Here is a 250,031-nt window from a genome sequence, read left to right as displayed (position 1 = left end):
GGGCAATCAAATTATCAATATAGATCAATCCCCCCATGCAATGCTCTGGGGCTACCAGATAGCTGAAAGTGCCACCTTCTTACCAGATTTCAATGCTTTCCAAAAGCAAGAGATCAAAAGCACTGAGACACATAAATGAGGTCACTCCAGAGCCCACTGCCACTTTCTAGCCTCGTCTGATCAATCCACAAGAATACCCAACTTTCCTCAGGGATAGTGGGCAGAGAACAACAAAAAAAACATACAGTAGGGGTGGCACAGTGGTGTAGTGGTTAAAACTCGCTGGTTCGAATCCCAACCACAACACTACCTGCCTGGAGTTTGCATGTTCTCCCTGTGCCTGTGTGGGTTTCCTCCGGGTACTCCGGTTTCCTCCCACACTCCAAAAACATGCAGGTAGGTTAATTGGCTTCTGTCCAAAAATTGGCCCCTAGTATATGAATGGGGACCTTGGATTGTGGGCTTCTTAAGGGTAGGGACCGATGTGAGTGTGCAATGTACAGGGAGAGGGACAATTGTAGTCACTCACTCAGGTTGAACTGGATGGACTGGTGTCTTTATTCAGCCTTACGAACTATGAAACTAAGTAGTATTGCTAAAACTCCCAGATTATCACGTCTTACCTGAAGAAGTCTCATAGTATACAAAATGCATTAGTTGGGGCTAGCGGCCTGTGACATCACACCTGCAGTGGTAGATCTCCAAGGTGTTATATACTTTGTGTACCCTGTGATGCTTGTGATTATATTTTATATATAATAAATTGGGAGTTTTATCAATAATACTCTATGGTTTCCTATTGTTCTCTTCCTACTATCTGTGGAAAAAGGTAGGTATCCTTGTAAAATGTGGATTGACTGGATGAATGAATGACTTGTATAGCACTACCAATACAAACTGAATCACCTCAGGGCACTTTTTCTTGCCACCGGTGTCCATTTGCAGCTATTTATGCAGTCCTATAACCTGTAGAGTCCCAACACACTTACAACATTGACATACACATGTTATGGCCAATTTCTTTGGACAGGGTCTAATTAAGCTACCTGCATGTCTTTGGAGTGTGGGAGGAAACCAGAGTACCCGGAGGACACCCACACAGGCACAGGGAAGAACATGCAAACTCCAGGCAGGTAGTGTCATGGTCAGGATTTGAACCAGCAACCCTATTGCTGCTAGGTGAGAGTGCTAACCACTACACCACTGTGCTGCCCTGAGACTGGAAAGTGGCAGTGGACTCTGGAGTGATCTTATTTGTGTGTCTAAGCGCTTTTGATCTCTTGCTTTTAGAGATCCTTGAAATATGGTAAGGAGGTGGCACATTCAGCTATTTGGCGGTGGTCCGGGAGCACTGCATGTGGTATTTATGCACATATATATATTATATACATGTATATTTAAAGTTGATTGCCCTTTGGGGTCCTAATCGGACACTGGGAGTAGACATTCTATATTTATTCTTTAATTCTTGAATTATTTTTAGCTATATTTTTAATTGTTATTGATGTTGTTTTTCATTTTCACATTGTTTTTATGAATTGCGTTGCTTTTTGTTGGGAGTCTGAGGTTTTCTGTCACAAATGGTAGCATCTGTATATGGCGCCAAATAATTATTTGCTTACATAGGGGGGTCTTCACACCTTTTATATAATAGTATTTGTATTTTCCTGTATCTGGAACATTGAGTGTGGCATTCCTCGATCGCACTGGTGCATAAAAGTATGGTGTTAAGCTATATATTTTTTTCTCGTATTTCTGTCTAATCCTAGATTGTAAGCTCTAACGAGCAGGGCCCTCTGATTCCCCCTGTCTTAGAATTGTATTGTATTGTAATGTCTACCCTAATGTTGTAAAGCGATGTGTAAACTGTCGGCGCTATATAAAACCTGTATTATAATAATTCACACAACTGAGCTGCATTAATGTTTCTATGCCACAGGAGGGCAGCATTGTACCACAGTGCAATCTTCCTCCGCCGGTTGTTTACGGAGTGCGTCTGCTATTAAATTGCTGTTCGGTAATGACGGCGTATTTTGCATATTTGATTTTTCGAGGTAAGCATAGCCGGAGGTGGCTGCTAGAAATGATGATTATTCATTACCTCAAGGAGCCTTTGCAACAGTCTGCAAAAGCTAAAGAGAGGTGTGCAGAATCTTGTGTCTTGGCATGTTTGTTTATGAAGGTTTTTAAGAAGTTTTGTAGATTCTTGTTACATTTTTATTCTAGACATGTTGTGTACTGTAATGAACAGGAACTCTGTGTACCCAAATAGTTGCAAAACTCCATTCTACCAATACAGGCAACGATCAGGGCCATCTTTAATATTGATTGGACCCTGGGCAAAACTTTTCTTGGGGACCCCCCCCCCCCCCCATGCACTTTGGCTCTCCACCTGCTCTGAGACATACAATAAATAGCAGCTAGATTCAAAATAAGTTTACTGAATCAGATCAGGCAGCTATTGCGATTGGTTGCCAGAGGTTACAGTGTATCATTACCGCTCACTGACTGGTTGCTAGAGGTTACAGCACACATTATGGCTCACTGATTAGTTGCTAAAGGTTACAGCACATGATTTCTGCTTGTTCATTGGTTGCTAGAGATTACTGTGCATATGACCTCAGGGGGGCATGATATACATATCAATGCCGCTGGCTGCCCCTATTTACATATGAATGCCGGTAATTTACATGTAAACAGTGTCTGCAGGTGAGTCATCTTTACACAACAATAAGGCAGAGCTGGGCAGCATTAGTAGCAGCACTTCACACTTAGATATCGGGACACTGCACAGGACTAAAACCTCAAGGGACGAGGGAATTTAAACCAGGATAGTTGGCAAGTTTGGGCCCCACAACAATGACAGGGCCCAGGGCAGCTGCCCCTTTTGCCCTGCCTTAAAAACGGCCCTGGCAACGATAGACATCGGACTAGCAGGTAAAGAGGTTGGACTGTATCTCTAGGTAAAAGCTTTTTTTTTCTCTTTGTGTTGGATATGCGATGGGGGAATTTCGACTAATTCGTTAATTAGGAAACACTTGAATTAACGAAAACCCGTTTAACAATTTTTTTTTAACATTTGTTGAATTCGAAAACCCAAAAAATAGAAAATCAGAAATAATTAACTATTAAATTATAGTTATTGGAAAACTTTATTATTATTAATTCGATCCATTCCATTTGTTTAGATGCGGCATTCGTTATCTCGGATAATTCATAACTTCGGATAAATTAATATTCGTTACGTTCACTAACAGCCCAATTTGAAAGGAAATTCCAATACCTATAATTTAATAGTTAGCTAATATTAGTTAGTTATTATTTAGAATTTACGAATTGCGATCATAATGAATGACCAGAAAAGTGAAAAAAAAAAGATGACTAAACTAATGAAACGAAACTGAACAAACTTTTCGGCAGTGCACATGTCTAGTGTACTCACTTTTGTTGCCAGCGGTTTAGACATTAAAGCGGGAGTCCGCCGTTTTTTGTTTTTTTTTTTAAAGCCAGCAGCTACAAATACTGCAGCTGCTGACTTTTAAAATAATGATACTTACCTGTCCAGCGCGCTCCGCGATGTCGTCACCCGAAGCCGATCTCTCGATCGTCTCTCGGGTCCTGCCGCCGCCATCTTGGGTATGGGAATCAGGAAGTGGAGCCTTTCGGCTTCATTTCCCGGTTCCCTACTGCGCATGCGCGAGTCGCGCTGCGCAATAAGGATGGTCCCCGCTGTCTCTGGGATCCGTGTGTTTCCCAGCAGGCAGCGGGGGACCTTCGGAAAGGGGCGTAGATTCTGCGGAAAGGGGCGTACCTTCTGCAGAATCTACGCCGGAAGTGGGTGCAGATACCTGTACTGTACAGGTACCTGCACCCCCTCCCCCCTGAAAGGTGCCAATTGTGGCGCCGGAGGGGGGGAGGGTTCCAATGAGCGGAAGGTCCACTTTAGGGTGGACCTTCGCTTTAATGGCTGTGTGTTGAGTTATTTTGAGGGGGCAGCAAATTTACACTGTTATACAAGCTGTACACTCACTACTTTACATTGTAGCCAAGTGTCATTTCTTCAGTGTTGTCTCATGAAAAGATATAATAAAATAGTTACAAAAATATGAGGGGTGTACTCACTTCTGTGAGGTACTGTAAGTGTCAGAAGTAGCTTGCACTGAGACAGCTCTTGTAGGGTCTCAGATAGTGTCCATTTCCCATCCTCACCAGTGTCCTGGACTGTGCGTTTAGAGATGAGTGCCCTCCGGTCTTCCTGAGATTGCACTGGGTAGCAATAGCTGTGCAGTGGTGCAGGGTAACCAGATGCCAAAGAGACTTGCCTCGTGGTCCCCAGCTTAGACCAGTGATTCTCAATCAGGGTTCCTCCAGAGGTTGTAGGGGTTCCTTCAGCACTGAGCAATTTCTGCCTCTCAGATAAGTTCCCACTGACACCATTGATCTTTTTAGCCATCTGTAAGGAGATAATTCTTCCCAATGACCACAAGTGTGAGGACCATTCTTCCCACTGACCATCACACTAATGTATCATGAGTTGTAGAGTTATAATTTTTAGCAGGGGGTTCCCAGAGACTGAAGAACTATTTCAAGGGTTCCTCAGTGTTGAAAAGGTTGAGAAAGACTGCCTAAGCCCTTGTACACACGGTCGAAAATTCCGACAACCAAATCCGTCGGATTTTGTCAGAAACTGTTGCACACACGGTCGGACAAAGTTGTCGGAAAATCCAACATGATGACGTTATTTTGTTACGACAGGACTACGTTCAGGCTAGTAGCCAATAGCTTTGGTGTAGGAATTTGATCTGAGCATGCGTGGCACTTTGTCTGATCGGAATTCTCTACACATGATCGGAGTATGTCCGATAGGAGCATTTTGTCGGAAAATTTTACCAACAAGTTGGAAAACTTGGTCCGTCAGGTACTCAGACGGAAACAGTCCGATGTAGACCACACACAGTCGGAATATCCGACAAAACGGTCCGATCGGACACATTCCGTGGGAATCTCCGACCGTGTGTACAAGGGCTTAGACTGTCCAATATTCATAGTTGCATAAGGAGAAGACTATCCTCTAAGTACTAACCGATTTGGAGAGTACCATGTCCCCCAACCATGTCCCGTTTTATCAGCAATAAACCACAAAAAGACAACCTCCATTTATTAGAGCTGGAGGGAATGGACTGTTGCTTGGTTGGCTGGTGTCCTCTGTACTATTTGGGGGGGAACCAGGTAAAGCCAGCGGCTCCTGCAGGGAACTACGCACCTCTGATGTTGGCTTGTCCTGAGCAAATGCGTAGTTAGTTGTGAAAGTCTTGTAACCTGTCTTTTACTGTTTCCCATGAGATCTGTCTTGCAACGTCTTCAGGTTTCCACCAGCATGAAGATCATCACCCAACACCTTTCACACATTTCCATCATTATTCAGTTAAAACGAGAGGGAGCAAAGTTAGGAAACCACCACAGCCCAGCAGATCCCTCCCATCACACTTCTGTATACTGGAAAATAAAATAACACATATTAGGATTTATAATCTCTCTCCCCCGGACTAGCTCTGACCTTTTATTCCTCACTCTCCAGTCCGTTCTGGTTAATGAGCGGTAATGCGCTCCTGACGTCAAATCTGCAACTGCTTGAGAGGCCTTAACCGTGCTGCAACACATTGCAAGTACTCCAATGGCTTTATAAATTGCTGCCCTTTCACAATGAACTTCTCCGGCATTCAGAGTTACCATAGAAATGATTTCAAGTGCCAAGATACGCATCAACTGCCGTTCAACACAATGAATTTTTCTCGAGATTAGGAGCTTGGTGTTCTCTCCAGAAAAAGAAGTCCTGTATGGTGGAAAAGTGACCGGCGCATAGATCACCACACATGGCATATAGTGTACTTACAATGGATGTTATTTTGGGGGTGGCACATAATGAATCGATGAATGACATGCAGTGTTGGTGTCTGCATTAGAGCTGCCACGACGCGTCGACGTAATCGACTACGTCGACTAAGAAAATACGTTGACGTGCGTGCAGGGCGTCAATGCGTCACAGTGGTGGCAGTGCTTAGTATCTACCGCTGCCCTCCGTGCCGCCGTCCCCCTCTCTTCTCCCCCTCAGTGCCGCCATCCCCCTCTCTTCCCCCCCTCCGTGCCGCCGTCCCTAGGGGTGCATCGGATCGTCACTGATCCGTGATCCGAGCGCACATGCTGCGATCCGCGGAGCGCCTTGCGGTCTCGGCCTTAGGAGAGGCCGCGGCTTCGGCCTAGCTCCGAAGCGGCGGCCATCTTGCTACACCCAGGTGTTTACAATGTGATCGCTCCGACGGAGCGATCACTTGTAAACAAACCGGCATCATGACATTATGCCAGTTTCTCTCTCCCCTCTCTGTACTGATCTGTGCAGTGGAGGGGAGAGGTCGGATGGAAGCAGCCATCCTTCCATACCCAGCCCGATACAATATTCTGCAATGCCAATACTCTGCCAGCCAATGCAATACTCTGCAATGCCAATACTCTGCCCATACAATACTCTCAAGGTTATCCAAAGGATTAATTAGCTAATCAAAAAAAACCCCACTAAATTCATTAAAAAATAAAAAAAATAATCGGATAGTTGTTGACTAATCGAAAAAATAATCGATAGATTAGTCGACAGACAAATTAATCGTTAGTTGCAGCTCTAGTCTGCATGAGGATGTGACCAGTTTAATGTATAAAATCTCATTGCCATATTTTGGTACTAAAAACCTTGTTTGTCCATCTACATGGGGGCAGCCATACTTTTTCATTATATATGCAGACTGTGTTTTCTGATACAACTTAGTAACTGTGGATAACAAGTACAGCACAGTCTATACAGTAGGCAGTTTACCCTATCAGTAATTGTTCTCCCAGAAGCTGTATTATGATTATTATTTTATATAGCGCCAACAGTTTGCCCAACGCTTTACATCATGAGGGCAGACAGTACACTTAGGCCGCGTACACACGGGCGGATTGTCTGTCCAACTTAGTCCGCTGAACCGTGTTTCAACGGACAATCCGCTCGTGTGTGGGCTTCAGCGGACTTTTTCAGCGGACAATCTGACGAACAAAGTCTTACGGAATTTCCGTAAGACAGTCCGTTCAAACTTGGTTTTGTCCGTCCAAACTTGGTTTCAGCGGACAGTCCGCTCGTGTGTAGGCAAGTTGGACGAACTAAGTATGGCGCATGCTCAGAAAGGATTTACACGGCCGAAGGTTGCATTGCAGTGTATAGGACGTCGTTTTTCTAGTCCCGTCGTACGTGCTGTACACGTCATCACGCACGCTTTCAGCGGACTGTCTGCTTATCGTGTGTGGTCAAGTCCGTTCATTCAAATTTTGAACGGACTGTCTGTCGGATTGTCTGCCGAACTTAGTTGGGCAGACAATCCGCCCGTGTGTACGCGGCCTCACATTACAAATCAATACAGGAGGGATCAGAGGGCCCTGCTCGTTAGAGCTTACAATCTAGAAGGGAGGGTCAAGTTGAAACAAAAGGTAATAACTGTGGGGGATGAGCTGATGGAGAAAATGAAAACACAGTTGTAAGGTGTGAGTAGGGTAGGCTTCTCTAAAGAGAAGGGTTTTCAGGGATCGTCTAAAAGCTAATAAAGTAGGAGATAAGTGGACAGGTTGGGGTAGGGCATTCCATAGGCTTGGAGAGCCTTTGGAAAAGTCCTGGAGGCGAGTATGGGAGGAGGTGACGAGAGAGCGAGAGAGCAGGAGGTCTTGAGAGGAACGAAGAGAACGAGTAGGTTGGTATTTAGAGACTAAGCTAGTGATGTAGCTGGGGGATAAATTGTGGATGGCTTTGTACGTAGCTGTTAGTATTTTGAATTTAATTCTTTGGCCGAGCGGAAGCCAGTGGAGGGATTGTACAGCAAGAATGTTGAATGACAGCCACTTACGGAAACACGTACTTACCGGAACAGGAAATATGATCAGGACAATATGTAAAACAGAAAGCTTGAGTAATATTGTACAAATAAAATTAAGAATTTCCAGGTGACCTGTAATTATATTAAAAAGCTTAACCACATGCTTCCTCAGCCTAACCTGACATTTCTCACATAAATGTAAATATCAGCTTTTTTTGATGGAAAATTGCTTAGAATCTCTAAACATTATATATTTTTTTTAAGCAGAGGCCCTAAAAAACTAAATGGTGGGTGTTGCAATTTTTTATGACATATATTTGCACACTGGTTTTTCAAACGCAATTTTTGGGGGAAAATACACATATAGATACCTAACATGTCTCACTTTAAAGTGGTTGTAAACCCTTACAAACCACTTTGACCTACAGGTAAGCCTAGATTAAGGCTTACCTGTAGGTCCAAGTAATATCTCCTAAACCTACACGGTTTAGGAGATGTTTACCCGAAGACAGCCACCGCTGTCTACGGTGCATGTGCCATAGACAGCGGCGCGCAGGCGCACTGGGCAGGCCGCAGATCGCGGCGATATGCGGCGAGTGGCGGCTCCCGTGCGCATCGCGGGAGTGACGTCATCGCGGCTCCGGCGAATCACAGCGCCGGAGCTACGAGACCCACCGAGAAGATGGATGCTCCGGACTACAGGGGACAGCGGTGACTTCGCTGGCTCCTGTGTCAGGTAAGTGACACAGGATGCATAGTAGTCCATTATACTTTAACTTTGCAGGGAATCAAAGAGGAAGTAAACCCATCAGGGTTTACTTCATGTTTAAAATGAGGTACGCTCATGGAATGGCGACAAATTATGGTACCTAAAAATCTCCCACTTCCACTGCATGTAAACGATCCAGTAACTATTTTGCCGATTTGGATCGCTTTTACTCATGACTGCTGCAGCCATGGCCCTGGTATAACTAATGCAACCCAAGGATATACAGGTACGTTAGTTTGAGGGAAGTGGATAAAATGTGTTTTTAGCCACTTCAAAGCCGGACACTTTTACCCCCTTCCTGCCCAGGCAAATTTTCAGCTTTCAGAGCTGTCACAATTTTAATGACAATTGCGCGGTCCTGCAACACTTCACTCGTATAACACTTTTTATCATTTTTTTCCACACAAATAGAGCTTTCTTTTGGTGGTATATAATCAATACTGGGTTTCTTGTTTTTTTTTTTTTTCTAAATAAACGAATAAAGGCCAAAAATGTTGGTCTGTTTTGGTTCCGTTATAAAAATTTTCAAATAAATAATCTTTCTTCATAAATTTAGGCCAAAATGCTAGATTTCTTTGGTGAAAATAATCCAAATCATTATTTTGTCTGTAGGAAAGTTTTCGAGTCCACAAACTATGGTGTAGATATCCGAAAATGTATCAATCCTGATATGCTGATCTCATTTCTTGAGGCCCAAAAATACCAGAACGGTACAAATATCCCCCCCAAATGACCTCTTTTTGGAAAGTAGACCGTCCAAAGTATTTAGTAAGAGGCATGACAAGTTTTTTGAAGTTGTCATTTTTTGTCACAATTTTTTTTAGAAAATAAAGATATTTTTTACACACTATGATTGCTTATAGCAGTAAATTTCACTGTTATAAGAAAGCATTTTTACGTATGAAATAGATTAATTCAGTGCATATTGTTGTGATTGGCCACAGCTAATCACAGGGTACAGATGGGCTGTGATTAGCCCATGTGATCACTGTGACCAATAACAGAGATCAACACAATGAATGACATTAATTGAACCTGTTCATTGTTTACAATTGTTATGTGATCTGCTATGATTGGTCACAGTGATCACATAGTTACATAGTTAGTAAGGTTGAATAAAGACACCAGTCCATCCAGATCAACCTGAGTGAGTGTCTACAATTGTCCCTATCCCTATACATCGCACACTCACATCAGTCCCTACCCTCAAGGAGCCCACAATCCAAGGTCCCCATTCATATACTAGGGCCAATTTTGGACAGAAGCCAATTAACCGACCTGCATGTCTTTGGATTGTGGGAAGAAACCAGAGTACCTGGAGGGAACCCACACAGGCACAGGGAGAACATGCAAACTCCAGGCAGGTAGTTTTGTGGTTGGGATTCGAACCAGTGACCCTTCTTACTACTAGGTGAGAGTGCTAACCACTACACTACACCACTGTGCCGCAGCAGGCTGGTACACTGATTTGGAGCCCTGTAGGTAAACCTACAACAGTAAAATCAGTCTGTGTATGCAGTAAAGCATGCTTGTTATACTTGCTGTGGAACCTAAGGGGTTAATTATAAGTATTGTGTAAAAAGGCTCTTTGATCCTGCCTCTTTCCACTGTCCCTAGTCCATCTCCTGATAGTACTGAGCCTTGGGGGCCCTCTGCAAATGCTCAGTTTGGTGTGTATTGCTAGAATTTTTTTTTTCACCAAAACGTCTTTCAAGACAACACCTGAGAGATCATGGCTCTGCCCACCAGACTAAAGCAAGCACCTCTTCCCCGAAACTTCAAAAGGAGGCTTCTCCTCCCCACCTGAACACCTAGTGGGGAGCCAGGATCTCTTAGGTGCTGTTCCCGAGAGACCAGGTTTCCTGCTTCCACCAAGTTTTTTTCTTATATTTGGAGAGCTTACCGATCCTCCTTGGTCCACCTGAGATGGCTGCTGAATTTGCATGTGATCAGCACAGGGCCAATCAGCACTGTCCAGAAAGAAAGTCAGGGGTCTTGAAGCCTCAAAGCACAATCAAAGGAGAATGAAAACTCCTACAAGCTTTAACCACTTTCAGCCCCCGGACCATTTTGCTGGCTTAAGACCAGACCACTTTTTTGCGATTCGGCACTGCGTCGCTTTAACTGACAATTGCGCAGTCGTGCGCCGTGGCTCCCAAACAAAATTGACGTCCTTTTTTTCCCACAAATAGAGCTTTCTTTTGGTGGTATTTGATCACCCCTGCATTTTTAATTTTTTGTGCTATAAACAAAAATAGAGCCACGCATAATTTTTTTACTTTTTGTTATAATAAATATCCCCCAAAAATATATAAAAAACATTTTTTTTCCCCTCAGTTTAGGCCGATACGTATTCTTCTACATATTTTTGGTAAAAAAAAATCGCAATAAGTGATTATTGATTGGTTTGCACAAAAGTTATAGCGTTTACAACATAGGGGATAGTTTTATGGCATTTTTATTAATATATATATAAAAAATTTTTTAACTAGTAATGGCGCCAATCAGCTATTTTTATTGTGACTGCGACATTATGGCGGACACATCGGACATTTTTGACACATTTTTGGGACCATTGTCATTTATACAGCAATCACTGCTATACAAATGCAGTGATTCCTGTGTAACTGACACTGGCAGTGAATAGGTTAACTCCTGCGGTTTTATTTTTTGCACTATAAACAAAAATAGAGCATTATTTTTTACTTTTTGTTATAATAAATATCCCCCAAAAATATATAAAAAAACATTTTTTTCCCTCAGTTTAGGCGAATACATATTCTTCTACATATTTTTGGTAAAAAAAAAATGCAATAAGCGATTATTGATTGGTTTTCACAAAAGTTATAGCGTTTACAAAATAGGGGATAGTTTTATGGCATTTTTATTAATCGTTTTTTTTTTTTTTTTTTTTTTTTTTTTTACTAGTAATGGCGGCAATCAGCTATTTTTATTGTGACTGCGACATTATGGCAGACACATCGGACATTTTTGACACATTTTTGGGACCATTGTCATTTATTCAGCAATCAGTGCTATACAAATGCAGTGATTCCTGTGTAAATGACACTGGCAGTGAAGGGGTTAAGTGTTCCTAGGGGCGTGTTACTAACTGTTGGGGGCTGGGCTTTGTTTTAGTGAACACTGATCTCTGCTCCAATCACATAGAGCAGAGGTCAGCGTCACTTGTTGCTAGGCAGAACGGGGAGATGCCGTTTACAACGGCATCTCCTCATTCAGCCGCCCCCGTGAGACAATTGCGGGTATGCCCGCGGCGATCGAGTACGCGGGACCCACGACCGGACTCACGGGGGTCCCGACCGGCACTCGCGATGGCAGGGCGGTATTTAAAACTGGACATACCTGTACGCCAATATGCCTGCCCGTGCCATTCTGCCGACGTACATCAGCGTTGGGAAGTGGTTAAACAGTGCTCGGCCCGGACACTGATAGAAGTCACAAGACTGTGCCCAATCAGAAGGCTTTGGGCGTGTCCTGGACCAAGCTATACTGTTTACTTGCAGTGGAGGTCTAGGACCAGGCTATGCTGTCTAGCTGGGCTGCCTGAATTACAAGACTAAACAAAATTGCTTACCTTTTGGCAGGTAAAAGTCACATTTACATGTTTGAACTGTGTATTTATCTGCCTGACTTGAGTTCAGCTGTAAAATGTAGAGTGAGCGATTAAGACAAAGTACTGGCGTCACATAAAAGCCTTTTATTTACATGTTAATAGTTTGTTGGATTCAGCAGTGACATTCAGCAGTCACAGGCTCTCCGGAGACATGTATGAGCCTGACAAAAATGATTAGTGGCAGCTCAGACCTTTTTACGCTCGGCCACAGCGCGTTCCCACTGTCAGTGCAGGATGGAAGCTGGTGAGATGCGAATCTGGAGCGTAAAAAAAAAAAGAAAGAAAAGCAAAGTCCTCTATTACCCTGCTATGAATATTTGGTGTTTGAGATCTTTTTCCAGAGCAGCGTTTTCAGGTTGTTGAGTATGAGTGAGTGGTGGACTTCCATCTGGCTGGCCAGGCCGCTGAGAGTCATACAAGTCCTCAGCTGCTTCTGCAGCTCCTCTTTCAAGTCTGACGGGGAGCCGTACAGCAGGTAGTCCTGCATCAGTTTGCAGGCTTTGGCCAGGTTCGGCTGGATGACGTCATTTTTACACTGCTTCATCAACTTGTCGCAGGCGGCGGTGCAGTCACTCCCGTATGTGCAGTCAGAGTTCTGTTCACAGTGCCGGCCTTTGAGGAAGCCTTTGATTGTCATCTCGGTGGCCACCTTGCGCAGGTCCACCACCTTGAAGTCATACTTATCGTTGTAGCCAATGTTTTTGAAGCTTGTTTCGCAGACGAAGAAGCTGCCGTAAGTCCCGTGAAAGATCTCCTCCACAAATTCCAGCATGCCAATGGCGATCTTGGCCCTCCTGGGCCAAGCGGGTGCAAACCACTGGTGGATCACGGTGTGGATGGGGGAGGGCAAGAGGGTCTGCAGGAAGGTGGGCATCTGAGTGCCATATAGGGAATCATGGGGGATCTTCTCAGTGATGTAGAGGTCTCCACAATACCCCAGCAGCTGTGACGTATGTTCTTTCTCGTGTAGCGATAACATGAGAAGGAACTCGTTTAGCTGCAGCAGCGCCCAGATTGATTTGGCTTCTGCCAGAGAAACTTTCCCGTCTCCATTGACGTCTGCCATGGCCAATATACGTCTGACCAAAACCATCAAGGATGTCTGATCTCCCAGCTTTGTCTGTATGAAGGATAAAAAGACAAAAGCAATACATTTATATGTTAGTATGTACTTATACTGAATAAAATATGCTTGCTGGTGCTACATATATATATATATATACACAAGGAAAATATAAAGTACCGTATTTGCCGGCGTATAAGGCGGCTGGGCATATAAGACGACCCCCTACTTTTCAATTTAAAAAGTTGGTTTTGTGCTGTACTCACTGTATAAGACGACCCCCTTGTGCGGGAATTCCGTATGTTCAGAAACGAAGTTGGCACCGGGTAACATGCTGTCTCACAGTATACATATAGTATACCGCCCTGAGCCAATCACGGCAAGCTATGCATTCTATTATTGCATACAAATGCCTGCTCGGATTGGCAGAGGCTGTTACATCATCAGCCCGCGCCTCTGACTCTCACAGCCAATCCGAGCAGGCTGCAGAGGTTGTTACTCCAATCCGAGCAGGCGCTGTATTCATTAATAGAATACATTGCTCGCCGGGATTGGCTCAGCGGTGTATATTGAATGTATACAGTATTACCACACACTCGGCGAGTATCCGGAGGGCTTAACATCCAGTGGACGGCTGGCATATGATAACCCCAGCTTTATATCCGGCATATAAGACGACCCCTGCTTTTTGCTCATTTTTTTTTACTGTAAAAGGTCGTCTTATACGCCGGCAAATACGGTATGTAAAGTTGTAGTTGTAAAGTATAAATAAAGGCAAAACTTTTTCTTTCGTTTTGGATAGAGTGGAGACGGATTAGAACACCTATTATGTTTTTAGTGCTGTCTTTGCCCCCCACTAAAGTGGTAGTAAACTTCGTTTTTTTTTTTAAAAAAATTCCTACAGGTAAGCTTAAAATAATGCCGCGTACACACGATCGGAATTCCGGCCAGAAAAAGACAGATGAGAGCTTTTCATCGGAAAAATGCGACCGTGTGTACGCTCCATCGGAATTTAGCTGTACGAATTTCCGCCAGCCAAAAATTGATAGCATGTTCTCAATTTTCCTCACGGAAAAACTTTCTATCGGTAATTCAGATCGTTTGTATGCAATTCCGACATGCCAAAAATCACGCATGCTCAGATTCAACTACGAGAAAGAAGCTATTGGCTACTGGCTATTGAACTTCCTTTTTCTAGTCCCGTCGTATGTGTTGTACGTCACCGCGGTATAAACGATCAGAATTTGATGTGACCGTGTGTAGGCAAGACAGCTTGAGCCGAATTCCGTCGGAATTCCATTGGGAAAACCATCAGAGCTTTTTCTGACGAGAATTCCGATCGTGTGTACACGGCATAAAGCTTACTTGTAGGTAAAATGAATAGCTCCTAAACATGCACCATTTAGGAGATATTCTAGCGAGCAGCAGCAGGTGACGTCACCGGCGCATGCACTCTGAAAGAACGCGCCGTCCCTTCAGAGCTGTGTGCAGCAGCTGAGACTCCCGCGCACATACACGGGAGTGATGTCATTGTGGCTCGGCCAGTCAGAACGTTGGACTCTGTGAACCCGGAAGGAAGACCAGGTGAAGATGGAAGCCTCTGCAGTGGTGAGTGCAGTCTTTCATAATGTGCTAGATCAGTGATTCTCAACCAGGGTTCCTCCAGAGGTTGTAGGGGTTCCTTCAGCATTGGGCAATTTCTGCCTCTCAGATAAGTTCCCACTGACACCATTGATATTTTTAGCTATCTGTAAGGAGGTAATTCTTCCCAATGACCACAAGTGTAAGGACCATTCTTCCCACTGACCATCACACTAATGTATCATGAGTTGTAGATTTTTAATTTTTTGCAGGGGGTTCCTCGAAACCGGAGAACTATTTCAAGGGTTCCTCTGTGTTGAAAAGGTTGAGAAAGGCTGTGCTAGTATGTGATGCATATTAGCACATTATGATATTGCCTTGCAGGGTGAAACTTTTTCTTTATATAATATATATACTGTATTTAGACTGAAAGTGAACGTAAAAGAAAAGCCCACATTTTGGGTTGTCCCCAGAAAAGCAATAAAAGGAAAAATCTTCCAATGGGGACACTAGTTCTGGTGGCACGGGTGCTCCCAAAGGGTTTCCATTATTTTGCAGGGATTTCCTCTCACTTCCTGTTGGGCATTTTGGGACAGGAAGTGAAAGTAAATCTCCCCAATGGGGCACAATTGGCAAAAAAATAAAGCAACAGTAGTTTTAACCCTTCCTCACTCTATTCAAAATGAACGAAAAAAAATAGTTTTTCCAGTGCCCATCAGAGCAGCCTTGCCAGTACATGGGGAGAAGAGAGCCGCCGGTTTACACAGAGTGGGGGATTTTCTGCTTAACTGGCACGGCCACAGTGTCACGCTGTGGCCGTGCCAGGTAAGCAGGAAATGCCCACTCTGTGTAAACCGGCGTCTCTCTTCTCCCCATGTACTGGCAAGGCTGCTCTGATGGGCACTGGAAAAACAAAAAAAATAGTCCCGCCTCCTGGACTGGCTCCTATAATGGACGTCACACGTCCCAACATTGGAGCAGTGTGACGTTCATCATAGGAGCTCTGAGATCTCCGCTCTGGTAAACTGGTGGCGCTCACCCCCCCCCCCCCCCACACCTTCCCTTCAGCGGCAGCCTGTGCACCCCCAGGATCGGCCCTTCCACAGGGCAGATGACCTGTCCCTCCATGTATAGCCCCGAGTTCCCGGCCAACCCCAGACCTTTGGAACTCTGGGCTAATAATTCTGAATTAACAATACGAAACCCGGAGCTTTTTGGGCGCCCACTACAGGCTAAGCCCCATTCAGCACCCTCTCCCGATGCCACGGAGTACCTATGGCCACCGGATTATAGGGGAGAAGAGGCTGCAAAGCCTGGAGGGAGCTTGTAGGAATGGAAGATCGGGTTAGTAACCTTGCTTTTTGTGGTCCCCTAGACCTAAATGATCATTTAACCCTTGCAATATAGGGGCAGCCCCACTGCAAGGAAGCTTCTTTTTTTTTTTTTCTTTCCCCACAATTCACTTTTAAGGTAGGTAGGGCTTCCTTGGGGACTAATCTAGCATTTATGTACAGGATTCCCTGCTCTTTATTATAATAAACTGAAGATGATAGCTAAGGTCCAGTGGGGAGAATGTCAGTAAGTATGACATCATCACTTAGAGCAGAGATTTGATTAGAAGCAAAATTTCACAATTCAGACATTGTGTGCGGATAGTAATGACAATGCACTGTGAAGGGCCACAACACCGCTCACTCTAAACATCTTCAGTTTAGCTTTGTGTATGAATAGGAAATAGGGTCAGAGACTGTTCACTTAACAAAATGAATGTAGGTGCATAAGGTGAGACTTAAATATCCAATCATGTATGAAGGAAGTTGCTAAAACAAGATTTATGCTAGCACATGATTGGTGGACTGAAGCGATCACAGCTTTCCCTCATTTACTACCGTCAGTAAACATTCACTTTTGAACAGCATCTACTTTTTAAATTAATCAGCTTAAAAGTGTGTCCCACTTTTTACAGGCAAATAAGAAAGTGGGGTTGTTTTACTGAAGGAACAGAGGCTGTTTATCCCATAATCTAAATGTAGACTTTGCATGAATGGTAGCGAATAAGAGGAGGCTGTGCTCACTTTCAGTAACCATTCATTTGTGAGGGTAATTAAAAATATATATATATTTGCTATCATATGATTGGAAATGCAAAATGAACACAGCTTTGCCCTATTCATTCATATTTATTTTCTAACGTAAACGTTCACTTTTCGTTGTTCCAACAATGCCAGTGTAAAGAGAATATTGATGTCGAAACAGCAGTTACCAAGATTAGCCACCAGGTGGCAATGTAGTACCTGCACTGTGCACATTGAAAATCCTTAAAGTGGAAGTAAACCCTCCTATTATGTTCACCCAAGGAAGCTGCCATCTTGGCCTCTGTTTAATCTTTAACTGCCATGATGCTGCCCATGTGATCCGTTATGACACCGGGGCCATTGGATGGTTTGACAGTTTGGTTGAGAGCACAACCAATGTGACAGTTGGCATTCCCGGCATGCCGGGAATTTAACTGTTTTTTGAAACTATTAAATCGATGGGTTTACTTCCACTTTAAAGTAGAAGTCCACCCTAACACTAAGGCTGGGTTCACACTATTGCGAATTGGATGCGGGTTTCTCGCATTCAATTCGCATGTCAGGAGATTGTAACCAGCTTTCTATGGAGCCGATTTACACATCTCCAGAGCGGCTCCGGTGCAAATTGCACAGAGGTCCTGTGCGTCTTCTGGTCCCTTTCAGGTCCGAATTCAGCCACAAATTCGGGCTGAAATCGGACCTGAAAGGGTGAATGGGGATGCACCGGACCCCTGCTGTGAGCCGCTCCGTGCTTAAGTGTGAACCCAGCCTAAAATTCCTGCATCTACAGAAATCCACGATCTAACACTAACCTATCTAGCCCTGTAAAGAAGAAATCAGTATACATACTTTTTTAAGCTGATCTGACCCGATCCCATGCTGAGATTTCAGCTGTGGCTTCGCTGTGGAGGCGGGTGCAGAAGAGGCAGCTGACAAAGGAAACCCCCATAGTAAGTCTATGGGTGAGGTCATTCCCTGTTCATTTAACAGCCGTTGTCGGCTGTGTCCTCTGCAAAGCTTCCACCGCTGGATACCGGATCAGATAGGTTTAAAAAAAGGTATGTATACTAGGGACGTGCAGTGAGGTCAATGACTGGTGAGGCACTGGCTAGTATCAGAGCCAGATACACACAGGTTACATACGCTACGAACTTTAGAGCGAGAGCAATAATTCTAGCACTAGACCTCCTCTGTAACTCTAAACATGTAACCTGTAAAACGTTTACAGGATTGCGATTTTTAAGTACAGAAGTTTGGCGTTATTCCACAAGTGTGCGCAATTTTAAAGCGTAACATGTTAGGTATCTATTTACTCGGCATAACATCTTTCACATTATACAAAAAAATGATGATTTTTATATGTAGGAGAGAAGTGTCAGAATTGGCCTGGGTGGCAAGGGGTTAATTACCATAAGTAAGTAATATAAAAAGAATTATTATATAGTTTTTAAGGTAATTTACTATATTTTCAAAAACTACTCAAGCAGGTGCCTTAACGGACAAATTACTGAAGTTTAAAGTTATAACTTCCAGCCAGTAATTTCACAGTAAATAGGTAAATAATACATCATTATGTTATAGCATATAAATATATGATTTAGCTTGATTAAAGCAGTACCTTTTCAACAGCAGCAGATTCTCATTCTCCCTCTTAACTGTGTGAGAAAAACATGGGATTGTGGGTAAATTGTATACCCATAAACCCACGTTTTTTCCTTCTAGTTAAGAGGGCTGGTCTGGAGGGGAGCATTTGTCTTAGATAAATGCCCCCTTCTATGACACTGCAGTGAGAGGCCTGCCTCCACTGCAGCAATTTTATTTTATTGGACAGCTTGGGCCAATGGTACTTTACCATTGGTCCAAGTCTCCAAGCTGTCCATTGAGCTCAGTGCCTCTGACAAGAAATGAGGAGAGGCACTGTGAGCTCATCCTCTCAGTCTGCTGCAAACATCATGTGTCAGCTTGTATTTAAACTGGCCGTCTGTATGTAGCTTCTGACAGGCTGTGCAAGGAGCCCCGTATCTCCGGAACCATAGATGATAGGAGCCCCAAATTGTGACCAGTGGTGGGGTTTGCCAACCGGCAACCCCAGGTTGCTGAGCTGCTATTTTTTATGTTCATTGCAGGTGAGGCTCTGCCTCCCCTGACTGCACGTCCCTGGTATACTGATGTCTTCTTTACAGGGCTAGATAGGTTAGTGTTAGATCATGGATGTCTGTAGGTGCAGGAATTTTAGTGTTAGGGTGGACAATTTTGAAGTTCCAATTATACTAGAATAAAGCTAAAGCTGACCATTGAAGCCGGTTCACCCATGTATGGTTGTTCTCATTCATGAGAAGTCGATGTGTCGGTTGACTTCTAATGAATCGGCTTGTTGGAAAATTTTGCTTCGATCAGAGCATACAGCCAATTGGCTGCAGTGCTGATTATTTTATTCAGACAGTGGAGGAGTTCCACTGTCAGAATGCAATCAAAAGGAGGTAAGTGTCAAGGAGCACCCAAAATGCAAGAGTTTAGAAATAAACCGCTTTAATAAGGGTACAGGGTGATAGAACAAAGCCAACACATTTTGGGGGACCAAGGACTCCCCCTTCTTCAGGGCTGTACAAAAAAGATAAAAACATATGTACCGTATTTATCGGCGTATAACACGCACCTTTTTCCCCTTAAAAGCAGGGGAAAATCGCAGGGGCGTGTTATACGCCGATTCCCCACAGTTCTGAGCCTCTGGGCGGGTTTCGGCCACCTTCGGCTCTTCTCGGTGGCTTTCGGCCACCTTTGGCTCTTCTCGGCGGGTTTCAGCCGTTCTCGGGAGCTTTCGGTCGCCTTCGGCTCTTCTCGGCGCCTTGCAGTCGCCTTCGCCCATTCTCGGCAGCTTAAAGCCTGCGAGAACGGCCAAAGGCAGCCAAAAAGCTGCCGAGAAGAGCCGAAGGCGGCATTTAAAAAAAAAAAAAGAGGCAAATAAAACTGACAAGGCTGCAATGGTGGACAAGGCTGCATGACAAGGCTGCAAATGACACTGACAAGGCTGCAATGGTGGATAAGGCTGCAATGGTGGACAAGGCTGCAATGGTGGACAAGGCTGCAATGGTGGACAAGGCTGCATGACAAGGCTGCAAATGACACTGACAAGGCTGCAATGGTGGATAAGGCTGCAATGGTGGACAAGGCTGCAATGGTGGACAAGGCTGCAATGGTGGACAAGGCTGCAATGGTGGACAAGGCTGCAGATGGACACTGATAAGGCTGCATTGATGGACATTTAAATGTAAGCTTTTTTTTCCTTAAACTTCCCTCCTAAACTTGGGGTGCGTGTTATACGCCGATAAATACGGTATGTGTACAATATATGATACATATAAAATAATAAAATGATTAAAATAACCATATAATCAATAACCATATATGTGGAGAGAATTGTAGACATAAAGGAAAAATGTCTCACAGTGGGGATTCTTGCAGCTTTTGCATATAATAAACCATGACTGAAAAAGATCTAAATTACTAAAAACCCTCAGATAAAAGCTTCTAAGAAGTACAATAAACATTATTGATCACTTACAGTATACTAATGCATCTATATTCTTTGAATAAACATTTCTGGCTGAATAAACATCTTATCCTGATAGTCTTAAAAAAGGGGGCGGGGCGGGGGGGGGGTATAATGGGGACAGCAAGAAAAAGTAGAATTGTTGTTTTGAACAGTGAAACTTGAGGTGCAAATCTCGTTTGAATTTAAATGTTATGCTTTTTCATAAGTTGCACTGTAAAAAAGGGAAAAAAGCCTTGAAAATTAAGATCAGAAATAAATAAAGAATCAGATTCTACTGCAGGGGAACATTGGTTTGCCGCGAGTGAATGGAAATACTGCAAACTGGGTTCTATCTGGGACCTGAACGTCTGTGAAGAGAAAGGCATAAGGGAAATATGGGTTAGGAACTGAGAGGGGAAATTGAAAGGGGGGGACATAAGGCGGCTCTGACAGTTTGTCCGTGAGAGGCAGGAGACAATGGATGGAGGAATGGGGGGGGGGGGGGAGGGGAGAGGGCGGCTTGTGTCCCGGCGGTTTGGAATGGGTTGCCACAGGAGCGGGGACATGTGGGCTTCTGTGGTGTCTAGCATTGTGACAGTGTGGGCCATGACAAGGGGTGGGCAGAAGGAGCGGCTGCCCCTGGTGCAATGGTTTATTGCAGGGGTAGGGGGCACCCTGACCCTAACCCTAAGGGAAAGGGGGGCGCAGTTTGGCATCTTTGCCCTGGGCACTGGATGACCTTGTCCCGGCACTGAGTGTATGGGTACTGGTCACAGGAGGAAAGAGCATGGTGGCTCCTCAGACAGTGGTGACAGCTTTCAGTGGAGGAGTATCTGGCAGTTGGAGTCTGCCGACAGTGTGCCAAGGGACCAAAGCTGGCGGGTAGGTGAATTGCGGACTGGGAGTGGGTTGCTGGCGCGGCTGGGGAGGAGAGAAATGAGCTGTGGGCTTGCAAAGGCAGGACGGGAAACAGGATGGCGATGTGGATGGGTGTCAGTGTGTTGGATTGGACTGTTAGAAGATGGGAGAGTGCTGATTAGTAACCATGAAGGTCTGACCATCAAGTGCGGCTCGAGAGGCAGTATTGAGGTAGGCAGGTTTGGCGCCTGAGTTTTTGAGTTTAGCAGGTGGGAGTGGCTAGAGATTGACAGATGTGTAGGCTGGCCGATGTATGCAGTAATGGAGGGGAAGGAGGATCCCTCATAAAACTGGGGGCCTGTCTGGGAGATAAATATGGATTTTGAAATCTTACTGAAATTATAGGTATAAATAAATATATAATAATGAGTGGTTAATGGAAAAATGTGAATGAACCACCGAATGAAAAAAAAATTATAAAATTAAATGAAATAAAAAAATTAAAATGTGAATATATAAAAAAAAAAAAAAAAAAATTAATAAGCTCTCAGAATAAAATGACACTCCATCTCGAGTGCGTGGATGAGGGAATCAATTCAAATCTGACCCCAAATGACACTTTTGGGGACCAGTGACATTATTACATTGATCAGTGCTATAAAAAAAAAATGCACTGATCAATGTAAAAATGGCACTGGCAGGGAAGGGGTTAAAGTGGTTGTAAACCCTTACAAACCACTTTGACCTACAGGTAAGCCTAGATTAAGGCTTACCTGTAGGTCCAAGAAATATCTCCTAAACCTACACGGTTTAGGAGAAATTTACAAAAAGACAGCCACCGCTGTCACAGCGATGGGCAGGCCGCAGATCGCAGCGATATGCCGCGAGTGTCGGCTCCCGCGCGCAGGAGTGACGTCATCACTGCTCCAGCGAATCACAGCGCCGGAGCAGCGAGACCCGGAAGTCACTCCGGGATCCATGGCAGCGGCAGACATGAAGTCGGAGGACCGCTTCGGGGGCTTCGTTTTGAGGTAAGTTATTCCTAGCTCATTATGCCTTTGCCTTGCAGGTTGCTTTTTTTTTTCCAGATGGGTTTACAACCACTTTAACACTAGGGAGCGATCAAGGGGTTACGTGTGTTCCCTAGGTGTGTTCAAACTGTAGGGGGGGGGGGGGGGTGGGCTTACTGGAACATGACCGAGATCACTGGGAACAGTAGATCCCCGTCATGTCATCTGGCAGAACGGGGAATCGCCTTGTTTACATAGGCAGTTCCCCGTTCTGCCTCTCCTCACCACGACCACTTTATCAGTCTGTACCAAAGGAGCTTACATCCTAATGCCCCCACTATAGTCATATACCATGACTATGGTTTTCTGCTGCCCCATAAAATGAGTTTAGATCATACTTACTTTTAAGAAGTTGAGCAACATCTCCTTGAACTCATCCATGGAGGTTCCTCTGGTGGGTTTATCAAACAGAACCAGCTCCCTGCGGGGAGATGCATCTGGATTACTCTCTGCTTTTAAATTTTCCTCGACTCCACACTTAATGATGACTTCACGATCCCTCCACAGCCCTCGGTAGACCTACAAGTAGACAGATTATATAGGATATCATGGTACATACAAATGTCCGATAACTATAAATCAAGACCATTCTATTTCCGCCCTAAACATTTGGTTATTGTGTTTAATTAAAGAAGAAGTAAACCCTGATGAGTGTTACTTCCTCTTTGATTCCCTGCAAAGGTAAAGCATAATGGACTATTATGCATCGCATCGCATAGAGCCCATTATGTGTCTCTTACCTGACACAGGAGCCAGCGATGTCACCGCTGTCCCCTGTAGTCCGGAGCCTCCATCTTCTTGGTGGGTCTCGCTGCTCTGCCGTTGTCATTCGATGGAGCCACGATGACGTCACTCCCGCGCATGCGCACGGGAGCCGCCACTCACGGCATATCGCCGTTGACAGCGGCGCCTGTGTTTTGGCAAATATCTCCTAAACCGTGTAGGTTTAGGAGATATTTCTTGGACCTACAGCTAAGCCTTAATCTAGACTTACCTGTAGGTCAAAGTGGTTTGTAAGGGTTTACAACCACTTTAAAGGATGAATGGAAGGTAAGCTGTCATTTTTTTAACTTCTAGTTTCTCAGGCTGTACTCTGTATTCCCAGGAGAATTTCCAGAAGGCCTGGCGAGACTGCGTTCTACATCCAGAATAATAGTTTACATTCTATGGTACGTTATAAATATGATTCAATATTTAAAAACATGATTTTCTTTATAAAATATTTACACACATTTGGAAACCAATAAAATAAATGTAACCCTCACCAAGAAATGACTAGACACTGCCTGTCCGTAAATCTCTTAATATAGCTGGGAGAGAACAATCAAGGAGATGCACTGATAAACCTTTCACAGCCAGGCAATATCTGCGAGCTTTCTAAAGTATACAGTGCCTTGAAAAAGTATTCACACCCCTTGAAATTTTGCACATTTTGTCATGTTACAACCAAAAACGTAAATGTATTTTATTGGGATTTTATGTGATAGACCAACACAAAGTGGCTCATAATTGTGAAGCGGAGAGGAAATGATAAATGGTTTTCACATTTTTTTTTTTACAAATAAATACGGTATGTGAAAAGTGTGGTGTGCATTTGTGTTCAGCCCCCCCCGGAGTCAATACTTTGAAGACCACCTTTCACTGCAATTACAGCTAGGGGTTCCTCCAGAGGTTGTAGGGGTTCCTTCAGCATTGTACAATTTCTGCCTCTCAGATAAGTTCCCACTGACACCATTGATCTTTTTAGCCATCTGTAAGGAGGTAATTCTTCCCAATGACCACAAGTGTAAGGACCATTCTTCCCACCGACCACAAGTGTAAGGACCATTCTTCCCACTGACCACAAGTGTGAGGACCATTCTTCCCACTGACCACAAGTGTAAGGACCATTCTTCCCACTGACAAGTGTAAGGACCATTCTTCCCACTGACCACAAGTGTGAGGACCATTCTTCCCACCGACCACAAGTGTAAGGACCATTCTTCCCAATGACCACAAGTGTAAGGACCATTCTTCCCACTGACAAGTGTAAGGACCATTCTTCCCACTGACCACAAGTGTGAGGACCATTTTTCCCACTGACCACAAGTGTAAGGACCATTCTTCCCACCGACCACAAGTGTAAGGACCATTCTTCCCACTGACAAGTGTAAGGACCATTCTTCCCACTGACCACAAGTGTGAGGACCATTCTTCCCACCGACCACAAGTGTAAGGACCATTCTTCCCAATGACCACAATTGTAAGGACCATTCTTCCCACTGACAAGTGTAAGGACCATTCTTCCCACTGACCACAAGTATGAGGACCATTCTTCCCACCGACCACAAGTGTAAGGAGCATTCTTCCCACCGACCACAAGTGTAAGGAGCATTCTTCCCACTGACAAGTGTAAGGACCATTCTTCCCACTGACCACAAGTGTAAGGACCATTCTTCCCACTGACCACAAGTGTGAGGACCATTCTTCCCACCGACCATCACACTAATGTATCATGAGTTGTAGATTTCTAATTTTTAGTAGGGGTTCCCCCGAGACCGGAGAACTATTTCAAGGGTTCCTCTGTGTTGAAAAGGTTGAGAAAGGCTGATCTAGAGAGTGAAATTTCGACAATTCTTATTTGCAAAATAGCTCAAGCTCTGTCAGATTGGATGGAGAGCGTCTGTGAACAGCAATTTTCAAGTCTTGGAGAAATAGGAAACAATACCACTCTATCTTAATAAACCCTAACGGCAGCAGCTCAATTATTTGAGATACACACAAAAAACATAACAAAATAAAGTCTTGCCACAGATTCTCAATTGGATTTAGGTCTGGACTTTGACTAAGCCGTTTTAACACATGAATATGCTTTGATCTGAACCATTCCATTGTAGCTCTGGATGTGTGTTTAGGGTCATGGTCCTGCTGGAAGGTGAACCTCCACCCCAGTCTCAAGTCCTTTGCAGATTCTAACAGGTTTTCTTCTAAGATTGCCCTGTATTTGGCTCCATCCATCTTCCCATCAACTCTGACCAGCCTCCATGTCCCTGCTGAAGAAAAGCATCCCCACAACCTAATACTGCCACCACTATGTTTCACGGTGGGGATGGTGTGTCCAGGGTGATGTGCAGTGTTCGTTTTCCGCTAACACAGTGTTTTGCTTTTAGGCCAAAATGGGTTGTACAGTACCTGGTGCGTTGGTGAGGAGGACAGGCACTGATGAAACACCAGCGTGTGGTCATCACACAGATCCTTGCAGGAGGAGCCGGAGATGATGCCTTTCTTGTACTGGTCACACTGCAGAGAGAGGAACACAAAGTCACACATCAGACAACGGGAAAACTGACTGCTTGGACAACCTCTACAGATCATAGCAAAAACCTCATAGTCATTGTTAGTTTAGACTTATTTCTCCCTTAAGTTGCTGAAAAACCAGCAGTGGCAAATATGTGGTTTTAGCAGTGATGTTTCCAATAGCCTAAGAATGCATCTGGTCACCACTCTGTGCTTGCATATCCCAGATAATAATTCATCAAGGCTGGATTCAGAATAGATTTGGTTACATTCTGGACCAGTGGTCTCCAAACTTTGGCTTGGGGGCCAGACGCGGCCTTTTGCTTGCTGTTATCTGGCCCTTGGGGCACAGTTTTTTTTTCACTGACACCAATGAAGGGCACAATTCCTCTCAATGACACCAAAAATGGGGCACAATTCCTACCAATGATATCAATGATGGGGCACAGTTCCTCCCAATGACACCAACAATGGGGCCCAATGACACCATTGATGGGGCACAATTTCTCCCAACGACACCAATGATGGGGCACTATTCCTCACAATGATACCAATGATTAAAGCGGGAGTCCGCCGGGACTCCGCGTTTTTTTTTTTTTTTTTTTTAAAGCCAGCAGCTACAAATACTGCAGCTGCTGACTTTTAAAATAGTGACACTTACCTGTCCAGCGCGCCCGCGATGTCGGCACCCGAAGCCGATCTCTAGATCGTCTGTCGGGTGCTGCCGCCCCCATCTTGGGTATGGGAATCTACGCCCCTTTCCGCAGAGAGCTATCCCGAAAGTGGGTGCAGAATACCTGTACTGTACAGGTATCTGCACCCCCCTCCCCCCTGAAAGGTGCCAATTGTGGCGCCGAGGGGGGGAGGGTTCCGATGAGCGGAGGTCCACTTTAGGGTGGACCTCCGCTTTAAGCACAATTTCTCCCAGTGATACCAATGGTGTGGGATTGGTTACTCTCACCGATGCTGGGACATTTTGTACTCCTAATGGCCACAGTCCAGCCCCCCCTAAAGGTTAATGGACAGTAAACTGGCCCTTTGTTTAAAAAGTTTGCAGACCCCTGGTTTGGAAAAACCAAATCATGCTGATAATCAAATCTGATCACATCAGTACACTCCAGAGTCCCAAATATAATAACTCCCATGTATATCATTATTATCAAAGCACTCACAGATGTAAGGCATTGAAAAATTGATTTGATTATTTCCACCAAGATCTCTTTTTCCTAATATATCTCTATAAAGGTATTTTTTTAATAAGTCCATAGACTGTTCAAATCCTATGGAATTAAAGGGCCAGTCCACTTAAAACTGATATTTTAATTATACAGTTTTCCTCATAAGTTTACATACCCTGCCAGAATTTATGATTTCTTGGCCATTTTTCAGAGAATATGAATGAGAACACAAAAACTTTTTTAACTCGTGGTTAGAATTTGGCTGGAGCCATTTATTATCAATCAACTGTGTTTACTCTTTTTAAATCATAATGGCAACAGACACTACCCAAATGACCCTGATCAAAAGTTTACATACCCCTGTTTTTAATACTGTTTTGCCGCCTTTAACATCAATGACAGCTTGAAGTCTTTTGTGGTATTTGTGGATGAGGCTCTTTATCTTCTCAGATGGTGAAGCTGCCCATTTCTCTTGGCACAAAGCCTCCAGTTTCTGTAAATTCTTGGGCTGTCTTGCATGAACGGCACGTTTGAGATCTCCCCAGAGCGGCACAATGATATTAAGGTCAGGAGACTGAGATGGCCACTCCAGAACCTTCAATTTATTCTGCTGTAGCCAATGACAGGTCGACTTCGCCTTGTGTTTTAGATCATTGTCATTTTGGAATGTCTAAGTACGTCCCACGCGTAGCTTCCTGGCTGATGCAAATGTTCTTCCAGTATTTTTTGATAACATACTGCATTCATCTTGCCATCAATTTTGACTGAATTTCCTGTGACTTTGTAGCTCACACATCCCCAAAACATCCACGTTCCATCATAGGTCTTGTTGACTCTCCAAATGTAGTGTTTATGGGTGTGGCCAAAATGCTCAATTTTGGTCTCATCACTCCTAATGACTTTGTGCCAGAAGGTTTGAGGCTTGTCTCTGTGCTGTTTGGCGTATTGTTAGCGGGATACTTTGTGGCATTTGCGTAGTAATGGCTTTCTTCCGGCAACTTGACCATGCAGCCCATCTTTCTTCAAGTGCCTCCTTATTGTGGATCTTGAAACAGCCACACCACATGTTTCAGAGAGACCTATATTTCACCTGAAGTTATTTGTGGGTTTTTCTTTACATCCTGAACAATTTTCCTGGCAGTTGTGCCTGAAATTTTATTTGGTCTACCTGACCGTGGTTTGGTTTCAATAGAACCCCTCATTTTCCACTTCTTGATTAAAGTTTGAACACTGCTGATTGGCATTCTCAATTCCTTTGATTACTTTTTGTATCCCTTTCCTGTTTTATACGGTTCAACTACCTTTTCCCACAGATCATTTGACAATTCTTTTGCTTTCCCCATGGCTCAGAATCCAGAAATGTCAGTGCAGCACTGGATGAAAGATGCAAGGGTCTGTCAGGAGTCCAGAAACACATTGGCCTTTTATACACACACATTAATTACAAGCAAACAGATCACAGGCGAGGATGGTTTTCACAGACGTTGGGCTGCAGGAGAACGATGGCCTGGAGAACTCTGTGTTATAATGTGTTCTTAAGTTCAGAGCTGATCACTAATTGCTTGTTGCTTCTAATGCAAGTAAGAGCGGGGAGATGGGCTGTCTAAGGAGGTCATTGTTATGATAATAGGACTAGCTCTACTGTGTTAGGGCCGGTTCACACTGCGGGCGATGCGAGGCGACACGACTCGCCTCGCCGCTATCTTACAAGTCGCCCCCGTTCTGTACAATGGAACCGTTCTGAGAGGAGCGACTCGAGTCGCTCCGACTCAGAAAAAAGGTTCCTGTACTACTTTCGGGCAACCTCGGGGCGACTTGCATTGACTTCTATACAGAAGTCATCTGCAAGTTGCCGCTGAGGTCGCGGCAGGTCGCGGCGAGGCAAGTCGGTGTCGCCTCGCATCGCCTGCAGTGTGAACCGGCCCTAAGTCAACTGTTGTCAGGGATAATGGGAGTAGCCCTTATCTCACGGTTTGCTGTATAAATTCAGTGGGTTTCTAAAAATAAAGCAGTTAATTTTCTGGTGTACTCCAAGACTGGTGTTGTCTGGTCCTTGGAGTTCCCATAGTCAGATCCATTGGTCTCGTGTTCCAGGACTTGGGAAGCAGCTTCTTGGTGGAAATACCCAACAGGGTGCCTGGAGTCCATCACAATGGTTACCTTTAATAGCCATTTAAACCCCTTTGTGTCAACTTGTGTGCATGTTATGAGGCCAAAATCACCGGGGTATATAAACTTTTGATCAGGGTCATTTGGGTAGTTTCTGTTGTGATTATGGTTTAAAAAGAGTAAACAGTTGATTGATAATAAATGGCTTCAATCAAACACTAACCATGAGTGAAAGAAAAGTTTTTGTGCTATCATTCATAGTCTCTGGAAAATGAAATCACAAATTCTGCCAGGGTGTGTAAACTTATGAGCACAATTACATAGTTAGTAAGGTTGAATAAAGACACCAGTCCATCCAGTTCAACCTGAGTGAGTGCCTACAATTGTCCCTATCCCTGTACATTGCACACTCACGTTGGTCCCTACCCTCAAGGAGCCCACAATCCAAGGTCCCTATTCATATACTAGGGTCAACTTTGGACAGAAGCCAATTAACCTACCTGCATGTCTTTGGAGTGTGGGAGGAAGCCGGAGTACCCGGAGGAAACCCACGCAGGCACAGGGAGAACATGCAAACTCCAGGCAGGTATGGTCATGGTTAGGAATTTGAACCAGCGACCCTACTTACTGCTAGGCAAGAGTGCTAACCACTACACCACTGTGCCGCCCATATGAGGATACTGGTGAACTAAGTCAGCCCCTGGATTCTTAAATGACTTGGATGCTCCAACAGCAAGATCTCCCTGCCAAGTTCCCAGACTCATATCCTAAAATATGAGTCTATTTGAATTGACCTGTGGATTTTGCCACAGGTCGGGATGCCGAAAGGCCAATTACCAGCCAATGTGTAGATGATAAAGGGGGCATATCCAGCTGATAGGAGTGAGAATACAACCACCTGTTTAAGGCTAATTTACATAGAAGATTTTATTATTACACCACTGAGCGATTTAACCTCTTGCTGGAGATGACCCCATCCGCGTCACCTTCAACCCAGGGTGCTGCAAATGAGGTGAACACCCACAAGCAGTTAAATCGTTCAGCGGTGTGGAATGAGGATGAATGAAAATGCATTTTTTCCGTCGTCTCCAAGCCCCTCTCTGTCCTCCCCCGCCTCTCTGCCAATTTCCCGCTGAAAGCTTCTAACAGACTCCAGTAAATAGATGAGTCCCAGCAGACGCCAGGTCAATACCGTGTTATCAGTCCGTCTTTACCAGTAACCTCCATCTGACAGGCAGAAAACTGCCTTAATTAAAACAGAGTGGCGGCCGACTCACAACAAGACAGAAGCCGCAGTCTTTTTTGTACGCAAGCTATACAAGGCACTCCCTTTTAATCGCACCGACACCTCAGGCCTGCCGAGAGGAGCTCCAAGTCACACCGGTCAGAGATAGGTAACTTTCAGAGCCAAAAGTTTAAGGCAAAGCCTTGCACTTGCTGCACCCCACCATCATTTCCATTCTAAGCCCTTGTACACACGGTCGGACATTCTGACAACCAAATCCGTTGGATTTTGTCCGACGGATTTTGTCCGAAACTGTTGCATACACACGGTCGGACAAGGTTGTCGGAAAATCCGATTGTACAGAACGTGATGACGTTATTTCGTTACGGCGGGACTACGTTCAGGCTAGTAGCCAATAGCTTTGGTCTAGGAATTTGATCTGAGCATGCGACTTTGTCCGTCGGAGTAGGCTACACATGATCGGAGTATGTCCGATCGGAGCATGTTGTCGGAAAATTTTATAGACAAGTTGGAAAACTTGGTCCGTCAGATATTCCGAAGGAAACAGTCCGATGGAGACCACACACAGTCGGATTATCCGACCAGGGCCATCTTTAATATTGATTGGACCCGGGGCAAAAAATTTCTTAGGGGCCCCCCTCCCCCCATGAAATTTCGCTCTCCACCTTCTTTGAGTCATACAATAAATAGCAGCTAGACTTAAAATCAGTTTACTGCATCAGATCAGGCAGCGATTGGGATTGGTTGCCAGAGGTTACAGCATATCATTACCGCTTGCTGACTGGTTGCTAGAGGTTACAGCACACATTAATGCTCACTGATTAGTTGCTAAAGGTTACAGCACGTGATTTGTTGATTGGTTGCTAGAATATACTCTACAGTAATACTGCTCACTGGTTGCTATAGGTTACAGCACATCGTCTCCTCTCTGCAGGGGGGCATGATATGCATATGAATGCCACCTTTATTTACATATCAATGCAGCCGGGCTCAGATATTTACATATGAATGTCACTGCTATTTACATACAAATGACGGTTATTTACATGTAAACACGGGGTCTGCAGGTGAGTCATCTTTACACAACCATAGGGCAGAGCAGGGCAGCATTAGTAGCAGCACTTCACACAGATATTGGGACACAGCACAGGACTAAAACTTCGAAAGACAAGGGAATTTAAACTGGAATGGTTGGCAAGTATAAGGCAGCTGCTTTGGGCCCCACAACAATGACAGGGCCCAGGGCAGCTGCCCCTTTTGCCCTGCCTTAAAGACGGCCCTGTATCCGACAATACGGTCCGATCGGACACATTCCGTCTGAATCTCCGCCCGTGTGTACAAGGGCTAAAAGTCTATGAATACTTCATGTGCAAAATCCAGGTCTTTATTAAAACACAAAAAAACTCAAAAGAAATATCACAAAAATCACAATTAAAACTATATATATATATTTTTTTGTGACTCCATTCTGGAAAACATACCAGAGCTGCATTAGCCATGTGACGGAGTGTAGCTGGAAACCACACACAAGCACATGGAGAATATGCTAATTCCATGCAGATTTAAACCAATGAGCCCATTGCTTCAAGGCAGGCATGCTAACCACTAAGCCGCCGTGCTGCCCAGCTCTAAAGCTGGGTACATACTATAACAAAATCGGGCAAACGATTGTCCAGTTTTCCTAGTTGTTTCAAAGCCAGTTGAAACTGCGGATGGTGCCGATTTTCTAAAAATTCTCGTATAACAAAAGGCTGTTTTTGTTGTTTGTTTCTGTTAATGCGCAGTCTTTCATATCGGATTTTTTTCATATGAAAGCAGTACACATTAATCGAAAATCATTAGTTCTCTTCACATAGGAGAAAAGTTTTGGAGCCTGCAAAGTCTGAATCGGACGTTGAAAGTTGTGTACACACTATACGAAAAACGAACAATCGTTCCTCATGGAATTTTTTATCCAATTTTCCTATAATGTGTACTCGGCTTATGTTTCTGGGAAATGAAAGGAAATATTTAGGAGGTGTATTTGGGACACAACAAATGCTTTGCATCAAAATGCTGGGAGTGAAATACAGATCAGAGCAATGGAAAGGCTTTTGGGAGGGAAACGGGACAATTATACCTACATATCTCTACATCAAGAAAGACAGCATGTGGAGGGATGGGGTGGGGTAAATAGATCCAGAAGATGGAGAATAGGGAGCTGTGGTATAAGCCGAGTAGAGATGAGCTCGATGTTCGACTCGAACAGCGAATATTATGGGGCAATCGTGGGAAATTTGAACGCCCCATAATGCACTTTGAGATCGCATGTTGATGGGGACAAGGGCCTCATCCCCACAACCCTTACCCGGTGATTGTGGGGGTCTGTGGGCAGGGGGGCTTATCGTAATCTGGATTGGGTATGGGGCACATTGTACCCCTACCCATTCACCAAAAAAAGTAAAAACGACAGGAGACAGTTTTTGACAATTCCTTTATTAAAAATAAAAAAAGTGTCCATCTTCAATCATGGTGCCCCGACCCGAAAAATAGAAAGGAAAAAAAAGCTCCACTTCGATGGAAGGTGTCCCGCTGACTGCTGTCTTTTCGCATTGACAGCTGTTATATTGGAAAGAACGTAGCCACCCGGTCACATAACAGAATGACCCCGCCCCTTCTAAATGATGTGACGTCAGAGGGGGTGGGGTCACCCATTTACGTCACCGGGTGGCCCCACCCTTGCCTATATAACAGCTGTCAAAGCTAAAAGAAAGCAGTTGGCGTGGAAGCCTCCCATGGAGGTAGAGTTTTTCCATTTTTTGGGGGGGGTTTTCGGGACCATCGTACGCAGTGATTGACGATGGATTTACATTGCGGGACATTTTTTAGTTTTTTAAATAAAGGAATGCCCTGGATGTGTTCAGGCGATTCCGGTGTATTTGGCAGTCAGGGCCTTTTCGGAGATCAGACTCACTGTTTGTAATCACGGACGGGTCAAAAAAGGGGCTGTCTGCTTCCTCTGTGACCTTTCTAGATGGCTCAGACAGACAATGACTCTGGTCTATTCTATCAGGGGTTGGGTTCCTCCTTTCCCTGTTGCGGCACATTCTGCTTGGCTGCTTACAGCTTCTTGGGCCTTCCATTATCAGGCGTCAGCTACGCTGGTTTGCAAGGCGGCCACTTGGTAATCGGTGTACACTTTCACAAAATTGTAGAATGCGGATGTGCTGGCATCTGAGGATGCATCTTTTGGCCGCAAGGTGGTACAGGCTGCTGTTTAGGGGGTCTATTCCCTCTTGAAGGGGTATTGTTCAGGTTGGCTCTTTTGTTAGCCTTGGGATTTTTAGTTGTCCCACACCTCTTGTTTGGCACTGCTTTGGCATGTCCCTCTTGTTCTGAATAATGGAGCGCTGTGTCTGTCAATAAACGGAAGAGAAAATGGGATTTTTGACTTACCATAAAATCCATTTGTCTGAGTTCATTGACAGATACAGCACTCACCCCTCTAAGGAGTTTTGATGCTTCTGACACTGCTAGTTACTAAACTGAAGGCCTATAGCAGAGATGGGGGTGTATATCACCTAGGACTGCCCATAGGCATAGCAGTCTTTTTTTCTTCCTAGTGTCCTACTCCTGTAGGGGGTGGTATAACCCTATGGTTCTGAATAATGGAGCGCTGAATGTCTGTCAATGAACTCAAAGAAATGGATTTTACGGTAAGTCAAAAATCCCATTTTTGTTTAGCATAAAAGTGATTGGCGTCCATTTTTCCACAATGTCCACCACCCACCATGCCTAGCAGCCTGCACCCTGAGGTGAAATGCCATCCTTCCCTGTCTCTGGGGGTTGCTATCACTCCTCTAGAGGTCAGGGGGGCGCTATGCTTTGCATTGCCAGAGGACATTTCTTTTGGCTACTTCACACCTCAAAAATGTCCTCCATATCTGTTTCGTATGGTTTTCTGCATGTACTTTTTTTATTTACGTGTTTTTGATGCGTTTCCTGGTGCACTCCAAGTGCTTTTTTCTTTTTTCCTGCTTTTTTTCTTTTCCCCTGCTTTTATTCACTGTAATGGGGTTTGATGCTTTTTACTGCTTTCCAGTCCAGTTCTGTGCAGGAAAAAAAGCAGCATGTTGTCCTTTTTTTCTGAAACTAAAAAGCAGTGGAACGTACTGTGCTGGTGTGAACTATGCCATTGGAATCCATATAACTTACTTTCCGCGCTTTTTTTGATGCAGAAAAAAAAAGCAATACACTGCATGTGGTGTGAGCTGCCCTAACTCTACCTAGCTCTCCTCTCCCAAAATACTCTGCACTGCTGGAGGACTCTGTCCGTCCTTTATGTAAAGCTGGCCGTACATGAATTGAAATTCAGTCAGTTCAGCAGGGACCGCCTGAATTTCCATCTATGTGTAGCCACTGTGATTGACCACCCTGTTGCTCAATCAGTGCAGCGGGCAATAAGCTGAGCGCTGATCTTTGTGTTCTGACAGCGGGGGGGAATGGCCCCACCTTTGGAATACAATAGCGCGGCAGTGAGGATTCTCTGTCAGGTCACCTTGAGGCCAGGTGACAGATGCACACCGTAGGGATCAGGAGTGCACCGCAAGGTTGTGGACCCTATGGCTGACTGCTGCGGACGGGGGTCAAGGTGATAGGAAGGCAGGGCCGCCAGAAAACCAAGATGGATCCCACCGGGGTTAGAGCGTAAGATTCCCTGTGGCGCGGAGTCTAAGAGCCAGCAGGTGTTCACCAGAGCCTCTAGCGGTGAGGATGTACTTGGCTGCAACTGGCTCCAGGTTGTGACCCCCAGGGTCCCCCAGCTCACACCCACAGTAGGCAACAGGAGGATAGGGATGGTGAGGGACAAAGCCAAGGTCGGGGCCACAAGCAGACAGGAATAGTCAGGGGCACGCCAAAAGGTCAGGATAACAGGCAAACAGGGATAGTCAAGGACACGCTAAAGTCGGTAACGGAACAACAGCAGAGCACACGGCAGGTAAAAGGAAGCTAACACACAAAGGTTGATTAGCAGGGTTGGCCTGCAGTGCACAGGTTAATATAGAGTTTTCTGATACGAGCTAGGTCGGAGTCATGCCAGAGGATGGATTACAAAAGCAGTCAGGTGAGGGTCGGCTGGTCTCTAGAGATGAACACATGGAAACAGGTAAGCAGACAAACTCTATTGCAAAACCATGACATTCTCCCATCCACCTTGAACGTGTGGATGGGGGAATCAGGTCAGTTTTTTTTATTCGACTTGCTGGTTGAATGAAAAAAGGGACCCATGTATGGCCAGATGTACTCTCCTCTCCTGAAGTACTCTGCACTGCTGGGGGACTCTGTGCTCCTTCCACTTTTATGCATGGCCGAGTCCCTTTTCTCTGCCTGGGGTGGCAGTAGGTATTGGTTTAGAATTGCATGGATGCCAGTGATGTGTACTGATTATGTTGCAGGATTTGGCTAGTTACACTAATGGAAAGGTTCCATTCTGGCTGGATTCTCATTTTCAGACCTGCACGCCGTTCTTCTACAAGGGTTTTCTTACCCTGACATGACCCTGACATGTTACCTGCAGGGTGGGAGCATTTGGGACAATGGACGCTTTGACTGTCGCTGGGAATTAGCACAGAGAATAGTCACCATACTTTGTTATGTTAATAGCGCTAGTTGGGGGTTTTCTGACCTTTTCACGCCAAATTTCAGACAATTCTGGCTTCAGACTGAGAACAAAAGCCACATTTTCTATAGAACAGACACTACGAGTGCAGAAACTCACATCACTGCAACCAACAATTAGGATAGAGACATCTATTGCTTCATGTGCAGTCCACCTACACCAGTATGTAAATTGTGAAATAGATCAAATGTTGCATACAAAATACAAAGGTCACTTTCCACATTTATGTTTCCAATTTAATACTAATTTGCACGTACCACTGAAATAATTATACAGCTCTGACTATGTCATGGCCCACAGCAGCTGCTTAGATCTCATGATAAGATCCACCCTACAGTCCCCTTGAATACAATCTCAGTTTAAGGTTTCCGCAGGCAGAACACCTTGCTGTAGATCTACCAATCATGTATAAAATATAAGACAAGATCCATGAAGTAATAATGATAAAGGATATAGAGATATATTTAGTATATTTCTTCTCCACTCTACATAGATCTCACGTAGCCACAGTAACGTGTAACAGGGATTAAATCATATCTTTAACCAGGGTGACAGCTTTTTTTTTTTTGAAGAGCCTGTGGCATGCAAAACACACCCAAAAACTTCCACCCGGTGCCAAAAAAAGTGCACACACATAAAGAGTGAACACAAAAACGTGCAAGGGGTGTACCACTGTCCTCCACGAAGAAGGACCTTACCCTGATCCCCCGGGGCGTTAGGCTCCAGACAGGGACTGAGGTACCGTACTAGGCCCATCTGGCCAAAACCAGACGACCACCTTTCTCTCGAAGGTCTGCCGAAACAGACCCACCAAAGTACTCGGTTGGGGCTCCCCCGAAGGGAGACCCCCTGAGAGAGGGGGCGAACCAAGCCAGAAGGCCTATGTTCACCCCCTCCCAAGACTTTCAGGGTTGGCCCGAGGACCGACACCCTACTCATCACACGTGACACACCAAACAAAAAAATACAAAGTGACAAACAAGAGATAAATACAAAGAAAGTGGGGAGAAGGAAGTGGGAGAGTGAGTGAAAGTGACCACTGTGAGATACAATGGCCGGCCCTCCGGCCAGGAATAAAAATTTCCCCTGGTCCTAGCCTAAAGGACAGGCCCATGAGGCAGGTGTGAAAAACATGTGTTGTGGTGAAGAGACCATGGTGCCATGATTTCTCACTGTGAGTGTAAGGCACCCCTGAACTGCCACTTCAGGGGCACATCACCACAGGCTTTTCAAAAGCATCCCTGACCCACAGCCCAGACCACAGCAGCCCCCACCCCAGGCAGAAAGGCATGGAGATCTGGGAGCTTAGTAAGAGCCCTTTGCCATCAGGCCTCACCCTTGCTTCCATCAATCCTACCTAATTACATTCGGGAAGTAATGGCCGTTCCCCCGGTGGGAGAAAGGGGAACCAGCGTTCCCTCCCGAAAAACTGACCAGAGCTAGAGCTGCCCCAATCCAGGCCAGAAGGCCAGGGTCCCGACCATTCAGCACCGACCAAAGGTTCTCCATCCCCATCAGAAGGCTTCCCTTTCGGATACGAACCGCTCCAGGTTACCTTCACGCCAGCAGGTTTTGCATAGCAACCGCCACCCCTGCGCCACCTCATTAAAGGGTATGCTCAACAAAAATGGACATTTCAGTTATAGGTGGAGTCTGGTGGGACTACTGCTGGCTTCTTATATTTCATGGAGGCTCCAGTGACTGGATCTTCCTGCCTTATTATTTGACTCTCCTTTTCACCTAGGAGATTTAGGTGTTCCTGTATACTTTTGAGTGTTTCAGCTCCTCCTGTTACACTCTTCATAATAGAAAAAACCAGCAGGGATGGTGAGAACTTCTCATAATGAGCACATCAGATGTACAGATCAAGAAGATAAGCACAGAGATATTATAGCCCCTGAACTCCCCAGCTTCTACCAAAAGCTAAAATATCAGTTTTGAATGGACTGATATATACACACACACACACACACATATATATATACACACACACCCACAGCATAAATTCTTAGAAAACATTGAATTTATGAAAATTTTAACAGTATATTTACTAAATAATTAAGAGTTAAAGGAAGTTACACATTCTCTGTAACCAGCTCGGGTTTGTCCTGAGGTATGGACCTTCAGTTACAGAGCAGGGTATCAATGGACTAGGAGTGCAGAGAAGTCCTACTTATGTGCTATTGAGAATCTGCAGAGGCAGGTGAGACTTGTAGTTTCTTCATTCACAGATCCCTTCGCCTGCACAACTGCCAGCTACACTGAATTCATGTCTGATAGGAACCAGCGGGGAGCAGTATGGACTAAATACTGTATGGGTAAAACATGAAACATGGTGAGAAATATGGATGCTTTTAACATACAACTATATGGCAGTCTAAACGAGTGCCCAACCCAGTGCACAATTTTTTTTTCTCTCTGTAGCTGAGCCGAGTAATCCTTAAAGCGGTTCTTCACCCTAAAGGGGAAGTTCCGCTAATCTGATCCCGCTCCCCCTCCGGTGCCACAATCGGCACCTTTCAGGGGGGGGGTGCTCCGGGCAGACCGCCGCAGACCCCCCCCGCCCCCCCGTTGTGTTCTGGGAAACACACAGTTCCCAGAGACACAGCGGGGGACCATAAGAGACGCGCAGCACGACTCGCGCATGCGCAGTAGGGAACCGGGCAGTGAAGCTGTAATGCTTCACTTCCCGATTCCCTGACAGAGGATGGCGGCGGGGGCAGCAGCGAGACGAGCGATCGCTCATCATCTGCCGCCGACATCGCTGGACCCTGGGATAGGTAAGCGTGATTTTATTAAAAGTCAGCAGCTGCAATATTAGTAGCTGCTGGCTTTTAATATTTTTTTTTTAGGTGCAGAACCACTTTAATTTATGTCTCACACGCTCCCCCTCCCAGGCACTGCAGCTCACAGTGGGAGGGTTTCAACAACAGAGGCAGGACTGTCCATCCAGAAAAAAGTGGGCACATTAGGTGTGGACAGTTGATGATCGACAATCTACAGGCTTGTGATTCAGCAGTGACAAAGCTGATAGCTATGCCTTCGGCAAACAAATTTTCTCTCCCACTGTAGTGGAAGCAGTCATATTCTACATGAGAGTGACAACTCTACTCTGAATGCAGCAGTGCAGCATTGTTGTCACCTCTTCACAGGACGCTGCATTAGGTAGACTTCTGAGGCAGCATCAACAGGTAGTTCTGGGACTTTGAAAGGGGACTAAAAGAAAACTGTGCAGATGCATTTACAATCAAGTTCTACAGCAGATATTTATTTTTAAAGGAAGGCCCTAGTTCTAATTTAATCCCCAACGTTATCCTGAAAACGAACTCCTAAGCCCTTGTACACACGGTCGGACATTCCGACAACAAAATCCATCGGATTTTGTCCGAAACTTGTGTTGCATACACACGGTCGGAAAAAAAAGTTGTTGGAAAATCCGATCATACGTAACCTGGTGACGTTATTTCGTTACGACGGACTACGTTCAGGCTAGTAGCCAATAGCTTTGGTCTAGGAATTTGATCTGAGCATGCGTGGCACTTTGTCCGATTGGAATTCTTTACACACAATCGGACAAAGTCCGATCGGATCAGCTCTAAATCTTTGTCCGTCGGATATTCCGACAGAAACAGTCCGATGGAGCCCACACACAGTCGGAGTATCTGACAACACGGTTCCGATTGGACATTTTCCGTCGGAATGTCCGACCGTGTGTACAAGGGCTAACACTTAACTCCCTAAAGCCTAAACTTAGTCCTGAACCCTAATCCCAATATGCTGGACTTTACCTGCACTGAAAGTAGCTGTGCCAAACCCACTTTACCAAGTGCCACTAATTCACCTAGATGCCTATGGGTATGGTCAGCCACCTTGTGGAGCTCTCTTAGAATCCTCCATTGGTTTCTCATATTTTGAAATGTATGTCTTCTAGAAGTTTAATGCAGCTCTGTTTTACAATTGTGCTGAAGACACACTTTGGTTTGTAATTCGGAACCCGATGAATATTAATGTGGGAGAATCCCTTGTGACTGCCCCACATATAAAGCCTACAGCCCTCGGAGACAAATTCTCCCGATAATGGTATGCAGATTGGTGCCGGCATTGCTTTGGACTCGTTAGCCGTTTTGAATTTGAGCTTTCTCGAGCAGAGGCTTGTCAGTTTGCCTGATGTGTGATACAATGCCAATGTACTAGAGAAACGACTACCCGCTGATAACAGGAGGGCGGGAGGGGGGGCTGGAATCAGGTACTGGATCAGAAACGACTCTGGAGGTGCCAGGCCATCTGGTCTTACTGGCTGCTTTACCAGATAACGAAACCTGACAGCTAAATAGTGAAGGCGGCTGAGAGCACATGGAAGCCATGTTATCATTTGTATAACAAAGCCACCTCTTTATTGATGTAATACACTGACATCCAAGAGAAGCATGTACATTTGTGCCTTGATCATTCACAGTGAAATAGCAAACTGCACTGCCAAGGGAAAATATAGATGTATGCAGACCATATGACTCCTATAGGGCCCAGATGCATAGTGGGGACCCAGAGTTGGGTGGCTACATAGTGTTTTGATGAAATTAAAATATATGTAGTTAGGGAACAGTTATTAGACTGCTATAAAAGTAATTACTATTTTCTATCGTTAACCCTACGGTCAAACCTATATGTTTTTTTAGTGCGCTTTGCAGTTTGTAGAAATGCACTACAGTCTAGTTACGTTGGTTTCCTATGATACATGTTCACATCTATTCATTTTGCAGCCAGTGCATTTTTGGAAGGGCGCAGGAAAGAAAGTTTTGTGTGTAATAGACTTCGAAGAAGTCGCAACAGAAATGCAAGTGTTGCATTTTTGATGCAATTTTTGATGCAGTTGCGTCCTTAACAACCGATGTGTCATCAGCTGTCAGTGGGGTTCCAACATACCCCGTACTTATGCACATGGGGGGGGGGGCAGGACCTGGGGTCTCCTTGTTTAAGGGGGCTTCCAAATTCCGATAAGTCCTCTGCCTGAAGACCCCCACAACCACCGCCCACGGTTATCGGAAAGAGGCCCTTGTGGACAAGGTGCTTTGGGATTTAGGGAGAAAAGCCCCCAGCCCACAAGCTCCCCCCACATGTGGAGGGCATACAGCCTGGTATGTTTTGGCGGGGGGGGGGGGGGGGTCGTTCGCACGTCCCCTCCCTTTCTTGTCCTGCTGGGTTGCATGCTTGGATAAGGGTTTGGTATGGATTTTGGGGAAGATCCATTTTTTTTCACTTTTTTTTTGCCGGCTTTACTTTTTTCCATTAAGCTGTCAGCGGAGAACCCCGCTGACAGCTGATGACTCATCAGTTGTTAAGGACACGGTGGCCGGATTCCCTGACAATCTAGTTTCCCTGCTGCACTTATTCATATCAGAATCAGTGTAACCAAACCTAGGTATACCTACTGGAATGTTTGTAGGGGGACACCAGATCTGTGAGAAAAAGCCCACACGGCTATGGGGAGCACATACAAGCTCCATAAATATACCACCCTTGGTGGATGTCAAAGCCACGGCCCCAGCAATGCAATGCCAGGCAGGAGTGCTGACCACCAAGCTGAAGTGCTGCCAGATCAAGTGGTTGTAATCACTTACAAGAATTCCAAATTTTCACAAGCTTTCACAAATTTTCACAAGCATTCTTGAGGCAGAGAACTGTTAGGCCGCGTACACACGCGGGGACTGTTCGCTCAACTTTGTCCGTCAAACAGTTTCAGCAAACAGTCCGCTCAAAATTAGCATGGACGGACTTGCCCACACACGACGAACGAACAGTTTGCTGAAACCGTGCGCGATGACGTGAACGGCACGTACGACGGGACGGAAAATACGACGTCCTATACATTGCATTACAACTTTCGGCGTGTAAATCCTTTCTGAGCATGCGCGGAACTTAGTTTGACGAACAAGCCTACACACGAGGGGACTGTTCGCTGAAACCAAGTTTCAGCGGACAGTTTTTCGGAATTTCCGAAAAACTTTGTTCAGCAGACTGTCCGCTGAAACTGTCCGCTGAAAGCCCACACACGGGCGGACTGTCCGCCGAAACACTGTTCAGCGGACAAAGTTGGGCGAACAGTCCCCGCGTGTGTACGCGGCCTCAGTGTCTGTTTTATTTTTTTGTTGTTTATTGAGAGCAACATAATTTTATAATCACAAAAAGACAACCCCTATTCACCCTTTGGAAAACCAAGGTGAATATGCAAACTCCATGTGGACAATGCTATGTAGACATTGTAAATAGATAAGATAATGATGATTATGGCATGAAATATAAGTAAACAGGTTCCCTTTTTTTTTTAAAGGGAAAAACAGGTTCTCTTTACCGACTTGAGCACTTATTGACTTGAGAGATGTGCTGACCCACTTTACAGTGGCTATTTGGCATACCTTCACTTTATAAACCTTCATCCTCACATATCTCTTGTTGCCGCTAACCTATTTCCACTGGCCGAGTCAGCATGTGGCATGCAGAATCTGAGAGATTTGCTCTGTATGTTGGAGAATGCCATTAAAGAGCTATTTTTGCAGATCATTCTTTTCCAGGATGTAAAGGAATTGATAAAAGACCCCTCTGTCAGCTCCAGAAACAGATCACTGGGCCCGGTGGTTATTTGCTACACTTTACCGCCCTGCAGTCACTTACAAATTCGTTCCCAGCGAGAGCTTTCAATGTTCTGCGGAAATATCAATGACACATGCCAGATGATGTCCTTGGGTTGAATTAAAGAGCCAGTCCACACAATACTGAGATTCCTGCTACAGGTGGACCCTGGTGGGGTTGATCGCCCCACCATTTTTCCTACCTTCCAACCACCTTGGGGTGTTCCAGCTCCTCCCCTGACATTCTTCATGGCAAAAATGAAAAGCCAGTAGGGATAGTGAGAACTTCTCATAATGGCCATACTAGGTGTGTAGGCCTGGCAAGTGTTCCAAAATCCCACCAATAGATAGGGAAAACTGTCAGGTGGTTTAACCCTTTCATGACTAAGGCTATTTTTGGCATTTGGTGTTTACAAGTTAAAATCCATATTTTTTGCTAGAAAATTACTTGGAACCCCCAAACATTATATATATATATATATATATATATATATATATATATATATATATATATATATATATATATATTTTTTTTTAGCAGAGACTCTAGAGAATAAAACGGCGATTGTTGCAATATTTTATGTCACACGGTATTTGCGCAACGGTGTTTTAAACGCAACTTTTTGGGAAAAGGGACACTTTCATAAATTTAAAAAAAACGAAACAGTAAAATTAGCCCAATTTTTTTGCATAATGTGAAAGATGATGTTACGCCGAGTAAATAGATACCAAACATGTCACACTTTATAATTGCACGCACTCGTGGAATGATGACAAACTATGGCACCTAAAAATCTCAATAGGCAACACCTTCAATTTTTTTTACGTTACCAGGTTAGAGTTATAGAGGAGGTCTAGTGCTAGAATTATTGCTCTCGCTCTGACAATCGCGGCGATACCTCACATGTGTGATTTGAACACCGTTTACATATGCGGGCGTGACTTCCGTATGCGTTTTCTTTGCTTCGCGAGCTCGCGGGGACGGCAGGCGCTTTAAAAAATTTTTTTTTTAAATTTATTTTAAAATTAAAAAAAAATTTTTTTTATCACTTTTATTGCTGTAACAAGGAATGTAAACATCCCTTGTGACAGTAATAGGTGGTGACAGGTACTCTTGATGGAGGGTCTTTTAGGGTCCCTCCTTTACACTTTTTCGGCGACTCTGAATACTGTATATTTTTTTAAATCCGCCGTCATTGGCAGCCGAGTAAACGGGAAGTGACGTCATGACGTCGCTTCCGTGTTTACTATTAGGAGACTGGAATGAAGCCGCTTACGGCTTCATTCCAGTCCCTGCCCAGCAGCCGGAGGCATCGGATTGTGCATCGGTGCTCCCGATTGAACGGAAGCACCGGTAAGAGTGGCGGGAGGCAGCAGCTTTTAGCCGCATCAGTTGTTATGGCTGGATAGCCGATCACCCACTGTGAAAAACAGTACCGGGATGATGCCTGCAGGTGCGGGCATCATCCCGGTATGACCCCCAGAACCGAGTACGCACATCTGCGTATGCTCGGCGGGAAGAGGTTAACTCTCCTCCATCCATTGAAATATCACGTTTGGAAGGAAGGATCTTTTAAACAAAAAACAATACCACAAACCTTTTTTAACAATTAAAAAAATTCGAAGAGATCCCTAATGCCGTATACACACGACCAGACTTTTCGACGGACTAGGTCCGACGGTCTTCACGATGGACTTTCAGGGGAGTTCCGACGGACTTTCACAATCACACCAAAGTCCGATGGATTCAAACGTGATGACGTACAACTGGACTAGAATTAGCCCCTGTACACACGGTCGGACATTCTGCCAACCAAATCCGTCGGATTTTGTCCATCGGATTTTGTCCGTCGGATCTTGTCCGAAACTGTTGCATACACACGGTCGGGACTAAGTTGTCCAAAAATCCAATCATTCAGAACGTGATGACGTAATTTCGTTACGATGGGACTACGTTCAGGCTAGTAGCCAATAGCTTTGATGTAGGAGTTTGATCTGAGCATGTGTGGCACTTTGTCCGATCAAAATTCTCTACACATGATCGGAGTATGTCCGATCGAACCAGTTGGTCGGAAAATATTTCCAACAAGTTGGAAAATTGGGTCAGACGGAATCAGTCCGATGGAGACCACACACAGTCGGATTATCCGACAACACGGTCTGATAGGACACATTCCGACGGATTCTCCGACCGTGTGTACAAGGGAAGTTCATAGCCAGTAGCCAATAGCTGCCCTAGCGTCGGTTTTCCTCCGTCGGACTAGCATACAGACAAACTGATTTTTCGACCGGACTCAAGTCTGTTGGAAACTATCCTTATTTCCAACTCAAATTCCACCTCCCCCTGGCTGATTGCGGAGCAGCCCATTCACTTGAATGGGTCGTGTTCAGAGGCAGTGCCACCTGCCAAATACAAAATGCTGTTTTATTGTTGTTGTTGCCATGAAGTATATCATGAAGGCTCTGGCATGTGTATATGCCCTTAATCACTCGGGAGAGGGGGGTGATAAATCTCTGGCTTAACCCACGATTTTACCTCCCTCTGTCTTTGTGGACAAGCCCCTATGCCGTGTACACACGACCGGTTTTCCTGTCGGAATAAACTGAAGGTTTTTCCGACGGAGTTCCACTGAAACGGTCTTGCCTACACAGGATCACACCAAAGTCCGATGGTCAAGAACGCGGTGACGTACAGCACGTACGACGGGACTAGAAAAAGGAAGTTCAATAGCCAGTAGCCAATAGCTGCTGTCTCGTACTTGCTTCAGAGCATGCGTAGTTTTTGGTCCGTCGGAACAGCATACAGACGAGCGGTTTTCCCGATAGGAATTGGTTCAGTCGGAAATATTTAAAACATGTTCTATTTCTAGGTCCGTCAGAATTTTCGAAAAAAAAGGCAGATGAGGCATACACATGATCGGGCTGTATGATGAAAAGATTCCGTCTGACTTTTTCTGTCGGACATTCCACTTGTGTGTATGCGGCATTAGAAAATCTGGAAAAAGATGCAAGGAACACACTGACTGCATCTTCACAGCCAATTAGAAGATGAGGATAATGGCAAACACAGGGCAGCCAGCTGCAGAACATGAATGCCAGGATGACAGTTCTAAATGTTTAGCAGGAAAACTATCCTAATGCCGCGTACACACGATTGGAATTCCGGCCAGAAAAAGACCGATGAGAGCTTTTCATCGGAAAATGCGACCGTGTGTACGCTCCATCGGAATTTAGCTGTCCGAATTTCCGCCAGCCAAAAATTGATAGCATGTTCTCAATTTTCCCGACGGAAAAACTTTCTATCCGTTATTCCAATCGTGTGTATCCAATTACGACACGCCAAAAATCACGCATGCTCAGATTCAACTACGAGACAGAAGCTATTGGCTACTGGCTATTGAACTTCCTTTTTCTAGTCCTGTCGTACATGTTGTACGTCATCGCGTTATAAACGATCGGAATTTGATGTGACCGTGTGGAGGCAAGACAGCTTGAGCCAAATTCCGTCGGAATTCCATCGGGAAAACCATCAGAGCTTTTTCCGACGAGAATTCCGATCGTGTGTACGCGGCATCAGAGTTGGGTTTCATGGCCGACTGCAGAATGAATTGAAAGAGTCTGCTGCGTTTACAAATGAAAACAGCCAAGCTCTTGAAAATCCTATAAAATGACCAAAGTTACATGTGCCGTGGGGGACAGGATCTTTGCAGGCAGATCAATGCTGAGGTCAAATTTCTCAAGTGACAATGAACCGTGGCTCAGCTGTAGACATAATACAAATATCTGCTGATCAAATGACAACACTGCAATCATGCCATTAAAATATCTGCCATTTAAAGGCGTCTGCCCACCCTTTTATCCCATGGTCAATAATCTGATCGTTAGGATTCTTCAGTAAGGTCTAATAGAAATCATAGCATGTATTGGTATTTTTTTCAATCGGGTCAATCAATTTTTCAAGATCAAATTAAAGAGAAAGCAATCAAATGCCGCGTACACACGATCGGAATTCCGGCCAGAAAAAGACAGATGAGAGCTTTTCATCGGAAAATGCGACTGTGTGTACGCTCCATCGGAATTTAGCTGTCCGAACAGCCAAAAATTGATAGCATGTTCTCAATTTTCCAGACGGAAAAACTTTCCATCGGTAATTCCGATCGTGTGTATGCAATTCCGACACGCCAAAAATCACGTATTCTCAGATTCAACTACGAGACGGAAGCTATTGGCTACTGGCTATTGAACTTCCCTTTTTCTAGTCACGTCGTACGTGTTGTACGTCACCGCGTTATAAACGATCGGAATTTGGTGTGACCGTGTGTAGGCAAGACAGCTTGAGCCGAATTCCGTCGGAATTCCGTCGGGAAAACCATCAGAGCTTCTTCCGACGAGAATTCCGATCGTGTGTACACGGCATAAGAGTCTGAAAAAACATTCAACCAGATTGGCTCCAGTGCAAATGATGTGCCCGACCACCATAAATCATGCAACGTTGTCCAAACGTGGTCAAGCATAATGTAAGCGCAGGCTGGTGTGTCACTTTCGCAGTCTCAATGTCCCCCTCAGGCGTCACAGCAAAGATTTGTGTCCTCCCAGGAAATAGACACATTCCTGGCTTTCTGTACATTCGTGGTTCAGTGACCTCGCTATATTTGTCCCCTGTAAAAGGCAATGAAACCTGAAACATTTAATTCAGTACTCGTTTCTTTGTACTTGACCTCGTCCACAGCAAACATCAGGAAAAATGATGGCTGCTTTTAGAAAAGGTCGAAAGTGATCGTTTTGCCTTTCTTCACAGGAAATATAGTTTCTGACCCTTTTGATTTTTTAGTGTGTCGCTCGGGGCCATTTCACCTCTCGTTTTCCACGTTTGGACAGAGATGGAAAGAACCCAATATATACTGAGGACAGATTGCAGCAATTCAAAAAAAGATTGTCCACACTTTTCCTTCTTCCAAACATTTTCCTGAGACTTTAGGACACCTGAAGCTGGTATAATCCATATATTTAATAGAAGAAAGCTGGCATCATCAATTTCCTGAAGCTGACAATTTTATTTCATCCACATTTTGATATAGGGAATATTTTTTGGTTTTGGATAGGGTGGGCGGGGGGTGCCTTGCCATCCAGGAGAACACAGAGATTATTGCTAGTAGCGATTGCCACTGGCAATGCTCACATTAAAAGACACCATACACACTATACAACTTTTGTTGTCAGATTTCCTTTAGATTTACCAAAACCATGTAGTGCAAGGGCCTACCTGATTGCATACAAATTGAAACTCTTATGCCGCATACACACAACCGGACTTTTCAACATCAAAGGTCCGACGGAACAATTCCGGCAGACCATTCGATCGTGTGTGGGCTGCAGCGGACTTTTGATTTGCAAAAATCCGACAGACTTTAGAAATGGAACATGTTTCAAATTTTTCCGCCGGACCCAGTTCCTACCGAGAAATCCGTTCGTGTGTATGTTAGTCCGATGGACAAAAACCGACGCGAGGGCAGCTATTGGCTACTGGCTATGAACTTCCTTATTCTAGTCCGGCCGTACGTCATCACGTTCGAATCCGTCGGACTTTGGTGTGATTGTGTGTGGCCAAGTCCGTTCATTCGGAAAGTCCGTCAGAACTGTGTCAGAACTCCGTGAGAACTCCGTGAGAACTCCGTCGAAAGTCTGTCGGACCTAGTCCCTCGAAAAGTCCGGTCGTGTGTACGCGGCATTAGCCCTTGTACACACGGTCGGACATTTCGACAACCAAATCCGTCGGATTTTGTCAGACGGATTTTGTCCGAAACTGTTGCATACACACGGTCGGACAAAGTTGTCGGAAAATCCGATCGTTCAGAACGTGATGACGTTATTTCGTTACGACGGGACTACGTTCAGGCTAGTAGCCAATAGCTTTGGTGTAGGAATTTGATCTGAGCATGCGTGGCACTTTGTCCGATCGGAATTCTCTACACATGATCGGAGTATGTCCGATCGGAGCATTTTGTCTGAAAATTTTACCAACAAGAAAACTTGGTCCGTCGGATGTTCCGACGGAAACAGTCCAATGGAGACCACACACAGTCGGAATATCCGACAAAACGTTCCGATCGGAAACATTCCGTCGGAATCTCCGACCGTGTGTACAAGGGCTTAAGGTTTGACCTCATATTATATGGTTTTGGTAAATGTGAAGGAAAAAAAGCTACAGAAAATTGTATAGTGTGTATCCAGCTTAAAAACCGATCGATGGATCAACTTGGGTACAGTAAGCCTGCGCCATACATGGCTCAAATCTCAGCCGGTACCTGCTGAACCAGCTGAGATTCAAACCATCTACGACCGGCTTAACTCTAAGGGCACTTTCACACTGAGCAGCCCTGGGCGTTGGCGGTAAAGCGCTGCTATCTTTAGCAGCGTTTTACCGTCGTTTTGGCGGCATGCAGCTTTTTTTTTTTTTTCGGTTCGGCGGAGCAAAAGAAGAAGCTGAATGGACTTTGTGGGACACTTTTATTTTTTAATAAGGGAAATGTCCCAAGCCATGTCTTGTGTTTTTTTTTTTTTTATATTTTAACACTTTTTTGTGAAATGGTAGGGGTACCCCATTACAATTTCACACGGGGGGAGGCCGGGATCTGGGGGCCCCCTTGTTAAAGGGGGCTTCCAGATTCAGATAAGCCCCCCCGCCCACAGACCCCCACAACCACCGAGCAAGGGTTGTGGGGATGAGGCCCTTGTCCCCATCAACATGGGGATAAGGTGCTTTGGGGGGGCCTCTACCCCAAGCACCCTCCCCATGTTGAGGGCATGTGGCCTGGTACGGTTCAGGAGGGGGGCCCCCTCTTTTCCTGCGGCCTGCCAGGTTGCGTGGTCGGATAAGGGCCCGGTATGGATTTTTGGGGGGACCCCACGCCACTTTTTTTTAAAAATGTTGGCGTGAGGTTCCCCTTAAAATCCATACCAGACCTGAAGGGTCTGGTATGGATTTTGAGGGGGACCCTCACGCCATTTAAAAAAATAAATAAATTGGCGCAGGGTTCCCCATAATATCCATACCAGACCTGAAGGGCCTGGTATGGAATTTGGGGGGGGCCCCACACATTTCTTTTTTTTTTTTTGGTTCGGGGTTCCCCTGTGGGGGAATCTCATGCAGTTGTTTTCAATGTCTTTTATGTGTATTGCCGGAAACCAACAGTTCATTATAGCTGTGAGTACTTTTAAATTACTTTTTTCCTTTAGAAAAGTCATTTTGTGCAGGGATTGTTGTAAACACGGGAAAAATGCGACACTTTACAGACTTACTATAGACACCCCCCAGGTACGAAATTAAAAGGAATATTTCACTTTTATGCCGCGTACACACGACTGGACTTTGAGGGACTAGGTCCGGCGGAGTTTCGGCGGAGTTCCGACTGACTTTCCGAATGAACGGACTTGGCCACACACAATCACACCAAAGTCCGACGGATTTGAATGTGATGACATACGACCGGACTAGAATAAGGAAGTTCATAGCCAGTAGCCAATAGCTGCCCTCGCGTCGGTTTTTGTCCGTCGGACTAGCATACACACGAACGGATTTCTCGGTCCGGCGGAGTTCCGGTGGAAAAATTTAAAACATGTTCTATTTCTAAAGTCTGCCGGATTTATGGCAAGCAAAGGTCTGATGGAGCCTACACATGATCGAATTGTCCGACGGACTCGCTCCGTCGGAACTTTGCTGTCAAAAAGTCTGGTCGTGTGTACGCGGAATTATTGTTTCACTTGAAACATTATTAAAATCACTGCTCCTGAAAAAACGGGCATTTATAAAAAAAATATTTTTTGCATTGATAAATGTCCCCTGGGGCAGGGCCCAGGCCCCCAAACACTTTTTATGACAATAACTTGCATATAAGCCTTTAAAATTAGCACTTTTGATTTCTCTCATAGACTTTTAAAGGGTGTTCCGCGGCTTTCGAATTTGCTGCAAACACCCCAAATTGTTCGCTATTCGGTGAACAGGAGTACACCCGATGTCGAACATGTGTGGGCACACGTTGTCACCTATGGCCACCAGGGATGCCATACCTGGTGTTCATCAGTGGTGGCCATCCCTGGTGGTCCTGGGTGGGCATCCGAGGGAGGGCTGCACTGATAAACAATCAGTGCAGACCCCCCTCTATAAGAGGAGCAGCCAATCGGCTCTCCTCTACTCACGTCTGTCAGACATGAGTGTAGGGTTGCCACCTGTCCAGGATTCACCCGGACAGTTCGGGTTTGGAATCATGTGTTCGGGTTTCAGACTGCCTGAAACCCGGACACATTATTTAAACTGGACTATGGCCTCCCAGCAGGGTTGCTGCATGCAGTTGTCTAAGCTGAGAGTGTCTGTTACACTCTTTAACACTGCCCAAAGACAACACTAACAATCCCCCCCAAACACACACACAAGAGAGGAAAGAGGGCGCGATCTGCACCTGGTGCTGAGCCCCAGAATAGGAAAGTAAGGCGGGCTGGAAATTTGAAGTCCAGCAGCCTCAGATACATCTGGATGAGAGATGGTGAGTGAGCTCACCATCCATCCCTGTCTGTGACTGAAGTCTCCCCCCTTCTCTCTCCTGCCTCTGAGTAAGTACACTAATGCCGCGTACACACGGTCAGAGAATACGTCGGAATGCGTCTTATCGGACCGTGTCGTCAGATAATCCGACTGTGTGTGGTCTGCATCGGACTGATTCAGTCGGAATATCCGTCGGACCCAATTTTCCAACATGTTGGAAATATTTCCCGACCAACTGGGCCGGTCGGACATACTCCGATCATGTGTAGAGAATTTTGATCGGACCAAGTGCCACGCAATGCTCAGATCAAATTCCTACATCAAAGCTATTGGCTACTAGCCTGAACGTAGTCCCATCGTAATGAAATTACGTTATCACGTTCTGAAAGATCGTATTTTTCGCCAACTTGGCCCGACCGTGTGTATGCAACAGTTTCGGACAAGATCCGACGGACAAAATCCGACTGGCAAAATCCGACGGATTCGGTTGCGGAAATCTCCGACCGTGTGTACGTGGGCTTAGACAAATCAGGGTTCTCAGAGCACCTTTTACATCAGATTTCCCCTTTACACCAGAGGCCACAGTGTTTCCCCTTTACATCAGAGTCTTCTCTGTACATCTCAGTTCTCAGGGTCCCCCCTTAAATCAGGGTTCCTAGAGCATCCCTTATGTTAGAGTTCTCCCTTACATCAAAGTCTGCAGAGTCCCCCTTTCAGTGAAAGGGAACTCTGCGAGTTCAGATGTAAAAGGGAACTCTGTGGACTCTGATGTAAAGGGGGACTCTTGTTCTTAACCACTTGAGATCCGCGCTATAGTCAATTGACGGCTACAGCGCGGATCTCCTTTTCCGGGACTACGTCTATTGACGTCGTCCCGTGTACGAGCGGCCTGCGCGCCCCCTGAGGGGCGCGCGCGGCGCGATCTGTGATCGGCGAGTCCATGAGACTCGCCTGATCACCGATCCGTGCAAGGGGTCGATCCCGACCCCTTATCACGTGATCAGCTGTCAGCCAATGACAGCTGATCATGTGATATAACGGAGCCGGTAATCGGCTATTATTCCTCCTCGCGCTGACAGCGCGAGGAGAAAAAAAAAAGCCGATCACCGGCGGCCGTGATCGGGACATCAGTCCCGATCACGGCCAGCCCTGCTAGCGACCACCTGCCCCCTGACAGTGCCCACCTGCCCCCTGCATTGCCCCACTTATTAAAAGTAAGTGCCCCCCGTCAGTGCCACCCAGCAGTGCCCATAGTGCCACCCAGCAGTGCCCACAGTGCCACCCAGCAGTGCCACCCACAGTGCCACCCAGCAGTGCCCACAATCTACCTCAAAGGTGCTGCACCCCAGTGCCACCCATCAGTGCCCAGCAGTGCCGCCCATCAGTGCCCAGCAGTGCCACCTATCAGAGCCACCTTTCAGTGCCACCTATCAGTGCCCATCAGTCCCATCTATCAGTGGTACCTATCAGTGCCCATCCGTGCCACCCATTCGTGCCACCCATCCGTGCCATCTTATCTGTGCCCATCTTTGCCCATCAGTGCCGCCTTATCTGTGCCCATCGGTGCCGCCTTATCTGTGCCTATTAGTGCCGCCTTAACTATGCCTATCAGTGCCCACCAGTGCAGCCTATCAGTGCCCACCAGTGCAGCCTATCAGTGCCCACCAATGCAGCCCATCAGTGCCCACCAGTGCAGCCTATCAGTGCCGCCTAATCAGTGCACTTCAATGAAGGAGAAAAATGACCCGTTTGCAAATTTTATAACAAACTATTAAAACATGATTTTTTTTTTTTTTTTGCATCTTTTTTTGTTTGTTTAGCAAAAAATAAAACTCCGAGCTGTAAATAAATACCACCAAAAGAAAGCTCTATTTGTGGGAAAAAAATGATAAAAATTTCATTTGGGTACAGTGTTGTATGCCCGCGCAATTGTCATTCAAAGTGCATCAGCGCTGAAAGCTGAAAATTGGTCTGGGACTGAGGGGGGTTTAAGTGCCCAGTAAGCAAGTGGTTAACTTCATTTGATTAGAAATTATATTTAATAGCAAAATATATATATATATATATATATAGTTTATACTATAAGAAAAGTTGCCGTGCGCTGCTAAAGTGTTTGGGTTTGAGTTGAAGAAAAGGTGGCAACCCTACATGAGTGAGGAAAAGCCGATAAACGTCTCTTCCTGTTTACATCGTGAACAGATTTGATTGGGCACAGCTGATCACGTCACAGAGGCTTGTTATCCTGACCTCGTCATATGACGTCCAGTCGGGATATCGCAACCACTTTGCCAACGTAATTTTGCTATATTGGGGGTGGCAAGTGGTTAATTGCAAAATTCTCACACTAGCTATGTATAATCTCTATTAAAGTTTCTAGCATTATCTTTGTCTGTCCATAAATAGGCAGTCATTCCCCCCGCCTATGTATTTTCACAAATCCAGCAGGGATGGCGGAAACCCCTCATAATGGCTACAGTGGATGTGCAAACCCAGAAACCCAGTGCAGAGATCACATCGATAGATAGATACCATCGATGAAACTGTCGAAGGGTTTAGCTTTCCTGCATCCACAAACACTAATGTAACAGGTTTGAGTGGAGCGACTCTTTAAGCTTCAATTCCAAATACCAGCGCATTTCGACTGCATTACGTTAATGTTATTCTTTTATCAGATATAAAAGAAAAAATTCCTCCAGTGTTTGACGCCTACTTTTTTTTCCAAGAGATTTTAATTGGTGGTTGCCACGGCAACCAGAACAATATTTATCCAACTTTACTTGAAGAGGGGTTAAAAAAAATCTTGAAGATGAAGGTGACATTGCTGCAATCCATTCCAGCATCTTTTGTTAAAATATAAAGAAAGCAACAGAGAATGGAGGGATTGTACAATGTACAGGAAAAACAAAAAATATTTTTCTTTACAGTGATGCAGAACTGTCCATACACCGGTAGATTTTTTTTCTTAGGTTCAGTCTGTGGGCTGAATGAAAAACATCCAGTAGATTCCTCCACACTATAAAACACAGATGGACAAATCTGCAGTGCCGGCTATTCTATTCTAAGAACTGGCGCTGGCGACTGCCAGAATACCAGAACAGTGTCCAGTGACCATCTCGCCTCGTGACTGCTTTCAGTAAGGCCGCGTACACACGGGCGGACTGTTCGCCCAACTTTGTCCGCTGAACAGTGTTTGGGCGGACAGTCCGCTCGTGTGTGGGCTTTCAGCGGACAGTTTCAGCGGACAGTTGGACGGACAAGGTTTTTCGGAATTTCCGAAAAACTGTCCGCTGAAACCTTGTTTGAGCGAACAGTCCGCTCGTGTGTGGGCTTGTTCGTCAAACAAAGTTGCGCGCATGCTCAGAAAGGATTTTCACGCCGAAAGCTATAATGCAGTGTATAGGACGTCGTATTTTTCGTCCCGTCGTACGTGCCGTTCACGTCATCGCGCACGGTTTCAGCAAACTGTTCGTCCGTCGTGTGTGGCCATGTCCGTCCATGCTAAGTTTGAGCGGACTGTTTGCCGAAACTGTTGGACGGACAAAGTTGGGCGAACAGTCCGCGCGTGTGTACGCGGCCTAAGTGATCGCACAAGGCATGATGCCGCGTACACACGATCGGAATTCCGGCCAGGAAAAGACCGATGAGAGCTTTTCATTGGAAAATGCGACCGTGTGTACGCTCCATCAGAATTTAGCTGTCCAAATTTCCGCCAGCTAAAAATTGATAGCATGTTCTCAATTTTCCCTATGAAAAAACTTTCTATCGGTAATTCCGGTCGTGTGTATGCAATTCCGACACGCCAAAAATCACGCAATGCTCAGATTCAACTACGAGACGGAAGCTATTGAACTTCCTTTTTCTAGTCATGTCGTACATGTTGTACGTCACCGCGTTATAAATGATCGGAATTTGATGTGACCGGGTGTAGGCAAGACAGCTTGAGCCGAATTCCGTCAGAGCCCTTTCCAACGAGAATTCCGATCGTGTATATGCGGCATTACAGCATCGGTCAAGCCGCATAAGGTCTCTAGTGCAGTGGGAGATAATGCAGAGCTATAGAACAACAAACAGCAGATGGAGAACAACTTGTTTTTTCTCTGATCATTTCAAAAATACTATCACTTTTCTGATTCATCGTCCTCCCCCGCCAGCACTTCAGCACTTCTATTGTACACGTACACATGTTTATGCTGTATTATTTCTACGCTCCCACAATAATAGTTCAATAAGCTTCTTCTGAACAGGAAACAAGTCGTTTCTTAACGCTGAGCAGTCAAGGACTGCAACTGCAAATAGGAAACTTTTTTTTTACAGCTTAAAGTGGTTCTAAAGGTGTTTTAGATTTATGCATTCTATGCATGAAGGTAAAAAAACTTTCTGTGTGCAGCAGCTGCCCCAATACTTACCTGAGCTCCATCTCAATCCAGCAATGTGCACGAGAGTCTCAGCTCTCTGAGGACTCTGCCTCCTCATTGACTGAGACTGTCAATCACAGCCAGTGAGCCAATGAGTAGAGAGGGGGCGGGGCCGAGCCACAGCTCTGTGTTTGAATGGATATGCAGAGCAGCGACTCAGGAGCGAGCCTGCTCGGGTGCCCCTAGAGCAAGCTGCTTACTCTGGGGGGCACTTGGCAGGAGGAAGGCGCTGGGAGGGCGCCGGCAGAGGACCTGAGAAGAGGAGGATTAGTGCTGCTGTTTGCAAAACCACAGAACAGAACAGGTAAGTATAACATATTTATTATATATTTGTTTTTAAAACCCTTCCTTTAATATTACTTTAAGCTGGCCATAGACGGTTCGAATTTCAATACTTCATATATTATAATGTATATATGTATGTATTATGACTTATTGGAGCTTGAGATAATAACAATATTAATAATTTTCAAATCCCAGCTCCATTGCTCTATTTCCCCAGTGTTAAGTAATTACCCCTTGAGAAGCGCCACATCCCACTACAATATTTTTCCATAGACACAGAGCATCTGTCCAGCATGCTTCTGTCACCAGCTAGAATTTGCAGCTAGAATGCATAATAGTTGCAGTTTGGCCTCCTGTGTTTTACTTCAGAAAGATGGCAGCGAGCCGCGAACCAGATGTCATGTAGCGGCGAACTGAAAGTGACAGCTGGAACGCGTTTCCAGACTGCACTTCTGGCCCTAGACGGTAGCATGCGCTCTAGCCCATCAGAGAGCACCATTTTGGACATCGGGGGTGGAGCTGAACCACGCCTCTGTGTCTAAATGGACACACGGAGCAGAGGTGCGGGTGCCCCCCTAGCAAGCTGCTTGCTGTGGTGGCACTTAGCAGGAGGGAGGGGCCAAGCGTGGCGGTGAGGGACCTGAGAAGAGGAGGATCTGAGCTGCTCTGTGCAAAACCCCTGCACAGGGCAGGTAAGTGTAACAGGTTTGTTATTTTTAAAGAGAAAAATTAAGACTTTAGTAGTATGTTGCTGACGCACTTTCTCGAGGTTTCATCCGCAAATCCTCGTCTCCTGCTGGTGCTGGTTTCTTTTATGTGAAAAAGAGGAGCGGTGAACTGAGACCTTGTATAGATTATAGGGGTCTCAATCATGTTACGATTAAGAATGCCTACCCAATTCCATTGCTTACAGAGTTATTTGACCTCCTCAGGGGAGCAACGGTTTTCACGAAGCTTGACTTGAGACAATCTCGTGCGCATTAAGGAGGGTGGCGAGTGGAAAAATGCATTTAATACCAGAACAGGCCATTATGAATACCTGGTAATGCCTTTTCGCCTTTGTAACGCCCTGGCAGTTTTCCAGGAATTTATTAACCACTTCAATACCGGGCACTTAAACACCTTCCTGCCCAGACCAATTTTGAGCTTTCAGCGCTGTCGCACTTTGAATGACAATTGTGCGGTCATGCTACACTGTACCCAAATGAAATTTTTATCATTTTTTTTTCCCACAAATAGAGCTTTCTTTTGGTGGTATTTGATCACCTCTGCGGTTTTTATTTTTTGTGCTACAAATAAAAAAATACCGAAAATTTTGAAAAAAAAAACGTTTTTGTTGTTTCAGTTTCAAAACTTTGTAAATAAGTATGTTTTCTCCTTCACTGATGGGGCTACACTGATGGGCACTGATAAGGCGGCACTGATGGGCACCAATGAAGTGGCACTGATGAGGTGGCATTGATGGACACTGATAGGCGGCACTGATAGGCGACACGGATGGGCAACACGGATGGACACTGATAGCTGGCACAAATTGGCACTGATAGCTGGCACGGATTGGCATGGATGGGCGGCAGAGATGGGCATGGATAGGCGGCACAGATGGGCATTGATAGGCGGCACAGATGGGCATTGATAGGCGGGGATAGGCGGCACAGGTGGGCACTGATAGGTGGCACAGGTGGGCACTCATAGGCGGCACAGGTGGGCACTCATTAGCAGCACAGGTGGGCACTCATTAGCAGCACAGGTGGGCACTCATAGGCGGCATTGGTGTTATACTGTACTAATGGATGCCAATCAGTGCCAAACAATAATGCATGCCAATCAGTGATGCCCATTGTGGGCACTGATTGGCATCCATTATGGGCACTGATTGGCATCCATTGTGCTGACTGGCATCCCTGGTGGTCTAGGGAGGATTACCTTTGCTGGGCATCCCTGGTGGTCTGGTGGCGTCCCTGGTGGTCCAGTGTGGGCATCCTCGGGGGGGCTGTGCTGATAATCTATCAGCACAGACCCCCCCCGTCAGAGGAGCAGCCGATCGGCTCTCCTCTACTCGCGTCTGACAGACGCGAGTGAGGAAAAGCCGATCACCGGCTCTTCCCATTTACACTGTGATCATCCGTGATTGGACACGGCTGATCACGTGGTAAAGAGTCTCCGTTGGAGACTCTTTACCGAGATCGTAGTTGCCGGGTGTCAGACTGACACCCCGCAACAATGATCGCCGCGATGCGCGCCCCCGGGGGCGCACAGCGGCTCATAATCCTGATCACGTCATATGACGTCCGGTCAGGATTATGAAACCACTTTGCCGCCGTCTATTTGTAATAGGGCGGGCGGCAAGTGGTTAACAATGTCCTCTGAGATTTGTTGCAGTTGTGTGTGGTGGTTTATCTCGATGATATCCTCATTTTTTCCAAGTCCCTGGAGAGCCACCACACAGAAGTCTGTCGTGTGCTTCAGAAACTAAGAGAGAACAATCTCTATTGTAAACTGGAGAAGTGCGAGTTCCATCGTGAACAGGTTACATTCCTGGGCTATGTCATTTCCACTGCTGGTTTTTCGATGGACCCAGAGAAACTTTCGGCAGTCCTACAGTGACCTCGATCCGTGGATTTATGTCCTCTGCAGAGTTTCCTGGGCTTTGCCAACTACTATCGGAAGTTTATTCGTAACTTCTCTGCCCCCATAGCAAGCTGCTTGCTGTGGTGGCACTTAGCAGAAGGGATGGGCCAAGCATGCCGGCGAGGGACCCGAGAAGAGGAGGATCTGAGCTGCTCTGTGCAAAACCCCTGCACAGGGCAGGTAAGTGTAACAGGTTTGCTATTTTTAAAGAGAAAAATTAAAACTTTAATATCACTTTAAAGATGAATTCTATTAAGCACTCTGTATGTTGTATCCAATTTTTTTGGGCTTCAATCAAATCATAGTTTGTGGGGGTCATTTCAGCAGGTTTTTGTTTTAAATTGGACCAGACGATTGGGCAGATAGAAGACATGTCTGCAGTGGGTTTGGGGTTTGATTTTTGGACCTCGGTTGCCCTAGCGGCTAAAAATGTAAAAGAGAACGGCTCCAGGATTTACCCAGAGTGCATCTGGAAGCCAAAGATCTCATTGTACTGTGGATTATGTGCGGCGCCAAATTTATGAAATTACATTTGTGTTGGGTTGTGCTCTGCCCCCAGTTTTGCCCTTTGTCGGTGGAGTTATCTCTAAACATTCACCTCCCTCCCTGGTGGCACAAGCTCTCGCCTTCCCCCTCGCCGCCAACTCTCCAGCGAACACTTTGGCTGATACTCAACCCATTCGAGCTAAAACAAATTAAACCACTTGTAGGAAGTGCTGCACTAATCAAGGTAAATCAAGCTTTGTGCTTATGCAATTACTTTCAGCACAGAAAGGAGGGATGAGGGTTCAGCCGCCCGAAGCAGCGCCTTAAAATGTGAAACCTCGTTGCCGTTTGGCATCTTTTGGAGTGCATTTGCTTAAACTCCCTGACTCAATGCAGTGTTTAGAAATTTCTTAATGTACACATAAACCCAGATCCGATTTAGTTTACTAAGCCCTTGTACACACGGTCGGAGAATCCGTCGGAATGTGTCCTATCGGACTGTGTCGTCGGATAATCCGACTGTGTGTGGTCTGCATCGGACTGATTCCGTCGGAATATCCGTCGGACCCAATTTTCCAACATGTTGGAAATATTTCCCGACCAACTGGGCCGGTCGGACATACTCCGATCATGTGTAGCGAATTTTGATCGGACCAAGTGCCACGCATGCTCAGATCAAATTCCTACATCAAAGCTATTGGCTACTAGCCTGAACGTAGTCCCATCGTAACGAAATTACGTCATCACGTTCTGAAAGATCGGATTTTTCGCCAACTTTGTCCGACCGTGTGTATGCAACAGTTTCGGACAAGATCCGACGGAGAAAATCCGACGGATTTGGTTGTCGAAATCTCCGACCGTGTGTACAGGGACTAAGGCCCTGTACATCATGATGATTGCCATGTTTTTGTTTTATAACAAGGATATGCAATTAGTGGACCTCCAGCTGTTGCAAAACTACAAGTCCCATCATGCCTCTGCCTCTGGGTGTCATGCTAGTGGCTGTCAGAGTTTTGCTATGCCTCATGGTAGTTGTAGTTCTGCAACAGCTGGAGGTCCGCTAATTGCATATCCCCGTTTTATAATATACTTGTTTTCACCTTTTTGTGTTTTTATCGCATCTCTGGATTGGCTTCCTGATGGTGACAACAGCAGACCGTGCCTGAATGTGTGTGTGTCAGCACAGCTACTTGTAGTCTTCATCAGGACACTGGTAACAGGATGACAACAAAGGAGCACCATTAGAAGACAGTTGTCAGCTTATAATAGGAAGTATTAATAAAACAATATACACCCGCACCTATATGATAAATGATAACAAGTGGTAATTAGTGAACTCCTAAATTATAAGTGCAAATGCTGTGACAAATCAGTGTTAAAGCGGGAGTAAACCCAGTTTCAAAAAACACTTACATTCCCGGCATGCCGGGAATGCTAACTTTCACATTGGTTGTGCTCTCAACCAAACTTTCAAACCATCCAATGGCTGGTTTCATAACTGATCACATGTGCAGCATTATGGCAGTTGAAGAATCATTAGAGGCCAAGATGGCAGCTTCCTTGACTGAAAATTATAGAAGGGTTTACTTCCACTTTAAAAAAATAAAACCAAAACCGGTATTAAAAGTTGTTTATTGCTTTTTTGGGAAAACTGAATGGAACTGTGGATTTCAGATCTGCGCCAAGCTGTATGTTATGTATCAATGCTGTTGAGTATCTTGCTTTAAGAAAGACAAAGTGAAAGAAAAATAAAACCAAACCAAATAAAACAGCGCTATATAGTGCTCCATATTCTCCCACATGCACGACAAAATTAAGACATCACACTCGTATGACGAAACGCGTTGGAATCCAACTTCCGGTTACGTCGCTTATGATTTTGTGGAACACACGCTGGATGGCCAGTGGTGTTTGCTGGTACTGTCTCATGAATACCTATACATTTATATACATTGTAAGTGTGATTTTCACTTCTTTGCGCCCTTAATAAAATGGTTCTTTACTATGAGAGGCTTCCCTTCTCCTTTTTCATGCTCCTTTTGCCAAAATACTGAGTGGTCCCTGGAGGATTACAGAGCTAAACAGAGGTCATCTACCTGATTGAGCACACAGTTCCTGCAAAAGTGACATTGGTTGTATTCCTGGAGGTGCGTAAAAATGCACTTTCTTGTGAAAACAAGGAGTCAAGATCCTGGTGGATCCTGAAACGGGGACTCTCACGTTTAAGTGTATATTTCCTCCATCCAAGACCTGTTAAAGGAGCTGGCTGATTACTTCCAGTGGTCCGCCACTTACACGGAAGTCTCTTTTATTACCAGGGACCCTTTTGTTTTTGTTTTTTGTATTTCTCCTCCGTTTTTCTTTTTTCTGGTGACATATGCTTTGTACCAACTCCACCCTCTGCTCCTGTTTTTGTTGTCATTGTCGGATGGATGTTATGTTCTAAAGTTTTAATAAATGATTTTTGAAACTTAAAAAAAAAAATAAAAAAAATAACAAGGAGTAAATTATTTTTGGTGAGTTTGGTGCTGAATTGGAGCAATTTTTCATATCAGTTTTTCACGTATTTGGGAGAATAAGGAACACTATACCTAATTTGGATGTTATATTTTGACTTTTATGGGCTTTTAACACTTCTCATTTGGAATGAGCGATGTTTTACTTGTTTTAGTTCTATAACAGCAAGTACCCGAAGAAAGACTTTAATGCTCAATTCACACCAGATGTGGTGGGACTACGCTGGGTGGTTTTCCCAGCGCAGTCCTACCGCATGACAAGGCAAAATGCCTTATCTCCCGTGCGCCTGATTTATACCACTGCATGGTGCACTGGAAAAGAATAGCGCATGCAGTAAAGCAATGTCTTTGGGACATTTCAATAAAGTTTGTAATAAAAAATAATGCGGTACAGAGCGATGATTTACGCCGGACTGCACATCAGCCGCTGCATTATAAAGCGCTGGCTGGTGTGAATGGACCCTTAACAGCTGATGATTGGCAAAAATCACACAACTGCTAGCTACTGCTCTCTGCACCCTCAATTCATCGATGGCACAGAGTATTTTAATTGCAACATTTATGGTTGGAAGGTAGGAGAGATGACCTGAGGCTAACAAAGCACAGCCAGGGACAGATCCAAGAATACAGAAAAGGCGAAAAACGCAATTTCTAATCATTGTCCTGTAATATCATTTAATGAGCAAAATAAAGTGTCAGGTGAAAAAGTCTAAACCTTTTCATCAGCATTGCCAGAACTTCCCTTTATATAGAAAGTTTTTTTTTTTTTTTTTTTTTTTTATAATTAGTGCTTTTTGTTCCTTATTATCTCTGAAATAATAGAGGAGGCAGAGAGTATGTGCTTTTGCATGCCACCTCTGTGAACACATCATAGATATCAGTGCAGAAAAAAAAGTAAGAAATGCAACCTCAGAGTGCATACAATGTAAATCCAGCCTTAAATCCTCACTTACCTCAGGGAATAATGGGTATTGGCCTAAATATTCCACCTTGTGACAGACTTCTCCACCCCATAAGCTTTGTAAAGGATACACGCTGACATTTATTGTACTAATATGCTGGCCATCGTTCTGTTTTGCAGTGATGGCTGGTGCTCAATTTTGTTGGGTGGAGGGGCAGCCCGCGACCTCCCCAGCCTAACCACCACACCCCAGTGCTCGCTTGCCGATTTCACCCACATCACTCGTCCATCCCCTGACCGATCATGCACTTACCCCGTCTAGATCGCGCCCCTCCGCGTCTCCTCCTGAGTCCCGGCGATCACTTCTCCTCCTGGCCAATCAGGACTCAGGACCCGCGGCCAATCGGGTCTTAGGACTCTCCCGGCAAATTGGGTCTCAGGACCTGCTTCCTGATTGGCCGGGAGGAGAAACAGGAAGACATTAACGAATATTATTTGCTAATATCACACAACTGGGTAGGCTCTGGGCGCAGTCCTAAGGAAAAAAAAAACAGTTGGAATCCATGCGCCCGCACCCTGCATGTAGATTAGAGGACGGACACATGGATTAGGGGGGTGGTCAGGGCTGTCTTTAAGGCAGGGCAAAAGGGGCAGCTGCCCTGGGCCCTGTCATTGTTGTGGGGCCCAAAGCAGCTGCCTCATACTTGCCAACTATCCCAGTTTACATTTCCTTGTCCCTTGAAGTTTTGGCCCTGTTGTTGTGTACAGATGACTCACCTACAGACCCTGTGTTTACATGTAAATAACCGGCATTCATATGTAATTAGAAGCAGCATTACTAAGCAAATAGCTGTGGCCATCTGCATTGATATGTAAATAAAGGTGGCATTCATATGTATATCATGCTTCCCTGCAGTGAGAAGATGATGTGCTGTAACCTCTACCAATCAGTGAGCAGTATTACTGTACAGTAATCTCTAGCAACTAATTAACAAGCAGAAATCATTTGCTGTAACCTCTAGCAACTAATCAGTTAGCCGTAATGTGTGCTGTAACTTCTAGCAACCAGTCAGTAAGCAGTAATGATATGCTGTAACCTCTGGCAACGAATCACAATTGCTGCCTGATCTGATACAGTAAACTGATTTTAAGTCCAGCTTCTATTTATTGTATGTCTCAGAGCAGGTGGAGGGTGAAATTGCATGGGAGGGGGCCCCCACATTTTTTTTTGCCCGGGGTCCAATCATTATTAAAGACGGCCCTGGGGGTGGTGCCCCTGCGCCCTGCTCAAGCAGCCACCACTGCTGCTTTGTGAAAATCACAAGGATCATTCCTAAATAGAGGCTTAATGACAGTCTGAGCACTTCAAAAACTGCTGATCTACTGGGATTTTCACGCACAACAATCTGTAAGGTGTACAGAGAATGGTCTGAAAAAATAGAAAATATCCAGTGAGCGGCAGTTGTGCAGAGGAAAACGCCATGTTGAGGTCAGAGGAGAATGGGCAAACTGGTTTGAGATGAAATGCAACAGTAATTCAAATAACCACTTGGTACAACCAGGGTATGCAGAATACCATCTCTGAATGCACAACACTTAGAATCTTGAAGCAGGTGGGCTACAGCAGCAGAAGACCACACCAGGCGCCACTCCTGTCAGCTAAGAATGGGAAAAACTGAGGCTACAATTCACACAGGTTCACCAAAATTAGATGATAGCAGATTGGAAAAACAATGCCTGGTCTGATGAGTCTTGATTTCAGCTGCGATATTCAGATGGTCGGGGTCAGAATTTGGTGTAAATAACATGAAAGCATGGATCCATCCTGTCTTGTATCAATGGTTCAGGCTGGTGGTGGTGGTGGTGGTGGTATAATGGTGTGGGGGGAATATCTTCTTGGCACACGTTGGACCCCTTAGTACCATAGTTTAACCCTTTCATGACTAAGCCTATTTTTGGCATTTGGTGTTTACAAGTTAAAATCCATATTTTTTGCTAGAAAAATTACTTGGAACCCCCAAACATTATATATATTTTTTTTTAGCAGAGACTCTTGAGAATAAAACGGCGATTGTTGCAATATTTTATGTCACACGGTATTTGCGCAGTGGTGTTTTAAACGCAACTTTTTTGGAAAAGGGACACTTTAATGAATTAAAAGAAAAACGAAACAGTAAAATTAGCCCAATTTTTTTGCATAATGTGAAAGATAATGTTACGCCGAGTAAATAGATACCAAACATGTCACACTTTATAATTGCATGCATTCGTGGATTGACGACAAAGTACGGTACCTAAAAATCTCAATAGGCGGCGCTTTCAATTTTTTTTACGGTTACCAGGTTAGCGTTACAGAGGAGGTCTAGTGCTAGAATTATTGCTCTCGCTCTGACGATCGCGGCGATAGCTCACATGTGTGATTTGAACACTGTTTACATATGCGGGCGCGACTTCCGTATGCGTTTTCTTTGCTTCGCGAACTCGCGGGGACGGTGGGCGCTTTAAAATTTTTTATTTTTTTTTGTATTTATTTTATTTATATTAAAATGACTAAATTGTTTTTTTTAAAATAAAAAATTGATCACTTTTATTGCTGTCACAAGGAATGTAAACATCCCTTGTGACAGTAATAGGTGGTGACAGGTACTCTTTATGGAGGGATGGGGGGGTCTAAAAGACCCCCCACCCCTCCTTTACACTTCAATGTATTCAGATCGGCGATTCTGAATACCGTCTATTTTTTTAAAACCGGCGCCATTGGCAGCCGAGTAAACGGGAAGTGACGTCATGACGTCGCTTCCGTGTTTTACGATTAGGATACTGGAACGAAGCCGATTACGGCTTCGTTCTAGTTCCTCCCAAGCAGCCGGAGGCGCCGGATCTTGAATCGGTGCTCCCGATCGAGCGGGAGCACTGGTAACAGCGGCGGGAGGCGGCGGGAGGGGGGGGGACGTCTCCTCCCGCTCCTCCGGCATAACAGCCGAGCGGCTTTTAGCCGCATCGGTTGTTATGGCTGGATAGCCAATCGCCCGCTGAAAAAAACGGTACCTGCAGGTGTGGGCATCATCCCGGTATACCCCCCGGAAGCCGAGTACGCAGATCTGCGTACGCTCAGTAGGAAGGGGTTAAATGCCACGGCCTACCCGAGTATTGTTGCTCACCATGTCCATCCCATTCTGACTACAATGCACCCATCTTCTGATGACTACTTCCAGCAGAATAATGCACCGTGTCACAGAGCTCAGATCATCTCACCACTGGTTTCTTGAACCTCATGACAATGAGGTGACTGTACACCAATGTCCTCCACAGTCACCAGATCTTATCCAATGGAGCACCTTTGGGATGTGTTGGAATGGGAGATTTGCATCATGAATGTGCAGCCAACAAATCTGCAGCAACTGAGTGATGCCATCATGTCAATATGGACCAAGGAATGAGGAATGTTTCCAACAGCTTGTTTAATCTATGCCGCAAAGAATGAAGGCAGTTCTGAAGGCCAAAGGAGGTCCATACCCGGTACTAGCAAGGTGTACCTAATAATATAGTGAGTATATAAAAATAGGATGAAAGGCGAATTCATTGTACTTTTTGACTTTAGCACAGTTGCAGTGTTTTCTGGACAGCATTTTCAAGCTGCTGACTGATTTCGCTTGTTGCCTGCTAATGCTCTTCAGCCTCTTCTCCCCCGCAGTGTCCGGCAGGGATGGCTGATAATAAACTCTCTGGCCTTGGAGTTGAGGGTCTTCATCTGCGTCCTCGAGCCTCCAGAATTGCTGTTTGATTAAAGAATTTCTCGTGGATGGAATTTTAATGCAGCTAGAGAACAAGGATGAGGCGTGCGTGGAATTCACGGCCTCTTTGTCTGCCCAAGTGAGCTTCACCCCGATTTTATACACCGCCAGACCCAGTGCCGCCTCTGTGAGCCACCCAACCGACGCCAACGCCGGTCTCATTATCACTGCAAAGTGACAGCTTAGACGACGGTGCTCAAAGTTTGGAAAAGTAATAATAATAATGATTCCCGGTATTAAGCTGGAGTGTTTGAAGTGTCAGAAATAGAATTTCACACACCGAAACTCTTAATCATGAGAGATAATATTTTTCCATCAGAGAAGCCGCCAAAATGAACTGACAAGACGGCAGCGTGCAAAACCAAATGAGTGCGGAAGAGACACCCGCATCATACCAGAGACACCCGCGCCATACCAGAGACACCCGCGCTATACCAGAGACACCCGCGCCATACCAGAGACGCCCGCGCCATACCAGAGACACCCGCATCATACCAAAGACACCCGCACCATACCAGAGACACCCGCATCATACCAAAGACACCCGCACCATACCAGGGACACCCGCGCCATACCAGAGACATCTGCACCATAACAGAGACATCTGCACCATAACAGAGACACCCGCACCATAACAGAGACACCCACGCCATACCAGAGACACCCGCACCATACTAGAGACACCCGCACTATACCAGAGACACCCGCACCATACTAGAGACACCCGCACTATACCAGAGACACCCGCGCCATAACAGAGACATCTGCACCATACCAGAGACACCCGCACCATACCAGAGACACCCGCACCATACCAGAGACACCCGCACCATACTAAAGACACCCGCACCATACCAGAGACACTCGCACCATACCAGAGACACCCGCACCATACCAGAGACACCCGCACCATACCAGAGACACCCGCACCATACCAGAGACACCCACAACATACCAGAGACACCCACAACATACCAGAGACACCCAGACCATACCAAAAACACCCACACCATGCTAGAGACACCCGTACCATATTAGAGACACCCGCAAATTACTAATCCTATGACCTGGCATGCGGTGTGAGTTAATCAATGCAGAGGTTGTAACTGCTGACCATCCTCGCAGTCGTTGATGTGGAAAAAATGACTTCACCATAAACACCCATTCTCTAAGCCGTTGGCATGAGAATAACAAGGTGACCCTGCCTGTACTATTGGTTAGAATAAAGCCATGCAAAGTGGTGGGCTCAGAATAGCGCAGCATTTCATCTTTTGACAGGTTTCCATCTCAGAGGGTCCCATTGTTCCAGGCAATTCTTACAGATTTGGTAACATGGAATCTGTTTATTCTGCGCTCTTCACAAGGCTTCAGGGGAAGGAGAGATGTATGGGGGACGTGGAGGAAGATACAGCACAGGCATTGTATGTGGGGGGGGGGGGGGGTAATGTGCAGGGCAGGGAAGGGGACATGGGGCAATGGAAAATTATCAGCCTGTACAGCCAAGATATGCCGTATTGGAAGCAGATGTAAAAGCAAATAATCTAATTTGGTGCGCTCACGTTGGACTGTTTGTGTTGTTTATTTCAGTTAATTCAGCACCGCCAGTTAAAGTGAATGTAAACCGGCCCATATACCCAGTGAAGTGACTGGCCTTGGGTGATAGATTAAAAACAAATCCTCCTATACAGGTTGTACCTGTTTATCTACCATCTTCTCTTTTCTACATCTGTTCAAAGTCCAGAATTTATACAGCGGTCAGAAAAAAGAGGGGGAGAGCTGAAATCACACTCTGTAGAGCTCAGTGAGGAGAGCTCTGACAGCTGATTGGAGGGAAGGGACACACCCCCCTTCACACACAGGAACAGAGCACAGGCTGTCAATCTGCTGGAGCTCCCTCCTCTGTCACCTTTTTTGTCTTGGTGTCAGGAAAACTTATCAGAAGTAGCTCATGCTGATAGCAGAAGAACTAGGCAGTAACTAGGCAGTAGACAGAACTGACACTTAGTGCTCTTAATTGAGACAAGTACACGCTATAGAAGGATATGCTTTGTCCATATTTCATGTCTGAGGTTTACAACCACTTTAAAGCGGGAGTCCGCCGGGAGTTCCGCCGTTTTTTTTTTTTTTTAAAAGCCAGCAGCTACAAATACAGCAGCTGCTGACTTTTAAAATAATGACACTTACCCGCCCAGCGCGCCCGCGATGTCGGCACCCGAAGCCGATCTCTCGATCGTCTTTCGAGTGCTGCCGCCGCCATCTTGGGTATGGGAATCAGGAAGTGGAGCCTTTCGGCTTCATTTCCCGGTTCCCTACTGCGCATGCGCGAGTCGTGCTGCGCAATAAGGGTGGTCCCCGCTGTCTCTGGGATCCGTGTGTTTCCCAGCAGGCAGCGGGGGACTTTCGGAAAGGGGCGTACCTTCTGCAGAATCTACGCCGGAAGTGGGTGCAGATACCTGTACTGTACAGGTATCTGCACCCCCCTCCCCCCTGAAAGGTGCCAATTGTGGCGCCGGAGGGGGGGAGGGTTCCAATGAGCGGAAGGTCCACTTTAGGGTGGAGCTCCGCTTTAAGGGACATTCCAGACAGCTGTATACAGTGAAATAACATATTTACAGTATAGACATTATTTCACTTGCCAATAGATGTGAAAGAATGTACATACTTCCCCTCCCTCCCCGAAATGTTATATAGTTACCTAGCATATGAAGAGTGACCACCTTATTCTGAGGCTCAATCTACCCAACTGCCTCATTGGCTTACAGTGTAAGCCCACCCACTGCAAGCCTGATCTCCACATCTAACTGGTATGCAGCATAAAGGCAGAATTCAGATTTTTACATTGCATTTAATGGCAGTCCCCGGGTTACAAACCAGATTTCTGTAGGTTTGTTCATAAGTTGAATTTGTATGTAAGTTGGAAGATGTATATTTTTAAGTGCAACTCCAGCCAAGTTTTTGGGGTAGAATAGGGAAGGGTGTACTAAAAAGTGATTTCATGGTGAAGCAATACGTTGGTGAACTAAAATGAGTTTATTTACATATTTTCCTGGAGCTCCTACTTAAAAGAAGTGGATAGTGTTTCTAGTAATAATTTCTTGAATTTTTTTGGATAGAACTAAAAATACATTAAGCCCCGGTTCACACTTATGCAATGCGGGATATGCAGCGAATCCTGTGCGTTTCCCGCACCGCATTGCAATCGAACGGCGTCCATGCGATCTCTTGAGGGTGTCAATGTTATCTTAACAACACCCTGAAGCAGATTGCAAAAGGAGTGCGTTTTCCAGAATCGCATCGCATGGGTGTGAAAACCCATGCGATGCGACTCTGGTGCAGGAAAAAAAAAAGGGCCCTGCACCATTTTGGTGCGGATGCGAAGCGATATCCGCCATGCAAGATGTATGGAGGATATCTAAAGGCCCATACACACGATCAGACTTTTTGACAACAAACATGCAAATTAGCTGTTTTGGAGCAACATCCGACCGCGTGCACGCTCCATCGGACAAACTTTTTTTGTTTTCATCAGACTTTTGTTGGCTGTGTGAACGGACAAACTTTCTGGCAACAAAAGTCCGATGGAGCAAAGTCTGATCGTGTGTACAGAAAACCATCGGACTTTTGTACAAAGTACAAACACGCATGCTCAGAACCAATGCAAAAGATCAGACAACAATACAGAAGTTGACCAAAGGTGGCGGTAAAGAGCAGAAAAACCCAGTGATTTGGTGAAAGTTGGCTGAAAAAGTCCTGCTGTGTGTATGCAATACAAGTTCTCAGCCAACGCCCTTTGTACAAAAATCCAAGGGAAAGTTTGTACAAAGTCCTATCGTGTGTATGAGGCTTAAAAGATGTATTGGGAAATCTAAAGGAGAATTATAGAAGAAAATGGTATAATGTATGGCCAGCCTAAAGCCTCATACACACGATCGGACTTTGTACAAACTTTCCCGTGGATTTTTGTACAAAGGGTGTCGGCCGAGAACTTGTATTGCAGGACTTTTTCAGCCAACTTTCACCAAATCACGTGGTTTTTCTGCTCTTTACCGCCACCTTTGGTCAACTTCTGTACTGCTGTCTGATCTTTTGCATTGGTTCTGAGCATGCGTGTTTGTACTTTGTATAAAAGTCCGATGGTTTTCTGTACACACGATCAGACTTTGCTCCATCTGACTTTTGTTGCCAGAAAGTTTGTCCGTTCGCACAGCCAACAAAAGTCAGATGAAAACCGAAAAAGTTTGTCCGATGGAGCATACACACGGTCGGATGTTGCTCCAAAACAGCTAATTTGCATGTTTGTTGTCAAAAAATCCGATCGTGTGTACAGCCTTTACAGTGATGTTCTGAAACCAAATGAACAACTTTCCCAAAACCTAACCTCCTAGTGCTACCATAAAAACTGTATGAAGGCCGGCACTCGATAAAGGATTTAGGCCTTGTTTATGCTAGCGCTGCTCTTGGAAGAGCGATCTGTATTCAGATTGCTCTTCAGAGAGCATTTCACATGTGGTTAGGAGGTGTTGTATGGCCTTCTTACTGTCAGTTCTAACCCTCTAAATGTGGGATTGCCAGATCCCAATCGTGTGCATTGCACACTGCGGTGGGGCATTTACAGCACAGCCCCATTCACCTGAAGCAGTGCCCGCCAAACACAACAGGGGATAAAACTCCTGCCACAGAGCATTTCATCACAGCAAGTTTACACCCCTGGCTGTTGCCTTTTCAGCTAAAGGGGCAGCGGTTATGGGGTAGTAAAAATGTGGCTCAACTGTTTTACACGTGTCAATGACTCCTTATTATTATAGAGGTGTGTAAAGCACATATTAGTGTTGGCTGTTTGCTGCAAACAGCTTTTAGAAAGAAATGTAGCCGTGTAGAAGTCTTACGACAATTTTATACATGACTGGAGTGGGCCCTAGGGCTCATTTACATCAGCGGAACTTTCTACAGCCCCTCTGAAAAGTGATCTGTGGTGGATCACTTTTTAGAGGGCAGTAGAGCTTGCAGCTTGAAGCCAGAGGTCTTAAACAGTCTTCCAGAATTACATGTCCTGCCTTCCCTTTTCACCACAGCTTGGCCACTGCGGAATCACAGAGGTACTTCAATAACCGGGTGCAGTTAGTGTCCGTACATTGTGTGATCCCGCAGCAACCAATCACAGCAATCTTTATTTTAAGCTTGTCATCTAAAGACGGCCTTGCAGAGCACTGCACCCTGTATTTACCTGCAGACTGTTCTCCAGAGGACAGCGGAACGCACACGCACGAGAGGACAGAACGCGCCGTTCAGCACATTCCTATATAGTCTGTTTCTATGGCGATTATTTACTGCACTTTCTGAAAGATGGAAACAAAAGGCTTCTTGTTTTTCTTCACGTTGTGAGACTTTCATAAAATGAGCACAAAGAGAATGAACCCCCGCCTTCCCGTAGTGAGCAGGAACCTTGCTGTGCGATCGCACATAACATACGAAGGAGTACCGCGTCTATAATGTACATAGTATGTGAAGGAGTACCGCGTCTATAATGTACATAGTATGTGAAGGAGTACCGTGTCTATAATGTACATAGTATGTGAAGGAGTACCGCGTCTATAATGTACATAGTATGTGAAGGAGTACCGTGTCTATAATGTACATAGTATGTGAAGGAGTACCGCGTCTATAATGTACATAGTATGTGAAGGAGTACCGCGTCTATAATGTACATAGTATGTGAAGGAGTACCGTGTCTATAATGTACATAGTATGTGAAGGAGTACCGTGTCTATAATGTACATAGTATGTGAAGGAGTACCGCGTCTATAATGTACATAGTATGTGAAGGAGTACCGCGTCTATAATGTACATAGTATGTGAAGGAGTACCGCGTCTATAATGTACATAGTATGTGAAGGGGTACCGCGTCTATAATGTACATAGTATGTGAAGGAGTACCGCGTCTATAATGTACATAGTATGTGAAGGAGTACCGCATCTATAATGTACATAGTATGTGAAGGGGTACCGCGTCTATAATGTACATAGTATGTGAAGGAGTACCGCGTCTATAATGTACATAGTATGTGAAGGAGTACCGCGTCTATAATGTACATAGTATGTGAAGGAGTACCGCGTCTATAATGTACATAGTATGTGAAGGAGTACCGCGTCTATAATGTACATAGTATGTGAAGGAGTACCGCATCTATAATGTACATAGTATGTGAAGGAGTACCACGTCTATAATGTACATAGTATGTGAAGGAGTACCGCGTCTATAATGTACATAGTATGTGAAGGAGTACCGCGTCTATAATGTACATAGTATGTGAAGGAGTACCGCGTCTATAATGTACATAGTATGTGAAGGAGTACCACGTCTATAATGTACATAGTATGTGAAGGAGTACTGCAGCTATAATGTACATAGTATGTGAAGGAGTACCGCATCTATAATGTACATAGTATGTGAAGGAGTACCGCGTCTATAATGTACATAGTATGTGAAGGAGTACCGCGTCTATAATGTACATAGTATGTGAAGGAGTACCACGTCTATAATGTACATAGTATGTGAAGGAGTACCACGTCTATAATGTACATAGTATGTGAAGGAGTACCGCATCTATAATGTACATAGTATGTGAAGGAGTACCGCGTCTATAATGTACATAGTATGTGAAGGAGTACCGCGTCTATAATGTACATAGTATGTGAAGGAGTACCGCGTCTATAATGTACATAGTATGTGAAGGAGTACCGCGTCTATAATGTACATAGTATGTGAAGGAGTACCGCATCTATAATGTACATAGTATGTGAAGGAGTACCGTGTCTATAATGTACATAGTATGTGAAGGAGTACCGCGTCTATAATGTACATAGTATGTGAAGGAGTACCACGTCTATAATGTACATAGTATGTGAAGGAGTACCACGTCTATAATGTACATAGTATGTGAAGGAGTACCGCATCTATAATGTACATAGTATGTGAAGGAGTACCGCGTCTATAATGTACATAGTATGTGAAGGGGTACCGCGTCTATAATGTACATAGTATGTGAAGGAGTACCGCGTCTATAATGTACATAGTATGTGAAGGAGTACCGCGTCTATAATGTACATAGTATGTGAAGGAGTACCGCGTCTATAATGTACATAGTATGTGAAGGAGTACCGCGTCTATAATGTACATAGTATGTGAAGGAGTACTGCATCTATAATGTACATAGTATGTGAAGGAGTACCGCGTCTATAATGTACATAGTATGTGAAGGGGTACCGCGTCTATAATGTACATAGTATGTGAAGGAGTACCGCGTCTATAATGTACATAGTATGTGAAGGAGTACTGCATCTATAATGTACATAGTATGTGAAGGAGTACCACGTCTATAATGTACATAGTATGTGAAGGAGTACCGCGTCTATAATGTACATAGTATGTGAAGGAGTACCGCGTCTATAATGTACATAGTATGTGAAGGAGTACCGCGTCTATAATGTACATAGTATGTGAAGGAGTACCGCGTCTATAATGTACATAGTATGTGAAGGAGTACCGCGTCTATAATGTACATAGTATGTGAAGGAGTACCGCGTCTATAATGTACATAGTATGTGAAGGAGTACCGCGTCTATAATGTACATAGTATGTGAAGGAGTATTGCATCTATAATGTACATAGTATGTGAAGGAGTACTGCATCTATAATGTACATAGTATGTGAAGGAGTACCGTGTCTATAATGTACATAGTATGTGAAGGAGTACTGCATCTATAATGTACATAGTATGTGAAGGGGTACCGCATCTATAATGTACATAGTATGTGAAGGAGTACCGTGTCTATAATGTACATAGTATGTGAAGGGGTACCGCATCTATAATGTACATAGTATGTGAAGGAGTACCGCGTCTATAATGTACATAGTATGTGAAGGAGTACCGCGTCTATAATGTACATAGTATGTGAAGGAGTACCGCGTCTATAATGTACATAGTATGTGAAGGAGTACCGCGTCTATAATGTACATAGTATGTGAAGGAGTACCGCATCTATAATGTACATAGTATGTGAAGGAGTACCACGTCTATAATGTACATAGTATGTGAAGGAGTACCGCGTCTATAATGTACATAGTATGTGAAGGAGTACCGCGTCTATAATGTACATAGTATGTGAAGGAGTACCGCGTCTATAATGTACATAGTATGTGAAGGAGTACCACGTCTATAATGTACATAGTATGTGAAGGAGTACCGCAGCTATAATGTACATAGTATGTGAAGGAGTACCGCATCTATAATGTACATAGTATGTGAAGGAGTACCGCGTCTATAATGTACATAGTATGTGAAGGAGTACCGCGTCTATAATGTACATAGTATGTGAAGGAGTACCACGTCTATAATGTACATAGTATGTGAAGGAGTACCACGTCTATAATGTACATAGTATGTGAAGGAGTACCGCATCTATAATGTACATAGTATGTGAAGGAGTACCGCGTCTATAATGTACATAGTATGTGAAGGAGTACCGCGTCTATAATGTACATAGTATGTGAAGGAGTACCGCGTCTATAATGTACATAGTATGTGAAGGAGTACCGCGTCTATAATGTACATAGTATGTGAAGGAGTACCGCGTCTATAATGTACATAGTATGTGAAGGAGTACCGCGTCTATAATGTACATAGTATGTGAAGGAGTACCGCGTCTATAATGTACATAGTATGTGAAGGAGTACCGCGTCTATAATGTACATAGTATGTGAAGGAGTACCGCGTCTATAATGTACATAGTATGTGAAGGAGTACTGCATCTATAATGTACATAGTATGTGAAGGAGTACCGCATCTATAATGTACATAGTATGTGAAGGAGTACCGCATCTATAATGTACATAGTATGTGAAGGAGTACCGTGTCTATAATGTACATAGTATGTGAAGAGGCTACATTTGATGAGCATAGAGGCTGCATATGGTGGGCACAGTGGCTGCATTTGCTGGGCACAGTTGGCTGCATATGACGGGCACAGTGGGCTGCATATGATGGGCACAGTGGGCTGCATATGATGGGCACAGTGGGCTGCATATGATGGACACAGTTGGCTGCATATGACGGGCACAGGTGGCTGCTTTTACTGGGCACAGTGGCTGCATATGATGGGCACAGTGGGCTGCATATGACGGGCACAGTGGGCTGCATATTATGGGCACAGTGGGCTGCGTATGATGGACACAGTTGGCTGCATATGACGGGCAAAGGTGGCTGATTTTGCTGCGCACAATGGGCTGCATATGATGGGCACAGTGGGCTGCATATGATGGGCACAGTGGGCTGCATATGATGGACACAGTTGGCTGCATATGACGGGCACAGGTGGCTGCTTTTGCTGGGCACAGTGGCTGCATGTGATGGGCACAGTGGGCTGCATATGACAGGCACAGTGGGCTGCATATGACGGGCACAGTTGGCTGCATATGACGGGCACAGTGGGCTGCATATGATGGGCACAGTGGGCTGCATATGATGGGCACAGTGGGCTGCATATGATGTTTTTGTTTCAGTATTTTTCAGTTTGCGACCCCCAAAAATTGGACTGACTGACCCTGGGGGGGGGGGGGGGGGGTGCTAGGACTTGTAGTTCTCTATCAGAAAACAGCATTGATTTTTAAAAGGATGATAGTCATACAACCGTCTGTACAATCTGGAAATATGCTGGGCAGAAATAGAAAACGCAACTTCTAAAAGAATCTTATGGGTTTTGAGCAAACTCTGCAATATAAATATACTGTGTATATACACAATTCATTTTATGAGAATAAATAAGAGGGACACCTTCGATTCACAGTGATGCGCTCATTTATTCTGTTTTATGTTCTTTCAGGAAATGTTATTTCAGGCCTGTATCACCACGCACGGCAATCAAAATTCAGATTTATGCACATGTATCTGGCAGTTAGAGACTGAAAAAAAGGTGTTCTTTCATTCTGTTTACCAACGGAATGGTTGTAGATTTTCTAGAATGATAATGTCTGGATGTCACAAGTCAGTCCTACATACAAACAGTGTTTAGAGTCCTCTGAGCATGCGGTCGGATGATAAATAGATCTTTGTGACGCGCTGTATGCGCTTTTCTTTCAGTGCTGTCACCTGACAGAACCACTTGAACATTTTCACCTTCAGTTTCTGAAGTTTTGACAGTTGGCGGATGACATTTAAGTTTCGCTGAGCACTGTGTGATCAATCATTGCTGAATATCTTCTCTGTCAATACACTACTCCTAAATGGCAAAGACAACGGAGCAGCCAGATCATCTAATGATCTTATTTGAATGAATACAGATGTCACTTGCAACAATTATCTGGGCGGCTGACAAATGCAGCGTAATAGAGGAGAGATATACCGTGAGAGCACAGCCAGCACTGGAAGAGCTTCAGTGAATTATATCAAATGCATTAAAGACCAAATTTAATGTACACTGCCTGCTGCAGTAGAATAGCTGATACAACAGAACTTTCTATGGGTATGATAGATAGATAGATAGATAGATAGATAGATAGATAGATAGATAGATAGATAGATAGATAGATAGATAGATAGATAGATAGATAGATAGATAGGTAGGATCAAAACTGCCATTCAGGTGTGCACGTGCTCACTGACACTTAGGGCTCAATCATTTAGACCAGGGGTCTCCAAACAGTGGCCCAGGGGCTGGATGTGGCTCTTTGCTTGCCTTTACTTTTTCTTGCCACTGATACGAGACAATATTCCTCCCACTGACACTAACAATGGGGCAATATTTTTCTCATTGACACCAACGATGGGGCACTATTCCTCAAACTGACACCAACAATGGGGCACTATTATTCCCACTGACCCCAACGATGGGGCACTATTATTCCCACTGATAATAACAATGGGGCACTAATAATCCCACTGACATCAGCAATGGGGCACTATTAATCGCACTGACACCAGCAATGGGGCACTATTAATCCCACTGACACCAGCAAGTCTGAGAAGAGATAAATTCCCCCTCTCTTTACAACTAGGTGCCAGCACAACTGAGCATGCCCAGACATGCAAACTGCTCTCATTGAAACTCCCATGCCTTTTTTACCAAGAGTTAAAGCGGTTCTTCACCCTAAAGGGGAAGTTCCGCTAATCTGATCCCTCCCCCCCTCCGGTGCCACAATCGGCACCTTTCAGGGGGGAGGGGGGTGCAGTTACCTGGATAATCCAGGTATCTGCACCCACTTCCGGGCAGACCGCCGCAGACCCCCGCAGACGCCCCCCCCCCCCCCCCCCCCGTTGTGTTCTGGGAAACACACAGTTCCCAGAGACACAGCGGGGGACCATAAGAGACGCGCAGCGCGACTCGCGTATGCGCAGTAGGGAACCGGGCAGTGAAGCTGTAATGCTTCACTTCCCGATTCCCTGACAGAGGATGGCGGCGGGGGCAGCAGCGAGATGAGCGGTCGCTCGTCATCTGCCGCCGACATCGCTGGACCCTGGGACAGGTAAGTGTGATTTTATTAAAAGTCAGCAGCTGCAATATTAGTAACTGCTGGCTTTTAATATTTTTTTTTTTTAGGTGCAGAACCGCTTTAAGGTCAATTCCAAAAGTGCTGGACTAAAAAACATTTTTAGAGTTATGTAGCCCAATGCAAGTTTCAGCCATTGATTATAATGGTACAATTGTAACTTCCCCAAATAAATACTTTTCATGTTGAAATTAAATGTATCTCAAAGAAATTGTCCTTGCAACAATGTTGCTTCTTCTTCATTTATTTTGTTTTTAAGAATGCTAGAATGTGGCTTGTTTTGATGTTTTTGGTAAAATATATTTTTCTCTGTCACTGTCATTTGTTGCTGTCTATCTCACAAAAATCTTTATCCAAACTCACACAGGTGTCTTTACAAATCAAAAACAACATTGCTGATGCTAATTTAAAATGAGTCACAATTTTGTGTTTTTTATTCTTTTCAAATGATCATAATTGGAGCCCAAAAAAACGTGATATGTGTACCAACTTCAGAACTCAAAATTTCATTCCCAAAAATCAGAGGGTAACATCACTAATCTACACTCACATACCAAGAACCACCAAATATCACAAAAAATCAAGAATAATTACTTAATAATGCCACCACTTATATGTCCAAAGAAATGCAGTATTTATGTGTAGGAGGGTTTCACATGTGGCAGCACAGTGGCTAACAGGTTAGCACTTCTGCCTAGCAGCACTTAGGTTCTGGATTTGAACCCCAAATATGCCACTTCATGTAGAGAATTCGTCTGTTCTCTCTATGTTGTTAAACATAGATCCTGACTCAGGTCCTTACATAAATTATATAAATGTAGGCTAAATATGGTATTTTATGTGTAGGAGGGTTCCACCATCATTGCAAATCATGTCATATGTTTTTCATGGGTAAGGACTATAATCAGCCTTAACATTTCCCCGTCAGAACTAATTGCAGCCTCTTACCACGCCAAAACCCACAAAATGACAGCTGTTTATCTCTCAGCATGCTGACAGTAATCGGCAATAACCAGCCTTCAAAACATATGGCATATGCCAGAAACAGGTTGCTCAATGGCTCTCTGGCCTTCCACAGTACATTTGTATTGATTAACTTCTTGCACCCCTGGGACTTAGGGCAGTTTGACACCACAGAGATGCAACTTACAGACATGTGGCAGCACAGCGGCTAACATGTTGGCACTTCTGCCTAGCAACACTGAGGTTCTTGGTTTGAATCCTAATCCCGCTACCTGGCTAGAGGTTTCTATGTTCTTCCTCTGTTGTGCTGTAAAGTTTTTTTTTCACCAGTGATGACATTTTTGATGGGTTTCACATAATGGAACTCCAAGAAATCACATTATAAATCAAGCAAGTGTGGGTTTGCACCAAATCTAGAACTGGGGTGTTTTGGCCCAGACATGGATGTATAAGTCTGGTGTGATCCTGCACACATATTTTAATGTTGTATGCTTATGATGAATGACAAATGCGCTTTGTCACAAATTTGTGTGAAGCCGCCCTCACAAAGTTGTAATTTCCTGTTTTGGACCCTCCACATGCCCAACAACATACAAGTTTGATTTGGAGATATTTGGGATCACTGATCATGGCCAGAGCCTTGGACATGTGTTATTTTGAGGTTTACCCTGCACAGATATCTATGCTGATGCAATTTTTCATTTGTAAAGAGTGTGTATCCCTAATGTTTAACTTTACGCATCAATAAAATCACTGCTCCTTTAAAAACTATTGTTTTTAAAAACTTTTTTCTGCATCGATACATGTCCCCCAGGGCAGTACCCAGGTCCCCATACACTTTTTATAACCAATAATTTGCTTACAAGCCTTCAATGAGGACTTTTGATTTTGCAGGTTCGAGCCCAATTGACATCAACAATTCCCGCATATGCCGATGTGACAGGCATGTTCTCCAGCATTAGCGCACTTTCCATTTGCATGTCCGCCCAGTTGAAGTCTTAATTTACTTTATTTATTTATTTCAGTTACTTATATAGCGCCATCAATTTACGCAGCGCTTTACATATACATTGTACATTCACATCAGTCCCTACCCTCAAGGAGCTTACAATCTAAGGTCCCTAACTCACATTCATACATACTAGGGACAATTTAGACAGGATCCAATTAACCTACCAGCATGTCTTTGGATTGTGGGAGGAGACCGGAGTACACGGAGGAAACCCACACAGGCACAGGGAGAACATGCAAACTCTAGGCAGGTAGTGTCGTGGTTGGGATTCGAACCAGCGACCCTTCTTACTGCTAGGTGAAAGTGCTACCCACTACACCACTGTGTCGCATTGGGTGCCATTACATGTAGAGCGCCCAGTACCTCCCGGAAATCTTAGTAAATCAACCCCTATGTCTGTGTTTGGGGCCACTCTCCGCCTTTTGAATTGGAACAAGAGGCTGCATCCTCATAGAAATGAATGGGCTGCTTGCACGCAGCACCGGGCAGCCCAAGCTGCATAAACACATGGCCCATTCACCGACTTCTAGTTCATGTGAATGTGGCCGTAGACAGCAATTTATTCCTTCCATTTTCGGTCCAAAGCTAAAAATAAAAATTCTGACTTTTTTTATACACTTTATCTAAGAAGACGGATATGAGTAAAATGGCGAAACAGGTGGAAAATTCAGTTTATTAGGTGGATTTACACATAAAGTGGAATTCGTTGCCTCCTTATTCCAGCAATAAATCCCTTGCCAGCCACTGTCATCTTCTCCCCAGCTACTTCTGGTTGTTGGGTTTTCGGCCTCTTTGCCGGTCACGGAGTGACATTATCCTGTGCATGCGCATGGTAGTCACAGCCGGAGTGTGCCGCAACTGCTTGTATGCAGCTCAGTGTGTAGTCAATAGAAGACTGCGAACAGGGCAGGTAAGTGTTACTGCAGAAGAGTAAAGAGCTGCCTGCTCGCAGGTTTTTATTGGTTCATTTTAGTTCCGCTTTAAAACTGTATGCCTGTATGTAGTTTTGACAAGGTGACAGCTTTGTGGTAAACCTACACTTTTGTTTCACATGCCAGTGGGTGCAACCATTTACAGGTTTTTGGCACCTGCAGTCTGATTGGCAGACCATGTTTAACCACTTGCTTACTGGGCACTTAAACCCCCCTCCTGCCCAGACCAATTTTCAGCTTTCAGCGCTGGTGCACTTTGAATGACAATTGCGCGGTCATACAACACTGTACCCAAATGAAATTTTTATCATTTTTTTCCCACAAATAGAGCTTTCTTTTGGTGGTATTTAATTACAGCTGGGAGTTTTATTTTTTGCTAAACAAATAAAAAAAGATGCAAAAAAAAAAAAAATCATGTTTAATAGTTTGTTATAAAATTTTGCAAACAGGTCATTTTTCTCCTTCATTGAAGTGCACTGATGAGGCGGCACTGATAGGCTGCACTGGTGGGCACTGATAGGCTGCACTGGTGGGCACTGATAGGCATAGTTAAGGTGGCACCAATAGGCACAGATAAGGTGGCACCGATAGGCACAGATAAGGTAGTACTGATGGGCACAGATAAGGCGGCACTGATGGGCACAGATAAGATGGCACGGATGGGTGGCACGGATGGGTGGCACGGATGGGTGGCACTAAGGGGCACTGATAGGTACCACTGATAGATGGGACTGATGGGCACTGATAGGTGGCACTGATAGGTGGCTCTGATAGGTGGCACTGCTGGGCACTGATGGGCGGCACTGATGGGCACTGGTAGATGAAACTGATGGGCACGAATATGTGGCACTGGGGTGCAGCACCGTTGAGGCAGATTGCGGGCACTGATGGGTGACACTGTGGGCACTGCTGGGTGGCACTGTGGGCACTGCTGGGTGGCACTATGGGCACTGCTGGGTAGCACTGACGGGGGGCACTTATTTATTGATGAGGGGGCAGGTGGGCACTGGCAGGGCTGGCCGTGATTGGGACTGATGTCCCGATCACGGCCGCCGGTGATCGGCTCTTTTTTTTTCTCCTCGCGCTGTCAGCACGAGGAGGAATAATAGCCGATTACCGGCTCCATTGTATCACATGATCAGCTGATCACGTGGTAAGGGGTCGGGATCGAACCCTTGCTCGGATCTGTGATCAGGTGAGTCTCATAGACTCGCCGATCACAGAGCGCGCGGCGCGCGCCCCTCAGGGGGCGCTCAGGCCGCTCGTGCACGGGACAACGTCAATAGACGTCGTCCCGGCAAAGGAGGTCCGCGCTGTAGCCGTCATTTGGCTATAGCGCAGATCTCAACTGGTTAAAAAACACTCGCAGAGACTTCTAGCTGCTGTGGACTCCGAGTGGAAGTCCCCCCCCCCCCCCACACACTTTTCCCGCAGCCTTTTGGGACACGTCACAAGATTCAGAAGGCTGCAGGACCATTCATAAAGCATAGCGTGGCTCGTGCATGCGCAGTGGGAAGCCAGTTGTGATTCTGCAAGGAGTAACAACTGGCTTCCCACACCAAACATGCTGGCTCTGGGGACCTGAAGAGCGGCGAAAAACCGGCCTGGGTGAGGAGGGCGCTCGTTTTTTGGACAGGTAAGTGTCCTTTTATTCAAAGTCAGCAGCTACGGTATTTGTAACGGCAGGCTTTGATTTTTTTCTCTTTCTAGGGTGAAGATCTTCTTTAAGTACTGGGAATTTGCAGTCAGCAGCCAAGGCGCATATAATGATGATGGCTATGAGAGGAAGGAAAGCAGTTTTTACAGAAGGATTGAGAGCAAATAGGCCCTGACCCGCCACTTGCCTGACCTTGTGACAGGCGTAATGAGACAGGGTCAGCTCCTCTCCAGGCACCTATAGCATAGGCCTCGGATGCTCGATGCAACCGTTTCCATGGAAACAGGAGTCTTGGAATGCTTGGAGCCGAACTCGTACAAAACCACCGTACTAGACAGGAGGAGGAGAGGGGGATATGGAGTTGTGGTATGAGGAGGATAAAAGAAATATTTTCTGAAGTCATTGCTTAGGGTAAAATTACCTTACACAATGCATGGTACAATGAGCACAAGAAGGAGATATTTAATAGAAGATGAGAGCACAATGTTGTCTTTTGTATTGGTCACAGGCTGGAGCCGGATGTTTTACTGAACTCCTTATTAGTGCGTGGGAATGTCAATGTGTGTCGATCAGGCAAACTGGTACAAAAATACAAATAAAGATTGTTGCGCTGACTCAAAAAAAAAAAAAATAAATAAACAAAATGGTAGCTCGCACTATATTGCAGGGAACAATATGCACAATATAGACAAAGAAAATGTGGCGCACAAAGCAAAAAAAAAAATTATATATATAAACACATTTAAAGTGGTGTTGCCACCAAAAAATAAAAAGTTGTTTAAAATTATTAAAAAAACGAAAAAAAAAACGAATTGGAAATTTTTTTTTACTCACCTCTAAATACCTGTTGCTAGGGGGTCCCTCGTAGTCTGGCTTCTTCATTGCCCGGGCTGGTGACATCACTTCCCCTCACGCCGCACAGTCACCTGGGACCTATCACATGTCCCAGGTGACTGTGTGCCGTATCACGGCGCCTTGCGTCGCTCGCGCATGCACAGTGGGTGCCCTGCTGTGAAGCCACAGCCGGGTGCCCGCAGTACGAATGATGGTGCAGCGGGCAACGAGGGGGGGGGGGGGTTCATTCCTCCGCATCGCTGGACCCTGGGACAGGTAAGTGTCCGATTATTAAAAGTCAGCAGCTGCAGTATTTTTTTTTTTTAGGTGGTACCCCACTTTAAAGTAACACATTCATGTGTAAAAGTCCAAAACAGGTACTGAAAGTTCAGTGAATCCACAACAGATCTCCCTCCACCTCATTCAGCAGAGATAAGGATAGTAGGGGGTCCCATCACCGTCACCCAACACAACAGACCCCTTACCATCAGTGCAACGATAATGCACAAATAGAAAAAACCACTCTGCTCCACAACTCCTCACAAGCAGTACGCTGGAACCAGAAATCTCTCCAATCATGAACAGATATTTCGATTCCCATGCAGTTTAGCAATCATGTGGATAGAGAAAAATAACAACGCTCATTGCGTTTCGTCACTCAAAGTGCATCATCAGGGGCCTGCCCCTGGTGATGCACTTTAACGCTGGGTTCACACTGCAGCGGTGACGAGAATCGGATGTGATTCGCACCGCACTGCAGTGCAAATCACATCCGATCTCTGTGTGATGCGAGTTCAGCCATACAGATAGTATGGCTGAATTCGCATCGCACCCGCCCCAAACTCGCACAGGACCCTTTTTTTGGTCCGCAGCAGAATCGGATCGCATGGGTGTTCACACCATGCGATCCGATTCCTGTCCGAGTTTGCAGATCGCACTGCGATATGCGAACTGATCTGGGGGTGTCATTAACGTTTCACTGACACTCCCAGCCGTTCGCATAGGGCAGTGTGAACTGGCCGCCGGGAGGCATGCGATGCGGGAACCCGCCGCGGATTCGCAGCGTTCCCACATCGCTGCAATGTGAACCCAGCCTGAGTGACGAAAAGTTGGGCAGAGCCTGGCTTAACGTGGGACCTGGACAGACTGCACTACAGCGACTATCACTGAAGCGCTGGACGCCTGAGTTGTTTGCCTGTTTTAATCAACTTAAAGTGGTTGTAAACCCTTACAAACCACTTTGACCTACAGGTAAGCCTAGATTAAGGATTACCTGTAGGTCCAAGAAATATCTCCTAAACCTATACGGTTTAGGAGATATTTGCCCAAAGACAGGCACTGCTGTCTACGGCGCATGCGCTGTAGACAGCGGCGTGTAGGCGCACTGAGCGCGGCATTTCCAACAACGGAGCTGCCGCGCGTGACGGCTCCCGTGCGCCTGCGCGGGAGTGACGTCATCGCGGGTCCGCCGAATGAAAGCGGCGGAGCTGCGAGACCCCACTGAAAAGATGGATGCGCCGGACTACAGGGGACAGCGGTGACATCGCTGGCTCCTGTGTCAGGTAAGTGACACATAATGGGCTACTATGCGATGCGATGCGGTGCATAGTAGTCCATTATGCTTTGCCTTTGCAGGGAATGAAAGAGGAAGTAAACTCATCAGGGTTTACTTCCTCTTTAAATGTGAGTGGAATTGTTTTTCCTTAATAAATTGGGCGTTTTTTCTTAAGATATTTGCGCAGTGAGCGTTGTTATTTTTCTCTATCCACGTGATTGCTGAACTGCATGGGAATCTAAATATCTGTTCATGATTGGAGAGATTTCTGGTTCCAGCGTACTGCTTGTGAGGAGTTGTGGAGCAGAGTGGTTTTTTCTATTTGTGCATTATCGTTGCACTGATGGTAAGGGGTCTGTTGTGTTGGGTGACGGTGATGGGACCCCCTACTATCCTTATCTCTGCTGAATGAGGTGGAGGGAGATCTGTTGTGGATTCACTGAACTTTCAGTACCTGTTTTGGACTTTTACACATGAATGTGTTACTTTAAATGTGTTTATATATCATTTTTTTTTTTGCTTTGTGCGCCGCATTTTCTTTGTTTAAGGGGGTTGTAAAGGTAAATGTTTTTTCACCTTAATGCATTCTATGCATTAAGGTGAAAAAACATCTGACAGTGCCTGCGCCCCCAGCCCCCCCCCCGTTTTACTTACCCCCACCCCTCGAAAATCCCGCGCTCGTCCCCCGACGTCCTTTCCACCATTCAGCCTAGCCGCTGATTGGCTGGAGTGGATGGATGGAAAGCAGCGCAGCCATTGGCTCGCGCTGCTGTCAATCACATCCACTGACGCGGAGCGCCGGGGGGCGGGCCGTGTGATACAGTGAGCGGCTATAGCCGCCGGCTGTATCACGGGAGCGTGCCCGCAGATGCTTCTCACCATGCGAAGGAGCTCGCATGAACGTGAGAAGCACCTGCGGGAGGAAGCAGAGACAGCCGCCGAGGGACCCCAGAAGAGCAGGTTCGGGGCCACTCTGTGCAAAACGAGCTTCACAGTGGAGGTAAGTATAACATGTTTGTTATTTAAAAAAAATCACTTTACAATCCCTTTAAACTGGTACAAAGCAAGCCAGGATATGATATTTAACTGGAACTCCAGTAAAAAAAGAGAGCCACACGTCCCAAATTAAGATCTAAGCCCTTGTACACACGGTCGGATATTCCGATGGACAATGTCCGAACTGACCGTGTTGTCGGATAATCCGACCGTGTGTGGGCTCCATCGGACTGTTTCTGTCAGAGTATCCGAGTGACCAAGTTTTCCAGCTGGGCTATAAAATTTTCCGACAACATGATCCGATGGGACTTTGTCCGATCGTGTGTAGAGAATTCCGATCGGACAAAGTGCCACGCATGCTCAGATCAAATTCCTAGACCAAAGCTATTGGCTACTAGCCTGAACGTAGTCCCGTCGTAACGAAATTACGTCATCACGTTCTGAACGATCGGATTTTCCGACAACTTTGTCCGACCGTGTGTATGCAACAGTTTCAGACAAAATCTGTCTGACAAAATCCAACGGATTTGGTTGTCAGAATGTCCGACCGTGTGTACAAGGGCTAACACAGTGGACAATGCAAAGAGTACCTGTGCAATCATGATGGATCTGAGTCTCAGGACCAATACTGATGTCCTTACTTATATGGGACAATCACCAGGAAGACGAATATTTGCCAATATCCAGCAGAAGCATCAGCGTTATTATCATTATTGAATATTATGTAACAGATCTTACACAGCCAAGACCGGGGAGAGTGAAATTCTAGTCTGATGGCTGCCCTATAATAATGAGCATATTCAATAAACTGATACAGGGAGCAAATTACCAAGTGCAAAGTGCAGTGACCCTTGCACACTAGTGAGAATTCATCCTATACTAGTCTGCTTTCAGTTAAGTGATTGGATTGCTAGAGGTCAATACAATTCACACCATTATTGAATAATGTTTTAAGAGGAGCATAAATGTTACAGCCTGTTTTTACAATCTCCTTTAAATCTGTCAACAGCGATGTGATGCAAAGGGGGATGTCTGATTGGATGGAAATGAAATTGATTGTGTAGGTAGCTCCGCATTTTAAAGTTTTGGCAAAATAAAGGGAGATTGTACAAACATCATGCAATCAGATTGTAAAGTATGGTGTGTAATTGGCAGAAACGTGACATACAAAACATAGCTGAACTAATGTCTATTAGAATGCAGCCTGCCAGTTTTGCAGAAACATGGTGGGAAAGCAGAAAATGTGGACTATACTGAATGTAGAAGACAAGCACACTTGACATGATTAAGATGAATGGCAGAGCTGAAGTTCACAGCGGTGAGCAGTCTCTGGATTTTAAAGATTGTCTGCCAATCAGTCTGTAGATGCCAAAAACCTGTAAACGGGTGTACACACTGACTTGTAGAACAAAAGAATAGGTCTACTATAAAGCTGTCACCCTCAGCAGCTTATACTCATCTGCCATCACTCTCCCACTGCTGCGTTCATGTCCGGAAAAGAAAACTAATGCCCAGTACTTGTGGGTATGGGGGGAAATGTGGGTATGCCCAGTATTTGTGGATATGTGGGTATGCCCGCTACTTGTGGGTATGGGGGGACATGTGGGTATGCCTGCTACTTGTGGGTATGGGGGGACATGTGGGTATGCCCAGTACTTGTGGGTATGGGGGGATATGTGGGTATGCCCAGTACTTGTGGGTATGGGGGGATATGTGGGTATGCCCAGTACTTGTGGGTATGGGGGGATATGTGGGTATGCCCAGTACTTGTGGGTATGGGGGGATATGTGGGTATGCCCAGTACTTGTGGGTATGGGGGGACATGTGGGTATGCCCAGTACTTGTGGGTATGGGGGGGGCATGTGGGTATGCCCAGTACTTGTGGGTATGGGGGGACACATGGGTATGCCCAGTACTTGTGGATATGGGGGGATATGTGGGTATGCCCAGTTCTTGTGGGTATGGGGGGACATGTGGGTATGCCCAGTACTTGTGGGTATGGAGGGACATGTGGGTATGCCCAGTATTTGTGGGTATGGAGGGACATGTGGGTATGCCCAGTATTTGTGGATATGTGGGTATGCCCGCTACTTGTGGGTATGGGGGGATATGTGGGTATGCCCAGTACTTGTGGGTATGGCGGGACATGTGGGTATGTCCAGTACTTGTGGGTATGGGGGGATATGTGGGTATGCCCAGTACTTGTGGGTATGGGGGGATATGTGGGTATGCCCAGTACTAGTGGGTATGGGGGGACATGTGGGTATGCCCAGTACTTGTGGGTATGGGGGGATATGTGGGTATGCCCAGTACTAGTGGGTATGGGGGGATATGTGGGTATGCCCAGTACTTGTGGGTATGGGGGGATATGTGGGTATGCCCAGTACTTGTGGGTATGGGGGGATATGTGGGTATGCCCAGTACTTGTGGGTATGGGGGGACATGTGGGTATGCCCAGTACTTGTGGGTATGGGGGGATATGTGGGTATGCCCAGTACTTGTGGGTATGGGGGGACATGTGGGTATGCCCAGTACTTGTGGATATGGGGGGGATATGTGGGTATGCCCAGTACTTGTGGGTATGGGGGGACATGTGGGTATGCCCAGTACTTGTGGGTATGGGGGGATATGTGGGTATGCCCAGTACTTGTGGGTATGGGGGGACATGTGGGTATGCCCAGTACTTGTGGATATGGGGGGGATATGTGGGTATGCCCAGTTCTTGTGGGTATGGGGGGACATGTGGGTATGCCCAGTACTTGTGGGTATGGAGGGACATGTGGGTATGCCCAGTACTTGTGGGTATGGGGGGACATGTGGGTATGCCCAGTACTTGTGGGTATGGGGGGACATGTGGGTATGCCCAGTACTTGTGGGTATGGGGGGACATGTGGGTATGCCCAGTACTTGTGGGTATGGGGGGATATGTGGGTATGCCCAGTACTTGTGGGTATGGGGGGACATGTGGGTATGCCCAGTACTTGTGGATATGGGGGGGATATGTGGGTATGCCCAGTTCTTGTGGGTATGGGGGGACATGTGTGTCACTCCTCTTCTGACTACACAATAGGTAATTGGTTGCTCAGGCTCACCCATCATCTTAGTCCTCCAGTCTCTGATCAGGATCACCTTGCAGGTAAACTGGCCATACACTGGAATGTTTGTATGAATATTCCCGTGAATACATTTGATCATGCCGACAGAGACTTAAGTATTGTTATTCAAAAGTAAGTCAATTTTGGAATGAATGGAATTTCCTAAATGAATACCACATACATTGTTAGAATTTTGTTTGTTCGAGGAAAGATTTCCATCCTGCCTCTCTGAATTTTCTCATCACTTAAGCTGGCCATACATGGGTCGAATTCCGAAAAAAAAAAATTCTTACAAAAATCATAACTAAGAATTTTCTTTAGAATTTCACACCTTTAGTGGGCTGCAGCAATGGGCAATTTTCGTGAGAACATCAAATTTGAGTGATAGGGCATGTTGAAAATGTTTGGAAAAGCAAACTAATTTCTAATCAATGATGGAAAAATTGTTTGAGAAATATAATCGAAAAAAAAGAAATGTGCATGAGCGGTTATCTGGAAAGAAAATAAGATTCCCGGCCACAAAAATTATTTTCTGGAGCAACATGACGTGAAATTGAAGGATTGGTTGGTTAAATCTTGAAATGAATGGTGGTACCATCAGATCACAAAATGCAAGAAATTTCTGATTTCCGAATTTGACTCATGTATGGCCGGATTTAGACTCCACTTGAAATATTGAGCGAGCATTCCAAAAAATTTAAATCTTTGAGCGAAATTCTACAGGTATATAGCCAGCTTTAGACTAGGTTTCTGCTCGTTGCTTCTGGAGGCAAATGGAGTACCAGGGAAGGGAAGGTGAGTAAAAGATGCTGTGAGGCCGACTTTCAAGTGACTATCTTGCTTTTCTCGGCATAGTGTATTCACATTCAGATTTTACTTTAGATAATATTAAATACCCCTGTCAGACATTTTTCAGTAATATTTTTTCTGTTTGTGACTAAAGTCGGCCATAAACGTTTTGAATCTCGGATGGTTTAGCAATGACCAGCTGAGATTCAAACCATATAATGGCAGGCTGCATGTAAGTACCGTAAGTATGTATCGATAGATCAGCTTGGGTACAACCAGCCTGTTGGATTTTACAGGAGGTTATTGCTAGGGGCTATTATAGCCACCAGCAATAATCACTGTATTCTCCCAACGGGGACGGCTGCCCCACCCCCCCCTCACCAGAAGACTACAATGCCTCCTTGGGGGGGAATTCCCCCATCAACACTGTGTTAATGGGAGAATCGTGCAATTTTCTTGCCTGTAACTCGTGGTCATTGTCAGGCTGTAAATGGAGGTTGCCTCATGCCTTAGATAAGAGTATATATATAAGAGTATATAAACCTAAACATTTTATATATTACAGCTTATTAGTCCTTAGATCAGTGGTTCTCAACTGGGGTTCCGCGGCAATCTGACTATCAGTTGCAGGCAGCTGACAGAAGGATCGCAGACACAGGCAGAGATAGGCAGGGAAGTGGCTGGCACCCTATTGTCTGTAGCGCGCTGTTCTCCCTCGGCCCCTCCTCCTTCTCCCCTCCTGTCCTTCCTGAGTGCTTGTAAGTGACATCATCGGGAGTGGACAGGATAGGAGGAGGGGCTGAGGGGGAACAGTGCGCCAATGGAGAAGAAAGCAACTACTGAAGTGTGCCCGCTGTGTCCTCCCACAATGTGCCCAAGAGTCTGTCCCCTACCCCATGTAATGTGCCATGTCCCTTGTCCCTTGTCCCATGTAATGTCCTGTCATGTGCTCTGCCCCATGTAATGTCCCCTGCCCCATGTAATGTCCCCTGTCCCATGTAATGTCCTGTCATGTGCTCTGTTCCATGTAATGTCCCCCGTCATGTGCCCTGTCCCATGTAATGTCCCCCGTCATGTGCCCTGTCCCATGTAATGTCCCCCTGTCCCATGTAATGTGCCCTGTTTTAACTCTCACCTGTCCTCAAAGTTTTAAAATCGACATACTGTTCACTGACAGCCCTGCCAATACATATTGCCACAGGCTGCCAATATATACTGCTTATTCACTCCCCTGCCACAACATACTGCTCTCTGCCCTGCCACTAAATACTGCTCACTGACCACCCTGCCACTAAATACTGCTCACTGACCACCCTGCCAATAAATACTGCTCACTGACCACCCTGCCACTAAATACTGACCACCCTGCCACTAAATACTGACCACCCTGCCACTAAATACTGCTCACTGATCACCCTGCCACTAAATACTGACCACCCTGCCACTAAATATTGCTCACTGACCACCCTGCCACTAATTACTGCTCACTGACCACCCTGCCACTATTTACTGCTCACTGATTGCGCTGTCACTACATACTGCTCACCGACTACCGCGACACTACATATTGCTCACTGACTACCGTGCCACTACATACTGCTCACTGACCGTCCTGCTACTTCATATTGCTCACTGATCGCCCTGCAGCTACATCCCACTGGCCACCCGCCATTACATACTGCTCACTGACTGGCCTCCTGCTACAAACCAGACAACCCACAGCTCTGCACTGCCATTTATTACTGCCCTATGCTGCATACTTTTTTTTGTTACTATTGTAACTACAGCTCTCTTATACTGTACATGCTTAATTAAAGAATGGCATTAGGTTAAGGCCGGACATACACGGTTATGAACCGGCTGAGATTCAAACCGTTAATAAGCAAGCTGAATGTGCCATGTTGATTGATCGATCAACTTGGGAACAACCACCCGCCGGATTCTCAGACGAATACTACTAGCGGCTGCTATAGCTACTAGCGATAATCACTGTCTTCTCACGCCGCCCCCCCCCCCCCACCCCCACCAACCTGCCAAGAGAAGACATTTGCTGATTTCCCTTTCGGCACTGTCTGTGTTGATGGGAAAATCATGCAAATTTCCATTTGCACTGTGTATGGCCAGCCTAAGGGTCCTTTCACACGGGGCGGATCAGTTCTGATCCGCCCCGTGGATGTCCGTTTGCTCAGCGGGGATCACTCCGCCGATCCCCGCTGAGCAGGGAGATGACAGGTCCGTCTCTGCACACTGCGCAGGGACGGACCTGTCACAGCGCCGCTCTCCCCTATGGGAGATCGGATGACGACGGACCGCAGTGCCCGTCGTCACCCGATCCGATCCGCAGACGGATGGAAAAATAGCTTTTTCCTCCGTTACACTTTTTCGGATCGGAGCGGGTCGGATGTCAGCGGACATGTCACCGCTGACATCCGACGCTCCATAGAGGTCTATGGAGCACCCGTTCAGGTCCGCCTGAAAAACTGACAGGCGGGCCTGAACGGGACGTCGGTGTGAAAGGGGCCTTAGGGTATACTTCTTGTAATACCCCACCCATTTTAAATGAATGCCCCACCCCTAAAAAAAGTACATTCTCTGACTACAATGGCTTGCTGGATGCACAGCGAAAAATGGTGAACTTGGACTCTTTTTTTTTTTTATGTTGGCAACTATAAATACAGTATATCAAATTTAAATTTTTTGGGTCTAGTACAGTTCAACGGCTGATAACTCTCCTCATTTCTAGTCTGCTTGAAAAGGGTAAAATTGTCAGTTACCAAAGCCTGTAGTTTTCTTTCATGTAACCCATGTTATAATATCTGTTGAGTTTTTATGTTATCATCGCTGACCTCAGGCAAGAGATAACAGCCCTTGTAAGGGCTTCACAGCCTGACATTTAGCCTGATACTTTAGCTTGGATATAGAATAATACAAGTAAATAATCAAAAATCAATTCCTGAAAGGCTGCACTATTCCGACAACTTGAAATGGAAGATTCCGATTGGTACAGATGCTCAACACGCAATATGGCAGCATCATGGTACATAAGATTCATTACTGCACTTGGGTGGCATCACGGGGTGGCAGAACCCCTGCGGAGTGGAGACACTGATTTTCCTCTCTACGAACAGACAGTCCACCTTCTCAGACTCGTTTTAGCCCTTGTAGACACGGTCGGACATTCCGACAACCAAATCCGTCGGATTTTGTCTGACGGATTTTGTCCGAAACTGTTGCATGCACACGGTCGGACAAAGTTGTCGGAAAATCCGATCGTTCAGAACGTGATGACGTTATTTCATTACGACGGGACTACGTTCAGGCTAGTAGCCAATAGCTTTGGTGTAGGAATTTGATCTGAGCATGCGTTGCACTTTGTCCGATCAGAATTCTCTACACATGATCGGACAAGGTCCGATCAGATCATGTTGTCGGAAAATTTTATAGCCAAGCTGGAAAACTTTGTCGGTCGGATATTCCGACGGAAACAGTCCGATGGAGCCCACACATGGTCAGATTATCCGACAACACGGTCCGATCGGACATTTTCCGTCGGAATGTCCGACCGTGTGTACAAGGGCTTACAGCTGCGACATTCTCTGTTATGTGCTTTTTCATACCTCTTTCAGCATATATTGTAAGAGAAAACACAGGTGGCCCTTCCCATCCTACTCTGATGAAGTGACACAAGATAAAGGGAAACTGCAGTCGGCAATGGCGCTGCCGCTACGCACAGGCAAGAAGTTAAAGAAGCTGCAAATTCATCCCCTTGCACGGCTCATTAAGCCCCAGAAAAGTCCATTCTCAGAGACTGGCCACATACGGATCCTATTATTCATCGTCCTGCAGCCAGGCAGAAGATGGATCATCTACTCGACCGGCACAGGGAACCCTCTGTGGTTTGAAAACCTGTTAAATAATTCTTTTGGAGGCCCCAGTTGTCGCTTATAATAAAGAAACTTGTGATCATTTAAAGCACAACTCTAGTATTCCCCCCTTCAGTCTTCTACCTCCAACCCCACAAAGCGCCCCCCCCCCCACATATTTTTATTTATTTTATTCAGTATAGTTACCTTTTACAGTTGCCTTATGGCCAGGGGCGGACTGACAACTCATGGGGCCCCCGGGCAATAGGAGATTATGGGGCCCCCAGGCAATCAGACATTATGGGGCCACATAGTAGAAACAAACACATACACACAGTATACAATCGCACAGTATACATAGACATGTTTCTATTGGCTGAGAAGGTACTGGAGAGGTGGGGAAGCTATAATCTCTGAATTTTTAGACCAAAAGGATGTCAGTAAGGGACATTTCAGAGACAGATGCAAAAAAAAACACAGATTTTTACATACTTTCCATGGTTTTACTGAGGCTGGCAACTTTGATGGGGCCCCCTAGTGGCACGGGGCCCTCGGGCAGTGCCTAAGTGGCCCAATGGTCAGTCCGCCCCTGCTTATGGCCAATCACACGACATGTACTGTATGTTGGAGGGAGGTCCCTCTCTGACTACACCAAGTGTGTTGGTGGGCTCTACTGTGCCTGGGCACGTGGGGTAACACTTGTGTGGAGCATGCTCATCAAAGCCCAGGACCAGGCGGAGACCGTGGTCATGTAAAGAATCTAACATTAAGGCAGTTCCCTGCGAGAGGAGCTTCACTATGTACAGCAATAAAGTGCAGAGTTCCTCTGAAAGGCAACTTATTCCATGTCACTACACACTGTAACTTGCATGTTGCATTAGGAGGGGCGCGCTGAACCAGTTTAGTGTACCTCTGTTACCTCACGCCTAGTAACAGAGTGGGGTTCTGCCAAGCACCCAGCGCAGACTTCATGCGTGCTCCCACTTAACTCTGTCCTTCCACGTGACCAGGCCAAGGATCTCCATAAGGGCCCTTTCACACTGGGGCGGTTTTTAGGCGCTACAGCTAAAAATAGCGCCTGAAAAAACCGGCCCCTTTCACTCCAGTGTGAAAGCCAGAGGGCTTCCACACTGGAGCGGTGTGCTAGCAGGAGGGTGAAAAAAGTCCTGCTAGCCGCATCTCTGGAGCGGTGAAAGGAGAGGTGTATTCACCGCTCCTAAACCGCTCCTACCCATTGAAATCAATGGGGCAGCGCGGCAATACCGCCGGCAAAGTGGCGCTTTGCAGGCGGTTTTAACCCTTTTTTGCCCGCTAGCGGGGGTTAAAACCACCCTGCTAGCGGCCGCAGACCGCCACTAAAACGACGGTAAAGCGCCGCTAAAAATAGCGGCGCTTTACCGCCGACGGCCGCACCGCCCCACTGTGAAAGGGGCCTAAAGCTAGTCTGCTCCCAGTTGCTATAGGAGATGATGGACTTCTGGGGAGGAAGCCAGAACATCGACTCCCTTCCTACTGGAGGACCGGACACCTTACCAGGTACCAGGCCTAATGACTGGTTGCTTGTAGCTTGTTCCTTCACTTGGTTATCCATACCAACTACTCCTCTTCCTTGTTGTGCCAAGTTAACCTTTTGTAGCAGCGTTACATCATACCCCATAGTGCAATTACAGACCCAGGTTCTTTGGAATACGCCAGAACCAACATGCGCCCCTTTGAATAAATTCAGACCAGGCTTAGAACAAGTAATGTAAGTTTTACTGTAGAAAAGCATCACGGTAATACAACATAAATAACGCCCTGTCCCTGAATCTAAGATAGCGTAGTGCTCAGGTATACCTCCATGGGGTGAGACTCCACATAGGCATTGTCCGTTACTTGGATGCCGTCCGTGACCCCCGGTAAGGTAACTGCGACACTCACAGGTGTCTTTTATCCACTCTCCGGGCACCAACCAACCCCTTTGCCGACTCTCTTGGTTTCAGCTGTCTTCATTATTTGTATAACAGATGGGCCCGCCAAAACCAAAAGCCTGGGAACTGAACCCAAACTGTTTGACCCCTTCCCCCACCTGAGCTGGCTGCTATACATATACACTTTAACCTGCCTACATGTAGGTTTTCCATCTATTCTTCTCCACTCTATTACAATCTCCTGTGAACCCTGGTGTCATGTCACCTTGAGGCGAGGTGACAGGTGCACACCGTAGGGATCAGGAGTGCACCGCAAGGTTGTGGACCCTACGGCTGACTGCTGCAGACGGGGGACAGATCCCACTGGGGCTAGAGCGTAAGATTCCCTGGGGCATGGAGTCTAAGAGCCAGCAGGTGTTCACCAGCGCCTCCAGTGGTGAGGATGGACTTGGCTGCAACTGGCTCCAGGTCGCGACCCCCAGGGTCCCCCAGCTCACACCCACAGTAGGCAACAGGAGGATAGGGATGGTGAGGGACAAAGCCAAGGTCGGGGCCACAAGCAGACAGGAATAGTCGGGTACACACCAAAAGGTCAGGATCACAGGCAAACAGGGATAGTCAAGACACGCCAAAGTCGGTAACGGAAAACAGAAGCAGAGCACACGGCAGGAAACAGGACACTAACACACAAAGGAATACACAATGGTTGATCAGCACTGATGGCCTGCAGTGCACAGGTTAATATAGGGCTCCCTGATAGGGCCTGGGGTGGAGCCATGCTTAGAGGAGAGGTTATAAAAACCACCAGGTGGAAGTGGCTGGCCTCTTAGTCTGAAGACATGAGGGGAGGTAAGCAAACACCGGAAGATCACTGCATAACCATGACACCTGGCCAGTGTAAGCCCTTGTACACACGGTCGGACATTCCGACAACAAAATCCGTTGGATTTTGTCTGACGGATTTTTTCCGAAACATACATACACACGGTTGCATACACACGGTCGGACAAAGTTGTCGGAAAATCCGATCGTACGTAACATGATGACGTTATTTAGGTATGACGGGACTACGTTCAGGCTAGTAGCCAATAGCTTTGGTCTAGGAATTTGATCTGAGCATGCGTGGCACTTTGTCCGATCTACAAACGATCGGACAAAGTCCGATCGGATCATGTTGTCGGAAAATTTTTATATCCAGCTCTCAAACTTTGTTTTGGTCGGATATTCTGACGGAAACAGTCCGATGGAGCCCACACACAGTCGGATTATCCAACAACACGGTCCAATTGGACATTTTCCATCGGAATGTCCGACCGTGTGTACAAGGGCTAAGAGCGAATTCCTCTGGGGGTGTGCCAATGCCAGCCTGGCCTCACAGGAAGTGGGTTCAATTATGGATCCCAACCCTAAAAAACACAGCAATGCTGGACAGTGAGTCTGCAGATGAGTATCGTAAACCAGAGCAAATTTTTATTTTTTTAGGCTAGGTTTATTTATTTACTTCAGTGCAGTCTGATCTGTGGGGTACAGCTTTCAATGTGACAGTTGATTCTGCACTGTGTATGGGGAGCGCCGACAGAAGCTCTGTGTCAAGGAATCTAGAAACAGTTTAGGAAAGAGTTTAAAATGTAACCATTCATCTACCCTAATTATTGAAGTGATATTAAAGGCTTTCTTTAAAAAAAAAACACACACACACATGTCATACTTACCTGCTCTGTGCAATGGCTTTGCACAGAGCAGTCGAAATCCTCCTCTTCTGGGGTCCCTCGCAGGCACTCCTAGCCTCTCCCTCTTGCCAAGTGCCCCCCAGAGTAAGCAGCTTGCAATGGGGGCACTCAAGCAGACTCGTTCCTGAGCCATGGCTCTGTGTGTCCATTCACACACAGAGCTGCGGTTTGACCCCCCCCCCCATCCCCATTATTTGGGTTGTGATCCTTTTATTGAGGACGATATGAATATCGTTTTGGAGACTCAGGAATTATAACCCATGCAGGGTGAGGGGTTCCAGTTAGAAAGGGGAAAAATAGTTTTTTCAGTGTCGCGCCGAAAGAAAAAAAGTGCAGATAATGGCTGCCGAAAATGGCAAAAAATTTTGGCGATTTTTTTTCTTGCTGATGGTGTGTTTTTCATAGGTCATGGGACCAAATAAAATGCATAAAAACACTGGTGCATTTTTGATGCGTTCTTACTGCGTTTTCAATGCATTTCAATGGGGAGGTGCGTTTTTGGTGCAGCTTGCTAAATGCAGCAAGCAGGCTTTTTAACACCGCTTCAAAAGTTGCCAATACTGGCTAACAAAAAATTCATATTCATTTAAATTCATGATATTAAATTGATTGTAAAGGTTCGTTTAAAAAAAAAAAATAACAAACATGTTATACATTAACGGTATACTTTATAAACAAGGGTTTTGCCCAGATCGGTCCCGATCCTCCTCTTTTGGGGTCCCCCAGGGTCGCTCCTGGCCCCTCTTCTTCATTGAGTGCCACCACAGAGAGCCGTATTCCATGGGGGCACCTGAGCGGGCACACTCCCCAGTCCTGCTTCTGTGTATATTGAGACAGACAGCAGGACTCGGCCCTAACCACCCCCCCCCCCCCCCGACTCCCGTGTAGAATGCATTTAGGTGAAAAACGTAGAGGCTTTACAACTACTGTAATTAAAAAGTCGAATATAACACACTTATTTTATAAAAATGCATATATATTTTAAAAACCTTTTTTAAAAACCTTTTTGGTCAAGTGCATCCTGAATTTTCAGTTTTGGCACCAAATTTTTTATTTTGGTGCACCACTAGTTTCTTTTACTATTTGTATGTAACCTTTTTTTTTTTTTTTTTTGTGGCAATTGTTGTTCCTTTTTTTAGTACAACATATAAAAAATACACACAATTAAAAAAAAAAAAGCCTCTCTTACGTTTATATTAGAAACATCATTTCAGAGACTTGGGGACCAGTTCAATTTCAGTTTTACATCTGCCTGTTTGTGGCCCCCCACCACACCATTCTGGTAGGCCTTATCTAATAACATTTTCACTAGAGCTGAAAATAGAGAAAATCTGGACGTTTACATAGTGCCACCGTAGAGTTTTGCACAGTACCTTAATCCAAACGTATCGGCCTCTGCCCAGAGGTGCTTACAATTTAATGACTCCGTCACAGTCATATACACACACACTCCGGGGCCAATTGTGTTTGGAAGTTGCACTGGAATGATATATAATACAAATGATGGATAAAATGTAACAGCTCCTGGATACATGGATTGTGTTGTTGTTCCTAAGTAAAGAAGTAGCTTCAAACATTGGAAGAGATTACCAAAGGGACAGGATGCTGTTTGGGAAAAAATATGAATTTTATAGCAAGCACATTTACTAGGAATGAAGTAACTTTCATGGTCCATTAACAGCTAGGTGGCTATGTCGCCTCTTAATGTGCATTGCTTTAAGGCAGCCCATTTATATGAATCGGCTGGCAATGCACCAAATTGGAATATAACTGGGCAAGCACCACTTTTTCCAACACAGTACACCCCCATGCATGTGTGTTGAGGATGATTAAAAATGTCTGGGATTGAAGTGGTTAAAATAAGTCAGCAAATGGCTGTTTAGTAAAAGTGATCCTGGCGGTTCTACAACCACCCGATTACTTTTAGTGTAGTGAGAACGGCTGTCTTTTGTCTCCATAGGGAAATGCAGTGCACTGCAGTACAATTTGTCATGTGAGTGAGGGACAGGGTGCCCTGAAAACTCAGAAGCTTTAGATGGACAGCATCAAACCTTAGCCCTTGTACACACGGTCGGACATTCCGACGGAAAATGTCTGATCGGACCATGTTGTCGCATAATCTGACCGTGTGTGGGCTACATCGGACTGTTTTCTGTCAGAATATCCGACCGATAAAGTTTTAGAGCCGGGCTATAAAACTTTCCGACAAAATGATCCGAACGGACTTTGTCCGATTGTGTGTAGAGAATTCTGATCGGACAAAGTGCCACGCATGCTCAGATCAAATTCTTAGACCAAAGCTATTGGCTACTAGCCTGAACGTAGTCCAGTCGTAACGAAATAACGTCATCACGTTACGTACGATCAGATTTTCCGAAAACTTTGTCCGACCGTGTGTATGCAACACAAGTTTCAGACAAAATCCGACGGAATGTCCGACCGTGTGTACAAGGGCTTACACCTACAAACCCAGGCCTTTCATATAGCAGTAGTCCCCCTCAGGCAGCAGGTTGGGAGTACTGGAAAGACAGCACACATCCTTCACAGGGCAATGTCTGGGAGGCAAGGGAGCTTCCTAGCAATTCCCCCAAGTATTTATATCCTCCCCTAGCATGCACCACCAGCCATAATGCTCTTAGCCTTTGTACACACGGGTCGGACATTCCGACAACCAAATCCCTCGGATTTTGTCCGACGGATTTTGTCCGAAACTGGTGTTGCATACACACGGTCGGACAAAGTTGTCAGAAAATCCGACCGTTCAGAATGTGATGACGTTATTTCGTTACAATGGGACTACGTTCAGGTTAGTAGCCAATAGCTTTGGTCTAGGAATTTGATCCGAGCATGCGTGGCACTTTGTCCAATCGAAATTCTCTACAAACGATCGGATCATGTTGTCGGAAAATTTTATAGCTCAGCTCTAAAACTTTGTCGGTCGGATATTCCGACGGAAACAGTCCGATGGAGACCACACACGGTCAGATTATCCGACAACGCGGTCCGATCGGACATTTTCCGTCCGAATGTCCGACCGTGTGTACAAGGGCTAATGCCACGTTCATACGACCGGACTTTCCGGCATACAGAATCAGAGTATATATAAAATAAGATGCAAAGTGGTTGGAGGGAAGCTTCAGAATGGCAAAGATGTTTTTATTACAAATTATGTGAGCAGACTGCAGTTCCTCTTTAACATCCAGCAGATGTAGATACACAGTGCCTCTAATTATGATGTCAGAATATGCAGGCCTCTCTCAGCATTCCCTACAAGCCTGCATGTGTCTCACAGATAAAGGCGTGTTGCATAATCTTGCATGCAATTAGCATTTTAATGAGTGTGGCTTCCATTTGCTGCAAGGCCCCCCCGTATCAGCCTTCACACCGCACTACTGAGCATCAAGCCCACGGCCGATCTGACAAGGGACCAAATTCCTGTGCTTCCTGCGATTCGCTAGCGGGCCCGGCTGGGTACATTTTTTGCGTGTGAAGCCGGCACATTATGTTAGCATCAAGTGAAGTTCTGCACTGGCTCGCCCGCTGTGCCACGTAGCATATGCTTTGATGGGTTTTGACTCATTCTGCATGCCAGGGGCAGAGAGAGGCGCATCTGACTGAAAGGGCCTAGACCTCTGTATTTTTGTCCTCGGGGGTTCTATGGAGATATGTGATCATTCCTGCCAAAAACATTACAATGGTCCTGCAAAGCGGAGAAATGGAACCACAATTCCCCATCTAACCCTATTTTATGAAAGTATCCTCCTACACCAGGGATATGCAATTAGCGGACCTCCAGCTGTTGCAGAACTACAAGTCCCATGAGGCATAGCAAGACTCTGACAGCCATAAGCATGACACCCAGAGGCAGAGGCATGATGGGACTTGTAGTTTTGCAACAGCTGGAGGTCCGCTAATTGCATATCCCTGTCCTACACTTTCCAGAATTCTGCACTAAAAGAGAGGAACGGCTAAGTACAATCACTGTGTTATAGTACTACCCAGGCATCCTATGTACTCTAGGAATATAGCCAACGCAATATACATTTAAAACTACTGTTGATACATAGAAAGATTTTTTTTTTGTTCCCTTGGCTCCCAAGCATCACCAGCAGCGGTCTGAGCTAGCTTGATAGAGAGCATGAAGCACATCTAGGGTCATGTACCAGAAATATAGGATTTTGTAGGTGTTTTCTTTATATAACGTGCAGATCGAGCTCTTGGCCGCCTGAGTCCATATAATCCTCCATTGATCCAATGGGTTGTATTTGCCTTTTATATCTGCCTGGAGTTCAATTCTAGCAATCTTTCTAGGCTGGATAGATAAAGAGTAATGAAAGTGGGGAATACATACCTCTTCTGCAAACGATATTTCTGATGTATTCTTCCATAGTCGAAAGCCTAGGCATTAGGTCACATGACTGCCTAAAGAAAAGGATCAGCTGGTCTGAACTCTGATCATCCTCTTTGACATAAATCGCATGACAAATGCAGCGGTTTTTGGTTTTGTAGGCGGCATTAGAGTGAATCATTATATGGAGCAGCATTTTTCTCCAGGAAAGGTAGGTAACTCAGCCCTTCTGTTAGGGCAAGTTCACACCAGATGCAGTTCCGTGTGCTTTTTTTCTGCACTAAGGGTCACAGTTCACACCACATGCAGTCCAGTGCGTTTTTTTTTCTGCATCAAAAAATGCATGGAAAGGTTATATGGTTTCCAATGGCATAGTTCATATCAGTGCAGTCAGTTCCAGGGCTTTCCAGTTCCAGAAAAAAAGTAGAACATGTTACATTTTGCCTGCACTGGACTGTACTGGAAAGCAGTAAAAGGCATCAAAAAAGCACTGGAATGCATCAAAAACGCACTGGACCCTAGTATAGTGAGAAAAAAATAGGAAAAAATAAAAAAATAAAAGCATCAGGAAATGCTTCAAAAACGCACTGGAACGCGCCAAAAACACAATGTATCTGGAACGGATACGGAGTGTGTTTTTATGGTGTGAACCAGCCCAAAATGCGTACACAGTGTTTTCCATGTATTCCATTGGCTCTAGTTCACACCATGCAGTCAGTTTCCGGTCAGTTTCTGCACCAACATGTTTGAGACATGAAGGAGGAACAATGCAAGGATAACATAATCAGTCATTCTATGGGAAATCCTCTGGACCTCTCTCCAGTAAGGGCTAAGCTTGGCACAGGACCAAAAGATATGCAATAAAGTCCCCTGCTCCTGCTGACACCTCCAACAGTGATCCGTGACAAATCGGGAAATATAGAGAGATGAGGTATAGTATCACCAAGCCAAAATTTTGAAATTTGTTTCCGTAGGTCCTATCAAAGGATGAGCTTAACACAAATTTGAATATTTGAAAATCCAAAAATTCCAAAGAATGAAAATCCGAAAATGTGAAAATTTGAAATAATAACTAACTAATAATAACTTAACTATTACTAACTAACTAATAATAACTAACTATTAAATTGTAGGTATTGGAATTTCCTTTCAAATTTATCCGAAGTTACAAATTATCCAAAATAACAAATGTGTATCTAAACTAATGGAATGTAACAAATAAATAATAATACATAACAATAATAAAAAACGTTTTTATTATTATTATTATTGATTCAACCCGTTCAATTTGTTTAGATGCGGCATTCATTATTTCGGATAATTCGTAACTTCGGATAAATTCGTATTCATTATGTCCACTAACAGCCAAATTTGAAGGGAAATTCCAATACCTATAATTTAAAGTGGTTGTAAACCCTTACAAACCACTTTGACCTACAGGTAAGCCTAGATTAAGGCTTACCTGTAGGTCCAAGAAATATCTCCTAAACCTACACGGTTTAGGAGATATTTACCTGAAGACAGGCACCGCTGTCTACGGCGCATGCGCGGGAGTGACGTCATCGCTGCTCCGGCGAATCACAGCGCCGGAGCACCGAGACCCACAGAGACCCACCAAGAAGATGGAGGCTCCGGACTACAGGGGACAGCGGTGACATCGCTGGCTCCTGTGTCAGGTAAGTGACACATAATGGACTACTATGCGATGCGATGCATAGTAGTCCATTATGCTTTACCTTTGCAGGGAATCAAAGAGGAAGTAAACTCATCAGGGTTTACTTCCTCTTTAATAGTTAGTTATTATTAGTTAGTTATTATTTCGAATTTCTGGATTATCGTGCTTTCAAATTTTCGGATTTTCTTTCTTATTTTCGGAATTTCGCATTTCTGAATTTTTCAAATTTACACATTTTTGAATTTACTAATTTCTATCATAACGAATAACCCATAACGAAAAAAAAGTCCAAAACAAATTAAACGAAAACAAACAAATTTTAAGGCAGTGCACATGTCTATTAATGTCTACATGGTGGCACCAGTTGATGAGTCTACCGATGTGGGCAGCTTGATAGTATTTTTGTAGAACCGGAAGGGCCAGATCTCCAAATTGTTTGGGTATAGTTAACAAATGACGGTGTATCCAGGGTCATTTATGTGCCTAAATAAAGTCAGTGAAAAGAGAATGTATACATCTAAGCCCTTGTACACACGGTCGGACATTCCGACAACAAAATCCCTCGGATTTTGTCCGAAACGAGTGTAGCATACACACGGTCGTACAAAGTTGTCGGAAAATCCGATCGTACGTAACGTGATGACGTTATTTCATTACGACGGGACTACGTTCAGGCTAGTAGCCAATAGCTTTGGTCTAGGAATTTGATCTGAGCATGCGTGGCACTTTGTCCAATCGGAATTCTCTACACACAATCGGACAAAGTCCGATCGGATCATGTTGTCGGAAAATTTTATAACCTAGCTCTAAAACTTTGTCTGTCGGATATTCCGACGGAAACAGTCTGATGGAGCCCACATATCAGGGTCCCTAGATTCCCCCTCCTTACATCAGGGTCCCCAAAGTCGCCTCTTCAACATTAAATGAAGGTCTCAATAAGCCCCTTACCCTGCTTGCAGCATAGTCCACTCTGTTGGGTTCTCAGTTCAGCCTGATGCCGAAAGTGAAGTCTGGGAGGTGGGGCACTAGGAGAGGATCTGTAGGAGGAAGATCTGTTCTCCTTACTGTAGCTGGGGGTGGAGCAAGCACTTGGTTGGATGCTAGGATACTAGGCAGTCCTAGCAACCAACTACTAGAACTAATGGGCGGGTGGGATTGCAGCAGAGTAAATGTATCTTGTGAGATGGAGGTGCTATGGGAGAGCTATAAAAGACCCATGCACAGGGCTTTTTTTCTCAGTGAATAGGTGCGGCAACTCAACTATGCCCCCACTACACCGCTACAGTGGGAGGGTCTTAATGGGGTATTGTTAAATGCCAGTAGTGCATTATGAAAGGAGTGCAGGGTTCAGGAGTGTGCTACGTACAGAGTGCATAGCTCAGGAGTGTGCTACGTACAGAGTGCATAGCTCAGGAGTGTGCTACGTACAGAGTGCATAGCTCAGGAGTGTGCTACGTACAGAGTGCATAGCTCAGGAGTGTGCTACGTACAGAGTGCATAGCTCAGGAGTGTGCTACGTACAGAGTGCATAGATCAGGAGTGTGCTACATCGGACATTCTGACAACCAAATCCGTTGGATTTTGTCCGACAGATTTTGTCCGAAACTGTTGCATACACGGTCGGAAAATCCGATCGTAGAGTAACGTGATGGCGTTATTTTGTTACGGCGGGACTACGTTCAGGCTAGTAGCCAATAGCTTTGGTCTAGGAATTAGATCTGAGCATGCGTGGCACTTTGTCCGATCGGATCATGTTGTCGGAAAGTTTTATAGCCCAGCTCTAAAACTTTGTTGGTCGGATATTCCGACGGAAACAGTCCGATGGAGCCCACACACGGTCGGATTATCCGACAACGTGGTCCGATCGGACATTTTCCGTCGGAATGTCCAACCGTGTGTACAAGGGCTAAAATAATGAGAAGGAATGGCAATAGGTAGGGCCTGGAAAAGGTATAAAAATGTTGGCAATATGCTCATTTTGATCATGTTGCATTGCCTAAACCATGAATGAAGTCCATGGTGACATGACTCCAGGAAGGTACATGCCCTACACCAGAGTCCGGGAAAATTTAGATCAAAAGCGCAGGATAAACAGTCAGGGACATAAGTACCTAATATTAAGATTAAAAAAAAACTTCAGACTTTACAACCACTTTAAGTTTCCATCTCCAGATCTGGAAATAGGAATATCTGAGAGGGCGTATTTAAAGACAATGGGGGGCATGGTCTGACCAGGTAAGGTACACTTTATTTTAACATATTGATCTATAGATCTATAAAGATTTGTTTAAGCATTTTAATGTGTTACAGCAAACTGCCTGCCGCAGACAACAGCAAAAATGATTTTTCAAATTTTTCTTTTTTAGTATGACATCAATGAAGATCTTCCCAGCGACCTCAGTCTATCGTAGGTGTGCAGAACATTAGAGAAGGGGCTTGCATTATGTAACAGAAGTCAAGAGAGCGGATCCATGTTTTATTGATGGACCCGCGTAATGAACAGGTTATGACATTTGTCTGCTCCGCACTGGGGAGCCGGCTAAAAAAAAAATATTGCAGTGGTGGGAAAGAACAGAAAGAGACCCCCCCTCCCCCGTTCATCCATCCAGGGGCAGAATAACAATCAGCCAAAAGAGCAGACAAAAAATAAATAAAAAAGCACGGAGGAAGTAAGATGAATTTGCAACAGTGGAGCATTATTCTATCTGCAGAGGCAGTTTTAGGGCACGTTTACCACAATCCTCACTTTCAGTGTGCAGTTCAGCATGCGTGGTAACATTCATTTGTTGTGTAGAAACAGAACGAAACTCTGGATAGCCGCATTCCGGATTGTGTAAAAATTAGATGCCTTTATTTCTTCAAAATGCAAGTGCAAAACTCCATTGAACAAAACGTCACAGCAAAAAGGGAACAAAAAAGGATTTTTGAATAAAATTGCTAACGCATTTCACGCTACAAACAGCGCTTACTCATAGCATACCATTCATAATTCATAACATTCATTTGTTGTTCATTTGCAACACATTTTTAGGAATTACTTAGGATTTTTATTTTTTATTTTACGGAGTTGCATTTGCATTTGTTTGCAGTGCATTCACATGCTTTCTGGTAAGTTTAGGTGAAAACTTATGTTTTCTCACAGCCGTGCGTTTTCAATGTGGGTGGTTGCAGGTATGGGAATCACTGCGATACCCGCAGCCACATGCATAGGCGTGAACCTAGCTTTAAGTGTATGGCGCATCAAACAATCTGATCGCATTTCAACTCATGGGGCCCCCGGGCAATAGGAGATTGTGGCTGCCTGGGGGCCCCATAATCTCCTATTGCCCGGGGGCCCCATGAGTTGTCAGTCCGCCCCTGTGTGTCGGGTTTATTTACTAAAACTGGAGGGTGCAAAATCTGGTGCAGCTCTGCCTAGAAACCAATCAGCTTCCAGGTTTTTTTTTTTGTCAATGCTTAAAGAGGAAGTAAAGGGATAAAAAATAAAAAACACACCCTGCAAGGCACAGGCATAATAAGCTAGTATGCATAGCATACTAGCATACTAGCTCATTGTGAATAAATTACCTGAGAACAAAGCCCCCGAAGCGGTCCTCCGTCTTCCTCTTCGCCGCTGCCATGTATCCCGGAGCGACTTCCGGGTCTCGCGGCTCCGGCGCTGTGATTCGCCGGAGCCGCGATGACGTCACTCCCGCGCATGCGCACGGGAGCCGACACTCGCGGCATATCGCCGCGATCTGCGGCCTGCCCAGTGCGCCTGCGGTGGCTGTCTTTGGGTAAATATCTCCTAAACCGTATAGGTTTTGGAGATATTTCTTGGACCTACAGGTAAGCCTTAAAGTGGTTGTAAACCCATTACAACACACTTTGACCTACAGGTAAGCCTAGATTAAGGCTTACCTGTAGGTCCAAGAAATATCTCCTAAACCTACACGGTTTAGGAGATATTTGCCGAAAAACAGGCACCGCTGTCTACGGCGCATGCGCCGTAGACAGTGGCGCGCGGGCGCACTAAGCGCGGCACCGTCAACGAAGAAGATGCAGCGCGTGGCGGCTTCCTTGTGCATGCGCGGGAGTGATGTCATCGCGGCTTCGCCGAATGACAGCGGCGGAGCAGCGAGACCTACCGAGAAGATGGATGCGCCGGACTACAGGGGACAGCGGTGACTTCGCTGGCTCCTGTGTCAGGTAAGTGACACATAATGGACTACTATGCGATGCGATGCGATGCGATGCATAGTAGTCCATTATGCTTTGCCTTTGCAGGGAATGAAAGAGGAAGTAAACTCATCAGGGTTTACTTCCTCTTTAATCTAGGCTTACCTGTAGGTCAAAGTTGGTTGTAAGGGTTTACAACCACTTTAAACTGAACGAGCTGATGTTAGAAGCTGATTAGTAAATCCACCCCAACACTGTGTTGATCTTCTGTGCTGGGAAATTCCTTATATCCATTTGCAACTGTTCAAGAACTGTTCTTCAGTACAACCCAACCTTTCCGCTTTGACTTTGTGCTGAATCAAAAACTTTCTAAATTGTGTTTTTAGTGCCGGGATTTTGTCTGTGAAAATTGACGTCCCAGTCGAGACTGAAAACAAAGCTTTGAAATGCATCTAGCATACACTACCTACCCACTTCTCCAGGCCACCCGCTGCTTAAAAACAATTTATTGCTGGTAATCCAGTAGCACCAGTCACTGAGCTGTGCAAATGCGGAAGACGGCTATTCCTAATTCCAGCAACAATATACTCCCTGTAGTCTATCACACAGAGAAAAGCAATCTACCAAGGCTTGCAGAATCCTGCTGCAACAGAGTACAGTACATTCTGGCAAACTTTAGCACAGCTGCAGAGTTTGGTGGATAGCATTATCTGTGCCCCTACTGCCTGAATGCCTGGAGCTACACTTTAAATTCTTTTTTTTTTTTCTCTTAGCATTTTCTTAATCCTCACAACAGCAGTCACTGCCTGGAAAAAAACCACTTTTAACCAAAGACGGGATGACTTACTTTTAGCCACATACAAGATGCGATGAAATTATTTCTCTGCAGATTCCTTTTGATATAAGATTCTGTTTAATTTCACTGAGCCCAAAAGCTCTCGATAAGACTGAGTGTTGTTGATTGCCGGGTAGTAGAAGCCGGACACTCATAACTGTGTCAAGTTGATAAAGAAGAGATAAAATGCTCTACTCCAATAGACTTCTCAAGGACTGGGAGAAAAGGCTTTTAAAACACCACACTGGCTGGGAGTAAATATAAAGTTGAAGGAAAAACAGCCAGTGTTAAAGAAAAAAAATGTGTTCCAGGGACGCCATGGCAAGAGAAGCTTTTATCTGCCCCATTCTGAAGCACCTGAACATTTTCAAAGGACCACTCGCTAAGTACATTTACATCTGAACTGTGATCAGTGTTGGGCACACAACCCATTTCTGAGATGGCAGCTCAGACTGGCCATTCATTGGGGCAATTTTCTACAAATTTCAGCTGGCCGTGGACTGAACCAATCAACCAAACCTACAACTGCTTCTGCCACTTAGATAAAAATATATGTAGTATTGGTGGTACGTTGTAGGTTACCTAAACCTGCCCATACACAGGCCCATTTTCTTGGTCTTGCAGTGGGGTGGCATTGTGATGGGTATATAGATATTGGCTGAGCTTGGTGAGAGCTGGAAATTGATCCCGCAGGCCTTGGGTGGGAGCATTCACAGGTGTAGTGGTAAGAAAGAAGTGGGATGCAGGCTCATTAAGGAGAGTGAGGAAGCATGCACATGTGCAGTGGTGAGAGCTGTGAGTGTGACACTGGTGAAGTTGTGAGTGTGACACTGGTGAAGTGGTGAGAGTTGTGAGTGTGACACTGATCTATGCACTCTGTACGTAGCACACTCCTGATCTATGCATTCTGTATGTAGCACACTCCTGATCTATGCACTCTGTATGTAGCACACTCCTGATCTATGCACTCTGTATGTAGCACACTCCTGATCTATGCACTCTGTACGTAGCACATCCCTGATCTATGCATTCTGTATGTAGCACACTCCTGATCTATGTACTCTGTACATAGCACACCCCTGATCTATGCATTCTGTATGTAGCACACTCCTGATCTATGCATTCTGTATGTAGCACACTCCTGATCTATGCACTCTGTACGTAGCACACTCCTGATCTATGCACTCTGTACGTAGCACACTCCTGAGCTATGCACTCTGTACGTAGCACACTCCTGAGCTATGCACTCTGTACGTAGCACACCCCTGATCTATACATTCTGTATGTAGCACACTCCTGATCTATGCACTCTGTACGTAGCACACCCCTGATCTATGCACTCTGTACGTAGCACACTCCTGATCTATGCACTCTGTACGTAGCACACTCCTGATCTAGCACTCTGTACGTAGCACACCCCTGATCTATGCATTCTGTATGTAGCACACTCCTGATCTATGCACTCTGTATGTAGCACACTCCTGATCTATGTACTCTGTATGTGGCACACCCCTGATCTATGCATTCTGTACGTAGCACACTCCTGATCTATGCACTCTGTATGTAGCACACTCCTGATCTATGCACTCTGTATGTAGCACACTCCTGATCTATGCACTCTGTACGTAGCACATCCCTGATCTATGCATTCTGTATGTAGCACACTCCTGATCTATGTACTCTGTACGTAGCACACTCCTGAGCTATGCACTCTGTACGTAGCACACTCCTGAGCTATGCACTCTGTACGTAGCACACTCCTGATCTATGCACTCTGTATGTGGCACACTCCTGATCTATGCACTCTGTACGTGGCACACTCCTGTGCTATGCACTCTGTATGTAGCACACTCCTGAACCCTGCACTCCTTACATAATGCACTCCTAGTATTTAACAATGCCCCATTAAGACACTCCCACTGTAGCGGTGTAGTGGGGGCATAGTTGAGTTCCCGCAACTATTCACTGAGAAAAAAAGCCCTGTGCATGGGTCTTTTATAGCTCTCCCATAGCACCTCCATCTCACAAGATACATTTACTCTGACTGCTGCTGCATTCACAGGTGTAGTGGTAAGAAAGAAGTGGGATGCAGGCTCATTAAGGAGAGTGAGGAAGCATGCACATGTGCAGTGGTGAGAGCTGTGAGTGTGACACTGGTGAAGTTGTGAGTGTGACACTGGTGAAGTGGTGAGAGTTGTGAGTGTGACACTGATCTATGCACTCTGTACGTAGCACACTCCTGATCTATGCATTCTGTATGTAGCACACTCCTGATCTATGCACTCTGTATGTAGCACACTCCTGATCTATGCACTCTGTATGTAGCACACTCCTGATCTATGCACTCTGTACGTAGCACATCCCTGATCTATGCATTCTGTATGTAGCACACTCCTGATCTATGTACTCTGTACATAGCACACCCCTGATCTATGCATTCTGTATGTAGCACACTCCTGATCTATGCATTCTGTATGTAGCACACTCCTGATCTATGCACTCTGTACGTAGCACACTCCTGATCTATGCACTCTGTACGTAGCACACTCCTGAGCTATGCACTCTGTACGTAGCACACTCCTGAGCTATGCACTCTGTACGTAGCACACCCCTGATCTATACATTCTGTATGTAGCACACTCCTGATCTATGCACTCTGTACGTAGCACACCCCTGATCTATGCACTCTGTACGTAGCACACTCCTGATCTATGCACTCTGTACGTAGCACACTCCTGATCTAGCACTCTGTACGTAGCACACCCCTGATCTATGCATTCTGTATGTAGCACACTCCTGATCTATGCACTCTGTATGTAGCACACTCCTGATCTATGTACTCTGTATGTGGCACACCCCTGATCTATGCATTCTGTACGTAGCACACTCCTGATCTATGCACTCTGTACGTAGCACACTCCTGATCTATGCACTCTGTACGTAGCACACTCCTGAGCTATGCACTCTGTACGTAGCACACTCCTGAGCTATGCACTCTGTACGTAGCACACTCCTGATCTATGCACTCTGTATGTGGCACACTCCTGATCTATGCACTCTGTACGTGGCACACTCCTGTGCTATGCACTCTGTATGTAGCACACTCCTGAACCCTGCACTCCTTACATAATGCACTCCTAGTATTTAACAATGCCCCATTAAGACACTCCCACTGTAGCGGTGTAGTGGGGGCATAGTTGAGTTCCCGCAACTATTCACTGAGAAAAAAAGCCCTGTGCATGGGTCTTTTATAGCTCTCCCATAGCACCTCCATCTCACAAGATACATTTACTCTGACTGCTGCTGCATTCCCACCCGCCCATTAGTTCTAGTAGTTGGTTGCTAGGACTGCCTAGTATCCTAGCATCCAACCAAGTGCTTGCTCCACCCCCAGCTACAGTAAGGAGAACAGATCTTCCTCCTACAGATCCTCTCCTAGTGCCCCACCTCCCAGACTTCACTTTCGGCAGCAGGCTGAACTGAGAACCCAACAGAGTGGACTATGCTGCAAGCAGGGTAAGGGCTTATTGAGACCTTCATTTAATGTTGAAGAGGCGACTTTGGGGACCCTGATGTAAGGAGGGGTAATCTGGGGACCCTGATATAAGGAGGGGGTGACTTTGGGGATCCTGACTAAGAGGGAGACTCTGATGTAAGGGGCAACTCTGATTGGGATTCGTGATATAAGGAGGCTTCCTTAAGGTCGGCTCAGTCAAATAAAGTGATCACTTGTGTGTCTGTGTGCAGAAAGGCATATTTTTTTTTTTTTAAAGATTATTTGTTCTGAGGTTTAAAGGTATCGCTGAGATTGTCACTGGTGACATAGTAAATAGGAGTAATTTGTAGGTTTAAGGTCTGCGGTATATGTGTGCATAGTATACAGCAACTAGGCACGGATTCTGTTTCTTCATCTCCCTTTAAGCCCCTCCCACTGTTAGGCAAAATCTATCCTCTGCCTCACTTACTACTGACCCCTGAACTCTGTGTCCCTGTAAGCCATGGTCGATATTCGGCGCTAAGAGAACCACACACAATGTTTGCAGGGGCGGCAATATTTTTCTATAGCACGAGACGTATGATCTTGTACACAGGTCCACTGCTTTCAGAAAACACCCGAAAAGCCATCCTTACTGAGCGGGCGCAAGAGGTATTATTTTGTGTTACTCTTGCTGTTTAAAGCGGTAGTAAAGCCGCTGATTTTTTTTTTTTGGTTTTTTTCATACCTGCAAGGGAAAAGGCATAAGGAGCTAGTATGCACCGCATACTAGCTCATTATGAAATACTTACCTTATAACGAGGCCCCCGACATCTCGCCCCCGATGCACGCCGAGGGAGCTGACATGTTCCCTCGGCGTTTCTTCTGGGTATTGCGGCTCCTGCACTGTGAGTGGCCGGAGCCGCGATATCGTCACTCCCGCGCAAGCGCACAGAAGATTTCTTCCCAGCAGGGTCCGGCGTCTGCTGGACTTTCAGCCGAGAATCCCCTGTGCGCATGCGCCGCTGCAGTCAGCGGCGCATTGTGAGGGGAGTATCTCCTAAACCGTACAGGTTTAGCAGATATTTTTTTTTACCTACAGGTAAGCCTTATTATAGGCTTTCCTGTAGGTAAAAGTTGTAAAAAGGACTATACAACCACTTTAAGAGAGCTGAACACCCTCCAGGAAAAAAAATAAATATCTAAAGCCCTGACCTGCAGGGCGCCGTAAAGGCAGATTAGATGAAAAAAATGGAGCATAAATCCAACGATTCTAAGCCAACAATATTTCATTATACTGTATAGTGCATATCGGCCATATTACATTCCACTTTAATATAATTCATGAATGTGGTACCCAGAGCCGTCTTTAATATTGATTGGACCCTGGGCAAACATTTTCTTGCCCCCCCCCCCCATGCAATTTCACTCTCCACCTACTCTGAGACATACAATAAATAGCAGCTAGACTTAAAATCAGTTTACTGTATCAGATCAGGCAGCAATTGTGATTGGTTGCCAGCAGTTACAGCATATCATTACTGCTTACTGACTAGTTGCTAGAGGTTACAGCACACATTACGGCTCACTGAATAGTTGCTAGAGGTTACAGCACATCACCTCCACACAGCAGGGGAGCATGATATACATATGAATGCCGCCTTTATTTACATATCAATGCTGCCGGCCGCAGCTATTTACTTAGTATTGTCACCGCTATTAACATACGAATTCCAGTTATTTACTTGTAAACACAGGGTCTGCAGGTGAGTCATCTGCACACAACAATAAGGCAGAGCTGGACAGCATTAGTATCAGCACTTCACACTGAGATATTGGGACACAGCACAGGACTAAAACTTCAAGGGACAAGGGAATTTAAACCTGGATAGTTGGCAAGTATGAGGCAGCTGTTTTGGGCCCCCCAACAATGACAGGGCCCAGGGCAGCTGCCCCTTTTGCCCTGCCTTAAAGACAGGCCCTGGTGGTACCCCTCCGTGGATAAAGCTCAACTATGCATAAATCCAAATGCAAATGAAGATGCTCTGATATCATCAATAGATAAGGTCTCCTATGAGGCTATATGGAGCGATACCAATAATAACTAGAACATAATAGCTGTATATATTTTACATTTGAATATCCCAAAAGGACACCACAAGTGTACTTTTAACGTAACCAAAGCAAAGTTCGTACATAAAGGTGCCATCTTGTATACATTTATACATCTTAAAGTGGTTGTAAACCCTTACAAACCACTTTGACCTACAGGTAAGCCTAGATTAAGGCTTACCTGTAGGTCCAAGAAATATCTCCTAAACCTATATATGGTTTAGGAGATATTTGCCCGAAAACAGGCACCGCTGTCTACGGCGCATACGCCGTAGACAGTGGCGCGCAGGCGCTCTGAGCGCCGCATTCTCAACGACGGATCTGCCGCGCGTGTCGGCTCCCGTGCGCATGCGCGGGAGTGACGTCATCGTGGCTTCGCCGAATGACAGCGGCGGAGCTGCGAGACCCCACCAAGAAGATGGATGCGGCGGACTACAGGGGACAGCAGCGACTTCGCTGGCTCCTGTGTCAGGTAAGTGACACATAATGGGCTACTGTGCGATGCGATGCGATGCATCGTAGTCCATTATGCTTTGCCTTTGCAGGGAATGAAAGAGGAAGTAAACAGCAACAATAAAACGTGTCGCAGGGACAGCACACCACTCCTGTGTAGACCCTTGCCCCCCTCCCATTAAAGTGGGGACAGATCCATATGAGCCTTCACTGTTAATTTACAACAAGAGCAAACACATCTTAAAAACGTAAACCAGGTAATTCTAATTTATAAACCAGGTACTTACAATGATCATGCGGCACACATGTCCTCTGCAGAGCTCCGAGTATGAGGAATAGTGCATGTAGACCACCCAGCTGCCCACAAAAATGCCCAACCATGCCAGGAAGAGGTACTTCACTTTGATGCCAGGGAGGCGAGACTGTTGAAAAGAGAACGACAGGGTCAAAACAGATCATATATTATAGCCAAGAAATATGTCTCTGCTTTATAAAAGGAAATAATTAAAAATAATAATAATAAAAAGCAATGAGAAGAAGCTTAGCAAGAAAACATAACACGGTGCATCGATAAAACCTTCAGCAACTCAGCAGAAGTAAAAATATTTACCATAAAATTGCAATAAGCAAAGCAATATTTTCCCCAAGCACAGCTGACTTCCTCCACAATAGAGAAATTCAGCCAATTCTTACTTTAAGCCTCCTGTGGACTAAAATGGCAGTTTATACGTAACAATGGCTGGCAGAACGAAAATATATCAAACGTCGAATATCTCATTTCTGTTTTGGAACTTTTACATACTGGTACTAGTGACCCTTTTTTTTGAATGAAGTCAGCCTTTTCTTATTTTACCTGTTTTGGTCTGTGGAGGAGCAGGGTTTTTGCTTCATATACTGGAAATCCAACCACCACAGTGGCAGGAGAGGGCAGCGGGGCTGAGCTGGGAGTGTGAATATCACACTGGGATGAAAATAGCCATCAATTTGCGCTCTCAGATCGCAGTCTGAAGGTCACCATTCATATAAGATATGTTTCATGCTGAGAATTATCTGAGTGACGCATGACTACAGCGAGCAATAGTAGTCTTGTAGCAGATGGGTAAAATATGCCAGTCTGTTCAGCAAAGAAAGGCAAAAAGCAATAGTAATATGCAAAGTACAGTAGTCCACAGTCAGGGGCGGACTGACCGTTCGGGCACTGCCCGAGGGCCCCGGGCCACACACGGTCGGATTATCCGACAACACGGTCCGATCGGACATTTTCCGTCCGAATGTCCGACCGTGTGTACAAGGGCTAATGAGTATCCTAAAACATCCCCCACTTTTTCAGCCTTTAGACCCCTTTCACATGCCAGGATGCAGGGTAAATAGAGAGGTGGACCACTATTGGGTGGCTACTTAGCTCACCAATACAAAGGTAAAATAGAGGAAGAGCAGTGGCTTTTCAGAGTATTTTAAACCACAGAGGCCTAGCCCTGCTAATGCAGTTACTCTCAGAAGTAAGGATGCCATTGACCATGGGTGTCCAGACCAGACCACTGGCCAGAGCTTGCACTGGAGCTTCTGGCTTGACTTGCAACCAGGCCTGGAAATGCAGCAGGACGCTTTGCCTGTCCCACTAACTCATTTTCATTAAATTTAAACTCTCTTGGATTACTAATGACTACCAAACTACTGCTACTGATGCAACGGAAATTTTTTTTAATTGTTACCCCCCACCTCCAAAATAGAATTGTTTGTGCCTCCATTATCATCCATATTACTTCTGTCAGCTCTCCTGGCTTATTGTATTGTTCTAACACTGTCAAGGCACCACATTGTTTTTGCAGCTAGACCCCAGCTGCAAAATTTACTAATGTTTGTTGCAGGTAAATCCGACATTATGCCTCCAAGATTTTTGTCTCTTGGATAATACACTCCAATGTTTATTGCATGATAGATAACACCTGCCTCCTCTCTTCTTCATATATTGTGGCATAACCAAGCTGCTTACATAATGCCTAGCCATTAAAGTGATTGTAAAGTCTTGTTTTAAAAAACAAAACAAAAAACAAACATGTTATACTTACCACCTCTGTGCAGTTGGTTTTGCACAGAGCAGCCTGGATCCACCTCTTTTTGGGTCGCTCTTCACTGCTCCTGGTCCCTCCCTCCTGTTAAGTGCCCCCACAGCAAGCAGCTTGCTATGGGGACACCTGAGCCGAGTCACAGCTCCATGTGTCCATTCAGACATGGTGCCCTGACCTGGCCCCACCCCTCTCTTCCCTGACTGGCTAACTGACATTGATTGACAGCCACAGGAGCCAATGGTGCTGCTGCTGTGTCTCAGCCAATCAGAAGGAGAGTCCCGGATGGCGTGGAAACAGCTGGAGAGAGATGGGGCTTTGGAGGCTGCTACAAACAGAAGTTTTTTTTTTAATCTTAATTATTAGAATGCATTAAGATAAAAAACCTTCCATGGTGAGGGTTTGGCAGGATGCCAGGGTAGTTTATAAGCAACCTGCTCATATCTCCCCACATATGCCCTTATGGGGTAACCCTATGCTACCACATTTAAATAGTATCCTGGACCCCTCTGCGTGGGTTAAAAGGGGGATCACCACATTGAAACAATAGTACTCAATGGCAGACTCATGTCCTTTCAGGAACTAAGACGACTCTACTCAATAACCGTCTCTTTGCAGTTGAGATACTGGCAGTTGCGACATGCTTTTGGGGCTCAATTTACTGAACCTTTGATCCTCGAGTCAAACTCTATTGAGCGACTTCTGACCTCCAGCATGATGGGGAAGCCTCTCTTCTCTCTGTTCTTATACCTGATGGTTGCTTATGACACCAAACTGACTAGATCCTGGGATAAATGGAGGGCTGATATTCCGTCCCTGGGTGAGGAAGAATGGGAGGAGAGCCATTCCATGTTTATTCCCTCCATGATCCCAGCTAAAGACAGATTTATACAACTCAAGTTCCTCCACAGGGCCTATTACACCCCACAGAAATTGGCCCACATTTACCCTCAACGGGACTCGACTTGTCAAACATGCAACCAAGAGACAGGCACATTCTGGCACATGGTCTGGTCCTATCCCAAACTCCAACCATATTGGGCAGCTGTAGCCTCCACACTGAGTGAGATATGTGGGACAAATGTGTAGATGGATCCTCAGGTTCTACTCCTAAGCCATATGGAAGATGTAGAAGGGGATAGATATTGCAAAATATTTTGCATGGACACAGCCACTGCTCCCATGCATTTGGGTACAGGTGTGTGCAGGTCTTTGAACGAGAAACACCCGCACACACAAGGGTATCAGATTGGAAGCAGCAGCTGTGTCCACGCAGCTGCTGCATCCCAATTGACATGAATATGGACAGCAGCAGGGCTCAAGTCCTGTGGGAAGGCATGGGAACGGAGTTCCTGTACTTTTTCCACAACAGGAACTCAGTTCCCGTTAGCAGCCGCGTCCTGCAAGACTTTGAAGTATGTGAGGTGTGTGGCAGGTGCTACACCAGCAGCCGCCGACACAGCTCCCCGATAGTAAGTGCCGCACACCTGACCATTCAGGCATTGCCAGTAGGGGGCCCCTTGACAGTTTCCGCTTCGATCTACCTGTCAATCACAGCTAGCTGATGGGTAAATCAAGTCCCTGCTGCTAAGAGATTGTATTTAGTCAGACCTCTCGTGATGCGCTCCTCCCCCGCCGCCCCCCCCTGATTTTCTATCTCCTCACCCCCCCCCCAGTCTCCTGCATGCTTGCTCTGTCTGTCCCGCTGAATCCCCCCCTCCTCTATCTTCAGTGCCATATGATGAGAGACCCCAGAGGAGGAGCACAGCTATTCTGCTCACAGGACATGCAGGGAGAGAGGTGAGCTGAGGGAGGAACATCAGTTTGGGGTGGTAAGCTGGGCACAATACCTGGCAAAGTTTAATGCCAGGAGGGAAGTTTATGTGGAAATATGTGAAGGGTTGGAATAGCAGCGAGTGTGTGTTGGAGCCCTTGCAGAGTTTGCAGCCCCCCCAAGCTAACATACATCTCCTAAGCAGGAACACATCACTATCTCCCCAAGCATTCTGTCCAGATAATGTGCAATTCATTTATGACCTTTCCGTTTAACCCTGTGTTATCCAAACTCTGTTCAATGAAAAGTGTAACCTCACCACATAAACACTCTATATACAAAATAACATCCCCAATAAAGATCAGAACATGATGTTCACATTTACATGGAAGCACAATTGAATGAATGCTGATTATTCAGAGAATTACCGTATTTATGTTTATTGAGGATTGTTTTTTTTTTTTTTGTTATGTACAGTTAAGCTTCATACACACAATACAAAAATTGGATGAAAAATACCACTTTTGAAGCGTTTCTGCATATGAGCGTATCATTTTTTTTTTTGTTGGTAGGCGAGTGGGTCTTGGGTGGGAGTTCCCACACTTTTTTCCCCCAGGACTTGACCCCTGGATAGCAGGTGTTCTGTGCATCCCTGGGTGGGCTAACATGGCCCTCTAACAGCCATACACTTAAGTACCCTTTTTTTATTTTAAACTTTTTTTTTTTTAAACTATTTTATAGCCTTTTTATTATCATTATTTTTTATGATTTAGATGGATATTTTATTATGCAAAAAAAAAAAAAAACATTTAATATAGGCTGCATCCATGACTATAGTTCTAGAGATCATTTTGGGTATTTTGAAGTGAGACCGCACAGCAGAGCAGGAAAGACGAGACGACCGCTGCGTGTAAATTGTACGGTCAGTCAGCAGGACACAAAGGCACTTGGCTGGTTGGAGGTGTCAGACGTCGGGGGCTGGCTGGTCTTCCATTGCAATGGAAGGTGTCATATTGAGAGCTCCGCGTCCTATCAGACCGGGGGTCCGCTTTAAAATGCACAATAACAAATATAATCAAAAGACCGCTTTCAGCACATTCCATTACAGATGAGCCTTCACGCTCCTAAGTACAGAATATTCTGCATACAAGCCTGTCATGGCAAAGCCGTTTAATTTTCTGCCGTTTAAATAATGAAGAATTGTGATTAAATTGTCTGCGGCGCGCATCTCTCTCCCCGAGCAGGTCGAAGATTCTGCGCTTAAATGTGAACCTGGCAGGCTTTCTACAGTGCTGAGATATTATGTGATGGGAGGTTAAAATGTATATTTATCGGAAAAGGCCCTGGGCAGACCATGCTGTTTCCATGGTAACCGCAGGAACCGGCGATTAAAGGGGAACAAATTAACATTGGGAGAGATAAATAGAAGGCATCATTACAGCTGGGATTATAGCTGTAAGTCAGCAAGTCAAGGTGTACCGATTCTGATCGATCTGTCTAACTATCTATTTATCTGTCTATCTGTCTATCTTTTAGTCTAGTTATGTATTATTTAAAAATACTGTATGTAATTTGTTACATAGTTACATAGTTAGTAAGGTTGAATAAAGACACCAGTCCATCCAGTTCAACCTGAGTGAGTGTCTACTATTGTCCCTATCCCTGTACATTGCACACGCCTAGAGCAGTTTTGCAGAGAGGAATGGGGAAAAATCCCAGTGGTAAGATGTAGCAAATTCATAGAGTCTTATCCAAAGTGACTTGAAGCTGTTAATGCCGCAAAAGGTGGCTCTACAAAGTATTGGGGGGGGGGGGGATAGTTGTGCACATTGACTTTTTCTGTTGATTTGTCCTATTTGTTGTTTGCTTCACAATAATAAAAAAAAATCTTCAAAGTTGTGGGCATGTTCTGTAAATTAAATGATGCAAATCCAAAAACAATCCATGTTAATTCCAGGTTGTGAGGCAACAAAACACGAAAAAATGCCAAGGGAGGTGAATACTTTTGCAAGGCACTGTCAGGGCCAGATTAACGTTAGGGGGCTATTGGAGCTGCAGCTCCAGGCCCCTACCTTAATATAGGCCCAGCGGGGATGGACTGACCATTTGGATACTGCACTGCCTGAGACGCTCCTTGTACCTCCTGCAGCAAGGGGAATCTGAAAGTCGGGGGTGATCAGTGCGGCGGGCAATCACAAGCATCATCACCACGACACCATCACCACTCCCTCTATGACTCTCCATGAAGCAGCTGAAAGCCACTCCACCTCCTCTAGAGGGAGATCGGTGCTTGTAATTGCAACCCCCCCCCCCCCCCGTACTGATCACACCAGACTGTCCATTAGATTCCCCCTGCTCTGGGCCCCCCCTGTGTATGCAGTACTGACACCTTCCACTGCTCCATTCTCCCAAAAAAGTATTGTGAAAAAAATATAAAAAAAAACTCCAACAAATAATAATAAATTAAGAAAATAATTCAAAAATGTAATAAACAATTTAAAAGAATGAAGGGCTCATTCACATGAGCCCTTATATTTTTTACAGGCAGCACAGTGGTGTAGTGGTTAGCACACTCGCCTAGCAGTAAGAAGGGTCGCTGGTTCGAATCCCAACCACGACACTACCTGCCTGGAGTTTGCATGTTCTCCCTGTGCCTGCGTGGGTTTCCTCCGGGTACTCCGGTTTCCTCCCACACTCCAAAGACATGCAGGTAGGTTATTTGCCTTCTGTCCAAAATTGGCCCTAATATATGAATGGGGACCTTGGATTGTGGGCTCCTTGAGCGTAGGGACCAATGTGAGTGTGCAATGTACAGGGATAGGGACAATTGTAGACAACTCACTCAGGTTGAAGTGGATGGACTGGTGTCTTTATTCAACCTTACTAACTATGAAACATGGGTTCTCTTGCGCATACAGTGTGAGTGTTTCATTTTATTTATTTCCAGAAAAAGGCTCATCAAAATCCTCAGCATCAGGCCCATGATACTCTTAATCTGGCCCTGGGCACTGTACATTGTTGTCAGCAGAACCTGAACACTGCAACGTGCACCATTGGAATTAACCCTACAAGCTGTATTTTCATTGCACTGACCTGCATTTTGCTGTTCCGTTTAATAAAAAAAAAACAAAAAAAAAAACAGTGCACCTAAAACGCACGGTGACACGCATCAGCAAAGCGCTGGGTTATGTTACGTGGGAACAAGACATTTCACAACATTGCACAGGCCGCAACCTGCGTCCGATGCAATCAACATAACAAGGGTCTCACAATGTGAATATTATGTGTGTGGGCAACTCAACGCCTATGGCTTTACGACAGAAAGCGTTAGGTCTTGTCAGGAACCGAGAATACATTTTAATTCATCGAAGAAGCTCTGTTATTTTTTTTCCACTCTGAAAGACAGTGTGAAATTGGCACATCCTGCAGTTTGCTCCTCCACGAGAGCCGCCTCGTAGTCTGCCTGGGCTGCTTGTGATGGAGGCGGTTGTGGTGGAGGGGGCACTATGAGAGGTGGAGGGGGCACTATGAGAGGTGGAGGGGGCACTATGAGAGGTGGAGGGGGCACTATGAGAGGTGAGCTCCTGTGTTCCCACAGCTCTGCGCTCAACCCATGCGGACCTACTCCATGACCCCCTCCCTGACACCATGCACCCCCCCCCCCCCATCACCACTTAATATTACCGACAGTGTAATCTGCAACCCCCGAGATATCATCACTGCTGTTATTTCAGCGGCAGCTCTTGCCAAACCCTCCATCAGTACAACATCGTCTCCTATCAGACAGCCAAATGAAGCTTCGGGTGGGCCGGACTCACTCACAGGCCCCCGCCGCTTGAAAGCGTACATTCATTTTTGTTCGGCGATACACGGAAAACAAAAAACAGACAGAGGGACTGTTCCGATTCGTCCTAGAGTTTGTGTTTTGGCTTCCCGTGTGTTTACAATTTCCACGTAATTTCTGCTTTGTGATTGCGAAGCCTCCTGCCAAGTCTGCAATGTTATTGCATGCTCACGGTTTGTTCTATTTTACCTGATGCAATAGCCTTTCCGGGGGGGGGGGGGGGGCTAGTGCCAGAATCTGGAAAACCATGCAATATAACGCAAAACATAAAAAATGCTCAGCGACGTTCGTTACAAGCAAGAGCTTTCAGTGCACACCCGATTTAAAAAAAAAAGGCAAACTGACCACTTTCCAAAAATGATGAGGAAAAAATGTGTTTATTGCATGCCGCGTGTCAGATGGGATTCGGGGGACGCAGTTCTGTGTGGAGAAAGGCAAACTTATCATTGTGACAGCTGTCAGCACCCCCTAGAAAAAGGGACGTTGAAATTCAGCAATCCGCTGCGGTATCATTGTGTGTTTTGTTAAAAAGTTCTCCACTTTCAGTTCACCGTTTATAAATGCCATATACTGCATTAGTCTGCAAACAACCTGAATTCCAGTATTTGAAATACACAATTTTAAAGTGTATACGTAAACCCAAAATCTATGTTTCAGTGTGTTTGTCATCATGTCTCACTGCATATCATTTTCTTAAAGAGGAAGTAAACCCTGATGGGTGTTACTTCCTCTTTGATTCCCTGCAAAGGTAAAGCATAATGGACTACTATGCATCGCATCGCATCGCATCGCATAGTAGTCCATTATGTGTCACTTACCTGACACAGGAGCCAGCGAAGTCACCGCTGTCCCCTGTAGTCCGGAGCCTCCATCTCCTTGGTGGGTCTCGCTGCTCCGGCGCTGTCATTCGTCGGAGCCGCAGTGACATAGCCGCCACTCGCGGCATATCGCCGTTAACTGCAGCGCGCTCAGTGCATGCGCCGTAGACAGCGGTGCCTGTCTTTCGGCAAATATCTCCTAAACCTTGTAGGTTTAGGAGATATTTCTTAGACCTACAGGTAAGCCTTAATCTAGGCTCACCTGTAGGTCAAAGTGGTTTGTAAGGGTTTACAACCACTTTAAGCAAATCGTTTTTTTTTGTGAATCTGTTGCAATTTGCAAAGCTTCTTACGAGGAGATCCTGCCAGTGACAGTGCCTCCTGTTCCAGGCTGACAACGCAAAGCCACTTCCTAACAAACCTTACAAGGTTTTCACCTGTAAAGCTGGACTCCGGGTATTTTTATTGCATATGTAGCACCCTCCCAGAAAGGCTACTAGTGTAAGGTGACCAGATTTTTTTAAATGAAATCCAGGGACATGTTTTTTTTTTTTTACTAGTAATGGCGGAAATTGCAGACTCTCTGCCTGTCGCCACTGCCACCCGCCTCAAAGCCTGTCAATCATACTCTCTGGGCCCCGACTACTACTAGGTGGGGAGCAGAGAAAGATCACTCCGCCAGGGAAGGCAAGGAAATGGGCAGGTGGCTGGCTGGGACTTGAGCCAAGGCGGAAGGACATGCGAGCGGGAGTGGAACGTGCATGCACCCGAAACTGAAGAAATATTCTCTCCGCTCCGACCAAAACATGATCATCAGAAAGGGGCACAGATAATGTAAAAATACACCCCCACCCCCTAAGCCAGTAGGAGCGGCAGAGCGGATTTTTTAAAATTCTGCACTGACTGTCTTTGAAATTGCCACAGCCCCTGTTCAAATCCAATCCGGGGACAAAACCGGGGACAGACTTGGTTCGGGGACAGTGTCCTCAATCCGGGGACTGTCCCTGGAAACCGGGGATGTCTGGTCACCCTATATTAGTGAGGAGTAGGCAAATTTAACTTTGTGGCTCTGCTGTAAACAATGGAGCAGAGTGTAGTTGCTTTAGGCTGCTCTGGGCTCTACAGGCTGTGAGTTTGATTGCTTTTCCCTGTTTTCTGGAGATTTCCAGAATATAGTGGGTGGGAGAGTCAGATAAGAAGCCTGAATATTTATGCAGCTCCAGCCAATCCCTGGGGAGGTTTGCCCAGATGGTGGTGGGGGAGTGCATAAATAGTTTGTAGTTCCAGAGAGCGGGATTCTTTTCCAGGAGGAAAGGTTCCCAGCCACAAGGGGTGCCAGCCCTTCCTGGCTGTCCTACTGGAAGGTATTGCCTGTCTAATCGAGATCGTAGCTGTGTTTAGCTTGGGGGGGCCTATCCTGCTACATGTCCTTTGGGAGACAAATAAATAGTGCCACTGAGGATCTCATCTGGGAGCTCTACAGGGGAGTCTGCCTGCTTGAGTCTGAGGGAGGCACCCTGGGAACATTGTGAGTACAAACCTAAGGAAGAAAAGATCCCAGCGAGTGTTGCTGTTGTTATCCCCTGCTAGAATCATTTTAAGGCTTGCCTGGCCTGGGATCAGTCACGTGGCATCCATTAGGGGCGCCGCCCCCACTATCCACCCCAATATGAGTTATGGATAGATTCATGCATAGCATGAATCTATCCATGACCACCACCCCCTATTCATGCATCTGGCCCCTTTCAGGACACCGGGTGCCTGAATTACAGCGGCAGGTTTTTTTTTTAAGCACCTGATTAGAGCCATATGCTCTAATAGGCTTCAAAATAGGGTGGACTCAGAGCACAGAGCATTGTGCCATGAGCCCACCCAGGTGTTACAACAGGTGTTACAATAGTGAATGAATACCTGCTGTTGTAACACTGAGACCCGTTTTCCGATTGGCCTAAAGAGAAGACTCCTGATTGGCCGCCTAGGAGGAGGGAGGAAATGGAAGATGGAAGCTGCTTATGCCCATGGAGAACGGAGGAAGGGAAAGCTGTCGCTGCCACCACCGAGCAAGGGAGGCCACCTGCATAGATGGGGTAAGTGCACTAGACCCCCCCCCCCCGCCGACTGACGGGGGGGGGGGGGTACTGCCTTGGACATTGCTAACGGTGTACCAGTGCTGCCCAGTTCTTGTTCTAATGCTTGGAGGACTGTGTTAAGAAGATGCGGCTAAGTGAATAGTGTCCACATTCCTGTTTAGTGTTCTGGATTATCCCACTGCTCCCAAAACCCCATCCAAGTTGATCTGCAATAAAATTTTAAAGAGGCAACACCTAGACTTTTTTGCTGAGCCAGAGGAGTTAAAGTTGCTGTTTGCTTGGCTGTTGGTGCATTAGCGGGAAGGGAACCTGGTACATAAATCAGTGGCCCTTGTAGGGGTAGTGCTAGACAAACTTTTGTTGGTTCAGCTTTGATCAATCTCATATTTAGCCAGTGTTACTACTATACCACAATGTTTTGGGTCCTGTGCCAAGAGCATTCCCTCTGCACACTGACCACAGCAGATGCTCGCTCAACAATGCCACCATTTACAGTGTACCTTGTATTTTTTTTCAATGAAGACACAGCATTTTCAGATTGGACAAGCTGGCAATCATGTCAGCATGCTTCCACCTTGACCAATCACAGAACGAATTCATTAAAAAACATTCCGTGCTGAACAAGTGACCCCCCCCCCCCCGTGGTCAGTGTGCAGTAGGACAGCCACTTGGCCCAGGAGATAGCAGTGGTCACTGTAGAAGTAGCAACTACTTCAGTGATTGTCAGCTTCCCCAGCATAGGCTTGAGTGAGTTATGCATACTTACATTGGTTCAGACCGAACCAATCTAAGCCCTTGTACAGACGGTCGGACATTCCGTTGGAGAATGTCCGATCGGACCATGTTGTTGGATAATCCGTGTGGGCTCCATCAGACTGTTTCCGTCGGAATATCTGACGAACCAAGTTTTAGAGCTGGGCTATAAAATTTTCCGACAACATGATCCGATGGGACTTTGTCCGATCGTTTGTAGAGAATTCCGATCGGACAAAGTGCCACGCATGCTCAGATCAAATTACGAGACCAAAGCTATTGGCTACTAGCCTGAACGTAGTCCCGTCGTAACGAAATAACGTCATCACGTTCTGAACAATCGGATTTTCCGACAACTTTGTCCGACCGTGTTTATGCAACAGTTTCGGACAAAATCCAACGGATTTGATTGTCAGAATGTCCGACTGTGTGTACAAGGGCTTAGTATGCAATAAAGATCATACATGGAGTTCTGTTTTAAGTAGTGCTCCACTGAACTGTGAAAGAAAACCCAATTTCTTTCACCTTCCAAACTTCTCACTTCATTTTTGTTAGAAAGGAACGGCCCGGACACAGGCACTAGGGGGAGGGCCCAGCATGACGAGGGGGGGCGGACGTGAGGCGGCGGGCTGAATGCGAGATGGCGGTGACGCTAATTAAGGTGGGCGGAGCTTGTACACGAGCAGTCGGCGCCATCTTAGCACAGGAGAAGGAGCTTTTCCCACCCTCCCTCCCTCCCTATTTTACGGTTATGGGTTCCGGTAGATTTGTTCTTGGGGCTTTTGTTTCGTTGGGTGGTTTTCCTGACGGTGGTGAGTGTGCCAGAATGGTTGCATTGTTTCTCGTCATAGCAGCATTAGGTCTATGGGGTCTTTGAAGGTGGTGCCAAAAAATAACGGAGGTCTAGGGGAGTTGGGCTCATATGGAGATATGGGTGTCCATTCCCTTAAATGGTAAAGATGGTGCAGAAGGTTGTATCTGGAAGGAAGTTGCTGTTTTTTTGTCCCTGAGTTTTCGTAATACGCGGCGGGGGGCCTGTTCATGGGTGTACCGATACAACTAGTTGGTTGGAAATGATAATTTACCTTCAAAGACCTCTAGATCAGAAATGTGTAATACTGAGATATTTATATATTTTGGTTTATAATGTTTGTTGTAAAAATGTATTTATATGCATTAAGTTATGTTTTCTATAAGATTTTGTATTTTCATATGTTGATAATGAAAAGAAGGCTGCTATGGCCATTCGACTCCAAAGAAGAGAATGTGTCGTCTGGTCAATCATAAGCTATTTACGATAAGAGGGGGTATGTGTTGTTCTGGGGAGCCTCACGAAATAGGCACCCCCCTTAGTCAAGAGATACACAGAGACTGGGAGGAAGGAATTGGAAAAATAGAGAAAGAGAGGGAAGTGAAAATTGAGAAAAAACAAAGAAAGGGAAAGGAGGGATATGGAGAAAGGGAGAGAGAAAATGAGGGAATGAAAAGAGAGAACGAGAAATGAGGAGGAGAAAGCGAGTGACTATTTTCAGATTAATATTCTAAGGTACCGATAAATAATCATGCAGTGATAATGACCCTCGTTTGATCTTTAGTGTCATTGTCACCTGCTGATAGGAGACTGGGAACTTCCTCACAGCTAATTAATTAGTTCTGATAATTCCTTTAGCTTCCGTGCCTGCCCAGTAAGCAGACGGTGTGTGAACGCACAACCAGCGGGCTCCCACCCCCCACACATCTGGACTTCCCTCAACACTGCAGGAACCCCTATGAAGTCAGGCCAGAAATAAGCTTCAAATGACTCTTAATAATAATACAGGATATAAGGAGGTTCTCAAGAATTGGTCAAAGCACGGGGGGGGGGGGGGGGGGTTCAGCAGTTTGAAGGCTCAGCCTAGCTGGGAGGGTTCAGTAGACCAAAGATGCAAAGTTCACAGTTTTTTGACAATCCAACTATTTTAGATTCCCTTTACCCAAATACCATTAAGAATGGAGACCCGTGTAACACTGTTGTAGCCTGGGCCTGCTGTCGCCTTGTGTTAGAAAGCCATCATGCTGCCGTTGGTGTCACCGGGGCCGGTGAGGCACTGAGGTCCCCACCAAACGGAAACAGCCTTGTAGGACCTCTGAAAAGGACCCTCCCTCTCTGAAGGTCAGAATATAGGCGATTCGGGACTTTGTACTTATTTTTACCATGAATTTAGGGAAATAAATGGGTCTTTTTAATCTAATTAGGGGATTAGCTAGTTGGGGAGAGGTGAAGTTTGGTGAGGGTTAGGCCAGCTTTAGGTGATTGTTTTGAAAATAGGAGCAATTAAAATCCCTCCACACAACCAATTAACACGTGTGGAATGTCCACAGCACCATGTTTTAGATTTACTTAATGGTAACAATGTTTTAGATATACTTAATGGTATGTACCACACTGTTTACAAATGACCCCCCCCAATTGGCATTCCATCTTTCCACTAACCCTTATATAGTATGTTAATATCATTTATAAGGGACCCCTTCCCCTCTCACCCATGTATTTCTAAGTGTACAGCCAACTGCCACCCATTCGTTGTTCAATTGTTTGGATGGCAGCAGGCTAGCAGGCTAGCCTGAATTTGTAGGAGGAGTCTGAGGGCATTAAATCCCTCCTCCTCTATCAGAGCCTTCGTCGGCTCATTTCTGGGTTCCCACCCACCCGTTCCCCCATTGCTTGGATGGCTAGGTTATTGGTTGACCCCTTTAACAGTTACTAAACTTCATGCTATTATCTATCTAGAGTCTACTTGGTGTTATTATATCGGTGTTTTTTTTACTGAACAAATGCTGCAGCCATCATTCTTGTCAATTGCATTCTCATCTTACCACCACTGAATTCGACCCCTACAAGACTATGGTCGCCCCATGCCACAACCATTCCACAATTACATGCAGAGGCTCATGTGAATGAGCCCTTGTAGAGTTGTACAAACATGTAGGCCAGTGATTCTCAACCAGGGTTCCTCCAGAGGTTGTAGGGGTTCCTTCAGCATTGGGCCATTTCTGCCTCTCGAATAAGTTCCCACTGACACCATTGATCTTTTTAGCTATCTGTAAGGAGGTAATTCTTCCCAATGACCACAAGTGTAAGGACCATTCTTCCCAATGACCACAAGTGTAAGGACCATTCTTCCCACTGACCATCACACTAATGTATCATGAGTTGTAGATTTCTAATTTTTAGCAGGGGGTTCCCCGAGACCAGAGAACTATTTCAAGGGTTCCTCTGTGTTGAAAAGGTTGAGAAAGGCTGATGTAGGCAAAATATACTACACTGCTTTTTTACATTTTATATTGCGTTCTTCAGCAAGTGTAAACAATTAGAATGCCTCTACGGACAGTATACATACAAGATTCTATATGTCTGTGCCCCCAATGGATCAAGTCGTTTTGTTGAACATTCATTTCGATGAACACAAGAGGCAGGCAAAAGGGGGTTAAAAAAAATCCACTGAAGACCACTGCAGCAGAATAAAGCACCATCTTCATGTGGGGTGGTGGCCTTTGGAGCGCACTACTTGCTGTCATTTTTGAAGATGGCCACTGCATCTTTTTTTGCCTTATGTGTCCTGTGCTGGTCTAAAGAGAATATTTTTATTTCAGGTGCTTGTAGCGCGGTCATACATGTAGATGCCATTAAACCACCTTAAGATGCACCTGTCTGCTATTGAAAGTAGGGGTGAGAGATATTTCTGCCATTGCTTATAGGGGAAAATAGTGATAAGTAACCCACCCAGCTCATTATTCTCGGACTCTGGCCAGCCAGGAGCATTGGGCAGAGTCCACAGACTGAGTTTTTTCAGGCTATTGTCATGTCGTATTGATGCATAGCTTTACTCTCCCTGAATGCCAAAGCCCAGGAAATTAAATCCCTCCACCCAAAAGTGTTAAAATGGAAGTAAACCCTTCCAAACAACTTTGACCTACAGGTAAGCCTAGATTAAGGCTTACCTGTAGGTCCAAGTAATATCTCCTAAACCTATATGGTTTAGGAGATATTTGCCCGAAAATGGGCACCGCTGTCTACGGCGCATGCGCCGTAGACAGCGGCGCGCATGCGCACTAAATGCGGCAAGTCCAAGAATGGATTTGCCAAATTTGTCGACTCCCGTGCGCATGCGCGGGAGTGACGTCATCGCGGCCTCGCCGTATGACAGCGGCGGAGCTGCGAGGCGCGACTCCCGTGCGCATGCGCGGGAGTGACGTCATCGCGGCTTCGCCGCTGTCATTGGTCAGAGCTGCGAGACGCCACCAGCAAGATGGACGCGGCGGACTACAGGGATCAGCGGCGACTTCGCTGGCTCCTGTGTCAGGTAAGTGACACATAATGAGCTACTATGCGATGCATAGTAGTCCATTATGCTTTACCTTTGCAGGGAAAAAAAGAGGAAGTAAACCCATCAGGGTTTACTTCCTCTTTAAGTTGGAAGGCTGGCCGCAGGCTGGCCTGAATTTGTAGGAGGAGTCTGAGGGCATTAAATCCCTCCTCCTCTATCAGAGCCTTTGTTGGCTCATTTCTGGGTTCCCACCCACCCGTTCCCCCATTGCTTTCATAATTTCTTTTACATTTCATACATCTTCATTCTGGGTATGCCCTCTTTTAGGCATACTGTCCAGCCAGGCCAAGGCACACCTCAGGCCTTGGGGTAGTTAGGGTCATCGTATTTCCGAATGAAGACTCTGACTACAATTGAATTATAAGTTGAGTATGATGGCCCCAAACAACCCAATGGCTTATTACATCTGTTGAGGATTCCAGCAGCTACACTACCCACTCCTCTGTTTTAGGTCATTAAAGTGTATGCATAGACAATTTTTTGTCATTTTAGGTTTAGATTTTAGAGTAGGGAAGGGTTAAAAAGTTTTTTTTCCTATCTGTACTATTAGGGACATTTCTTTTCTTTTTTCCTGTTCCAGAGAGACATCAGGAAGTTAAATCTCCCAAAGTGAATGGGGGATTCCCCTCTTATGCCGCGTACACACGACCGAATTGTCCAGCGGACTTAGTCCTTGTACACACGGTCGGAGATTCCGACCAAATTAATTCCGGAAGAGGTCCGGAAGTGATGTTGCATACACACGGTTGGACTAAGTTGTCGGAAAATCTGATTGTACATAACATGATGACGTTATTTCGTTACGACGGGACTACGTTCAGGCTAGTAGCCAATAGCTTTGGTCTAGGAATTTGATCTGAGCATGCGTGGCGCTTTGTCCGTCAGAGTAGGCTACACATGATCGGAGTATGTCCGATAGGAGCATTTTGTCGGAAAATATTTCCGGCAAGTTGGAAAAGTTGGTCCAACGGATACGGAAACAGTCCGATGCAGACCACACACAGTCGGAATATCCGACAAAACGCTCCGATAGGAAACATTCCGACGGAATCTCCGACCGCGTGTACAAGGGCTTAGTCCGGCAAACAGTCCGGCAAACAATCCGCCGGACTTTCTAATGAACGGACTTGGCCACACACAGACACTCCGAAAGTCCGGCGATTTCTAACGTGATGACGTACAGAACATACGACGGGACTAGAAAAAAGGAAGTTCAATAGCCAGTAGCCAATAGCTTCCTTCTCGTACTTGCTTCTGAGCATGCGTCATTCTTAGTCCACCGGACTAGCACACTGACGAACGGATTGTCCGCTGAAAGCCAAGTCCGGCGGACAAATTTTGAGTCAAAACTACTTTCTAAGTCCGCCGGACTTTACAATGAAAAAGTCCGCTGGAGCCCACACACGAAACGTTCGACGTAATGCGGTCCGGTGGACTAAGTCCGCCGGACAATTTGGTCGTGTGTACGCGGCATTAGTTGTCTCAGGAACAGGTGTCCCCATTGGAAGATTTCTCCTTGCCTCTTGATCGAGGGACACTGCAAAAATTTGGGATTTCTCCCCACTGTTTTCTCTGTGACTATGGTCACCAGAAGAAATAGAGCGTTGAATCTCCCAAATGGGGACAAAGACAGCAAGAACATCTTGACAGAGGGTCTTACCCAGTGTTCCTCAACCAGGCTTCCATTGAACCCAAGGGTTCCTGCAGAGGTTGCTAAGGGTTCGTTGAGTAATGAGCAATGTCTTCCTCTCAGATAAGTTCTCACTGACACCACTGATCTTTTTAGCTACCTGTTAAAATGGTTGTAAACCCTTACAGACCACTTTGACCTACAGGTAAGCCTTAATCTAGGCTTATCTGTAGGTCCATGTGGTTTGTAAGGGTTTACAACCACTTTAACGGGTAGCTAAAAAGATTAGTGGTGTCAGTGAGAACTTATCTGAGAGGAAGACATTGCTCATTACTCAAGGAACCCTTAGCAACCCCTACACGGTTTAGGAGATATTTGCAAAAAGACAGGCACCGCATGCGCCGTAGACAGCGGCGTGCAGGAGCACTGAGCGCGGCGCTGCTAACAGTGATATGCCATTAAGTGGCTGCTCCTGTGCGTGGGAGTGACATCATCGCGGCTCCGGCCAATCACAGCGCCAGAGCCACGATACCCAAAAAGAAGATGGACGCTCTGTGGAAGAGGGGACAGCGGTGACATCGCTGGCTCCTGTGTCAGGTAAGTGACACCTAATGGGCTACTATGCAATGCGATGCGATGCATAGTAGCCCATTATGCTTTACCTTTGCAGGGAAACAAAGAGGAAGTAAACCCATCAGGGTTTACTTCCTCTTTAAAGGGTAATTCTTCCCAATGATCACAAGTGTACGGAGCATTCTTTCCACTATCCCAATTTATAAAATCCAGTTCTCTGCCCCTTACAAAAAAAAAGTATGAAGCATGAAAATGCATCAAAACGCATATAATAACATGCAAAAATGCACCGAAAAACGCATGAGCACTAGAACTGATCACATGATTATACTAAAGACAGAACTCCTCCCATATGGCACTTATTTTAAAAGATTTTGGCATCTACTGGAAAAGCTTGTCTCAATGCCTTTGGTTAAAAAGCAGATGAGGGTTTGAAGTACAATTTGATGAAATCCTTAAAGCATAAAATGCTGATCTGAAAAGGATGAGTTTAAAATGAATTCAGACAAGTAAATCCTGGCGTGCAGATTGCGACACAAGCAAAGCGTTTCCACCCTGTAGGTTACCCCATCTATATGAAGATGACCTGTGGAGCGCACAGGTCAAATGAATTTCCATTTTTATAAATTTTGCATAGTCCCCGTTCAGCTCTGCGTCGTTTTTTTTTTTTTCACTGCCGTCTCTTAAAAAACCATGCGGCCCAGTCATGCCCAGAGGCAGCGCGGGGAGATAGGCGAGAGAATTGGCAATTCGCAGCAGGAGTAAGAGTCAAATTCAATATTCAGCGCCTGCCGCACAACGAGGTTCATTTTCTCAGCTAAGGGATGCGGCGACCTTGTCGTACCTGCTTGTCATCACTGTGGGCTTCTCCGCCGCCGCTGTGCGCAAAATGCAAACCATCTAGCTAAACCTAATCAGAACGCATCTGTCAGGCTACCTCGTCAGATGCTGCGACTAGAGAATAACGGGGGCCCCATTAAAATGTTATTAGTGCGTAAATATGCCACAGACCCCTTGCACAAGGGGGAGCGAGAAAAGGCCGCGTACGAGCCCGATATGGCTGTTGTAATGAATTCAATTCATCGGAGTCCATTTACTAAAGTGATTGAAATCTCTTCCGCTTGACTTGAGTCAGAAGAAGGTATCGGGAGAAGATGAGTATTTATGAGATTTAATAACGCAGTTTTACTACACCTACGCGGCGAAACGCGCACTAAAAATGGTCCACTGATACCCGTTTTTTTTAAAATCTTTATCGCTTTCACTTTTCTGTAATCTGTGATTGGTTGCTGCGAGACGCAGTTTTTATAAGTGAGCGCCAACGCGTCAGTTCATTTATAGATATTTATGTACTCACGTGCCTAATTTTATCCCTCTTCAATAGAAAGTAAAGAACATTGAACATCGCTATAGTAAACTAAAAGCTTTTGTTGTTGCTATTCACTGACTCTTTGTCACATCCATGGTCTCTATAGTCATGTCCTAAAACAATTGCATGGCAGTAAGACCCCATTCACATATACAGTATATATTTCCAAAATTATTGGGACACCTGCCTTTACACGCACGTGAACTTTAATGGCATCCCAGTCTTAGTCCGTAGGGTTCAATATTGAGTTGGCTCACCCTTTGCAGCTATAACAGCTTCAACACTTTCAACACTTCTGGGAAGGCCGTCCGTAAGGTTTAGGAGTGTGTCTATGGGAATGTTTGACCATTCTTCCAGAAGCGCATTTGTGAGGTCAGGCACTGATGTTGAACGAGAAGGCCTGGCCCAAACTTGCTCATTAATGTCCTGTGGTGGCTGATGGGCTTTTCTTCTGGGGGGGGGGCAGCAAACAACCAGCACAAGCCCCCCTCCAGACAGCACTGCACTGATGCCCCCTGCAACAAAAATGAATGGGGTGCTGGCACAGGAATGCACACAATGCTCATGCATCCCCATGCTGATAAAAGACAGCCCTGCATGGGAGCCACATGTCTGCACCTCATCTTAAAAAGGTCCTTAACCTCTTTCCGCCCCAGTTATAGCCGAATGATGGCCACAGCGCGGACCTGAATTTACAGGAGGCCATATGATGGCCTCCCCTTTGCATGCGCCCCCTACAAGGAGCGCGCGGCACGTGCTGTGATCACCGAGTCACTGAGACTCGGGTGATCACACATCCGTGTAAGGGGCCAGTTCACTGGCAAGTGACAATCCGCATCTGGTGGCAGGTGGCCTCACAAGCTGCATCTAATGGCAGGTGACATGGCAAGTGACAAGCTGCATCTGCTGGCAGGTGACGTGACAAGCTGCATCTAGTGGCAGGTGACATGGCAAGTGATGAGCTGCATCCGCTGGCAGGTGACGTGACAAGCTGCATCTAGTGGCAGGTGACGTGGCAAGTGACAATCCGCATCTAGTGGCAGGTGACATGACAAGCTGCATCTAGTGGCAAGTGGCAATCCACATCTGGTGGCAGGTGAGATGACAAGCTGCATCTAGTGGCAGGTGATGTGGCAAGTTACAATCCGCATCAGGTGGCAGGTGATGTGACAAGCTGCATCTGGTGGCAGGTGACGTGGCAAGTTACAATCCGCATCAGGTGGCAGGTGATGTGACAAGCTGCATCTGGTGGCAGGTGACGTGGCAAGTTACAATCCGCATCAGGTGGCAGGTGATGTGACAAGCTGCATCTGGTGGCAGGTGACGTGGCAAGTGACAATCCACATCTAGTGGCAGGTGACGTGACAAGCTGCATCTATTGGCAGGTGATAATCCACATCTGGTGGCAAGTGACGTGACAAGCTGCATCTAGTGGCAAGTGTCAATCCACATCTGGTGGCAGGTGACGTGACAAGCTGCATCTATTGGCAGGTGACAATCCACATCTGGTGGCAGGTGACGTGACAAGCTGCATCTAGTGGCAAGTGTCAATCCACATCTGGTGGCAGGTGACGTGACAAGCTGCATCTAGTGGCAAGTGACAAACCACATCTGGTTGCAGGTGACCTGACAAGCTCCAGCTGGTGGCAAGTGACAATCCGCATCTGGTGGCAGGTGACGTAACAAGCTGCATCTGGTGGCAGGTGACGTAACAAGCTGCATCTATTGGCAGGTGACAATCCACATCTAGTGGCAGGTGACGTGACAAGCTGCATCTATTGGCAGGTGACAATCCACATCTGGTGGCAGGTGACGTGACAAGCTGCATCTAGTGGCAAGTGACAATCCGCATGAGGTGGCTGGTGATGTGATATGCTGCATCTGCTGGCAGGGGACGTGGCAAGTGACAAACCACATCTAGTTGCAGGTGATGTGGCAAGCTGCATCTGGCGGCAGGAGAAATGGCAAGTGACAAATTCCACATTTGGTGGCAGGTGATGCGACAAACTGCATTTGGTGGCAGGGGACGTGGCAAGTGACAATCCGCATCTGGTGGCAGGAGGCGTGGCAAATGACAATCCGCTTGTGGTGGCAGGCAACATGGCAAATGACAATCCGCTTGTGGTGGCAGGTGACGTGGCAAGTGACAAGCTGCATCTGGTGGCAGGCAGCATGGCAAATGACAATCCGCTTGTGGTGGCAGGTGACGTGGCAAGTGACAAGCTGCATCTTGTCATGACTGAAGGGCCAACACCAGCCATTGCCCACAAAAAAACTGCAAATAAATGTTTTGCATGACTATCCTTTCTATCCTTAAATTTTAAAATACTTTTTATATCTTGTAAGTATTCCTATTTCTGCTTGGCAATTTCTTTCTCTGTACATGTGACAAAACCTACATATGTACATGGGGGCAATCATATTTGTGCATTCCTTTTATGAAGTGCTGCACAAGGATTTTGCCCTTCTGATTCTTGTATTATTATTATTATTTTTTTTTGCAAGACTGCTTTGGGCCTTACAACAGTATAAACAAATGCAGCCAGCACATCTAATGATTGGTAAGATGCAATATATGACATTTTTGGTTTTGGGTTTAATACCGCTTCAGGTGAAGATTGCAAGGAGGGTATCCTGGCCAGGGGTTGTGGAAAAGGAGGAGGGGCTTATTTGTTACTATAAAGACTGTTCCGTTTTCCTGGAAATACCTGTATATGGGAGTATCGCTCCCTGACAGCCGGAAAGGCTGCAATCTGCTTGTAATGTAATGTATTCATTTGAAATGATGCGCCCGTCACCACAATGAAATGCCGCCTGTTACAATGCCGAATCAGCATCTGTCAATCTTATGGCTCCATTGTCAATAATGTACACATTATTTAACGGATGAAATTGGAGCGTCTCTTTCTTCATAATCATCCCTGTCGGAGACATCTAAGGTGGAGATAAGAAGGCCCATTACAAGGCGGGGAATGACCCCCATGGGGACTGCGGGAGGAAGCTATTAATAATGAGATTACTAAAACACGAGTAGAATATATAGTCAGCCCATCTGCCACCGTTCACCTTGCCTTGGCGTTGCGCCCGGCTGCTTTGCAGTGATGTCGTGTGTAGAAAAGACCGCAACAAAATGTTTTCCATCAAACACCTGTTTTCAACAAATAGCCGGGACTCTGGAGCCACTGTGTCACACGGGGACAACACCAGACGCATTTTATAATAATTAAAAAAAAAAGTTTTAAGGGGATCTTCCAACTTCTGCTCAGTTTAAACAGGAATCGAGTGTTTGCCTTCAGAGAGTAAAAAAATAAATTTGGGTCAAATTGATAGGGAAGTCATTTCTTTTTATGTGGCGTTCACATTCGTATTGACATATTTGCTGTTTCATATTTCGCGCTGAGAACTGTAGGTTCTCCCTCTAGTGGATATTTATTAGATAATGCCACCTTCATCTCGGTAGAAGAAGCATTGAGAATAATCCGGGTTAAAAGATTGTTTTGAATTCAGTATGAGAAAAGAGCAATTTAGAGAAGAAGGTTTGCCATATTTTTTAAAAATAACATTTGCCATCTACATTTAGGGTGCATTCACGCCTGCGGCTGCGCCCTGCCTGCGATTAGATGTGCGGCAGGCAGTCTGCGTCCAGATCACTTGCATGTGATCATTGCATTCTGTAATGCCGCGGACACACGATCGGAATTCCGGCCAGAAAAAGACCAATGAGAGCTTTTCATCTGAAAATGCGACCGTGTGTACGCTCCATCGGAATTTAGCTGTCCGATTTTCCGCCAGCCAAAAATTGATAGCATGTTCTCAATTTTCCAGACGGAAAAACTTTCTATCGGTAATTCCGATCGTGTGTATGCAATTCCGACACGCCAAAAATCACACATGCTCAGATTCAACTACGAGACAGAAGCTATTGGCTACTGGCTATTGAACTTCCTTTTTCTAGTCCCGTCGTACGTGTTGTACGTCACCGCGTTATAAACGATCGGAATTTGGTGTGACCGTGTGTAGGCAAGACAGCTTGAGCGGAATTCCGTCGGGAAAACCATCAGAGCTTCTTCCGACGAGAATTCCGATCGTGTGTACGCGGCATTACATGCAAGTGGGCACAATTATCTGTGGGAGCCAGCAGCCACCCATAGGTTTAGGTAGGGCTGCTTTTTTGCGGCTAATAGCAGGAAGTTTCCCATGAGTTTTTCCATTCATCATTAGGTAGCCTGATTTAATTATGAATAATTATTATGCCGCGTACACACGACCGGACTTTGAGGGACTAGGTCCGACAGACTTTCGACGGAGTTCTGACAGAGTTCTGACAGAGTTCTGACGGACTTTCCGAATTGAATGGACTTGGCCACACACAATCACACCAAAGTCCGACGGATTCGAACGCGATGACGTATGACTGGACTAGAATAAGGAAGTTCATAGCCAGTAGCCAATAGCTGCCCTAGCGTCGGTTTTTGTCTGTCGGACTAGCACACACACGAGCGGATTTCTCGGTAGGAACTGAGTCCGGCGGAGTTCCAGCGGAAAAATTTGAAACATGTTCCATTTCTAAAGTCTGATGGATTTTTGCAAATCAAAAGTCCGCTGCAGCCCACACACGATCGAATGGTCTGCCGGAATCGTTCCGTCGGACCTTTGATGTTGAAAAGTCCGGTCGTGTGTACGCGGCATTAGAGGTGCACCGAATAGAAATTTTAGTGCTGAAACCAAAACCGAAAATTCAAGATGCAATTGGCCAAAACGGAAACCAAAAAAAAGGACAGTTTAAAAACATAAAATAAATAAATATATATATATATATATATAGATATATATATATATATATATATATATCTATATATATATAATAATATAATAATATATATGTATATATATATATATATCTATATATATATATATCTATATCTATATATATATATATTAATTAAATGATCATGACTGCATTGTCAACCATTATCGGCACCTTTAGCACAAGAAAAGCTCAAGAAAAATGCATCCCTTTAAATTCTATGCATGTCTTCACACTGGTCCATTGTGCTTTCGTTGTGGTGTTAAAAATCTTGCTGCATTTTTGTTCAGTTAAAAAAAAACACACCAAAATCGCACCTCTCTGTTGAAATGCATTGAAAATGCAGCAAGAACACATCAATAACGCACTTGTGTTACATTTTTGATGCGGATTTTGAGTCACGTGCTCGTTGTGCTTTCGTTGAAGTGTTAAAAAATCTTGCTTGCTGTATTTTTGGCCAGTTAAAAAAAAAAAACACCCAAAAATTGCACCTCTCTGTTGAAATGCATTGAAAATGCAGCCAGAACACATCGATAACGCACCCTCGTTGTGTTTTTGATGCGGTTTTTGAGTCACATGACTTAGTTAGTTGTCTATATATAGCTATTTTTGGTCTTTGAGACCTGTCGAGCTTGGGTATGCCCAATAGGCTCTGTGTTGTATGTTATACACTTTTAAAATCAATAAAAAAAATCATTTAAAAATAATAATAATAATAATAAATGTATTTTTAAATGCAGCTAGTCTAAATACCCTCATCTGTCTTGGTATCAGCCTCCTGTTATCTTCTGCACAGCAGCACTCAGGTAGGGAGAGGTGGCAGATTTGAGTTATCAAGAGAGCAGAAGACTGACCTCATCAGCATGCTATTACTCTTTCTGTCCAATCAGAAAGTTAGGGGTGTGTCTGTATCCTGCTGTAGTGCAGCACTACAGAACTGTAGCTGTATCACATACATAATGACATAAAATTCCACGCATGCATGTCCTTTGATGCGAGACCCTAAAGCCTCATACATAGGGTTGCCACCTTTTCTTTAAGTCAAACCCGAACACTTTAGCGCCACGCAGCAATTTTTTTTAATAGTATAAACTATACATATATTTTACTATTAAATAACATTTCTAATCATATGAAGTTATTTACAAGAGTTCCCCTTTACATCAGAGTCCGCAGAGTTCCTATTTTACATCTGAACTCACAGAGTTCCCTTTCACTGTAAGGGGGGGACTCTGCAGACTCTGATGTAAGGGAGAACTCTGGGGACTCTGTCATAAGGGGTGCTCTGGGAACCCTGATCTAAGAAGGAACACTGAGAACTCTGATGGATGGAGAAGATTCTGATGTAGGGGGGAACACTGTGGCCTCTGGTGTAAAGGGGAACTCTGATGTAAAGGATGCTCTGAGAACCCTGACTTGCCTTACTGTATTCACTCACTCACTCCTTGGCAGTCAGCACCTTCAAATTTCCAGCCCCAACTTTCCATTTCTGAGGCACAGAGCCAGGGATTGGAGTCAGGGCAGACACAGAGGGGTAGGAGTGTTTGGGGGGTGGGGTGGGGTGGGGGTGGAAGCTGCAGGGAAGCCATAGTCAATCTAAATAATGTGTCCGGGTTTCAGGCAGTCCGAAACCCGGACGCATGATTCCAAACCCAAACTGTCCGGGTGAATCCTGGACAGGTGGCAACCCTACTCATACACACAATCGGACTTTGTACAAACCTTCCTGTGGATTTTTGTACAAAGGGCGTCGGCCGAGAACTTGTACTGCACACGGCACGGAAGGACTTTTTCAGCCAACTTTCACCAAATCACGTGGTTTTTCTGCTCTTTACCGCCACCTTTGGTCAACTTCTGTATTGTTATCTGATCTTTTGCATTGGTTCTGAGCATGCGTGTTTGTATTTTGTACAAAACTCCTATGGTTTTCTGTACACACGATCGGACTTTGCTCCATCGGACTTTTGTTGCCAGAAAGTTTGTCCGTTCGCACAGCCAAAAAAAGTCTGATGAAAACGGAAAAAGTTTGTCCGATGGAGCGTGCACACGGTCGGATGTTGCTCCAAAACAGCTCATTTGCATGTTTGTTGTCAAAAAGTCAGACCGTGTGTATGGTAGGGTTGCCGCCTTTTCTTCAAGTCAAACCCAAACACTTTAGCGGTGCACAACAAATTTTCTATATTTTTTTATTGTATAAACTATACATATATTTTGCAATTAAATAACATTTCTAATCATGTGAAATTAATCACAAGAGTACCCCTTTACATCAGAGTCCACAGAGTTCCCCTTTTACATCTGAACTCGCAGAGTTTCCTTACACTGTAAGGGGGGACTCTGCAGACTCTGATATAAGGGAGAACTCTGGGGACTCTGACATAAGGGATGCTCTGGGAACCCTGGTTTCAGGAGAAACACTGAGAACTCTGATGTATGGAGAAGACTCTGATGTAAGGAACACTGTGGCCTCTGGTGTAAAGGGGAACTCTGATTTACCTTAGTGTACTTGCTCAGAGATGGGAGAGAGAAGAGGGTAGACTTCAGTGACAGAGAGAGATGGATGGTGAGCTCATTCACCCCTTGGCAGTCAGCACCTCTCATCCAGATGTCTCAGAGGCTACTATTCCCCACCTTCACTTTCCTTTTCTGAGCCACAGCTCCAGGGATTGGAGTGTGGGTAGACACAGAGAAGTAGGAGTGGGTGGAAGAGGTGCAGATCGAGCCCTCTTTCCCCTCCCGTTCTCTGTGTGTGTGTGTAGGGGGGGGGGGGGGGGATTGTTAGCGATGGCTTTGGGCAGCGTGAAAGAGCGTATAACACACACTCTTGGCTTACACATCTGCAGCCAGCAACCCTGCTGGGAAGCCATAGTCCGCTCTGAATAATGTGTCCGGGTTTCAGGTGGACTGAAACCCGGACGCATGATTCCAAACCCGAACTGTCCGGGTGAATCCTGGACAGGTAGCAACCCTAGTGTATGGGCTTTAAAGATGAATTCAGCGGTAAAGCTAGTTCTAAGTTCACAGCAGCACAGAATTATGTGATAAGAATAAAAAGCATTTCTGTCTGGGAGCCCTGTGAAAAACCTGCTCAAAACCTAATGTGCAGCTTTACAGCTATAGTTCTGCCAGACAGCATTAGCCATTCCCTGTTATTGTATTTGTTGGCTGGATAAGCCCTTTAAAAAAAAAAAAAAAAAAAACATTTTCAATGCATCAAAGGTCTTTTTTTTCTTTCAAATTCATAGGCAGCGATGCCGGGTAATGGCGCTGGCCTGTCTGTCCGTAGAGTGATGTCTTTGTCACGGTAATTAAGTATTGTAGTAAGGCCGGGGGAACTTTTTTTTCCACTTCGGCGGCTCAATGGCACGGCTGCGTCCACATGTGTTGTGTCAGATCATGTTAATATTCAATTTATATTCAATGCCACAAACTTGTAGGTAAATAGCGCTTCTCTGAGGCCAGTCCTTCGCCGTGGGATAATTCCCTGATCTAGTTATGTTGTGTGGGTGTCATAATCAGAGACATGGCAGCTGAAACATGGAAATTTACCAATGTTCTTCCATAACAATTGTCCCTTGTTATGGCACCCCTAGAAATTGCATTCAACTCAGCGTTTCAGTTTTCCATGTCAAATCACATGATTATATAAAGCCATTGCCAGGGCTGGACTGGGACAAAAATTTGTCCCTGGACTTCATCCAGACTGGCCCACTTTAATTTTGCAAACACGCACAAAAACAGTATATAAACTATATGCAATTGTGTAAAAGAAGCCTCCCCCTTATATAAGAGCCCCTGGAGAGCCCCCCTTACATCAGGGTCCCCAGGGAGCCCCCCCTTACAGTACATCAGGGTCCCCAGATAGGCCCCCTTACATCAGAGTCCCCAGAGAGCCTCAGTCTTGCATCAGGATCCCTATTGAGGGCCCCTTACCTCAGGGTCCCCAGAGAGCCTCCCCCTTACATCAGGGTCCCCAGAGAGCCTCTCCCTTACATCAGGGTCCCCAAAGAGCCCCTCCACTTGCATCAGGTTCCCCAGAAAGCCCTTCCTTACCTCAGGGTCACCAAGAGGGTGGGCAGTGAAAGATGATGTAATTTCCCACGGTTGCACAGTAAGGGTGTAGTGTCATATTTTGCTGCCTATCACAGAATGCTGCGGAAGTGACGTTGCCGCCAGAAATTTTGCACTGCGCATGCGCGATGCGTTCCAAATGCTTGCACCATGCGTTCCAGAGTATTTCCGACAATGTAGTTCAGTGAAACCGTCAGATAATGTCATGGGAGTGAGGGGAGGTAATCGTGACATTAACTTTAGACAGAGCAGAGAGCACCGGAGAGAGAACCTCCCCTCACTTCTCTGACATTATTTGACAGTTTCACTGGTCTGCATTGTCGCAAATCATTCGGAACGCATGGCGCAAGTATTTGGAACGCATCGCACATGCGCAGTGCAAAATTTCTGGCAGCAACATCACTTCCGTAGCATTCTGTGATAGGCAGCAAAATATGACACTACAAGGGCAGAACAGTGGTGGTGCAGGAAGGGCGGTGAGAGATGATGTCATCTCTCTGCTCTCTCGGTCACTGAGCTCTCCTGTGCTGCCTGCCCACTCTCTGGATCTCCCATGCTGGCCACCGCATGGCTGCAGAGAGGCCATGGCCCGGTAGTGGGTCTCGTCCCTGGGGATGGTGACCCCTGGGACTCTGGGCTATGGGCCCCAGATTTGGGGCTATAGCCCCAAAAGCCACCCCCTAGGGACGCCATTGGCTGTCACTTAAACCGGCCCACTGAACCATCAGCCCACTGGGAAACTCCCAGTGGTCCCGATGGCCAGTACATGCCTAGCCATTGCTGAAAAGCACAGAACAAGATAGTAGCTGTCTTTGGAAATTGAAGTGACATTTGTCGCCAGACTAAAGAGCTTACAATCAGATCATTAACTATAACCTGTGCTGACAACTGCAAGTTTGTTCTGCTTATCCACAAGCCTCCACACTCCCAGGGTCATCTAGATCAGATGCACACCTTTCAGCTTCCACCGGACGCTTCCCAGTGAGGGAGACAATTCTCCCTCACTGGGATGTCCTCAACAAGGTCTTTACTCACAGTGTCCCAGGAGCTGTCTGCCACCCAGCATCTGCAGGTAGATCATTAGTAATGGAGGTAAAAAGGTTGTAAACTCTTAAAAACCACTTTGACCTACAGGTAAGCCTAGATTAAGTCTTACCTTTATGTCCAAGAAATATTTCCTAAACCTATACGGTTTAGGAGATGTTTCCAAAAAGGCAGGCACCGCTGTCTACGGCGCATGCGCCGTAGACAGTGGCACGCAGGCGCACTGAGCAGGCCGCAGCTCACTGCGATATGCAGCTCGTGTCGGCTCCCGTGCGCATGCGCGGGAGTGACGTCATCGCAGCTCCGGCGAATCACAGCGCCGGAGCAGCGAGACCCGGAAGTGACTCCGGGATACATGGCAGTGGTGAAGATGAAGACGGAGGACCACTTCGGGGGCTTCGTTCTCAGGTAAGTTATTCATAATGAGCTAGTATGCTATGCATACTAGCTCATTATGCCTTTGCCTTATAGGGTGTTTTTTTTTATATTGCCTTTACTTCCTCTTTAACAAGCAACTTCTCCAGACCCAGGACTTTAGTGAAGTAACCTCCAGCAAATTACACTCTTCCCTAGGCCCTCAGCCCAGCAGCCATTAAGGCCCAAACTGTAATCTTTAACTCGCTTCAATTGTCTCTTAAGGGGCAACAGCCCCCTAAGGCGTGGCACCGTCATGGAGAGGAAAGAACAATCTACCCAGGCCCACTGCACATTGATCATCTCATCAGCCACGTTCTGGACACACCTCAGAGATTGGCTGGGGCCTGAAAAATATTAAATTTATCAGTTGAATCTCCCTCTCTATGCTCTGGAAGCTTCTTCAAGGGGCAGGGGGAAGCAATCAAACACTCAGCTCAGGAAATCCCGATCAGACCAAAACAAGCAATCAGTTCTCCAATCACTACAATGGAAGCAAAAATAAAATTTATCTAGCAGTCTAGCTGGAGGGTGCTACAAGCGATAAGACAATTACCATTACCAACATTTAGCCCAACTCAAGAAAACCCTTCCTACTACCAGCATCCCACAGTCCTAGGAAGATGGACATCTTTTCTTCAGCTCTACTTTGTTAAAGACTAATCCATTTTTTTTCACATTTTTTCTAATCTGTTTCAGAGACCACTGGCCTGTCACTCTTTGATTAAGACGCCGTACAGGCAGGTCCCCTGTGTAGCTCCTCTCCATCTCTTCTCCTGTGACTTCTTTGGATCTGAATTTGCTTCTCTCTTCACTTTAGAAACTGCAGTTTGAACCCATTAAGTACATTCCAGTCTTTACCCTCTTCTACAAGGTGGTGTTTCTTGTGGTCACTATCTCTTCAAGGCAAGTGTGTGAACTGGTGGCGCAAGGAACCCTCTTTCTGGTTTTTGCACAGGGACAAGATGGTGTTGCAATCCACAGCTTCCTTCTTGCCTAAGGCAGGTCAAAGATAATACAATTTTCTCTCTTTTCAACATGAGTGGAGGGAAAGAAAAATGCTTGATTCACCCATCACCACAGTCATTGTTGATGGAGAATGCCTCCCACAGAGCTATTGTGTTCTGCCAGTAGGGAGCCTTCCTGGCCAACAGAAGGTAATGGTCACTGCTAGTGGCAATGATCGAATGCAAAAAATCAGACAGGCGGGTTGCACTGAATCTAAAGTCGATCAGTGGATCAACTTCAGTACAACCAGCCTGCTTATGGATGGACTGAATCTCAGCAGGTTTCATAGTTTCATAGTTAGTAAGGTTGAATAAAGACACCAGTCCATCCAGTTCAACCTGAGTAAGTGTCTACAATTGTCCCTTTCCCTGTACATTGCTACACCCACATCAGTCCCTACCCTCAAGGAGCCCACTCCTGAACCAGCCGGGATTCGATCCATTTATAGCCGGCTTACTGTAATTGCTTAAATTTTTCACCCTAACCAGGACATCTGTCTGGCTCCAGTTCACCAAAAGGAAATTTCCCTCTATTGTCCGGATGTGGTTTGCACAGATTATTTGTCAGCCACTGCTCCATTTATAAAGACTGATTCCCCTTTTGTCATGTCAGATGGATGCCCCATCTTATAGTTGAGCCACCATGATCAAACCTAAGGGTTCAAGGATCAAATTCCACCCCTTAGGCCCCTTTCACACGGGCGGCTGTTCTGCCGCTGTTAAAAACATGTTTTGTTATTTTGAAATTCAGAGAATCCTGGCACAGCGTTCACTTGCAGTTGTACATTGCGTTTAGCTGCGTTTAGCTGCGTCTGCGTTTGGAAAATTCTTGCCATTTCTGATGTGCTTCCTATTGTTTTTCTTTCCTTGTTGCCGCTGCTATCTGCAGGAGAAATAGTACACTGCGATTACCTGCGGTTATGTGCTTATAGCTGCGCTACATCGCACCTGGACGCATACAATTCTATTTTTTCTATTCGCACCGAACCGCATGTAACAAAATCGCGGCTAAACGCTGTGTGTGAATGGGGCCATAGGAAAGCATTGTGTGCTTTTAGCTGCGGTAGAAAACTAGAAAATCCGCAGCTAAAAGCACCATTCTATCCGTCCGTGTGAAAGGGGCCTTACTGTCAAAACACACTCTATATCTATGGTTGCTTCTTCGCTTGTATGGCATCAGGCAACTGTTTCCTAAGATTTACAAGGCTGCTACCTGGTCTTCTGTTCACATGTTCTGTAAGTTCTACTAGGTGTTTTTTTGGGCTTCATCTAATAGCAGTTTCAAGTGTAAGGTCCTTCAGTGGCTGTTGGAGCTGCTGGCAGTCCCCAGTTTTTTGGGTTTTTTTTCCTCAAGAATGTTACCGTTTGTTTGCTGTGTTGCCTATCCCTCAGTTGGTGTGCTTTTGAATGTTCCTATGGTTTAGGACTGTGCCTGTCAATAGATTACAGACAAATATGATTTCTGTACAGTTCCCACTCCTCTATGTTTATGTTCTCGGTATTGCCTTGCTACAAAACTGAGGCATGCTAGTAGTAGTAGTAGTAGTAGTAGTAGTAGGTGGGGATATCCTAGATCCAGGATATGCAATTATTGTACCTCCAGCTGTTGCAGAACTACAAGTCCCATGAGGCATAGCAAGACTCTGACAGCCACAAGCATGACACCCAGAGGCATGATGGGAGTTGTAGTTTTTTCAACAGCTGGAGGTCCGCTAATTGCCTATCCCTGTCCTAGATTGATCTAAAGTTTGTTTGCTAGTGTCAAATTCTTCTGTAGGCAGCAGTTTAACCGGGAAATTTAAGGCTTCCTGTGTCCTACGATAGACTCCAAGAAAAGAGTGAATAGAATCCTATTTTACATCATTAAACTGATATATATTAACCAGTTCCCGACCGGCGCACGCCGATGTACGTCGGCAGAATGGCACGGGCAGGCATATTGGCGTACAGGTACGTCCATTTTTAAATGCCGCCCTGCCATCACGTGCGCGCCGCTGGAAGAACGCAGAACAGGGAGATGCTGTTTACAACGGCATCTCCCTGTTCAGCCGCCCCGTGAGATGATCGGGGGTATCCCCGCGACGATCTAGTCCGTGGGACCCGGCTCGCACGTGATGGCAGGGCGGCATTTAAAAATGGACGTACCTGTACGCCAATATGCCTGCCCGTGCCATTCTGCCAACGTACATCGGCGTGTGCCTGTCAGGAACTGGTTAAGGGGGTGTGGCAGGGGGGTGTCCTATGCCTACATACTTTTGCTAAAAGGTGTCCCTCGTTCACATCTCAAAAAGTTGGTAGGTATGGTTTATTGATATTAATTAATTTATTTTTACTCTGTATTCCAGAGGCGGGGTTTTTCTATTTTATTTTGAACATGTGACCAGCCGCCGAGGACTAGAAGCTCGCAGGCGAAGCATTTTCCCTGAAACCCTCTGACCAGAATGTACAGAGATAGAAGCTGCAGGAGGAAAACTGCAGCATGCTGTATTTTAAACCTTGAAGCACATAGCAAAGATAAGAACACGTGTATTAAATCTAAATAAAGGTATGTGTGTATGAGTTGGATATACAGAAAACCACCCCAAACCTGCACAAATGGCAAAAATGTATATGCAATAATAGTGACAAATGAGAGCAGCTCATTGTAAATAAGGCTAAGTGAAGAAAAATCGATTAAAAATGAATTCATTTGAATCGCGCTCTCTCAAGAAAAAAGCCTAAAGTGCAAGTGCTAAAAGTGCATCGAACAATGTCAGCAAACACATAATGTATAAAAAATATTTGTATAAAGTCCAAAATGATATATCTATTCAGTGTCCAATATAAGTGAATAATCAATATATTACATGTGACAGGAAGATTCACATGCAATATATTAATTATTCACTTATATTGGTATTTAAAATAAAATCTTTCATTTTCCATGCTGGAATATGCAAATGGGTCTCTTTTCTATCTTTTTTTGATCCATTTTGAATCCATTTTTTTTTTTTTTTTATCTAGAAGAAGAAAGGACGTCTTTTTTCTGATGTGCAGAAAAGTAACAATGTGGCATTTACCATCCTTGTAACCTTTAATTGTCTGTGCGGCGCGCTGACTCAGGGACGTCTCTACGCCAATCGAGACACCAATTTTGCCTTTATTCAATTACATTATTCAAATCAATGGACTGCATGACATTCTAGCATCATTTTTAGCAGGCTTTTCATGCTTCCAATCTTCTAGCAGCTACTAAATAATGTTCCCTGGACCTACTTCTGCAGAATTTTCCTTACAAGAAGGGGATGGACCAGGTTAAAGGAGAACAAATAGAAGGACAAAAATGTAAATGCCAAACACTTCTCTAAATCTAGAGAGCAAGTCTTCTCTGTACTGGACTGCAGATTGGGAGAGGCCTTCATTGGGTGTGTACATCAGAGGCTGGTGACGATGACACATCTTATTGGATCCATCATTGGGGACCCCACAGGGGCTAAAGAGAAGATCTCGTTGGTGCTGTAATACATCATGATAAAGCATCCCACTGGTCGGTAGTGGGACACCACTGCAGCTGTGAATCACCAGTCTTGACTCCCAGATAAGGTGCCATGGGGGTCACATAATGGATAGTTAATAAGGATTTAGGAAGAGATGCATGGGATTTTTCCATATTCAGCCATAGGGAGGCTTTAAAGTGCATCGAAACCCAAAACCAATAAATTAAAATATAGCACCTTACTAATCTTTAGATGAGGTGGCTGCATTTGTTTTCCTTTTTCAAGTAAAGGACCTGTTTGTGATAGACTCACCCAGGACAGAGGCTTTTTATACACTTGAGAAAGACATTCCCATCAGACATCAGATTACTCTAACAATACAAACTGCACACAGGAATATAATTAAAACATTATTATGACTCAGAGGTTTGACCTTCCAGGTCAGACTTGCCGTCTCCTAGCTCACAAACTACAATACACATTATCATAAGTATAAATACAGAACACCTTCAGACAATAGCAGAGTTAAGTAGCACAAACAACAATGGATAAAAGATCCTTAGGCGGCTCACTAGACCTACTTACAATAAACACATTATGGCATCGGACCCCAGACAGGTGGCTTGCTGATGACATCAACATCAGCTATGAGTCCCAAGCTGGCAGAGACCATCATGGCCTCCTTAATAATGTCCTTTTGCATTACGTAACAGAACATCTTCACAAATGCTTGCAGCACCTGCAAATGCCAGGTCTGATAGTCGGTAGTCAAGAGGCCAGCTTTCAGTCCCATCCAGGGGTCAAGTCCTGGGGAAAAAAGTGTGGGAACTCCCACCCAAGATCCACTCCCCCACCAAAAAAAAATAAAAAAATGATACGCTCATATGCACGAACACTTCAAAAGTGGTATTTTTCATCCAATTTTCGTATTGTGTGTATGAAGCTTAACTGTTAGTTCATAAAAAAAAACAATCCTCAATAAACATAAATATGGTAATTCTCTGAATAATCAGCATTCATTCAATTGTGCTTCCATGCAAATGTGAACATCATGTTCTGATCTTTATTGGGGATGTTATTTTGTATATAGAGTGTTTATGTGGTGAGTTTACACTTTTCATTGAACAGAGTTTGGATAACACAGGGTTAAACGGAAAGGTCATAAATGAACTGCACATTATCTGGACAGAATGCTTGGGGAGATAGTGATGTGTTCCTGCTTAGGAGATGTATGTTAGCTTGGGGGGGCTGCAAACTCTGCAGGGGCTCCAACACACACTCGCTGCTATTCCAACCCTTCACATATTTCCACATAAACTTCCCTCCTGGCATTAAACTTTGCCAGGTATTGTGCTCAGCTTACCACCCCAAACTGATGTTCCTCCCTCAGCTCACCTCTCTCCCTGCATGTCCTGTGAGCAGAATAGCTGCGCTCCTCCTCTGGGGTCTCTCATCATATGGCACTGAAGATAGAGGAGGGGGGGTATTCAGCGGGACACACAGAGCAAGTATGCAGGAGACTGGGGAGGGGGGGAGATGAGGAGACAGAAAATCAGGAGGGGCCGACGGGGAGGAGCGCATCGCAAAAGGTCTAACTAAATACAATCTCTTAGCAGCAGGGACCTGATCTACCCGTCAGCTAGCTGTGATTGACAGGTAGATCGAAGTGGAAGCTGTCATGGGGCCCCCTACTGGCAATGCCTGAATGGTCAGGTGTGCGGCACTTACTATTGTGAGCTGTGTCGGCGGCTGCTGGTGTAGCACCTCCCACACAGCTCACATACTTCAAAGTCTTGCAGGACGCGGCTGCTAATGGGAACTGAGTTCCTGTTGTGGAAAAAGTACAGGAACTCCGTTCCCATGCGTTCCCGCAGGACTTGAGCCCTGGTCCCATCCAAAAACCTCCGTCCCGGGTAAGTCTATCACACTGTTCATCAAGTGAAGAAAATACCTTTTGGTCCTGCCAGTAATGCAGTGTCCTTGTCACCTCCCATGAGCTGAAAAGGCATCAAAAACTATTAATCCCATCAACTATCATCTAATGGAGATGTTTGAAGTCCAGCCTGTGGGAGAACTATGGTTTCCTACATAGATACAGTGGACAAGCAAGTGAAACTTTGAAGGGACAGAACGTCTGTTATTTGTAGGATCACCAAGTACAAATAAAGGAAAAAAAGAAAAGAAATGCTGCCACCAATCTAATGAGTCCATGGACGTCCTCCCAGAATGTTGCTCTCGTGCTCCCCCGGAAATATCCATGACCTGGTATCACGGTAAATGGCCGCTGGAAGCAGCGATTTACAACATGATCGCTCGTCAAATGATGGAGCGATCACTTGTAAACAAACCAGCTTCATGTAATGCCCCCGGTTCCTCCCTCCCCTCTCTGTACCGATCTGTACAGTGCGGGGGGAGAGGGGGAGAGATCGTTTGTAGCAGCGCTGTGGGCTGGATCTGTAGTGCCCACAGCGCTGCTCAGTGCCCATACTCTGCAGTACTTTGCCCATACTCTGCAATAATCTGCAATATTTTGCAATAATCTGCAATACTTGCCAATACTCTGCCAGTACTCTGCAATAAATTTTAACAGAAACAAATAATTATTATTATTTTTTTTATTTTTTTTACAGAATTTTAAGTCTTTTTTGATTTATAGCACAAAAAATAAAAAACCCAGTGGTGTTTAAATACCACCAAAAGAAAATTCTATTTGTGTGAAAAAAGGACAAATATTTCATATGGGTACAGTGTTGCATGACTGAGTAATTGTCATTCAAAGTGTGAGAGCACCGAAAGCTGAAAATTGGTCTGGTTAGGAACGGGGTTTAAAGCGGTTGTATACCCGCTGATGTGTTTTTTTTTCCTACCTGCAAAGGAAAAGGCACAATGAGCTAGTATGCACCGCATACTAGCTCATTATGAAATATTTACCTTAGAACAAAGCTCCGACATTTGGTCCGATCCACGCCGAGGGAGCTGACATGTTCCCTCTGCATTTCTTCTGGGTATCGCGGCTCAGGCGCTGTGAGTGGCCAGAGCCGCGATATCGTCACTCCCGTGCATGCTGCAGTCAGCGGCACATTGCGAGGGGAATATCTCCTAAACCGTACAGGTTAAGGAGATATTTTTTTTTACCTACAGGTAAGCCTTATTATAGGCTTTCCTGTAGGTAAAAGTGCCAAAAAGGACTATACAACCACTTTAAGTGTCCAGTGGTTAAAGCGGGAGTTCCGCCGTTTTGTTTTTTTTAAAAGCCAGCAGCTACAAATACTAACCTGCCAGCAGCTACAGGACACTAACCTGCCCAGCGCGCCCGCAATGTCGGCACCCGAAGCCGATCTCTGGATCGTGTCTCGGGTGCTGCCGCCGCCATCTTGGGTATGGGAATCAGGAAGTGGAGCCTTGCGACTTCATTTCCCAGTTCCTTACTGCGCATGCGCGAGTCGCGCTGCGCAAGAAGGATGGTCCCCGCTGTCTCTGGGATCTGTGTGTTTCCCAGCAGACAGCGGGGGACCTGCGGAAAGGGGCATAGATTCTGCGGAAAGGGGTGTAGATTCTGCGGATATCTATGCCGGAAATGGGTGCAGATACCTGCACTGTACAGGTACCTGCACCCCCCTCCCCCCTGAAAGGTGCCAATTGTGGTGCCGGAGCGGGGGAGGGTTCCAATGAGCGGAAGCTCCACTTTAGGGTGGAGCTCTGCTTTAAAGGGGTGTGGCAAGGGGTGTGTCCTATGCCTGCATGCTTTTGCCAATAGGTGTCCCTCATTCCCATTTCAAAAAGTTGGGAGGTATGCCTGTGACACCCAATCATCATAACAGGAAGTGAGTGGAAATCTCAGTGGGGACATTTACAGCCTGAACAAAGTTCTAAACCTTCTATGCTCCATTTTAAAATAGATAACACAGGCTCTTAAAAAATAGAAGAATGCAGAAAACTGCATAGTGCCAAAATGCGTGTGAATAAATAAAATAATTAATGACACAGAATGCTCCGTGCCTTTCTTGTGCAGTCTTAAAGTGGTTGTAAACCCTTACAAACCACTTTGACCTACAGGTAAGCCTAGATTAAAGGGGTTGTAAAGGTTCGTTTTTTATTTTCTAAATAGGTTCCTATAAGCTAGTGCATTGTTGGTTCACTTACCTTTCCCTTCGATTTCCCTTACAAATGTTTTTTTTCTTTGTTTTCTTTGTCTGAATTTCTCACTTCCTGTTCCTCCTCAGTAAGCTGTTCTGGCTGACTAACCACCAGCTCGGATGATGGTGAGAAGTTTACTGAGGAGAAACAGGAAGTGAGATATTCAGACAAAGAAAAAAAACATTTAGAAGGGAAATCGAAGGAAAAGGTAAGTGAACCAACAATGCACTAGCTTAGAGGAACCTATGTAGAAAATAAAAAATGGACCTTTACAACCCCTTTAAGGCTTACCTGTAGGTCCAAGAAATATCTCCTAAACCTACACAGTTTAGGAGATGTTTCCAAAAAGACAGCCACCTCTGTCTACGGCGCATGCGCAGGAGTGACGTCATCGCTACTCTGGCGAATCATAGCTCTGGAGCAGCGAGACCCGGAAGTCACTCCGGGATACATGGCAGCGGCAGACATGAAGACGGAGGACCGCTTCGGGGGCTTTGTTCTCAGGAAAGTTACTCATAATGAGCTAGTATGCTATGCATACTAGCTCATTATGCCTTTGCCTTGCAGGTTGCTTTCCCCCCCCATGGGTTTACAACCACTTTAAGCCTCATACACACTATCAGATTCTCTGCTGATTTTTGTCTTCAGATTTACCAAAACCATATAATATGAGGTCAGACCTTAGGAGTTTCAATGTGTATGCAATCAGGCCGGCCCTTCCACTACATGGTTTTGGTAAATCTGAAGACACAAATCAGCAGAAAATCTGATAGTGTGTATGGGGAGCTTTAGCGTAGAAAGAACTATGGATGGATTTGATAGTTTCAGAGGTTTTTCCTTTCCTCCATGAAGGCGGGGGCACAATACAGATGTCTTCATCCAGCAAATTGCATTTTGGTTTCCTTCTTGGAGAAAGGGACGGGCAGATTGCTGGACTGTAAAGGGAGTGAATACATTTCTCAGACAAACTGCAGACCCATCAGAGACCATTGAAGCCACCATCACATGCAAAAAAACAAAAGGCCTGAAAGATGACTCGGGAGCGGGGCAGTCACCCTTTGTCCACAGTACCAAGAAGGCGCTGAATGGCATTGTGGTCTGACCTGGCTGCCGGCATATCCTGTTACCAGAGATAACAAGGAGATAAGAAACCTGATGCGGTGTAAGTCTGCCTTTGCTGGCAGTGCCATGTGACAGGCGGCTAAGGAGGAGCTGTCACTGGGACAAAATACCGACATCTGCACTATATATGCAGCATAGGATCTAGTGACATCGGCACTGTATAGAAAGGTACCGCCATACACATGCAATGACAGCTGACAGCTTTGAGCAGTGTTGTTGACAGAATGAAAACAATCTTATCCAGAACTTTAAGCCCCTTGCGCATTGGGGCGGTGCGGGCGTCGACAGGATGAATTAGAGCGAAGACTGCGAGCCAGGCCTTCTCATCCACATCAGTGCCTGACCTCACAAATGCGCTTCTAGAATTATGGACAAACACTCCCATAGACACATCTCCTAAACCTTGTGGACGGCCTTCCCAGAAGATTTGAAGCTGTTATAGCTGCAAAGGGTGGGGCCAACTCAATATTCAACCCTACAGACTAATGCTGCGTACACACGACCGGACTTTTTGACAGCAAAGGTCAGACGGAACGAGTCCGTCGGACAATTCGATCGTGTGTGGGCTCCATCGGACCTTTGCTTGCCAAAAATCCGGTGGACTATAGAAATAGAACATGTTTTAAATTTTCCCACCGGAACTTTGCCGGACCGAGAAATCCGTTCATGTGTACGCGAGGGCAGCTATTGGCTACTGGCTATGAACGTCCTTATTCTAGTCCGGTCGTACGTCATCACGTTCGAATCCGTCGGACTTTGGTGCGATTGTGTGTGGCCAAGTCCGTTCATTCGGAAAGTCCGTCGGAACTCCGCCGAAAGTCCGTCGGACCTAGTCCCTCAAAGTCCGGTCGTGTGTACGCGGCATAAGACTCGGATACCATTAAAGATCACGTGCGTGTAAAGGCGGGTGTCCCAATACTTTTGGTAATCTAGTGTATAATCAAAATCTTATCCCCAGTAATGTAAAATAAAAACTGCCTACCTTAGAATTGCAGAACTCTTCTGATGAAATGCTTATTACAGAAATCTTAAGGATATCATGGAAGAATCATTATTATTGGGCATCAGTCTGGGCAGAAAAGCAGTTACCGAAGCAAAAGACGAGATTTCTCGGAAGTCTACAAAGTGAGTACTGTTGCCATGGTTGAAAGGTTTCTCTTAAATCTAATATGAAATGGAGACTGGCAAAACAATGGGCGTTCTGTTGCAGGCTTGACAGATGAACAGCCAACCCAATCAAAGGGCTGGTCAACGGAAGGCAACTGCTTAAAGCCCCTGAAGCGCTATTATAAATAAAATCGAGACAACTCATTATTTATTAGAAAAGAAATTCCTCCTAGACAGGAGAAGAGTGCTGTATTCTATGCTACTATTCTATGACAGTATGAAGCACCACGTGCCACAGTCAGCTGGCACACAAGGAGTTAACAAACAATGTCTAACCAACCAAATTATAGGGGAAATGCGCCAACTGCGCGTCCACAGAGAGCTGTTAGTGGACTCCGATGCTCAGAGAGGGGTCATTAAACTGAAGTCCTGTGACAATCGGGCACTAATTGTGCCATCTCCCAATGTATTCTGGGACCACTTAAAGGGTACCACACACTCGGTGAATGGCACGGTCACAATCTTAGCCTGACCTTCATACACCGAGCAAATGAAGGACAAACACAACTGCTTTTACTTGGCGGGGGTTAGATATTAACAGTGGCGTCACTAGGGTTGGTGTCACCTGGTGCGGTAAAATATGGTGTCACCACCCCCCCCCCCCCTCCTGCCTAGGCTGCCTGCACCCTGCAGGCAGCGCATGGTCACGGGGCGCACCCAAAACCAGCCCCTGTAAATTATAGCATAGTGTGGTATAGTGACAGGTTAGGGTAGTATAGAGTGGTATAGTGGCAGGTTGGGGTGGTATGGGGTAGGTTGGATTGGTATATTGGCAGGTTGCGGTGGTACAGGGCAGTTTGGGGGTGGTGCAGGACAGGTTGGGGTGGTATTGGGCAGGTTGGGGGTGGTATAGGGAAGGTTGGGGGTGGCAAAGGGCAGGTTGGGGTGACGCAGGTAAGGGTATTATGGAGTGGTATAGTGGCAGGTTGGGGTGGTATGGGGTAGGCTGGATTGGTATATTGGCAGGTTGGGCTGGTACAGGGCAGTTTGGGGGTGGTACAGGGCAGGTTGGGGATGGTATTGGGCAGGTTGGGGGTGGTATAAGGCAGGTTGGGGGTGGCAAAGGGCAGGTTGGGGGTGACGCAGGTAAGGGTATTATAGAGTGGTATAATAGCAGGTTGGGGTGGTATGGGGTAGGTTGGATTGGTATATTGGCAGGTTGGGCTGGTACAGGGCAGTTTGGGGGTGGTACAGGGAAGGTTGGGGTTGGTACAGGGCAGGTTGGGGTGGTATTGGGCAGGTTGGGGTGGCAAAGGGCAGGTTGGGGTGACGCAGGTAAGGGTATTATAGAGTGGTATAGTGGCAGGTTGGGGTGGTATGGGGTAGGTTGGATTGGTATATTGGCAGTTTGGGGGTGGTACAGAGCAGTTTGGGGGTGGTACAGGGCAGGTTGGGGTGGTATTGGGCAGGTTGGGGGTGGTATAGGGCAGGTTGGGGCTGGCAAAGGGCAGGTTGGGGTGACGCAGGTAAGGGTATTATAGAGTGGTATAGTGGCAGGTTGGGGTGGTATGGGGTAGGTTGGATTGGTATATTGGCAGGTTGGGCTTGTACAGGGCAGTTTGGGGGTGGTACAGGGCAGGTTGGGGTTGGTACAGGGCAGGTTGGGGTGACGCAGGTAAGGGTATTATAGAGTGGTATAGTGCCAGGTTGGGGTGGCATATTCAGGTTAATGGGATTCAATTATTGTAAAATTCATTGTGTATAGTTTGGACACATGGAGGCTGTCACATTTACACTTTACATACAAATGCTTCTTGTGTAATAGTTCTACATAGTGGCTGTGCTTTTCTATTCCTCTGATTTATAATAACTGACTTTTCAAGGAGGTAAATGCAAACCTGTATATGAAAAAGAATAAAGGAAATATGGTACAGCAAACCTGTAACAAAGAGGCAACATTGTAGTAAAAATGACCTTTACTTAGTCATCACAATAATAATAATTATTGCGTACTCTCTTTGAAAACAATATTATTTCCCTGTAATATAGGGGAGTATTCCAGATATTTATGCCCCATACACACGATCGGATTTCCCGATGGAAAATGTGCGATCGGATCATGTTGTCGGAAAAAAACCCAACCGTGTGTGGGCTCCATCTGACTTTTTCCGTCAGATTTTCCGACGCACAAAGTTTGAGAGCAGGATTTAAACTTTTTACGACAACAAAATCTGATCGCATAAATTCCGATCGTGTGTAGACAATTCCGACGGACAAAGTGCCACGCATGCTCAGAATAAACGAAGAGACGAAAGCTTTTGGCTACTGGCCCCGTTTATAGTCCCCGCGTACGTGTTTGACGTCACCTCGTTCAGAACGATCGGATTTTCCGTCAAGTTTCGGCCAAAATCCGTTGGAAAAAAAAAAAAACGATGGATTTTGTTGTCGGAATGTCCGACCGTGTGTATGGGGCATAACGGTTTCTATATTGCCTGCAGATTATTCTTGAACCTCTTCTAACAGCTCTAAGTGCTGGTTCACATTTATGCCCTGTGAATTCGGTGCAAATTTAAAGAGGTACACAGTGCGAATCTGCATTGCGATTTCTGCTTGCTATGTGCGATTTCTATGCAAATTTAGTGCAAATTTTTGAGGGGAGTGGTCACATCTGCGATTTTTTTTTTTTTTGTATAAAACCTAGGCAAAAAAAAGAAAAAAAAAAATGGCAGTTATGTGAACACTGGACTGTGATTTCAATCTGGTCCCAAGTCTGTGGAGATGAAATTCGCACCGCACTAAACTCGCACAGGACCCTTTTTTGAACCGATCAAATTCACACCGCAAATATGGGACCAGCCCTCATTGGAAATAATGCTTTTTTACATGAAATGTGAATCTATGCTTTTCGGATCGCAACTTATTGGCATAGAATTCACATAAGTGTGAACCGGCACTAAGACCCCTTTCACACTGGGGCGTTTTTCGGGCGTTTTTCGGGTGCTTTAGCGTTAAAAAAAAGTGCCTGTAAAGCGCTTGAAAGAAGCCGCAACTGCAATCTCAATGTAAAAGCCCGAGTGCTTTCACACTGAGATCCCTTTCACACTGGGGCGTTTTTCAGGTGCTTTCGTTTTAAAAAAAAGCAGCTTCTTTGCAGCGCTTTTGGAGCGGTGAATACAACGCTCCTAAAGCACCCCTTCCCATTGAAATCAATGGGAAGCGCCTGAAAAGCGTCCGAAAAGCGATATTGGCAGCAGCGTTTTGTGGGCGCTTTTAACCCTTTATTTGGCCACTAGCAGGGGTTAAAAGCACCCCAATAACGCTCGAAAAACGCTGGTAAAGCGCTGCTAGTTTAAGCGGCGCTTTTACGAGCGCTGACATTGTGAAAGGGCTCTTAAAGCACTCAGGCTTTCACATTGGGATTGCAGATGAGGCTTCTTTCAAGCGCTTTACAGGCGCTTTTTTTAACGCTAAAGCGCATGAAAAACGCCTGAAAAACGCCCCAGTGTGAAAGGGGGTCTAAGACAAGTAATGCCGCGTACACACGAGTGGACTTTGAGGGACTAGGTCCGACGGTCTTTCCGATGGACTTTCGGTGGAGTCCCAACGGACTTTCCGAACGAACGGACTTGGACACACACAATCACACCAAAGTCCAATGGATTCGAACGTGATGACGTACGACCGGACTAGGATAAGGAAGTTCATAGCCAGTAGCCAATAGCTGCCCTAACGTCGGTTTTCATCCGTCAGACTAGCATACAGACAAATGGATTTCTCCATAGGAGCTGGGTCCGGAGAAAAAAAATGGAAACATGTTCTATTTCTAAAGTCTGTCAGATTTCTGGACAGCAAAGGTCCGATGGAGTCCACACACAATCGAATTGTCCGACAGATTCGCTCTGTCGGAGCTTTGCTGTCGAAAAGTCCGGTCGTGTGTATGTGGCATTAGATTCAGGTTAATCAATCAATGTTGCTGAGTTCCCTGGTTTTTCCTGCTTGCCAGTAGGTTGGGCAGCTGAAACAGGGCAGTATGACTTTATTGCTTATACCTCACAGTTTAGCAGAAACAGTATACAAATTTGTTATAGTGTCTCTCACACACCAACAATCAATCAATACTGCTGAGTGACTTTTATTGCTTAAGAAGATCACAAGCTGACTGACTTAAGTGGACAGCTTTACAGTCCTTGATACGTAACTTAACTAATATTCATCTCCTTACATCTATATGTGCTTAAAGTTGCTCTGTCACTAAAATCAAGCTCTGAATAAAAGGTTTTCCTGCACCAAGGATAGCAAATACGTATTTTTCTCTTGCTGCCTGGAAATACCCCTGTAAAAGAAATTGCTGCCTAAAGACTCTTCTGAAACTGACACTTCTGAGAGTGTCAGATTCCTGCTCCCCCTGCTGCACTAAATGGTTCATCTCACCTTCCCCTACCTTAGTACTGTGTCCTGTAAGGTCAGTGGGAGAAACCACTGAGGAGAGCGGGGGAACCAGAAGATTCACACCTCTTAAGCTGGCCATACCCCTATAGATTATCTGCAGATTTTCTATAGTTAGATGGAAAAAGTGCAACAGATTTTTCCATGTTCGCTAAACTGTGTGGATGGAGGAATCTTCCACTTTTTCCATCTAACCATAGAAAATCTGCAGATAATCTATAGGTGTATGGCCAGCTTTAGGAAGAGTCTACAGGTGATGATTTACTTCATAATGCCCCGTACACACGATTGGAATTCTCGTCGGAAAAAGCTCTGATGGTTTTCCAGACGGAATTCCGACGGAATTCGGCTCAAGCTGTCTTGCCTACACACGGTCACATCAAATTCCGTTCGTTCATAACGCGGTGACGTACAACACGTACGACGTGACTAGAAAAAGGAAGTTCAATAGCCAGTAGCCAATAGTTTCCGTCTCGTAGTTGAATCTGAGCATGCGTGATTTTTTTGGCGTGTCGGAATTGCATACACACGATCGGAATTACCGATAGAACGTTTTTCCGTCGGGAAAATTGAGAACATGCTATCGATTTTTGGCTGGCGGAAATTCGGACAGCTAAATTCCGATGGAGCGTACACACGGCCGCATTTTCCGATGAAAAGCTCTCATCGTCCTTTTTCTGGCCGGAATTCCGATCGTGTGTACGCGGCATAAGGGTCCTTTCACACGGGGCGGATCAGTTCTGATCCGCCCCGTGGATGTCCGTTTGCTCAGCGGGGATCACTCCGCCGATCCCCGCTGAGCAGGGAGATGACAGGTCTGTCTCCGCACACTGTGCAGGGACGGACCTGTCACAGCGCCGCTCTCCCCTATGGGAGATCGGATGACGACGGACCGCAGTGCCCGTCGTCATCCGATCCGATCCGCAGACGGATGGAAAAATAGCTTTTTCCTCCGTCACACTTTTTCGGATCGGAGCGGGTCGGATGTCAGCGGACATGTCACCGCTGACATCCGACGCTCCATAGAGCTCTATGGAGCACCCGTTCAGGTCCGCCTGAAAAACTGACAGGCGGGCCTGAACGGGACGTCGGTGTGAAAGGGGCCTAAGAGTGTCAGATTCCTGTTCCCCCTGCTGCACTAAATGGTGCATCTCACCTTCCCCTACCTTAGCACTGTGTCCTGTAGGGTCAGTGGGAGAAACTACTGAGGGGAGCGGGGGGAACCAGAAGATTTACACCTCTAAGCCCTTGTACACACGGTCGGAGATTCCAACGGAATGTGTCTGATCGGACCGTTTTGTCGGATATTCCGACTGTGTGTGGTCTCCATCAGACTGTTTCCGTCGCAGTATCCGACGGACCAAGTTTTCCAAAAATTTGGTAAAATTTTCCGACAAAATGCTCCGATCAGACATACTCCGATTATGTGTAGAGAATTCCGATCGGACAAAGTGCCACGCATGCTCAGATCAAATTCCTACATCAAAGCTATTGGCTACTAGCCTGAACGTAGTCCCGTCGTGACGAAATTACGTCATCATGTCGGATTTTCCGACAGCTTTGTCCGACCGTGTGTATGAGACAGTTTCCGACGGATTTGCTTGTCGTAATCTCCAACCGTGTGTACAAGGGCTTAGGAAGAGTCTGCAGGTGATGATTTACTTCATTAAAGTTCGGCAAGCATGCAATAAAGCTTGGATATATACAGTATATTTATATATACTGTGCACTGTATGTATACAATTTTTCAGAAATGCTCTACTTTTAGTCCCCGATTGTCCAGTCAGTGACTTTTCCTAGGCTGAAATGATGCCGTCAGTCTTTTAAAGGCAGTAGTAATCTTTTCATCAGTCTTCTCTCCCCAGTGATCACTCAGACTGCACAATGTAACTTTTGCAGCAAGTCATAGGGTGAAAAGCTAAAGCAGGGGGCTAATCCCTGTCCGACATCTGTGTGCACAGCCAAGAACTGCACAGGCACCAGGATTTACATAACCGTGTAATCTCTTAGCCAGCATCTGACCCTGAATGACGCCTGAGCAAAGATGGCTCTGTCCTTATAGAGAGAAAAGCAGATGAAAGCATTGTCAAGGGAGTTCTGTAATTTGTGTGAGAGGTAGCAAATACCTGGATACACGTTACTTTGTATACACGCACTAACAGGAAAAATATGTATGGTGCTAGGTTCACTTTAGCAATAAGAAAAATGTGAGCCAAAAGTAACACTGCGCTATCCAAATAAAGCTGCTAACACGCTAAAAATTGATATTTTAGCTCAAATTCAGTAAAAAAAAAAAAACATATAAAGTGTAGCGCTGTATACAAAATAACAATGCGTGATTCTATATAAAAATTTAACTTATACTTGAAATACTATGTATATATATAATATAAATATATATATGTATAAAATATAATAATATGATTTCTGTTGATCTACACCTCAAAGGAGTATTTTCAATATCAATATGTATTGGTGCTTATTAACATCTATATCAATAAGTGCGTGAACAATGTGTATAAAATAACACTCAAAAGAACTAAAAACAAACAGTCCTTTATAAAGTAAAGTCCCAAATATAAAGTGAAGGTTTTGAAAGGGCAATCCAATTTTGATTCAGCCGAACCACCACCCAGGTGACGATACCACCACCTTGATAGATGTAGGCTTACCGGATGGTGTTGACACAAATGAACATATATTCTAAAGGCCCGTACACACGATCAGACTTTTTGACAACAAACATGCAAATTAGCTGTTTTGGAGCAACATCCGACCGTGTGCACGCTCCATCGGACAAACTTTTTTGGTTTTCATCTGACTTTTGTTGGCTGTGCGAACGGACAAACTTTCTGGCAACAAAAGTCCGATGGAGCAAAGTCTGATCGTGTGTACAGAAAACCAGAGGACTTTTGTACAAAGTACAAACAGGCATGCTCAGAACCAATGCAAAAGATCAGACAACAATACAGAAGTTGACCAAAGGTGGCGGTAAAGAGCAGAAAAACCACGTGATTTGGTGAAAGTTGGCTGAAAAAATCCTGCCGTGTGTATGCAATACAAGTTCTCAGCTGACGCCCTTTGTACAAAAATCCAAGGGAAAGTTTGCACAAAGTCCTATCGTGTGTATGAGGCTTTAGGGTCATGCGTGCTTATCATTCTGGTTGTGGGGAACACAAAAGTTGGTCAACCTCAGTGTGGAAAATGCCTTCCTTCAACTCCTTGGACATAGTTTCATGGTTAGTAAGGTTGAATAAAGACACCAGTCCATCCAGTTCAACCTGAGTGAGTGTATACAATTGTCCCTATCCCTGTACATTGCACACTCACATCAGTCCCTACCCTAAAGGAGTCCACAATCCAAGGTCCCCATTCATATACTAGGGCCAATTTTGGACAGAAGCCAATTAACCTACCTGCATGTCTTTGGAGACATACTCGATCCTTTAGGGCCGGTTCACACAGCGAGGCGCGGCGAGGCGTCTCCGACTTACCTCGCCGCGACCTGCGGGGAGCTCAGCGGCGACTTGCAGAGGACTTCTGTATAGAAGTCAATGCAAGTCGCCCCCGAAGTCGCCCCGAAGTAGTACAGGAACCTTTTTTCTGAGTCGGAGCGACTCGAGTCGCTCCTCTCAGAACGGTTCCATTGTACAGAACGGGGGCGACTTGCGGGAGCGAGGCGAGGCGAGCCGTGTCGCCTCGCCTCGCCTCGCTGTGTGAACCGGCCCTAAGACTCAAAAAAGATCTCCGACACCAGCCGAAATACACATAGGGCAAGAGAATATGGCCAAATTGCCTGATACCGTTTCAAAAAATATTTATTTAAAAATAGTAACAAACCTACATTTGTATAGTTACTCAAGCGTTTATCAATAAAAAATAGGCAGTAGCAGAGTCCTCCCTAACTTTAAAGCGGGGTTCCACCCTAAAGTGGAACTTCCGCTCATCGGAACCCTCCCCCCCTCCGGTGTCACAATTGGCACCTTTCAGTGGGGAGGGGGGTGCAGATACCTGTCTTTCTATTTTGGTATGTTTTTTTATTTATTTTTTTCTCTCCTTTAAGACAAATAACCAGGGCTATCCCAGGTTAAGGAAAAAAATATATATAATAGTGAATATAAGGAAATATGGTAATGTAATAGAAGAAATTAAGCACGATTAAATTATGAATGGCATGGTGTTAAACATAAGATGTAGGTGTGTAAGTGTATAGATATGGAAAACTGTATCACTATATTATGAAAATAAAGAATAAAAAAAAAAAAAAAAAAGACAGGTATTTACACCCACTTCCGGGCATACACTCCCACGGGAGTCTATGCCTCTTCCTGTCCCTGCGCGCTGTCTGCTGGGACACACACGGGTCCCAGAGACAGCGCGGACAATTCCTATTGCGCTGCGAGGCTCGCGCATGCGCAGTAGGGAACCGGGAAGTGAAGCCGCAATGCTTCACTTCCTGATTCCCTCACCTAGAATGGCGGCGGCAGCAGCCGAGAGCCGAGCGATCGATCGGCCTCGGCTTGCCGACATCGCTGGATCCTGGGACAGGTAAGTGTCCATTTATTAAAAGTCAGCAGCTGCAGTATTTGTAGCTGCTGGCTTTTAATATTTTTTTTTTCACAGTGAAATCCCTCTTTAACTACTGCCCCCACTTTAGCAACAGTAAAAGTTTTAGAATTAGAAAGTAAAAGTTTTGGCAGTTCTGTATTCCTTTGAAGCCAGCATAGTACATCCCGTAATTTCCCTTGGGACAAACGAATGAGCTGCACCATCAGCACTGCCCGGTCATGGAGTGTCAATGCATTTAACTAAAGCAGGTCTTCAACTGCCCACAAGGGGACAACGGTCTGCATGTGCGTTAATGGTCGGCCATCATCCCTGCATCTTTGATATTTCATAATTGATGAAGATGGTATGGGCTGTACCTACACCCTGGCTTTTGTTTTGTAACTCCTTTACGTGCCAGTTGGTCACCTCAACGTCGGTGAAATCAAGCCAGTAGGCTGTGATCCAGCAGAATGAAGGGAATTGGCGCCAGAAATGCTCTGGCTGCCTACAAATCAGGTTTAGCGGGAAGGCTGGTCTTTTAGTGAGGTTCATCAGATAACACGTGTAGATATATATAGGATGTGACCGCAGCTACTAATCCTCCTCCTCCACCATCGGCATCCCTGCGATCTACGATGTTTGATTACAAGCCACAAAATCTGGTCAAATAAAACAATTTTTAAAGCAGAAGTGTGACCAGCATTATTTGTAGAGTAGATGCAAAGGTACAAAATATCCCCCTTTAGCCCTTGTACACACGGGTCGGACATTCTGACAACCAAATCCGTTGGATTTTGTCCGACGGATTTGGTCCGACAGATTTTGTCCGAAACTGTTGTATACACACGGTCGGACAAAGATGTCGGAAAATCCGATCGTTCAGAACGTGGTGACGTTATTTCATTACGACGGGACTACGTTCAGGCTAGTAGCCAATAGCTTTGGTGTAGGAATTTGATCTGAGCATGCGTGGCACTTTGTCCGATCGGAATTCTCAACACATGATCGGACAAAGTCCGATCGGATCATGTTGTCGGAAAATTTTATAGCCAAGCTCTAAGCCCTTGTACACACGGTCGGAGATTCCGTCGGAATGTGTCCTATCGGACCGTTTTGTCGGATATTCCGACTGTGTGTGGTATGCATCGGACTGTTTCCGTCTGAATATCCGTCGGACCAAGTTTTCCAACTTGCCGGAAATATTTTCCGACAAACTGGTCCGATCGGACATACTCCGATCATGTGTAGAGAATTCCGATTGGACAAAGTGCCACGCATGCGCAGATCAAATTCCTACATCAAAGCTATTGGCTACTAGCCTGAACGTAGTCCCATCGTAACTAAATAACGTCACCACGTTCTGAAAGATCGGATTTTTCGACAACTTTGTCCGACCGTGTGTATGCAACAGTTTCGGACAAGATCCGACGGACAAAATCCGACGGATTTGGTTGTCGGAATCTCCGACCGTGTGTACAAGGGCTAAAACTTGGTCCGTCGGATACTCCGACGGAAACAGTCCGATGGAGCCCACACACGGTTCGGATTATCCGACAACGCGGTCCTATCGGACATTGTCCATCGGAATGTCCAACCGTGTGTACAAGGGCTTCCACGTATAATAATATTAGACCATTAGGTCAAGCTGCACCCATTTAAAGCCATGTTATATTGACCAGAAACCTGACAAAGGGGAAATAACAATAGTTAATCTCTCAAAGCTCTCATGGGAAGTTGTGCCACCAGTCTTTTCCTTCCCAGGCAACCCGCTCTATAGCCTTCTGCTAGGAAAAGGTCTGTCGTGGGACAATGGAATACAAAGGACTTTTAGGACATCATGGGAGAGCTACGATTTATAACTCTTGGCACCTTTAATAGAGAGGCACAGAGCAAACGATGGCGATTTTGGAAGTTTTGTAAGAAAAGACAATTTTATAGCGTTCTTACCTGGAGCCCCTTGGAGAGGGGGCAGAATAGCACCAAGTGCACAAACCTTCGTAGCTTCCTCATCCTCGTAAATCATGGGCACTTTTCCAATGGTAAGATGTTAGGGCATAGATCCCTTTCAGATGGCCTCTATGGGGGGAGACTCAAGGGTAATAATCCATAGTTTGCTCAAAAAAAAAAAAGAAATCTTTGAAATTGGTGTGGTGCCCAAGTCTCGAGGAAGCTCAGGGTTTACTTTGCTTGCCTTAACTGTTCCACATGGAAGAATCCTCCTTTGGCCATTCTCAGGCTTTGGACCCTGCTTACACTGGGGGGGGGGGAGGTTGCAGGAGGTGAACCCCTCTTCTTTGTATCCTTAGCAAGGCCCCCCCTTAGCGCTCCTTTTCACAGTGCCGACCGATGAGGCTGTCTGTATTCAATGCACACAGAGGGGGGATGTTTATCTCTGGCTAGTCAGGGGGGCTCCGCGTCCCCCTCTCAGACGTTTGCTGGATTTAGTTCTCTTATTGCTTGCGAAAGGATTGTAGTTCTTTTCAGAATCTTCCCATGGAGAGATTTCCAGTTTGAGGGTAGCCGGTGGTCACTGTGGACTGGCTGGCAAGATCTGCTCTTTCTGCTCAAATATCCCTTCTTGGTGCTGTAATGAATAAGAGGGGGGCTACTCCAAAAACGATTTCTCTCTACGAATGTGACCCACTGAAAAAAAAGCTCAGTTTTCCTGTTTCTGGATCATTTAGGGCACCCCAATTATTTCCTTTTTCTCTCTGATCTATCCCAAGTCACGGGAATGCCTGTTTCCTACCAAGTCATTCGATTTCCTTCTTCATACACAGGGCACCCTGTATTCTCTGATTCATAGCTCTACCCATCAACCTTTTTCATTGATGTCCCAGCCTCGGGCATATTGACCGCCCTCCCCTGTAAACTCCCCGCTGACCCTCTACACCTTCTTCTGTTAACCCTAACAAAGCCCTGTCAAGCTTTGCTGACCCACGGTAACGTTCCTATACCCTGTACACCCCTGCTTATACCCCCAGTACCCACCTTCTCCTCATGCAGGACATTTTATAATTCCTCCTTACCCAGCAAGCCTTATATGCCCTTCTCCTCACTGAGAACACTCCATATAACAGCTTCTCACCCAGGACCCCTTGAATTGCCCCTTTGCTCCTCACCTAGGACACGCTGGAAGCCCACAGATAGTTAAAATCCCCCTTTTATTCACCAAGCTTACCTAAGACACCCTAAATACCCCCTCTTCCTAACACGTATTGCCTCTACACCCCCTCTGATCACTTAGCGCACCCTCCAATTTCACCATTAGCCCACCTAACACACACACACTGCTCTCATCCCCCCCCCCAGCTCCTATGTATGCAGCCAGTGATGGTCCTCAGCTCAGCAGCTCCATGATGATTGCAGCCCCCTCCTCCTCCTCTACTCTCCTCCCCTGTTTGATAACAATGATGATGATGATGATGGAGATGATCTCTATTACAACCGGTCCAGTGCCGCTCTCTATCGCCGGTGGTGGGTGTCTTCTCCCCGGTCTCCAGCTGGATGCTCTGCACACTGCTGCACCAGCTCCATCCTCCTAGACACACACTGCTCTGCTTCTTAAAGGGGAGGATTTGTGTCTGCCGACAATAAACCAATTACAGGAGGAGGAGCAGGTGCAGGCTGTGCATCTCCAGCCTTCGGATGCTGCAGAACCTCTTTCTAGCCAGGAGGAGCTCACACTGTGCACCTTCAGATGCCATGTAACCTCTTTCCTATCACACAGCTGCCAGTCACTGTGCCAGGGGACCTTCTTACAAATAATATAGATTTCTGATTATTTTGCATTAGAGTCCCATTATAGTATTAGAAATGTTACTACATTTTATTTAGCATTAGCTCCCCCTTTGCATGTTATTTCACTTTTTTTTTTTTTTTTTTTTTTTAACATATCAAGATACAAAAAATAAAAATACAAATAAAATGCAGTAAATGTCACGCTATTTTTTTTTTTTACCTTTGCAGATGCTTTTGAATAAGCCCATAAGGGTTATATCTATCGGTTTGGAACACCCACATTTTACATCTCCATTCTGCAATGTTCGTTATTTACTTTGCTCTAAAACGTGACTTGCGCGCGCTTGTAGTACTTATTATCAGTGCCTTATCTGTGTGCCTTTGTGTTATACCTCCTGCCTGCGTAGCGGGACTTTACATGAATTCGCAATGAAGGTCAATGTGGTCAATGTTGCTGTAAGCCCTTGTACACACGGTCGGACATTCCGACGGAAAATGTCCGATCGGACCGTGTTGTCTGATAATCCGACCGCGTGTGGGCTCCATCGGACTGTTTCCGTCGGAATATCCGACGGACCAAGTTTTCCAGCTTGGCTATAAAATTTTCCGACAACATGATCCGATCGGACTTTGTCCGATCATGTGTAGAGAATTCCGATCGGACAAAGTGCCACGCATGCTCAGATCAAATTCCTACACCAAAGCTATTGGCTACTAGCCTGAACGTAGTCCCGTCCTAACGAAATAACGTCATCACGTTCTGAACGATCGGATTTTCCGACAACTTTGTCCGACCGTGTGTATGCAACAGTTTCGGACAAAATCCGTCGGAAAAAATCTGACAGATTTGGTTGTTGGAATGTCCGACCGTGTGTACAAGGGCTTAGAATACCATAACAGCAACATTGACCACGTTGCCGTTATGGTATTCTAAAACATCTAACAAAAATTAAAACAGAGAATGTGGTAAATGTAATGTGCTATGTTCTCACCTTCTCTGCAGAGGATAGGTGTTTTATTTTGCTGTCATTATATAATCCATGATGGTCATTACAATAACACTCCCAGTGTATCAGTCAGGTGTTTTCTAGGTAACACCAAGGATGGGGGTGGCCCTCTTGGGGTAGATTGATGTTTGGACATGCTATATACTGTATATGTACTACACTATATAGTTACATAGTTAGTAAGGTTGAATAAAGACACCAGTCCATCCAGTTCAACCTGAGTGAGGTGTCTACAATTGTCCCTATCCCTGTACATTGCACACTCACATCGGTCCCTACCCTCAAGGAGCCCACGATCCAAGGTCCCCATTCATATACTAGGGCCAATTTTGGACAGAAGCCAATTAACCTACCTGCATGTCTTTGGAGTGTGGGAGGAAACCGGAGTACCCGGAGGAAACCCACACAGGCACAGGGAGAACATGCAAACTCCAGGCAGGTAGTGTGGTTGGGATTTGAACCAGCGACCCTTCTTACTGCGAGGTGAGAGTGCTAACCACTACTGTGCCACCCGTACTATGTCTTTGGTAATCTGTGATTAGGGTCAATGCACTTTGTATGAATTATATTATTTATGGTCATTATTTTAGCTAATAAAAATGTTCACATCAAGATATTCCATTCATGCACTTACAAAGACTTATTACCATGAAGTAGTTATTCAACTATTGTAGTCCTTTTTTTTTTCTATGAGTCACTATGTTATCTCCATCTGTAATGACTCCTTATTCAGCTCTCCTCAATAGCTACCTCTTAAAACCTCTGTCGGTGACTAGTGCTCTTGTAAGGAGTGAAAAACCATATGAATCTTTGAGAATAGATTTTATATTCACAATGCCTTAAAGTGGATGTAAACCCTTACAAACCACTTTGACCTACAGGTAAGCCTAGATTAAGTCTTACCTGTAGGTCCAAGAAATATCTCCTAAACCTATACGGTTTAGGAGATATTTACCTGAAGACAGCCACCGCTGTCTATGGCGCATGCGCCGTAGACAGCGGCGCGCAGGCGCACTGGGTAAGCCGCAGATCGCGGCGATATGCCGCAGATCGCGGCGATATGCCGCGAGTGTCGGCTCCCGTGCGCATGTGCGGGAGTGACGTCATCGCTGCTCCGGCCCTGGAGCAGCGAGACCCACGGAGAACCACCAAGATGATGGACGCTCGGAACTACAGGGGACAGCGGTGACTTCGCTGGCTCCTGTGTCAGGTAAGTGACACATAATGGATGCGATGCGATGCATAGTAGTCCATTATGCTTTACCTTTGCAGGGAATCAAAGAGGAAGTAAACCCATCAGGGTTTACTTCCTCTTTAAAACTCCATAACCTATCAGGCATGCATTAGATTTGGCTGACGTCACTGATAAAACCATTAGCAATTGAAAATATCATTTGTGAAGCTAGTGTACACTGACTCATGAAGAAACCGAAAAAACTCTGGATAGCCGCACTCCAGATCAGGTAAAATAGGTTGTGCCTTTATTGTTTCCACCAAAAAAAAAACGCGTCAGGTTTCCCTGTTCTACATTCCCTCTGCTGCTGTAATTTGTATGATGTGAAGGTTTTTTTTGGTGGAAACAATAAAGGCACAACCTATTTTACCTGATCCGGAGTGCGGCTATCCAGAGTTTTTTCGGTTTCTTCATTTGGCTAGTGCAATTAGCCTGCACCTGGGACCCCTACTTGTTTGGAGTGGCCAGTTTCTTGGTGAATCAGCCTGGAGCGGTGGATTTTTCTTTTTTTGTTGTCGATTTTCTGGATTCTTCTGTACACTGACTCATACTGTTCTATAGCATACAATTGGTACAAAAGCTAAATGGCAGCTTTGTTTTTCTAAACCAGTTAGCTTTATGCCGCGTACACACGACCGGACTTTTCGAGGGACTAGGTCCGACAGTCTTTCCGGCGGACTTTCGGCGGAGTTCCGACGGACTTTCCAAATGAACGGACTTGGCCACACACAATCACACCAAAGTCCGACGGATTCGAACGTGATGACGTACGACCGGACTAGAATAAGGAAGTTCATAGCCAGTAGCCAAAGGCTGCCCTAGCGTCGGTTTTTGTCCGTCAGACTAGCATACAAACAAACGGATTTCTCGGTCCGGAGGAGTTCCGGTGGAAAAAATTTAAAACATGTTGTATTTCTAAAGTCCGTCGGATTTTTGGCAAGCAAAGGTCCGATGGAGCCCAAACACGATCGAATTAGCCGAGGGACTCGTTCCGTCGGACCTTTGCTGTCAAAAAGTCCGGTCGTGTGTACGCAGCATTAGTCTTTTCATATGCACCAAGATTGGCATTGAGAGTATTGTTTTATACCTCGATTTTGCAGCATCAATCCTTTGTGCTCTGTGATTTCACAGTGTCACTGGTGAATTGACAGACTGGACGCTTGTTCCCTAGACGCCTCCTGCTTCTGAGCACAAGTGACAGGTCCTCATAAAAAAAACATCCTACAATGTAGTTGCTGAGCTTTTTTTTTCCTTATTACCGCTTGACCAGAATTTCGAAGCACAGAGAGCTTGTCACTTTGCCGTATCCTGAGGACCATTGGGCACAGCAGATCCTGTTGAAGAAATATATTTTGAATTCTAATAGACATGTTCAGATTCTCAAAGTAGCAACTCGCAACTTCTTTTTTTTAGGATTTTATAGATATCTGTGTCACCAGTGGGGACATTTCCCCTCACTTCCTATCAGTGTGACAACAGTAGGTGGGGGGGGGGGGAATCTTCCAAACAGGGACACACACAGCAAAATGTAACAGAGAAATTAACGTTTTATTACTTTATTTACCAAGAGGAGGAGGAGGAGCATATTAATCAACTATATTGTGTTCTGTAAGACCTATACACGTTCTGGAGATATCCACTGTATTCCATACACAACTTGGATGCCAACAAAAGCTGAATCATTTCTGCCTGGCACAATATGCACTTCAGTCTTGTACAGTTAACAGTTAGGGATGTATGACCACACTGTTATATACTTTCTCTTAACCACTTGGCGCCCAAGCTACGTCATATGACGTCATGGGCTTTGTGGTGTAATATCTGAATGATGCCTGAGGCTACAGACATCATTCAGATATCGGCATTTTCAGCCGGCGATTCCCTGTACCATAAGAACGATCATAGCGGCTGTTCCACGTCCCCTCCCACCGCCCTCCGGTGCTTGTACCGACTCACCGCTTCCATCGGTGAGTCGGTCACAGGATCCCCCGGATGATACCATAGAGATTTCCGGCGGACCAGATGGTCCCTGGAGTCTCTATGATCGTTCGGAGGCCGGGCGCGATGTTATGACGTCACGCCCGGCCTCTGCATTCAAATTAACGGCGCCACTTTGGCTGGGAAGCCAGGATCGTTTTTTTGGGTTTTTTTTATTCTAGGCTTCCCAGCCTAGAGGTGAGATGTGGGGTCTTATTGACCCCACATCTCACTGTAAATAGGTCCGATCGTGCCATATTCCTATTACAAGGGATGTTTACATTCCTTGTAATAGGAATAAAAGTAATCAAATTTTTTTTTCTAAAGTGTCAAACTAAAAAAAATAAAATAAAATTAACAATAAAAAAAAAAAAAAATGTAAAGCGCCCCCGTGAGCTCGTACGCAAAAGCGAACGCATATTTAAGTCCCGCCCACATATGAAAACGTTTTTCAAACCACACATGTGAGGTATCGCTGCGAACATTAGAGCGAGAGCAATAATTCTAGCCCTAGACCTCCTCTGTAACCCAAAACATGTAGCCAGTAAAAAAATTTAAAGCGTCGCCTATGGGGATTTTTAAATACCAACGTTTGGCGCCATTCCACCAGCACGTGCAATTTTGAAGCGTGACATGTTGGGTATCTATTTACTCGGCATATCCTCCTCTTTCATTACATTATGCAAAAAAATTGCGCTAACTTTACTGTTTTTTGTTTTTTTTAAAGCATGAAACTTTTTTTTTTCTGAAAAAAAACGTGTTCGAAAAATTGCTGTGCAAATACCGTGCGAGATAAAAAGTTGCAACGACCGCCATTGTATTCTCTAGGGTCTTTGCTAAAAAAAAACATATATAATGTTTGGGGGTTCTATGTAATTTTCTAGCAAAAAAATTATGAATTTTACATGTAGGAGAGAAATGTCAGAATTGGCCTGGATGCGAAGTGGTTAAAGGTGGTGGAGGATGCTGTGCCCCTTTAACACAGAATGTTGGCTGGAAGTATAAGAGATTCAAGATGGCACTGTGCCCAGAACTGGGACTGTTCCTTCTGTACTGCAGAGATCCGGCAGCATCATAAGTGACATGTTGGGAGGTGATGTCACAAAGATTACTGTGGGATTTTCACAGTAACCAACAGCACCAAGGAGGAACCCCCCCCCCCCCCCCATCACTGATAACTGCAGCAGATTGGAAACTAGTGACACAGAAATACAGCTAGAAAATACAGTGCCTTGCGAAAGTATTCGGCCCCCTTGAACTTTTCAACCTTTTGCCACATTTCAGGCTTCAAACATAAAGATATAACATTTTTTATTTTTTGTGAAGAATCACCAACAAGTGGGACACAATTGTGAAGTGGAACGAAATCTATTGGATTTTTGAAACTTTTTTAACTAATAAAAAAAATTAAGTGGTGCGTGCAAAATTATTTGGCCCCCTTGCGTTAATACTTTGTAGAGCCACCTTTTGCTGCGATTACAGCTGCAAGTCGCTTGGGGTATGTCTCTATCAGTTTTGCACATCGAGAGACTGAAATTCTTGCCCATTCTTCCTTGCAAAACAGCTGGAGCTCAGTGAGGTTGGATGGAGAGCTTTGTGAACAGCAGTTTTCAGCTCTTTCCACAGATTCTCGATTGGATTCAGGTCTGGACTTTGACTTGGCTATTCTAACACCTGGATACGTTTATTTGTGAACCATTCCTTTGTAGATTGTGCTGTATGTTTGGGATCATTGTCTTGTTGGAAGATAAATCTCCGTCCCAGTTTCAGGTCTTTTGCAGACTCCAACAGGTTTTCATCCAGAATGGTCCTGTATTTGGCTGCATCCATCTTCCCCTCAATTTTAACCATCTTCCCTGTCCCTGCTAAAGAAAAGCAGGCCCAAACCATGATGCTGCCACCACCATGTTTGACAGTGGGGATGGTGTGTTGAGGGTGATGAGCTGTGTTGCTTTTATGCCAAACATATCGTTTTGCATTGTGGGCAAAAAGTTTAATTTTGGTTTCATCTGAGCAGAGCTCCTTCTTCCACATGTTTGGTGTGTCTCCCAGGTGGCTTGTGGCAAACTTTAGACAAGACTTTTTATGGATATCTTTGAGAAATGGCTTTCTTCTTGCCACTCTTCCATAAAGGCCAGATTTGTGCAGTGTACGACTGATTGTTGTCCTATGGACAGACTCTCCCACCTCAGCTGTAGTTCTCTGCAGTTCATCCAGAGTGATCATGGGCCTCTTGGCTGCATCTCTGATCAGTCTTCTCCTTGTCTGAGCTGAAAGTTTAGAGGGACGGCCAGGTCTTGGTAGATTTGCAGTGGTCTGATACTCCTTCCATTTCAAAATGATCGCTTGCACAGTGCTCCTTGGGATGTTTAAAGCTTGGGAAATCTTTTTGTATCCAAATCCGGCTTTAAACTTCTCCACAACAGTATTACGGACCTGCCTGATGTGTTCCTTGGTCTTCATGATGCTCTCTGCGCTTTCAACAGAACCCTGAGACTATCACAGAGCAGGTGCATTTATACAGAGACTTGATTACACACAGGTGGATTCTATTTATCACCATCAGTCATTTAGGACAACATTGGATCATTCAGAGATCCTCGCTGAACTTCTGGAGTGAGTTTGCTGCACTGAAAGTAAAGGGGCCGAATAATTTTGCACGCACCATTGTGTCCCACTTGTTGGTGATTCTTCACAAAAAATAAAAATGTTATATCTTTATGTTTGAAGCCTGAAATGTGGCAAAAGGTTGAAAAGTTCAAGGGGGCCGAATACTTTCGCAAGGCACTGTAGTTGCTTTTGGTTTTCTTAGTAAGACAAAAGGGGTGAAAAAAATAAGAATAAACATCAGATAGAACATTCACCTGACTGATTGTCAGATCCGGCTTAGAGAAACCTGTGCTGAACAAAGTCTAGGTTCCGGACATGTGGACAGCACGTAGAGTGACAGTAGCACAGGTAACAGACTAATGGTTTGAATAAGAAAATGAAATAAAAAATGTAATCCAAACAATTCACAGGAATAATCCAAGGTATGAAGAGACAGAACTGAATCCAGGGCATGCGCATACAGACTAACCTTTTTGATCACATACAGTATACTCAAAAAAGTTGGAAAAAACATTTTTTTCCGAGGAAAAGTTAGGGACTTTTAGGAAGCCAAGACCAGGTAAGGTCATGTATTTCCATCCCTAGGGACTTAAAATGATATCATGATTTGGTAGAGTCATGAATATCCATCCCATATACATTTGAGCGAAGAGGGTGTATTTATAAAAGGGGGGAGGGTGGGACTTTATATGAAGCACCGGACAGCAAGAAGGTACTAGGATGAATATACGGAATTTTATTAAAAAGCTCAGTTAGAATTGTATAAATACATGGTATCAATGAACAGTTACATACATATAATAATTGGGCCATTAGACACAATCCATATAAGTTGATGTTGATAACAATAATAGGCAGTAAAAATGATAACAATGCAGTTAATGGTAGTATTGCATAGGTATAAACACATTCAATTCCTTAATTCATCTCAAGGGAATGGATAAAAATTGTATTCAAATGGTATTGCCTACCGGACCTATGGCCTCACTGGACCTAAGGGGATAAATTATATAATCATTTGAAAAATCTAGATATAGTGGATAAGTACACGGCAACCAGTAGCTCTACGCGTTTCGTGGCTTTCATGCCACTCGTCAGGAGCAAGCGCGTGTGGTATCTGTAAAAAATTAATGTAGAAATAAGAAAAAAGCTAACACAAGTGCAGAAGACAAGGTTGGGGGTAAGATGTAGAACCCCAATAACCAAGGCTTACTTGCTGAGGTTGAATGTGTTGCTAGTATGGTGGCAGGGCCCCACAGACAGTCCGATAATAGCTCCCACCGGGAGCTGTGGTGGAAATCCGGCAGGCTGGAAAAGGGGCAGTACCCAGGGCAGGCGCGGCAAGCGAGGACACTCTATGAGGGGAAAACACTATGTGAGCAAAATGGGGGAAGGGGGTAAAGAAAAAAGGGGGGTAGCAGGGGGAAAAAAAGAGGGGGGGGGGGGGAAAGAAGGGGAAAGGAAAAGAGGGAAGGGAAGAAAAGAGGAAAAGAGGGGGAAAGAAGGAAAAGGGGGGAAAAAGTGGGGGAATGTTGAGGGTGTATAAATACACCCTCTTCGCTCACATACAGTATACTGTAGATTAAATGTCCAGCAGTATACTTTACGCTTTCGTGATTAAGAAAGGTGTGCACTGCAGAGACCTGAGCTGAAGTAATGAGTAATGACTAGCAGATGATGGAGACTCGAGGCTGATTGTTACACAAAACATTATTGTTTACCCTCAGCTGATAAACTCGCATATTTTTTTACAAAGATTGTAAATGTATTTAAAGCTGGAAGGGAATATTTTCAGAAGAAAGCAAGCCACTTCATCCAAAGTTTCTCCCTAGCAGAAATAACATAGGCGATAAAAAATCTGCAGTAGTTATTTTAAATGATATGCATTTTCTAATTGTGTGTTTTAAATAGAGCACATCTGCTTCCACCCGGCGTATCTTACATTGCCAATAACAGATTTTTGGTTTTAGTAGTCGTTCTTTGTCGTATATCTTTGTTTTGCTTCTGTGTATAGCAGATGGCGGTACCTTTCTCAATATGGCTAGAATTGAAATATCCTGTCTCTAATGGAAGCCTAATTAAAGTGTGACAAGAATATATACCTACAAATAATGAGAAAAAAATAGAAATAAAATAAAATAATCCAGCACATAACTTTTCAGTTGGTATTAATGCTGAATTCCAGGTATGTTTTTTTTTTTTTTTTTACATAGTAGACTCTCCACTTCCACACAGATAAAGAAAAACCCCCAAAAGGACTTAATAGGCAATTTCATGAATATACGTTTAAAAGATGAATACCGATCTTTATTACAAACATAGTACAAAACCAATAAGTCATCAAAATTGTGCCGACGAATGAAGAGTTATGACGTAAAAGTACAACATATTATAGTTCATGATCAGGGATACTCTTCTTGTCGGAGATATACCAAAAGGAACAGCCAACGAACAATCAACTTGATCGGTCTGAGCATGATCATCAGGACAAATCCCAACGCGTTTCGGAAAGAGTTTTGTCTTTAGGGAAAGAGAGGGGTATTCACAATCACAGCAGTGAGTACATTTTACATAGTATGAAAAGACGTTGCACGTTAACATGGTAAACTAATCAAAAGGTCATACGAACACAAATAAGGAAATTATAAAACAGCAAAACCACAGATCAATAAGATTGGCTGGCCCAGCGAGCATTCAAAGAGAGGGGTGTCCCACTGTCCACCACGCACACACAGGGCTGGACTGGGACAAAAATTTGGCCCTGGACTTCATCCAGACCGGCCCACTTTAATTTTTCAAACAAGCACAAAAACAGTATATAAAACTATACGCAATTGTGCAAAAAAACATAAGTAGCATAACATAAGGAGTCCTCACTAACCTCTTTTATTATTTCATGTATTCTCCTCTGTATTTTTCTCATCTTTCTCACATCACTGCGTGAAGTTGAGGGCGAGCCGCGCAGCCATTACCTTGTCACTGAAACCGGCCCACTGAGCCATCGGCCCACTGGGAAACTCCCTGTAGTCCCAATGGCCAGTACATGCCTGCACACACACAAGGGCCATTCGGCATATGATAGGGACACTCATCCACAGTGTTCTAGAGTAAGTAACACACAAAAAATGATAAACAATAAAGACTGAAGTCTACCCAATGTGTTGTAGTAAAAATAAAAATAACAGTGCCTGGGTATATATATATATTTATATACACACACACACACACATCAGACAAAGAAAGAGAGGGGAGGATAAATTAGGGAAGGGGTAGAGGTTCCTCTCCTTTTTTCTCTTTTCTCTTCCCCTTCCTGATACCTCCTTCCACCCTTTTCTCTCACTTTTCCCCCTTTTCCCCCTTCCCCCTTTTTCCCTCCCCCCTCTCCCCCCCTTTCTCCCTCCCCCTCCCCCCCCCCCCCCCCCCCTTTCTCTTTCTTTGTCCAATGCCCATATATATTTTTACATATACAGGTGCATCTCATAAAATCAGGATATCCTCAAAAAGTTAATTTATTTCAGTAATTCAATTCAAAAAGTGAAACCCATGTATTACGGTAAATAGATTTATTACACACAGAGTGATATATTTCAAGCAATTCTTTCTTTGTGGGCTTCTGATCATGGCTTACAGCTAGTGAAAACCCCAAATTCAGTATCACAGAAAATTAGAATATTACATAAGACCAATAAAAAAAGGATTTTTAATACAGAAATGTTGTCTTACTGAAAAGTATGTACAGTATGGTACTTGGTTGGGGCTCCTCTATAGACTAAATACAGTTATTACTAATATCATTGGAGCAGATCAGATGGGATTCATCCCTGGCCGAGCTACGTCAATTAACCTGCGTAGACTCTTCACCAATATGCAAGCCATGGCTCTATGGGATCCACAGCTATTCTAGACCTGGATGCCAATAAGGCCTTTGACTCGGTCAAATGGCCTTATTTGCAGGACATTTTGGTGAAGTTCGGTTTTGGGGCCACATTTATTAGATGGGTTCAACTATTGTACAATAACCCTAGTGCTAGACTGCGAGTGAATGCGATCATATCCGATTCCTTTCTGATTAGGAGAGGTACTAGACAGGGGTGCCCTCTATCGCCACTGCTATTCGCGCTGGCGATGGATCCCCTTGCGGCCCTAATAAGATCTAGTTTGGCAATTGTAGATCTGACAATTGGGAGTCTGGAAGAGAAGGTGTCCCTTTATGCAGACGATATGCTAATATACTTGGCAGACCCGCAATCCTCACTACCCGCCTTGCTGAAGATTGTCCAGGAATTTGGCCGATTCTCAGGCTTCCAGGTTAACTGGGACAAATCAGGGCCAACTTTTCGCATGGGCATGCTGGGCAGTTTCCACCTGCCCAGCGACCCCAGCCAGGGTCGGACTGGCCTACCGAGAAATTTCCCGGCAGGCCACTTTGAATTGCGGCTGCAGTGCTCCGCTCTTTCCCTGTCTCCTCCTGTGTATCACGGAGCTGGCTGGGTCTGTGTTCAGTGGCCAGTCTAGGGGGAGCAACCTTATTACAGTGCGGCCACCAAACACAGACCCAGCCAGCTCTATGATACACAGGAGGAGATGCCCGCTGTGTTTGTGTGTGTGTGTTTTCCAGGTGATGGTGAGTCTGTATTAATTGGCACAGTGATGCTGCATTCATGGGTACAGTGAGGGTGCAAATGTGGGCACAGTGAGACTGCATTCATGGGCACAGTAAGGCTGTAATGGTGGGCACAGTGAGGCTGTATTCATGAGCACAGTGAGGCTGCAATGGTGGGCACAGCGAGGCTGCAATGGTTAGCACAGTGAGGCTGCATTCATGGGCACAGTGAGGCTTCAATGTTGGGTACAGTAAGGCTGCATTCATGGGCTCAGTGAGGCTGCAATGGTGGGCACAGTGAGGCTGCAATGGTGGGCACAGTGAGGCTGTAATGGTGGGCACAGTGAGGCTGTAATGGTGGGCACAGTGAGGCTGCTTCATGGGCACTGTGAGGCTGCATTCATGGGCACAGTGAGGCTGCATTCATGGGCACAGTAAAGCTGCATTTGATGGGCAATCGTGCGTGAATGTGTAGACAGGGCCCCAGTGCACTGTATTGCCCAGGGGCCTATAATGCTCTCTTTATCTTTGAAAGTATCTTTGATACTTAGGCATTATGATACAACAACAACCCATCTCTTCTCTTTAAAATGATCGGTAAATTGTGGAATACACTAAAGATATGGGCCAATCTCCCTCTGACATTACTGGGAAGAATAACAATGACTCCTCAGTATATATCCCCAAAAGCAAATTCAAAGAGTGAGACTCAATTATCACCAATTTTATCTGGGGAGGAAGGGCAGTCAGAATTGAAAAAGATACACTACAATTACCAGTTATGGAAGGGGGCCTGGCACTCCCTAATCTACAGATCTATTATGTGGCCTTTCAATTAGTGCATGCTCACTGGTGGTTTTACCCAGAATCTAATAATGCGGCCACAGCCTTAGAAGCAGCCATCCTCACTTCATATGAATCCCTACAGAATCAAATTCATCCTCAATCCACCATGGGTAGGGTAGGCACAAGTGTTTTATCTATGACATTGCGCATAGTTCGGCTTTCAAAATCAGTGCCCTCTGGTTCTCATATCATATACTCACCCAATGCCCCATTATAGGGGAATCCATGTCTACAGGAGTTTTTCCATAGAATGGATGGCGGGTTTTGGTTCAAACGCGGGGTGAAATTAATCTCACATCTATTTCTAGATAATACCTTTCAATCCTTTGAAGATTTTCATAGAGCCTTTGGTCTCCTTTCTACAGCTAACTTTCATTATATGCAGATACGCCATACCGCTGTGGCACAGTTTGGACTCTGTAATATAGATATTCAGCCTTCCCCTTTAGAGCATCTATCGACTGATCCATCTCACACAAAGCTGATGTCTACATACTACAAGTCTCTCCTTCATTCCACAACTAGTAGGAATCACAGAGAACCGATAACGCTCTGATATACCAGTTGACGGAGGATATTTGGCAGGAGGTTCTTCCTCTCCAGGTATCTTCTGTTATTTCTTCTCGAGATAAGGTCATACAAACTAAGCTATTGTATAGGGCCTACAGTACTCCCTGTTTACTTCATCGTTTGCATAGACTACCCTCCTCGATTTGTGCTAGATGTCATACAGCTGATGGCACATTCTTACATATGATCTGGGAATGTCCACCAATTAGGAAATTTTGGTCAGAGGTCACTTCTTTTTTTTAGTTCGCTAACCCAAATACCTAATATTTCTTATCCTTAGATGTCTGCTGGGATATATAGATGATGAAGGGTTATCGCAAAATGTACAAATCATTTTACGCATTGTCTTATTTTATGCAAAGAAAACCAGAACTGCATTAGAAGTCCAAATCAGCCTACGATAACTTTTTGGCTTACCATTATTAACCAAGCACTCCCACTGTACAAGTTGACATATGAGGCTAGAGGATGCCCACACAAATTTGCTAAAATCTGGGATTTATGGGTCAAATCGGAGTGTACTATACCACCTATCTCTTAAATCATAGGATAGGGATGTAAATTTGGATCATACCCTTTCCTGTGATTTTTCCTTTGAAACCAAATATTAGGTATCCACGTGTTTGTTTCATACTTCTTCAATTTAAAATATGAATGCAAAATTGACTTCAACATTGAATTGTATATGTAGACTGAACTTGTTATAGATGCAATTTATTGATGATTGAGCTCTGTTGGCTCCATTCTTAGCCCTTGTACACACGGTCGGAGATTCCGACGGAATGTGTCCTATCGGACCGTTTTGTCGGATAATCCAACTGTGTGTGGTCTCCATCGGACTGTTTCTGTCGGAGTATCCGACGGACCAAGTTTTCCAACTTGTTGGTAAAATTTTCCGACAAAATGCTCCGATCAGACATACTCCGATCATGTGTAGAGAATTCCGATCGGACAAAGTGCCACGCATGCTCAGATCAAATTCCTACACCAAAGCTATTGGCTACTAGCGTGAACGTAGTCCCGTCGTAAGGAAATAACGTCATCACGTCAGACTTTCCGACAACTTTGTCCGACCGTGTGTATGCACACAATGTTTATGTGTATGCTCTCTCATCTCCTCCTCCCATGCTCGTCTCCAGGATTTCTCCAGAGCCTCTCCCATCCTCTGGAACTTGCTACCTCCACTGGTCCGGCTATCCTCTACTCTTGCTACCTTCAGGCGATCCCTGAAAACGCATCTCTTCAGGGAAGCCGATCATGTCTCCAACTAATGTCCTACCACTTCCATCAGCTCGTTCCCAACAGTTATAACCTTTTGTACCACCTGCCCCACCCTATTAGATTGTAAGCTCTTCTGAGCGGGGCCCTCTTAAGCCTCTTGTATTTTATTGTATTGTAACTGTATTGTCTCCTTTTTATATTGTAAAGCGCTGCATAAATTGCTGGCGCTATATAAATCCTGAATAATAATAATAATAATAATAATGAAATATAATAATGTGTATGTGTTGTCGTGTACAATAAATTAAAAAAAAAAATACACCTTTAAAAAAAACAAGTTTCACTTTTTGAATCGATCTACTGAAATAAATGACCTTTTTGATGATATTCTAATTTTACGGGATGCACCTATATACTGTATATATATATATATATGTTATTTTTGTTATGTTTATTTTTACTACAACACATTGAGCTGACTTGTGGCTATTGCTTATAATTTTTTGTGGTACTTACTCTAGAACACTGTTAATGTGTGTCCCTATCATATGCCAGATGGGCCTTGTGTGTGTGTGTGTGATGGACCGCAGGATGCCCCTCCCTTTGAATGCCCGCTGGGCCAGAAAATACTGGCTAATCTGATTGATCTTTGGTTTTATTGTTGTATCATTTCCTTATTTGTGTTCAACATATGACCTTAGATGTTAGGGCTGAACTTTTGCTCAGCTCAAACTGTTCTCCCAACTCTACCATACATACACAAGGGAGTATTTTTAATCACAACACCATGACCTGTCGAAGTCATGGTCAGTGTACATTCAGAGGAAATATTGCTGGCAGGCAGATACATTTTTTATTTATTTTTTATTATGGCAGAGGAAGCATCATATAGAGTCTCTTCTACAATATATACATTTTTCTGCAAGCATTTTTTTCTGTTCACCACTAAAGGTTCCGCTTTAAATATAGAGATTTGTAGATTTGCCACTAGAGGGAGCTCTGTATTTCACCGTTATCACTCAGACCTCCCCACTTAAAGCGACACTGTTATCTTGCACATTCAGGACAAAGTTACATTGTCTGTTTACAATCTCTCCGCTGACTCACTAACCTCGCCAGTGCTCTCCCCTTGTTAATGTTTGCAAAAAATTTAAAAGCATTAAAATGATATAGAATATATTATATATATTAAGGCTGTGGAAATTAAAGATTAATTCCTCAATTAATCGTTAATTTTTTTTGATCAATCAAAATACTCACCTGTCCGCCAGCTTCCGGGTCTTCAGGAAGTTCCCGTCGGACATCCGGTGACATCACGGACATCGACGTTACCGGACTCCTCCCCCCTTCCCCAAGTGCCTCTGTCTGCCAATGAAGGGAAGGGGAGAGGAGTCCGGTAACATTGAAGTACTGATTGAACGTAACGGGGGAGGAGCTACGCATGGCGTCACCCGCTGCTGCCCTACGGAACTAACATGATTGTCGGCTTTACATGCTGTGTTTTTATCATCTTTATGTGAGTAGTTTGTGTTTGAACACAAAAATTAAATCTTATACTTAAGCGGTGAGCACTTAGATCTTTTCTTTCTACCCATGACCCGGTGTCCTTGCTGAGATCTAAGGAGACGTGAGAGAAGTTTATGGTCCGTGTTAACCCTTTTGATACCCGCTTGCATGACCATCTGTTTGCACAGGGCTCCATGCCATAAGGTGAGAGGGATTAGTTAGACTGGAGGTGGAGGGATTGTCACGCTACTGTGGAAAAAAGAATTACTTACGTCAGTGCTACAGTTTGAATTTAAAATATATTTGTGTGAACTGTGAAGTTAAGTCATGGATTGTGGAAACTAACTAGTGTCAGGTAATTGTATATAGTGTATACTACATTTACCACTGACTAATGCAGAGTTGCAATGCAAGTAGATCAGCTAAAAGTAGTTGGATCTGTATGAACGTTATAATTAATCGAAATTAGTCGATTAATCAATAAAAATAAAAAAAAACTCGATTAATCGAACACGAAAATTGTAATCAGTAACAGCCCTAATATATATATTACCTTTTAAAACATACAGTACATACAAGCTTTGTTTTTTTTTGTTTTTTTTTTAACCCCTTCCCACCCGGCCAATGCACATATACGGCTGGGTGGGAGCCGTCCACTTCTGATAGGACGTTCAGGAACATCCTTCAGAAGGAGCGGGATCGCGCGGGTGACACGAGCACATCTCAGATTGGCAGGAGGGCTCTGTGATTGGCCCTCCTGATCACATGACGGCCGTGTCCAATCACGGCCGTCATGTGATGTAAACAAACAGCCGGTTGCTAGGCAATCGGCTCCTCCTCACACAGAAGTCATCGCTGAGGAGAGGAGAGCAGAACGCTGCAGCCGGCTGGTGATCAGTGAGTATGAGCTGTTTTTTTACAGCTTTTTACTCACTGATCACCAGTCTAGTGTCACCACACAGTACAAACACATTGTCCCCACATATGTCACCAAAACACACATGCCCCAAAACATACATGTCCCCAAATAATAAAAACACTTGTCCCTAATAATAAAAACATGTCCCCCACATATGTCCCACTAAAATCACATGTCCCAATGATTATCTCTACACATCTGTCCGTGATCACACAAACCAATTATTATACACTTAACGGAATTTTTTTTTCAAAAAACATGTAGCAGAATACATTTTGGCTTAAATTTATGACAAAATTAGATTTTATTGGATTTTTTTAAAAATAGAAAAAAGAAAATATAGTTTTTTTTTCCAAATTTCCGCTTATTTTACGCTTATATCGCAAAAAATAAAAAACGGAGTCTTGAATAAATACCACCAAAATAAAGCTCTATTTGTGCGAACAAAATGATGAAAATTTAATTTGGGTACAGTGTAGCATGACCGCGCAATTGTCACTGAAAACGCTAGAGCGATGAAAGCTGAAAATTGGGCTGGGAAGGAAGGGGGCGAAAGTGCCCGGTATTGTAGTGGTTAAAGTCTAGCAGTCTATTTAACCTTTCCTGATTAGGGCAGCAGATGGTGAAGGTTTAAAGATGATTTTTGCAGTCTGGGGTTAAAACAGACTTAGCATCAGGTATATTTTATTAAGTAACGTGCATGCATGTTAAATAATGTGTTATGCCGCGTACACATGATCAAATTTTCCGGCGTACTTAGTCCGCCGAAACGCATTTCACCGGACAATCCGATCGTGTGTGGGCTTCAGTGGACTTTCTCAGCGTAAAGTCCGGCGGACTTAGAAAGTATTTTTGCAGTCCAATCTTTCCGCCGGACTTGGCTTTCAGCAGACAATACATTGGTCAGTATGCTAGTCCGGCGGACTAAGAATGACGCATGCTCAGAAGCAAGTACGAGAAGGAAGCTATTGGCTACTGGCTATTGAACTTCCCTTTTCTAGTCCCGTCGTACGTGCTGTACGTCATCGCGTTAGAAATCGCCGGACTTTCTGTGTGTCCGTGTGTGGCCAAGTCCATTCGGTAGAAAGTCCGCCGGACTATCCGCCGGATTGTATGTCGGACTAAGTACGCCGGACAATTCGATCATGTGTACGCGGCATAAGTGTAAACTTTAAAGGTATTTATTGCCTGTCACAGAGATGCACATATTTATGTGATTATCTTATCCCTACTGTGCTAGTTCTGCAGGCTGCCAATGCATTGCCTCCCGTCTGCTGTTCAGGCTGCTGGTGAGCTTCACCACAATGGTGACAAACGATCCGTATTCCTCTTCTTCTTTCGGTGCGATCTCACTCATAGGAACACTTCATGCTGGTCCCTGGTGGTTCTAATCTTTTTTTTTTGTTTAGATTTACATATAGATGTCTGTAATTGAACAGAGGATCTCAGACTTCATACGTCTAAATAGACATTGTCCAGAGAATCTAATTAGGAAAGAGCAGATCTTCCACCGCGACTGCACGGCGTCTAATTATGTGATTGCTATTGATTGTACAAATGTCCGCCGAGTCCTTATCATCACTCACTGATTAATTCGACTAATAAAAGATAATATAAAAAATTCTTGACATGGATAGATGTTTGTATGGCCAGGGAGGGAGCGGGTATGGTATGGTTGTCATGTGTGTGAAGAAGAGGAGTTAGGGGGATGTGTTGTCATGTGACACGGTGACGGTTTGTAAATGTGTAGAAGTATCAAGTATACAGTATATCATTACGAAAAATGTAAAGGGGGATTCTGCCTAGAATTCTATTGTCCCAAACAATGTATAATTGCAAAATCTTCTTATTACATACCGTGTGTTGTATAAGGAAACTTCCTGAGATTCGCGATCGTGAAGGGAAACTCTAATAATATTTAGCCAGTTTGGTTAAAATCTTCTTGAATATTAACATTGTAATCTGATCTATCATTAATCAATACCGGGCACTTTACTCCCCAGACCAATTTTCAGCTTTCAGCGCTGCTGCATTTTGAATGACAATTGCGCGGTCATGCTACACTGTACCCAAACTAAATGTTTATCATTTTGTTCCCGCAAATAGAGGTTTCTTTTGGTGGTATTTGATCACCTCTGGGATTTTTATTTTCTGCTAAACAACAAAAGAAAAGACCGATAATTTTTTTTGCTTCTGTTACAAAACTTTGTAAATAAGTAATTTTTCTCCTTCACTGATGGGCACTGATGGGCTGCATTGACAGGCACTGATAAGGTGGCACTGATGAGGTGGCACTGATGGGTACTGATGATGGGCACTAATATACTGCACTGATAGGTGGCACTGATATGCAGCACGGATGGGTACACATAGGTGGCACTGATGGGCATTGACAGGCACTGGTAAGGCGGCACTGGTGGGCACTGATGAGGTGGCACCAATGAGGTGGCACTGAAGGGCACTGATGATGGGCACTGATAAGCGGCACTGATAGGTGGCACTGATATGCCGCACTGATGGGTACACATAGGTGGCACTGATGGGCACTGATAGGTGGCACAGATGGGCATGGATGGGCACTGATAGGTGGCGCTGATGTACATTATTGGATGGTACTGATGGATGCCAATCAGTGCCAAACAATAATGCCTGCCAATCAGTGATGGCCATTGTGGGCACTGGTTGGCATCCATTGTGGGCACTGATTGACATCCATTGTGGGCACTGATTGGCACCCCTTGTGGTCTAGGGTGGCATACCTGGTGGTGAATAGTGGTGGCATCCCTGGTGGTCCTGGTGGCATCCCTGGTGGTCCAGTGTGGGCATCCTGGGGGGAGGGGGAGTGTGCTGATAATCAATCAGCACAGACCCCCCCCCATCAGAGTAACAGCAGATCGGCTCTCCTCTACTCGCGTCTGACAGACGCAAGTGAGGAAAAGCCAATCAATGGGTCTTCCTGTTTACACTGTGATCAGCTGTGATTGGACATGGCTGATCACGGGGTAAAGAGTCTCCGTCAGACTCTTTACCTAGATTGGAGTTGCGGTGTGTGTAATAAAATGACAGCCGGAGGGGTATTGCTCCCCACGCCCGCTGTCACAATTTAAAAACAGTGCGGCTATGCAGGACTCTGCCCAAACGGCTGCATGTGAATGAATGAACTACAACTACTGTCAACTACTGCAGTTGACAGCTTGTAGTTCTGAATGCACTGCAAAGCCACTGATGAGCGATCTTGTAGTTCATTCACAAGTCCTGCAGCTTTCAACAGACAGCCCATATGAAGGTACAGGTAGAAAGCTGCAGGGCTTTTCTGCAGAACCTTGACAATGCACCCCCGATCAGGGTAGAAATGCTATCCAGGCTACTGCAGGAAAAACAAATGCACATTTTGTTCCTGCAAACCTATGTGCATTTAGTATTTTTTTCTTGAAAGGTAAACTTTTCCTGAAATGACCCTGTATAGGCTACAAATGAGCAATCATAAACAATGTGTGGATAGAAACAACCAGTTGTTACCATACACCAGTACTATATACAGTCAGGCAGTAAAGAGGGAATTGTAATATGTGGCAACAAATGGGAAATGGGGATATTATATGGGCAACAAACTGTAAGTTGCCCTCAGCGAACCCCTGTTTATGAGGCAGAAGGGCAGTTCCTAGACACACCCACTGTGTGTGGGCTTCTTCATATCCCCCACATTTATAAAGCCTAATGTCAGTGCTTCTTGTGGCCATCTATCAAATTTAAATCTGCCTTGGAGCCCTGAATCTGATTTATGATATGACAAGATGAACCTTCAAAAACAATTCAACCGGCAGCAGAGTTCATAATTATGTCTTAACAGGCTCTCTTCCGGAATATGCAAAAAAAAAAAAAAAAAAATATATATATAATATATATATATAGAGACCCTGTCACGAAGCAAAGTTTCAGCAAGTCAGTTCATATTTGCCACACCATCCTCATATCAAACATAGAAAACATGGATCAGCCTTAGCCCTTGTACACACGGTTGGACAATCCGTTGGATTTTGTCCAATGGATTTTTTCCGAAACTGGTGTTGCATACACACGGTCGGACAAAGTTGTACGTGATGATGTAATTTAGTTACGACAGGACTACGTTCAGGCTAGTAGCCAATAGCTTTGGTCTAGGAATTTGATCTGAGCATGCGTGGCACTTTGTCCGATCGGAATTCTCTACAAACGATCGGACAAAGTCCGATCGGATCATGTTGTCGGAAAATTTTATAACCCAGCTCTAAAACTTTGTCGGTCGGATATTCAGACGGAAACAGTCCGATGGAGCCCACACACGGTCGGATTATCCGACAACACGGTCCGATCGGACATTTTCCGTCCGAATGTCCAACCGTGTGTACAAGGGCTAAGACCTCCAACTTCTTTGATTTAGTTCATCCCATGGACCACATTGAACATGCAAAGATCTGATTATGAGCAATTCACAGCTGTCTTTTTTCACACCTGGGATGGTATTTAAAATATGCTTCTACAATTTCCAGCCTCGGATTGTCTTGCTCTCCAGGGAAATGATTGGTGTTTTCTTTAGAAGGAATCCCTTCTCTCCATTCCCGTCCTGCTTCGAGCTGGATTGCAGTATTGAAAGTGGCGGTAGACGGATATTATTACACAATGGCTGTGTTTGTGAAAGGATTGACCTGGAGTCGGTAAAGAGATACGGTGGCAGGTCTGTAGGGAGCTGTCGGAATCTCTGCTGTAGATGCTGGAAGAACAGTGTTTTAATATTGTATACACAGTAGTCGTTGTACACAGCCCCAATGACTGCGAGTGATGCTCTGAATTCTATGCCCTCCATGGCGAGTACTTGCAACCATCTGATGTGCTCAATATTAGGGAACAGGTACGTCCAAACCTAGTTTGTTGGGATCCTGGCAAGTCTGCTCATCACCTGAACTTGAAATAGAGTCTTGAGGCCAGGGGCGGACTGACCATTGGGCCACTCCCCGAGGTCCCCATGCCATTAGGGGGCCCCATCATGGTTGCCAGCCTCACTAAAACCAGGGACAGTATGTAAAAATCTGTGTTTTTTTTACATCTGTCTCTGAAATGTCCCTTACCGACATCCTTTTGGTCTAAAAATCCTGATATTATAGCTGCCCCACCTCTCCAGTACCTTCTCAGCCAATAGAAACATGTCTGTGTATACTGTGTGATTGTATACTGTGTGGCCCCATAATCTCTGATTGCCTGGGGGCCCCATAATCTCCTATTGCCCGGAGGCCCCATGAGTTGTCAGTCCGCCCCTGCTTGAGGCCCTTTTCCCCGTTTTCTTTCTAGTTTCAAAGAATGCAGTGTGGACCCGATTTCTCACTACTCATCATGCACTCTCTTCCAAAAAAATCATCTCTCACTGAAGGAACATAGGCCAGTAGGCAAGTGTGTTTAATTCTAATGCCGCGTACACACGAGCGGACTTTTCAACATCAAAGGTCCGACGGAACAATTCCGGCAGACTATTCGATCGTGTGTGGGCCGCAACGGACTTTTGATTCACAAAAGTCTGACAGACTTTAGAAATGGAACATGCTTCAAATTTTTCCGCCAGAACTCTGCCGGACCGAGAAATCGGCTCGTGTGTGTGCTAGTCTGACGGACTAAAACCGACGCTAGGGCAGCTATTGGCTACTGGCTATGAACTTCCTTATTCTAGTCCGGTCGTACGTCATCACAATCGAATCCGTCGGACTTTGGTGTGATTGTGTGTGGCCAATCCGTTCATTCGGAAAGTCCGTCAGAACTCTGTCAGAACTCCGTCAGAACTCCGTCGAAAGTCTGCCGGACTTAAGTCCTGTCGTGTGTACGCGGCATAAGTGTCTCATAGGTGCCTCATTTTATTTTTTACAGGTAATTGTGTAATGCAAATAATTTACATACTCTACATTCACAATGGTCCCTGCCCTCAAGGAGCTTACAATCTAAGGTCCCTACCTCACATGCATACATACACATACTAGGACCAGTTTAACCTTCCAGCATGTATTTGTAGCGTGGGAGTAAACTAGGGCTGAAACAACTAATCAATTATTCGACAACTAATCGATTATGAAATTAATCGATTACTATTTTCATAATCGATTAATCGGCCAGTAATATAATGGGGTTAAAAAAAAACTAAAATGAGCCCTTTATAGTAAAAAAGAGCAAATAATCGCTACTGTAAACATTACTTTCACTGTTCTACAGTAAAAAAAATGAACCCCTTAAGTAGTGATTATTTGCTTTTTCTGCTATAAAGGGCTCATTTTAGTTTTTAACCCTATTATGTTACTAAACGTCTTGGCCCTTGTAAACACGGTCGGACATTCCGACGGAAAATGTCCGATCGGACCGTGTTGTCGGATAATCCGACTGTGTGCGGGCTCCATCGGACTGTTTCTGTCGGAATATGCGACAGACAAAGTTTTTAGAGCTGGGCTATAAAACTTTTCACTTTCAAACAACATGATCCGATTGGACTTTGTCCGATTGTGTGTAGAGAATTCCGATCGGACAAAGTGCCACGCATGCTCAGATCAAATTCCGAGACCAAAGCTATTGGCTACTAGCCTGAACGTAGTCCCGTCGTAATGAAATCATCATCACGTTCTGAACGATCGGATTTTCCGACAACTTTGTCCGACCGTGTGTGTGCAACACCAGTTTCGGACCAAATACGATGGATTTTGTTGTCAGAATGTCCGACCGTGTGTACAAGGGCTTAGACCTGGTTCACATCTATGCATTTTATGGTGCTTTTTGCAGAAATGCACTACAGTTCATTTACATGCTATCCCAAGGGCACACGTTCACATCTGAAAGAGTCGGGGACTTTTAACGCAAAATGGTGCTTTATTGGTTCAATATTCTTCAATGGAGAAGCTGCTGAAAAGCATGGAATGCATTTTTGCAGCAATTTGTGTTTTTTAATCTGCCCAAAAAAAAATGCCCAAAATTTCAGATGAGAATATTCCAACGAAATATCTTTGTACATTCGATGAATGAAAGAATTTTGTTTGTAATTTTCACTTGTTTTTAACATTCTGTTTTTAAAATGAATAATTTCTGAATGAAAACCACATCCACTGTCTGAAAATTCCTTTGACTAAGAAGTTTTCTATTATTTCCAAATTTTCCCGTCACTGTGGTTGAAAATGAACGTCAATTTGACCCCCTTTTTTATTTTTTTAAAGTTATTAACCGATTAATCGAAATAATAATCGGCCAACTAATCGATTATGAAAATAATCGTTAGTTGCAGCCCTAGAGTAAACCCACATAAGCACAGGGAGCACCAGGGCCGTCTTTAATATAGATTGGGCCCTGGGCAAGATTTTTCTTGCCCCCCCCCCCATGCAAGATTTTTCTTGGCCCCCCCCCCATGCAATTTCCCTCTCCACCTACTCTTAAACATACATACATTCTGTATCAGATCAGGCAGCAATTGTGATTGGGTGCCAGCAGTTACAGCATATCATTACTGCTTACTACTAGTTGCTAGAGGTTACAGCACATGTTACAGGTCACTGATTAGTTGCTAGAGGTTACAGCACATCACCTCCTCACAGCAGGGGAGCATGATATACAGTGCCTTGCGAAAGTATTCGGCCCCCTTGAACTTTTCAACCTTTTGCCACATTTCAGGCTTCAAACATAAAGATATAAAATATTAAAGATTATAAAATCTTGGTAGATTTGCAGTGGTCTGATACTCCTTCCATTTCAAAATGATCGCTTGCACAGTGCTCCTTTTGATGTTTAAAGCTTGGGAAATCTTTTTGTATCCAAATCCGGCTTTAAACTTCTCCACAACAGTATTGCGGACCTGCATGGTGTGTTCCTTGGTCTTCATGATGCTCTCTGCGCTTTCAACAGAACCCTGAGACTATCACAGAGCAGGTGCATTTATACAGAGACTTGATTACACACAGGTGGATTCTATTTATCACCATCAGTCATTTAGGACAACATTGGATCATTCAGAGATCCTCGCTGAACTTCTGGAGTGAGTTTGCTGCACTGAAAGTAAAGGGGCCGAATAATTTTGCACGCTCCACTTTTCAGTTTTTTATTTGCTAAAAAAGTTTCAAAAATCCAATAGATTTCGTTCCACTTCACAATTGTGTCCCACTTGTTGGTGATTCTTCACAGAAAATAAAAATTTTATATCTTTATGTTTGAAGCCTGAAATGTGGCAAAAGGTTGAAAAGTTCAAAGGGGACGAATACTTTCGCAAGGCACTTTACATAGGAATGCCACCTTTATTTACATATCAATGCCACCAGCTGCAACTATTTACTTAGTATTGTCGCTGCTATTTACATATGAATGCTGGTTATTTACATGTAAACACAGGGTCTGCAGGTGAGTCACTTGCACACAACAATAGGACAGAGCTGGGCAGCATTAGTACCAGCACTTCACACAGATATTAGGACACAGCACAGGACTAAAACTTCAAGGGACAAGGGAATTTAAACCTGGATAGTTGGCAAGTATGTGGCAGCTGTTTTGAGCCCCACAACAATGACAGGGCCCAGGGCAGCTGCCCCTGTTGCCCTGCCTTAAAGACGGCCCTGGGGAGCACATATAAACTCCATACAAGTATTGTCCTGGTTGGGACTGAAACCACAGAACCTAGTGCTGGATTGCAGAAGTGGTAACTACTAGGCCATTGTGCGGCATTTATCATGGTTACTGCCTCTAGTAAGCAAGGACAGACGAGGGACTTGTACCCATGAAAAACATAGAAGAGATGGGTCCCACATTTTTAGATGGAGGGCAGAATGTGGAATTAAACTAATAAGTGGTCCTTCATACTGGCCATGATATGATTTCTGCATGAAAAAGTAATATTTTCACATAAAGGCCTGTAGGGTTTCCAAGACGACAGTGTGGAAAAGTAACAAGGCCGTCTTAAAAGCAAGCTTAGCAGAGTTCTTCAGCCAAAGTCAATGAGGACTCAAATGCTCTGGCTGTTGACTGAGGAGAAAATGTAAAAGATAAATGTGGATTACGGGGATCACGTAGATAAGACTGATGCATCTTTGTCCATGTTGGATAAAGGAAACTCCCCGTACACATGGTATAAACACACAAATAACTGATATTAGCAGAGGATCTGTGTATTGATTACCTGTGCTGTTATAGAGACGGCTGTACTTAGAGAAGAGGCAGATCAGTCCTGCTTTGTAATGTGAACATTTATATAACACCAATCACTTTGCTGTTCGTTCACTGTTTCCGTGGTAAAAGATCTGTCTCCATTATAAAGCATTATCGCCATCTGCATTTTCATGCTCTAGTCCTCCTAACATTGGGATTTCCGTGTTCTTCGCATATAGTAACATGGCTTTATATACCTTACTGCTCATGTGACATTACCCAGGCCTAAAGTTTACACATTTTCCAAACATAAAGATTTTGATCTATAATGAAATCCCAATTTAAACTCAGGATACAATAATAATGTCTGCAGTTATAAGTAATTTCTTATATCCTGGTGCTGCGTACCTCACAACTTTCTGAAATGGGAAAGATGGACACCTATTAGGAAAGATATGTATTCATAGGACAGCCCCTGCCACAACCCTTTACAAGAAGAATTAAAGAGGAAGTAAACTCTCCCACTCTGATGCTTTTCTTCATGTAGTCCATTATAATAAGTAATTATCAGACTATAGCCACTGTAATCCATCCCAAATCACATATTACTTACTGTTTAAAGAAACTTTAACCACTTCCCGACCAGCGCACGACGATGTACGTCGACAGCATGGCACGGGCAGGCATATTGGCGTACATGTACGTCCAATATTCGTTGCCGCCGTGCCATCGGGAGCGCGCCGCCGGCGGCACGCTCCCGCGCTGGTCGGGACCCCCGTGAGTCCGGTCGCGGCACCCGATCGCCGCGGGCATCCCCGCGATCGTCTCACGGAGCGGCCGAATGGAGGAAATGCTGTATAAACAACATTTTTCCATTCTGCCTAGCAACTAGTGACGCTGATCTCTGCTCCATGTGATTGGAGCAGAAATCAGTGTACACTAAATGAAAGCCCAACCCCCCCACAGTTAGTAACACACCCCTAGGAACACTTAACCCCTACACTGCCACCCACTGGTTAACCCTTTCACTGCCAGTGTCATTTGCACAGGAATCACTGCATTTATATAGCAGTGATTACTGTATAAATGACAATGGTCCCAAAAATGTGTCAAAAATGTCCGATGGGTCCCCGACAATGTCGCAGTCACAATAAAAATCGCAAATCGCCGCCATTACTAGTAAAAAAAAAAATAATAAAAAATTATTAATAAAAATGCTATAAAACTATCCCTATTTTGTAAACGCTATAACTTTTGCGCAAACCAATCAATCACTTATTGCGATTTTTTTTACCAAAAATATGTAGAAGAATACGTATCGGCCTAAATTGAGGGAAAAAAATGTTTTTTTATATATTTTTGGGGGATATTTATTATAACAAAAAGTAAAAAATAATGCGTTTTTTTCAAAATTGTCGCTCTATTTTTGTTTATAGCGCAAAAAATAAAAACCGCAGGGGTGATCAAATACCACCAAAAGAAAGCTCTATTTGTGGGAAAAAAAGGACGTCAATTTTGTTTGGGAGCCAAGTCGCACGACCGCGCAATTGTCAGTTAAAGCGACGCAGTGCCGAATCGCAAAAAGTGGTCTGGTCTTTGACCAGCAAATTGGTCCGGTCTGAAAGTGGTTAAAAAACTTGTTTCCAGGGGTTAGGCAGCACCATCTTAAGTATTGTTTTCTGAGTCCACAGTGGAGTGTATTTCCGCCCTTGCATTGAGCACTTCCTGTACTGTTAACCAAGCCTCCTTCTCAATCCAATGTTTCTATGGCAACCCTGTTTCCCTGTTCATAGCTTGTTTATTTCATAGTATTTACTTGTGCCGATGTCTAATGTTTGCCTTTGTCAGACTTATCAGCTTCAGCTGATAAGACTGCAGTAATGGCCAAGTTTAGACTGTATGTGAGGTCACATGGTGTGTAGGAGGAAGCTCTGAGTGATTAGCAGAGTTCAGTGTTGTGCCGTAGGAAGTCCTGATAACAGATAGATAAGCACATAGAGAGTGTGCCGTAAATCAGGGGAGATCTGGGCATGCTCAGTGACTTCATTCTATAGAACAACAAGGATTACAACAATACTAAGCAAGTAAGGAGATATCTACAAGCAGTGTTCATTAGGGATTTTTATGCTGATTTACATGGGACAAAGTTGTGGGGGAGGGTTTACAACCACTTTAATACACAGAAAATGATTATATATATATATAATAATAAACGGTATAAACAAAAAAAGTGTGACAATTTAAAAAAAAACACAATATTTCTTACTTTTTGCTATAATAAATATCCCATTTAAAAAAAAAAAAAAAAAAACTCATTTTTTTCCTCAGTTTAGGCCGATACGTATTCTTCTACATATTTTTGGTAAAAAAAACAAAAAAAAAAAAAAATAGCAATTAGCGATTATTAATTGGTTTGTGCAAAAGTTATAGCATCTCCGAAATAGGGCATAGATTTATGTTATTTTTTTTTACTAGTAATGGCGGCGATCTGCGATTTTTTTCGTGATTGCGGCACATCAGACACTTTTGACCCATTTTTGGCACCATTCACATTTACACAGCGATCATGCTTTAAAATTGCACTAATTACTCTGTAAATGTGACTGGCAGGGAAGGGGTTAACACCAGGGGGCGCTGCAGGGGTTAATATGTTCTCTATGGGAGTGATTCTAACTGTGGGGGGAGGGGACTCACAAGGGGAGGAGACCGATCGGTGTTCCTCTGTACTGGGAACACACCATCGATCTCCTCTCCACTGACAGGACGTGGATCTGTGTGTTTACATACACAGATCCACGGTCCTGCTGTTTTCCCGGCCAATCGCGGCTGCCGGGCACATACACCGGGTCCCGAGCGATGCCGCGGGTGCGCGCGCCCCCTAGACGGCCGGGAATCAGAGGACGTCATATGACGCCCACCCAGGATGGGAGATCCCATCTGTGGGCGTCACATGATGGGAGATCCCATCTGTGGGCGTCATATGTCTATAGGCTGGGGTTGAAGTGGTTAATAATGGCTTTCGAAAAGTATGAATGCAACCATTTAGAAATTGGATGAAAGGTTTAGCACTAGAAAACACTTTTTGATAGATAAATGATACATTTTTATACAGGTATATACATCAAAGCAAAAAGAGGAATAAATGAGGAGGAAATAGGGACAGAGGGACTTTGTTCCAAATGAGTAGCAGTCCCTTGAAATCTGGGACAGTTGGGAGCTATGGTGCTGCAAGATTCTATTGAACCCTACTGTCCATGTGCAATGTGAAAACTGCCCAAAACATTCACATTCATGTATGTTGAAGTCCTCACATCTATACAGAAGTATTTGACATTTAGGACTAGGGATCGGCCGATATCGTTTTTTGGTGCCGATACAATACCTATTTTTCAGCCACCTCTCAGGCCAATAGCCAATATTCTCGCCCGATATTCTGTACATATAACATTTTTATTTTTACACTGTCCTTTTACATTTTTTTTTTTATCACTATTATTGCTGTCACAGGGAATGTAAACATCCCTTGTGACAGTAATAAGCAGTGACAGGTACTCTTTATGGAGGGATCTGGGATCTATAAGACCCCAAACCTCTCCTCTGCACTTAAAAGCATTCAAAACTTCAAGATTGGCAAGCACATTAAGGCAATAGTCTTTGGTAGACTGAGTGCAAAATTGTAGAGAGGTTAATTGTAAACTGCTGTGCTTTTTGGAAGCACATGCGCTTTTGGCAAGCACATTAAAGTTTTATAATCTTTGGGAGACTGATTTGAAAATAGTAAAATAGAGGCTCTGAAGGAAGGAGCCGGACAATCAGTGGAATTCTACCAACCTTTTGCTTTTTATTTCTATCGCTGAATATTGTATAAGACTATTATTATTATTATTATTTAAGATACTTACATTCATATACTAGGGCCAATTTAGGCAGAAGCCAATTAACCTACCAGCATGTCTTTGGAGTGTGGGAGGAAACCGGAGTACCCGGAGGAAACCCGCACAGGGAGAACATGCAAACTCCATGCAGGTGGTGCAGATTCAAACCAACAACCCTAGTGCTGCCAGGTAGAAGTGCTAATCACTTAGCCACTGTGCAGCTTCAGGTATTGCATTTTGATTGGATGCAGGCACTGTTTGGCTGACAATTTTCTGTCTATTGATTTTTCAAAGGATGGGGGTGGGAGGGGATTGACAGGTCCACAAACGGAGTGAATTTCAGCAGATTCTTCAGGAACCATCTGGAATTCTCTATGTGTATAACCAGCTTATGCTTAATTTGCCACCAACTGTCAGCAATAAAGCCATTTCCACTGTAGTGCAGCTTTTGTAGTGTGTTCAGCGGTGCTTTGCAGAACGTTTGCTTACAGTTTGCATGCAGTTTCCATAGGATGCAGTAAAAAGGACCCTTTTCCATTGCTTGAAAATTACTTGAATCCCTTTGAGAATATATGGAATCCCTGGGTGACTCGCTTTTTGCCTTCCAATTTTGATGCTTCCCTGCTAAGACCTTAGTAATCTCAATTTATACTTCCATTCTCTGCATTCGTGGTATGTGTTTATTACCATGTGCTACCCCGGGGACCCCTACTACCTCTCATTACTTTCTTCCCTATCTATTTTTTCACCTACCTAAGATTACTTTTTTCCCCCCTATTCTCTCTCTCCTCTTTCAATTTACTCTTTATATAGTTCCGGTAGCAGAACTTTTATTTCCTTGGTTATTATTATACCAATTGTACCTAGTTCCAATATGTAGTACAGTAAAACCTTGGATTGCGAGCATAATTCGTTCCGGAAACATGCTTGTAATCCAAAGCACTCGTATATCAAAGCAAATGACCCCATAAGAAATCATGGAAACTCAGATGATTCGTTCCCCATCCATTTATCCTTCAGTTCAAAGTCCATATAAAAAGATTATAGCAATGTGATAAAATGTCCATCCACAAATGGAAGCCTCCACAAGGGGATCAGAAGTAAAATCTAGCAGGAGCTAGAGAGTATAAAAGAGAAGAAAAGGTACAACATTCAGCAACTCACATGGTTGATGATTAAAAGGCATATCTAAGTATGCATCCAGGGTAAAGCTGTCCACATAGACCATCCTCCGCACCGGCAGCTCTCACCGCTGTCAGTCTGCAATTGTGACCGGGAAGACTACCCTGCAGTAGAGCGATCTAAAAGCGAGGCGCGCAGCGTGGAATGGTGGTGCCTAGGATGGTCTATAATATGGACAGCTTTACCCCGGATGCCAGCATAATTATATGTGCTTGTTTTAATCATCAACCACGTGACTTGCTAAATGTTGCGCCTTCATTAAATGTAACCATATTGCTACACTTAGAGGCGCCCTCTCTTCTCTTTTATACTCAGTTGTGACGCTACTTGTATATCAAGACATCCCTTGTATATCAAGTCAAATGTATTAAAAGATTTTGCTTGTCAAACCAAGTTACTGTCAAACCAAGGTTTTACGGTATAAGATTTTAAATTCTATAATAAATTATTTATTTTTTCAATTTTTATTTAAAAACTATACTCTTGATAATATTTAAGACCTTTTTTTTTTTTTTTTTTTAATCTGAGGTGATCTTATATTAACCTGGTCTAAGTTGGTTTTATCCTCTCTTATACATTGTATGACGCAATCTTTTGAGTAGTTAGATCCATGCTAAAATTGTTTAATTAACCTCTTAGCGTCCATGCTATAGCCGAATGATGGCCACAGCATGGACCTGAATTTCTGTGAGGCCGTCATATGACGTCCTCCCCTTTGCAGGGCGCACGCGGCCCGCGCTTTGATCACCAAGTCACTGAGACTCAGGTGATCAAAGATCCGAGGAAGGGGGCCGATCTCGGCCCCTTACCACGTGATCAGCTGTCAGCCAATGACCGCTGATCACATGATGTAAACAAAAGCTCGGTAATTGCTTTTTTTTTCTCCTCACGCTGTCAGCGCGAGGAGAAAAAAAAAAAACGATCACTGGCTTATGTGCAAGGGTCCCGAAGAGGAAGAGGCAATTCTGCCTCATCTGTGCCACCAGTACCCCCTGCCAGTGCCACCTGCCATTGCCACCTACCAGTGCCCACCGGTGCCACCTATCAATGCCCATGAGTGCCACCTATCAATGCCCACAAGTGCCACCTATCAAGTGCCCATCAGTGGTGCCAATCAGGGCCTCCTAGCAGTGCTGCCTATCAGTGTAACCAGCCAGTGCCGATCAGTGACCATTACTGCCACCCATCACTGCCACCTATCTGTGTCTATCAGTGCCGCCTCATCAGCGTACATCAACGAAGGAGAAAAATGACCTGTTTGCAAAATTTTATAACAAAATATAAAAAAAATATATAATTTTTTTTTTTTTTTTTTTTTTTTTTTACTTGGCCTCTTTAAATTTTTTTTAACAAAAAAGAAAAAACGCAGAGGTGATCAAATACCACCAAAAGAAAGCTCTATTTGTGGGGAAAAAAAATTATAAAAATTTAATTTGGGTACAGTGTTGTATGACTGCACAATTGTCAAAGTGCGCTGAAAGCTGAAAATTGGTCTGGAGAGGGGGGAAGTTTATGTTGGAACTACAACTCAATATTATTACCATATATGTGATCTTTTCTTTTTCTGCCACCATATGTACTTATGTATACTAGGGCTGTTATTGATTAAAATTTTCCTGTTCGATTAATCGATTTTTTTTTAATCGATCAATCGACTAATTTCGATTAATTATTACGCATATACAGTTTTTACAATTTTTTTTATTAAACTTTAAGAAAAACGTAGAAAGTTAGTTTAACTTTAACTGTAATGTCCACATCTCCCCCATACTGTAATGTCCACATCTCCCCCATACTGTAATGTCCACATCCCCCCCATACTGTAATGTCCACATCCCCCCCATACTGTAATGTCCACATCTCCCCCATACTGTAATGTCCATATCCCCCCCATACTGTAATATCCACATCTCCCCCCCCCCATACTGTACTGTCCACATCCCCCCCATACTGTAATATCCACATCTCCCCCCCATACTGTACTGCCCACACCTCCCCCATACTGTAATGTCCATATCCCCCCCATACTGTAATATCCACATCTCCCCCATACTGTAATATCCACATCCCCCCCCCCATACTGTAATATCCACATCTCCCCCATACTGTAATGTCCATATCCCCCCCATACTGTAATATCCACATCTCCCCCCCCCCCCCATACTGTACTGTCCACATCCCCCCCATACTGTAATATCCACATCTCCCCCCATACTGTAATGTCCACATCTCCCCCATACTGTAATATCCACATCTCCCCCATACTGTAATATCCACATCCCCCCCCATACTGTAATGTCCATATCCCCCCATACTGTAATATCCACATCCCCCCCCATACTGTACTGTTCACATCCCCCCCATACTGTAATATCCACATCTCCCCCCATACTGTAATGTCCACATCTCCCCCATACTGTAATGTCCACATCTCCCCCATACTGTAATATCCACATCCCCCCCCATACTGTAATGTCCATATCCCCCCATACTGTAATATCCACATCTCCCCCCCATACTGTACTGCCCACACCTCCCCCATACTGTAATGTCCATATCCCCCCCATACTGTAATATCCACATCTCCCCCATACTGTAATATCCACATCCCCCCCCCCATACTGTAATATCCACATCTCCCCCATACTGTAATGTCCATATCCCCCCCATACTGTAATATCCACATCTCCCCCCCCCCCCCCATACTGTACTGTCCACATCCCCCCCATACTGTAATATCCACATCTCCCCCCATACTGTAATGTCCACATCTCCCCCATACTGTAATATCCACATCTCCCCCATACTGTAATATCCACATCCCCCCCCATACTGTAATGTCCATATCCCCCCATACTGTAATATCCACATCCCCCCCCATACTGTACTGTTCACATCTCCCCCCCATACTGTACTGCCCACACCTCCCCCATACTGTAATGTCCATATCCCCCCCATACTGTAATATCCACATCTCCCCCCCATACTGTACTGTCCACACCCCCCCCCATACTGTAATATCCACATCTCCCCCCCATACTGTACTGTCCACATCTCCCCCCCATGCTGTACTGTCCACACCTCCCCATGCTGTACTGTCCACATCTCCCCCATACTGTAATATCCACATCTCCCCCCCATGCTGTACTGTCCACATCTCCCCCATACTGTAATATCCACATCTCCCCCCATACTGTACTGTCCACATCTCCCCCATACTGTAATATCCACATCTCCCCCCATACTGTAATGTCCACATCTCCCCACATCTCCCCCATACCTTAATATTCAACATTGTCTGCTCTGTCCGGAATAGACAGCAGGCAGACCCGTCCGTCCTCAGAGTAGACGGCACAAGCAGGCGGGCAATGATGACGCCAGCGCGCCGCTACTAAGCCGCCGTCGGGTGGACCAAGATGGCCGCGGCTCCGGAGCTAGGCCGAAGCCGCGGCCTTTCCTATGGGCGAGACCGCGGAGCTTACTCCGTGGATCGTCCGCGATCAAAATTATTTTGATCGATCAAAGAAATTAACGATTAATCGAACAATTAATGGTTAATTACCGCAGCCCTAATGTATACTAATTGTTAAAATTCAATAAACAAACTTGACAAGAAAATGACTTGAAGCCTAGGTTTACAGTCAAAAAAAAAAGTGGGCAGGCCTGATGTACATCTGCTGTGCAACTACCGTAGGCCAAAGAAGGAACGGAAAAAACAGCTGGAATCTGGAATTGCTCGCCAGGAAGTTAGCCGAATGTTGCAAATGTTTCGAACCAACTACCAAAACTTTCTTTTCTAAAATATTTACATCCAAATGTTATTAGAATCCTCTCTTTTTAAGTGGCCCAGAGCACCCGTCACCGACGCTTCCTCCGCCAACCTGCAACCACAGAGAGGCGCCACGGAGCAGATTGTCTCAGCTGCCACCCCTGATGGGACTGCAGTATGCATCTATCTAGAGAAACATCCTGGCAGAACGAGCGTTGGAAGCGTGGGTGAGAGGCAGCGCTGGCTGACAAGTGATGTCTCCCATCATAAATGCGCCACACGTCACCGGCAACGTTTCCTGATTAAAGCGTCTTCACCTTGGAGCTGGCAGGCATAGCAAAGTTAAACAGATGTGACAGCCATGTAAAAATAAAGTATATTATAAAACAGCTGAGGCTTCAGGATGTAGGAGAAAGCTTTCACAGCGGAGAGGAGATTAACGCTCCTCTCTGGCGACATCTGCTGAGGTTTAACTCCCTGCCGAGCATGTCGTGTAATGTGGCCATACACACACCAATACTGCCTCTCAATTCAAATGCTTCAAGTCTGTCTGGAACTATCCCCCATAAAAAAAGGATACAGCATTTTTGCACCTATTAAAGCGGGGTTCCACTGCCTACAACTTTTTTTTTTTTTGGGTATAATGACAAAGATTATATGATTAACCACTTGAGATCCGCGCTATAGCCAAATGACGGCTACAGAGCGGATCTCCTTTTCCGGGACACGTCGTCCCGTGCACGAGCGGCCTGCACGCCCCCTGAGGGGCGCGCGCGGCGCGCTCTGTGAACGGCGAGTCTGTGAGACTCTCCTGATCACCGATCCGCGCAAGGGGTCGATCCCGACCCCTTATCACGTGATCAGCTGTCAGCCAATGACAGCTGATCATGTGATATAACGGAGCCGGCAATCGGCTATTATTCCTCCTCGCGCTGTCAGCGCGAGGAGAAAAAAAAAAAAGCCGATCACCGGCGGCCGTGATCGGGACATCAGTCCCGATCATGGCCAGCCCTGCTTGTGCCCACCTGCCCCCTGCCAGTGCCCACCTGCCCCCTGCCAGTGCCACAATAATAAAATGTAAGTGCCCCCCCATCAGTGCCCATAGTGCCACCCAGCAGTGCCCACAGTGCCACCCAGCAGTGCCCACAGTGCCACCCAGCAGTGCCACCCAGCAGTGCCCACAGTGCCACCCAGCAGTGCCCACAATCTGCCTCAGCAAAGGTGCTGCACCCCAGTGCCAAATATCCGTGCCCATCAGTGTCATCTACCAGTGCCCAGCAGTGCCGCCCATCAGTGCCCAGCAGTGCCACCTATCAGAGCCACCTATCAGTGCCACCTATCAGTGCCCATCAGTCCCATCTATCAGTGGTACCTATCAGTGCCCATCCGTGCCACCCATCCGTGCCACCCATCTGTGCCACCCATCCATGCCATCTTATCTGTGCCCATCTTTGCCCATCAGTGCCACCTTATCTGTGCCCATTGGTGCCGCCTTATCTGTGCCTATTAGTGCCGCCTTAACTATGCCTATCAGTGCCCACCAGTGCAGCCTATCAGTGCCCACCAATGCAGCCCATCAGTGCCCACCAGTGCAGCCCATCAGTGCCCACCAGTGCAGCCTATCAGTGCCGCTTCATCAGCGCACTTCAATGAAGGAGAAAAATTACCCGTTTGCAAAATTTTATAACAAACTATTAAACATGATTTTTTTTTTGCATCTTTTTTTGTTTGTTTAGCAAAAAATAAAACTCAGAGCTGTAATTAAATACCACCAAAAGAAAGCGCTATTTGTGGGAAAAAAATGATAAAAATTTCATTTGGGTACAGTGTTGTATGACCGCGTAATTGTCATTCAAAGTGCATCAGCGCTGAAAGCTGAAAATTGGTCTGGGACTGAGGGGGGTTTAAGTGCCCAGTAAGCAAGTGGTTAAAAGTTCTAACTCACTTGTTCCCGTTTTTCAGGCTTTAGGATGTCAGTTTTCTCTGGGAAAAATAAACTTTAAAATCTCCAAACAGACTGTCGTCATCTTGCCTGTGGGCACGTGAAGCCCACAGGCATCCTCTTCGGGGATACTGTGCCGCTGATCGACCAGCATTCACCGCCCGTCGTATCCCCATTCCCGCGCATGCGCAGTAACTTTAATTAGGAGCACCGTCAACAGATCAAATTGCCATCACAACGGGCTGCGGCGTCGGAAGTCCCGCCCCGTTGTGATGGCAACGGAGCGCCGAAATCACGGGATAACTCGCACCAGGCCACCGCACAGACTCCTGGGAACAATCACAAAAGCTCCCAGGAGTCCGTGCGGATTGAGGAAATGATGTCTTAGCCGCACTATCCCCGCCCATATCCGTAGTCCCCACATCCAGGAAGTAGACAGACTGATCAGCATAACAAAAGGTACAGTAAAAAAAAAAAAAAAAAAAAAAAAAAAAAAAAAGGGGTCCGTTTTTAAATTAGTACATCTACATAAACATCATGAGCCATTGTGTTAAAATCGTGTGGAGCTCCGCTTTAATGGTCGTTTGCATCCATATATAGTGGGGGACGGAAAGTATACAGACCCCCTTAAATTTTTCACTCTTTGTTATATTGCAGCCATTTTCTAAAATCATTTAAGTTCATTGTTTTCCTCATTGATGTACACACAGCACCCCATATTGACAGAAAAACACAGAATTGTTGACATTTATTAAAAAAGAAAAACTGAAATCTCACATGGTCCTAAGTATTCAGACCCTTTGCTCAATATTTAGTAGAAGACCCCTTTTGATCTAATACAGCCACGAGTCTTTTTGGGAAAGATGCAACAAGTTTTTCACACCTGGATTTGGGGATCCTCGGCCATTCCTCCTCCTTGCAGATCCTCTCCAGTTCTGTCAGGTTGGATGGTAAACGTTGGTGTACGGACATTTTTAGGTCTCTCCAGAGATGCTCAATTGGGTTTAAGTCAGGGCTCTGGCTGGGCCATTCAAAAACAGTCACGGAGTTGTTGTGAAGCCACTCCTTCGTTATTTTAGCTGTGTGCTTAGGGCCATTGTCTTGTTGGGAGGTAAACCTTTGGCCCAGTCTGAGGTCCTGAGCACTCTGGAGAAGGATTTTGTCCAGGATATCCCTGTACTTGGACGCATTCATCTTTCCCTTGATTGCAAACAGTCGTCCTGTCCCTGCAGCTAAAAAACATCCCCACAGCATGATGCTGCCACCACCATGCTTCACTGTTGGGACTGTATTGGATGGGTAATGAGCAGTGCCTGGTTTTCTCCACACATACCGTTTAGAATTAAGGCCAAAAAGTTCTATCTTGGTCTCATCAGACCAGAGAATCTTATTGTTGACATTTTTGCAGATTTATTAAAAAAGAAAAGCTGAAATATCACATGGTCCTAAGTATTCAGACCCTTTGCTGTGACACTCATATTTAACTCAGGTGCTGCCCATTTCTTCTGATCATCCTTGAGATGGTTCTACACCTTAATTTGAGTTGAGTCCAGCTGTGTGTTGATTATACTGATTGGACTTGATTCAGAAAGCCCACACACCTGTCTATATAAGACCTCACAGCTCACAGTGCATGTCGGAGCAAATGAGAATCATGAGGTCAAAAGGAACTGCCTGAAGAGCTCAGAGACAGAATTGTGGCAAGGCACAGATCTGGCCAAGGTTACAAAAAAAATAAAAATTCTGCTGCACTTAAGGTTCCTAAGAGTGCAGTGGCTTCTATAATCCTTAAATGGAAGATGTTTGGGATGACCAGAACCCTTCCTAGAGCTGGCCGTCCGGCCAAACTGAGCTATCGGGGGGAGAAGAGCCTTGGAGAGAGAGGTAAAGAAGAACCCAAAGTTCACTGTGGCTGAGCTCCAGAGATGCAGTCGGGAGATGGGAGAAAGTTGTAGAAAGTCAACCATCACTGCAGCCCTCCACCAGGAGGGGCTTTATAGTAGAGTGGTCCAATGGAAGCCTCTCTTCAGTGCAAGACACATAAAAGCCTGCATGGAGTTTGCTAAAAAAAAAAAAAAAAAAAAAAAACACCTGAAGGACTCCAAGATGGTGAGAAATAAGATTCTCTGGTCTGATGAGACCAAGATACAAGGGCGTACCTAGAGCATTTGGCACCCAGGGCCCATCCTATATCTGGCACCCCCCCCCCCAACTGTAAAAACACCCACAAAAAAACACCCTCCTCTGCCAAGATCAGCGTTTTTTAATTCTGCTTTCTTTTTTAAATGGCGCTATTGGCTACCGAGTAAACCGGAAGTGACACTGTGCTGTCGCTTCCAGTTTTCTACATCGGAGACCTGATCAAAGGCAAATTCGGCTTTGTTCGGGTTTCTGGCGAGCTGGCTGGTGGCTCAGGTCTGTGGTAGGGATGGGAGACTTGGGCAAAGCTGTGTGGGGATGGGGACGTCCCCTCCCGCTCCTTGTAATAACAGTCGATGCTGTTCATTCATGGTAGCCAGTGACAATAGACGGGAAAGGACAGAGGTGTCAGTCACTCAGGTGTGAGCAGATGCCACATTTTTGGACAGATTGTGCCAAGGTCAGGAAAGTGGAGAGCTGGACTAGAGCTGCTATGAGGGAGACATCAGAGTGAGACAGCTGACAATACAAAGTGTGGCCCATACTTTGCATTATTTCCCTTTCTCAGGGACAGATCTGATCCAGAGATCCCACTGTATGGCGATCTCTGGATCGGATCTGTCCCTGAGGACAGCATTGGCATTGATGATTTGATTCAGATTTGGGAACTGACCTGCTGACAAGGCATGTTGCTTGCTGGACCGTGGATGGGATCTGATGGCCGCAGGGAAGATGGCGAGATGCTGCTGTGACCTGCTGCTTGCTGGATGGATCTGATGGCTGCAAGATGTGGGTGTAAGTTCCCCCCTTTATCAGATCAGCTCATCTACTTTATACCTGGTTTGTGAATACAGCAACACCACCCCCCCCCCCCCCTTACCAGGTAAGATCACAGCTCAGCTACTATAGGTGAGTGGTAGTCACACAGCAATATACAGCAAATACATGCATTCTGCAACCTGTATACAGCACACGCCTGCATTCTGCAACCTGTATACAGCACACGCCTGCATTCTGCAACCTGCACACAGCACACGCCTGCATTCTGCAACCTGCACACAGCACACGCCTGCATTCTGCAACCTGTACACAGCACACGCCTGCATTCTGCAACCTGTACACAGCACACGCCTGCATTCTGCAACCTGTACACAGCACACGCCTGCATTCTGCAACCTGTACACAGCACACGCCTGCATTCTGCAACCTGTACACAGCACACGCCTGCATTCTGCAACCTGCACACAGCACACGCCTGCATTCTGCAACCTGCACACAGCACACGCCTGCATTCTGCAACCTGTACAAAGCACAAATCTGGAGTCTACAACCTGTACACAGCACACGCCTGTATTCTGCAACCCCCCCCCCCCCATCAGGTCAGCTACACAATACTACACAGCAACCCCCCCCCCACTTCCCCTTCTATGGCAGAGCAGCACAGTAAGGATGGCAGGACAGACACACTCCAACGTCTTCTCACAGCTCACACACCCCTATCACCAGCTCACCTCGGCTCTCAGCTTCAGCTGGGGAGGTTTAGACTCCAGAAGATGTTGTGGACACAGTTTGTAACAGCAGCCACCCCCGCGCTGAATGATGACACACTCAGCTCGGCTGCTCAGCAGTGGTGGGTGGAGCTAGCAGAGGAAAACAGAAACTAGACCATACTATTTTGGCCACAGTGTTGGGGGTGTTCAAGCTCACAAAAAAACTCACAAAAAAACAGAGCAGCCAGAGCCAGGGATTCCCTTCAGGATACTGTCAGACAGTGTCTGAGTGCAGAGTGAACCCCATAGCAATGCCACCCAGCCACTTACACCCCCCTCAATGTGTGGCACCTGGGGCGGAACGCCCCCCCCCCCCGCCCCCTGCTTGGTACGCCCCTGCCAAGATAGAACTTTTTGGCCTTAATTCTAAACGGTATGTGTGGAGAAAACCAGGCACTGCTCATCACCTGTCCAATACAGTCCCAACAGTGAAGCATGGTGGTGGCAGCATCATGCTGTGGGGGTGTTTTTCAGCTGCAGGGACAGGACGACTGGTTGCAATCGAGGGAAAGATGAATGAGTCCAAGTAGAGGGATATCCTGGACAAAATCCTTCTCCAGAGTGCTCAGGACCTCAGACTGGGCCAAAGGTTTACCTTCCAACAAGACAATGGCCCTAAGCACACAGCTAAAATAACGAAGGAGGGGCTTCACAACAACTCCGTGACTGTTCTTGAATGGCCCAGCCAGAGCCCTGACTTAAAGCGGGAGTCCGCCGTTTTTTTTTTTTAAAGCCAGCAGCTACAAATACTGCAGCTGCTGACTTTTAAAATAATGACACTTACCCGCCCAGCGCGCCCGCGATGTCGGCACCCGAAGCCGATCTCTCGTCTCTCAGGTGCTGCCGCCGCCATCTTGGGTATGGGAATCAGGAAGTGGAGCCTTTCGGCTTCATTTCCCGGTTCCCTACTGCGCATGCGCGAGTCGCGCTGCGCAATAAGGATGGTCCCCGCTGTCTCTGGGATCCGTGTGTTTCCCAGCAGGCAGCGGGGGGACCTTCGGAAAGGGGCGTAGATTCTGCGGAAAGGGGCGTACCTTCTGCAGAATCTACGCCAGAAGTGGGTGCAGATACCTGTACTGTACAGGTACCTGCACCCCCCTCCCCCCTGAAAGGTGCCAATTGTGGCGCCGGAGGGGGGGAGGGTTCCAATGAGCGGAAGCTCCATTTTAGGGTGGACCTCCGCTTTAAACCCAATTGAGCATGTAAGGATTAAGGGGTGTCTAAACAAAATATGGTTGACCGTATGTCTTACTAAATACATGTATTTTTCTATCCTTCTTTGTAAAATAAGGATTCGTCATCTTTAGTCACGTACTCATCAAGAAGAGGCCGCATCAGCCCTAAAAAGCAGTCTACGCCCAGAAGATTGTCTTATCAGCTGATAACACCCGGAGAATTGTCTTTTCTTTGAAAATGTTGTTTTTTTTACATTTGCTGATGTTTGCCCTTTTCTGTCTATAAAAGATGTAATAAAGAAGCCTCAGAGCCAGAGTCAGTCAGAGACAGTCAGAGTTAACGACGGACTTCTGAGCAGAAATACTGAATACCTCTGTGTCTCTTTGCTTGGATAAGAACTCTAACTAACAATTGGGAAACGGTAACATAACCTGACAAATAGGTGACTTGTTGAGGTCACACCTAACATTTCTGGCGCCGCGAATAGGGACTCGCTGAAGAAACTACAAGAGGCGAACGAACATAAGGACGGAACGAAATGGTCGGGCACATCAAGAACCACAGACAAATCCTGCGCAGGTAAGAAAAGCTTTATTTTCTTATAAACTCTGTGCTTCTTAGATTTGTGCCCACCTGATCTGTCTGAATTGTTCTTCAGGTAAACACCAACCTCTGTAGTAAGCGGGTCTTGAACTTAATATTTTGGCTTATGTTACCGTTGTTTCTTGTCTGTCTACTTGTCATCTGTCTGTTGTGAATGAGATAAGCCCTGTTTGTATGGTGTGAATTGAAACATATATCATCCCAATGGGTAACGGAATGCGCCCTTAACTCGTAAGAGTACTTTGGGGGTCCGACACTTAAGTTTGATATACGCTTTTTGATTCATGAGCCTAAAAACGGGTTGAAAGTATAAGTCCTGACTGCCTCAATAAAGCAGGAATAAGAAACGAATGCTGAGAGATTCCATGGTAATGGGACGGAAATAAGGTCTCCACAAAGTCCCGGAGACCTAGTCATATGTGTTTGGCCACCAAAAGGGAATGCTTGTATATGTTGTAGCTGTCAGTCTGGTCATAATATTTGTCAGTTGGCTAGCATATAAGGTAATTCAATTTCAGAAATCTCATCTAGGAGAGGTTTTTAGTATTTTGGCACCCTAGGAGGAGAAGGCAACGAGACACTTAGTAAGTGATCCAAACGCCACCTAGGCAGGACTGTCAAAATGGGCCAGACACATGGTAAACCCCAGGAGGAATCTCAGAAATGTTATGCTGTTAAAGACATAATTACAATGTTGTATGGGAAGGATAAGGCACAGGGCACAAATAGGATTCTCAAGAAATTGGGGATGGATGGAGAAAATGGATTAAGTGTAGAAGGTTGGGAAGAAATAAAGAAAGACAGACAGGGAGAGATACTGCAGAACAGATGGGTATCACAAATACAATGTTTAATTAAGGTTTCCAACAGGGCTAAAGAGGAGGGATGGGAGTATTGTCAGGAAAAGGGTGGATGGGATATGAAGGTCCGACACAAAAGTCTTCCTTCTGCTCCCGGCGATAGGGTTAATACGGGAGATACTCCACCTCCTTATAACACCACCACACCAGGTAATGAAAGACCAAAACTTTATCCTTCCTTAAGAGGAAGAGGATGGGTATGCCGAGTATGCGGTATCCAGAACCCAGACTGGGCACAGGAATGTGTACATTGCGGCGCTCAAAGACCAGAGCCCGTAGCTCCAGTCCATAGTCGGACTAGGGTAATACAAGTAAATAATCCAAATGCGGGTCAAGCAGGACAGCCACCTACAGTGACCCGACAAGTCGTTCTGAGGACATGGACACCTTGGTCGGCTGACACTCTTATGGCATTAATACAGAATGCTCCTGATCCCGTAGCAAAACCTGCCGCATTCTGTAGATTCGTGACACAATTACTAGACACACATGAAGCAACTTGGCAAGATGGGGAAGATTTATGTAGACATAAAATGACACTGACAATGTTTAATCAATTCATGACTAAACTTACCCCACTTAGACCGAATGGGGATCCTACCACAGATCCACCAGGAATACACCCTCGTCATATAGACTCTAGACCCCTGTTTATTGCTCAGTTACGAGAATTTTGCCAAGGGAAACAGCAGGAAAGGGGTTCGACAGCGCCCATAAAACAGGCCCCAGGTCAGACTGTTACAGAATTTTACCTCAACATGGAAAGCATGATGGCTGACGAAGGTCTAGATTTAGCCTTACCCGTCACCATTAGGGCTTTCAATCGACAGTTTATGGAAGGACTAGTACCCCAAGTAGGTGACAAACTGAAGGCATGTACTCCCGAATGGAGAGCCATACGGGACAGAGGAACATTGTTGCAGAAAGCACAAGGCATAGAGGCTGATTTAGCAGAAACTAAACCCAGAAGGACACCGGGAGTTAACACTGTTGCCCGGGTCAATGAAGGAGGGAATTCCTCCCGTAAACCTCTTACCTGTTATTACTGCAACAAGGTGGGACATATAAAAAGAGACTGTAGGAAAAGGATAAAAGACGAACAGGAAGGAAACACGGACAGAGACACGAGGGACTACAGACAGAGGCGTACCAATGATAGGGACGATCCGACCGCATGACTTGCCCCAGTCCTAGCTGAATCAGAGAACAAAATGCTCCACATGTTGATGAAGGTGGAAGGTAAACATATTCCTTGTTTGGTTGACACAGGAGCATCACGCAGCTTATTATCTGATTCAGTAGTCCCTCCACACATGACGTCCCGTGACACCATACCCATAAGTGGTTATGACGGTCTTTTGTCCGATGCCCCACTGACTGACTAAACCTTAAAAAGTAAAAATAGGGGGAATGGCAACCGCCTGACACTTGTGCATTGTTGCAATATGTAGATGACCTATTGTTATGTTGTCCGGATAACGATACTTGTTTAAAAGCCACTCTATCATTGTTACAATTCCTGGCTGAAAAAGGGTGCAAGGTGAATAGAACTAAGTTACAGGTATGTCAGAAAAAGGTTGTCTTTTTGGGCCACTGTATATCCCAGGGTACTCGACACCTCACTGAAGACCGAGTCCAGGCCATAAGACAAATGAATGTCCCACGCAATTTTAAGCAACTTCGTATGTTTCTGGGAATGGTGTCATATTGTAGACAATGGATACCACATGCCAGTTCTCTGATGCAGCCATTATATGATTGCTTGAAAATAGTACCCTATGTACTGACAGAAGAAGGTCATGAATCTTTTAGCACCTTAAAAAGGTTACTAATTTTGGCACCTGCGATCGGGATCCCTGATTATACCAAAACATTTAATTTGTACATTGCTGAAATCACGGGACACGCAACAGGGGTGTTGACACAACAACACATCAAACAAAGGCCGGTAGCATACTTCTCGTCGGCCCTCGATCCTGTCTCTAGAGGATCACCGTCCTGTGTACGAGCAGTTGCAGCAGTGTCAATTATCATTGACAAATCCTCAGAAATTGTCTTAGACAATCCTGTAGTGGTACATACCACACATGACATACACGCCATCTTGTCACAGGTCCAACCAAAACACATATCAATGGCAAGGCAGCTGCGTCTACAATGCACTTTGCTCCTACCCCCCAATGTTACCTTTCAGCGATGCACTTCTTTTAACTTAGCACAGCTTTTACCATTACAGACAGATTTGACAGGGGGGAGTAATGATGATAATGGTGTAGACACAGCACAAGATACTCAGGATTCTGACACACTTTCGTTTCAGGACATAACATCTGATGAACACGATTGTTTCCAACTTATGGAACAAGAAACCACGGGGTTCCCACATGTCACAGACATACCCATTGCAAATGCAGAACACACACTGTACATAGATGGTAGTAGATTTGCCGATGACAAAGGTAAATATCACACAGGTTATGCTGTGGTAACGGACACACAGGTAATTGAGGCAAAGTCATTACCAGCACACATGTCGGCACAAGAAGCGGAACTAACCGCTCTAGAGAAAGCCCTAGAACACTTGGAGGGACAAGAAGGGAACATTTACACTGATTCCGCATACGCCTACGGTGTGGCACATGATTATGGCCACATATGGAAAGCTAGAGGTTACCTTACAGCAGCAGGCACACCTGTTAAACATGGTGAAGGAATCAAAAGAGTCCTGAACAATCTTCAAAAGGTTAAAAGAGTAGCCATCATGAAGATAGCGGCACACACGAGCGCAAAAACAACTGAGGCAAAAGGAAACGCATTTGCAGATTTAACTGCAAAGAAGGCAGCTCTAGGGGAAGTAAGCCCTGAGACCTTAGCCACGGTACAGGTGAGTATGCCCGAAACCACATGGCAGCAGCTAATGGAACTACAGGAACAAGCAGGGGCTATTGAGAAGGACCGTTGGGTTAAGGAGGGAGCTGCACCAGGCCTTGACAATGTATGGAGAGAAGGAGACAAAATATGTCTACCCGCTTCTCTATACCCCGCAATGGCAGCGGCTGTTCACTTACCCACTCATGTCAGCTCCAATTCTATGTATAGGATTGTAAGCCAAGGATGGCTAGCCCCTGGATTCAGTAGTACTGCAAGGAACTACTGTGCTGCATGCCAAATCTGTCTGATTAATAACCCAGGACAGAGAGTGAAAACCCCACGTAAACATCAGGTCCGGGCCCAATATCCCTTTCAGAGACTGCAGATTGACTACATACAAATGCCTAAGAGCGGCCCCTTTGAATTTGTTCTCGTGTGCATCTGCCTATTTTCAGGCTGGTCCGAAAGTTATCCTGTGAAATCAGCTACGGCAAAAGCCACCGCCAAGAAACTGATTACTGAGCTGATACCTAGGTTTGGTCTCCCAGAAACAATAGAATCAGATAGGGGGACACATTTCACGGGAGAAATAATGCAAAATGTGATGGCAATGTTAGGGGTTCAACAAAGTTTTCATACTCCTTACCACCCACAGAGTTCAGGATCAGTAGAAAGAGTAAATGGTACAATCAAGCTGAAAATACAAAAAGCTATGCAGGAGTTGAACAAACCATGGCCTGAGTGCCTACCCTTAGCTTTGTTCTCTATTAGGTACACCCCAACAGGAAAAACAGGGTTATCCCCATATGAAATACTGTTTGGAAGTGCACCTAGATTAGGTTTATATTTTCCTCAAAGTATGCAATTACAATGTGATAGGTTAACTACGTATGTAATACAGTTGCAACAGCGTCTGACTAAAATCCACAAGAGTGTGTATTCTTCTCTTCCAGACCCTAATTCTGTCACAGGTACACACGATCTACAACCAGGAGACTATGGTGTCCGTTTAGTAAACTGAGATAAGCTGAGATCAGGATGATCTCTGCTCATCTCAGAGCATTGCAGGTTTAATATACTGAGATCAGAAGATGGAGAACTATTTTTCTCTTCTCATCTCAGTCCACAGAACGGCTGCATTGACTGCAATAGAAACGGCATGTTTAGTATACAGAGATGCCACTTTATCTCTGTGATTCTCTTTCAAGTTCTCCTTTCTGGCTTCTCCAGCCCAGAGGTGGAGATATCAGGAGTAGTGATGGACGAACTTCCGACGGGACGTTTCGCGAACGCGAAACGCGAACGGACACAAACGTTCGCGAAAACGACCGTTCGCCGCGGGCTCCATTGACTTCAATGGGAGGCGAATTTCGCAAACCTTTAGGTCGAATTTGCGGCCACGGGGTAATTATTAGGGGGTAGCACGTAGTCCCACCACCTGGACAATAGCATAATACATGTATGAGGTGAATTTGGGATCGATAACTACAAGCATTTTTTTTTTATTTGGGAAATTGTTCTGACAATTCAGGACTATGGAGCTAATGAAGGCAATGGAGGAGAGGGAAGGTCAGGGACCAGGGTAGGCAAACAAGAGGGTGCAGGAGATACAGAGCACTGACAGCAGCACCGTAATACAGAGCACTGACATCAGCACCGTGACATACAGCGCTGACAGCAGCTCCGTGACATACAGCGCTGACAGCAGCTCCGTGACATACAGCGCTGACAGCAGCTCCGTGACATACAGCGCTGACAGCAGCTCCGTGACATACAGCGCTGACAGCAGCTCCGTGACATACAGCGCTGACAGCAGCACCGTGACATACAGCGCTGACAGCAGCTCCGTGACATACAGCGCTGACAGCAGCTCCGTGACATACAGCGCTGACAGCAGCTCCGTGACATACAGCGCTGACAGCAGCTCCGTGACATACAGCGCTGACAGCAGCTCCGTGACATACAGCGCTGACAGCAGCACCGTGACATACAGCGCTGACAGCAGCTCCGTGACATACAGCGCTGACAGCAGCTCCGTGACATACAGCGCTGACAGCAGCTCCGTGACATACAGCGCTGACAGCAGCTCCGTGACATACAGCGCTGACAGCAGCTCCGTGACATACAGCGCTGACAGCAGCACCGTGACATACAGCGCTGACAGCAGCTCCGTGACATACAGCGCTGACAGCAGCTCCGTGACATACAGCGCTGACAGCAGCTCCGTGACATACAGCGCTGACAGCAGCTCCGTGACATACAGCGCTGACAGCAGCTCCGTGACATACAGCGCTGACAGCAGCTCCGTGACATACAGCGCTGACAGCAGCTCCGTGACATACAGCGCTGACAGCAGCTCCGTGACATACAGCGCTGACAGCAGCTCCGTGACATACAGCGCTGACAGCAGCTCCGTGACATACAGCGCTGACAGCAGCACCGTAAGCAGCCCCAGGAGGAAGTCAGCACAGCACAGGGATGGTGTGATCCCCTCATAATAAGAACCCCCAGGAGGAAGTCAGCACAGCACAGGGATGGTGGGAGCCCCTCATAATAAGAACCCCCAGGAGGAAGTCAGCACAGCACAGGGATGGTGGGAGCCCCTCATAATAAGAACACCCAGGAGGAAGTCAGCACAGCACAGGGATGGTGGGAACCCCTCATAATAAGCAGCCCCAGTAGAAATATGACACCGCTCAACCTCTTCAAAGAGGAGGGTAGGGGCATATAGTACGGTGTGCTTTTTTGGGTCAGGGAAGTGAGCCAAATGAATTAAGAAGGTCTGTGTGCTTGATTCCAAAAATTGTTTATAGACATATACATGGTCTACTGATCACATGTGTTGAATTCCTCCGAGATCCATGCCTCATTCATTTTTAGAAATGTGAGGTAGTTAACACTGTCGTGAGCTAGGCGAGTACGCTTATCGGTCACAATCCCCCCTGCTGCGCTGAACGTCCTTTCGGACAGGACACTGGATGAGGGGCAAGCCAACAGTTCGATTGCAAATTGGGCAAGCTCTGGCCAGAGGTCAAGCCTGCCCACCCAGTAGTCTAGGGGTTCATCACTCCTCAGAGCGTCCACATCGGCCGTTAACCCAATGTAGTCGGACACCTGACGGTCTAGGCGTTCCCTGATGCTGGATCCGGATGACACCTGTCGATGGGTCGGCTGAAAGAATGACCTCATATCCGAAGTCACCAACACATCTTCAAACCGGCCTCTTCTTGCAGGCGCTGTTGGATTGGTACCCGCAAATCCTTCTCTGGGAGTGGGAATTGCTCCTCTGCCAGCGCACGCAAAAGCAGAATGCAGCATTTCTCGAAGCAAGGCCTGGAAGTGCTGCATTCTGACAGCCCTCTGCGACGGCGGTAACATTTCCGCCATTTTGTGTTTGTACCGGGGATCTAAGTACGTTGCCACCCAGTACTGGTCCTTGACCCTCATGCTTTTTATACGGGGGTCCCTATTAAAACACTGGAGCATGAAGGCCCCCATTTGCACTCAAGCGGAAGGTATGTGGTGGTGGTGGTGTTGTTGGTGGTAGTGTCTTTGGGGGTGCACATAGCAGAGAGTGAAGAAGAGGGTGCAGATCGAGAGGATGAGGAGGGTGCAGAAGAGTAAGGCTGAGCGAGCCACTCAACCAAGTCTGGTGCGTCCTTTAAAGTAATTGAACGCACCTTCTGCAACTTCCCACTTTGGCTCAAGGCTGTTGCTCCTGCCCTACCCCTACCACCCCTGCGGAAGGGCCTGCCTCTTCCTCTGCCTGTCATTTTTTAAATCACCCTGTGACAAAACTCTTAGTCCCTATACCGCTGAAGGACTGCTGCAGTATAGGGCAGCGGTCAGCAGTAGTGCACGTCAACCCTATGTATTGTGGACCGATAGCGGTCCTTACAGAACAGCAGACTGTAACGCACTCAGGCCTATGTACCGTAGCACCCTATACCAAGTTACCAGTCCTTATAAGAACTTTTGTGGACCAAGCAGGTTGTGTGTTAGTGATTAGCAGACTGTACGTCAGTCCCTATACCAATGAAGGACTGCTGCAGTATAGGGCAGCGGTCAGCAGTAGTGCACGGCAACCCTATGTATTGTGGACCGATAGCGGTCCTTACAGAACAGCAGACTGTACTGCACTCAGGCCTATGTACCGTAGCACCCTATACCAAGTTACCAGTCCTTATAAGAACTTTTGTGGACCAAGCAGGTTGTGTGTTAGTGATTAGCAGACTGTACGTCAGTCCCTATACCAATGAAGGACTGCTGCAGTATAGGGCAGCGGTCAGCAGTAGTGCACGGCAACCCTATGTATTGTGGACCGATAGCGGTCCTTACAGAACAGCAGACTGTAACGCACTCAGGCCTATGTACCGTAGCACCCTATACCAAGTTACCAGTCCTTATAAGAACTTTTGTGGACCAAGCAGGTTGTGTGTTAGTGATTAGCAGACTGTACGTCAGTCCCTATACCAATGAAGGACTGCTGCAGTATAGGGCAGCGGTCAGCAGTAGTGCACGGCAACCCTATGTATTGTGGACCGATAGCGGTCCTTACAGAACAGCAGACTGTACTGCACTCAGGCCTATGTACCGTAGCACCCTATACCAAGTTACCAGTCCTTATAAGAACTTTTGTGGACCAAGCAGGTTGTGTGTTAGTGATTAGCAGACTGTACGTCAGTCCCTATACCAATGAAGGACTGCTGCAGTATAGGGCAGCGGTCAGCAGTAGTGCACGGCAACCCTATGTATTGTGGACCGATAGCGGTCCTTACAGAACAGCAGACTGTAACGCACTCAGGCCTATGTACCGTAGCACCCTATACCAAGTTACCAGTCCTTATAAGAACTTTTGTGGACCAAGCAGGTTGTGTGTTAGTGATTAGCAGACTGTACGTCAGTCCCTATACCAATGAAGGACTGCTGCAGTATAGGGCAGCGGTCAGCAGTAGTGCACGGCAACCCTATGTATTGTGGACCGATAGCGGTCCTTACAGAACAGCAGACTGTAACGCACTCAGGCCTATGTACCGTAGCACCCTATACCAAGTTACCAGTCCTTATAAGAACTTTTGTGGACCAAGCAGGTTGTGTATTAGTGTTTAGCAGACTGTGCGTCAGTCCCTATACCGCTGAAGGACTGCTGCAGTATAGGGCAGCGGTCAGCAGTAGTGCACGGCAACCCTATCTATTGTGGACCGATAGCGGTCCTTACAGAACAGCAGACTGTACCGCACCCAAGCCTATGTACCGTAGCACCCTAGACAGACCAAGTTACCAGTCCTGATAAAGAGCTTTGTGGAACAAGTGAGTTGTGAATGATTAGCAGACTGCAGCAGAAGGGCAGCAGTCAAGTATAATATTCTTTCTATATTTGGAAGAAAGAATATTATACGTGTACAAGCCTATTACCGTACCACTGATACCAGTCCTGAAAAGAACCTTTGTGGAACTAATAGTAACAGCAAGTCTTTAAAATTATCCTCACTGCCTGACACACTGCTTCCTGCCTGTCCCTATACAAATTGGCAAAAAAGAGTAGGCTGGAACGATTAGCTGGAACAGCTCTTTTGTGGACCTGATAGTAACAGCTAATGATGATGATGATGATGATGATGAAGAAAGACTAATCTGGCTGAGCTGTCCCTAAAATAGCAGCATACAGCGCTCTGTCCCTTTATCTAAACTGACAAAAGAAACTCAGGCTGCTGACCTAACACCTATACCAGTCCTGAAAAGAACTTTTGTGTACCAAATAGCTAGCGTTTTCTCTGTCCCTACTCCACACAGGATCCTTTCCCTACAGTGACAGAAGAAAGAATGTAAAATGGCCACCGGATCGGGTGTATTTATAGGTTAGGGGGAATGTCCAAGTGTCCATGAGCTGTCATGTCTCAATTGGTTGTCCTGTAACACATGATAAACGTGTCACGAAAGGTTAAAGTTCTTGTATACATTAAACACGTAAGTCCGCCGGGGCGAACGACGGAAAAAGGCGTTCGAACCCGCGGACGGCGAAAGTCGGAAATTCGCCGCGAAACGACCGCCGGGCGAACCGTTCGGCCATCACTAATCAGGAGATCTCTGAGAGAGAATAGATTCTTCCTTCATCCATCTGCCTGCATGGTCAATACTGAAAGTAAAAAATTTCTCTACTGCAGTGGAACATCCATCAAGAGCAGGTTAGATTTACATTAACTATACAATTACCAATTACACACACACATATATATATATATATATATATATATATATATATATATATATATATATATATATATATATATATATATATATATATATATATATATATACAATTTTTTATCTGTGTGTGTATATATTTATATCTGTTGTGTCCGTATGTGTATGTATATATATATATATATATCTGTATGTGTGTATATATATATATATATATATATATATATATATATATATATCCTCCGAGTCCTTCACATTTGTTTATAAGGCTGGGTTCACACTGCTGCGGGGGGAGAACCGGATGCGATTCGCACCGCAAATCACATCCGATCTCCGTAGCGATGCGAGTGCAGCCATACAGATAGTATGGCGGAATTCGCATCGCTCCCGCAGCAAACTCGCACGGGACCCTTTTTTTGGTCCGCAACAGAATCGGATCGTATGGGGGTTCACACAATGCGATCCGATTCCTGTGCGAGTCGGCAGATCGCACTGCGATATGCGGATGGAACTGGGGGTGTCATTAACATATCATTGACACTCCCAGCCGTTCGCATAGGGCAGTGGGAGTAATGCGATGCGGGAAAACGCCGCGGATTCGCGGCGTTCCCGCATCGCAGCGGTGTGAACCCGGCCTAAGGCTGGGTTCACACTGCTGCGGTTACGAGAACCGGATGTGATTCACACCGCACTGCAGTGCAAATCACATCCGATCTCCGTAGCGATGCGAGTTCAGCCATACAGATAGTATGGCTGAATTCGCATCGCTCCCGCAGCAAACTCGCACGGGACCCTTTTTTTGGTCCGCAACAGAATCGGATCGTATGGGGGTTCACACCATGCGATCCGATTCCTGTGCGAGTCGGCAGATCGCACTGCGATATGCGGATGGAACTGGGGGTGTCATTAACATATCATTGACACTCCCAGCCGTTCGCATAGGGCAGTGGGAGTAATGCGATGCGGGAAAACGCCGCGGATTCGCGGCGTTCCCGCATCGCAGCGGTGTGAACCCGGCCTAAGGCTGGGTTCACACTGCTGCGGTTACGAGAACCGGATGTGATTCACACCGCACTGTAGTGCAAATCACATCCGATCTCTGTGCGATGCGAGTTCAGCCTAAGGCCAGGTTCACACTATAGCGATGCGGGAATGCCGCGAATCCGCGGCGTTTTACCGCATCACACACCTCCCGCCGGCAGTTCACACTGCCCTATGCGGACGGCTGGGAGTGTCAATGATATGTTAATGACACCCCCAGTTCCGTCCGCATATCGCAGTGCGATCTGCAGACTCGCACAGGAATCGGATCGCATGGTGTGAACACCCATGCGATCCGATTCTGTTGCGGACCAAAAAAAGGGTCCCGTGCGAGTTTGCTGCGGGAGCGATGCGAATTCAGCCATACTATCTGTATGGCTGAACTCGCATCGCTACGGAGATCGGATGTGATTTGCACTGCAGTGCGGTGCGAATCACATCCGGATCTCCCCCCGCAGCAGTGTGAACCCGGCCTAAATAGTATGGCTGAATTTGCATCGCACCCGCCCCAAACTCGCACAGGACCCTTTTTTTGGTCCGCAGCAGAATCGGATCGCATGGGTGTTCACACCATGCGATCTGATTCCTGTCCGAGTTTGCAGATCGCACTGCAATATGCGAACTGATCTGGGAGTGTCATTAACGTTTCACTGACACTCCCAGCAGTTCGCATAGGGCAGTGACTGTATTTTTATTTTTAATTTATATTTTTTATTTATTTAATTTATTTAATTTATTTAATGTATTTAATATTTAATTTTTAATATTTAATATTTTATTTAATTTATAATTTAACAATATTTTTATTGTTATGCTTTTTAAAATTATTTAGAACTATTTAATATATATATATTTATTGTTTTTATATGAATGGTACATGTCTGCATGATAAATAAAGTACAATCATTTCAGATTACACCATTCACATAAATGTGCACATGTGTTATGCTTATGTATTAATCATTGTAATGTTTTACAGTTATGGGGTGTCTCTTTATTGGTTAGGGAGATTATATCTTTAATATTTTATTAATATGTGCAGTGTATGTGGAATGCTTCGTATTTAACTTTGGGGTTCTGATACTGAAATCTCATGAGCTATCGTGAGATTACAGAAACAGAAGCCGTTCAGGATTCTCAGAGCGTTTGTAGATCACATCTATTCTCAATGGGAGAAGTGATCTACATGATATATTAAGCTGCCACATGGGGGAGAACAAATATCTCCGAGAACAGCAGAGAACTCGAGAGATACAAAATATCAAAATATACTAAACGGACACCTATGTGTATGTAAAGAAACATACCAGAAAGACACTGGAACCAAGGTTTGAAGGTCCTTTCCAGGTGCTATTGATTACAGCAACCTCAGTGAAATTGGAAGGGAAACCTACCTGGATCCACGCTTCTCATTGTAAAAAGGAGCCAGTTGGCAAATGACAACATGTATCTTTTTATTCTTTTTGTTTCAGTAATTCTGGCTAATAGTTTGGTTACCTCACAGAATAAAATACACAAGGATGAAGGATTTTCTAAAAAAATGTTATTACTGAAGTTTAAATATGCTTATGCCCAGAAGTCAGGATATGAGAAATGTTGGATTTGTAGCAAATTACACCCCAGCACAGCAAGTATACCACTGATGGCAGTTCCTATAAACTATACTGATCTTGCTAACAGTAGCATTAACATAATTAGAACAAATACCAGCGAGACAGTAATGTTTAAGTCAAATGGTCTCGCCTTTTCCCCTGATTGGTGTTTCAACTTAGGGAACACAACGGGAGGAAATGGAGAATGCCAAGACAGCAAGTTTAATTTGTCCATTGTCGTATTAAATGGAAGCTTCTACCCTAGTATAACCCACACACACCAATCGTTAGCTGAGTTCCTCGGTAATATTTCAGACAACAACACCAGGTGGTTAGTATCCAACTTATCCCTCTATGGATACACCTCTCGTTATAGAAATGATATCAGTTCAAGATCAGTAGCTCTAGGAAATAATATATACATCTGTTGTGAGGATAAATGTTATACTTGGATACCTAGAAGAGCTCAGGGATGGTGCTACCTCGCAAGTTTAGTACCAGTAATGGGAGTAGTAGGTGATGAACGAGGTGATCACCTATTAGAAGCTAGCATGCACCCTAGATATCCCCTCAGGTATCGTAGTAAAAGAGAAATATTCCTGAAGAAGGACATGGCATGGGCTTGGTTCCCGTCCTGGACAGGATGGGGTATAGACTTAATGAAAAGACTAAATAACTATACAGGAATTATTAATGATGTTTTGGAGAAAAACTCTGATGACATTACTAAGTTAAATCTGGAGACCAGAGCCATCAGACAACAATTAGAATTACATGAATTAGCAATTGAAAGTATGAGTGCAGCACTGACAGGACTCTGTGAAACTACTGAGGACTATGAGTGCTGTACTTGGATACATAACACCAGCATTGAGGTACCTGACTATTATGACATCATTGCACAACACCGTACGGAAGTAAAGAATTTACAAGAGAAGGCCCGAAATATTGGTCGCGACTGGGATCCGTTTGGTGGAACTTTTAGTTTCTCAGGGTTATTCTCTTGGGTTAAGAAGGCAGCAATGACGATTATAGTGGTGCTCTTATTCGTATTTTTCTTTTATGCATGCTTTAAACTGCTCATGTGCTTTTGCAAGAAAGCCAAGGTAAATGATGCGGAAAAGATGGAACTTTTGTGAAGATAGGTAGATTTAGATCCTTGACATCACCCATCTGTCAGAAAAACCACTCTTCCTGAATTTTAGATGTTGGTACTGTCCAGGGGGATGGGTGTATACCCCTCTGACAACTCGCGGTCAGGGAGAGTACTCTGGATATAGGCCAACTAGAACTTGTTCAGGTGGACCCAGGGCAAGAGGGAGGGGTGATGTCAAAGGGGGAAATGTAAGGATTAAGGGGTGTCTAAACAAAATATGGTTGACCGTATGTCTTACTAAATACATGTATTTTTCTATCCTTCTTTGTAAAATAAGGATTCGTCATCTTTAGTCACGTACTCATCAAGAAGAGGCCGCATCAGCCCTAAAAAGCAGTCTACGCCCAGAAGATTGTCTTATCAGCTGATAACACCCGGAGAATTGTCTTTTCTTTGAAAATGTTGTTTTTTTTACATTTGCTGATGTTTGCCCTTTTCTGTCTATAAAAGATGTAATAAAGAAGCCTCAGAGCCAGAGTCAGTCAGAGACAGTCAGAGTTAACGACGGACTTCTGAGCAGAAATACTGAATACCTCTGTGTCTCTTTGCTTGGATAAGAACTCTAACTAACAATTGGGAAACGGTAACATAACCTGACAAATAGGTGACTTGTTGAGGTCACACCTAACAAGCATCTCTGGAGAGACCTAAAAATGTCCGTACACCAACGTTTACCGTTCAACCTGACAGAACTGGAGAGGATCTGCAAGGAGGAGGAATGGCCGAGGATCCCCAAATCCAGGTGTGAAAAACTTGTTGCATCTTTCCCAAAAAGACTCATGGCTGTATTAGATCAAAAGGGATCTTCTACTAAATATTGAGCAAAGGGTCTGAATACTTAGGACCATGTGAGATTTCAGTTTTTCTTTTTTAATAAATGTCAACAATTCTGTGTTTTTCTGTCAATATGGGGTGCTGTGTGTACATTAAGGCTGGGTTCACACTGCTGCGGGGGGAGATCCGGATGTGATTCGCACCGCAAATCACATCCGATCTCCGTAGTGATGCGAGTTCAACCATACAGATAGTATGGCTGAATTCGCATCGCTCCCGCAGCAAACTCGCACGGGACCCTTTTTTTGGTCCGCAACAGAATCGGATCGCATGGGGGTTCACACCATGCGATCCGATTCCTGTGCGAGTGTGCAGATCGCACTGCGATATGCGGACGGATCTGGGGGTGTCATTAACATATCATTGACACTCCCAGCCGTCCGCATAGGGCAGTGTGAACTGCCGGCGGGAGTAATGCGATGCGGGAAAACGCAGCGGATTCGCGGCGTTGCCGCATCGCAGCGGTGTGAACCCGGCCAAATGAGGAAAAAAAAATGAACTTCAGCAAAGGGTCTGAATACTTAGGACCATGTGATATTTCAGTTTTTCTTTTTTAATAAATGTCAACAATTTTGTGTTTTTCTGTCAATATGGGGTGCTGTGTGTACATCAATGAGGAAAACAATGAACTTAAATGATTTTAGCAAATGGCTGCAATATAAAGAGTGAAAAATTTAAGGGGGTCTGAATACTTTACATGGCAATTAGACTGACATGCATTTTGTTGCAATTTTAAAGGACACCATTCCATTGGCTTAAAGGGAACCATGCACTGAATTTCAGCAAATATGCAGCATGCAGGATCTTTTTTTCCAGACGTCCTATAGCACAGCGCGTTAGTGGAAAGCAGGGACATTTTTCCTTGTCGGAGCATTTTGCTTGTGCTGCAAACTGCATGGCAAGGTGCCCAGTGTGAACAAGCTATTATTCAGTCAGTCAATAGAGAGGCCAAGGTCGTTGGAATAACAGAGTCCTAGATGTCAGGATACGCACAGAGGGAAATATCCCAAGTATGCAGCACAGCTTACCCAACATTATCACAAATGCGCAGATTTGACGAAGAACGTTTTCGTTAAGATTCAGAAATAGAACTAATATTTTACAGGTGATAAAATCTGTATATTACATCACAATCCTTGAGGGCAGGAACATACACTATATTACCAAAAGTATTGGGACGCATGAACTTTAAACACTTCAGCCCCGGAAGGATTTACCCCTAGGGTTGCCACCTTTTCTTCAAGTCAAACCCAAACACTTTAGCGGTGCACAACAAATTTTCTATATTTTTTTTATTGTATAAACCAGGGATTTGCAATTAGCTGTTGCAAAACTACAAATCCCATCATGCTCTGCCTCTGGGCATCATGCTTGTGGCTGTCAGTGTCTCGCTATGCCTCATGGGACTTGTAGTTCTGCAACAGCTGGAGGTCCGCTAATTGCATATCCCTGGTATAAACTATACATATATTTCGCAATTAAATAACATTTCTAATCATGTGAAATTAATCACAAGACTTCCTCTTTTACATCTGAACTTGCAGAGTTTCCTTACACTGTAAGGGGGGACTCTGCAGACTCTGATATAAGGGAGAACTCTGGGGACTCTGACATAAGGGATGCTCTGGGAACCCTGGTTTCAGGGGAAACACTGAGAACTCTGATGTATGGAGAAGACTCTGATGTAAGGAACACTGTGGCCTCTGGTGTAAAGGGGAACTCTGATTTACCTTAGTGTACTTGCTCAGAGACGGGAGAGAGAAGAGGGTAGACTTCAGTCACAGAGAGAGATGGATGGTGAGCTCATTCACCCCTTGGCAGTCAGCACCTCTCATCCAGATGTCTCCGAGGCAACTATTCCCCACCTTCACTTTCCTTTTCTGGAGCCACAGCCCCAGGGATTGGAGTGTGGGTAGACAGAGAAGTAGGGGTGGGTGGAAGAGGTGCAGATCAAGCCCTCTTTCCCCTCCCGTTCTCTGTGTGTGTAGGGGGGGGGGGGATTGTTAGCAATGGCTTTGGGCAGTGTGAAAGAGCGTATAACACACACTCTTGGCTTACACATCTGCAGCCAGCAACCCTGCTGGGAAGCCATAGTCCGCTCTGAATAATGTGTCCGGGTTTCAGGTGGTTTGAAACCCGGACGCATGATTCCAAACCCGAACTGTCCGGGTGAATCCTGGACAGGTGGCAACCCTATTTACCCCCCTTTAATGACCAGGCCGTTTTTTTGTGATAGGGCACTGCGTTACGTTAACTGACAATTTTGTGTTCGTGCGACGCTGTATCCAAATAATTCAAGGAACTTCTGGGAATAATCAAAAAGTATGTTTCCAAACGATCATTCAGCCTAATAGTAATATGCCGGAAATAATGAAATATATAATAATGAAATAAAAATGCAATATGGAAATTTATATATCATTTTAAATTTTGTCCATGGATTCATTTTTAAGTATAACTAAATGTAAAACTTTTCATAGTTTTGGAGTGGAGAGGGACACCTCTTTATTTGTAATATACAGATTTTATCATTATTATTAGAACACCTGTCAGGTTTCTATTGCTGTCTGGGCCCCTGTCAGGGAGATTCAACCTCTTTATTTGCTCTGTTCACCGTTATCATTATTATTATTATTCACGATTTATATAGCGCCAACAGTTTACACAACGCTTTACAATGTATAGGGGGGGGGGACAACACAAATACAGTACAATACAAAAGGTACAGGAGGACCCGGCTCATAGAGCTTACATTCTAAAGGGAGGGGGTGGTGGTACAAAAATCATTAAATTATCATTAAAGTGATAAACACGCACTTATTAATTTACATTGTTCCTTCTATTTCTGTATTTGGATGATGGCAGCTGAAATTATTTTTAAAATAAAAGTGAAAGGGCCTTCGCGCTACTATTTAGAGGTGTAAAACTACGAATAGGGAAAAGGGTAGTGATAAACCTCATATAAGAAAAAAATACATGAGTATACAAATAATACAATAAATCCAAATAAATACACCTAACAAGTGTTCCAAAATGTATGTGCAAGTGCAAATATGCAATCAAAGTGCTAATAACTGCAGCTGGACCTAGTAGTATTTCACAAAATACCAGACAGTAAAAAATAAAGTAAATAGTGATGCTGCGCAAGTTCAATGTGTAATAATAAATATTTAAAGTGCTACGTTGTCAGGTCACCTGAGACCAGGTGACAGATGCACTCCGTAGGAGTCGGAAGTGCACTGCTAGGTAGTGGACCTCAGGACTGACTGCTGCGGTTTGTACCCAGGGAGATTCGGGACACAAGTCTACAGGATCACTAACACAGATCCCAAAGGGAGCTGGAGCATAGATTCCCCAGGGCGCGGAGTCTAAGGCCGCGTACACACGGGCGGACTGTCTGGCCAACTTAGTCCGTCAGACAATCTGACGGACAGTCCGTCCTACTTTGGAATGAACGGACTTGACCACACACGGATAGCAAACAGTCCGCCGAAAGCTTGTGCGATGACGTGTACAGCACGTACGACGGGACTAGAAATAGGAAGTCCAATACACAGCAATGCAACCTTTCGCCGTGTAAATCCTTTCTGAGCATGCGCCATACTTAGTCCGTCCAACTAGCCTACTCACGAGCGGACTGTCCGCTGAAACCAAAGTCTGACGGACAATATTACGGAAATTCCGAAATACTTAGTCCGCCAGACTGCACGCTGAAAAAGTCCGCTGAAGCCCACACACGAGCGGACTGTCCGCTGAAATGTGTTTCGGCGGAACTAAGTTGGCCAGACAGTCCGCCCGTGTGTACGCGGCATAAGAGCCAGCAGGTGTTTGCCAGAGCCTCCAGTGGTGAGGATGGACTTCACTGCAGTCTGGCTCCAGGTCGCGGCCCTTAGGGTCTCACAGCTCACGCTCACAGTAGACTACAGGAGAAGGAAGCAGCAGGCTGGAACGACAAGGATAGTAAGGGAATACGGTAGAGGTCAGGGCAACTAGCAGACAGGAACAACAGACTACACGCCAAGCGTTCAGGGTCACAGGCAGACAGGGATGGTCAGGGACATGGTAAAGGTCACAAGCAGACAGGAATCGTTGAGAACACGCCAAGGTCGGTAACAGAGTCAAACATAGAGCACACGGCAAGCAGGAACCAGGAAGCCAAACACACAATGGATACACAATGGTTGATCAGCACCACTGGCTTGCAGTGCACAGGTTAATATAGGGTTCCCTGATAGGGCCTGGGGTGGAGCCATGCTTAGAGGAGAGGTTATAAAAACCACCAGGTTGAAGTGGCTGGCCCCTTAGTCTGAACACATGAGGGGAGGTAAGCAAACACAGGAAGATCACTGCATAACCATGACATACGTGCTTAAAAATAAATAATAAATAATAGTGAATGTTCAAAAAAAAACAGGCACAAAATATATAGTCCATGTGATAAGTCTAAGCCCTTGTACACACGGTCGGACATTCCGACAACCAAATCCGTCGGATTTTGTCTGTCGGATTTTGTCCGACGGATTTTGTCCAAAACTGTTGCATACACACGGTCGGACAAAGTTGTCTGAAAATCCGATCGTTCAGAACGTGATGACGTTATTTCCTTACGACGGGACTACGTTCAGGCTAGTAGCCAATAGCTTTGACGTAGGAATTTGATCTGAGCATGCGTGGCACCTTGTCAGATCGGAATTCTCTACACATGATCGGAGTATGTCCGATCGGAGCATTTTGTCTGAAAATTTTACCAACAAGTTGGAAAACTTGGTCCGTCAGATACTCCGACGGAAACAGTCCGATGGAGACCACACACAGTCGGAATATCCGACAAAACGGTCCGATTGGACACATTCCGTCGGAATCTCCGACCGTGTGTACAAGGGCTAAGAATGTTGTTCAATGGCACCAGAGGTATTCAAAAAATTCAGAGAAACAGCAGGTGAAAGATATTCTTATAACACGAGAAGATATGGGCTCTCAGAACTCTCACCTCCACTCCTTGAAAAAAATAGCACATCAAGCAAAGCAAACAGCCTCCGTTCTGTCTTTTACCACCAGGGGGTCTTCAGTTGTAAATGACTGGAAAATCATAGACATCCACACTGGGCCACCAGGGGGCCATTCATTCCTGTATTAACTGTATTGTAAATCAGGTAGCGATTTCCACGGATATATGCCACTCAATGAGAATACATAGGGAAAAGGAAAAGGCTCTAATAGTGTAATATTTAATTAAAAAGTATGGTTTAATTAATTAAAATACAAATCAGACTCTCACATTTTAAAAAAGATAAACAACACACAAAGAAAATGGTCTCCTGGCGTCTTCCGCCAGTCTTACGTTACTTCCGGTATTGCGTCACGGCCACTCCCTACGCGTTACGTCAATCACGTGACTTCTTCAGGCTGCATTGATGGGCACTAATAAGGCGGCACTGATGAGGTGTCACTAGTGGGCACTGAGAGGTGGCACTGATGGACACTGATGGGCACTAATAGGTGGCACTGATAGGTGGCAGTGATGGGCGGCAGTGATAGACAGTGAAGAGGCACTGGTAGGTGACACTGATAGGCAGCACTGCTAGGTGGCACTGTTCAGGCATTGATTGACAACACTATTGGACATTGGTAGGTGGCACTCCTGGGCATTGATAGTTGGCACTGATTGGTGGCACTGACATGCACTGTGTTGGCAGGTGGCACTGGCAGGTGGCACTTGTGGGCACAGATGAGGCGGCTGTGCCTCTTCAGGACCGATGCCCCTTACACAGACAGCGTGAGGAGTAAAAAAACAATTTCCAATCTTCTGTTTACATCACGTGATCAGCTGCCATCATTGACAGCTGATCATGTGGTAAGGCGCTGTGATGACAGTGCGCGCCTGCAGGGCAATCCCCGCACTGCAGGGCTCGCGTGGGGAGCGTGCAAAGGAGAGAACGTCTATTGATGGCCTCCTGGCAATATAGGTCTGCGCTAAACTTGCACCGTTTAGGAGATATTCACTGTATCGGCATGTGCCAATGTCATCGACACATGCGCACTGAAGAAACAGCTCGCTCGTGCTGTTTCTTCAGCTGCTGTGCCGTTAACGGCGGCTCCCGTGTGCATGTGCGGGAGTGACGTCATCAGGGCTCCAATCAATCACAGCGCCAGAGCCCGCGATACCCGGAAAGAACTCCGGGAGACGTGTCGGTACCGCTGCGGGGGCCTCAATCTAAGGTAAGTATTTCATAATGAGCTCATTATGCCTTTGTCTTGCAGGGGTTTTTTTTTTGTTTGTTTGTTTGTTTTTTTCTGTGGGTTTACAACCACTTTAAGTAGTTAAGAGTGAAAGTGCTAGAAAATTTCAAATTTTGGGTTGTCATCAGAACAGCAAACAAGGGGAAATCTTCCAAAGGGTCCACTAGTTCGGGTGACCATGGTGACTACCAGGGTTTCTCTCACTTTGGATGCGTTTTCCCTAACTCCCTGTTCTGGATATGTGACAGGATGTGAAGGGAAATCTCCCCAATGGGACAGAGATGGCAAAAAATACTGACAGGGGTTATAACCCTCCTTTACTCCACTGAAGTGACCTGGCAGCTTCTAATCTCTAATGTAACAAAGAGCTCTGGGAAGGAGGAGAGTAGAGTGGCGAGACCCTGACTTGAACAACTTTACTACTTGCCCCGTGAAATTTGAAGATGAAAAGAAGTAAGAGACTTTATTTTAAAACGCATTTACTGCTTGTTCTACTTTAAAGTCTTTTTAAAACTTAAGTGTTACTAAACCCAGGACCCTGCATTCACTATATCTGGCCTCCCACAGTACACAGAACATGGAAAAGCAATTATTTTAGTACATATAAACCGCTAAATACCTTTTTTCATCAGCAGTTAAAGCAGTCTTGTGACTTCTATGAGTGTCTGATTAAAACTTGAAGGAGGAGTTTTCATTCTCCCACGATTGTCATATGAGGTTGCAAGACCCCTGACCCTCTTGTCTGGACAGTGCTGATTGGCTCTGTGCTGATCACCAAGAAAAAAAAAAAAAACTCTCTAGCAATACACACCAAACTGAGCATGTGCAGCCTGTCCCCTGGCTCTGTAAATATCAGGAAATATATTGGAGTCAGTGGAAGGGGAGAAAACAGGATTAAACAGCCTTTTTACACAATGCTTGATTAACATCTTATGTTCCACAGTGAGTATAACAAGCACGCTTTACTGCTTATAAAGACTGATTTTACTGTTGTGAGTTTAGTAAAACTTTAATAACATGCAATTTTTTTTACTGTGCATAGCCCTACACTGGTCTACTTTAAGGCCCCTTTCACACTGGGGTGGTTTTCAGGCGTTACAGCGAAAAAAATAGCGCCTGAAAAAACCGGCCCCTTTCACTCCAGTGTGAAAGCCGGAGGGCTTTCACACTGGAGCGGTGCGCTGGCAGGACGGTGAAAAAAGTCCTGCTAGCCGCATCTTTGGAGCGGTGAAGGAGCGGTGTATTCACCGCTCCTAAACCGCTCCTACCCATTGAAATCAATGGGACAACGCTGCAATACCGCCGGCAAAGCGCCGCTGCGCTTTGAGGGCGGTTTTAACCCTTTTCCGGCCGCTAGCGGGGGGTTAAAACCACCCCGCTAACGCCAGCAGACCGCAGCTAAACCGATGGTAAATCGCCGCTAAAAATAGCGGTGTTTTACCGCCGATGGCCGCACCACCCCAGTGTGAAAGGGGCCTAAGACCCTCCTGTCCCTAAGTCCTACAGTCCTCAGTTTTGGCTAGAGTAGTGTTTCTTAATTCCAGTCCTCATGGCCCACTAACAGGTCATGTTTTCAGGATTTCCCTCAGATGAAACAGCTGGGGTAATTACTAAGGCAGTGAAACTGATCAAATCACCTGTGCAAAATAATGGAAAGCCTGAAAACATGACCTGTTAGTGGGCCATGAGGACTGGAATTGAGAAACACTGGGCTAGAGTGACCCTTTAAATCCTGTACTTGATAGATAGTTGTGGTATATATTCCTTGTGTACAGTCAGGCGTGAGTTGTGAAGCCGCCAAGGAAATTGAAGTGAGCGAAGCACGGAGCGACGGGCCTATTAATAGCTATTGATACCCGGCCATGTGATGCCGCACCTCCAGACAGCGCACTCTGGAAAGGAAGATTCACAAGCCCCGTTGTGTCAGACTCATTCATTATCCCGAATGCGGGAGAGATGATGCAGCCGGCGGAACGACAGCGCCCTGCGCCCTGCCAGATATAATTGCATATTGATTCGCAAAGTGTATCTGTTTCCAAACGAAATTTTCATTTTGATGAACCCGCTAATGTTGTGTTTTTCCTCCCAGCTGTCACTTTACATTCACTTACCCAGCCCCCCCCACCCACCCCCGGGAAGTCTGAAGCAGATAAAGACGACAAGATTACAAAGCCCAGATAATGCCATAAAATTTGTTGTGCGTTTGCCTAGATCACAAACTATCTTGGTCTCTATTGGGGAGCCAAGTTCACCCGCTGCCGCAAATGACCTCTGTGTTACTTACCGGCACATCAAAGTCCAACAGACTGCCAGGGCCATCTTTAATATAGATTGGGCCCTGGGCAAAATTTTTCTTGGGCCCCCCCCCCATGCAATTTCCCTCTCCACCTACTCTGAGACATACAATAAATAGCAGCTAGACTTAAAATCAGTTTTCTGTATCAGATCAGGCAGCAATTGCGATTGGTTGCCAGCAGTTACAGCATATCATTACTGCTTACTGACTGGTTGTCAGAGGTTACAGCACACATTACAGCTCACTAATTAGTTGCTAGAGGTTACAGCACATCATCTCCTCACAGCAGGGGAGCATGATATACATAGGAATGCCGCCTTTATTTACATATCAATGCCGCCGGCCGCAGCTATTTACTTAGTATTGTCGCCACTATTTACATATGAATGCCAGTTATTTACATGTAAACATGGGGTCTGCGGGTAAGTCACCTGCACACAACAATAGGGCAGAGCTGGGCAGCATTAGTACCAGCACTTCACACTGAGATATCAGGACACAGCACAGGACTAAAACTTCAAGGGACAAGGGAATTTAAACTGGGATAGTTGGCAAGTATGAGGCAGCTGTTTTGGGCCCCACAACAATGACAGGGCCCAGGGCAGCTGCCCCTTTTGCCCTGCCTTAAAGACGGCTCTGTAGACTGCATTAGGGACGCTGCCACAAAAAAACTTCCACTTTCCAGATTATTAGCGTTTTCACCAGCCTCTTCCCAAAAGTAAAATCAAGTTTCTTTACTTTACAGAGAATGTACATTTTTTCATATTTTCTGTGCTATGTGTAGGACTGAAAATAAAATTTTAGTTTTCATTTTTCTCTTTATTCTGTTAACTACTAAATATTGCCTATAAATATTTCATACTTACATTCTAGCCAGCAGGTGGAGCACTAGGTTCCTTTATCTACTTCCAAGGCTACATTTAACTGCTTTACTGCAAAAATCTATTATCCATAGAGTTCATTCGTTTAAACTCACACAGAATGTACAAAGAATGCCTCGGAGGAGTGACACATCCCTCTGCTTCCTATTCCAACTGCTGAGCTCTGACAGAGTCTGTTCAAATTTCAAACATAGAGAAACAGTGTGAAAGCAAACAGCTTATGTTGATCACTCTTTTTAGAAAACCCATAATGTTCTTTAGCTGTTATGTCAAGGGTGTATCCTGTATTAAATATTACAGTTAAAAAAATTTATATAAGCATTAAAGTGGTAGTAAACTCTTCTTCTTTTTTTTTTTTTTTTTTTTTACCTGTACCTACAGGTAAGCCTATAATAAGACTTACCTGTAGGTACAGTGAATATCTCCTAAACTTGTACTGTAGGAGATATTCACCCTGCATGCAGCCAGTGATGTCACCTGTGCATGCACTCTGAAGGGACAGCACAGGGCTGCTGATAAGGCAGTACAACCAGTCCTATTGTACTGGGCCCAGGCACCATCAGCTATTGTTCATTTCTGCCTAGACTAATAAATGCATGGTGGTTTATGCATATTGCTTTATGATAGCCCCAAAGGGTGGGAGTTAATAACTTTACTACACTTTTACACCCTTCTTGCCCAGGCCATTTTTTTTAGTTTTCAGTGCTGTCACACTTTTAGGCTGGGTTCACACTGCTGCGATGCGGGAACGCTGCAAATCTACTGCAGGTTTCCCGCATCGCATGCCTCCCAGCGGCAGTTCACACTGCCCTACGAACTGCTGGGAGTGTCAGTGAAAAGTTAATGACACCGCCAGATCAGTTCGCATATCGCAGTGCGATCTGCAAACTCGGACAGGAATGGGTGTTCACACCATGCGATCCGATTCTGCTGCGGACCAAAAAAAGGGTCCTGCACGAGTTTGGGACGGATGCGATGCGAATTCAGCCATACTATCTGTATGGCTGAAATCGCATCGCACAGAGATCGCATGTGATTTGCACTACAGTGCGGTGCGAATCACATCCGATCTCGTACACTGCAGCAGTGTGAACCCAGCCTTAATGACAATTACTCAGTCATGCAACATTGTACTGAAATGATATTTTTATAATTGTTTTGAGATAGATAGATCTTTCCTTCGGTGGTATTTAATCACCACAGTTTTTTTTTTTTATTTGTTGCTATATATAAATTAACAGTAAAAACAAAACAAAACATGTTTTTCTTAGTTTCTATTATAAAATGTTGTAAATAAATTATCTTGTTACATAAATTTAGGCTAAATGTATTTTGCTGCATTTCTTTGGTAAAAAATAACCCAAATGAATGTATATTATATATATATATATATATATATATATATATATATATATATATATATATATATATATATATATATATATATATATATATATATATATATATATATATATATATATATATATATACACACACATACATACACACATACATACATATACACATACACACACATACATACATAAACACAGTAGCACACAAAAGTGAGTACACCCCTCACATTTTCACATTTTTGTAAATATTTTATTATATATTTTCATGTGACAACACTGACAAAATGACACTTTGCTACAATGTAAAGTAGTGAGTGTACAGCTTGTATAACAGTGTAACTTTGCTGTCCACTCAAAATAACTCAACACACAGCCATTAATGTCTAAACCGCTGGCAACAAAAGTGAGTACACCCCTAAGTGAAAATGCCCAAATTGGGCCCAATTAGCCATTTTCCCTCCCTGGTGTCATGTGACCCGTTAGTGTTACAAGGTCTCAGGTGTGAATGGGGAGCAGGTGTGTTAAATGTGTTGTTATCACTCTCACTCTCTCATACTGGTCACTGGAAGTTCAACATGGCAGCTCATGGCAAAGATCTCTCTGAGGATCCGAAAAAAAGAATTGATGCTCTACACAAAGCTGGCCTAGGCTATAAGAAGATGGCAAAGACCCTGAGGCTGTGTTTTTACCATGATTTTTACTGCGTTTTTTTGCTGTGCTTTTGTAAAGGTCAAAAGGTCACCAATGTAAAAAGCACAAAACCGCCTGTAATCTGCCCAAAAAGAAGCTCATTTATTTTTTGAGCTTCAGGCGTTTTGCTTCAGGAGACCAAACGCTCAGATGTGAACAGGTTCCATTGAAATGAATGAGATTTTGATTGTTGCGTGTTTTTCAGACATTTTTTTTCCGGGCGTTTTCACAAGCTGAAAATGCTCAGGTGTGAATGAAGCCTGAAACTGAGCTGCAGCACGGTGGCCAAGACCATACAGCAGTTTAACAGGACAGGTTCCACGCAGAACAGGCCTCGCCATGGTCGACCAAGAAAGTTGAGTGCATGTGCTCAGCGTTATATCCAGGGCCGTCTTTAATATTGATTGGGCCCTGGGCAAAAAAAATTCTTAGGGCCCCCCTCCCCCCCCATGCAATTTCACTCTCCACCTTCTCTGAGACATAAAATAAATAGCAGCTAGACTTAAAATCAGTTTACTGTATCAGATCAGGCAGCGATTGCGATTGGTTGCCAGAGGTTACAGCATATCATTACTGCTTACTGACTGGTGGCTAGAGGTTACAGCACTCCTTAAGGCTCACTGATTAGTTGCTAGAGGTTACAGCACATGATTTCTGTTTTTTGATTGGCTGCTAGAGATTACTGCACAGTAATACTGCTCACTGGTTGCTATAGGTTACAGCACATCATCTCCTCACTCCAGTGGGGCATGATATACATATGAATATTGCCTTTATTTACATATCAATTCCGTTGGCCTCAGCTATTTACATATGCATGTCACTGCTATTTACATATGAATGCCGCTTATTTACATGTAAACACAGGGTCTGCAGGTGAGTCATCTGTACACAACAATAGTGCAGAGCTTTAGTAGCAGCACTTCACACTGAGCTATCAGGACACAGCACATGACTAAAACTTCAAGGGACAAGGGAATGTAAACTGGGATAGTTGGCAAGTATGGGGCAGCTGCTTTGGGCCCCACAACAATGACAGGGCCCAGGGCAGCTGCCCCTTTTGCCCTGCCTTAAAGACGGCCCTGACTGTACACCAGTACACAAAGCAAGGTCCATAAAGACATAGATGAGCGAGTTTAGGGTGGAGGAACCTGACTGGCCTGCACAAAGTCTTGCCCTCAACCTGAGGTACTGATTTTGGATGAGAAGACCCGGCTAGCATGTCATCCCAGAGTTATACCAAAGGGGCTAAGGTCAGGGCAGCTGCCCCTTTTGCCCTGCGTTAAAGACGGCCCTGGTTATATCCAGAGGTTGTCTTTGGAAAATAGACGTTCGTGTTGCTGCCAGCATTGCTGCAGAGGTTGAAGGGGTGGGGGGGAGGTCAGACTGTCAGTTCTCAGACCATACGCCACACACTGCATCAAATTGGTCTACATGGCCGTCATCCCAGAAGGAAGCACAAGAAAGCCCACGAACACGTTTGCTGAAGACAAGCAGACTAAGGACATGGATTACTGGAACCATGTCCTTATGGAGAAGAGAGAAATGCTTCTCAAAACAACTGCTCAGATCTAGGGTTATCGTCAGCACTTTGTCCTATTTACAGTACAAAAATGAATTGTAACTGAGCAGGGAAATCTATCACATGGTCATACAGCAGTTGAGGATTGTGGGTAATAAAATAAGTTAACAGGGAAAAGACAAAGGGATTATTAAAAATGTCGTGCGACCGTTGTACATTCCAGAGCTCACTGTAACATAGGTTCGGGACATTCATTATGTATATTTTTGTCTTTTATTTTTTAATATATTCCAGAATTACAAGGCACAGCGAGTGACTATCCTAGTGTCCTGCATCCCCAGCACTTTATTTAAATATTCCATCGCCAGGAAAACAATTCATTTACTGCCAGCGAGCGATTTATTTCACCAGCACATTTACATACATAACACATTGCATTATCTGCTGTGGAGTCCATTGTAGAGAAACATAAAAGACGATTCATCGGATTCTGCAATGACAGCCCTCTGGATAGAATTCTGAATTTCATTTATGCAAACAACATAGAAAAGATGTAAGACGCATTAAATGTTGGCAGACTACACGTCTGAGAGTCTCTGATCAGCTCGCAGGCTCTGTATTGGCTGCCGACTAGTGATGGGCGAATCTGCCTGGATTCAGTACGCAAAGTTTTATGAATCTCGCGCAAGTTCCTGAACTTTGCATTGAATCCCACTGAGGTCTTTGGGGGGTTGGAGTTGGGGTTGGAGTTGGGGTTGGGGAGGGGGGGGGGGGGGGCAGTTATTATTTAATTCTAAGTGCTCATGCACACGAACGTTTTAAAAAACTGGCTGCAAAGCTAGCTCTGACGCCTGGAAAAAGCGGCGTTAAAAACGCGATTTTTACCGCGTTTTGCATTGGCGTTTTTGCGTGTTTTTTAGCGTTAAGTAGCGTTTTTAAAGAAACACATCTCTTGGCTATAGCACTCAGAAAACAAAGAAAATATGTTGCGCGTTTGTGCGCGTTTTTGCGCGTTTTCCCGCGATTCACGTTTTTACAGCTCTAGCTCCACGCCAGGGAACGCACTGGTCCTGGGTTTTTTTTTTACAGCTTAAAAACGCCTATGCCATTTGCAGCTCAAAAACGCCTAGGTGGGCATGAAGCCATAGACTAACATGGACAGGCCTTTTTAAGCTGCAAAAAACGCTCAAAAAAGCGGCTGTAAAAACGTCCGTGTGCATGAGGCCTTAAAGTGGTTGTAAACTCATGTGTGAAAAAAAAAAAAAAGCAACCTGCAAGGCAAAGGCATAATGAGCTAGTATGCATAGCTCATACTAGCTCATTATGAATAACTTACCTGAGAACGAAGCCCCCGAAGCGGTCCTCCGTCTTCATGTCCACCGCTGCCATGGATCCCGGAGTGACTTCCGGGTTTCGCTGCTCCGGCGCTGTGATTTGCCGGAGCAGCGATGACGTCACTCCCGCGCATGCGCACGGGAGCCGACACTCGCGGCGTATCGCCGCGATCTGCGGCCTGCCCAGTGCGCCTGCGCGCCGCTGTCTACGGCGCATGCGCCATAGACAGCGGTGGCTGTCTTTTGGTAAATATCTCCTAAACCGTATAGGTTTAGGAGATATTTCTTGGACCTACAGGTAAGCCTTAATCTAGACTTACCTGTAGGTCAAAGTGGTTTGTAAGGGTTTACAACCACTTTAAGAGCTAATACGCAAACTATTGTCAAGCAAAAGGGATGGGAGGCCAGGCAGTGCCATACGATAATGTACCGATCAAAAAACAAAAACAAAAAAAATATAAATGAAGCACTAACCCCCGAAGGAGCTGCTGGTTTTATTTGGGCTTACCGTTACCTCACCTGCTCCCCTCTTCGCCTAAGCCCTTGTACACACGGTCGGACGTTCCGACGGAAAATGTCCGATCGGACCGTGTTGTCAGTGACAGTGTGTGTGGGCTCCATCAGACTGTTTCCGTCGGAATATCCCACGGACCAAAGTGCCACGCATGCTCAGATCAAATTCCTACACCAAAGCTATTGGCTACTAGCCTGAACGTAGTCCCGTTATAACGAAATAACGTCATCACGTTCTGAACGATCGGATTTTCCGACAATTTTGTCCGACCGTGTGTATGCAACAGTTTCGGACAAAATCCGTCAGAAAAAATCCAACGGATTTGGTTGTCGGAATGTCCAACCGTGTGTACAAGGGCTTAGGGGAGTCCCGTTGGAAAGTAGCCCAAATTACGATAAATCTGACACTCTCCGGCCTAACAGCCCGGGGCATACGACCCACGTCCACCCAGAAAGACATCCAGGTGGCACAGAACATAGATCACCTGACTCCACCCGAAGATATAGGTTCTCCCAGCAGGCCAAGGGATCCAAGAAAACCCCTGCCCATTGGCTGAGATACCCCATATACCCATAATTTGACCTTGAGTTGTCCTTCTCATACCTAGTACCACCAAGTTCCCAGCCACCTAGTGGCAGAAGAGAAAAGTAAAACAAGGCCATACTTAGGGAGAAAATCTGTGGATCTCTAAGAAATAACTGCAGTAGCTTTTTCTGACAAGGAATTTAGCGAGGAGCTCCCTGATTAAACCCAAGGGCGCAACATTAAAAACTATCAACAAACGCTTTATTACATGCTGCTCATACTCAGTCACTATGGGATTTGTTTTCTGTATTCTGCAAAAAAACTGGTTGATCCTCATCCTGTTGTTCTCTGTCACCCCCTCCTGTCCATGTCCCCACTGCAGCTGGGGATTTTGCTGAGCAGTGTTGGCAGCTAATATGCAGGCTCAGTTTTGATTGTATTTTCTACCCTGAGCATTTCCTCCCTATCACATCTGAGCAGCCCATGTGACTATAGAGTCACACATGTGGGCATATACTGTACACAGTGGTAAATGACAGCCCACTCCCTCCCTCCTCCTCCATGCCCACTAACCAGCTAGACACAATGGGGGGAGGAATATTGCATCTTGATTCTTGGTTGATGGAGGCTTCAACTTCTTGTTATTCTAAGACACAGGTTTGACAATTTAAAAAATGTATTGATGTATTCCAAAGGATTTTTTTTATATAGAACAAGTGACCTGGAGGAGAGAACTAGAAGCTCCTCCTGCCACTGTTTCCCTACAGTCAGGCTGAGAAAGAGCTTGGTCATGTGACAGCTGTATCTCGATTAAGAACAAAGATACATAGATTTTTAATTTTTTTTTAATGAAATAATTACAATGCCATCGTCCACATACAGAAAGAGGAGGAGTAATGTAAATTAAACAGTTACATCCAAAAGACTCCTTTTGTGCTTGTGAAGCTATTTTCCCTCTATCAGACTGTCCACTAATATTGAATACAGGCATCTCTCTCAAAAAACACACTGGCCTATTTTATTTCTAATGCCGCGTACACGCGATCGAATTGTCCGGCGTACTTAGTCCGGCAAACTATCCGGGGGATAGTCCGGCGGACTTTCTACCGAACGGACTTGGCCACACACAGACACACAGAAAGTCCGGCATTTGCTAGCGCGATGACGTACAGCACGTACGACGGGACTACAAAAAAGGAAGTTCAATAGCCAGTAACCAATAGCTTCCTTTTAGTACTTGCTTCTGAGCATGCGTCATTCTTAGTCCGCCGTACTAGCATACTCACGAACGTATTGTCCGCTGAAAGCCCACTGAAGCCTACACACGATCGGATTGTCCGGTGAAATGCGTTTCGGCGGACTAAGTACGCCGGACAATTCGATCGTGTGTATGCGGCATTAGTCAACTCTAATGCCGTGTACACACGAGCTGACTTTTTGACAGCAAAGGTCTGACGGAACGATTCCATCGGACCATTCGATCGTGTGTGGGCTTCAGCAGACTTTTGATTTGCAAAAATCCAGCAGTCTTTAGAAATGGAACGAATGAAATAAATGTTTCAAATTTTCCCACCAGAACTCCGGACCGAGAAATCCGTTCGTGCAGGGCCGTCTTTAAGGCAGGACAAAAGGGGCAGCTGCCCTGGGCCCTGTCATTGTTGTGGGGCCCAAAGCAGTTGTCTCATACTTGCCAGTTTACATTCCCTTGTCCCTTGAGGTTTTAGTCCTGTTGTTGTGTACAGACGACTCACCTGCAGACCCTGTGTTTACATGTAAATAACCAGCATTCATATGTAAATAGCAGTGACATGCATATGAAAATAGCTGAGGCCAACTGCATTGATATGTAAATAAGGCAGCATTCATAGGTATATCATGCCCCCTGCAGTGAGGAGAAGATGTGCTGTAACCTACAACAACCAGTGAGCAGTATTACTGTACAGTAATCTCTAGCAGCCAATCAACAAGCCGAAATCATGTGCTGTAACCTCTAGCAACTAATCAGTGAGCCTTAAGGAGTGCTGTAACCTCTAGCAACCAGTCAGTAAGCAGTAATGATATCCTGTAACCTCTGGCAACCAATCGCAATCGCTGCCTGATCTGATACAGTAAACTGATGTTAAGTCTAGCTGCTATTTATTGTATGTCTCCGAGAAGGTGGAGAGCGAAACTGCATGGGGGGAGGGGGGCCCTAAGCAAATTTTTGCCCAGGGCCCAATCAATATTAAAGACGGCCCTGCGTTCGTGTGTATGCTAGTCCGACAGACAAAAACCGACGCTAGGGCAGCTATTGGCTACTGGCTATGAACTTCCTTATTCTAGTCCGGTCGTACGTCATCACGTTCAAATCCGTCGGACTTTGGTGCGATTGTGTGTGGCCAAGTCCGTTCATTCGGAAAGTCCGTCGGAACTCCGCCGAAAGACCGTCGGACCTAGTCCCTCGAAAAGTCCGCTCGTGCGTACGCGGCATTAGGATCTGTGTCCATTGTGCACACTGTGCTATCCACCTTGTCAAGCCTCTGACCTAATAACGGTTGACATCTCCTCATATGCTCTCTCCTGAGGACCTATCACTTCTGTTTCTCACCTCCGCTCATGCATTGTTTAGAATTCTGTCATGATTTCCTCTTTTCACAGCTTTGCAAAACTCTGCAAATGATCCCACACACATATCAACTTCGGGGCAAGTCCGTTCTTTGCTGCTGAGTGAATGTTCAATGTGTATTGTGTAAGATGAGGCGACCCTTTGACAAATCTTTCCTTGGAACTTTGTTACATATTCCTGTCCTCTGTCCTGACTACACAACCCCTGCAACCATCAATAAAACAAAAATGAGGCATCACCCACCCTTGATTGATTTATCACAACGTACAATGAACAAATAACTGAGAGAATGATCTGTGGGAGGGGCAGAGACACAAACCATTGCAAGGAATTCTCACCATTGTGGGAGGGGCAGAGACACAAACCATTGCAAGGAATTCTCACCATTGTGGGAGGGGCAGAGACACAAACCATTGCAAGGAATTCTCACCATTGTGGGAGGGGCAAAGACACAAACCATTGCAAGGAATTCTCACCATTGTGGGAGGGACAGAGACACAAACCATTGCAAGGAATTCTCACCATTGTGGGAGGGGCAGAGACACAAACCATTGCAAGGAATTCTCACCATTGTGGGAGGGGCAGAGACACAAACCATTGCAAGGAATTCTCACCATTGTGGGAGGGGCAAAGACACAAACCATTGCAAGGAATTTTCACCATTGTGGGAGGAGTAAAGACACAAACCATTGCAAGGAATTCTCACCATTGTGGGAGGGGCAGAGACACAAACCATTGCAAGGAATTCTCACCATTGTGGGAGGGGCAGAGACACAAACCATTGCAAGGAATTCTCACCATTGTGGGAGGGGCAGAGACACAAACCATTGCAAGGAATTCTCACCATTGTGGGAGGGGCAAAGACACAAACCATTGCAAGGAATTCTCACCATTGTGGGAGGGACAGAGACACAAACCATTGCAAGGAATTCTCACCATTGTGGGAGGGGCAGAGACACAAACCATTGCAAGGAATTCTCACCATTGTGGGAGGGGCAGAGACACAAACCATTGCAAGGAATTCTCACCATTGTGGGAGGGGCAGAGACACAAACCATTGCAAGGAATTCTCACCATTGTGGGAGGGGCAGAGACACAAACCATTGCAAGGAATTCTCACCATTGTGGGAGGGGCAGAGACACAAACCATTGCAAGGAATTCTCACCATTGTGGGAGGGGCAAAGACACAAACCATTGCAAGGAATTCTCACCATTGTGGGAGGGGCAAAGACACAAACCATTGCAAGGAATTCTCACCATTGTGGGAGGGGCAGAGACACAAACCATTGCAAGGAATTCTCACCATTGTGGGAGGGGCAGAGACACAAACCATTGCAAGGAATTCTCACCATTGTGGGAGGGGCAGAGACACAAACCATTGCAAGGAATTCTCACCATTGTGGGAGGGGCAGAGACACAAACCATTGCAAGGAATTCTCACCATTGTGGGAGGGGCAAAGACACAAACCATTGCAAGGAATTTTCACCATTGTGGGAGGAGTAAAGACACAAACCATTGCAAGGAATTCTCACCATTGTGGGAGAGGCAGAGACACAAACCATTGCAAGGAATTCTCACCATTGTGGGAGGGGCAGAGACACAAACCATTGCAAGGAATTCTCACCATTGTGGGAGGGGCAGAGACACAAACCATTGCAAGGAATTCTCACCATTGTGGGAGGGGCAGAGACACAAACCATTGCAAGGAATTCTCACCATTGTGGGAGGGGCAGAGACACAAACCATTGCAAGGAATTCTCACCATTGTGGGAGGGGCAGAGACACAAACCATTGCAAGGAATTCTCACCATTGTGGGAGGGGCAAAGACACAAACCATTGCAAGGAATTCTCACCATTGTGGGAGGAGTAAAGACACAAACCATTGCAAGGAATTCTCACCATTGTAGGAGGGGCAGAGACACAAACCATTGCAAGGAATTCTCACCATTGTGGAAGGGGCAGAGACACAAACCATTGCAAGGAATTCTCACCATTGTGGGAGGGGCAAAGACACAAACCATTGCAAGGAATTCTCACCATTGTGGAAGGGGCAGAGACACAAACCATTGCAAGGAATTCTCACCATTGTGGGAGGGGCAGAGACACAAACCATTGCAAGGAATTCTCACCATTGTAGGAGGGGCAGAGACACAAACCATTGCAAGGAATTCTCACCATTGTAGGAGGGGCAGAGACACAAACCATTGCAAGGAATTCTCACCATTGTGGAAGGGGCAGAGACACAAACCATTGAAAGGAATTCTCACCATTGTGGGAGGGGCAAAGACACAAACCATTGCAAGGAATTCTCACCATTGTGGAAGGGGCAGAGACACAAACCATTGCAAGGAATTCTCACCATTGTGGGAGGGGCAAAGACACAAACCATTGCAAGGAATTCTCACCATTGTGGAAGGGGCAGAGACACAAGATACTGCAGGGAAAACTTCCAATTGTGAAAGGGGACACAAACTACTGCATGGAGGCTCATCATTGTGACAGGGGCAGAAACACAATTTACTGCAAGGAAATCTCACCATTCTGGCCTTGTGGGAGGGGCAGAGACATAAACCACTGCAAAGAAACTCTCACCATTGTGGGAGGGGCAGAGACACAAACCATTGCAAGGAATTCTCACCATTGTGGGAGGGGCAGAGACACAAACCATTGCAAGGAATTCTCACCATTGTGGGAGGGGCAGAGACACAAACCATTGCAAGGAATTCTCACCATTGTGGGAGGGGCAGAGACACAAACTACTGCTGAGAAATCCCACCATTATGGGAAAGTCAGAGACACAAACTACTGTAAGTAAATCTAAACAAACAAAAACATATGCTGGAAAATATCACCAATGTAGGAAGGACAAACACAAGCCACTGTGGGAAAATCTCACCACTATGGGAGGTGAAGAGACACAAACTTTTGCCACCGGGAAGGATGGAGACACAAACTACTGTGGGGAAATGTCAGTATTTCGGAGTGGGCAGGGACACAGTAGGGAAATCTTACATTTATGGGGGGGGGGGGGAGACAAAACTACTGCGAGGAAATCACGTCATTGGATTTACCAAGTGCAGGTGTCTCCAAACTTTCTAAACAAAACCTTTTTTTTTTGTCCTTCAGGACTTCAGGGGGGTGAACTGTAGCACGTGGGAGTAGAAAATGTCCCGGTGTCACTGGGAGTTAAAAAAAAGCCTCAAGCCTGGTCGTCAGTGGGAGTAAATAAATGACCTAGAACCTGTGGTCAGAGGTGGAGGAATAGTGCCCCATCACTGGTATTAGTGGAAGGAATGGTGCCCCCATCATCGATGTCAGTGGAGGCAAATAGTGACCCATCACTGGAATAGTTCCCCAATATTCGTGCCAATGGGAGGAAAAGTGGCCCATCGTTGGCGTCAGTGGGAGAACTAGTGCCTCAATCAGAGCCATCTTTAATATTGATTGGACCCTGGACAAAACTTTTCTTGGGGCCCCCCTCCCCCCAGGCAGTTTCGCTCTCCAGCTGCTCTGAGACATACAATAAATAGTAGCTAGACTCAAAATCAGTTTACTGAACCAGATCAGGCAGCGATTGTGATTGGTTGCCAGAGGTTACAGTGTATCATTACCGCTCACTGACTGGTTGCTAGAGGTTACAGCACACATTATGGCTTACTGATTAGTTGCTGGAGCTTACAGCAGATGATTTCTGCTTGTTTATTGGTTGCTAGAGATTACTGTGGCTATGACCTCAGGGGGGCATGATATACATATGAATGCCGTCTGCCGCCCCTATTTACATATGAATGCCAGTAATTTACATGTAAACACAGGGTCTGCAGGTGAGTCATCTGTACACAACAATAGGGCAGAGCTGGGCAGCATTAGTACCAGCACTTCACACTGAGATATTGGGACACAGCACAGGACTAAAAACTCAAGGGACAAGGGAATTTAAACCAGGATAGTTGGCAAGTATGGGGTAGCTGGGTAAAAATTTTCTTAGGGCCCCCCTCCCCACATGCAATTTCACTCTCCACCTTTTCTGATACATACAATAAATAGCAGATAGACTTAAAATCAGTTTACTGTATCAGATCGGGCAGCGATTGCGATTGGTTTCCAGAGGTCACAGCATATCATTACTGCTTACTGCCTGGTTGCTAGAGGTTACAGCACTCCTTAAAGAGGAAGTAAACCCTGATGGGTTTACTTCCTCTTTTTTTCCCTGCAAAGGTAAAGCATAATGGACTACTATGCATCGCATAGTAGCTCATTATGTGTCACTTACCTGACACAGGAGCCAGCGAAGTCGCCGCTGATCCCTGTAGTCCGCCGCGTCCATCTTGCTGGTGGCGTCTCGCAGCTCCGACCAATGACAGCTGCTAAGCCGCGATGACGTCACTCCCGCGCATGCGCACGGGAGTCGCGTCTCGCAGCTCCGACGCTGCCATTCGGCGAAGCCGCGATGACGTCACTCCCACGCATGCGCACGGGAGTCGACAAATTAGGCAAATCCATTCTTGGACTTGCCGCATTTAGTGCGCCTGCGCGCCGCTGTCTACGGCGCATGCGCCGTAGACAGCGGTGCCCATTTTCGGGCAAATATCTCCTAAACCATATAGGTTTAGGAGCTATTGCTTGGACCTACAGGTAAGCCTTAATCTAGGCTTACCTGTAGGTCAAAGTGGTTTGAAGGGGTTTACTTCCTCTTTAAAGTGGGAGTCCGCCGGGACTCCGCGTTTTTTTTTTTTTTAAAGTCAGCAGCTACAAATACTGCAGCTGCTGACTTTTAAAATGGTGACACTTACCTGTCCAGCGCGCCCGCGATGTCGGCACCCGAAGCCGATCTCTAGATCGACACTCGGGTGCTGCCGCCGCCATCTTGGGTATGGGAATCAGGAAATGGAGCCTTTCGGCTTCATTTCCCGGTTCCCTACTGCACATGCGCGAGCCGCGCGGCGCAATCCGGACGGTCCCCGCTGCCTCTGGGAACTGTGTGTTTCCCAGCAGGCAGCGGGGCACTTGCGCAAAGGGGCGGGCAGTTGCGGAAAGGGGCGTAATCTACGCCCCTTTCCGCAGACAGCTATCCCGGAAGTGGGTGCAGTTACCTGGATTATCCAGGTAACTGCACCCCCCTCCCCCCTGAAAGGTGCCAATTGTGGCGCCGGAGGGGGGGGGGGATTCCGATGAGCGGAGGTCCATTTTAGGGTGGACCTCCGCTTTAAGGCTCACTGATTAGTTGCTAGAGGTTACAGCACATTTCTGCTTGTTGATTGGCTGCTAGAGATTGCTGTACAGTAATACTGCTCACTGGTTGCTATAGGTTACAGCACAACTTGTCCTCACTGCAGGGGGGCATGATATACCTATGAATGCTGCCTTTATTTACATATCAATGCCATTGGCCTCAGCTATTTACATATGCATGTCACTGCTATATATACATATGAATGCCAGTATTTACATGTAAACACAGGTCTGCCGGTGAGTCATCTGTACACAACAATAGGGCAGAGCTGGGCAGCATTAGTAGCAGCACAGGACTAAAACTGCAAGGAACAAGGGAATGTAAATTAGGATAGTTGGCAAGTATGAGGCAGCTGCTTTGGGCCCCACAACCATGACAGGGCCCAGGGCAGCTGCCCCTTTTGCCCTGCCTTAAAAACGGCCCTGGCCTCAATGGTTTCAGTGGGAGGAATAGTACCCCATCATTGGCGTCAGTGGGAGAACTAGTGCCTCAATGGTTTCAGTGGGAGGAATAGTACACCATCTTTGGTGTCAGTGGGAGGAATTATGCCCCATTTTTGGTATCAGTGGAGGAATTGTGCCCCAAGGACCAGATAAAGCAAGAAAAGGGCTGCATCCAGCGCACGGGATGCACTTTGGAGACCACGGATGAAGAGATACATTATACCACCCGCTGATATAACCCATCAATGTCATGTCTCTACTGCATACATTTGCTTTTTAATGAAAGTTTTGGTAGGGCAGTTTTCTTAATCACTGTATAATTCAGATTGATAATCTCAGCATTTGACTTAATTTCACAGATCGATTTGCTCATCTCTGATGGCCATCATTAGGATGGACCTCGGCGTGTTAGCAATTGTCATTGTTTTTTTGTTTCCCCTTTTCTCCCTTTTGGAATGTCCTTCACAGTTAATCCTAGCATAGATTTCATATGTAATATTGAGCAATCTCTTGAAAACGCAGCAAATTAAATGCAATCAGCGTTTAAAGGGCAGAAGCATTTCTTTTAATAAAAAACCTTATTCCAACCGTCGTCAAGGCTAATCGCGGCCATTTGAATTCTCCCAGAACGCTTATTTCTCGCCCTTACGCTTCTTTTTCCATCCAGACACAAATATAAGGAGGATATTGGACAATTATTTTCGGCAACAGACAATATTAGTGACTTCTACCAGAGCAGAACGGGCCGTCCCATAAATATGTCTGATCTTAAAACGGTACTTGAAATTTATTCTCAGACTTTACGCACCTACGGTCTTCTGTCAGGTCCCAAGGCAGTCCATCATTTATCTTTTTATAAAGGTGAAGGCGGCCTGACAGAAAGAGACTCACGACAGACCCAGAGCCGTTATTGCCGATGATTTACGTAAAAATTAATTTTAAAAGCCTTTTTTTCTTTTTTCTTTTCCCCCTCCCTGGGATGCTATTATTGAAATTGGCAGCCAATCAAAGGAGGCATAAACACCCTGGACTGTCAAAAGACTACCTTGCTGTGATTTAGAAAGTTCTGGCATTCTATTTAATGATGAGCAGCGCTTTTTTATCTTTTTTTTTTTATGGACGACGGCCTTCTGTGGGAATAGCAATTAGGCTGTTAAATGCAAAAAAAAAAAAAAATTTTTTTCAAGAGTTCATTCCAGAATCGTGCGTGGCTACAGGAATTTATGAGACGACAGAAGCATTAAATGACATTTCTTTCGAAATTCAGACAGCCTTTTTGCGTCTTAAAGTGGTTGTAAACCCTTTTTTAAAAATCCTGAAAAAAAAAAAAATCCTGCAAGACAAAGACATAATGAGCTAGTATGCATAGCATACTAGCTCATTATGAATAACTTACCTGAGAACGAAGCCCCCTGAAGCGGTCCTCCGCTCTTCATTGGCGTCACATCCGGCCTGAACTTCCTGTCGGTGGAACGCACAACGATTTCGGGAGGGGAAGGCAGCGGTGCACAATACCTGCGAGGCTGGATACACTAGCGCTCAGTCAGGGCACAGAAATTAGTACAATTTAATATTTGTTACAGTATCAATTTGGTACAATAAAATACTACACCAGGGATATGCAATTAGCGGACCTCCAGCTGTTGCAAAACTACAAGTCCCATCATGCCTTTGCCTCTGGGTGTCACGCTTGTGGCTGTCAGAGTCTTGCTATGCCTCATGGGACTTGTAGTTCTGCAACAGCTGGAGGTCCGATAATTGCATATCCCTGTACTACACTATAGAATTTTTTTGGTCCATTATGGTGATATCCTGGAGAGAGAATGACACATGATGATACCATTGGAGGATCTAAAGGAGAGGGTATGATTGCATTGGAAGACTCATTAATTACCCCAAAGCGCTTGTTGATCTTTATTTAAAGGTCACTGGAGTGACGGTGAGTGCGCACTTTTCACACCGTTGGTGGCATTTGATTTTCCATTAGAGAACTATTCACCAGAATATAGAAGATCACGTATCAGTTTGGTGCGGGTTGTACCGCATTTATTTATGGACTTCATTTAAAATGTGTTATTAGCAGCAGTGCCTATTTTTTGTTCAATATCCATATCGTTTTCAATATAAGGAAGGCAGCTTTATTATTGTCTAGATCAGCAGGCATGTACTGGCCATTGGGACAACCGGGAGTTTCCCGGTGGGCTGATGGCTCAGTGGGCCGCTCTGGTGAAAGGGGGCTGGTTATGGGACACTCTGATGTAAGGGGGCTGTTGATGGGACTCGCTGATGTAAGGGGGCTGCTTATGGGACTCGCTGATGTAAGGGGGCTGCTTATGGGACTCGCTGATGTAAGGGGGCTGCTTATGGGACTCGCTGATGTAAGGGGGCTGCTTATGGGACTCGCTGATGTAAGGGGGCTGCTTATGGGACTCGCTGATGTAAGGGGGCTGCTTATGGGACTCGCTGATGTAAGGGGGCTGCTGATGGGACTCGCTGATGTAAGGGGGCTGTTGATGGGACTCGCTGATGTAAGGGGGCTGCTGATGGGACACTCTGATGTAAGGGGGCTGCTGATGGGACTCTCTGATGTAAGGGGGCTGCTGATGGGACTCTCTGATGTAAGGGGGCTGCTGATGGGACTCTCTGATGTAAGGGGGCTGCTGATGGGACTCTCTGATGTAAGGGGGCTGCTGATGGG

At 45.3% G+C, this 250,031-nt stretch overlaps 1 protein-coding gene across 1 annotated transcript; it reads right to left on the bottom strand.

Annotated features, from left to right (window-relative positions):
* Positions 1 to 12,367: 12,367 nt before the first annotated feature.
* Positions 12,368 to 167,101, bottom strand: DIPK1B (divergent protein kinase domain 1B). The gene is made up of 5 exons (XM_077468299.1): positions 165,483 to 167,101; positions 114,360 to 114,494; positions 25,649 to 25,756; positions 22,820 to 22,996; positions 12,368 to 13,418 (listed from the first exon to the last, which is right to left on the bottom strand). The coding sequence occupies exons 1-5, from the start codon at positions 165,543 to 165,545 to the stop codon at positions 12,606 to 12,608; spliced, it is 1,296 nt and encodes a 431-aa protein (XP_077324425.1). The 5' UTR covers positions 165,546 to 167,101; the 3' UTR covers positions 12,368 to 12,605.
* Positions 167,102 to 250,031: the final 82,930 nt, after the last annotated feature.

This window comes from Lithobates pipiens, unplaced genomic scaffold, assembly GCF_037356315.1.
Source record: "Lithobates pipiens isolate NorthernLeopardFrog02 unplaced genomic scaffold, aLitPip1_a1.2 Scaffold_11, whole genome shotgun sequence".
NCBI lineage: Eukaryota > Metazoa > Chordata > Amphibia > Anura > Ranidae > Lithobates > Lithobates pipiens.
Note: the sequence above shows the minus strand (reverse complement) of the source record. Positions and strands in the feature narration are given on the sequence as shown.

Excerpts from the sequence above, each read along its gene's own strand:
- DIPK1B (XM_077468299.1), bottom strand. The coding sequence starts at position 165,545 with ATGAGGAAGCTACGAAGGTTTGTGCACTTGGTGCTATTCTGCCCCCTC. Across the intron at positions 114,495-165,482 it reads CCCTCTCCAAGGGGCTCCAG|TCTCGCCTCCCTGGCATCAA; the intron begins GTAAGAACGCTA and ends TCTTTTCAACAG. Across the intron at positions 25,757-114,359 it reads ATGTGTGCCGCATGATCATT|TGTGACCAGTACAAGAAAGG; the intron begins GTAAGTACCTGG and ends CTCTCTCTGCAG.